At 53.4% G+C, this 273712-nt stretch overlaps 18 protein-coding genes across 29 annotated transcripts in view; 6 read left to right on the top strand and 12 right to left on the bottom strand.

The window, feature by feature from the left end:
* LOC130597713 (S-adenosyl-L-methionine-dependent tRNA 4-demethylwyosine synthase TYW1-like) overlaps positions 1 to 262 on the bottom strand; it is a 5594-nt gene extending 5332 nt beyond the window's left edge. The window contains exon 1 of one of the 2 annotated variants that reach the window (XM_057406476.1): positions 85 to 241. In XM_057406476.1, the coding sequence (XP_057262459.1) occupies positions 85 to 219 (135 nt within the window). In that variant the 5' untranslated portion in view covers positions 220 to 241. Of the gene's footprint in view, positions 1 to 72 lie in introns of both variants that reach the window. The other variant, XM_057406475.1, reaches the window with a different exon arrangement.
* Positions 263 to 9340: 9078 nt separating this feature from the next.
* On the bottom strand, positions 9341 to 11703 carry LOC130597729 (uncharacterized). Its single transcript, XM_057406503.1, has 5 exons — positions 11549 to 11703; positions 11269 to 11391; positions 10951 to 11068; positions 9648 to 9794; positions 9341 to 9477 (listed from the first exon to the last, which is right to left on the bottom strand). The coding sequence occupies exons 1-5, from the start codon at positions 11653 to 11655 to the stop codon at positions 9364 to 9366; spliced, it is 609 nt and encodes a 202-aa protein (XP_057262486.1). The 5' UTR covers positions 11656 to 11703; the 3' UTR covers positions 9341 to 9363.
* Positions 11704 to 12740: 1037 nt separating this feature from the next.
* LOC130597730 (coiled-coil domain-containing protein 81-like) lies at positions 12741 to 18581 on the bottom strand. The gene is made up of 7 exons (XM_057406504.1): positions 18292 to 18581; positions 17608 to 17669; positions 16918 to 17071; positions 15827 to 16083; positions 15329 to 15414; positions 14435 to 14544; positions 12741 to 13696 (listed from the first exon to the last, which is right to left on the bottom strand). The coding sequence occupies exons 1-7, from the start codon at positions 18353 to 18355 to the stop codon at positions 13575 to 13577; spliced, it is 855 nt and encodes a 284-aa protein (XP_057262487.1). The 5' UTR covers positions 18356 to 18581; the 3' UTR covers positions 12741 to 13574.
* Positions 18582 to 21158: 2577 nt separating this feature from the next.
* On the top strand, positions 21159 to 24416 carry LOC130597731 (sperm acrosome membrane-associated protein 6-like). Its single transcript, XM_057406505.1, has 8 exons — positions 21159 to 21433; positions 21937 to 22011; positions 22341 to 22409; positions 22637 to 22660; positions 22747 to 22824; positions 23035 to 23138; positions 23704 to 23857; positions 24150 to 24416. The coding sequence occupies exons 1-8, from the start codon at positions 21160 to 21162 to the stop codon at positions 24320 to 24322; spliced, it is 951 nt and encodes a 316-aa protein (XP_057262488.1). The 5' UTR covers position 21159; the 3' UTR covers positions 24323 to 24416.
* A 9303-nt stretch (positions 24417 to 33719) lies between these two features.
* On the top strand, positions 33720 to 36289 carry LOC130597720 (fibrinogen-like protein 1-like protein). Its single transcript, XM_057406485.1, has 3 exons — positions 33720 to 34016; positions 34516 to 34647; positions 35569 to 36289. The coding sequence occupies exons 1-3, from the start codon at positions 34013 to 34015 to the stop codon at positions 36195 to 36197; spliced, it is 765 nt and encodes a 254-aa protein (XP_057262468.1). The 5' UTR covers positions 33720 to 34012; the 3' UTR covers positions 36198 to 36289.
* A 1687-nt stretch (positions 36290 to 37976) lies between these two features.
* On the bottom strand, positions 37977 to 41250 carry LOC130597721 (fibrinogen-like protein 1-like protein). The gene is made up of 3 exons (XM_057406486.1): positions 41095 to 41250; positions 40066 to 40185; positions 37977 to 39025 (listed from the first exon to the last, which is right to left on the bottom strand). Exons 1-3 carry the CDS (start codon positions 41096 to 41098, stop codon positions 38391 to 38393), a joined length of 759 nt encoding a protein of 252 aa, XP_057262469.1. The 5' UTR covers positions 41099 to 41250; the 3' UTR covers positions 37977 to 38390.
* A 3457-nt stretch (positions 41251 to 44707) lies between these two features.
* LOC130597719 (fibrinogen-like protein 1-like protein) lies at positions 44708 to 49871 on the top strand. Its single transcript, XM_057406484.1, has 4 exons — positions 44708 to 44861; positions 46311 to 46454; positions 47828 to 47890; positions 49006 to 49871. The coding sequence occupies exons 1-4, from the start codon at positions 44858 to 44860 to the stop codon at positions 49632 to 49634; spliced, it is 840 nt and encodes a 279-aa protein (XP_057262467.1). The 5' UTR covers positions 44708 to 44857; the 3' UTR covers positions 49635 to 49871.
* A 1969-nt stretch (positions 49872 to 51840) lies between these two features.
* On the top strand, positions 51841 to 54238 carry VPS37D (VPS37D subunit of ESCRT-I). Its single transcript, XM_057406480.1, has 4 exons — positions 51841 to 51990; positions 52731 to 52902; positions 53187 to 53269; positions 53440 to 54238. The coding sequence occupies exons 1-4, from the start codon at positions 51856 to 51858 to the stop codon at positions 53917 to 53919; spliced, it is 870 nt and encodes a 289-aa protein (XP_057262463.1). The 5' UTR covers positions 51841 to 51855; the 3' UTR covers positions 53920 to 54238.
* A 3420-nt stretch (positions 54239 to 57658) lies between these two features.
* On the bottom strand, positions 57659 to 58868 carry DNAJC30 (DnaJ heat shock protein family (Hsp40) member C30). Its single transcript, XM_057406487.1, has one exon. The coding sequence runs from the start codon at positions 58866 to 58868 to the stop codon at positions 58233 to 58235; it is 636 nt and encodes a 211-aa protein (XP_057262470.1). The 3' UTR covers positions 57659 to 58232.
* Positions 58869 to 58958: 90 nt separating this feature from the next.
* Positions 58959 to 63741, top strand: BUD23 (BUD23 rRNA methyltransferase and ribosome maturation factor). 2 transcript variants are annotated; one of them, XM_057406482.1, is made up of 12 exons: positions 58959 to 59023; positions 59156 to 59193; positions 59375 to 59470; positions 59670 to 59752; positions 59829 to 59925; positions 60179 to 60275; positions 60611 to 60661; positions 61253 to 61338; positions 61661 to 61706; positions 62005 to 62066; positions 63134 to 63223; positions 63360 to 63741. In XM_057406482.1, exons 1-12 carry the CDS (start codon positions 58976 to 58978, stop codon positions 63412 to 63414), a joined length of 849 nt encoding a protein of 282 aa, XP_057262465.1. In that variant the 5' UTR covers positions 58959 to 58975; the 3' UTR covers positions 63415 to 63741. The 2 variants fall into 2 exon arrangements, 1 of the variants encoding a protein (XP_057262465.1); XR_008971855.1 differs by lacking the exon at positions 61661 to 61706 and having other exon boundaries at positions 58960 to 59023.
* A 3236-nt stretch (positions 63742 to 66977) lies between these two features.
* Positions 66978 to 122694, bottom strand: STX1A (syntaxin 1A). Of its 2 annotated transcripts, none has more exons than XR_008971854.1 (10): positions 122587 to 122694; positions 110129 to 110206; positions 108840 to 108939; positions 85328 to 85402; positions 81752 to 81825; positions 75109 to 75217; positions 69874 to 69947; positions 69531 to 69668; positions 67783 to 67996; positions 66978 to 67189 (listed from the first exon to the last, which is right to left on the bottom strand). XR_008971854.1 is itself a non-coding variant. In XM_057406481.1 (10 exons), exons 1-10 carry the CDS (start codon positions 122614 to 122616, stop codon positions 67112 to 67114), a joined length of 867 nt encoding a protein of 288 aa, XP_057262464.1. In that variant the 5' UTR covers positions 122617 to 122694; the 3' UTR covers positions 66978 to 67111. The 2 variants fall into 2 exon arrangements, 1 of the variants encoding a protein (XP_057262464.1); XM_057406481.1 differs by having other exon boundaries at positions 67783 to 67893.
* Positions 122695 to 129457: 6763 nt separating this feature from the next.
* On the bottom strand, positions 129458 to 140798 carry MKS1 (MKS transition zone complex subunit 1). 4 transcript variants are annotated; one of them, XR_008971852.1, is made up of 18 exons: positions 140698 to 140798; positions 140373 to 140622; positions 139722 to 139877; positions 139210 to 139307; positions 138885 to 139013; positions 138463 to 138567; positions 137916 to 138024; positions 136544 to 136600; positions 135634 to 135676; positions 135066 to 135128; positions 134196 to 134266; positions 133261 to 133330; positions 132011 to 132118; positions 131323 to 131456; positions 130527 to 130609; positions 130352 to 130449; positions 129617 to 129894; positions 129458 to 129528 (listed from the first exon to the last, which is right to left on the bottom strand). XR_008971852.1 is itself a non-coding variant. In XM_057406479.1 (18 exons), the coding sequence occupies exons 1-18, from the start codon at positions 140793 to 140795 to the stop codon at positions 129788 to 129790; spliced, it is 1707 nt and encodes a 568-aa protein (XP_057262462.1). In that variant the 5' UTR covers positions 140796 to 140798; the 3' UTR covers positions 129458 to 129787. The 4 variants fall into 4 exon arrangements, 2 of the variants coding, with proteins under 2 accessions (XP_057262462.1, XP_057262461.1); XM_057406479.1 differs by having other exon boundaries at positions 129458 to 129894; positions 140373 to 140446; positions 140519 to 140622; XM_057406478.1 differs by having other exon boundaries at positions 129458 to 129894.
* A 5929-nt stretch (positions 140799 to 146727) lies between these two features.
* BCL7B (BAF chromatin remodeling complex subunit BCL7B) lies at positions 146728 to 149901 on the bottom strand (the record flags this gene model as incomplete). Its single annotated transcript, XM_057406473.1, has 5 exons — positions 146728 to 147520; positions 147964 to 148043; positions 148240 to 148425; positions 149079 to 149175; positions 149803 to 149901. Coding segments are annotated over 5 exons (555 nt in total), but the record flags the coding sequence as incomplete, so codon positions are not given.
* Positions 149902 to 149944: 43 nt separating this feature from the next.
* Positions 149945 to 155411, bottom strand: TBL2 (transducin beta like 2). Its single transcript, XM_057406495.1, has 6 exons — positions 155283 to 155411; positions 155005 to 155151; positions 153858 to 154009; positions 151682 to 151808; positions 150823 to 150975; positions 149945 to 150496 (listed from the first exon to the last, which is right to left on the bottom strand). The coding sequence occupies exons 2-6, from the start codon at positions 155049 to 155051 to the stop codon at positions 150040 to 150042; spliced, it is 936 nt and encodes a 311-aa protein (XP_057262478.1). The 5' UTR covers positions 155052 to 155151; positions 155283 to 155411; the 3' UTR covers positions 149945 to 150039.
* Positions 155412 to 156727: 1316 nt separating this feature from the next.
* On the bottom strand, positions 156728 to 177299 carry MLXIPL (MLX interacting protein like). Of its 6 annotated transcripts, XM_057406494.1 has the most exons (19): positions 177202 to 177299; positions 177049 to 177118; positions 176789 to 176899; positions 169014 to 169120; positions 168818 to 168900; positions 168535 to 168624; positions 167751 to 167795; positions 167261 to 167459; positions 166485 to 166562; positions 162265 to 162437; positions 161604 to 162189; positions 160976 to 161049; positions 160375 to 160549; positions 159626 to 159738; positions 159330 to 159449; positions 158898 to 159025; positions 158420 to 158543; positions 157370 to 157499; positions 156728 to 156970 (listed from the first exon to the last, which is right to left on the bottom strand). In XM_057406494.1, exons 3-19 carry the CDS (start codon positions 176803 to 176805, stop codon positions 156852 to 156854), a joined length of 2361 nt encoding a protein of 786 aa, XP_057262477.1. In that variant the 5' UTR covers positions 176806 to 176899; positions 177049 to 177118; positions 177202 to 177299; the 3' UTR covers positions 156728 to 156851. The 6 variants fall into 6 exon arrangements, with proteins under 6 accessions (XP_057262477.1, XP_057262476.1, XP_057262475.1 ...); XM_057406493.1 differs by lacking the exon at positions 177202 to 177299 and having other exon boundaries at positions 177049 to 177191; XM_057406492.1 differs by lacking the exon at positions 177202 to 177299 and having other exon boundaries at positions 160375 to 160546; positions 176789 to 177191.
* Positions 177300 to 191265: 13966 nt separating this feature from the next.
* On the top strand, positions 191266 to 240293 carry BAZ1B (bromodomain adjacent to zinc finger domain 1B). The gene is made up of 19 exons (XM_057406496.1): positions 191266 to 191435; positions 198245 to 198361; positions 200436 to 200580; positions 201443 to 201641; positions 206182 to 206303; positions 207069 to 207266; positions 208597 to 210292; positions 214574 to 214712; positions 215748 to 215878; positions 217392 to 217503; positions 224575 to 224673; positions 225085 to 225262; positions 226293 to 226478; positions 229955 to 230102; positions 231648 to 231795; positions 233571 to 233692; positions 236010 to 236161; positions 237764 to 237867; positions 238442 to 240293. Exons 1-19 carry the CDS (start codon positions 191323 to 191325, stop codon positions 238806 to 238808), a joined length of 4476 nt encoding a protein of 1491 aa, XP_057262479.1. The 5' UTR covers positions 191266 to 191322; the 3' UTR covers positions 238809 to 240293.
* Positions 240294 to 244383: 4090 nt separating this feature from the next.
* Positions 244384 to 246579, bottom strand: FZD9 (frizzled class receptor 9). The gene has a single exon (XM_057406497.1). It carries the CDS (start codon positions 246508 to 246510, stop codon positions 244759 to 244761), a length of 1752 nt encoding a protein of 583 aa, XP_057262480.1. The 5' UTR covers positions 246511 to 246579; the 3' UTR covers positions 244384 to 244758.
* A 15267-nt stretch (positions 246580 to 261846) lies between these two features.
* FKBP6 (FKBP prolyl isomerase family member 6 (inactive)) overlaps positions 261847 to 273712 on the bottom strand; it is a 16034-nt gene continuing 4168 nt past the window's right edge. The window contains exons 5-8 of the mRNA XM_057406474.1: positions 272944 to 273138; positions 272544 to 272653; positions 271055 to 271142; positions 261847 to 262269 (exon numbers count right to left, since the gene is read on the bottom strand). Coding sequence (XP_057262457.1) covers positions 271067 to 271142; positions 272544 to 272653; positions 272944 to 273138 — 381 coding nt within the window. The 3' untranslated portion in view covers positions 261847 to 262269; positions 271055 to 271066. The remainder of the gene's footprint in view (positions 262270 to 271054; positions 271143 to 272543; positions 272654 to 272943; positions 273139 to 273712) is intronic.

A 273712-nucleotide genomic window follows, 5' to 3' on the forward strand; every position in this document is an offset into this window, starting at 1 on the left:
CCAGGGGCTTCCTTTCCCCAGCAACTGCTTGCTTCCACACACAGATTCTGGGGCTCTTCTCAAAGCACTTACATGCTCTGTTACTTTCTCTTGGGGTTTGGAGGTGGAGAACTGAATGACGATCCAAATGCTGACCCCAAAAGCAACTGCAGAATAGACGTAAAGCCTGTGCAGCCATAAGGACACCAGGCAAGTAGAGAAGAAGCTCCACGTGTCCATTGAGACATCCAAGTCTAAAACAGATCACAGATTTAGCAAGAGCAGATTCCAACAGCACAAACTGAGAATGAACAGGCAAGGGCCAAATCACCTCCAAGGGCTTGCTGCTGAGCACAACCCTTGCTCGTACACATGAGCTGCCACTCTGCTTACGAGAGCTCTGATCCAGTTTCAAGGCCACACCGAAACCTCGATTCAGGTCACAACCTTGACGGGAAGCCCCTCACCAGCAACACTGAACCTCCCAAAGAGCAGAGCTGGGAGCGCTGCGGCTCTGCGGCAGCCCCAGCGAACCCCTCCAGGGGCGCTCCGGGAACCTGCAGCACCCCGGGAACCCCGCTCCGCCCCCCCTCCCCGGGCAACCCCTGCAATTCCCCATGGAACACCCCCACCTCCCCCGGGCCTCACCGCCCATGCAGCCGCCCCCCCGCCCCTCACCCCTGGGCCTGCCCTACCCCTGCCCCTCCGCACGCACCATTGACTCCTGCTCCGAGCTCGCCCGACCCACGGAACCACGGCACATCCTCACACAAACCTCTCGTCCCCTTGCCCCGAAACCACCTCACGCCTCTGACCCCGCACCCGGCCAGCACCCCCCACAACATCCTCCCCGCTGCACTTACCTTCCATACACGCCCGAGCTCCTGCCCGGCCAACCCCGGCTCCGCCGTTCCCGCACGGACACGGCCCCGCTCCCTCGCACACCCGACACCCGACACCCGACACCCGACACCCGACACCCGCCCCCCTCCGCTCCGGCCACAGCGCAACCCCCGCTCCCGCGGCCCGCACCGCCGGAGAGCTCCCGCCTCGCTCGGCCCAGGGGACGCCGGCCCCGGCCGCCGCGCGCTCTTTCCCTCCGGAGGGACTTTGCCAAGCGAACGGGAGGCGGGCAATGCGCAGGGACGGACACGGAGGAGTCAGCCAATGACAGCACAGCGCTCGGCGCTCCGGGCCAATGGACAAACAGCGCGGGGCGGCTCGGAGCGCAGCTGCCCGCCCACCCGCCCACTTGTGTGGCAGCCGCGGCCGCGCATTTTAGCCTGAGTGAGTGAGTGAGTGAGAGTGACTGAGTGACTGAGTGACTGAGTGACTGACTGACTGACTGAGTGACAGCCGGCGCTGTCAGGGCCGGGTGCGGCTCCGGTCTGTGCTGGGAGGCCCGTGGGGGATCCGGTGTGAAGACGTGGCTGTGCCGGGGGCAGCGCCGTGTGGGAGCGGTTGTGGAGCCGAGGCAAGGCCCGAGGTGCGGGGAGACGGTGGGAGGCGGGCCCGGACTGATGGGGGCAAGAAACCGTGCTGGGAGGCAGCGCCCGAGATGGAACGGGGGGAATCCAATTCTTCCTCCTGGAACAGTTGCACAGGCAAGGCTGGATGAATGGTTGTGCATCTCTGCCCTCGGTACGCTCTGGTTTTGGTAGTGTTGTTCTGCTGTTCTCTTCTTGTTAGGCTGTTGTTGCTGTCTTGTCGCTGCTCTCTTCTTCTACTGCAGTTGTCATCTTGGGATTTTACTACCATTTTAGTATCGCTTTGCTGCGAAGGTGCAATCTTCCCTCGCTCACCTTCCCACTTTTTATGTCCCCCACGTCAAATAAACAGTCTGTGTTCACATCTGCCTTCCCCGTGTTTGGTTCCTGGGCCAGAGCGCAGGGTGCAGCCTTGTTCCCCTGCGGTGCTGTGGAACAGCAGGACAGGGTGGGTCCCTGTGAGGAGCAGCGGCTCCCACCCGGGATCCCCGGCTGCTGCCCTGAGCTGCCCGAGCCCGGGCCCTGGGGAGGGGAGGGGAGCAGTGCAGCTCCTCTACCTGGAGCCACGCTCAGGCTGCTGCGGTGACTCAAGGCTGTTGCCCTGAGCTCTGCTGTTTGGCAAAGACGGCAAAGAAACACAGCAGGGATGCTTGTGGGAGTCCTTGGCGTGTTGGGTCTCGTCCTGCTCCCAGGGCAGGGGGCCGACCCTAACTGGCTCTCTCCTGCTTGCACAGGGAACGGGAGGTGCGACGATGGAGCCGTGAGCCAGTGACAGCGACCAGGGCTGTGCAGATGGAGGAAGATGAGTGCAGGTGGGGCCCAGCTCTGTGCCAGGGTTGGGTGGGCCACTGGTGCGGGCCAGCTGTGGGACACGAGGTAGCTCAGGTCTGCAGGTGGGATGAGCTTGAGGTGTCCCTGGAAACTAGGAACGTGCTGGTGCTGAGGCAGTGGCGTTTTCTCCCGTGTGCCCATTGTGGCTAGGGTCCTGTGGCACAGTGCAAGATGTGGCCACGTCTGGCAGTTTGTGTGGTCTGTGGTTCGGGTGGGCAGCGGGCAAGGAGTGTCTGTGGAGGTGGGATGGGGCCGCTGGCCCGTGGAGCCCCAGCAGGCTCTTGTGACAGCTTCCCCGTGGATCTCTGGTGGCCAGCTGCTGCCCCAGGGCATCGCAGCCTTGTCCGCGGCTGAAATCCGTGTCCCTGGTTCTGCCCTCCAAGAAGGGGATCCAGAGAGTAGTGAGAAGGGACAACCCCCTTGGTATAGGCCAAACGCCCCTGCTGGGAGCTGCTCCTGACTTGTCTCCTCCTGTAGCTGTCGAGAGGGCTGAGGAGAAGCGGCACCAGACCCCGAGCCCACCACCATCGCAGGGAAACGGAAGGCCACACAGGAGGAGCATCTGCCTGCTGGTGCCCTGGGGTAATGAACCACTGGTGCTGGTACGTCGCTGTCTCGCAGCCTCTTTTGCCGTCGTCTGGGGACGGAATGTGCCCAGTGCAATTTGTGCAGGGCTGGGGGCAGGCTGACCTGCCTGCCTTGGGGCAGGAGGTCTCATCCTCGGCTGAGTGGGAAGTGATGCTCTCCCCTGCCCCAGTGTGTGGTGGGCTGTGCGTGACTGTGCTGCCCGCTGCCAGAGCAGGTACGGCTTCCCGGCTCTGGCACCAGCCTGCTTCCACACCTCCTTCAGAGTGGCTCTGCCGGCTTCCCTGAGAAGGAACTAAGCTACTGCTCTCTTGGCAGCCTCCTGGGCCTGATTCCGGCTACCCCATCATGGCAGAGATCATAAGAGGCGAGAGGAGGAAGGCAGCGCAGCAGCGGTTGCATAAGGCGGGTAAGGGCAGAGTGGGAATGTGAAGGCACGGCAAGGAGGAGACGGCCATGGCGCGGGCTGGCAGGGCAGTGGGGTGTCCGTGCAGGAGGCTAAGGAACCTCCTGGGCCAGTGCTGCCTGGTCCTCGGGTCTGAAACTCCTAGAGCCTGGTGAAGACTCTGGTGGGAGAGCTCGTGCCCCACAGTCGCCAGGGTGATGGGCAAGGATCCCCAGGGCCAGATCTGTGAGCTGTTCCTGTTGGGAGGCTCTGCTAAGGGGTAGTCCCATACAGCAAGTTGTGGGTCCTGATTTCCTGCTCCCTCCCAGCAGATGAGGTCCCCAGCACCAGTGGGGAAGGTATGTCCCTGGGCACAGCCAACGCCCAGGGCTCCTCGGGCACCAGCCGCACAGGGGCAGCGTCCGCGACCACAACATCGGTGGTTTCTGGGCCTGCCAATTCCAGCACCAGCTGTCTCACTGACACCAGCCAGCCCAGAAGTGGCAGCGCGCCCGTGCTGGGAGGTGAGTCGGGGCGGACGGGGCTTCTGCGGGGGTGAAGGGCAGGGTTAGATTTAGGCAGCTGCTTTCCTGCCAGACCTGGCTGTGCTGCCTGGGCTCGGCAGCCCTGAGGGGCTGGTGCTGGGACTGTGCAGAGCCTTGCCATGCGAAGGCAAGTTGCTTCCCTCACTCGCTGCCCCAGTCCCCAGCCCCTGGGGTTGGAGGGGAATCTGAAATGTTGCTCCTTGCCCCCTCTGGATGCAGTGGATGCATCGGCTCCTGCGAGTGCCTCCAGCTCCCTAAAGCCAGGCTCTTCCTCCTTTGCTGAGCCCGGCTCACAGTGGCGTGTTGCTTTCCAGGAACTCCTGCACCCTTCTTTGGCCAGCGCCCCTCAGGCCTTGGAGAAGGCATTGGTAGTGAGGGAGTTGGTGCTTCAGCCTCGAAGAGCTGTCGTGTTGTCCCCTTGGGCTGGGGGATGGCGGAAGGGCCAGGCTGTGCTGTAGCAGCCGGCTCGGGTGGTGGCTGCCTGGCTCTGGGGATATAAAACCTTCCATTCCCCCTGGGATAGGGATTGTGGTAGCCCCGGTGCCAGCTGAGAGTGCGGCTGCAGAGACCTGAGCAAAACTTTGTGCTTCCAGGTTCATCCACCCCTGCCTCTTCAACGCAGGCAAGATCCAGGACCCAAGGAACGCACAAGCGGCTAAAGGCACGCATCCATCTTTCCCATGATAAGTAACGGCCAGTGCTGCTGGCCCCCCCACCTGCGGGGCTCTGGTCCAGAGCAGGCCCGAGGCAGGACCAGAGTGATGGGGTCAGGCCCCTTCTCTGCTGGCAGCAAGAAACCGTGCTGGGTGGCAGCGCCCAGGGTGGCATGGGGTGAACCAAACTCTTCCTACTGGAAGAGTTCCACCCCCAAGGCTGGATGGACGTCTCTGCATCTCTGCAGCCTCACCTTCCTGGCTTTATTTTGCTGTTTTTCCTAAGGTTCAAACCTTTGTTCCAGCCCTGGCACTCCCTCCGCTCCCTTCTCTTCCCCTCTCTGCTGGTGCCCCTCCCCATGTTTGGGTGCTCTGGAGCCGGCTGGGGAGTCCAGAGAGGATGGGGATCCTCCCCAAATCCAGATTGTTTTCCATCTTTGGTCCATCCCCACCCATTTGGGGTTTACCAACTCCCAGGAGCTGCGCTGCTGTGTCCCCTGGGGCCGTTCAGTGGGAGAGGGGCAGAGGCTGCCAGAGCCATCTTACAGCAGCTCCCTGCTCCTCAATTGTGATGCATGTGGATGTGACTAAACCTGTCCTGTTTGGTTTTTGTTCTTCCCCAAGGACGCCTTCCAGCTCCCTCTGCTTGTGGGTACTTGCTTCCCCTGTTCCAACACAGCTGTGTGGTCCAACAAGAGGTGTTATTATTATTATTATTATTATTGCTCTTTATTATTTTCACTGGTTTTCCTCCACTTTGCTTCCACTTGGAGCAGTGGCAATTTCAGTGCAGGACTGCAAAAACGGGCTGGAAAGGACAGCGGAGAGACAGAAACTCTGCTCTGGGTCATCGCTACAGTAATACTAAAAGCATGGTACCTCCGGGGCTGATCAGATGACAGTGAACAGCCAGGGCCAGGTCGGCTGCCCCATCACCAAGCACCACCATGGGGGTGAAAACCGGGTACAATGGAGCAGCCAAACTTTTAAACCTCACTGCTAAAGCTAACCCAAACCTGTAATCCTAAAACTAACTCTACACCTAACCCTAAAACTCAGCCTAAACGAAAACCTAATCCCGAAGTCTAACCTTAACCCAAAACCCTAAACCTGCCCCTAACTCCTAAACTGTGCATCCTAACCAGAACACTAAACATAACCCTAACCCCTAAGTGTAAACCTAACACTAACCCAATCCCTGCCCTTAACCCGAACACTAAACACTACCCCTAACCCTAACGCTAAAGCTACCCCGAACTGTAGCCCTACCCCCTAACCCAAACCCTAAGCCTAAACCTAACTCTAAACCCCCTAGCCTTAGCAATAACTCTAACACTAACCTTAAACTTATCCCCTACCCCTAATGCTAACCCTAACCCAAAATTGCTCATGTACTGGGACGAGCAGTTTGTAATCCACCTCCATCAGCTGCTGCAGGTGTCTGAGGAGTGGGCACTCAGGCAAGTCCCAGAGAAACTCTTCCTTTATGCACTGGGAGCTGCCTGAAACGTCAGGAGCCGATACACTAGCCCTGGAGAACATCGTGGCCTCACCATCCTTGGTCACCCAGCCTCAGCTTTTCACGGTCCTTTCCCTCACCCACTTTCAACACTCACCTCTTCTGGGAGCAACCCAAGGGGCACAGAGTGTGTGGCTGCAGGTGAGCTCAAGGGGTCCAATAAGATTCCCAAAATAGGTGGCTGACATGACTGCTCCTCAGAGCCCACCAAGCACTGCTCCTCCCTTGCAGGACTCCTGCCGCTGCTCCCAGCCTGCAGCACATTTTGAGGCACAGCTGACATCGGCTGCGAGGGGACACTGAGGAAGAGGCAGCGAGGTGTCTTGGCACTCCCAGAGACCCCTGCACCCCCGTGGGGCACCCATCCCACTGGCTACAGGCCCATAGCATCCCCAGCAGGAGGCTGGGAGTGATAAAAAGGATCTTTGGGAATTGGCACACAAAGTTGCTGCTAGTCCCAAAAGCAAGATCCCAGCAGTGGCCAAGGGCACAGCCCCGCCTCTGTGCCTTGAGCACGCGTTCAGCTGCAACCTAGGGCAAGCTGGGCTCTGCTACAAGGCGCTGCAGTGAGGACAGGGCAAGCACAGTAGCTCAGAGATGGTGCCTGAGAAGTACTCTGGGCTGCTGCCCAGCAGGAGTGAGGGCCCTGCAGGCAGAGCAGAGTGCCATCAGCCTGACTTCCCCCCCTTCACACACACTTCATCCTTCCTGAGGGTGCTTCAACACAGGGCCTTCCCTTGGAAGGTGCCTCTGTTGGTGCCTCAGTTCGAGACATAGCAGCTGGAACAACTTTTGTGTCCTTTAAGAGAGGAAAAAAGAAAATGAAATGAAGCTGCTCCTCTCACAGGGGAGAGGAAGCTGTGTCTTGTGCAGTTGCAGTCCTGCCCCAGGAAGGTTTTTTCTCTCTCTGTGACTTTCCCCACCTGGAGTTGATTTAATCACTTCTGCCTGTCCCAAGGGCTTGTAGCAGTGGTGTGATGCTGTTTGTCTGCAGTTTGCAGAAGGGGAGAGCTCTGTCTGGACACTGTCCTCAAGGAAGCCATGCCAGTAGAGTATCTTCTATGTAGGTCAAGTCAGAGCCCCACAGGATCAGGGCTTTTTGGGAACAAATGGCGCACAGAGGATTAACAAACTGCCCCTATGTCAGGTGGTGCTGTTCAACCTGCCTGGGCTCGGGAAGCATCGCTGCCACCAGCGCACAGAGCCTGGGCAGGGTGTGGGTGCCCAAGAGCCAGCAGTTTCGGGCTTCCTTCCCTCATCCTCCTGCACAGCCCGCTCTCAGGCCCCCAGTGGCAGGCATTGTGTTCCCCCCCCTGCCCCGTGTTTGGAGAGGACTTTCAGACGTGTCCCCATGTCCCCCCAGCTCCCCGCTGCCGTTCTGACCAGCAAGTGTCGAAGCAAAGGCTCAGGAACCTGAGCAGAGCTTTGGCAGAGCCAAGCTACCCAACCGAAAAGCTGCCCCCCATAGCTTCCCTCTGCCCAGGCACGCTTCCTGCCTAGGCTTTCATTGTCCCCGGGGCACTGCTTGGCGCACCTCTGACAGAGCTGGACTCCAAGTCCAGGGCCCTGGCTCTACAGGCCCCCGGGTGCTGCCCTGGCAGCTCTGTTGCCCTGGGCGCCCAGCACTGTGCTTCCTTCTCCTCTTCCCTCCTCTCCTCTCCACCCTCCCCAGCAGAGCTGTGCAGCCATGGCAGGGCACACTGCCAGAGACCAGAGGGTGCAGGGACCACCGAGAGCAGGGCTGCAGCCGAGCTGCCATAGCAAAGCCTTGCGAGAGGGCTGCCCTTCAGTAGGACTGAAACTCCTCTGTCCTGCAGTGGCCTTGCCCTGCCCCACCAAAGCTCACCCCCTGCTGGGTGCGTATTTCACAGCCACCACGGAAAGACCCCCGGTGTCAGACACAGCGCTTTGCATAGAGCTCTTTGCTGATCAGACGGAAGCACGGCCGGTAACAGCCTGGCTGGCCGGCGCTGCTGCTGCTTGTGATCCTGGAGGAGGCTTTTGCTGGACTTCAATGCTGGGAGCCTCTGTGCCTCAGAGGCTTTCCTGGATCCCGCCGTTGTGCACTGGATCTGCTCCCCAGAGCTGAGGAATTGAATACAAAGCTCTGGAGGCCTGCGTGCACAGAGAGGTGCAGAGCAACACGACAGCTCTAGTCAGGACAACATGTGGTGAGATCCGCTTCTGGCTGGAGAGATCAGATCCATGGTGCCTGGGATGCGATCCCAGCCTGCAGCGCTCCACACCATGAGAGCTGTCCGGAGAAGCCCCTCTTGGCCGAGGAGTTGCAGGAAGTCAAAGGAAGAAAGGGCAGTGCTGAGCAAGGGGCATGCTTGGTCATCCTTACATGAGGGATTCCTCCTCACCACTGATACCGGGAAATAAAGGGTTAACATTGTGCCTGCTTGCTTAAACGGTCGCTGTGCTTGGTAAAGCAGAACCATAGAAGTCAAATTTGTTAGAATGATGAAGCAGAATTGTAGAAGTTACAGCTGCTAGGCAGAATTGTAGTAGATAAGATTCATAGCTTAATATTTAAGACATTCTTGTTCAAATAGTATCTTTAGAAAGAAAAGGGACAAAAGATAGCCAGAGTAACAAAATTTACAAACTTGACAAGTTTCTGCTTTAAGATACACAAAACCGGCTTGTACCGAACCTGAGGTTTGGACAGGAGCCGAAACGCTATTGAGTCTGCGCAAAAGCAAGAGGTTACTCGCGGTGATGAGAGGAACTACAGGCCTTCATCCTCACGACCCCCTAACGACCACCACCAGGAGGCACTGCGCAGGCGCACCAATGGGACAAATGCCAGAAAACTGATCATAATACTAGACGGGAATAGGTTTTGCATATGGATTAGGTGTGAAGCAATCTCATGTTTATATGCAATATAAACGAACTGAGTGACAAAGAGGGGCGCGCATGCTTTTGGAGGAGAAACCCCCATGCGCCTCAGCGCTGAATAAAGCATACCTACCTTACAACTCTAACGAGTTGTGGAGTCAATCCGCGTATCACCAGCACAGAAACGCTGTTCCGCTACTTTCCTGAGGAGGCGGGTCACTGCTTTTCGCAAAGCCCACTGGGTCCCTGGGGAAAGTCTCCTACCACAACGAGGAGGAAGTCTCACATCTTGACCGAGACCCTCCTGCCTCTCCCCTCTCCCAGTCATACCCACCCTATGGTCCCACTCAACCCCACACTGCTGACTGTGCTTGGGGCTGCAGAGAGGCACCAGGCATCGGGGATTGAGCCCGTGAGAAAAGAAAGGATCCGATCCTTGTCCAGACCCATCGCTCTGGGGTTTACTTCCCCCCCTCCTGGCTGGGCCATCAGCCCCCAGCTGCCCCAGGTCTGTCCTGAAGCTGGTCCACACTCACCTTTGCACATATGAGTACTGCGAAGGGCAAAGACTCAGACTGTGCTCTGGGCTCTCCTCATCCTCTCCTGGTGTCTTGCCAGCACGTGGGAATGCCACGAATGCAGGACCCTGAACAGAGAGAGGTGAGCAGCGGCGCTGTCGCTGGGCAATGGGAAGGTGCCTCGAGCTGGTGCAGTCCCCAGAGGACAGTCAGCCCCCACGCTCCTATGCCTTAGGGACCTTGGCTCCCTGGAGGACAGGAATGCTCTTTTCCTAATTGTTTTTCCCTGCGGCAGTACCTGGACCTCCCATTGCTCTTGCTTTGCATTCCAAGCCTTCCGGGGTGCCACTTTCGCCCTCGTCTTCTGCTGGTACTTCTTGCGCAACGAGTCCCAGAGCTTGCGTTTTTCCTCCTCCTCCTCCTCCACGCTCCCGGAGACCGGCACCTGCAGGGCCATGGCAATGCAGCAGTGGGCACTGTCAGTCTCCCCTGCAGAGGGCTGGGGGAATTTTAGCTCTCCCCCTTCTTTCCAGCCTCTCCACCAGCCCTGGTTTGCTTGCAGTCACAAAAGCACAGAATCATCAGTGTAGGAAGGGATCTCTGGAGATCATCCGGTCCAACACCCCTGCCAAGGCAGGGCCCCCCAGAGCAGGTCATACAGGAACAGATCCAGGTGGGGTTTGAATGTCTCGAGATAGGGAGACTCCAGCCCCTCCTGGGGAGCCTGTTCCAGGGCTCTGCCACCCTCAAATGAAAGAAGTTCTTCCTCACGTTGAGGTGAAACTTGTTGTGTTTTAGTTTATGGCCATCACTCCTCGTCCCGTTGCTGGGCACCACTGAAAAGAGCCTGGCGCCATCCTCCTGGCACCCACCTTTGAGCCATTGATATGAATTAACGAGGTCCACCCTCAGCCTTCTTTTCCCCAGACTAAACAGGCTCAGCTCCCGCAATCTCTTCCCATAAGAGATGCTCCAGACCTATAGCGATCTCTGGGGCCCTGTGATGGACACTGTCCAGTAGCTCCTTGACTTTCTTGTACTGTGGAGCTCAGAACTGGACACAGCGCTCCCAGTGTGGCCACACCAAGGTCGAGTAAAGGGAGGAGGATCTCCTCCCTCGATCTGCTGGCCACACTGCTCCCAGTACACCCCAGGATGCTATTGGCCCTTCTGGCTGCAAGGGCACACTGTGGCTCACGTCAGCCTGTCATCCACCAATACTCCCAGGTCCTTCTCAGCAGCAGCACTGCTGTCTAATAGGCCTAGTCCACACAGGCCTGAGTGCAGAGTCTTTCTGCAACGATCCCCGAGCCAAGTGACCACGGGGCTGAAAGCAACGTAGCTGCTTCCTATCCTGGCCAAGCCTGGCAGGGCCACCGCCGTTAAGACACCTCCAGATCAAGTCTTTGGGTGTTTCTGGAGGTGGCAAGAGTGAAGGCTGTCTTCTGAATGGACAGAACAACCTGAAAACTTCTGAGGACGAGGGCTTCAGCTTTCAGCTAAGCACAGGGTGAGTGCCCTTGTTAGACACCAGATGCATGGCACGGTGCTCTTGTACAGGTGGATACGCCAGAGACCCTGCACAAGCCCATGGCACGTACCGGTCCTGCCGTCCTCTTCCCTGGCCAAGCAGGGGGTGCAGGTCGGGGTCCATCTTCCCCCAGCTGGCTGCTGCCTACCTCTCTCCCCGAACGCTGCCACTGCAGCACCGCCAGCTCGCTGCGGACGGGAGGGCAGGAGGAGGTGTGAGCACACGGAGCCGCGCTCCAGCCGGGGCTCCCAGGCTGGCGCCTGCCACAGCTGCAGAAGGCGGCTCTGCCAAGAGGCCCAGAGCAGTGCCCCTGTCCCCGGCTGCTGCGGGCACGGGGAGGACGGGCACTGCAGGAGAGGAAGCACTGCCCGTGCCTGGAGAGATTTACCACTTGAGCTTGTCCTGCACATCTGCCTGCTCATCCCTCTGCCTCCTGCGCTTGCGGGCGACATGCCTCAGAATGCACGTCACCACCTCCCGCAGGGCCCGCTCTGTCCGTGGGGAAAGGCTTCTGCAACAGCAAGGACAAAGTCTCTCATTCCCGTGGCTGGAGAAATTCCCAGGCCCTCCATGTGGCCCCACGCCCCAGCGGTTGGCTTCCTTGACCAACCGCCTATGGCATACAACCACCCCACTGCCCCAGGCCTCGGCTGGGCCTGGTACACTACCGCTTAGGGGGAACAGGGTCTTCCTCAGGGACTGTGGGTGGCTCTTCCCCGGCATCTTCCCAATCCTTCGTCATCATGCCCATGAAGGTGGTGCTCAACTCCTCCATCTCCCAGCCAGTCAGAGAGAAGATTGATGATCGCTCAGAGGTGCTGAATTCCTCCACAGGAAAAACTCTCATACAACAGCCCCACACCCCCAGGGTATCACTTCCCAGCATGCAGACCCCCAGATCACTTCAGGTCACTAGTGGGACAGGAAACACCAGGAGAACAACCTCAGCACACCCTTGGGGTGATGCCTGAGGGTCACCAGGGTCTCACTACTACTGTCACCCCTCTGGCTCAAGAAAGGCAGCAGTCACCCGCTCAGCTTCACTGCAGCATCGCTACTGTGCTGGCTTGGGTGCAAGAGGTACAGCGCAATCTCAGTCTTCCTGAAGGGGAACGTGCTCTTTTTCTGCAGGAATTCAAAGTACCTGGCTTTTCAGTGTCTCCTCTTCTCTCCCAGGCTTCGCTTTAGTTGCTGGCACGGTTTGATGTTCTCTTGTTTTCTCTTCCATCTGCTCTTCTTTCTTCTTTTCCTCCTCAGCCAAGTATTTCTGGATGTGTTTTGGAAGCTTCTGACTCCCCTTTAACTGTTTATCCTGGAGGGTGACCAAAATGCAACAGCGGGCAGCATTAGTCTGCCCTCTAGAGAGCTGAGCTGGTTTCATTCCTACCCACTCTGCCCCTTCTCTTCTGCCTTTCTGTCCGCACTGGTGTTCTCCCAGGTTCCTGCAGGCTCCACCTAAGACCCTGTCTGTAATGCCCAAGGCGCTAAGTGGCCACCAGGCTAGAAACCACCTGGCAGCTGGCTATCCCAGCCAAGCCTTGCAACACTGCCAACAGAAACATCCACAAGGAAGGTCTTTGGGATGCTTCGTGAGGCTAATGGAAGTGAAAAAATGAAAAGGATATTCTCAAATGACACGGCAACCCTCCTCTCTTCATGCAAGCCTCAAAGCAACTAGTCGGTTGCTAACACACTGTGAGGCATCTTGTAAGAGTTGATATGCACGGAGCGATGCTTCTCTACAGTCCAGTACGGCACAGCCACTGCAGCAGCCCATGTCACGTACCTTTTCTCTCGTCTCAATCGCTCTGGCAATGAAGTCCACTGTTCTGATTGCGCCCCCAGGAAACACTTTCTCTTTCTCCTCCTCTTCCTTCAAGATGGTTCCCTGGGTGGGCATCAGCTGCCTGCAAAGATACAACAGGGTGTATTGGCAGGAGTGCAGGAGGAGCTGGTTCTGGCATCTTGTGCTTCTGCAGCAGAATGCGCTCTACTTGCCTTCTTGGGATCGAGTCCTCAGGGACAGAGAAGACCCCAAGCTCTCAGGCTCCAATGTGCCCAACAGCCCCACTAAATCTCAGGATGCCCAGGTCTAAGCCTTTTCTTGCCAGAGCAATGAGAGGGACAGGGTCCTATACCCAGAGATACCCCCAGGTCAGTGCGCTGGAGTCTGCTCAGTGCTCTGAACTACAGAGTGCTCACGGGCTGTGGGAGCATGTTGGGCACTGAAGACACAGTCTCAAAAGACAGAGGACAAGACCCCATGAGAAAAGCCATCCTGCCATTGAGCTCTCTTTGGACCTTCTCTTTTGCCAGCCATAAGGCAGGCACTAGCATAGAAGAGGCTTCTGGCTAATCAGAGGAAACCTCTGCAGTAACTCACTGCAGAGCACTGTTGTCAGCAAAAAGAAAAGTCAGGGTCATTCCACTCTGAAGGGAAAGACAGAAAGACCTTCTGCTCCTGGAATGGGCATTTGCAGCCAGGTACTGGGCACATCTGCACATCAGAAGCAAAGAAAGAAATCATGCTGCCAGCAGCGCCCCAAGAAGCTACAAGGCACTTGCCATAGACCAAGCAAACATTAGTTAGTGGGACGTGGCATAAACCCCACTCTGAGTTTCTCTAGCCTCTGTGTCCAGGAGAAGCACCTCACTCCCAGCACAGGGTCCCTCTCAGCCATGGATGCGAGTGTCTCACCTGGCAGGGGGCTCACTCCCCTCAGCTTTCTGAGCCTGCTCTGACTTTGCAGTTATTGCAGACAACCGATTTGGAGCCAGCTTTGCTCGATGAAGGAGGCTCTTCTCGGGAAGATCCTCTAGAAAACAGGAAAGGAGGCAGTTATCTTGGTGCTGTTCTGGGAACAGCGTGCCTGTTTTGTCCCAGTTCCAACGTGGGTGACATGCAGGTTTACCAAGCATCTGCTAACACTGATGAAGGTGGTCCTTTCCATCCCGTTGGATGAAAGTCCTGTTTCCTAGGAGGTCTTAGGCCTCTTCCAACATTGTCTTTCCATCCAGCTCCTCCTGCCTACAGTGCACTAGTATTCCCTGGGGAAACCCTATTTTGATGGCTTTCTCTCATCCATGTGCAGGGGTGGGGGGGTTTCTCTGGGAGATGCTGGTGGTCTCCAAGAGTCATTCTGGAGAGGGGAATCATTTAGCACAAGAGCTGCCAGCTCTTGGATGTCTGGATTGGCCCCATGCACACAGGCTTGCTGCTGGTGCAGGTTCACACAAAAGGCATTACTTCCAAGACATCTGAGAATACGATGGAAAGAAGCAGGATAAGAACTTTACACTGTTTGCAGCACAGGCTGGGGAGCGGAAGCCACTGGGAAGATGTCCCTCAGCAGCCCCAGTGGCTGTGGGGCAGGGCTGTCTTCAGCCCTTGTTCCACAATGGGTCACTGGAGCTTTCCCATAATGGGTGCAGAGAGTCAAAGGCGGTGCCTCTCCCTCTTCCAGGCACCCTGGGGTAACCTCAGCTCTAATCGCCTCCAGAGGCGGACGAAGGAAAACCTACAGCCCCCTGCTAGCAACCCTCTGGTCTCTCACCTTTTTTTCCACTACTAAAACCTTTTCCCCTGCCTTCTGGGGTGGCATTCACATGCCCTCTCAGGTCAGCTTTCACTCCTGGCATTTTAGCCACGCTCCCAAGCTTGTACCTGGACAAAGGAAGAAGGCACCAGGCTGAACAAAAGTCGCTGCATTGTTTCCCCGGGCAGCCCATCCCAGAGGACCACAGTCGGAACTGCAGTGCCTGGAGGGGCAGGCAAGGGCCCGCCTCCCTGGGCCAGTGTTTTTCCATCTTTTCTGTGAGAACAGGCATCCTCCCACATAACCCCCTTGCTGCTTCTGGGGAAACTGATTCCTCTCTTCCTCAGAGTGCAGAGTGCACATAGAGAGCACTCTAATCCCTAGTGCTCTGATTATCCAACACCCTTCTGACTTCTGATCTTGTCCTCCAAAGTTGCTTGTAGAGCCTCGCAGATTAATGCCTTTATAAGCAGTAAGGAGTCACCTCCTTCCCCTCAGCTGTCGATGGCACTGCACAGTAATGGGGGCACAAGACAGAGCTCTGCAGAACTCCACCAGATGCAAGCTCCTCTCTGGACCAGAAATCACCCCTCTATCCCTTGCCCCCAAGCAGAAGGCAGTCTCATGCACAGGAAGGCAAAAGAGCCGGAGAAACCTGATGGAAAATAGTGCCTAAATGCCTCTCTAGGTCCATAGTAGGACAGATGCATAAAGCCTTGTCACTGTCCCCCATTCCTCCAAAGAAAGTCAAACCGAACAAGAGCAAGCAGGGAAGTCCCTGCCAACGCTCTGAAACATTCCGTCCTCAATACCATCACGAGTGCAGTTCTCGGCTCCTGGCAAGGCAGTCCTCCCAGCAGGAGCTGAGAAGCTGCTCACTGCCTCAGCCAAGGGCTGCAGCTGCAAACCTACCCTGGTAGAACAATAACATGTCCCAGAGAGGTCTGGGAGGCGGCAGTGTCACGGGACGAGATGACCGAGTCCCTCATCTCTGGCATCTGCAATGAGGACGGAGACAGACGATGGGACATGGGGACACCGGGAAAGGCTGGCTGCTCAGTCCACCTTATACCAACACAAGCCAAAAGCCAGAGCAGCCAAAGGGCTCTGGCCTCAGCAAGCCTTGCTCTGCCTGTTCCTCTGCTCTCTGGCCTGAGAGTGGCTCAAGCAGTGCTCCCCACCACCAACGCCAGCTTTTTGTCACCACGTGAGGCCCCTCTGGGGGTTACCTCTCGCAGAGCCAGACCAGCGCCGGCAAGGGAAATGCTCTGCAGAGAGCCTGCTGTTCTGTGGGCCATGAGGAGCCCAAGTGGCTGTAGAGGGCACGGCAGGCCAGGAGGAAGCAGCCCGCCAGCCCCAGAACACGTTTCAGAAGAAGCAGGAGTGGGGCTGTGAAAATGACCGTCCTACCTCCAGAAGAGCTTGCAACATCTTGTCAGTCCCGTTCAGCCGCTGCAGAAAGTCCGTGTAAAATTTTGTGCGCACGTCTTTGCCCTGGATGATCACCACGGCCACGGCCCTCCAAACGAGGGCAACGTCCTGCCTGTTCTCCAGGCAGGCTTGGAAAAGACGGATGGTCCTTTCAATGCAAAACCGCACTGCGCTTTCAGAGACAGCGTTGTCTGAGGCTATCCGAGCGCACGGCAGTTGCTGAAAACGTCGATGACCTGAAAAGCAAGAGAAGGGGAACCCACAAACTTGGAGAGCGGCTGAGCAGGTTACAGCCAAAGGTCTGCAGCTTCCAGGCCGTCAGGCAATACATTGCTACTGAGTTGTCCAGCTGGTGCAGCGCCTCTCAGGAGAAGCTTGGGCTGTCCCTCGCTGTTAGAAGTGGGAAGCGAGGTGCGCAGTGGACAGCTATGGCTGTCTGATACCGAAAGGCAAAGAGTCTTTGGTGCTTGGTAGGAAGGAGCACCACGGCTGCAGGACAAGGAGGGGAGAAAGGCCCCAGGTGCTGCAGCAAGCTGAGGCGGCCAGGCCATCAGAGCCCTGCCCAGACTCTGTGCTCTCTTTGTCGTTAGAGAGAAACCCAGCCCAAACACAGATCCAAGCTCTTGGTGCTCCCAGGGTCCTGCTGCAACGGCTGCAGCAACCAGATAGCAACAGGCGTTGTGGTCACTGGGATTTGGAATGAATCATCTTTCCCCCCCGGCTTTAGGGCCGCGAGGAAGAACCCTGGCATTTGCCTGTTTGAGGCCTAGTAAAGCAGAAAGGGGGAGCAAGGGTTGAAACACCGCGTAGGGAGAAGACACGGCACCAACAGAACGGGAAGGAAACCACTGGAGGAAGCAGGCCAAAGAGCACGTGCTGTTATGCTGTACTGTCTTCTGGTGACTATTTAAACCATATCAGTAGGCAGGCTCCTTTCCTTAGCAGGCTGGTTTTGTCGAGCTGGAGCTGTTTTCAGACTGCAGCAGGAGGCTGGCGCTCTGCTCTGGACAGCAGAGCGCACCTCCCCACTCTGCTCAAGGACGAGCACTGCTCACAGCCTGTCTGCTTACCAGGAATGTCGGTGTGACTGTATCGGAGGCCATGGTCCTGCATAATAGTGTTTGCAAGATGAAACACAGGTCTCGCCACTACCACCAGGTCTTTCTTGCTAGCTACTTGCTGACTGACAACCGCAAAAGTCCCAAGTCCAGGAATGTGGACGTCCTGAAACAGAGGAGATGGTGGATCAGAAGAAGACTTCGAGGGACAGGGCGAAGACTCTTCAGGGAATGGTGATGGTACTTAGTGTCCTGCCCAGGCCTGAGGTACAAAGGAGCAAGAGTGGCTCTTTGGAAACCCTGGGAGAAGACAAACAGGGCCTGTGCTTTTCCCTCTCACTCCCCTTCATCCATGAAGAAACTGAGAGGAAGCTTTCAGCTGACAAGCTGAAAACCATCCTTTGGTTGTCCCACACTTGGAATAAAGCCTAACGTGCCTCGGTCCTCCAAGTTTTGTCATGCACCTCTGACTGTGGAGACTCCAGAAGCCCCAGAAAAAGCCCAACCCCTGACACTACTCCTGGACCTTATTGTAGACCCGAATGGACACAGGAGGTAGTCCGTGCACATCTGTGCCTTGCAGCGTCGAGCTGGGGCATTCCTGCTTTCAAAGGAGGGGGAGAACAATCGTCCTCCGTAGCAAAGGACTGCATCAACCTTCATCAGGATGTGAGGGCAGGAGGAGGAGGAGGCCAGTCCCACCTGGTGCAGAGCCAGCTGTTGGCTGAGGTAACACGATGCACTGTCCCAAATCTTAGCGAACTCTGGGAAAACAAGGGGAAGACATGTCATCCTGGGGGGGCAGCGCCGCAGAGCCCTTCAGCCCACCCCTGTCCGAGGACCCACGTGTTTCTAACACACATTTTTCAGGTGGTCTCACTAAAGCCCTTCAGGAGCCAAAGGACACCTCAGCCTGACGCAGTCCCCCAGGAAACCGGCAGTTGATGGCCCCACCAGAGCGGGCACGGTGCTCTGCTCCACGGAAGTCTCGGAGGCTCAGGCTGAGCCCTGGTGTCTCCCCAGCAGGGCCAGATTCCCTGTGTTGCATCTCTGAATGCACACACGCTGCATGGCCCACGAGCACCTTCAGCTCTTCCGCTCAGACATGAACTCAGGGCGGGCAATGACCACCAGCAGGCAAGGAGCAGCCCTTTGGGGCCAGGGGCTTCTGCCTGGGGTGCGCCAGGAGGCAGGTGCTATGTCAGGAAGAGAACCAGGGGCCATGGCCGCCAAATCAGCCCCTCAGCCCTTAGGGATGATCAAGCAGGTCCCTCCTTGCAGTCACCAGTCCTGAGCAGCCACCCCACAGCCCTCAGGGTTGCCATGCCTCTTTTCAGAGATGGCCTTGACCCGACACACTCACGGAATTGGCACTGGAGGCCTTACCAGAACTCCTGAGCTTCTCAGTTGTTAGAGACAAGTGAGGCGGCAAGAGGAGCTCTTTTGCCATGGTAGTTGCACCCTTGTTCCAGGTCAACAGCTGCAGCAATAGGCTGGCCAGCAGCTTGCTTTCTTCCTGCAAAAAGCCTCCTCCTCTCTGTTCTTCTCCTCCTTTTCCTTCTCTTCCTCCTCTTATGCCTTTCACCGATCCCACTGCTGTGCTGCTCCCTCTTTTTGTCTTCTGCTCACTGCAGAGCAGCTCCTCTGGGGCAGAGCGTTGCAAGCGCAGCCCTCAGCAGGAGTCCCGTGGCCTCACCGGGCTTTGTGTGGCAGATGCATGTCACAATGCAGGTAAGGGGCTGGTCAGCTCTGCGGTGTGGGGCAGCCTGTTTCACAGAGGGACGTCACAATGCAGGTAAGGGGCTGGTCACCTCTGCGGTGTGGGGCTGTCCACTGTAACCCCAGCCTGTTTCACAGAGGGGCTGCACGCAGACCCTGCCAGGGGAGGCTCTGCAGTGCGCAGGGTCTGCAGGGAGCTGCCCCCCCTCACTGCCTCCTGACCAGGAGGGCACTTCTCCAGGCTGGGGCTCACCCCTGCCATGTGCCCACATAGGATGCCCCATCCCTGGCAGTGCTCAAGGCCAGGTTGGATGGGGCTTGGAGCAATCTGCTCTAGCGGAAGGTGTGGAACTGTGGCACGGGTGGGAACTGGATGAGCTTTAAGGTTCCTTCCAACCCAAAATGTTCTGTGATTCCATGGAACGCCACTGGAAGTTCTTATGCACTCCCTTCCGCCCTTCCCTGCTTCTTCCTGCCTCTCTTACCTAAGGTGTCTGCAGTGGGAGTGGCGGACTCCTCTTGACTGGCAGACCTTTGGCAGGCCATGGCTGCTCACAGCTGCTTTGGAACTGGCTGGAACTGTCTCCGACTGACTCAAGCCGAGCCTGACCTGCTCTCACGCGGGTCCCAACATACTCCTTTCCAAGTACAGCAAGTGAAGGTCACTCCTTGACCGTCTGGGGATCCCGCCAGCACTGCAGCTCTGCGCCTCCTTAGACACCTATAGGCTCTTTCAATCCCACCAGATCCCAACTCCAAAATTGAAAACGGCCAGCGGCTGCTCCCACACGGATGGTGCCGGGACAGAAATGGGACGCTGGCTCTCTCCTTCCCTTGGAAGTCCTCTCACAGCCCCACTGACACCGGGGCTCTGCGCTTTCTTCCATGCTTTAAGCCCATGACGTTCTAAGGTATGGGATAGCTCTTTGGCTACTTCAGGTCAGCTGTCCTGGCTATATTCCCTGCCATCTTTTTGTGCACCTCATCATTGGAAGAGCTTTGGAAACTGCAACAGCCTTGATTTACAACAAGCGCTCTTTAAAACCATCTGCAACATCAGTGTGTTTATCAACATAATTCTCATCACAAATCCAGAAAACAGAAGTGTACCCTCTACTAAGAAGAAAGTTAACTCTCTTCAGCCAAACCCAGGACAGCCCAGCAACAGCTTTCAGTCCCGGCACCTTCTATGTGGGAGCAGCCACTGGATATTTTGCATGTGGGAGCTGGGCTCTGGGAAGAGTGAACAAGCTCAAAGGACCATAAATTAGCTGAGCAAGCACAGATTCCCAGTGTTGCTGGGGCTGTTCCAGCACTTGCCAAGGGAAGGTGAGGTCCAGCAACAGCTTTGTGTCCTGGCACCTTGTGTGTGGGAGCAGATGGAGCCTGTATTTGGTGCGCTAGCTCCTGCGTACTTGGAGCTAAGCACTGACACTGTGCTCTGAAAGCCCATAAGGACCTCAGTTGACTGCTTTGGCCAACCCACCGGTTTTAGACATGTCAGAGTGTGCATCTGGGAACCAGAGAAACGATGTTTGACATCCTTGAGGGCTACTAAAAGGGCTCAGTGCTTTTTGAGTTAAGCTTTTTGTAAATTCCCCTGACAATGTGGCTTCAAGTGCTGCAGTCTAAACTGAGAAATGCCAATCCAAGCACAGAAAGTCTGTAGTGTGTCATTGCTTGGCAGTGTTCTGGGGACCCAGCTCAATCATTACCAGTCAGAAAAGAACAGTTTAACATGACTAGGTCTGCTTTTCTGCAGCCTCCTCCACTGTAACCACTTTGCCAGTCCTGTTTCGCAGAGGGCATTTTGTCTTTGGCCTTCTTTTCAGGCTGACATTACCTGTAAAAGCCCTTATTATTCTTTCCATCCATTGCCAAGTTCAGCTTCACTGTGCCTTGGCCTTCCTGTCCTCGTTCCTACTCAACCAGAATGCGTTCCTGTACTCCTGTCCCTGCTTCCACTGCCAGTACATTTCCTTCTTGCCCTTTAGTTTGACCACCAGGTCATGACTCCCCTAACAGAGGGACACCAACTAATGAAGATTTGGGGGAACCAAATGAAGGGATTGGAGCTCCTTCTCCAGCCCACACACTCAAGGGTCCCCCTGTATCCCCACTACTCTTAAAAGGTCACCTAGGTGTCTGGGACCTGCCTAGCAACCCTGCTGTTCCGTGGGGACCTAGGCACCCAGGTTCCGCCTAGCACCCCTGCTGTTCTGTGGTGACCTAGGCACCCAGGTTCCGCCTAGCAACCCTGCTGTTCTGTGGTGACCTAGGCACCCAGGTTCCGCCTAGCAACCCTGCTGTTCTGTGGTGACCTAGGCACCCAGGTTCCGCCTAGCAACCCTGCTGTTCTGTGGTGACCTAGGCACCCAGGTTCCGCCTAGCACCCCTGCTGTTCCGTGGGGACCTAGGCACCCAGGTTCCGCCTAGCAACCCTGCTGTTCCGTGGGGACCTAGGCACCCAGGTTCCGCCTAGCAACCCTGCTGTTCCGTGGGGACCCAGGCATCTGGGTGCTGTGCTTTGGGGCCATGGGGTGGTGGTGGGTGCCCCTGATGCTGGTGATGGCCCGCTGGCTCCCTAGAAAGCCAGGCACCCAGCCAAGGGGACCTGGCTTGTGGCAGTGGGTGTCCCTGGTGTTCTGGCTCCCTGGGGTGCACCCCTGTCTGCTCTGCTTCTCGCACCCCATTCAGCTGGCACGCCTCTGCCGTGACATTACTGGGGCCCCTCGGAACGACCCCCGACACCGCCGCTGCCTTGAGGCTCTTGCGCGGGCTGCTGTGCCGCTCGCCTCTGTCTCTGTGGGTGAGTGACAAGACCCCAAGGACACCCCCACCCCCCGACTGCCACCTCCGTCCTGCCAGGGACCCCCAGCCCCGGACAGGAGCCCAGAGCCCTACCTCAACCAAGGCATTCACACTGACACTGGCCAGGACCCAGGGCAGCTGGGGACCTCTTTCCTAAACAGGAACCCTAGGGACCCTCCCCACACGAGCACCCTCGGAACTCCCAGCCATGCCAATGTCTCCCCAGTCCTGACCTGGACCCCAGGGACCTCCGGGAACCCCAACCCTGCCTGAGACCCTGAGAATCAGGAACACAGTGAGGACTCCGGGCCCTACCTGGGACCTCAAGGACCCTGAGGGATATCTGACCCTTTCCACTATCCCGAAACCCTCATCAGGACTCCAGAAGTCCCAGAAACGCCCAGCCCTTACTGGACCCTCCCATCCCTGAACCTGCAACCCCAATCATGTACTGGTGCCAGTGTCCCTGTACTGGTCCCAATACCCCTGTACTGCTCCCAGGGTCGGAGCAGCACGAGGCACTTCAGGAGATCGTATTGGAGGCCCTGAATTTTCTGGAGAGGGAGAAGGACAAGAGTGAGCTTGGGACATGGGACGTGTGAGGGGGTAGGGCTGGGGCATGGGGGATGGAACGTGGAGGCCTTGAATGGGGGGTGTGGTGAAATATGGTCTATATGCAGGTCTGTGGGCTGTAAGGGGATATCTGGGGAATCCTGAGAGTGTATGGGCTTCAAGGTGTACAGCTTCTGTGGGCTTCTGAGGGGAGTACTCCAGGATGGATGTACAGGGTTGAGGTGAGCTGTACAGGAGATCTGCCGACGTCTGGAGAAGGTTTATGGGCATCCAAAGTGGTGGTGGGGAATTGTCTCACCTGGGACAATTATCTGTTATCTGGGACATCCCAGAGTCTTTTGAGGTGTCTCTGCAGGAAGCCGTCAACACAATCTGGGTGAAGCTGAGCCAGCTGGAGGAAGGTATGGGGCCAGTGGGGACACACACCTGGGAATCCCACCCTGGGGAGCCCGGGAAAGGGGCTGTCACAAGGACACCCATCCTGGACATCTACATTCCTGGGTCCCCACACTGGTGGAGAAGCCCGAGGGACCCCATCAGGGCTGGACAACGGCTGAGCCCTGACAGCTCCTCACAGGGATGTGGATCCCCAGTGATCCCCAGTCTAATGCTGCTTCCCCCCCACTAGCTCGAGCCTGCATCCCGCCCTGTGGTGAGTGCGCGTCCCTCTCTCTTGCCACCCCCTGTTCCCAAGTCCATCTCCCATCCCTCTGCGACCACCGAGTGTCTCCATCCCAGGATATCAGCCTGATTCCCGCGTCTTCCAGTGTGCTACCTGCCGCATCATGGACTGCAAGCTCCCCGTGGACTGCCCAGGTATGGGGCAAAGGACCCAGGCACCCAGGCAGAGCCCCCGCACGCATCTGGGTGTGGATGTGCCTGCTTGGGCCCATGAGTGCCCAGGAGCATGCCAAGGTGCTTGCCTGCCTAGCCCTGCTGCGAGCACTCAAGCATGTGCAGTTGCAGACGAGCACATTCTCTATGTGCACGAGCAGATGTGCCTCACATGCCTGTCAATGCTTCCAGTGCAGGACATGCAGGTCCACACAGATGAAGCCGTCACACTGCTCTGCGATGTACCCTTTGCCATCCCCCCCAACCTGCCCGTTACCTGGATGTTTGCCAAGGATGTGAGTTGCCCATGCATGTACACAGACATTCCTGAGGGGACTGGGCATGCACACGGTTGTTCTCTTGGTGTGAGGAGTAGGCTACAGGTATTGCTTAACAGTAGATAGGTGTGCTGCTATAAGTAGCATGTGTGTAAGCATGCACAGGACGCAAGCAAATGCTCACCCACGTGAAGGGTGCATGCAAGCGAGAGGGAGGTCACTCACGTTTGCATATTCACATAAACTCGCGTGCCCACGTATGTGAAGGAAGTGACTTTTTATAGGATCATAAAATCCCAGGTTGGTTTGGGTTGGAAGGGACCTTAAAGCTCCTCCAGTCCCAGCCCCTGCCACTGCCATGGGCACGGACACCTTCCACTGGAGCATCTTGCTCCAAGCCCTCGTGTCCAGCGTGGCCTTGAACACTGCCAGGGATGGGGCAGCCACAGCTTCTCTGGGCACCCTGTGCCAGCGCCTCAGCACCCTCACAGGGAAGAGCTTCTGAGTGCCTTTTCATGCACGTTTATGCCATTTCATGTACCTGGTGGACCAGGCTGTGCTGACATGTTCCCCCATGCCTCAGCTGCACACACAGGATCTGGCACTGTTTGAGGAGCTGGAGGTGGCTGTGGAGGGACTTTACATGCTGACCATCCAGGACCCCGCTCCAGGAACCATCGCCTGTCACCTGGGAGTCCCTTCTGAGCCCTTGGCCCGCAAGTACTTCTACCTCAACGGTGCGCCCAGACACCTGAGTGCCCTGGGGACAGTGAGCGGTGTGGGGTGGAGTGGGGCCCCGGAGAGCCCAATCCCATGGGGGGGGAGTGCGTGGGGAGCATGAGCAGGGTGGATCCATGGTGGAGTGGGTGTTCCCTGATGCCTGGCTCCTCTGGGGGCAGTGGGACACGTGGGGTGGAGCGGACACCCCTGATGCCTGGGTCTGTGGGGGGCAGTGAGGTCTGTGGCTGCGGGGACACGTGGGCCCTGGGGGGTAGTGCCCCATGACCCAAGGTACGTGGGTCCCTGCAGTATCAGGGGGAAGCGTGGAGGCAGAGGAGGGACTCCAGGCTCAGTTCAGAGCTGTGCTGCACTGGCCCCACGGCAGGACCTCTGGGAGCCACATGGCGTTCCTGGGACTGGGGCTAGCACTTGGTTCCACGGTGCTTGTGCTGCTGCTGGTGCGACTCCTCCTGACTCGGTAAACCTTACCCTCCAAATACCCCTGCTTTTGAGGCTGTTCACGGACCACCGTGGGACTCCCAAACCCTGTGGGACCCTCAGTCCCTTGGAATTCCCTACCAATCGGAGGGGACGGACACGACACACAACACCTGGGTGTCCAAGGGGGACCATAGCCTGCCAGGACTCCTGAACTCACAGGTCCCCCTGTTTCCCCCAGGACTCCCATTGTCTTCTGGCCCATGCCAGGACCACTCCTTTGCCCCAGCACCAGGCTGCCTTGCTTCCCCCCGATTTCCTAATTGCCCCTGAGACCTTGCCACTTTCCCCCATTTTCCCTATAACCTCCAATGGTCCTTTGGGAGCCCCAGTTACAGTCAGCTGACCCAGTTGCCTGCCCCCATACCCATACCTTCACCCTTCACTCCCAGGACCCCCCACTTTCCCCTTGCCCCCCCCCCCAGATGCTCCCTGATACTCTCGCCACCCCGGATGGGAATATTCTCCCCCTTCCTTTCTCCATTCCTCCTTCTGCCTTCCAGGGGTGCCCATCGATGCTGGAGCCCCCCCGACGTCAGTGACCACCAAACATCCCACAGACCTGGACAACAGGGTCCCCCAGGGGCTTCTGGATACCTGGATTCACCCTAGGGGAGCTTGACACATGGATCCCCCCCGAGGACCAAACTCTGCTCTTGCTCTTCTTGCACTGGGGCTGGCATGTGCAAATTGGAACAGTCTAAGCCCAGAAACACAGAGTCCTAAAACTCCGGATTATGTTGGAGATAAGAAATGAAGCTGCTCCTCTCACAGGGGAGAGGAAGCTGTGACTTGTGCAGTTGCAGTACTCCCCCAGGAAGGTTTTTCCTTTCTCTGGGACTTTCCCCACCTGGAGTTGATTTAATCACTTCTGCCTGTCCCAAGGACTTGTAGCAGTGGTGTGATGCTGTTTGTCTGCAGGACACTGTCCTCAAGGAAGCCGTGCCGTTTGAGTGTCTTCTATGCAGGCCAAGTCAGAGCCCCACAGGATCAGGGCTTTTCGGGAACAAATGGATTAACAGAGGATTAATAGACTGCCCCTATGTCAGGTGGTGCGGTTCAACCTGCCTGGGCTCGGGAAGCATCGCTGCCATCGGCGCACAGAGCCTGGGCAGGGTGTGGGTGCCCAAGAGCCAGCAGTTTCAGGCTTCCTTCCCTCCCTCCTCCTGCACAGCCCGCTCTCAGGCCCCCAGTGGCAGGCATTTTGTCCCCCCCCGTGTCTGAAGAGGACTTTCACAAGTGTCCCCATGTCCCGTCAGCTCCCCGCTGCCGTTCTGACCAGCAAGGGTCGAAGAAAAGGCTCAGGAACCTGAGCAGAGCTTTGGCAGAGCCAAGCTACCCAACCGAAAAGCTGGCCCCCCATAGCTTCCCTCTGCCCAGGCACGCTTCCTGCCTAGGCTTTCATTGTCCCCGGGGCACTGCTCCATGCACCTCTGACACAGCTGGCCTCCAGGTCCAGGGCCCTGGCTCTACAGGACCCCGGGTGCTGCCCTGGCAGCTCTGTTGCCCTGGGCACCCGGCACTGAGCTTCCTTCTCCTCTTCCCTCCTCTCCTCTCCACCCTCCCCAGCAGAGCTGTGCAGCCATGGCAGGGCACACTGCCAGAGACCAGAGGGTGCAGGGACCACCGAGAGCAGGGCTGCAGCCGAGCTGCCACAGCAAAGCCTTGCGAGAGGGCTGCCCTTCAGCAGGACTGAAACTCCTCTGTCCTGTTGCAGAATGACTCTAAGAGCAGGACCATAGAGTTCTGGAGGACTGTGCAAGCAAGGCAGGGGGTGGCCCCCACAGGTGGGCGGAGACCGGACCTGGGAGGAGAATGTGGAGGAAGCTGTGGGGGCTAACCAATACTGTTATGCCAAGAAGGAGTGGCTGAATACCACTCCTATATATGTGTGAACTGCGTCACAAATAAACTAGAAGTTGCTTATCACCCGTATTGGGTTGGCCTGTCTGCTTCTCCTCGCCGCTTACAAATGGCGCCCGAACAGGGATGCGGACTACAGGGCCCTGTTCGCTGGGGACCCGGATTACAGGGCCCTGACTAGCGGGGACCCGGATTACAGGGCCCCGGTTACCGGGGACCCAGATATAGGGCCCCGGCCGATGGGGACCCAGATACAGGGCCCCGACTAGCGGGGACCCGGGATACAGGGCCCCGACTGCGGGGACCCGGATACCACCCTATATATGGGCCCCGACTAGCAGGGAGCGAACGGGGACCCGGGATACAGGGCCCCGACTGCGGGGACCCGGATACAGGGCCCCGGCCGACGGGGACCCGGATACAGGGCCCCGACTAGCAGGGACCCGGGATACAGGGCCCCGGTTTAACGGGGACCCGGGATACAGGGCCCCGGTTTAACGGGGACCCGGATACATGGCCCCGGTCGACGGGGACCCGGGATACAGGGCCCCGGCTGCGGGGACCCGGGATACAGGGCCCCGACCACCAACGGGGATCCCCAGAATGCTTTTTAGAAAAGCGGGGAATTGAGCCTGAGACTCTAAAGCAGCTAGCAGGTCTAGTGGCTGTAGGGAAGGCTAAGAGATTTTTTTTGCAGATCCTAATACAATATTTGAGGAGAGTGAGTGGCAAAAGTTTGGTGATGAACTATTTGACTCAGTGCTTAATGATTATAAAAAGGCAAAGAAACTCGGTAAACCACGGAGGGAAGTAATGAACTGTATAAAAAGATACAAGGCAGAAAAGAAAACTGCTGCGGTAGCAACGGAGAAACTAGGAACAGACGTCCCCGGTCGGCTGAAACCGGGGGAAGATTACAACTCGTTCCCCCCCACCCCAACTCGCGGGAGCACAGGGTTTCCCCCCCCCCTTTTCTCCCCCTCCATCAGAAGGTGCCGCGGAGGAGGTGTAACCCCCTGCTCCCCCACCACCCCAGTTCCGAAAGCAGGGACTTTGAAAAGGACAGAGAAAGTATATTAGAAGGTACACGCATGATAAAAGTCGAGGAATCCGAAAGAAAGAGGGCGGTGCCTCGGCGCCGGACCGATTGCGGCGCCATTTTGAAGCACGCAGTAGAAAATAGGGATCATGCGCGAGCGGGAGATTTAAAGGAACCGCGAGCCTCTCCAGCCCACTATGCCCCAGAGTGAAAAGATTTTTAACTCAGTCACGGAGGAGCCAGGTCTGCAGATGGCCACATACCGAACGAGAGACATCTGATAAGAAAGACACAGCTGCGAGCAACGGAGACCCCGAGTTCGGCGCAGGATCAGCCCCCGAATCCCCTGAATCCGAGCCAGATTTATATCCTCTGCTTCCAGACCCTGACTCTTCATCTCCCGGGTCGGTCTGCTCAGACTTACTGGCCCTGGAGACGCTCTGTTGTAACAATGGGTAACCAAAGAGGTGAACATTACTGGGGAATTTTCTGCAATGGGCATCTTGGCATATCCTGTGTTTACTACACAGCAGGGGGCTAAAGAGTGGGAAGCTCTTGATCTCAAAATAGTTAAGGAGGCCTGACAAACGGTGACCACGTATGCGTTAAAATCCTCTTATACTCAAGCTGTATATGTTATGATTTTTTCTTGCAATTGACAGGGAGAGCCCATACAGTTTCTCTGTGATACTCATGTACTAGAAGTTGGTAAATATAAGTATGTCCAGGTTTCTATCAACCCTTGGAGACCTCTGTAGATACTGCTAGCCACTTGTTCCAGCACAGGCTGGCCACCTGTGTCGGAACGAGTGTGCATTTTGGTCAGTATAAAAGCCCAAGCCTCATACGATGTGGGGGAGGCGGAGCCTCTGCGGGGACCCCCGCTAAGGTTGAGCCTGCCACCTCTCACTGCAATGATGCTTCTCCTTCTCGGAGCTGGTTTGCTGTTAGTCTCCACAGGGTCCTTGTGCCACGTTCTGTACGTGGGACTGTAGTGGGAGTACTGATGGCTTTTGCAGGGACTAAAAAAAAAAAAAAAAAAAAAAAAAAGAAAAGAAAAGAGGGGGAGAGAGAGAGAGTAATGATGCTGCACTTAACCTGTCTAACCTGTCTACTTCTCAAGAACTGAAGAACTGATAACCTGGGGGAGGGGGTATATTTGTGTCCTCCTGCCTACAGGTCCATGGTGACTGCCTGCAAAGTTTGTCAAGCCTTGCCATGAGCTGGACAGACGAATGGATAAACCTGATGCCTCAGCTACAGGAGCTGACCGTGAATACCCCAAGCAGACTGAGATAGAGGAAGAGAAAAACGAATGACTGCAAAACATCACTTGGGGGCAACTGAAAAGTAACATCCTGAATATGTGTGCTTGTAAAGTAGTTATTATTAGAGGTTGTGATTTTGTGTATAAAACCACCTGTATTTACTAGCTAGTTGCTAATAAGAAACTGCACCTTGTATTGTATAGATTTGTCACTTGTAAAAGAGATGTTAGAGTATGGAAATTTGCAGTAGCTGCTAGAAAATGCTAAGGCAAAAGCTAGAAAAATTTTAATACAATGGTAGTGTTATAAAGGAGGTGATGGAACAAATTAAAGGGGGGGAGAATTCCACTGGTAAGAAATTTCTTTGGCTAGTCCTTCACTGCCATCAGCATCTTCGACATGCTGCTGCACCCTGTAATAGTTACTCTGCTAATGTAAATTTATGTGTGCCTTGCTGTAGTAGCGACTCGTTACTGGAGAAAACAAAAGGGGGAAGATGTGGAGACAGTGTTCTCACAGGAGAATGGGTAATTGGTACATAAACTTTGAATGGTCCTGAAAGATACCGCGGGGCCGTGGGAGGCCCGAGGAAGCTTAAGCAAGCAAGATAAGAGGCTGGAATTCACCAAGCTAATGAGAACTGTGGACTGTTGGCAAGCTTTCAGGGTTGAGTTCTCACACCTGTGTTTAACCAATTATATGTTAGTCACTGAGGGTCTTCAAAACATGGATCCAATCATAATATGCCAAATCACTGTAAGTGCTTCAGCTCAACTAAGCAGACTGGGTTGCTGAGTTGCTAAGCAGACAATTCTACATCGAAGGCAATTCCTGATTTGTTTTAATGTTGACTCTGTAAGACATGCAACACTGCAGAACCTTTTGTTGTTGGAACAGGGACATGGATGTGAAGAGTTTGATGGAATGTGTTGTATGAGTCTCTGATTATGCTAATTCGATGTACGCACAGCTGAGAACCCTGGCTCAGCTTACCCAGCAATAGGAAATGAGCAATATCCTAAGAATAACTAGATGGTTGTCTTCACGGGGCATTACAGGTTGAGTCAAACACTGTTTAAAAGTATTGCACTTATGTATCCTTGTTAGGTTAATCATCGTAGCTATTAGGCTTGTTTATAGTTGTGTGATAAAACAGGTGAACAGAATAACCCATAATGCCTTGCTTGCACAAAGAAAAAGGGGGAATTGTTGCAGAATGACTCTTAAGAGCAGGACCATAGAGTTCTGGAGGACTGTGCAAGCAAGGCAGGGGGTGGCCCCCACAGGTGGCCGGAGACCGGACCTGGGAGGAGAATGTGGAGGAAGCTGTGGGGGCTAACCAATACTGTTATGCCAAGAAGGAGTGGCTGAATACCACTCCTATATATGTGTGAACTGCGTCACAAATAAACTAGAAGTTGCTTATCACCCGTCCTGCAGCGCTCCACACCATGAGAGCTGTCCGGAGAAGCCCCTCTTGGCCGAGGAGTTGCAGGAAGTCAAAGGAAGAAAGGGCAGTGCTGAGCAAGGGGCATGCTTGGTCATCCTTACATGAGGGATTCCTCCTCACCACTGATACCGGGAAATAAAGGGTTAACATTGTGCCTGCTTGCTTAAACGGTCGCTGTGCTTGGTAAAGCAGAACCATAGAAGTCAAATTTGTTAGAATGATGAAGCAGAATTGTAGAAGTTACAGCTGCTAGGCAGAATTGTAGTAGATAAGATTCATAGCTTAATATTTAAGACATTCTTGTTCAAATAGTATCTTTAGAAAGAAAAGGGACAAAAGATAGCCAGAGTAACAAAATTTACAAACTTGACAAGTTTCTGCTTTAAGATACACAAAACCGGCTTGTACCGAACCTGAGGTTTGGACAGGAGCCGAAACGCTATTGAGTCTGCGCAAAAGCAAGAGGTTACTCGCGGTGATGAAGAGGAACTACAGGCCTTCATCCTCACGACCCCCTAACGACCACCACCAGGAGGCACTGCGCAGGCGCACCAATGGGACAAATGCCAGAAAACTGATCATAATACTAGACGGGAATAGGTTTTGCATATGGATTAGGTGTGAAGCAATCTCATGTTTATATGCAATATAAACGAACTGAGTGACAAAGAGGGGCGCGCATGCTTTTGGAGGAGAAACCCCCATGCGCCTCAGCGCTGAATAAAGCATACCTACCTTACAACTCTAACGAGTTGTGGAGTCAATCCGCGTATCACCAGCACAGAAACGCTGTTCCGCTACTTTCCTGAGGAGGCGGGTCACTGCTTTTCGCAAAGCCCACTGGGTCCCTGGGGAAAGTCTCCTACCACAACGAGGAGGAAGTCTCACATCTTGACCGAGACCCTCCTGCCTCTCCCCTCTCCCAGTCATACCCACCCTATGGTCCCACTCAACCCCACACTGCTGACTGTGCTTGGGGCTGCAGAGAGGCACCAGGCATCGGGGATTGAGCCCGTGAGAAAAGAAAGGATCCGATCCTTGTCCAGACCCATCGCTCTGGGGTTTACTTCCCCCCCTCCTGGCTGGGCCATCAGCCCCCAGCTGGCCCAGGTCTGTCCTGAAGCTGGTCCACACTCACCTTTGCACATATGAGTACTGCGAAGGGCAAAGACTCAGACTGTGCTCTGGGCTCTCCTCATCCTCTCCTGGTGTCTTGCCAGCACGTGGGAATGCCACGAATGCAGGACCCTGAACAGAGAGAGGTGAGCAGCGGCGCTGTCGCTGGGCAATGGGAAGGTGCCTCGAGCTGGTGCAGTCCCCAGAGGACAGTCAGCCCCCACGCTCCTATGCCTTAGGGACCTTGGCTCCCTGGAGGACAGGAATGCTCTTTTCCTAATTGTTTTTCCCTGCGGCAGTACCTGGACCTCCCATTGCTCTTGCTTTGCATTCCAAGCCTTCCGGGGTGCCACTTTCGCCCTCGTCTTCTGCTGGTACTTCTTGCGCAACGAGTCCCAGAGCTTGCGTTTTTCCTCCTCCTCCTCCTCCACGCTCCCGGAGACCGGCACCTGCAGGGCCATGGCAATGCAGCAGTGGGCACTGTCAGTCTCCCCTGCAGAGGGCTGGGGGAATTTTAGCTCTCCCCCTTCTTTCCAGCCTCTCCACCAGCCCTGGTTTGCTTGCAGTCACAAAAGCACAGAATCATCAGTGTAGGAAGGGAGCTCTGGAGATCATCTGGTCCTAGAAATCCAGATTATGTTGGAGATAAAGTTCTGGGGTTCTTGGCCTTGCAAAGAGGTGTCTGTGGGTTTGCAGACAGAAAATTGGGTACTAATTATACTAATGCATAACATGTACTAACGTACTAATTATACTAGTGTGTAATATACTTTTATATGTCGTGAGCACTACAAATGTCAAGCTACTTTCTTGTCTGGTTGTTCGCCTAAAAGCATTTTATCATACATTTCTACAGATGTTTTAGCCATTATGTCTGTAACGAAATGGCTGGACAGCAGAGAAAGAATGCTGTACTGCTCCTTGAAGAATAGATTTAAAAGAAACCCTAAACACACAAAAAACATCCTGACTATGACACCACTGTATCATCTCCAGTGCTCTATGTTGCCTTTAAATGTGCCTAGATTAAACTAGAATCCCTCATAGAATAGTTAGGGTTGAAAAAAACCAACTATATGTATGAAAACCCAGGCTGCAAACACACAGGAAACACACATCAGCGCATCCAGTCCCAAGCAATTGGTCCAACGCTTCTCTCCCCGGGGTTGACATTCCAGCTGTGTTTAAATCTGCAGTGCTGCCAGTGCTGGTTACGGCTGAGGAACCTGAGCTGCAGCCTCTGGGCTGAAGCCCCATCCTGTAACCCCTATCCCACAAAGACCAGTCCTGACCGGACCTGCAGTCATCTTAGCACAGTAGAGCCACTGCAGGCTCCCACTGGAGGCTGCAGCTCATGTTTCTGATCCAAGTAATAACAACATTTCCCATTAGGAATATGCTGTGGTTTTGTGATCTCCGCCTATTTCTTCTCCTGCGAACGAGTGGACTTGGCAGGGTGCTTGGGTGGAAATCACAGTCCTAGCAGCAGAGGCTTGGCAGAGGTCTATATGAAACAAAGAGTGCCCAAGAAGGCAATGGAGGGCTTGGGGAGCACCTGAGGGCTTTTGGAGGGCTGTGGCGTGAAAATGAAAGCAAATGTAAGACACTGGGGTATACTGCAAACAAAATGGGGGGCTCTGGTTGGCACAGAGACTGTCCTCTGGCCCTTCCATTCCCCTCCATGTACTCTATTCCCCCACATGCCACTGCAGTCCCTTCCATTCTTCTCTAGGCATTCTCAGGATCCCTCTGTTCCTTTCTGTGGACTCTCAATTACTCTCCGTTCCCTTGTGAGTGCGTGTAGATCCACTCTGCTCCCCTACCTGTGAGTTGGAACCCCACAGTTCCCATGTATGCATGCTCATATCTCCTCCACCCCTCTTTCTGCACCCCCCAGTCCCTGCCATCCTTTCTGAGTGCCTTACATCCAAACTATGTCCCTGCTACATGCTTTCAAATTCCCTTCTGGGTGCTCCTAGATCAACTTGAACTCATTCTGTTCATTTCAAAGCACTCTCAGGTGCTCTCCAGTCCTATCCAGCTGCTTTGATATCCTCTCTGTTCCCCTTGTTGTTCTCTCTTGGAACTCCTCTGTTGTGCTCCCTGCACAAATAGATCCCCTCAGTTCCCTCTTACATGTTCAAGTGTCCTCCATTTCCCTCTGTGTGCGCCCAGATCTCCTCTGTTCCCTCCTCAAATACTCAGATCTCCTCTGTTCCTTTCAGTGTCTGCATAGGGCTGACTTCTCCCCTCTGTGCATACTTAACATCACTCTTTTCCATGACAAGCACCACTCAGATCTCCACCAACACCCAGATCCCACATCCCTTCTGTGGGTGCTCAGTTCCTATGGGTTCCACTGTCGGATCCCTTCCACTCCCTCTGTGCACCCTCAATTCCCCTCCACCAGCTGCTCCAAACACTGCCCCACAACAGTCAATCTCTCTGGGAGCTTTGGGGTTGCTCTGACTTACCCACCAAGAACTAGGCTGAGATTGTCAAAAGCACATTAAACAAGAACCAATTGACGTGGCAGCACCCATTTGTTCTCCACACTGGTTGGTGATTGGCATTCAAGTGTTTATTGACTAAGCTGCGCTCTTCAAAGCTCCCAGATATGCTGTTCCCAGGGGAAATTCCATCCAAGGAGCTAAGCACTCACAGAAGAGACCATTCCAAGGACTCTTGCTGGCAAGGGGCTTATTTTCTTCACAGCTCAGGAAGCCGTGCACCTAGAACCACAGGCACCTTCGACTCTGCTCGTGTTTTATAAGGGCACAAAGGAAACCCAGCCTGATTTCCTCCTTCAGGACAAAGGAAGCCAGGAGTGGGCGTAGGACCCATTCACCCCACCCACCGCAGAGAGCACTACAAATGCCACTGTGAGCCCTGCCATTCCACAGCTTTGTGCTCCAGACGGCATTCCTGCTTGGACACCATGGGTGAGTAGAGGGCTGGGAAGCAGGATGCTCCCTGATAGCAATGGGAGGAGCACAGTTTGGGCAGCTCAGCAAGAGGGACTCACACACAGATGGGGAGCAACGGCACTGGTGCCCTCTGAGGGCATACTGACCTGCCACCCCTTCAAACACTAGCAGCTTGTGCCCTGCCTTCTGGCTCACCCCAGCCAGTCCCCTGCTTTAGGGGCCAGGAATGAAACCTGACTCTGCCAGTTGCTGGGTTCTTTGCTCCACCCCAAACTATCTCACACAGGACCTTCTGAAAGCTGGTCAAGGGTGAGAGGCAAGGTTGTCTACTCCTTGAGCTAAAGAGTAGAGGCTTTTAAGCAAGCTTTCCAGCTTGCACAGACCAGTCTGATGCTGCCCACTGTGCTTGGTACACTTGGTCCTGTTACATGGTGTGGTGCTGAAGCCATGGGATTTCCTGCCTCTCTAGAGGGAGGGTCACATCTCATCTTGTCTCTATCTTTTCACCTTCTAGCAGTCCAGTGCCTTCTACTCCTTGCTGGCGTGTTGGTCTTGGCTGCCCCAGGCCACTCCATGCTTGCACAAACCCTAAACGTCTTCAAGAAATCTCCCTCCAACACTTCGGCCAGTGCTCTGAAGAAAACCAGTATGTAGCATTCTGTAGGCATAGCAGTGCTCTCACCAGCCCCTTTCAGTGCCTTGGTCTGAGTCAGCCCTGGCTGGTGAAAAGCCCCTGCCCATGCTTCGGGCCAGTGGAGGCTTGATAAAGTGGAACTCCCGTCTGGGAAAGGGTGTGCTATGATGCCTCAGATCCTAAAAGCACCTCCATAATGTATACGAGCAGGAAGGCTGGAGAGATGTGGCATCAACCCCAGGCTTTGCTCAGGTGGAAAGAGGAGCTCTGCCTATCTGGCAGGATGATCTTAACTGCAGTGGGAGGTCCTGCAGTCAGCAAGCTGAAGGCATGGGGACACCACACCTGCAAGTACATGGGGGAACCCAGTGTTGTGTGCTCATATACAGCCAGCTCCAGGTGGCGAAGGGGTCTCCCCCATCCCCAGCCCTGGCCCTGCTCCGGGATGGTGGATATGAGGAGGTGTACCCAATGCAGGCTGCAGCGCTGTGTATGTGTGTGTGTGTGCACTTTGCAGACTGGTTAAGGGTGTCTGTGTGCTTGAGGGGTTACTTGTCTCCTGTTCCCTTGGTCACAGGCAGGGGCAAGGTCCTCTTCACCTTCCCCACAACATGACCCTGTTTTAGTGGCACAACCCCATTTTCAGGGGACCCAAAGGAGCCCGCTAGTGTCCTGGACTGACAGCAGCATAGCCATGTGTGTCTGGGGTCTTTCAGTGGGGCTGCCTCCTGTTAGGTGTCCCAGATGGAAGAGGAACAGAGGCTGAGGCTAACGTAGTCTCACCTCCAGTTAAGCACATTGACTTCTCTAGGCTGGGACAGCTGATTATCTGCCAGGTACGCTGGCCAGATGTCCCTATATCCTGCCACAGGGTGAAACATGGTCCTGTTTTGTTGCATACAGTCTTATTAAATCACCCTCTCTCCTGCCCAGGTTGGCCTAAGGACTGCAGTGAGGTCTCTGCTGGCAGCCCCAGTAGTGTCTACATCATCCAGCCCACAGGACTGGACCCCATCGTGGTGTACTGCGAAATGAATGCGACAGAAAGGGGCTGGACGGTCATCCAGAGGAACCGGCAGAGCACGGAGATCACCTGGGCTGAGTCCTGGAGCACCTACAAGTATGGCTTTGGGGATGTGCACACCGAGTACTGGCTGGGCACTGAGTACATCCATCAGATCGCCAAGCAGAAGGTCTACCAGGTCAGATTTGTCATCCAGGACTCCTCAGACAACATCCATTTCGCAGACTACAACCTCTTCAGTGTAGAAGATGAGTCCCACGGCTACCGGCTGAGGCTGGGCTCCTACGCAGGGACAGCAGGGGATGCCATGGACTCAGACAATCCCAGGAAGGTGCACAACAACATGAAGTTCTCCACTAAAGATCGGGATCAGGACACTTACAGAGGGAACTGTGCCTCCCGCTATGGGGGTGGGTGGTGGTATTCAGCCTGTTATTCTGTACGGCTGAACGTCAAGGGGGGCATGACATGGGGCAGCCTGTGCAAAGGGAACTGCAAAGCTTCTGCCATCCTCATCAAACCAGCTCTGTACCATTAGTACCCTTTCCCCCTCCTGACTGCTTTGGGCAGACATGGGGGGCCATTTTGCTGGCTTGGGGTGAAAAGGCTTTTTCCTGTACATAAAAAGCTGTTTTCCTCTTCTCTTGAAAAGTACCAAAGTTCCATGTTTTGTCTCTGGCCTGTGGTGGGTTTGTAGGGATCATTGTTAGGGCAAGTCTTTATAAACGCTGTGGTTTCGAATCATGTTCCTTCTCGGGAGAAAACTGTGTTCTGAAACCTAAAACCCTCCTGATCCAGCCAGATCTTATTCTCTTTTTGCTTTGTGGGTATAGATAACTTCAGCAGAAAACTGTCAGTCATCACTAGCTAACCTGCTGTAGGTTGCTCTGAGCCCAGGCAGGCCATGTACACACCATATCCCTGCCGTAGTCTCTGTTCATCCTGCAGAATAAAACTGCTTTCAGAACCCGTGCAGACGTAAGAAGTGTCCTTCTCTGTTTGGCAGCTTCTCGCAGGTGCTGCCAGTTTCATGCCAGGGGCAGACCTGAGGTTCCTGCTACAATAAGACTTCCAAAGGAAATTTTTTTCATGAGGCTCATGCCGCTCCTCCGTGCCCTTCCCAGCACAGTCCCACCGCAGCAGGCCTGCACTATGGCCACGGGGCAGGCTGTGTGAACATGGGTCTAGCTAACTGGGAAAGAGGGGCCATCCCCAAGCCCGTGTGCTCCCTGGCCTCTGGCCAAAACACAGGCGTGGATCACCCATGGCCAGCCAGGCCTTGGTGGGTCCTGGCCACCCAACATCACTGGCTCCAGGGTGGGAAAGCTCTGGCCATGCAGCAATCAATGTGCTGCTGCCCCCAGGAGCCCCACAGCCCCTTGCCCCCCACTACAGGAAGCCCAGACTGAGCTCCATGGGGCTGCCCTAAGACCCCTCTCCCCACCCTGTGGGGTCTCAAAGCACTACATCCACCCCATGGCAGGAACCCCCCTCCTGGTGACTTGAAACCCCCCAGGGGCATCCCTGACCCCCCCCACCCCCTTGCTCCAGGATGGAGCTGGGACTCCAGCTCCCCCAGCCATGGCACGGAGCAATGCAAGGAGACAGTGAGTCTCAGAGAGGGGATTGTCCTGGGTTCAGCAGTAGCAGTCATGTTTCTCCTTCTTGGTAGCTGGTTCAGTGCAGTGTTTTGACTTTCAGCTGGGGAACAGAGCTGATAGCGATGTTTTGGTTTGGCCAAGGACTTTGTGAGCCTCATGCTCTGCCAGGGAGGAGGGGAAGCCAGGAGGAGGCAGAGACGGGACACCTGACCCAAACTGACCAAAGAGGTATTCCATCCCACAGCACGTCATGCCCAGGATGTAACTGGGAGTTAGCCGGAAGGGCTGGGAGACTGCAGGGTTGGAGGAGGTATCGGTCGGAGCTTGGTCGGGCTTGGGGGGTGAGTTATCGGTCAGCGGGTGGTGAGGAGTTGTATTCTGTTCCCTTGTTATTTCCTTTATCATTATTATCATTGGTGGTAGCAGTAGTGATTTGTGTTATACCTTAGTTACTAAACTGTTCTTATCTCAACCCGTGGGAGTTGCATTCTTTTGATTCTCCTCTCCGTCCCTCCGAGAGCAGGGGGAGGGCAAGAAAGGGGGGGAAGTGAGCGAACGAATTACCTGACTGGGTTTAAACCACGACAGGGATGCAGCAAATAGTGTCCCCCTACAATGAACACGATGCCCCCTCAGCATCCTCCATTTCCCCAGGACCCTGACTGCTCCTGTGTGTGTGCAGTGACACTGTGGCAGGTAGGCACAAGGCAGCCAAGTCTGGCTCCAGGGTTTATTGCAGCTGACGTCTCCCACCACGGGTAGCAGAGCTGTGGGGTGTAGGAGGCCCAGGGAGGGAGCAGGGCCTGAGCAAAGCAGGGATACACCGATTGCACAGGAAGGGAACTTGCACTGTTTCCCTCTGCCCAGGATAGGAGCGGGTGCACCCACCCCAAACCAATGCCTGCACCCCAGCACAGGCCAACACCACGGCACTGAGCGAAGCTGCTCCAGGTAATTGCTCTTGAGCCCCAGAGCCGCTGTGTTTCAGCTGGTGCTGGTGCAGAGGCTATGGGCAGAGCAGGACACACACCGGGACTGGCACAGAGCTGCTGGCAGGACAGGAATGGGGTGCTGAGCTGGGGACGGTGGCACTCTCCCAAACTCCCGGGAGGCTGGGCATGGCGGCAAGGTCAGCACACGTCTGTGGGTTTGACCAGGATGAGGGAGGATGCGCAGTCGCCATTATCGCAGAATCCTGGCCAAAGGATGCGGTTTTTGGCATTGAGCAGGACATTCTGGCATCTGTCGTACCACCAGCCCCCATAGCTGCTGGCGCAGTTCCCACTGTACTGGTCCTGGTCCTTGTCAGTTGTGCTGAACTTCATGTTGTCATGGATGCCCCCCTTCTTGGGGTGATAGAGGGTCAGATAGTCATCCCCTTCACCAGAATGCCGGCCCAGCCTCAGCGGGTACCCACTGGCCTCACTTTCCACCCTGAAGATGTCGTACTCAGCAAAGTGGGTGACGTTGGCTTTATTCCGCACAACGAAGCGGACCTTGTAGGTGCCCTGCTGTGTCAGCAGGTGCAGGTACTCGGTGCCCATCCAGTGATCGCCCTGTACATTCCCGAAGCCATACTTGTAGGTGGTCCAGGATTGCTTCCACGTGAGCTCAGTGTCGTGAGAGTTTCTCTGGACAACAGTCCAGCCCTTGCCTTCGGTGTCCATGTCACACCACACCACACGTGGTGGGGACTGTGCTGGCTGGATGACATACACCCCGCTGGGGCTGTTCTTGCGGAGATGGCTGCAGTCTGCGGGGAACCCTGCAGCGGCAGCAGTAGCAAACACAGGTTGGGGTGGGAGAGAGAAGGGGCATATGAGTCTTTCAGTGTAACAAGAAGCGCCTGCAGTGAATGAGGACTCAGGACAAAAAGGGCTGGTTTATCCGTGGTCTATTCCACAGCATAGATTGGTGTTTCCACGGGCTTATCCATAGGGCAACCAAAGGTCTCTGAGACAACGCCCCTGGTAAGAGACCTAGGATCTATTTATCATGACTTTCTATTTCATTTGGAGCCTTCTGATGCATTTAGCCAAGAAAAGGGGGAAAAAAGTCTTCCTGATGCCAGTGATGTCCTCCAAGTATATCTAGCCCTCACACAAGGCCCTTGATATATTGAGCTGTAGTTCTTGCAAGGACCATAAGTGCCCCAAAATGCTCCACTGGATGAGGGTATGTAATTAAAATTGATGTTTTCTCTAGAATCATGGCATTGCAAAAGAAGGCCAAGTTTCTCCTTCACAGGGACCTCTTCCATCAGCTTGTTGCAGTTTATCTGCTGGCAGGACTGATCTGTCATGACTTACTTGCCAAATTAATTTGCTGTCTAATTTGATTTTCTTTGTTTGTATCTGATGAGGGACAATTTGCTGTGGGCAGCTCCAATTCAGCACAGGAATTTCTGTTTCCCTCGGGCACACAGGTCTTGCAGGGAGTGTACCCCCCCCCTTGCGGGGAGGAAGGGAATACTCCTGATCCGCTAAAATAAATAATTGAAAGAGGATGCTGGGAGGATCTCTCCTAGAACTGAAGTATAAAATGACACAAGCATCACAGAGCAATCCTGCCAAGTTATGGTGTTGGAACAGAAACCCCTTGGTTTCAGCATGAAGCCACCAAGGAGGTGAGGATGGTGTCACACTGCTTACCTTACAAACCATGGCCTAGGTGTGCATCAGCCTGCATGCACAATGGCCTTCCTAGCATTTGACAGACCTGAGAGTCAGCGCTGAGCTGAGGAGACACTGTCCTGCTCCGCACTTTGTGCCCAGCCAGTGTTCCCCACACACGCTCCATACTCACCACTCCGGGAGCTGGCAGTGGGTGCTGCTGGGCCAGCACTTGCACCAAGGAGAAGCATCGCCACCACTGTGGGTAGGAGGAAAAGGCCCCCATGGAGCAAAGTTGTTCTAGCCTGGAGCCCTGGGAAGGGAAGGAAAGGGCCCAGCACCGTTAGGATCCCTGAGCAGTCCCCTTCACCCCTGCCAACAGCCCCCACGGAGCTGGGATGAGGGAAGGCAGAGGCATGGGGCACAGGCAGGAGCAGGGAGCTTCAGTGCAGGCTCTGCCCCTGCAGGGCTGAAGCAAGGTGAGAAATGGCTTTGTCACTTTTCCAGTCAATCCCTTCCCTGCACTATACAGTAACCTGCAGATCTGTTCTTGAAACCTACAGCCCAGGAGTACCTAAGAGGACAGTGACACGGCTAGATCTGGGGAGAGTAGTTTGCTGGGGAGGAAGACTGCAAGAAAAAGTTCTACCTGGAGTAATCATGCTTAAGCCTGTTATACAAACCACTCCAGCCCCATGACAGTTAGTGAGAAACCAGAGCCAACAGATGGGTCCTGTCCTGTTGCACAGATACCGGCTCCCAAGCAGACAGGAGGAAGTCTTGCAGTGACACAAGCCCAAACCCTCTGTGCTGGCCACCAGCACACTGCTACAGCTTGCACTAGCTCAGTTACTGGGGCAGATGCCATCACACCTGGGGAAGGAGCCCTGTGCAACCACATGTGCCACATGCATTGGTCAGAATGGGAAAAGACCATGTGGAAATCTAGGTCTCCACATTAACTTCCCTTGACAGGACATGAGAATACAAGGCATAGGTAGCTTGGGGAAAGCATAGGCTGGCACCAAGCATGTGTGCCATTTGGTGCTTTTGCCTTGTGTCCCTTCTTCTACCATAGTGCCTCACAGCATGCATCACCCAGGCAAGATCACGGCTCCTGTCCTGCTTGCCACCTTGTGCCTCTGTATACTCACCCCAGTCATGCCTTGTTTGAGCCCAGCACCACACATGAATTAAGTGTGCTGCTGAGAAGATAACTCACCCATCACAACAGCACAGCTGAGCGGAGAGCAGGAACCCAGTGGTGCACCCTCCCATGCTGAGCTATCCACAGTGGCTTTATAGGCACTGCACACACCCACTTGTGTTCACACTTGTTATTTGTAAAGGCACAAGGAGGCACTTGCAGACTGTGACTGGACCAGTTTTCAGATCTCATGACAGCAACACAGCTAAACCCCTTGAGGAGAGAGAGGCATGCCCTTCCAGCCAGAGTGCAAAGTAATACCCTCCCTGATGAGGGGTTTCAATTATGGACTGTCCCAGTTACACAAACACTACACGTGAATTGCTCACTTGGAGCAAATTTTGGAGAGCCATGATCAAACTGAAGTGGTGAGACCCAGCTTTTTTAAGGACATACACACAGTAATTAGCAAAGACGGAAAGATTAGGTCTCCTATGTGCCCAGTCCCAAAGGTGACCTTGGAAAGATGAGGACAGGTCCTCAAGAGACATGTCTGCTTGCTAACTGGTGCCAACTAACCACTGGCAGGTTTCAGTATCAATGAGTTAAGTCACTGGGTTGGAACCAGGGTGCAGCAGCCAGAAGTCAGTGTCCCCTGGCACCCCAATCTGCATGCTTTGAGTAGAGGGCAAGGGCTCCAGGTAACAAGCAGGTGACTGTAGGTCCCTTCACCACTCTCCTTTCCAATCTCTGTCTTTGGCCTGGTGAGACCCTGCAGATCCCCAGAAACGTTGACCAGGGGTTGCTCCCTTTGCAGGAACAAAACACTGTCAGGACTGATTGTCTGGGAAGACCGTACAGACAGCTCCAGCACTTTGTCAAACCAATGTCAAGAGGATAAAGATGTTTGGATAAAGATGTTTGTTCAAGAGGACAAAGATGTACTTTCTTCTCCTGTGTTGGTTTCAGTAGCTTGCTGATCAGATGTCTTTATGGCAAGCCAGTCTCCAGATGAGGCTCACACCAAACCTCTGTACTGCATGAGCCCACATCAAGCAATGCAACTTGCAGGTCTGGATGGGCAGCAGCATCCAGACCTCTCCAAGGTACTGGATCCATGGATCAACTTACATCTGAATGCTTACATGACACCCCTGCTTGCTAGGTTAGAGGTTGGAGCCCTTGTCTTCAACTTCATTTATTTCTCATATTCCAGTGGATGGTCTTCAGAATTGACACAGGTTTGCTGATTCAGGCTAACGTTGGACCTCTTTCTAAGAAGACAGCTGCAAAAGGACTTCTGAGAAGATACAGGTTGGAAGCAGAGCTAAGCCCAATTACCAGTGGTTGCACTCCTGAGAGGCAGAGCAAAGGGCACCATGGGCTCAAGGGAGGAGGATGAAGGTACAAGCAAGCTCTCTGGGATCAGCAAAGGCTGGCTGCTCCCAAGAGGCAAGCAAGTCAGAAGCCAAAGATGGACCCCATGGAGGCAATGCCCGCATTGGCAGAGCTCCATCCCTAACGGGTCTGAGAAGAGCAAGCAGAGCTGGGTGTTGGCAACAGCTCCAGGCAAGGCAAGCGGCAAACTGGGTCCGAGATCCTGGACAAAAGGACACAGTGCAAAAGGCAGGGCTGGAGATAAATCTACACCATGAATCTATCCATCCAGGAAATAAACTATCTACAGTGTATGTCTAAGATCCATCCAAAAAACAAGGCCAGAGAGGGAACTGGAGACCAGTACTGATAGCCCAGTGCTGAGCAGGCACTATGGGCTTAGGTGAAGGTCCAATTTGTTCTGGTCACCAGCAATTAAGTCCTGCTGGTGCACACAGGGTGATGACAGTAGCAGTTAATCATGAAAGAGCAAATCCCACCAGCCTGGCTGTCTGACCTCCTGCCCCATGGGCCCTCTGGCTTTTGCTGTAGCTCTCTGGGCTTACCAAGTGGCTTCTCAAAGCACATTCTGGTGCAGGCAGCTCTGCATCTAGCACAAGGCCCGGTGTCATGGCTTTGCTCCTGCAGATATACAGAGGCATAAGGGCTGGGGAGGGAGCTTTTCAAAGAACCAGAGAAGCACAGAGACCAGGAGGACCGCCAAATGCCTCTGAGCTGATCTCAAGACCAAAGCAGTGCTAACTTAGAATGGGTTGCTTAGGGCCATGTCTGCCTCAGGAGTGAAACTGTCAAGGAATGGAGTTCCCACAACTTCTCTCTCTCCCCACATACCCCAGTCTTTGAACACCCTTAGGCTGATTTTTTTCTGTTCTCTGATTTCCCTCTCCCTTTGTGTCCATTGCCTCCCATCCCATCCCTGTGCATCTCCAAGGAGATCCACGGAATTACAGGAATCACAGAGTGAGAGAAGAATTTAGGTTGGGAGAAATCTCTGAGAGTTCAATCCCTGCTCGAAGGAGATCTAAAAAACCAGGTCCTTGTCCAGCCAACTCTTGAATACCTCTAAGCGTAAAACTCCCACAGCCTCTCTCTGGGACCATGTTCCAGTATTTGACCAACTTCGTGTTAAAAAGAAGTCCCTAATTCTAACTGAAATTTCCATGTTCCAGTTTAGACCCATCACTTCTCATCCCATCACCATGCACATCCTTGAACAGTTTGGCTCCATCTTGTCTGCGTGCTCCCGTGAGGGAGAGGCAGTCAGCAATAAGAACCTCCCTGTTGCCTGCTCTTCTTCAGGTGGAGCAAGCCCAGCTCTCCCACATTATTCTGACACATCCTGAGCTCCAAGCCCTTGACCAGTCTGGTGGACTCCCCTGGATGTCCTACAGTATGTCAGTATGTTTCTTGAAATGAGGGGTCTAAAATGAGACACAGTGCTCTGGGAAGCTTCACTCTGCCTGCTCCCAAGGAACAAGGGATGGGACAAGAGGAAACGGCCTCAAGCTGCACCAGGGCAGGTTCAGATGGAGCTAAGGAACAATTCCTTCCCCAAAGGGTGCTCAGGCATTGGAACAGGCTGCCCAGGGCAGGGCTGCAGTCACCGTCCCTGCAAGTGTTCACACACTGTGGAGACGAGGCCTCAGTGCCATGGGATAGTGGTGGCCTTGCCAGGGCTGTGATAAAGGTTGGACTTGATGAGCTGAAAAAGCCTTTTCCAACCAAAGTGGAAAAGTCCTATAGCAGAGAGGGACTTGAAGTGAGACCATTTTACATCACATTGCAATTCCCAAAACTCCCTTGTGATTGCCGCAAGGGCCATGTGCCGGGGCAGACTGCACCGGGCATTGCGCAAGAGGCAGCACGGTGTTGGTCAGCCAGGCACGTCAGCAGTACATGGAGTGGCACTTTCTGAAGGTAGGTGCACGGTTTCCCAGGAACACTAGAGTACCTCTTCTCTGAAGAGTCTAACGGGGTCCCCGGTGGCCCCATGCCTGCTCTGGAGAGTGATCTACGCCTGATGTTTGATTTCCACCCAGGAGGGGGAATGTCATTTGGGTACTTACTTATGTGCAGAGGTGCCCAGAGGATGCCATTCCCTGGGGAAACCCTGCCAGTGGAGGGGGCAGCCGGGCACTGTAAATCCCAGGTTTGGTTTAAGGCATTTGCTTATGGGCACCCAATTATTTGCTTTGCCTCTGAAGAAAGCTCTTCATCTTTGTGAGACACAGCCTCCATTCACTGAGGACATACCACTTCATGATGCAGAGCAAATAAGCCTTTAAACCATTAGTTCTGTTGCCAACCACAGGACAAGTGATTTGCGTCTTGTGCCTCCACCCCCTCACCTGCTGAGCCCTATAACTTTCAGGCTGGACACCCCTCCAGCCAGGCCAAAGCCACGCAGCTTCCCGCTCCGCAGGGTCTGTGCAGTGACGGCATGGGTGAGTGTGGGATGGGATGGGAGGGGCAGCACTGCTGCACGCAGCATCCCTGCACTTTGGCTTCTGCAGGGCTCCCTTCTCTCCACCCCCTGGCCACCCCAGCACTAAATCCATTACATTGTTTGGGCTCACTGTGCCCCAGGCTGGGAACTGGAGCCAGAGTCTGCATGCTCTGATGCTTTCAGGCTGTATCAGTGTATCTAGATTGTCAGCCCATTTGAAAAGCCTCATATTTATCAAACATTCTTCATAACTTTCAGTTCTCCAAGGAAAGTATTGAATACTCTAGAATAGAAAACTAAGATTTTAGATATTCTTGCTTAAGAAGCAATATTGAACAGGTATCAAGATCTGGAGGTTAGATGGTTGAAAGCATACTGTCCCCAGAAGAACAGCCAGGGGAGGCTGATACTCTTCCCTGCATCTTCCTGCTACTCAGACCTTTCATGACCATTCATGAGGGAATGGGCCAGCAGTGGAGTGTCCATTACTTCTCTAGGGCTTAAAGAAGAGATGCCTTTAAACATGCCTCTAAACACAGGTGTATGAAGACACTAAATGTTATGTAGAAATTGAGAAGCAAATCACTGCCAAACCTACTGCACTGCAATAGGTTTGCCTCTGGTGCTTTCTGAGCAGTGGAGGGATTTACACTGATAATCTGCCAGGGTTCTACATCTCTTATACTGTGAACAGATGTTCCTATGGGCAGCTGTCTCCACAATGCCCCTCTCTCTGTGGGTCAGTATGAACTGTCTGTTATCTTGCTTAGACGCAATACTTTAGAAAGTGCGCTCGTATCCCTCTGAACTAGAACAAACCAGAGCATCTGGCTACATGTGGAAATTCTGAAGCAGCCTTATAACCATATAAAAGACATAATTTGCAACAGCCAGGCAGAAATTCATGAAAGTTCATGCTGCTGCTCTCAGTCATGATGCTTTCACACAGAGCAGGGAAACGCACACAGCCGTTCCTGGGGCTTGTTGCCACCCACACATCAGGGCTCTTACTGCCCGCAAACCTGGCCTGGAGGCAGGCATGGTCCCAGCTTACACCATGCGAGTGTGTTATGAGTGCATGATGGGAGCTGGGAGGAAAGGGGATTCCTCACTCCATGCTCACCCTGCTTGTTACCTCCAGCCCCAAGACTTGGGTTTATAGGGATTTCTGATTACAGTCACCTTGAGTGTGGACAAGGTTTTCACCCTTCTTCTGTCTCAAAACCCACCAGTGGCAGATGCCATCGGTGATGACTCCTGTCAATGAGTGTGTGTTAGCTCACCTAAATAGTGAATTGGGGCTTAGAGCTCCAAGAGGGAGCTCTACACATAAAGAAGTTGATTTTCCTATTTTATTCCGCAAGTCAGGGAGTCAAATGGGGTTCATGGCTCTCCAATGGAAAGGTTATGATCACTTTCTGCTTTTTCTAATCTCTTCCCATTTCAGCTTCCCAGCACCTTTGTCCCCTGATTTTCACCTGCCTGCTGGCCCTGGCAGCATGTCTGCCTGCCTTGGACATAAGAAACTTGCATCTCCTCAATGGCACGCTGGATGAAATCATGAATGTTCCCCCAGAGCCCTCCCAGTTCGGTAAGTGTACCACTTAGAAGGGAGGGGCAAAAAAGGTCACATTCAGTCAGATCCTACACAGACCTCCTCACCAGCCTAACCAGACTCCTGTAACATGGAGGAAGGACTAAATACTATGTGTGTGCAACGCCAATGTAATATAGACAGTCTTACTGGAGCAAGAGACAACTCAGAATCCTCCTCTGCTTTCTGCTTGTCTCTTCTCCTGTCTGACATGAAGTTCTTCTGTCCATGAGTCCAACAGCCCAAAGCCCAGAGTTCTCAGGATCCCAGGAGAAGGGACAGGTTTGGTCTCATTGGCAACGATACCAAGCCAAGGGTGTTGTGGGCATGGGCTCTTCCTTGGAGAAGCAATATTGAAGATGATAAGGCAAATAATCACAGTGTGTTTTGAGGACATGAAGAACAGTAGCTGCCTCTGGAAAACACAAGGCCAGTGGAGGACTGAATTCAGGAGACAAAGAGGAACTAAATGAAGTTAATACAAAGAGTCTAAGCAGTGACACCGACACAGAGCAAGCAGCCAGATGATGGCACAAAGTAACCTACAAATACCAGGTCATACGGGAGCAATGAGGAAGCCTCCAAGAAATGGTTATTCAATAAGACTGAGGGCTGTGGGTGGGACATGGCCCAACAGAAATGGCTGGTTCCTTTCCAAGAGACGAGGAAGAATTCTTCCAGAAGAGCTCAAGGTCCACGTGTTTGATGCTGGTTTCACATCAGCCTTCGTTGCAAAGGTCAGCTGTCAGGGGAGCTGCCAATACAGGGAGTAGCCATGGCTGTGACAAGAGCTTGGGCTTCACCAAGAACAGCAAGTCTGAGTAGGGAAAGGGGGTGTGGCCTGGGCTTCACACTCATTTCACACTCAGACCACTCCGAAAATGTGAGCAGCATAAATTCGAGATGGGTAAGGAGGGAGGCATGCCAGAGGAGACAGGCTTGACTTGTGGGGGAGCACTTCCAAATGGATGGGAAGTGAAGGCAGAAAGCAGCAGGGGCAGACTGTCACTTACAAAATGAACAGGAGTGATTACCTTCATATGATTGTGAGTCAAAGTAAATACCACGTTACATGAGTGTTTCTACTGTACTTTAACAACATCTTTCCAGTTTTTTCCAGATCCCTTAAGTCTTTCCCAAACAGAGTGTGTCCAAGTCCTTCTCACCAAGGAAGCATCTGCCCCATTATAACACATAAATCCCACTAACTGCCGACTGGCTGATATCAGAAGTGGTAAAGTCCCTATGGAATTAGGAGGAACAACAGCAAAACAGGAATATCATCTGGAGAATAACATGCTCTCCCAGCAGGCATTTGAGATACATACTCTCAGCACTCACTCCTGTCTCCTCTGTTCTTGTTAACTCAGATAACGATACCCAACATGTTCGACAGGTCAGAGACGTCGCCCCCCGCCCACCAGCAGGTCATGGTAAGTCTCTTCTCAAGGAGCACATCTGCTCAACAGGTTTCACCATTGCTGGGCTCATGACGAGCTCTCAGCCACCTTAGCCCATGTCCTACGTGCACACCGGCTTCTCCCAGGAAAAATGTGGCTTTACTGATAGGCTGCAGAAGCTCCACAGCTCATCACCTTGGGGGGGACTCTAGTACTAACCATGTCCTGGACTCAGTAGCTGTGAGGATCTTTAGCAGGGGGAATTTTCCACCTAAAGATCCAAAATGGAAAGTGATGATTCATTACTGGCCTCTGGGAAGCTGTGATTGGTTATTTTTCTCTTTTCACTAAACAGTCGATAGAAGACTGGATAAGACAGGGACTGACTGTGTTACTGAACTGACTGAGTCAACAGTAGCCCATAGGACCACAAGAAAGGTCCTCTCTGGGTAGGAATAACCAGCATTCTCCCAGTATTTCCCTGGGTACTGGGAGCAGAGCAGGTCTCTTCCCAGAAGTGTGTAGGTGCATTCAGCTGTTTGCTGCATAAGGTACTGACACTCTGGAGCATTGAAAGGCCATAATAAAACCAAAAGTCAGGAAGTCCCTAAAGAGCTGATCAGGTAAGCCCACAGAAATCTGGTGGATTTTCCCTAATGACATCACAAGGGCTGATTGAATCATTAGCAATATGGTTGTCTTGATCACACTCCAGGGGTTCTGAGACTATTATAAAGCTCTAAAGCCTCCATGCTGTAACAGCAAATGGCTTTATAACCCAGGCTTGCACTTGTCTGTGCAGTGATACGTCACCTGCATGCTACAGACAAATCCCCACAGCACTGTAAGACCGAATCCAACCTGGCCTAAGTGCATTGTGTGCTGTGTGAAGGCAACGTCTGCCTTGGTCTCACCAGGCCAAGACATTTTGGCAGTGTGTTCGCATCAGTTTGAATTCTGTCTTGGAGAGATATGAAGCCCAAGCCTTATGTTGATCATTTCAAGATTTCAGTTTACTCCTGCAAGCACATGGCAGGAATATAGCCCAAGAATGTGTGTGCAAAAGGACATAGGAACAAAAGAAATACCAGACACTTTCAGTGTCTCGTTGTGTGGGATTTAATAACCATCTCTGCTTCCTGCCCCAGGCTGGCCCAAAGACTGCAGTGAGATTCCCGCTGGCAGCCGCAGCGGTGTCTACATCGTCCAGCCGAAAGGGCTCCACCACATCGTGGTGTACTGCGAAATGAATGTGACCCATGGGGGCTGGACGGTCATCCAGAGGAACCAGAAAGACACACCAGTCACCTGGGCTGAGTCCTGGAGCACCTACAAGTATGGCTTTGGGAGCGTGCGCACCGAGTACTGGCTGGGCACTGAGTACATCCATCAGATCGCCAAGCAGAAGGTCTACCAGGTCAGATTTGTCATCCAGGACTCCTCAGACAACATCCATTTCGCAGACTACAACCTCTTCAGTGTAGAAGATGAGTCCCACGGCTACCGGCTGAGGCTGGGCTCCTACGCAGGGACAGCAGGGGATGCCATGACCTCAGACAATCCCAAGACCATGCACGACAACATGAAGTTCTCCACAAAGGATCGAGATCAGGACACTTACAGTAAGAACTGTGCCTACAGCTATGAGGGTGGGTGGTGGTTCTCAGCCTGTTATTCTGTACGGCTGAATTTCAAGGGTGGCATGACATGGGGCAGTCTGTGCAAAGGGAACTGCAAATCCTCCCTTATCCTCATCAAACCAGCCTCATACTGTTAGTGCTTCCTCCCCCACCTGTCCGTACTGGACACTCTGCGAAGGCTCCGCATGGCCAAACAGTTCAAGCCTTTCTGGAGTGGAGAGAGGAGCCCAAGGGTAGTGGGGTTGTAGTGAAATGTCACTTTCCAATTGCCCTCTCTGAGTGCAGGCTCCCCCTCTGCTCAGCTATTTTCCCCTACGCTTGTCAATGATTCCTTGTTAGTACGTTCATAATCAAGAATAAACATTTACTTGTGAAATGTGTGGATTCCACACGTACCTTCCCTGCGGGAGGGAGACACTCAGCCCTTGTGTGACTTTTCATCAGAGTTTCTTAGCTGCCTTCATAACTCACAGCAAGCAAAACAATCTACATGCCACAATTTTCCATATGCTCTGTGCCTCTCTGCATTGTCTGGTAAAGCATCCCAATAAATGTGCTTCCTTGAGCTCATTCACCATTAATGAACATCTGTCCTGTATCTCTGATGTGCTCCCACTGAGACCCAAGGGTGCTAGGACCCAAGCCAGGTGCTAGGACTGAAGTCTTGGAGCTTGTGAAGGGGAAAAAAGCCTTGAGTGGTTCTCACAAGAATGGATGTAAGAAAGTTAAATCTAGTTACCCTGATCTAAAACACCTGTGATCTGCACAGCAGGATTATTCAGAATGAACGTGGCATGGCAGAGAACTCTTCCTACATCATTACCACAGTCACAGTCCAGGGGCAAGAGCTGTGCCATTGTCCTGGTACCAAGGTTCCACTCCTGCCATGAGGCTGCATCTGTCAGGATTTGTTCCTTGCTGCCTGTTTGCATAGTCATGCCTTGATGCTGCAGAAACATGACTTCAAAGTCATCAGTAGATCTGTCTGCTGTGACCAAGAAGCAGTGAACTTAAATGAAAGCAAAAGAGAAGTAGGTTGGGTATTAGGAGGCACTACAGAGGGAAGAGATCACTGCAAGAATAGGTTCACCATACCCAAGTTTCCGAGACTGATTTAGATGGGCAAAGATACAAGGTGAGTTTCCAGCAGAGATGTCCTGTAACAGAGCTGAGCCTTCAGGCAAGTTTCTGCTCCTTGAGTGTATCTTTTAAGGTCTCTGAATCCCTACAAACATTTAGGGACCCCAATATTCTGCTGCAAGCAGCTCCCCATCAGGAGTGGGGCAGCATCTCCCCACATTTCCCATCCCCCAGCGGATGAAGGGGACCTGCCCAGAGGTGGCATCTCATGGCTCCTGAGCAGCTGGGCACAACAGTGTCAGGATGCCCACAGGATGCTCAAGTGCAGTGTAAGGGGTGACAGCACTGAAGTGACAAGTGGGATGCACACAGTGTGGTGCAGCACTGGGCACATGCAGTGCAGTGCAGGATGCTGCATTGTGCAGCAGAGGATGCACACAGTGTGGTGCAATGCAGGATGCACACAGCAGTGTGCAGGCAAAGGATGCACAGAGCTGGGTGAAATGCAGGATTCTTCCACTCTACTCCGCTCTGGGGAGACTCCCCTTGCACTTCTGCATCCAGCTCTGGAGGCAACAGCACAAGAGGGACGTGGAGCTGCTGGAGCGAGGCCAGAAGAGGCCACGGAGATGCTGTGAGGGCTGGAGCAACTCTGCTCTGGAGCCAGGCTGAGAGAGCTGGGCTGAGTCAGCCTGGACAAGAGAAGGCTCTTCAAGGGGAGACCTTAGAGCAGCTCCAGTGCCTAAAGGGGCTGCAGGAAACCTGGAGAGAGGCTTGGGACAAGGGCCTGTAGGGACAGGCCAAGGGGAATGGCTTTAAACTGAAAGAGGGGAGACTGAGATGAGCTCTTAGGCAGAAGCTCTTCCCTGGGAGGGTGCTGAGGCGCTGGCGCAGGGTGCCCAGAGAAGCTGTGGCTGCCCCATCCCTGGCAGTGTTCAAGGCCAGGTTGGACACAGGGGCTTGGAGCAAGCTGCTCTAGTGGAAGGTGTCCCTGCCCGTGGCAGGGGTTGGAGCTGGAGGAGCTTTAAGGTCCCTTCCAACCCAAACCTGTCTGGGACTGTAAGTTTCTGTGATGACTCTATGACAACTCTACGCACACACGGGGGTGCGGTGCCAGTTTCCTCCCTCCCCAGCCGGGGGCGGCGTGGTGCAGAACCGCAACACCTTGGTCTCAGCTACGGCTCCTTTAAGACCGGCGGCGCGCGGCAGACTCGGGGCGCGCCTGGCTCACGGTGACGGGGGGGTGGTCCGCTGGCGGGGGGGGGGGGTCCCCGGCCCATGTCCCGGCCCATGTCCCGGCCCCCGGTGCCGCCCGGTTCCCCGCGCCGCCTCGGCGCGCTCAGCACCGCGCAGCTCCGCGCCCTGCTGCAGGACGAGCCCCGGCTGCAGCGCGCCGCCCGCCTCAGCAGGAAGGTAACGGGTGGAGGAGGCCGGGGGAGGCACGGCGGGGTGGGAGGGGGGCAGCACACGGCCCCGGCCGGGGGACCCGTGCCCTGCTGCCGCGGGGGCGCTCCCAGTGCGCGGGGGGAGCCGCCCGCAGCCCGGGCACCGGGCGCTGCGGATCCGGGCAGCACCCGCCGCGCCCTGGGGGTCGCTGATCCTGCTTCGATCGCTGGAATCCGCCCGGGGCTCTGGAGCGGAACCCATCGGCTGCCTTGCGGGAAACCTCCGCTTGGGCGTCCCGGGCGGCGGCTGCCTCGGGGGGTGGCGGCGGCTATCGCCGGGCGGGCAGCCTCGGGCCAGCAGAACCGCTGCCCAGCTGCGGCGGAGGCCCTGGCCCCTCGCTGTGCCCTCCCCGCCCGAGTGCTCCTCGGTGCCCGCAGCCCCCCGCGGGAGCAGGGTCAGGGCTGTCGGGATCCTCCTCAGCCCCCTTCCAGCAGCTTTTCCTGGGCAAAAGCAAAGGGAATAAAACAGAAAATCCTGGCAAAGCGCAGCCCAGCTCCGCTCCTGCCCTTGCCCTGGATGAAGGGGTGTGCACAGCCGGGGCGGTGCACAGCCCTCTCCTAACGTCCTCGGTAGCCAGCCATGTGGTTTGCCCCATTCATGGCAAGCTGCCCGGTGCCGTGCATCCCCCCGGACACAGGCTGCGGCTCTCACTGGTCCTGCCCGTTTCTCCCGATGCTGACACACAACCCCTGCTTCCATGCCCACAGTTCCAGAGCCTGCAGTTGGAGCGGGAGATGTGTTTGGCTTCAAACTGCACCCAGGCCAAAGTGAACCTGTCCCTGCGCCCGCAGCTGGAAGACGGGAAGGCTGCCCTGGCCATCAAATACCAGGAGCTGCAGGAGATACGAGAGGCATGTTGGGACAAGCAGCAGCGCCTGGGTGAGTGGAGCGCAGTTGATGGGACGAGGCAGAGCATCCCGCCCGAGTGGGCTCAGCATCCTCAAACCTGCTCCAGGGAAAGAGCTTACTTGGGAGCAGTGGGGGGTGATGCTGCTTGCAATGGGATGGATGCCATGGTGGGATGCAGGTGGCTCCAGGGATGTGTTTGGGGGTATTTCAGTTTGGGGAGGGAGCTGACGCTTGGGGATGGGAAAGACCTCAGCCCCAGAAATAGGGATGTCCTGGTGAAGGTTTGTTGGCAGCCCCATCTCTTCCTGACACAGAGGAATACCTGGAGAACTGGAGCCCGCAGAGTGCCCTGGGCAAGCTCCAAGCCAAGCTCGATGCCTCCGAGGCAGAGTCAGAGGTGAGTCAGGCAAGACCCCTGTGCTGCTGCCTCTTCCTTGTCTGGGCCCTGGTTACTCTTTGTGCCCTCCCAACATGCCAGGCCCTGAAGAAGAGCCCAGAGTCTGGGGGTGCTCAGTCATCTGGGCTCTTTCTGTGGTCCCACAGCTCTCTTGGCTTGGTGTCCCACAGGCACAGGTAGAGCAGTTCCTGGCCCAGGACCTGCCCCTTGATTCTTTCCTGGAGTCCTTCTGCCAGAGTCGCACACGCTCCCATATCTGCCGGACGCAGCTGGAGAAACTGCAGGAGCTGCTGCAGAAGGACTGGGTGGGCAGGGACCCTGCGGGCCCCACGGGGTGCCGAGGGGCCCCACCTAGCCTAGCGCCAGCCCGCCTAGCCCCATTGCAGAATGGAGTAGTCCCCAAAGCCTTCAACCTCTCCTACGGCTTTGTCCCCACTTTTCTCATCCCCTCGGAGGCCGCTGTACCCTTTGCCATGCCAACTGCACCTCCCAGACACCATCTCCCAGCCCTGGGACACCAGCCAGCATCTCCCTGCTCCAAAAGCCCCAGCCTTGGCTCACCCCTGCACCTCATCGGACACATCCCCCTGCTCAGCCCTCAGCCCTCCTGCAGACAGCAAGAGCAGAAGCAGGAGCTTCCGCACCGGTAGTGGGGCAGGGATGGGAGATGTCCCTGTCAGTTCTGAGGGGCTGCGGAGCCTGTTGGGCAGGCACAGGGTGGGTGCTCACAGAAGGATGGAAGTGCTTGGCTGGGGGTGGGATGGGGTGGGTGCTGTGGCTGAGCAGTGGGTTCTGCACTTGGGAAGCTGCCTGGGGGAGGTCTCGACATCCACAAGAGGAGCAGTGACAGGAGGCGGGGGCTGGTGGCTTGTGGGGATGTCAGTGGCTCAGTCAGGTGGGAGGTAGCAGGGAGGAGGACCCAGGAGCACTGGGCACCATGTGCTTTCTAAATAAAGGCTCTTTTCCATGCTCTGTGTTACTCTGGCTCTGGCTATGAACAGAGGGATGGGACAGGCAGGGGGAAGTGGTTCCAGGGGGACACTTGCCAGGCTTGCAGGGGACTGAAAATCTAGCAGGATCCTCCAGCCTGGGGAGTCCCCAGGTGCTGGACCTGCACTTGGCTCAGCCATCAATGCCCTGCAGTGTCCCTTATGCTGTTTCTAGCTTCTGATTTGGTTTTGTGTCCTTCTCATGCTTTCAGCCCATCTGGTTGTAGCATTTTTTTCCTATTTCCCACATGCCTGCCCACCCTGCAGCTTGGCACTGGTATGTAGATTGCTTAGAAAACAGTTTCTCCAACCCTGGTGTTGGTCCTTACCCAGTTTGGAGCATGTACTGCCCCAGAGCAGTGGTCCTGGCAGTGAGTGTAGGTGCAGCATTAGTGCACCCAGTGCCTCTGGGGAACCTGGCAGCATCGGGCATCTGCCTCTTCATCCCTGGAGTGTGCAGTCAGCACCTTACATATGGCAGCAACAGTCCCTTCATCAGGGCCTGGGCTGTGGACAAAGCTCTGCAAGTCACAGACAGAAGCACTGGATAACAGGCAGGAGCTGGCAGCAGCACAGGATGACCCCTGTGCCCCTCCTTGCTTGTACAGTGGCTCTCCCTGCCTGCACCAAGTGCTGCCTGTCCCGCAGGGCCACCTCAAGAGGAGTCAATGTGCCTCCACTCACATTGGGCGAGGAGGAGGAAGTGTTGCCTTCAAGCGTGTACCTGCATTCATTTCTGCACAGCCCCGGCAGCAGCCTGGGGGCAGCTCAGCCCCAATGCACAGCTGAGGCTGGGCAGGGCAAGCAGGGACCTGGCCTCCCCAGCCCCTCGCTGGGCCTGGCAGCAGCCTCCAGCGCAGGAAGAACAGGCCTCCTGGGGGAGAAGGGGTGTCCCAGCACTGCCAGCCTCAGGAGACCCTTTGAGCCACAGCCCCAGGGCTGTAAACCCCCAGGCTGGGCCCCTGCTGTGGCAGCACCCAGAGTTAACAAACTCTATTAACCATTAACTCCATTAACAGAAGTCCCTGCAGGGGATGCTTTGGAAAGGAGGGGGAACTGTCCCCCCAGTGCTGCTCAGGACCCTGCTCACACAGCCTGCAGCTCGCTGTCCACCTGGCACCCACAGAGACCTGCCAGGAGCCCAGCTTAACCCCTTCCTTTCCAAAGAGCAGCCCAGCTTCTCCAGATGGAGGGGAAAGAATCAAGAGAATCTCAGGTTGGAAGGGACCTCAAGGATCATCTGTCCAACCTTTCTAGGCAACGCATGGCCCGGACTAGATGTCCCAGCACCCTGTCCAGCCCAATCTTAAGTAAGCATCCAACTCTCAGGAGTCATCACTTCCGTGGGGAGATTATGCCAACAGCTGGTTGTTTTTATTGTGAAAAATCATCCTCTTGTGTCCAGTCAGAATATTCCCAGGGGTAACCTGTACCCATTACCTCTCATCTTTTCATTTCTCTTGTAAAAAGGGAGGAGTTTCCACCTTCTTTGTAGCTACCCTTTAAATAATGGAAGATGATGACAAGGTCTCCCCGACCTTCCCTCTTCCAAGGCTGAACAAATCCCATTCTCTCAGGCTTTCCTCACACATGCTCAGCCCTTGAATCATTTTTGTGGCCCTTCTCTGGATCCTCTCCAGAGGGTACATCACACGTACACAACAAGTACTGTGTCAGAGGCAGCACAGAACAGGGCTACAGCAGGCAGGATTGAAGTCCACAGTGGCTTAGGGAGGCCATCCTACCCATTCACTGCTGACTGCAGGCAGCATACCCACCCCTCCCAGCATGACCTCAGGGAAACAGGACCCCCTCTCCCCACCCTCTTCCTCTGCCTGCTGCAGACACCATGTGGAACACCAGCTTGAACAATACCCTCCGATTTTCCAGCAAGTACAAGGAATATTTATTACCCAAGCCCACCAAAAGAAAGATACGTCATTTTGTCACCAGTTTATGGCTAGGTATCTTTAATGTTCAAGAGAACTTATGGAGAAATGAAGAACCAGTAATATGAACTTCCCAAAGTCACGTGGATTAGCATGGTGCCTTGGTACTTCACCTCCCAACTTCAGACCCAAGCATCAGACACAATGCAGCTGGCTTACTGGAGCAGCTCTTCTCTGTCTTGGTGTAATGCGGCAGAACAATTCAGGCAGTACATCACCTAACCTGCTCCTCCTGCTCCACGCTGTACCATACCAGAGCCTCTCTCTGCCAGGAAGCTGGTTCAGACTCTGCCTGTAGGAACAGCCCCAGGCTTCAGCACTACACAGATTCAGGAAAGATCAATCCAGCCTGGAAAAGAACGTTTCCTGCCAAACTCAACCAGAGAAGCTGCCTCTGGTCCTTCAAGTGACTTGGTTTATACCATGAAAATGCACCAGCATGTGACACAGAGCCACAACTCCGGAGACCTTCACTCTGTAACCAATGCTCTGACAACCAGAGAGGATCCTGGGAACCACTCTCTCCCTGGGCTGAATTTGCTCCAAACACACAACAGACTCCACAGTCTGCAGCTGGAAGTGGTACAATGCTTTCCAGAGAAGGCAGAAAGCTCTCCTGTACAGCCCATACCCTGTACCATCAGACATTACAGTCCCTGTCATGCTACTGCCGCAGGCTCAGTTCCGCACCACAGAACTCCGCAACTGGAGAACACAGGGCATTTGCTTTTAACATTTTTGTGTTGGGAGAACACATAACCCAGGAGCACTGTGGTGGCAGGCTAGGGCTTGGCTCCTGCAGACTGCTGCTAGCCAGGCCCAGCAAATCCAGTGCAAAGTAATGCAGATGAAGTCTTTGGACACTTGGAGTTCAATACCATGAAGCTTCACTAACTTCATGTAGTACCAGCATAGCACAGGTGAAGCTTTCACCCGAGGAAAGGCAGCAGCTCCGAGAGACAAAACCTTTAGTTCTTACAACACTCCAGTACTTAAACAGGTAAATACTCTTGTGTGCAAATGATGCTTAGATACATGTAAAACACAAGTAGTGCCACTCAGTGCTCAGAAGTGTACCGCTCCCAACCACAAAGGCCCATGTGGGATGGGTTTGTGCAAAGTTCCTGGCAAGCCCTAGACAAGACAGGTTCTTCTGAACACAGGTGTTTTGAGCGGCACCTCCAGGTGATGTCACACACTGACCACGACACAAGCTGCCACGAGCCCAGCTTTCCTTCTTCCAGGCTGCCAATACCAAGACTTCCTTTCAGGGCAAGCCCTGAAGAGGGACAAACAAGGGCAATGATGCAGTGTGGAAACCAACACTCCTAAAATTCTCCAAAGGTATAGGTGTGACAGCACAGAGAGTTAACTCTCGGATTAACAGAACCACAGCAAGCCATAAATCAGCACCAGTGAGAGCACCCCCATAAACACACACCACAAGCAAACACCACTAACAGCCATTTAATCTCTGCTGTGGTTTAGGAAAGGCATGTGGCTCCCAGCAAGGTCAAACAGCAGTGTCAGTGGAGGGGACACATCACAGTCCACAAAGCGGAGTCCATGAACCGCATTCACTTGTCAGGCACTGTGTGTAGGCCATATCAGCAGAGGGGGCACACTGCAGCCTGCTGGTTCCCTACACCCCATCTGCACGATCATGCTACCAGCAGAGGCACATTGCAGCCTGTGGAGCAGAGCCCCCAGATGGTATCCAGTGGTCACATGCCATTGACAGGTCACTCTTGCAGAGGTCACATCGTGCGTGTACTGTGCCTGCCAGTTGCCTGCTGTGTCTGAAGGTCAGGCTGACAGAGGGGTCTGGTCACAGAGCATGGAGCAGGGCCTGCACATGGAGCCTGCTGGTCATGTACTGGGTCTGAAGGTTGCACCAGCAGAGGGGACGTGTCACAGCCTGGGCAGCAGCCCCTGCACACGATGCCTGCCTATTGTGAGAACGCAGGGGATGCCCCAGCTAATCTGTGTCACCTGGCAGCCATCCAGCCGGGCGTGGCGCCGCTGTCACTTGAGGCCGTAGAGGAGAGCAATACCCAGAAGTAAGAAGAGCCCGACTGAGAGGTCAGAGAGGAGCCGAAAGCGTCCTTGGGCAGCGACCTCCTCCCGGCGGAGGCGCAGCTGCTCCCGCCGCGCCCGCAGCACCCGCTCCCGCTCCAGCTGCTCCCCGTAGTGCGCCCGGTAGAAGGCGTCGAAGTCGAAGGACGTCGGGACGGGCCCGCGGCGGGCGGGGGCGCGGGGCGGCGGCGGGGCTGGGGCTGCCGTCGGGCGGCCCGAGGGTTGCGGGGCGCCGCGCAGGTCCTCGGCGCTGAGAAGGCCGCGGTCGTACTTGCGGCGCAGGGTGGCGCTCCCCAGCACCCGGTAGGCCTCGCTGACGGCGGCAAAGCGAGCGGCGGCGGCGGCGCTACCGGCGTTGCGGTCGGGGTGATAGCGGAACGACTGTTCGTAATAGGCCGTCTTGATCTGAGCCGCCGTCGCTGTGGCCGGGACTCCCAGCACCTCGTACAGGTCGTGGCGCGCCCGCGGAGATCCACCGGCACCCGCCTGCGCCCCGCGGGACGGCGCCAGGCCGCGGCCAAGCCGCGGCACTCCCGGGCCGGCGGGCAGCAGCAGCCGCAGGCGCCCGAGCGCTGCTGGCTCCATCCCGCAGAGCGGCCTCAGCCACCGCCCGCCGCCATCCCGGCCCGAACGGCGCCCTCCGCGCCCGGCGCGGGGCAGTGACGTCAAGGGCAGCGGCGTCACGCGGCAGCATGGCGGGCAGCGGGCGCCGGCCCGAGCACCGGGGGCCCCCAGAGCTGGTGAGCGGAGAGGAGACCCGGCTGCGGGGGGGCGGGCCGGGCCGAACCGAACCGGGCCGAACCGAACCGAGCCGAGCCGAGCCGGGCCGAGCCGAGCCTGCTCTCATCGGCTCCGTCTCTTTCTCCCTGCAGTTCTACGATGAGGCGGAGGCGCGGAAGTACACGCAGAAGTACGGCGGCGTGATGGCTGCGGAGCGTGTGGCGGGGAGCGTGGGGCAGTGTCTTGCTTTGGGGCAGTGGGGGGACCCGCCGGGGTGGGGGGGTCCTGCCGTGAGACCCGGCTGGGGAGCGCAGCCCTGCGGGGAGGCGGCGGCTGCCCCCGGCTGCCCGCGCCTCGGCCGTGCCTTACAGCTCCCGGGTGGTGGAGATCCAGTCGCAGATGTCGGAGCGGGCCGTGGAGCTGCTGGGACTGCCGCAGGACCGGCCGTGCCTCCTCCTGGACGTCGGGTGAGCGCGGCGGCACGTGGGGCGGCTGGGACAGCGCTGGGCCTGGACACGGGGTGGGGGCACCCCGGCCCTAGGGCGCCGGCGTCCGTCGGTTGTGGTTGTGGGATGGAGAGAACCGGGCTGCCGCAGCGGTGTGGCTGCCAGCATCGCCCTCAGAGCAGGCCCGTAACCGCCCCGCTGCCCCTCTTCCTCCCTTCAGCTGCGGCTCTGGGCTGAGCGGGGATTACATCTCTGAGGAGGGCCACTACTGGATTGGCATGGACATCAGTCCTGCCATGCTCGGTGAGCCGGTTCTCCTCCCCTGCCACCTTTGCCTTGCCTCACGGTGGTTGCCTGAGCTGTGCTCTGTCCTGTGCAGATGTGGCCGTGGAGAGGGAGGTGGAAGGAGACCTTCTCCTTGCAGACATGGGTGATGGCATTCCCTTCAGGCCTGGCATGTTTGACGGCTGTATCAGGTCAGTTTGTGTACTTGAGTGAATTATTTGAATACCTGGCCTAAAGAGGATGCTTGGCGATTCTTCTGTGCTTGAATAACTACTGCACCTTGCTGGGTTTTGGCATAGTGAGTCTCCAGAGGGATTTGTGTAACTGCAAAACAGAAGGCAAAGCTACATGGAGAGAATTAGTGCTGGAAGTACTAAGGGAGGTGACAGGCTCTGCAAAAGAATCAGTGGCTGAGTGTCCCAGGAGTCTTGTTTTCTTTCCCAGTATTTCTGCAGTGCAGTGGCTTTGTAATGCTGATAAGAAATCACACAGCCCTCCAAAACGCCTTTATAGATTCTTCTCAACTCTTTATACTGCCTTGGTAAGTGTGCTGCTTTCACAGTCAGGCCTCTGCCTACTTTTACACCCTCACTGGTGCATTTTAGCAAGATATTTAAGTAAATGCTGCTCTGGAGGACTGGCAGGAGTGCCCATTTCCTATCTGCTTGCCTGCCTGTATGGTCTCTCATGCTTCTCTGATCCCTGCTGTTAAGCCTGTGCCTTGTTGTGCTGTGGAGGAGCAGGCTCTGCAGTCTGAACAGCTCTCCTGGGAGACTTCTCCAGGAGGCTTTGGGGAGGAGAGTGCTAATGTCTAGGCTGGGAATTGAGTGACCAGAGGGGTTGCCTGCACTGACTCACTGACACTATTTCCTGTAGGCGCGAGGATCCCGAGCTGTCCTGCAGTTGTACCCTGAGAACTCAGAACAGGTACAGGACATCACTCAGTGGGAAGGAGGCACAAGCAGAGCAAGGCAATGAAGCTGTGTGCTCTTTGGGGCTCTGAATTTCTCCACATGAGATCTGTTTCTCTGTCCTTCCCACCCTCTGTAAAGCTCTTCAAGAGCCCTAAAAAGAAACCTGTATGGAGAATGCCATTTCTGTGGCTTCACGCTTCACAGGTTGTTTTGAGGTGAGCCTTAAAATTAAAGAAATTGGTAGGACAGAATCTGAATCTGCTGTCCTGGATTTTCTGCTCTGTGACTGGAATGGAAGTCTGGCCTGCAGTCATCAGCACTGTCCTATAACTCCCTAGAGCTGGGAAATCCAGCCCAGTATCCCTCTCCTAGTAAGTGTGCTGTGCCAATTAACTCAGGTTAGACTGAGCAGCAGGGAGAACCAAACGAAGGCAGTGGAACTGGTGTCCTGATGGTACTGCAGAGCTGGGAGTGTGGTGCAGAGTTGAACAGGAGCAGGAGCAACCCATCTTCGGCACACACAGCTGTGGCCGAGCCAAGAGGTCTCTTGGGCATTGCTGGTGGATGACTACTAAATAACTCTTGCATGTGCTTCTTTTTCCAGCTGGAGCTCATTACTGCCCAGGCCATGAGAGCTGGCTTTACTGGGGGAATGGTGGTAGATTACCCAAACAGCACCAAAGCTAAGAAGTGAGTCTTATGCATCTGTGTATGTGGGTGTTTGGGGGTGAGGCCTGGGTTTAGCAGTGATTTTCTTTTCCCCAAGCTATTCATAGAATCATAGAACAGTTGGAGTTAGAAGACACCTTAAAGCTCATCCAGTTCCAAGCCTCTGCCACAGCAGGGTTGCTCAAAGTCGTGTCCAGCCTGGCCTTAAACACTTCCAGTCATAGTCCTGGACAGAGGTTACAGATTAGAGCTGACTCTGTTACAAACAAAAATCTGTCTTGCTTGGGGACTGGGAATTGCATGCTGAATCCCAGCTTCATGCTCCTTATTCTTGTTCTTTTAGGTTCTTCCTTTGTCTCTTTGTTGGGGTGTCTGGCACGTTACCAAAGGTGAGCAGCTCCACAGCACAGCAGAGTTGCCTTCCTGGGTGCTGGGTAATGTGGGCAAGAATGGGAGCGAGGCAGCTCTGCACATGCAGTGTGATTTCATTTATACATTTGCTGTCAGTATCACCAACCCCTGCTCTCCCTGAAATACGGTTTCTTTGCCACAGTTTCTGGAAGACCAGTTTGTTGCTCCTCTGGTCCTTTCTCTTAGAGAGCCCTGGGTTCCCCTGAGTTTAGGTGACACGACTGTTAGCTCTGTTTGTTCCGGAGGAGAGCAGAACTTCCCAAATTTGCTTTTCAGGGCCTTGGTACTGAGTGTGCTGATGGAGAAGAGATGCACCAGGCAAAGTTCACCAATGAGAGGTATCGTGTAGGAGGTGAAGTTCTCCCCAAGTAGGGGGGGGGGCTTATAAGGGCTGAGTTTTCTAAGAAGAGGTGGGGTGGCTTATAAGGACTGGGGTTTGCTGACTGAGGGCCACAGTGCTGCCGTGTGAGAAGTGACTGAAGAGAGGAAACTGGGAAGACCCTTGGCAACCCACGTGGGCACTACTTTATCTTTTTGAAGGGGCCCAGACACAAAGAACAGAACAGGTTAGTTTGGAGGGCTTTGCTGTTGTTGATGCTTTCTGTCCAGCTCTTGGCTCTCCAGCTCAGTGCTGTAGTGTAGGCCAGTGGTGATGTGAGGGGGGCTATTTACAGTGCTGCTGATAGCAAGCATAGAGGTTTCTGTTGGGGAGGCAGCCTGCTGTGCCTAAAGCCTGGTGTTGCCTTTCTTTTGATGTCAAATTGTTTGCTTAACTCTGCTTAGCTGTGGCCTGGTGGGTTTCTCCTGCTGTGCAGGTCTCCTCCCATGGTAGTGGTGCAGGGAGAAGCTCCTCCTGCAGCCAGTGGGAGAGACAGAACAGAAAACAGAGGAAAGTCGTCATGGCTGCCAGGAGCTTGTGGCTGGCTTGTTTTCCTGCCTCTTACACTGCACTTCTATGCTCGCTTAGTCCACAGGGTACCTCGTGGTGGAAGGTAATAGCAGAACTGGCAGTTTGCTGGGAAGCCAGAGCTTTGTCTGCTTTCTTTGGAGTAGAGCAGACAAGGGGAAGGTGCTTGTGCTTAAGTCTGTATTCCCTCAAGGTCCCACTGCCCAGCGTATTGCTGATGTGTGAGAAATGGCACAGGGGAGTGCTGGCCTGCTGCAGCCCATGGAGGGTGGGTATCCCTCAGTTCAGAGCCAGGGCTGGAAGCAGCCTCTTCCTCAGTGTGTCTGGAGCTGGACTGTTTGATCACCTACCCCTCTTCACCCCAAGGGTCATAGGAGAGGTACTTGCTGGTTTTATGAAGCAGAGGGCATGCCCAGTTCTGGGTGGCAATCTCCCAGAGCAGAAGACTGTGCCCCTGCACATCAGTTCCTCTCCAGCTGCTGTGTGCCCTCTCTGCAGGACACGGTTCAGAAATGCCAGGGGCAAGTCTGTGAAAAAAAGCCGGGACTGGATCCTTGAGAAGAAGGAACGTAGACGACGACAGGGCAAGTAAGTTCAGCTGCTTCAGCTGAGGCTGACTGTGCTGGTCTGGCCTGCTGTCACCTGGTCAAACTCCTGCCATAAACCTGCTTTCCTTCCCCTCCCAGAACGATTGTGCTCAGCTGCTCTCTGATTTTCTCCCCAGGGAAGTGCGAGCAGACACAAAATACACGGGTCGAAAGCGCCGCCCTCGCTTCTGAATTCCTTTGGACGCTGATGACGTGGATTATAGTGTGTTGATGTCTCCAGCAAGCCTCTCATGGATGGCACAGGCAGACACTTCAGGCCTGGGACTTGCTGGGACAGATCTTTGTGACTCTTGGAAGGTATAAACTGGCTCCAGTGCTGTCCAACAGCCAACTGTGAAACTTCCAGCCCTGTTTTCCTGGTGAAGGCAGGCAGTGCTCAGGCCCCTTGGTGTCTGCAATATCATTGTTTATGTTCTTGAGAGTGCACTGAACCATCTGCAGCTCCAGGTGAGGCAGAACATTATGCTCACCCCCCACTAAACAGTCAATGAGGCAGAACTATCGCTGGTCTCCTGTATCTTGTGCTCATTGCAGGGGAGTCCTGGGGTACGAACATAGCACATAGTTCCTTGCCAGCTTCCCAGGCACCATAAAGGTGTGTCCTACGAGGAGGGCAAGTCTGCCTCCTGGCAGAAGTTTTATTCCTGTGGCAATAAGTCCTGTGAGCACATTGCATCAGGCCCAGCTTGTATGCTTTAGTTCTCCCAGGGCTGTCTGCACTCCAGCCCTTGTTCCCCATCATCTGCTCCCTTCCCCTGAAACAGAGGTGCCAGCCACAGCTTTACAGTTACAAATGTTTATTCTACATAAAAATTCCACAAAATGGGAAGCTGGTTTGCACCCAAAGCTTTGGGAGAAGGGGAGGCTAGCAGGAAGGGAAAGGGTGAAGGAGAAAAGAGGCAACATACAGTGTCATCCAGCCCAGTGAGACAGAGCAAGCCAGGGTCAAGATCCACATAGAAAACAAGGACACTTAGCTCACAGTACAGCAACAGTACAACTCCACGGGGAGAGGGGACTTGGAAAGCTTTCAAGTACATATAATTACTAAAAAAACCCCAATATAATCCCCAGTTCGAGTGCAAGCTGTGCGTGCCCCACACTGTTCGTGGAATACTGCATCGACACGCTCCCGGTGCTGGGAGGGCAGGTGGCACTTGGAACAGAGGTGGGGTAACCCAAAGGACAAGCAGTCTGAGGTCAGGGGCTGGAAAGAAAAAGTGAAATGTCTCCTCAAAGCACAACCACACTGTTGGTGATTTGGTCTGTACATGCAACAACAGGTAGGTAAAAAGGAACTGAGTGGGGCTTCCCATAGTGCAGGGGTAATTATTGCACCAAAACACCCTCCCCTCACAGCGAGGACAGTGTGAACCTGCCTGTGGGGCAGCAGTGGCAGCCTGCTCCTCGGCCTCCCATGTTCTGGAGCTTGGCACCACCACTGCCTGCAGGATCCCAGCAAAGTGCCAGTGGCGGAGCTGCCGACTGTGGCCCCATCCAGCTCCTGCTGCTGGCGGGCTGCTGGTGGTGGTGGTACCAACAAGGAAGGAGCAAGTGCCAGAGCCCCCTCGTGCTGTTCTTAGCCTTGTGCCTTGACGGGGGTGGGCCACAGCCCTGATGTCATGTGAGCTTGTGCCACAAAAGCCGCTGCTTGGAAGATAAAAAGATCACCTTGTGCTAGCAGTGGGCATCGCTGCAGGGCGAGAGCCTGAGAGGAGCTTTTCTGCCTGCCCACCCAGGAGCAGCCCTGCCAGCAGTGTTATTGCTTCCCAGAGGAGGGGGCCCAGCATTCTTGTGGCTCAACTCAGCAGAGTATGGTGACAGGGAACTGTACTGGGACAGGAGCAGCAGGTACTCGTACATGACTTCCAGCTCCCTTCCCTTAGATCAAGCACCCTGACCATGCCTGCCTCCTGCCCTGGAGGGGCTCCAGAGCTGGCCTGCTCCCTCTTGTGGGGCTCCCCGTGCCCCAAGCCCTTTTGTGCACACAGGCTGCAGTGCTGTAGCTCACATCCGTTGTTGTGGGAATGTGAAAGAAGGGGACTCCAGAGTTGGCTGCTCCCATGGTTGCACCCCTGTGCTCGGCAGAGGACTGGGCTGGACACGCTTCCCAAGGGCAGCTGAATGCAACCAGGGGTTGTACAGTGGGACCTCGGGTAACAGTGGCAGGGAAAGAGACACGTCTGGGTTGCTGCTGGGCAGGGCTGTGTCTGAGGAAGGTAGCGTTGTGTCTTGGCTACAGCCCACTTCATTGCCCCCACAGCCATGGGCACCACACAGAGGGCCAGCTCCTGTGCTACAGCACCCAGCCAGGGTGGAGGAGCACAGGGACCCTGGTTGGAGCAGAGAGGTGAAATGCAGCTGCAGCTGGAGTACTCATTGACATCAGCTGCCCTTTTTCTGCTACCAGCATCTGGGCTTACATCCAGACCCTGTCCCAGTGTGTGGCTCCAAGTGCCTGCCCTGCTCTGGATTCCTCAGTGGTGCTTTGGCATGTGCATGGGCCAGCTGCAGCCCTGGAATCTACAGAGGAATGTAAGGGCAGAGCCCTGCTCCCAGCCTGAGGAAAACAGACAGTGGCATCACAGGGTTCTTCGGAGCTGCCGGTAGGCTCAGGCCACCACAGTGGCTGTGTCCACACAGTGGGTGCAGCAGAGGGTACCCAGGTGCCTCCACAGCATCCTTCCATGTGTGGGTCCTCTCTGATGGCCCAGGGGATGAACAGGCACAAGGGCTTTGTGCCAAGACTGGAAGGAGCAGGCGGGTGCCAAGAGTTGGCAGAGATGGAAGGGGGAGTCAGGCACTGCCCTGCTCAGGAACTGGTAGGACCAAGGAGGAGGAAGGCTGCTCCTTAGCTAGCAGGGGTGTGGATGCAACAAGGGGTGCTCCAGGGACCACAACAGGAGAAAGCTTGGCTGCCTCCAGCCCCAGCTATAGGTGCCTATGTGGAGAAGTGAGGCTGGATGCAGCCCTGATCCCAGGCAAGTGCTGCCAGGGACTGTGAGCATCAGAGCCAGCCCCAGAGCCCAGCCCTCGGGCAGAAGGAGCTAGGGCCACTGTGTGCCACGGCTGACAGAGAATAATGAAGCTTTGGTGCAGGCAGAGCAACCAGCAAAATGTGCTGGCCTTCAAGTACCTACCAGGCCAGCACCAGCATGCAGCATGTCCCCATGTGGCCCCAAAGCAGCAGCCGCTTATCCTACACTGCTCCATCAGGCACCCACTGTCAGCAGCGGAACATCCAGCCCCTGGCACCCACACTGGGGTGAGGGCTTGCCTTGGAGGGGCAGGAGCGATAGAGCCCAGCAGCCAGGCACGGCCACAGGACAGGCAGGGACAGGAACAGGCAGGGCCTGTCTGAGCACACCCCTGGGGAAGGGTCCCGTGAGAGAAGCAGCCCAAGGAAAGGTGTTTGTAAGCACAGACACAGCTGACATGAGAGCTCTGGCTGGAGGTAATGGGGAAGCTGGGAGAGGCTGACTGGGCACTGTGCTCCTGAGGAGCCCTGACACCCTGCATCCTTGGTTGTCACTACTGCAGACTGCCCAGCACAGGAGGAGCAGCAGTGCCCAAGGGCACCCCTGTCCCCAGCCAGCCATGCAGGCTGGAGCAGTGATGAGAACTCGGGTTCCCTCCCAGGGTCCCCCTCCTGCCCATCACCATCCCCTGCACCCTGCCTACGCCCCGGGGCTGGCGCTCCCTCCATACAGACGCACCGCACCGCACACACAGCGTCACAAACAACCATGCATTAGAAACTGAAATGCTGCTGGGAGGCTCCGGGGCTGCGTGGTTTGCTCCGGTGCGGCTGCGGCCCCGCGGCACAGCAGCTCCGTCCATCACACACAAACAGTCCCGCGGGGTGAGTCTAGCCGAAAATGCCACCGAAGGTGGAGGCGATGACGATGCCCAGGATCACGCAGCAGATAATGATCATGATCTTCTTCTGCTCAGGTGTCCCGGCACCGGCAGGGAGAGAGGGAGAGTGGACTGTGAGTTTGGGGGTCTGCAAACTGAGAGCTCAGGGCTGCGCTCTGCCCCATTCCTGTTTCCTTGTGGCAGGCTATGAGCAGCACCCTGGAGCCAGAGGGGCAGGGATGGGCACCCCAGCTCTCCCTTCAGCCCTGAGGTGGCAGAGTTGAGCTGCTGGCTCCTAGGCCCCTGAGCTGATACAGGCCCAGGCAGCTGCCTCTGCACTCAGGGTCAGAGCTGGACCATGCCTGTTCACTCTATTTTTTGTCAAGGGATGTGGCTCTCACAGCAGGCCTGGCCCACAGGATCCATCCACCCTGTCCCCCTTCCTCCCCCTCCAAGACAGCACCTCTGCCCATGGCTCATTGGCATTGATCACACAGCTTGTGCCAGGGAGCTCTGCCTCAGTTGGTGACACCCGTGGGACCTGTGCTGCACCCAGTGGTGTTGGGTAAAGCAGAGTCCAGGCACCTGTGCAGCCATACCATGCTGCCCAATCCTCAGGGCAGGCAGTGGGGCAGGCAGGGGCCTGTCCTGGGGCAGGAGCCAGCCAGTGCCGTGACTCACCCGTCTGGCTTTGCTCTGGTACTTCACTGCTTTTTTGGTGTCAGACACAGCTCGCTCCACGTAGTCCACTGAGTGCTCCACGTTGTACTCGATGCGGTCAATCATCTCGCCCTGCAGAACGGGGACAGAGCCCACGTGCCCACACGCACGCAGATGTGAGCTCCTTCCTGCTCTGCTCCCCAGCACCGTGTGCACGTTGCCCTGCCCAGCAGCCCTGTGAGCGAGAGAGGGACCCTCAGTTGAAGCAGGTAGTGGGTGCCCCACGGTGCCCTGGACTGTGGGCTCTGTCCCAGAAGGGCTGGGACCTCTGTGCACATCCTAGCAGGGAGGCAAGAAAGGGTGAGGGTCAAGGGTCTCCAGCCAGGTCTTGGCCTGGTAGCTGCCCTATCCGGTATCTCAGGTGACATCAAAGCCACAACAGGATCTACACTGACACCACACTGCTGAAACCAGAGGCACGGCAGGGGAGCAGGGACCGCATCAGCAGTGCCATGTGGGATGCTCACAAAACCATGCACATGCAGGGACAACCAACTGCTCTCACCTGCACCAGCACCCTGCTGAGAGTGCAGGGCCCCGCAGTGAGGCTGGCAAGGATTGCAGGGCCCTGCCAGAGCTCCTGCCCTGCTCTGCCCCACCGGCTGCAGGGCTGGGCAGGGAATGCGGACTGCTGTGGACATGGGGACACAGGCTGGTGTGAGCTCCCCATCCTGAATACACAGGGAAGCAGCCAGGTCCTGTGGCAGCTGGAGACAGAGCCTGACAGTTCATGTCACTGACAGGGTTGACAGGGGGTGTGTGGCTTGAAGCCCAGTGCCCTCCTGCATGGCACAAAGGGGCTGCAGAGCCGGCAGGTCCTGGCCAGCAGCTCTGCAATGCTCGTTCCTTGGCCTAATGCAGGAGAGCATTGGGTGTTACCCCCAAGGCACTGACCCCCACCAGGCTTCTGCTCCTCCCTGCCTTGCCTAAAGCTGCTCCTTCTCCTTCCCACCTGTGCCATGCCTGAGCAGAGCAGGGAGCTGCCAGCCCCGCTGCCAGCCCAGCACCCTTCTGCTCCTGGTGCCAGCCTCCCTCCCCACAGGGCAGTGCAGGGTGCTGGCACAGTGTAGCCCTTCAAACGGGTCAGGGAACTGCAAACCCCCCATCTGTCCCCCAGGGCAGACAGAACAGGCACCAACGTCGCCTCACCACAACCACCCCTGCCTGCCCACCACAGGCAGTCCCTAGCAAAACACGAGAGCCGCAGGCATGCAGGGCATGGCCATGCACAGCAGAGCATGCAGCACCGGCAGGGGCTCAGCGGGGCTTTACCTGCCACTGATGTCTCCTCAGGCCATGGCAGCGTGGCAGGCAAGAAGTGGGGTGAGCAGAGACACCGAACACGTGCCCAGCTCAGGGGCTGAGCACTGCAGGCCGGCGCCAGGGCAGGGGCAGCCTGGCAGGACCACCACATCTGGCGGCACCCCAAGCTCACCCAGCAGGGCCCAGGGCTCCAGAGGAGATGGAGACTCTCCATCTGCATGGCAGTCACCCGCTACCCTCCTCCTGAGCCCACCACCGAACCTCTCGCCCTGGGCATGCCACAGCCCCCAACTCTGGGTGGCTCAGCCCTGAGGAGCCCAGCTCAGCCCCAGTGGTACCCACACCAGTCCCAGATGCAGTTTTTCCTCTCAGCACCCACCCAGGCAGCCCCATCATCCTTCAACCTCTCCAGGCGAGCCAGCCACAGGGCCGCAGTGTCTCCCTACCTGGCTCTCCACCAGCATGGCCATGTCCATGAACATGTCGTGCAGCTCTCGGATGCTGTTCTCCAGTTTGATGATTTCACTGTGCCGTGTCTCAATCTCATTCAGTGCCTGCTTGGTGATGTTTGAATCCATGATGATCTGCAAGAAGACAGGGCCACTGAGCAGTGTGCTTAGCCCCTCAGATGCTGGGCATCAAGAGAGGGGCACCCCACTCCACCCTCTGGCCCCTCCTCAGACAGCATCCTCAGGCAAGACCCAAGAACCCTGCTGCACAGGGTGTGCTCAACTCTCCACTGTGGCAGCACATCCACCCAGCCCCTCCCCAGGACGAGCCAGTGCTTACCCCAGAGGAGAAGATGGCTGGGTTGCCGCTCTCCAGCATGTCCTCCAGCTCCTCGCTGGTGGTGGTCCTCCCAGCTGCAAGTGACACAACACAGGTCAGCCATGAGCCCTTGATACAGCCACAAGTCCTGCAGCCTTCCTGCAGGGTGCTCCTGTCTCCATGGCATCTCCCATGGCATGGGAGCAGCAAAGCTTCCAGCCTGGAGAGTGCACCAGGTGGTTCAGGGAGCTGCCATCCCACAGCCTGGCTCTGTACCAGCCCTGAGACCCTCTTTTTAGGGGGGCCAAGCAGTCAGCTTGGCCCAGCTCACCCAGAAAGCCCGTCTGCCACTACCTGTTCCTGCAGGGCAGGGAGTGGTGCCAATGGATCAGTAGCCACCAGGACCCAGTTGGGGGGCTGGGAAGAAGGAGGGAGTGAGAGCAGCAAGCCAAGAGCAGGGAAGTTGCAGATCCTGGGCTAGCTGAAGATGAGGAGGACACCGGGCTCAGCAGGGCTTGCTGGGTGGGCGGGTACTGCTGCAATTGCTGGGCTGCCTGAGTTTTAGTGCTGCAGCTGCAGAAACCAGGCTCTGTCCTTCCCCCTGCAACACAGCCCTCCTCCTTTGGGAGCAATTCATCCATTGTGCATTGTTGCCTTCCCTTCCTCATGGACACACTCCACACTCCTACAGGGCACAGGGAGATTACTCGCTCTGTGGGTTACACTGATCCTCCAGCATGAATTTCAACACGTTCTTCAGGCTAACAGCCAGGTAGGACCTGTGAAATCACAGTGCTCTGCAGAGATGCCAGCGCTGGGCAGGCTTCTGCTGGGGCTGCCCAGTGGGGTGGGAAGGGTGAGCAGAGAGGGCAGGAGACATCCCACTGGTGTGAGGAGGAGCAGATGGGGGAAGACAGGCAGGAGCAGGTCCCCTGAAACACACTGCCTGCAGGCTCTGTCAGCGGTGTCATCCTCCAGGATGAGTTCAGGGCACCTCTGAAAGGGAGATGGAGGAGATGTGGCAGAGTGCAGGGACAGCCCACAGGACAGTGCTCCTGCTTCCAGTGCTGCTGCACCAGGGACTCGGGGAGACACCAGAAACCTTGACCCTGGTCCGAACCTTCACCACAAATGTGTCAGTGCCCAGGGAGCACGGTGGAGGGACCTGCCTGCCCTGCTGTGCCTGGCCGCCACCCCACAGGCATGGCACACGCTGCCCCCTTGCATGGGGAGTTCCTTAAACAAGGACACCTTCACACTTCACTACATGTCTCTTTCTATGCAAGGTCCCGCACCTGAGGCAGAGCAATCTCCAGTACCAGCACAGACTGGGGGAGAGAAAGAGGAAGGGAGGGAGGGAGGGAGGGAGGGAGGAAGAGAGAAAGGGATAGATGGATGGATGGATGGATGGATGGATGGATGGATGGATGGATGGATGGATGGATGGATGGATGGATGGAGAGCAGCCCTGTGAAGGATTCAGGGATACTGCTGGGTGACAACCAGGACATGGCCCAGCAGTGTGCGCTTGCAGCCCAGAAAGCCAAGTGTCTCCTGGGCTCATCACCACCAGCGTGACCAGCAGGTCGAGGCAGGGGATGCTCCTCCTCTGCTCTGCTCTCCTGAGACCCCCTGGAGCTCTGCATCCAGCTCAGGGGTCCCTGGCACAAGACAATGGTTTTAAACTGATTAAGGGTAGGGTGAGGTTGGACATAGGGAAGAAATGTGGTACCATGAGGGTGCTGAGGCGCTGGCACAGGGTGCCCAGAGAAGCTGTGGCTGCCCCATCCCTGGCAGTGCTCAAGGCCAGGTTGGACACAGGGGCTTGGAGCAAGCTGCTCTGGTGGAAGGGGTCCCTGCCTGTGGCAGGGGTTGGAGCTGGATGAGTTTTAAGGTCCTTTTCAACCCAAACCACTCTGTGAATCCATGATCCTATGACATGAATACAACAAAGATCCAAAGTCTCAGTAGAAAGGGCTGGAAACAAGTTATCTTGAACGCAGACCTGAGTCTACCTCAGGAACAAGGCAAGAGTCAGGGCTGAAGACATACCTCTGCGGCATGGCTCAGATATGGGATGGGTGGCCCAAGCCTAATCTTATACAGCTCTTGGACCCATGGACAGAGGTGAATGTCCTGTGTGATGCTGGTCTAAACAGTGAAGACCTGCTGTAAGAAGATGCAGCTCTACACGCATGGGTGGCCGGGGCAGTGTTATCCAGTGCAGCTTGGACAGGTTGACACTGCCTGCAGGGGGGTTGGGATGAGCTGACTTCATCTGTACCAGCCCAGCCTGTCACAGACTGCCACTAGCCTCCCTGCCTCTTCGGACCCACCTGCTCAGTTGGCTGCACGGGCCAACTCCAGCGCTGTGCTGGCATTTCCATCCAGTGAGACACTTCCAGCCCAGACAAACACTGGTCATTCCTGAAGGAAAGTGTCACAGGAATCCTAAATCGCCCATCTCGGCACCACGTGAGCTGCCCTGCTGAGCTGCCAGGGCCAGAGCAGCCCCCAGACCATCCTGGCTGAAGGGCAGCCGGGGATACATGCACAGCTTGCCTCTCTGCACATCAGTTAACCTGGTCTTGCAGAGTGAGGCAGAGGCTCATTAATTCTCACAGGGCCTTTGGCGACAGCAGATGCCTTATTTTTGGCTCCTTGGTCTCGCATTTAAGAAAACTGTTCATAAAAACAAGTAGTGTCTGCGCAGCACCTCCATGCCCACCAGAGAAAGCTCCTCTAAGCTTCAAATCCAGTTTCCCCAGAGCAACACCTCATCAGATTTGTCATAATGGACAAAACAGTGAGGGAAAAAGCAAAGCAGCAACACTTCCCACCACAGGCAGCCCAGAGGCTTGTGCTGGCAGAGCACGGCTCCCAGCAGCAGACACCGCAGTGGGGACACCACTGAGAGAGGCAGGGTCCAGGCAAAGGACAGCCAGAGAGCTGTTGTGCTGCCATCACCAACCTGCGACACAGCACAGCCTGGGATCCCCCCATGGCATCTTCAGGGCAGAGCCTGGGAGGGCTGTGGGGTGCCCCAGGGGGTGGCTATGGCGTGGGGCAGTGACTCTGCACCACCCCTTCTTGTGTGACTGTCCTAATTCCAAGCAAGAAGCAGATCCCGGCAGGCTGGAGAAGCTCACCAGGTGTGGGGAAGCCTCCCCTGGGCAGCTGAGAAGTCCCTGCTCTCACACTTTCAAAGCCTGAGTGATTTGCTGGCTTCAATGTCAGAACTCCTGGCTCCTATCTTTGGATTCATCAGCTGAAAAGAGAGCTGAGGATTTCATAGAGCTTCCTGCAGTCATCACTTTCCAGCTGAGCTCCATTCCAAATAACATGTTCAAGAGCCCCCAGAGCAGCAGGGACTGAAGGTCCCCACTGGGACACACCAGGACAAACAGAGCCCTCTGCCCAGGAAGCACTCCTGATAAAACCTCAATAATCTTTGGCTTTTGAGGAGCCTTTTTGTCAGAAGGGATTTCCCAGTGTCCCGACAGAGGAATCCAGCTCTTGCAAAGGACTGTGCACAGGACTGTGTACCTTCACAACATCATCCTGCCTCTGCATCTGCTCCACACCTCCCCGCAAAGGGGAAGCTGGTACCTCATCATCACTAACTAGGACACCTCCTCTGCACCCAGTCACTACACCATAGTGTGTCCTGAACAGCCTTTTCCTTGCACCTCCTCAGACTCTGCCAGGCACTGACAGCCCCACAGGATAAACAGAGCAAAGAAAGGGATCATTTAATATAGCTCCATTATTTAAGCAAAGCATCAGAGTCCTTCCAAAATCCAGAAAAACAAGAGGAAGGCTTTTTGAGGTCTGCAGACAATAAGGACCTCACTAAGCCCTTTCAAACTTTCTCTCTTAGAAGGGAGGTACAGGGATACCTCAATTCCTGTTTCCATCCCAAGCCATCCATCCCTCTCACTGGAGGGGTGACAGCCTGGCATTAGCTGACGAGTGAGCTGATCAGCTGGACCAGTGACACACGCATCATCCTGCTTTACATGAAGGCATTGCTGAGCTTTGTGTCAGCCAAACTTTCCATTCAGCCAGTGTGAATCATTTCTCTTATTATTATAGTTCATAAAGACTAATCTTAACAGGCTTGCACAACCAAACCAAATCTCCTTCAAAGAAACTACTATGAGCACGCAGATTCCTGGGCATCTGCAGCTCCTGACGGACATTCCCACAGGTGACTACCAAGGACACCATTCTGACTCAAAAATCTCCTACCTTATTATTCACTGTGAGCTGTGAAAGGGAAGAAAACCACACATTTGCTTGCGAGAAAAAACCCAACCCTGGACTAGGATTCAGACCCTTTCATTTGAGCCCCCAAAACCATGAACATATCTGAAAATGAGATTATTTGCAAAAATCTCTTTTAATCTCTGCATGCCCTGACTTCTCCCTTGCTTATTCCCCTAATTACAGCGGTGATGTGGTTCTTCTTTGCTGGGAGATAATTAAAACTGAACTCAGTGTTACTGATGGCCACGGAGAACCACCAGGACAGCAGGTTTTGTGGACAGGGAGGACCAGGCTTCTGATCTCAGTGCATGCTGGTGACATCCTTGGAGGTGTCACCTGGCATCCACCTTTGGACACTGGAAGACACCATTACTGCTGCCAGAAGCCACCAGGGTCCTGGGAGATGCCTGGAACAGACGTTGAGGCTTGTGCTCCTTGTCCAGCAAGGGAAAGTGCTGGGAGCACTGAGTGCCCCCTTTTCGAGAGGTCTGTTCTCTAGTTTTCTGTTTAGTTCAGTTCACTGGCAATGACAATCACCCAGAGGAAAGGCAAGGCAAGACATGGGAGTCAGGAATCCCCGCCAGCTTCTCTGAATTCAAAATTAGCTGTAACCAAGGCAGAAATCATCCTCCCTGTGCTCTTTGCGCTCTCTACCCAGCAGTCAGGAAAACCTGAGGGGAGGTTTTTTGTGCTTTGCTGGATGCAGTCTGACATTGAAATGCAAATACCGCCACATGAAGTCCCTGCTCATTGCAGGGGGGCTGAAATAGATGACCTTTTAAGGTCCCTTCCAACCCAAACCATTCTATGATTCTGTGAATATCTTCCAGCAGGAGCTGTGTCCTGGTTGCTCCCATGGGTGAGAACACAGCCCCTGTGCACTGTGGTTTCCAAGGGGGAGCTCTGCACAGTGGCAGGAGCTGCTTGGATATGTGGGAGCGACACGACCCCAGAGCTTGGCTGCGTTCCCCCTCCAGGTTTACTCACTGATCTCCAGCTGCCTCTGGATCCTGCCCTTGCAGCGCTCCCGGTAGTCAGTCTGCGTGGCATTGTACTCGGACATCACCTCCACGAACTTGCGTGACAGCGTTGAGTGCTGCAGAGAGGAGAGGAAGGGAGAGTGGGGTGAGGGTCCTGCAGGAGGAGAGTCCTGCCACCCCCGAGCTGGGGCAGGCTCAGCCCTGAGCACCCCTGCACCTCTAGCAGCCCAAAAAGCATTTGGAGCCCAAAAGCTGGTCCAAGGAGTGTGATGAAGTGCAAGGGGGCAGCAGGTGATGAGGCCCCAGGGGCATGCACCAGATGCACTCCTCACCCAAGCCCAATCCAAGCCCCCAGAAGACAACCTGTGGTGGCGGCAGACCTGAGAGTCATGGCTGGCACCATCCTCCTCACCCATACCACAGCTTGCGGCCAAGCAGCCCGGAGCTGAGGCCACAGCGGTGCCCTGGGTCCAGCCCTGCTGGCCCTGCCACACTGCCAGGATGTGCTGGACCCGGCACAGGCGCAGGACGGGCACGCAGCAGTCACTCTGTGGTGCTGGGGGAACCCAGTGCCCTGAGCATCAAACCCCCGACCTGTCTGCACGCGGCTGGTGGGGGAAGCCCAGGGCTGGGGCTTGGCCAGGGGCAGCTGTCCTCACTCCGGAAGCGTGGTCCCACTTTTCCTCCTCACACTGGAGGGCTCCCCCAGGCACCAGCCCCACAGGGACACAGGAGATGCCTGCCTGCCCCAGGCTGAGTGAGCTGCCAGCCCTGCATGCAGAGCACACTCATCTCGGGAGGCTGCTTTTCCCTCTCCAGGAAATGCACCAGACAACCTTAGAATTACACTTGACCAGGGTGCTGCTGAGCACTGACACCCCCCCGAGCTGGCTGCTGCGCCTGGGGAGCACCCACGCTGGGGCCCACCTTGCTGCCTGACCCAGCTGTCAGGATGAGCTCTACAAACAGCCCTGCGGATGGTCAGGAAGGGCAGGACAGAGCATCACATGCATCCTTCATCCAAACACATCTCTTGAATTAGCCCTTTCCCTGATATGCCAGAAATTGAGTTTCACAGTACCATGGACTCAGAACAGTTGAGGTTGGAAGGGATCTTCAAAGATTCAGTCCAACGTTCCCTCTCCCCCCCAAGTAAGCAGGGGCATCTTCCACTAGATCAGCTTGTGGGAACATTAAAGCCTTTGGACTGCTCCTCAGGGCTGTGGAAGGCTTTGTTTGAAGGTAGTTTTCCTTGCAATCAAAAAAGGGATGCATTTCTTGTTCTTGATAGTGGTTGGGCTGTTTACAAAGATGCAAAAAAACCCATCCCACCACTGGGGGCTGCATTCTGACCAATGACACTTGCACAACACAAAGAACCACCAGCAGTAGGACACGGGGCTCAGCCATGCAGCTCTGCTGGTGCTGGCTGCCCTCACATCATGCCAAGCTCCTTGCTCCCCATGGCTGCTGGTAGCAGCATTCCAAGCACCATGCTCCTGTCCCCTCAGGTGTCCCAGCGGGAAGGGCTGGCAAGGGGGTGTCAAAAGCCACCCTTTGTGACACTGATGTTCTGTCATCCTAAAACATGTAATGGTAGCTGGAAACGGGCTGTGGACCCTTCCCACTGCTGGGGGAGAGTGGAGAGGGTGATGACCCAAGGGGATGCCGGCACTGTGCAGCTCATTAGAGCTGTGAGTGCACAGATGGCAGAGCTCAGCCCTCACCGGCAGCTGTGAGCTCACACAGGGCACAGACAGGGCTCAGGCTGCTCTCCTGCTGCAAAGCAGCAGCTCCTCAGGGCATGAGGGGTGTTCATGACAGGATCATGGACTCACAGAATCATTTGGATTGGAAGGGACCTTCAGAGATGACCGTCCCAACCCCCTGCCACGGGCAGGGACACCTTCCACTAGAGCAGCTTGCTCCAAGCCCCTGTGTCCAAGCTGGCCTTGAACACTGCCAGGGATGGGGCAGCCACAGCTTCTCTGGGCACCCTGTGCCAGCGCCTCAGCACCCTCATGGTACCACGTTTCTCCCCTGTGTCCAACCTCACCCCACCCTCATACAGTTTAAACCCATTGCCCCTTGTCTTGTCCCTGTAGGCCCTGCTCAAAAGTCTCCATCTTTCCTCTAAGCCCCCTTGAAGTCCTGAGCAGCCACAGGAAGGTCTCCTTGGAGCCGTCTCTTCTCTGGGCTGCACAGCCCCAACTCCCTCCCCTTTCTCCACAGCAGAGCTCTGGATCAGGGAGACCAGTGCAGTGCAGCATCTCTGTAGCGCCAGACATGCCCAGGGCACACGAGCATTCCGGTGTCAGTACACCCAGAGCAGCCCCTTCTCCATGAGACAGCACTGGAGACTTCTTGAAGATATCCTTGTGTTTGCTTTGCAGTTACTCTGAGCCAGCAGCAGCTTGGTTTTTACGGCAGAGACTCAAAGTCAGCTCATCGCATTGCTCCCATGCTGGCAAACCTCACACAAAGCCCCCAGCAGCTCCAGCTTCCACAGGCAGCCTCTGCTCAAGAGGTGCCTGGCCCAAAGCAGGGTTAAAACAGCTCCTGTGCATCATGGCTTGAAATCCAGCAAACACGTGAGGTGCCACCCAAGCGACTCTTCTTCTGCCTTCTCCACATCGTCTTCCTAAAATCCAGTTCATTCTTATTAAGCTAAAGAGAATCAACATATTGTTTATCTGCAGCCAAATATAGCCTGGGTGTTACATGACAGCCCTTTCTGCTGATCAGTATACCCCACCGTGCCTCTTTTACTTAAGAAGTTATTTAATTTAGGGTTTCTCTTGTCAGATTGTTATTTGATGCTCCCACAGGCATCCCACATGTCTGAAAAATACATTTGATTTTTGAAGGAACACAGTTTCATGCAAAATGGGCAGGAAAAAGCATTTTAAATGGCTTTCAGTCATTAAATAAAACTACCTGGATAGTCAGGGTAAATAAAAAGCATACCAAAACGTACCTTGCATTTGAAAGAAACTCACTAAACAGAAAATGTTAACTGAAGTTAGGAAATGGGGTTGTTGCACCTGGGTCCAGCAACTCTTCACTTCCCAAGCATGGGAAAAGCAGCCCATTGCTGGATTTCCAGTGAGCTCACACAGCTCTGGATACCCTCACAGGGCTTTGACACCCCCACAAAGCATCCAATGAAACCCGGAACCTTGGCCTTCAAGGTTTCAAATGAAGAGAAAGACATCTCTAAAGTGCTCATCGTGTGGGGGTGCCGGGGGATGCCAGCCTCCCTCCTGAGCCCACTGCGGGTCACAGCAGCAGCAGAGATCCTACCGCTGAGCTCCCACACTTGTGTCTGTTTCAGGGTTGAGCCCCACACCAGTCAGATAAACCAAGCACAACAGCAGCTAGAGCAAAAGCTGTTCTAAGTAACAAGGACCCAACCTCCTGCTATTTGCTCTGTTATGAACTCAAGATTTGAGAATTCTAGAAACATGGTAAATACTGCTGAGACGCCTGGGAACCTGCGTCATTGGCAATGTTTCTGGGCTGGGGATGCCCTTGAGAGCTGTGTCCCCAAAGCCCCTGCCTCCCCCCGCTTTTGCTGCTGGTGAGCTGAACAAGACAGGGTGCTTTATTCAAACTGCTGCTGTGAAATGGGGACAAACAGAGTAGTTTAAATGTAATGAATTAAGAACATAATAACAACCAGCCCTTGCTGTGCCCTGGCAGAAACTGGACAGCAAGTACTATCTACCTGTTTGGGTGTACTTTGGGGAATGATGGACAAGTTCCACGCCTAAAAGTAGATAGGACCTCTGGCAATTCAGTACCATATACTGTTTCTTAATGCAAACTCACTCCACACTGTTTCCCTGTTTCCCTCACTCCACACTGTTTTGCTACAGCCGGTGCATGGGTCCAGGTGACCCACAGAACAGTGCTGTCAGCCCCTCTAACCCACGCTGCGCGGTGACAGGCAAAGCCAGCAACAGAACCCTGAGACAACACGGCTCTTGTGCCCAGCTCAGCATCAGCCTCCATCCCATCCCGCGCACGAGTGTGCAAACCAGGCACACAAACCACTGGTCATGGGGTCCCAGCAAGGGGTCAGCATTCCTGAGAGAACGAGCAGCTGCAGGAGCCCAGAGCCAAACCACCCAGGCTGGAAGCCAAAGCCCCAAAGCGGAGCAGTGTGCTTCATCACTGTCCTGGGTTCAGCAGTAGCAGTCATTTTTCTCAATCACCCACCTCAGCCTCCCAACACAGTGGCTCCCACTGCTGCGCAGAGGAGCTCCTCTCCCTCATTACCTGCAGAGCCTAAAGAAATGCTCAGAAATAGCCAAATTACAAGAAAATCTCCCACTTCCTTGACTGAATAGTGCATGGCTTGGGCTGTTCATCTGTCAGAAGAGACAGCTCTGGGGGACCTCACTGCAGCTGTTCAATATATATACATATATATAGGCAGCTTACAGGAAAGATGAAGAAAGACTTCTGACCAGGGCCTACAGGGACAAGACAAGGGGTGATGGTTTTAAACTGAATGACGGTTGACTGAGGTTGGACAGAGGGAAGAAATGTGGTACCACGAGGGTGCTGAGGCACTGGCAGAGGATGCCCAGAGGAGCTGTGGCTGCCCCATCCCCGGCAGCGTTCAAGGCCAGGCTGGACACAGGAGCTTGGAGCAAGCTGCTCTAGTGGAAGGTGTCCCTGCCTAAAACTATGGCAGGGGGCTGGAACTGGATCATCTCCGAAAGTCCCTTCCAACCCAAACCACTCTGGGACTCTTTGTGGAGCAGAGCCCTGAACCCCACTCTCCTACGTGCCAGGATGATGTCCCAACTGCAGCGTTTCAACATGGAGCAGGTATAAACCCTGCTCAAATACGGCCCTAGGCTACACAGCACCAGTCTGTGACCACCCCTGGTTTCCTCGGACACTGCAGAAGTAACACCTTTCCCTGGGAAACATGGGTACACCATGGGACAGCCGCCGTCCACTGCCACCTCCCTGCTCTCCCCTCCTTGCCACTGCCATTCAACACCTTCATTTGAGATGGCAAACAGCTCCTGAAGGGCACAGTGGAGAACTCGGCAGAGCAGAAAGCCCAGTGGGGGTTTCACAGCACTGCTGTCAGCACACCGCAGCGTCTCCAGAGTGGTAGATGCAGAGATGCTGCTTCGCTGTGTGCTGTTGCACCATCCTTTGGTTTGCTTTTGCTGTGCCCCAGCAATTCTCCTTCCCATTTGTTTTTGGGACAAGCCTTTCTCTCGCCCCACAGGTTGAGGACTGGTTCTCCACAGACTTAGGCTCAGCTGTGACAGCCTCTGGTGCAGGGCCAGGAAGATGCTGGGCTCCAAGCTGGAAGCTGCCTCTGCAGAGGTGAGCATTTACCATCACTGTGGTAATGATCCAGCACCTACTGCAGCCCAGGGCAGGTAACACAAGTGGCTTCCCACACTGAAAAGGAGATAAACGGAAAAAGCCAAAATCCCTCTGACTTCACTGCAGAGAGCCTGAAGAAGATAGGATTGTTACTGAGCTTTATTTGTGCACAAACCCTCTGCGAGAGCGCAGCCCCATGCCCAGATCAGCACCCCTGGGTGCTGAAGAGCTACACTGGCAGCTCCTGTCACCTTTAGCAGTTTAATGGTTTGCTAAAACACTTTGCTGCAGAACAATGCCTTGCTGCTCTGCTCTGAGACACCTTGCTTTCATCCACATCCTCCAGTAGAACCAGCAAGGACAAGACACTGTAGCCTGCCCTGCAGTGATGCAGAGCCAGATTCCACTGATGGAGCAATTCCCAGGTCTCTCTTGTCTTGCTGGGTGCTCTCTCACCAAGGGATCACCCGCAGGTTGGCCAACCCGCAGTAAAAACTACACACATCAACCCTCCATGGTGAGGCACAAGACAAAACTTCAGCCCAGCAGGCCTGCACAGTGCTCTCTGAAAGGCCACCCCTCTTTTAAGGCTAGAGTGAAATTTTTGGTGAGTTACCCAGCTGCACCAGTGAGCCTTGGGCTCACTTAAGAACTGCTCAAGCATCCTTCCAGAAACACAGACACTTCAGGTTTCTGAACACACTGAGGGCAAACATTCTCCCCCCAAAGCTGGAACTTCAGAGGGTGTATGTGCTCCAGTCAAAACCACCTTCAGTGAGATGCTTAATGTGGATGTGAAGAAGTCCACCCGTGTGTTCATCCACGCAGACATCCAGACTTGCACACAAGGACAAAGCACACTGCTCTCCCCTCCGCAGCTGCCTTTCTGCATACTTATGTCACAGGTCCTTCAGGCTGGCTTTTGCACTCACCTGTTTGGCAACATGCTGCATTCCTTTGCCCAGTATTTGCACACCATAACTTGACTGCTCTAAAGCCAAGCCCTCCTCTCCCATCACCTCTGGGATCACAGAATACCAGAACTGTTAGGGTTGGAAGGGACCTCTTGAGATCACCTGGTCCAACCCCCCTGCCACCCAGAGCAGGTCACACAGGAACAGATCCAGGTGGGGTTTGAATGTCTCGAGAGGGAGACTCCAGCCCCTCCTGGGGAGCCTGTTCCAGGGCTCTGCCACCCTCAGTGGAAAGAAGTTTTTTACATTGAAGACCCCTCAACTACCTCCAGCCGCTTCCTGTCCTCCCCATCCCAGTGCCACAGGGCAGAGACTGACCTGAGTTTTCCTTATCCGCAAGTCAGCAGATGACCTGTTCAGTCCTTCCTCTTGTTCAATGCTCTGCTCAATACCTGGTCAGGGTAGAAGAGCATAGGTTATTTCATGCTGTTTGGAGAAGGAAAATGGATTGTTTGGCAAAGGGACTGTACAAGACTGATACCTGTGAACCAAGGAGCACCTGGCACTGAGCAGTCCCCAGCTCCTGACCCTAGCCAGCAATTTAGCCTGGACTGGCAGCAAAGCCCCATTCCATTACTGCAAAGCACTCAGTGCCTGGCCACCAGCTGAGGCTTGGTGCTGTGGAGGGCAGCACCTTCATCCCCCAGGCTGGTAAGCGAGGATTTAAATGCAAAACTGATGGAATGCTTGGGTCTGATCTCCACACTTTACAATATACAAACAACTGGAGGGACCTTATCGGTGCCTACAACTGCCTGACAGGAGGATAAAGCCAGGAGGGGGCTGGGCTCTGCTCCCAGGGAACAAGGGATGGGACAAGAGGAACCGGCCTCAAGCTGCACCAGGGCAGGTTTAGACTGGAGATTGGGACAAATTTCCTCCCCAGAGGGCGCTCAGGCATTGGAACAGGCTGCCCAGGGCAGTGCTGGAGTCACCATCCCTGCAAGCGTTCACACACTGTGGAGACGAGGCACTCAGTGATACAGGTTAGTGGTGGCCTTGGCAGTGCTGGGGTAAAGGTTGGATTGATGATCTTAAAGGTCTTTTCCAAGCTGGCTGATTCCATAGAGTGCTGTTCTCCCCCTGCTAGGCGTGAGGAGGAATCACAGCTAAAATGTCTCTGCAAAATACCAAAGCTCAAGACTTCTCCAAGGACCCTAAAAAGATGTCCCAGCTGCCCATTCCTGCACAGGCAGGACCTAGCAGGATGATGAGAACGTGCTTCACCTTGCTGCGCAGTCCTCTGCAGCAAAGCATAGCTTTGCCCTTTTATGCCCGGTAATGCAACTAAGTGAGATGAATTCTTCTCTTGTCCAAAACCCATAAATGACAGCAGGCAGCAGCAGTGCCCTGCTCTGCATCCCATCATGGTTTGGGCAGGGAGAGGGTGGGGGAGGCAGGGCAGGAGGTCCAGCACAGAGCAAGGCAGTGCCAACCTGCTCCTTGAGGCCAGCTTGGGACACACTCATTCAAAAACTGAAATTCAGGGACTTCAAAAGCCTGTCAGCAAGCTCCCATCAGCAGGCTGGCCCAGCATGCAGAGATGCATGGTGCCATGTAGACCACCAGGTGTGAGCTGGTGGTGTCCCTTGAGTTTGGCTGCTGACACCTTCCCAACACAGGTTCCCACAGCCCTCTGTCCCCAACACCTTCCACCCTGGAGCAGGGTCCCATGAGCCCAGTACGGGGCAGGTTTCACCTGAAGCAGGGACTCCCCATTCCCTGGAACTGCCCAGTATCTCCCCATCACCACCCAGAGTGGCAAGGTAGAGCTTGGGACACCACCACACGGCGGGCATCTGTTTCTGCTGTGTGCCGGTTAGCGTGGGTGGCCCCACAGCAGCACCCTGTGGAGAGCATCAGCACTGTGAGGAGGACTGTGGGCCTGGGGAACCCTTTGTGGTGCTGGAAGAGGGTGTCCAGCAGCACAGCTTGCTCTGGGGAAGGGCTGGAGAACATCAGCACAAATTCTGCACTCCCTCCTAATTCCCTCTTGGAACTAGCATCTGACCTCCAGCTTATGTGAAAGGCCTTGTCTCACACAGCCTGATGGCCACAGAACTTCTCTGTGCACGCTCCTGCCTGTGAGCACACTGCCTGCTGCCTGCCCAACATATTCCGTCAGCAACTGGTCTCCCTCCGCGTTTGTCACAAACTGCTCCCTGTTCCCAAGGAACAGTATTAGCAAACATTGTGCATTTATGATCATTAATAAATTCACATTTTCCCAAGAAGCCGGTAATTAGAATGAGCCACTGCATGAGCAACGTCTGTCCTAAAGAAGTTCATTTGTTGTCAGCAGATGGTGGTTTTGATCAGTTCTGACTGTTTTCTTTCATTGATCATGCTGGCCATGATCTGGGACAAAGCACAAGGACTAATATCTGTCGCTCCAGGTACAAATGGTACCAGTGAATCTTTTCTGGAAGAAGGATAACAGGAATTGGAGCCTGTCCTGCAATCCTTCAGGCTGCCAAAGCACCCTAAAAAACACGGAACAAACACCTATGGGATGACACCTACGGAAAAGGATTTTTGTTTCGCATGGGCTAAACCCTGTCTCTATCTGGACACCAGGGAGAGATCCCAGTATAGGTGGAGCTGCGGGCCATGGGAAGGGGTCCCCTGGTCTATGAAATGGGTAAGCTGACCCTGAGCATTCCTTCCTGAGTCTATGTGAGAGCATGTGTCAGGAGGACAGAGGGTAGCAAGGGGACAATGGAGGTACAAGTCACCTTCTGCCATATATATGGGACATGGCCAAGCCAGTGGTGACAAACGTAGCAAACAGATCTAGCCATATCTAAGTTCTTCATGACGGCAGGGCTCCCATGACACCCTGGGATTAGGGAGAATGTTGCTCCCATGGGGGAAGTACCAACTCCTCTCTGATCCTTCAGACACAGCCAGGTCTCCTACAACAGTCTCAACCAAATCCCATGCTGATGTCCAAGGCAAATCTGAGCTATGCTGGGATGACCTGCCTCCTACATGAAGATGCTACCATTCTCACCGACCACCTGCATTCCCTGGGATCTAATCTTGAGCTTTTGGGCTCGGCCGAGTGCTGCAGCACAGCCCCAGCCGCCAGCAGCCTGACAGTCACGTTGGTCTGGAGGAAGCAGGGTGGGGGCAGTGAGAATCCCAGGCATCAGGACAGCATGCCCCATGCCAGCACACTGGCCAGAGCTGCACCGGGAAGAGGGACCATGGCTCTCTGCGTAGGACCCCTTGGTGCTGCACCTGCCTAGGCTGCCTGTGCCAACATGGCTCACCAGGGAAGGGCCAGCTCTTCTGGGAGGCTTGCACATTCTCCAGCGGCACCTCTTCAACAGTTCAGCCCTGGCAAACCAACCTTTGGCCATGCTGGGGGTTTGCTCACTGCAAGAGCCCAGCGCCTGCCAGTGCTCACAGCCCCACTCCCTCACCTCCATCTTGTGAATGGGGCACAAGGGGGCAAAATCACAAAGGGAAATAAAAGCAGCTGGAGGATGCTAGGGGGACAGAAAGTGACATCCATCCCCAGGAGATCCCGGCAAAGTAATGGCAGATGTCTCTTCCCCACGCTCTGCAACGGCTCCCAGCGCCAACTCAAGCTGACACCAGAGAATACACAGATGGGGCAGGGCTGTGGGTCTGTAACCTGCCCTTTCCCACCCAGAGCAAACCACCACAAAACGGTCTTGACCTGTGTCACACCCCAGGTGCTGCTAGTACAGGGCTGAGATGACAGCCAGGGTCCCGTGGCATTTCTGGTCACGGGGGATGAATGGTGAGTGCTGGGCAGTGGAGGCATGGAGCAGGACACAGGGCAGCAGCGCTCCCTGCCTGCTGCACCCCCTGCCCAGCGGAGGGCAGCGGGCAGAGCTCCACAGCAGCGTCACAAATACTCACTCTTTAGCTTGGAGCGTACTTTGTTTGCCGTCTTCTTTATGTCAGACATCAGCTCTTCCAGCTCCTCCTTCGTTTCTGAAGAGAAAAAAGGAAACACAGATGTTTTGGAGACTGCTAAAATCTGCTGCCTGGCCCCTTAACATCTGGAGACGAGTACTGCAAGCACTCCCAGCTCCAGACTGGGAGCACTTCCACCCCAAGCACGCTTGTTGGGCTCTCCTAATGGTCCTGAGCCTGGAAATAACCAGACTGGTTGGGCAACGAGAGAGGCAGGAAGCCCTCCTGGAGGACCACCTGCCTGCACAGCCCTAACCTGCCCTGTACCCAGTGTGCTGCAGAAAGGGGAAGAGAATGGATACACAACCCACAGTGATGGTTCCTGCAGTGAAATGAAAACCACTGCTAGTGACCAAAAACCTTCTGCTCAGCGAGGCATTCTGCCCTGTGGAGAAGGACTCAGGGATACTGTTGGGTGACAACCAGGACATGGTCCAGCAGTGTGCGCTTGCAGCCCAGAAAGCCAAGTGTCTCCTGGGCTCATCACCACCAGCATGACCAGCAGGTCGAGGCAGGGGATGCTCCTCCTCTGCATCCAGCTCAGGGGCCCCCAGCACAAGACATGCATGGACCTGGTGGGTCCAGAGGAGCCACCAAAACGGCCCGAGGGCTGGGACAGCTCTGCTGTGGAGAAAGGGGAGGGAGTTGGGGTTGTGCAGCCCAGAGAAGAGACGGCTCCAGGGAGACCTTCCTGTGGCTGCTCAGGACTTCAAGGGGGCTTAGAGGAAAGATGGAGACTTTTGAGCAGGGCCTGCAGGGACAGGACAAGGGGCGATGGGCTTAAACTGGACAAGGGTGGTGGGAGGTTGGACATAGGGGAGAAATGTGGTATCATGAGGGTGCTGAGGCACTGGCACAGGGTGCCCAGAGAAGCTGTGGCTGCCCCATCCCTGGCAGTGTTCAAGGCCAGCTTGGACACAGGGGCTTGGAGCAACCTGCTCTACTGGAAGATGGCTCAGCACACTGGTACCAAACTGTGCCCTGCCTGTGCAGCCTGTGATGCTGTGCACTGCAGAAAGCCTGGGTGGTGGCACCAAATGCCCTGCACTCACCCATGGGCTTGTAACTGGCCTGCCAGGGATGTAACTGTGCCCCAACCATGGTACCAGCTAATCCCAAAACTCAACCTTGACACCAGCAGGCTGCAATATCTCAAGATCCATATACAAAAGAACATACAAACCACCTGTCATTCAAATGTGATTTCTAGAGAAGCTGCTACCCCAATGCTCCCTCTTGATTTTGATGAGATCAACACTTACTTAATTAAATAGACTTTGTTTAATAGACTCTAGGCACATTATCTGAGTCATACCAGTGGCTGTGGTAGCTCTGTGCCATACACTCCCACTTGCCAGTCACAGGCATAATGAGAAAATCATGATGATGGGAACCTGCTGGGTGAAGGTCACATCCGATGGATGGCTGCATTCATCTCTGACTCAGAGCTAAGAGCTTCGATGCTATTGTGAAAAGGAAAAAGGGAACACGTCTGCCAATACCTTCACCCCAGGCTCCAGGTATTCTGAGCAAGCCAACACAGCACCTTTCCAGGGAAAGCGGTACAATTACGTATGAGCCAGAGAATAAGCACAAAGGCAGGGAAGGAAGAGCTCATCCCCAGCTGGAGTTCTCATTTGACTAATTATTTATTTTTTCCCCCCATTCCTGGGAAAACTTGTGTTTGATGAAGAAATAAACCAGCCCAGGCTGAGTAACTGCCTGCACCCAGACAGGCTGGGGCCAGCTCACAAGGAAGCAAAGACCCAAGAGTGCTGGGGGACAACAGGCTGCCATGAACACAGGGTCAGGCCAAGAGCCAGGCTTGTTCACCGGCAAAGGGGAAAGCCAGAGGGGCTCCTACTGCAGCCTATGACTACCCAGCAGGAGGATGGAGAGAAGCTGGAGCTTCCTGGAATCCTTGGAGGATTCAGCTCCTTGCCGAAGCCTGGAGGAGCATAGGGACAGGACAACCAGCAAAGGGCCAAGCTGGGATAAGGAAAATTCAAATTAGACGTTAGGAAAAGAAAATGTCATCATGAACGAGGTCAAATACTGGACCCAGGGAGTATGTGAGCTGTCCATCCTTAGGGACATCTTAGCATGTGGCTGGGGTGAAGGCCTGAGTAACCTGACTTGCTGGAGGGTACTGGACCAGGGACCACCAGGGTCCCTTCCCACCCATATCCACCTTTGGTCCTAAGAAACAATTTCACATAATTCACTGCAATGTCATTTCCCTTCTTCCTGTCAATGTGGGCTGAGGGATTTGCTTCAGTGATACCATCACAGAGGATGCACAGGGCAAGCGGTGAGCACAGGTGAGAATCTCCCCAAGCTGGCTGCTCAGGAAGGGGACAGGACCACGTGGACAGATGGAGGGGACACGGGACAGGGAGCTCGGCTGCCTTTCCTCAAAATATTTCCAACTGAGCAGCAAGGAGAAAACACTGCTGGCTGGCTTTGAGTCACGGGATGTGCGAGGATTACTTGGCGACCTGGCAGCACAGATTGCCCAGACAATTATTTTCACTTCCATAGCGTCTGTTTAAGTGACTCATTCAAATCTATTTAACTGTTCATGGCGAGTAACATTCAGCAACAGGAAGCTCAAGTACCACAACATCACCACAGCTACGGTCACCCCGGCGAGCAGAGCAGCGCTGAAGGGCAAGATGTGATGGTCAAGAGGCCAGGCCCCCATATCCCACAGCCCACAAGGGATGTCTGCTCCACTCCTGCTGGCACCGAGCACAGCAGAGGAGCAGGGATGTTCCCATGGTCACCAGAGCCTGTGGCCACATCCCAGGGGTTCCTGGGAGTGGGGAGGAGGTTTTGGTCTGGGACTGAGACCTGGGCTGTGACCTGCCCTGGAGGGGAGCTCAGGAAGCACAGGGGAGGTGGGGTGCACACAGGGGAACAGGCAGCAGTGGAAGCTCTTTCTCCTCCTCCCGCCAACAGCAAATGGGCACCTGCAAACGCCCAGCCCAAGCTTGTAACACCTCTCGGCTCCATCGCAGCCTCAGCTACTTGGGAAGGAGGAAAACCCAACTCCCCTGTGTCACCTTCCCACATCTCTCCAAGTTCCCAAAAGTTTCTCTCAAGCAACAAGAAAAGAGGCAAATACAAGGAACTGGCACCCAGAGCTGCCATGCAGGATGCTCCTCAGGGCAGGGAGGAGAATCCCGCCTGCAGCCCAATGCTCATCACTGATGTTCACCATTATCCATAAAGAAGGAAGGAAAAAGCCTCCAAACTGCCCAGCAGAGAGCAGGAGGGCAGCAGCAGCAGGCATCAGACCTTCACCCTTCACAGTTAATGGGAAGCAACAGATGCACCCCTGCCGCAACATGTCTGAGCATCCCAGTGACAGTGATTCTGCATGCTCAATACAGTTCTCGGCTGTCAAAGCTTCCTCACTCACTTATTGTTCACATTAATGAACTTCCACCCATTCGTGACCTGCAATTCTTTACTGCCAACAACCAACCTACATATTCCAGAGAAGTACTATTTCAACCTCATTCATAACTGAGTTACCTGGCAAAGCTGGAAGAGGGATCTTTTTGGCAAAGTTACCTCGTTGAATTCAAAATGAAAGAAAGTCCTGACCACAGCTCCTCAAAGGAAATGTAACACAAATAAACCTTACAACTTGTCTTCCGTCTCTCGCAGGTTGCCATGGATGGGGCTGTTTACACAATGTAGGCTACCTTCTGAAGGCGAATGCGAAGAGGAAGCACAGACCTGGCAGCCCCACGAGCTATCTGGTCTCTGGGAATAAACCATAAGGAATCCTTCCTAGGAATATACAGTGTGGATTGAGATATCTTCCATGGTGTTCTATGGCCTTAAAGTACTAAAAATCAAACTTCTTCTTAAAATCATCAGGGAAGAGATTGGCTAGAAGGGCTGCTGCATCCCCAAGATGGGAACTACTGATCAGGCAGCCTCACCTCCAAGCCCAGTAAGATAATGGAGCATGATCTCCTCCTGGAAGACATGTTGAAATATATGGATGGCAGGGAGGTGATGGGAGACAGCCAACATAACTTCACCAAGGGCAAGTCATGCCTTAGCTGGTGCTCTTCTATAATGGAGTGACTGCAACAGTGGACAAGGGAAGAGCTACTGATGCCATTTACCTGGACTTCTATAAGGCCCTTCATATGGTCCTCCACAATCCTCTTGCTTTTTATTTGGAGATATACAGATTTCATGGATAATCTATAGATGGATAAGGAATTGGTGGCATGGCCACATCCAAACTGTTGCAGTCAATGGCTCAATATGCAAGTGAAAACCAGTAACAAGTGGTGTCCGTACTCTGACCAATACTATTTTGCATCTTCATCAAAAACACAGACAGCACAACTGAGGGCACCCTCAGCAAATCTGTGGGTGACACTGGAGGGAAGGGTGGCATCAGAGGGACCTGGGCAGGCTGGAGGAGTGGGTCTGTGTGACCCTTGTGAAGTTCAACCAGCCCAAGGGCAAGGTCCTGCGCCTGGATCAGGACAATCCCCCGTATCAGCAGATGGATAGACGGAGGGAGGGACAAAAGGAGAGACGAAGGGAGGGACGGATGGATAGATGGAGAGCAGCCCTGCAGAGGACTTTCCAGCTGAAGTCCCATTTGCCAAAACAGATTTGGGATATCAATGACCTCTGTGCAGTCCTTCAGTTCCCAAAGGCTGATGAACCTTCCTGGAAATGGAGCTCAGAGTCTGACATTGCAACTTATTTATTCAAGCTTGGTAAAATGGGACAGAACAGGGGGGCACACAGAGGGGTGGGCAGGAGAGAGCTGAGCAACCATGAGCAGAGCCAGGATTGTCTCTTCCACACAGAAGCAACACAAGGAGCTGCAGCTGCTTGCTGAGCTGCAGAAATAGGACACACTGATGCTGTCCATCTGCCTTTGCCAGAAGAGAGGGCACAGAGACATCCGATGCCATCATGGAGTGCTAGCAGCCCTGGGATTTGTAACTTCCAGCGTGGCAAGAGGGACAAATCCTGCCGGAGCTGCAGCAAGGAGAGGCACTGCCAGGGATCAATGCCAGCGTAAGACATTACAAGGTTTTTACACAGGTGCAGAACAGAGATGATGCCTGGAAGGGTCTAAGAAGCTCTTACAGACCCTCTGGGACTAAAAGTGCTCACTAAAACACACCATCTGCACCACCCGGCTGCGTTTGGAGGTGACTTGCATCAGACTAAAATTGTACCTCTTGACTTTTCAGGTCCCTAAAGAAGGCAGGTGACACCTTTTTAGGTAATTAAAAGGTGATAACATCAGTGGGACTGCACTTACAAAACACCATTCTGTAGTAGCAGTGACGGATCCTGTTTCACACACCCTGTGAACCCAGTGTGCTCCTCACAGCTGCCAGTTCAGTTGGGCAAAGGTGCTGAGCTGCTGTGGTCACCAAGAAACATGGAGAACAAGTCCAGTGGCTGGACACTGAGAGCTCTGCAGCAATGGAGTAACCCTTTCACAGCCAGTTGCTGAGCTGGGCAGCAGCTGAGCTTCCCCCTCGGGTGTTCTCATCCCACAGCCGTCCTCCTCTGGCTGCTCCTGCTGCTCCAGGCTGGCCCCAGAGCCAGAAACCCTCCTGGGAAACAAACCTCAGGATGAAGGGAGAGCTGTGCTGTGCACTAACGGCTTCTCCTGCAGCCATACTTGTTGGCTGCATATAACCCCATCGGCACAAATGAGGGGATCAAAGTTCACTCGTAACAAAGCATTTTGGTGATGAACCTGTGCAAAAGGCGGAGGAGACAGAGGGTGCAGCACAGTGCCTGCTCCCGGTTCCTCCCTTTCAGAGCAAGTGTTGGTCAGGAAGAGCTAGGGATGAAGGGGAGCCATGTAACCCTGCCTGGACACATTCACGTGAGCTCAAATCCAACTTGTGCAACCACACAGCTCCCAAGATCTGCTGCCCGTCCTGCCTGCAGCAGGCTCCCAGAACCACCTGCCATCACAGCCACAGACGGAACAGTTCGTATGCAGCAGCAAACCTTGTGGGACCTGCAGCTTGCCTCCAGCATCCCCAGCCATGCTGGTGCTCCAGCTTACAGCAGGAGGTTGCTAAGCTGTCAGGAAACAGCAAGCAGTGATAGCTCAAAGCGGGGCGGGGCGGGGGTGGGGGGGGTGGTGAGGATCCCTTTTAATTAATTTCTCAACAATAATGATGTACCCTGACTTACAACGCCAGCTGAAGAGCATAGTTCTCTTTGCACAGCAATAAGGTCCTACTAAAACACAGCTTAAAGCAAACAATAGGCCTGATGAAGGCACATAGCTTCCCACACAACTGACCTGGTAGGTGTGGGGTGGGTGAGGGCAGCGGCTGGGCTGCAGCCAGCAGCCCTGGGAACTCCCCATGGCCCACCAGCGAGCTGCCTCCACGAGGGGCACCCAACTGAGACCTCAAAATGTACGTGAATGAGCAGCTTTGAGTGGCTGTCCCCACCCGCTGCAGATGTGCCCATCTCCATCAGAGACCTCCAGCCCCGGGTCTCTCACAGCATCTTTCACAAGGTTTCGGGGCCCCCACCTCTCCAAGAGCAATACTTACCTGGCTGATGAGCGAACAGCTTGCTTTCCTCCCTGTCCCCCCCATGGCTCTCCTCAAGCCTCTCCACCCACCCCAGTTAGCTCCAGGGTGGCACTCCATGCCCTCAGGACCTTTCCTGCATCAACACCTTGCCCCTTAACTGGCTGCTCCCACCCCACCTGGGGCCACATGCACCTCCCTGGGGAGCTGCAGGAGGGATGCAGGGTGCAGTGGGATGACAGGGCCAGGGCTCACAGGCAGCAAAGCTGACCTGGCTCTCCTGCAGGCACGCAGCAGCCAGAGGTCCCAAGTAAAGATATTTTTACACCACCAGGCTGCATTAATTGTATTACCCTCCTTTCATTCTCTCAATTGAATTCCACTTCAAATACTCCATTATTTTCCCCAGAAGGAACGTTGGGTTAATCAGTAATTACTCAGCTCATTCCCCATCTCCTCCTTTCAAAATCCAACACTGTGCTACCTCCCAAGCTCCTGATGCTCATAAAGTATGTGGAGACTTGCTGGAAATGAACACTGAGGCACCATCTTACTCAGCTCTTGGAAAACTTCCTGATTGATAACTTCAGACTGGACCCAGCAGTGTCTATTTTTGGTACTGACTGTTTAGCAACAACCAGAATTACTGTTGGAATGTAAGAATTTAAACCATCATAAGATACATCATGTGCTTTCCCCTATGTTTCTGTCCTTTCTGCATTATTCTCCCATTCTCCTTCATTTGCAGGCGTTTCACACCAATTCAGCCCATACTTTGGGCTGCTGCTTGCTGGGTTTTCCAGCTGCCTGCCACTTCCATCTCTAGCTTCTGTGCCACTGGGAGAAAGTGGGAAAATATTCTTTTCCTTCCCACTACCTATGGGAAAACGGGAGACGAATGTATACCAATGGCAAGTAAAACTCCAAAAGGAGGAGTTACAGAAAAGTTGTAAGAAATGCATAAGGACGCATTGAGGATATAATGCTTTAAATTTATTGTGTGCACACATGATATAAAGGAGCAAGTCATGGTCATCTCGATCATCATGAACCAAAGGTTCTCACTTTTTGTCTTGTCTTCAGTTCCCCATTATCTGCTGAGACAAAATGGGGATTCTATGGTTCTATGACATGTGCTGCCCACGGCCCATCCCCAGGCTGGCTGCCTGGTTATTCCACTGTTGTGGGTCTCAGTCCCCCTCACCCCTGACTTTCCCCATTCTCCTCACCCTGGACCCCGAGCAGGGCAGTGGCCACCTGATAGCTCCCAACATCAGATGGAGCTTCCACCAGAAGATTTGGCAGGGCAACACCCTGACCAGGTCAAGCAGTTGTTGCAACCTGCAGCTGTCAGGTGTCAGAGCAAATGCCTTTGGGCATAAGGAGACCAGGAAGGTCCCTAAGAGCTACCCACTGCACAGCAGCCCGCTGCATCTCCGTAAACAGCAACTCACAAGCAGTAATCACAATGCATTTCATCAACAAAGGGCTTTGGTCACTGGAAGGCTTTAGCAGCAGCCCAGGTCACAGAGCATCAGGAGGGGCAGCAGGAAAGGTATGGAAAATGTCAAAAAGGGGAAAACAACACCTCACAGCTACGGGCGCTCTCTCAAGCATCCTTTTCATAGAGCCACGGACTCAGCACGGTTTGGGTCGGAAGGGACCAGTCGTCCTGCCACCACCACCCCACTCACTCCAGCACCAACCCATCCACGGCCCCTGTGCCCCTGCAGGCACCGCTGCCTGTGAGCCCCTCCTGCCTCCCACTGCCCGAGCCGTGCTCAGGGCTGGGAGCTGCGTCGTGCCAGGCAGTGCCGACGTGCTCCCCGGCACGCTCACTGCAGCCGCCCGCTCCTCCCCAGCACGGCGTCACCCGCCTGTCACCAGCTGCCTTCTCCATGGCTCTCATTCATTCATTGGAGGGAAACCTCTGATGGAGAAGGAAGAGGGAATCCTAAAAGCAAACCGTGCTTGTTCCCTGCTTCACCACTCTCACCTTCCCTCGTTGTCCTTGCTCCGTGCTCCTCAGATAAGGGCAGGTTACCTCTGACTGCTTGAAATAAAGCCTGAGAAACTAGGAACGGTGGGAGGAAGGGAGGAAAACCAACTTAACAAAAAAGATGAAACGACACGGTTTGAATGAACAAAAAACAACAGAGACCCTACAAAATTACCTCAAAACAGCGCAAGGATGCATTCGGGCTGCTCAGAAAGGAAGGGGGAAATAGAATGGATGCAGGTTTGGGATTGCACGGACCAACTGCCAAGTACCCATTCACCCTCCTCGGGTCTCACACAGGAAATAGGGACAGTTCTGTGCACTGTCTGGCAGTGGTCTGCACATTTCCTCCTTAGCTCACCCGTTCCCTCCCGGCCCCTCATCTCTGCAGCCTCCCCTCACTACCCTGGCCTCGGCTGTCTCACTTAATTACGGATTCCCTTGCACGTTCCCTCCCTCCCCACGCTGGATTCCACCCTCCCCTCCCACTTCACTCTCCAGACTCCTTTCTTTGCCAGGATTTGCCTTCAGCATTCGCAGCACTGCCCTTATTAGCTCTTAGCTAATTGCCCAGCAAGACAGCGGGCTCCGCCCTGCCAGCTCACATGCTTTGCCCCAAGCATCTGCTGTCGGCACCTCCCTGCCCAAGCACTGTTACCTGTCAAACCCTTTGCATACTTAAAACAAAACCTCTTTAAAATTTAACTCCTGTGCAAGTGAAGGCATCCGCAGGCAGTCCCTGCTGCCACACCACTGGCAGGAGCAGGCCCTCATGCCAGAGCATAGCTCAGAACTTATTCTCCCCGGGACCTCAGCAACCCCGATGTGGCCACAGGAGCCCTTCTCCTCCCCAGCTTGCCCAGGAAAAGACATCCCTGTCCCTGCAGGGTGGTATTTCTGCCTTTTAGACAGCATGTTTTATATTCCCAGGGGGAATCCTCAGGGAAATCACAGACTCACAGATTGGTTTGGGCTGGAAGGGACCTTAAAGCTCCTCCAGCCCCAGCCCCTGCCACTGCCACGGGCACGGACACCTTCCACTGGAGCAGCTTGCTCCAAGCCCCTGTGTCCAACCTGGCCTTGAACACTGCCAGGGATGGGGCAGCCACAGCTTCTCTGGGCACCCTGTGCCAGCGCCTCAGCACCCTCACAGGGAAGAGCTTCTGCCTAAGAGCTCATCTCAGTCTCCCCTGTTACAGGGGCACAGACACCTCATACTGGGGTGTCTTCTAAATGTCTGTGGCCATGGCCAGGGTATGCTGGGTCACAAAACACAGCTGTGTCCCCCACCCTGTACACTACAGTCATGGTGCACCCTGCTCCTCCTCACCAAACCCTAATAAACAGAGGCTTTTCCTCATTAACTGCCTTCTTCCTAAGTTATCCTTTCCTACGTTTCTGGCCCATGGCTCTGAACCCAAATTATTCACAGGCAGGGGCTGCTTCACACAAACACATAGACAGGTCCTGCACTTGCATCAAAACATACACTGCAGTTCCACTGCAGCTCTTGCAGGGACAGCAGTGTTTCCCTCCAAGCCCAAACCCTAACTCTAACTCTCAGTGTACACCAGCTTTACCAAATGCAGGGGAGGCTCAGGAAAGACAGCAGAAAACTCCAGCTGTTGCAGATGTGCAAAGGGCACTGCTGCTGAGCATGCTTCAGAGGGGTGGTCCAGCACAGCTCCGACGTAAAGCTGGGGTCAAGAGAGGTGAAGGTCTTAACTAAAGCAAAACGTGCAATAAAGGAAAAGCAGCAAGGAGGGTATCTTGGCATTGCCTGCAGTATGGAGCAGGCAGGGATTAAGCAGGGACGTACAGGTGTATCACACACATGCCATCAAGCTGGACACAGGGACCAGATGATTAAAGAAGCAGAGTCAGACTGGGGGAAAAGGATGAATGAGTCTCATGCAGGGGTCACTCATCAATTCAGTAGTTTCAATAAGAGCTTGCAGGCTGGAGGGAAATCCATTCACCAGCCTGCAGAGGCAGCACAGAGAACTGTGCTTGCTTCACCTCTGATTTAAAGGCACACTTGATTAATGACAAAACCAGCCTAAAAAGCAACTACAGAGATACTGAAAAAGGACAAATCTCAGCTGGTTCCTACGGACAGCAATAAGCCAACAGCCAAATACACCTCCAGGTCCTTGTATCCACTTGCACACTTGGGAGGACAGCTAGCAAGTAAGGCAGCAGTCGACAGCCAGACAGTTCATGCAGGGAACAAAGGCATTTTCTTCTTGGGAAAGGCAAATCTGAGCAAGAATCGGGCAGACAACTGCCTCCCTAAGCTCAACACAGCACCTTGCTGAGTATGGGCAGGGCAGACAAAAGGGGGCTGTGATTCCACCTCCAAACACTGCACTGACTCTGTGTCCCAACAGCACTTCCACATTTCCCAGATGGGGATGTACAAGAGAAAATTAAATGAAGCAGAGGCTCGAAAGCAGTATTTCATCAAAGGGCAGGAGCAGCTCTGCTCTAGAGCCAGGCTGAGAGAGCTGGGCTGGGTCAGCCTGGACAAGAGAAGGCTCCTCAAGGGGAGACCTTAGAGCAGCTCCAGTGCCTGAAGGGGCTGCAGGAAAGCTGGAGAGGGGCTTGGGACAAGGGCCTGTAGGGACAAGGGCCTGTAGGAACAAGCCAAGGGGAATGGCTTTAACCTGCCAGAGGGGAGACTGAGATGAGCTCTTAGGCAGAAGCTCTTCCCTGTGAGGGTGCTGAGGCGCTGGCACAGGGTGCTCAGAGAAGCTGTGGCTGCCCCATCCCTGGCAGTGTTCAAGGGCAGGTTGGACACAGGGGCTTGGAGCAAGCTGCTCCAGTGGAAGGTGTCCCTGGCTGTGGCAGTGGCAGGGGTTGGGGCTGGAGGAGCTTTAAGGTCCCTTCCAACCCAAACCAATCTGGGATCCCATAATTCTATGAATCATTTTATTTGCAATTAAGAGCAAAAATTGGGATGGGAGACCGCCTGGGAATCCCAGGTGCTGTAGGCTTTTTTCCAACAATAATAATGATAAGGGAAATAACAAGGGAAGAGAATACAACTGCTCACCACCTGTCAACCAATACACAGCCTGGCCAAGCAGTGATTTAACCCTTCTGGGTAGCTGCCCCCAGTTTCTATAGTGGGCATGACATGCTGTGGTATGGAATACCTCTTTGCCTAGTTTGGGTCAGGTGTCCTGCCTCTGCTTCCTCCTGGCTTCCGCTCCTCCCTGGCAAAGCAGGAGACTCAGAAAGTCCTTGGTCAGATTAAACATTACTGAGCAGTAACTAAAACCATCGGTGTTATCAGCGCTGCTACCAGGCCGAAAGTCAAAACCACAGCACTGCACCAGCTACCAAGAAGGAGAAAAATGACTGCTACTGCTGAACCCAGGACAAAATTACACATCCTTTCACAGCTAATTCTGGAGAGCTGCTGCATTTGATGTGGCTCCACCACTGCAGAAGTGGAACTGCTAAACAGGATATTCTTAAAACTCAGAGGAAAATAAGGTGGGTGATGTTCTGCTTACATTCTTCAAATCACTTTCCCACCAGGCTGCCTTCCTGTAGCACCATAAGCTATTAAAAGCCCTTGCAGTACTGTCAAGGCACAGAATTATCTTCCAGATTGGGAGCTCCAGATTCCTTTTGGTCATGGTGAGATAGATAATCCACACATTACCCACTCTAAGCACCATCTCTGCAAGAATCCAGATGGATGCCAAGAATAAGGCACTTCTTATAGCTGTAGCATTTGCAACAGAAGTTAACATGCCTTGCATAAAAGTGTCCTGATTTTTGACTTGGATTGAACACATATGAGTCACTCAGCTGCATTCTTCTAAAAGCCTTGACCTGTACAGAAAATTCCCAACTTCTCTGTCACACACCCAACCTGCTTAGCAAAAAGGGCATTACAAAGACATAGACATGACAGGTTTTTCTTCATTATTCAAAACCTTTAAGCTCTCAATGGACAAAACATTACTACACCCATCATTTCCAAACACTTTGCAAAGAGTACCCCTCAGCTTAGGATGCCACACACATAGTGTCATCTCCTACCATCACCACATGCTTTTGCTCAGGAGGGCCTAAGCAAAATTTAGGACTCAGCATGAGGTTTGAATTGTCTTTCCTCAAAAAAAACAGTATATGGGGTGAAAAGAACTGACACAGACACTCCAGAGCTCCCTCCAAGCTGAGGTACAACAGGGAAGATGTTCTCCAGCACACAATGAAAGGGCTTTACTGCCTGCATTCAGAGAGCAGATTCAGGGTTGGGGTCTCTCCACTGTTCCTCCTTTAAAAAAAGGCTGCCTCCAAAGTCTCACCATTGCCACGTCTCCCCAGAACCTTTCTGCTAGAAAAGAACCTTGCTTCTTCAATGGAAAATACTCAAAGAGAATGGCCACCTGGGAAGAGCAGCACCTGCAGCTGGGAAGAGCAAGGCAGCATCAGAGCTCTTCCAACGAGCCAAAGGCAAAGGGAGCACAGAAAAATACTTCCAGCATGTCTGCCCCTGCTCTGCTTTTGACCCAGAAACTTCTTAGGAGAAACTTGTGGTTTCCTATCCCCTGATTAATTGAAGTAACCACAGAAACAAACTGCACTGTCTGCCCAGCTCTGCTGCTTGGCTCTAAACAAGCACTAATGTGCACTGAGCTGCCAGGGGCAGCTCAGGGCTCCAGAGACTCCAGGGGTCGGCTCCTTCTTGCGCCCAGGTGTTTTTTATCCAAGGTAGAGGTCTTTCTGCTGAGTTTTTTCATGATTACACCTGTTCAGGCAGCACTTAGTCTGAGACATTAAAGAGCAGTCATTTTTTGAAGTGGGAAGTAAGACCTGGAGATAAAACCAGTGAACGTGAAACCCCCAACACAACCCATCCAGTGCCGCAGACCAACTGCTCAGTAGCATTCTTAAAAACTAAACCAGCTCTAAACCTTTCAATTCTGCAGGAAAAGCTGAGCAATATTAAAAGCATCAACCACAGGCATGGAATGAGTGATGTCGTGACACATGGGAAAGGCTGGAAATCACACAGGCTCTGCACGTGGGCATGTCAGCGTTTGATAACTTCCCACTAAAACTTTCCTCAGGAGCTGTTCCTGTTCATGGCTCTGCTTCCAGGGACACAGGAAGAAGTTTCAACACTTGTACCCACCACTTCTGAGCAGACCCAAGAGGAAAAGGCTTCCCACAGGCTCAGACTGGGAGCAAGGAGGTGACAGCTATGAGAATGCCAGCAAAGACGCCTTGCTGTAGGAAGTGTTGTGCATGCCCTCAGACTCCCGCTCAACAGCTGCTTTGGAGATAGCTTCCATCAAAACAAGACTAAAACAACATCAAGGGCATTGAAACGAACATCTCTGATCTGACCAGTCTCACACAGGATCAGGAAATGGGTAGGGTATCCACAGGGTGGGTCCCCTATGTGGGGACAGTAGCACATATTGCCAACAACCGCCCAGAACACTGCCATGGGATCCACCATGGGACAACCTTCTAGCTCTCTGACTCACCAGTGCACTTAGTGGCAGAGAGAAGAGACACTACCCACCTGGGTCTGGGTAGCAACTGCTATAGGGGATTATCAGGTCAATGCGTCTCTCCTAACGGCCTCCACCTCTAACTGGGGAGAAAACAGAGGGCTCTATGGAGGGCTCTAAGGACAACTGGGTACATACAAAGCCCTCCAGAAGCAGGCTGTTTGAATTAGGGACCACCATGCTTTACCACAGAGACAGAATACCAGTGCTCTTCTCTAAGGCAGAGAGTGAACCTGGTACAGAGATCCCTCACCACAGAGAAAAAGTGGAATAATGCTAGTTAACAAATGAGCAGAATTCTCACTCATCCCACGCTTCTCCTCGCAGCTTTCACCTTTTCCAGGATATGAGGTTTCACTTTGGCATGGATAAATGGTTTCACCTCATCCTGGGGAAGAGTCTTCTCATCCATATTGTCACAACATGGCTGTACTCAGAACCAAGCAACCCCGTTCAGCCCCACTAACAGGAGCATGAGAGAGCTCAAAAAACAAGAGCAGAGATGCTTACCCCCCTTCCAACACAAGGCGCAACATCTCGGTGCCATTTTGCATCTCCCCTCTGTGCTGTACGACTTCTCTTGCTGATGACCAAGTGTTCAACCATCAGCACCACACACATCTTGCTCCTATTTCCATAGCCTGCCCCTGGGCACTGCCACCAGTACGGGGACACCAGGAAGGTCTTCATCTCCTCTGTTCCTCAGTGCCAAGCTTGTATGTGGCACATGAGCTGTACTTCCCTTCCCATGCAGAGTTACGGTAGATTTCCAGGTCAAAACCACTACTAGCTAAGTGCTATTACCAGCCATGACAACCTCTGGCAGTTATCTGAGCCAGGAATGATGGATTACTCTTCTTATTAGAACTGTAAAAGAAATGGTTTGCAAAGAGCTGGAGGCAAGTAATAAATAGTATCTACACAAGATGGTCTTCAGTTACCCAGACCCACACGCTTCAGCTGTGCAGACATCAGTATTTACAGATCAGAAGCCAAGTTAGATCCTACACCAGTTATTAATTATTTACCTTAAAACTAATTAATCATCCATTAACTGTGAGCTCTTCTACAAGAAGGTACCCTCATGAAGTGACTCAGTGAATGCTTCTAACAGCTACAGCTTCACACGATTAAGAAGAAAAATCATTCACGGGAGAGCCCCAGGCCAGAAATCAGAGGAGGCCACATCCCAGCTGCATTTTATCTTCTTTCCCTGACAATTATTTGGCCTTGCCTGCCCCTTCATTTTCTGCCACAGGGTGCTCACAGCAGAATGCTTCCCATGGTGCTCACAGCAGAATGCTTCCCCAGACACGTTTTCTTACTTGCAATCAAAGCAACTCTTCTATTTGCATTTTTTTGCTAATAATCTGATAACTCAGTTAGGGAAATACAGTTATGCTCCACCTCTGTGGGGCCTGGGAGCTCAGTAACAGTGCTAAGAGACTGCAAGAAGCTTAAACCTATTAAGCAGGCTCTGATGGCATTCAAAGCAAGCTCAAGGTGTACGCTGCCTGTCACCAGATGGCATTTCTCCCCAGTGGACCCACAGGAACTGAAGCAGGACCAGTGGGCAGGTCAGCAAGGCCATGGGTACAGAAATATCACCACAAGGGAAGCACCAGGGCCGTGTACTCTCCTCTGAAAGCCTCCAAACCCAGCGCTGCCCGGCTGGAGCCTCTGCAGCCATCCTGCCTGAAACCACAATAGTTCTCCCCATTCCCACAGCCAAATGCAAACTAAACACCTCTCAAACCCCAAAGGTCTCAGGTTAGGGTGTTTCTGCTGCAACACCGTAGCTCGTCACCACTTTGCTTCCCATCAGCATTCATAAGCAATGTGGAGGTTCTCCACTGCTGTTTAACTCCACTGGTACTTGCAGACACTCTGAAACCCCTCTTTTGTCAGAGAAATTCTCATTTATGCTTAATTCGAGGCTGTGCTGGGAGAACCCATGGTCCGACCTCCTAACACTGGGATTGTAAGAAATAAGAGCCAAAAGAGATGGGGACGTCATCTGGCCATCACCATCTGCCACAGCAGTCCCTTCACATGCTTGCAGGTTCTGCAGTTGCTTGAAGAGAAGCTTCCAGTCAAGCCCCCAGCCAAGCCCTACACAGGGTGAGCCCTGGACACATGACAGCTTTCCTCACACGGTACAGCCACGCTTCCATCCCAAATGCACCTGCCGTCACCCCCTGCTCTCCTGGAGCACTGCCATCCAGCACCCCTCTCCTGGGGACAAAATCATTGGCAAAGAGATCTCACAATGTACCCAAAGTCCTCATTGAATAGCGAGCACCATGAGCCCACTCAGGAAGTGGGGCATGAAGCCAATACTTCCAGCACCCCAACAACAAACTTCCAGCACCCCAACATCAAACTGAAGCCCCTGTTGGTCCCACACATCTGGCTCCCACTCACTGGATCCCCATCACTGGAAGTGTTCAGTGTAATGTTGGACAGGGCTTTGAGTAACCTGCCCCCATGGCAGGGGTCTGGACTGGATGATCTCTGAAGGTCCTTTCCAACCCAAACCACTCTGAGTCCATGATTCTGTGGCAAAAGCCAAGCTGCTACAGGGGGGAGGCAAATCAAACACGTGGAGAGACCATTTGTGTGAAGCTCTACATATATTGAACAACAGACCCACTGGGGAAATGGAAACCCTTGAATGAGGGTCACTACTCCTAATTTACAAATAAAGCCATTAACAGCAGCAGAGACCTTCACATACTGGAAAATAAAGGAGAGAGCTTTGGCACCTTATTAAGCAACTCCAGATGAGATTTGCAAGTTTTACAAATGCATAGACTGAATACCTGAGGCATCTGTGTAATTGATACTAGTATGGGAGTATATATTCCATCAGGTTACTTTGGTTTGATAGCCCCAAAGTCCGCTTTAGCCATCAAAGGTATTCAGATACTTGGGGGCATCACCGATTCAGATTATCAAGGGGAGATCAAAGTGATTTTATTGACTAGTGGAGATCAAGATATCTTCATGCAGCCATGAAACCATGTTGCCCAAATGTCAATTTTGCCTGCGTTGAAAACGCAAGTGAGCAAGGGGGAAGCCCCACAGAAAAGTATGGCTCAAGGGAACTGTGGATTTGGATCCACTGACCAATTGAATAGTGGAGCTAAAGTTTGGGTCCAAACACCCAACAGCCCACCCTAACTGGCTGAAACTGTTGCCACTGGAAAAGACAATGCAGTATCAGTGATTAAATCCAGACAAGAAAAATGGGACTATGTCCCTGCAAATAAATGCTATTTGAGAGAATGCTATTATTATGCTTTAGTTTTGTGTTTTTCAGACACTACAGATCCTAGCCATCCTCATATGTCTTATGGCCACTTTGGGTGATGCCATTACCCCAGGAAGGTATCTGAAAAGGACTGACATCTTGCCTGTGCGCTGCCGGTGGAAAAGCAGCACCAGACCTTGCAGACAAGATAACTACACCTGAGACATGAAGGAACTGAATGAACCTTGCCTTCATAGTTAATTCAACGTTTTCCCCAGGAGTACATCTGTGGACAACCAGTTTGTCAGGAAAAAGCTATAAACGATTGTCTGCGTAACATCAAATGGAATAAGATGTAGTAACTATAGCCAATGCTACTACTGCTATCAAATGTAACCCTTTTAGTGCTTATAATCTGTGCGCTAATTGCACTGAGAATGTATACAACATGAGTAGTAGTAGTGAGAATAAAACTCTAGCATCCCTCAATGTGCATAACAGCTGCTATTTTATTAACAATATGGAACTGCTGTCTATGGTCCAACCATGAGACATCGTGTCTCGCGTGTCTCTGTCACGATCAGGAATCAAAGGACTGAGTGTAACGGATGGGAACCTAGCTGACAGTTGATTCTCTCTCATGACTGAGAGACATAACAAAGTATATGTTTTTGTCAAAGTGTATTTGGTGAAGTATATATGTTTGTGTTCCTCATGACTGCCAATGGAGCTGATCAGCCCTTGCCAGGCAGGCAGCCAGCTCTGGGCAGGCAGCGCGGCTCTGCCTGCACAGGCTGGAGCTGGCAGCTCCCAGGCACTTGCTAGGAGGCAGACCCCGGCCACCCCGCTCTCTGCGGGGCTCCCAGGTAAGGGCAAATGGGCAGCAGCACCCCCTGCGGGGATCCATCATCTCCCTGGCTGCGGAGAAACCGCTACTGGCATCCACCCGCATGCAGCTGGTGCTGCACCCACGCACCGAGCAGGACATGCAGTGCCGAGGGGCAGGCAGGCGGGCAGCAGCCCCTGGGAGCAAACCAGGGGAGCAGTAGGAGTGTGGTGGGCAGGGACCAGGCAGAGGGGGCTGGCACGACGTGTCCTGTCAGGAGAGTAGGCAGGAGCTACATGGTGATGGTGGGCGGTGTTGTGAGGCATAAAACACTGGGATTTTGGGGGGGGAGCTTGCAGGAAAACAGGAGATACTTTCCGTCTGAGTATTTTCTCCTAAAACGAGCGTTGAGAAGTTTTGGAGCAGCATTCTATGATTCAAACACTTGATTATTGCAGCAATCTAAATGTACAGCAGCACGCTGCTAACTGCCTTTTAAAAAAGGAGCAGGATTCTGTTCCAAACCTTCCCCCAAGAATATTTTTTGCCTTACTGCATTGCAATATTAGGCCACGCTCCTGTACACTATTTTTGAGTACAGGGTAAGATATCAGTTTGGGTCTCTAAGCCAAGAGTGGAGATTCTCTCTACTTTCAGCATTCTCCTTGATCTGCCACTCTGAGCGTAGTGGTTTCTGCCCCTCTCGGTGCAAACACACAAGCCCCACAGACCCACTGCTGTGCACTGGGCCAGCACAACTGGCCTGCACTATCCTACAGTCTGATTCTAGGTGTCTTTATTTGGTCATTATGCAGAAGTAAAAAGTTTGTAGGTATCTCACAAACTTCCAGCCACACTGTCATAGAATCACAGAATCAGCCAGGTTGGAAAAGCCCTTTAAGCTCATCCAGTCCAACTGTTCCCCAGCACTGCCAAGTCTACCACTAACCCATGGCACTGAGGGCATCTGCACAGTTTGTGAACACTTCCATGGACGGTGACTCCACTGAAGTTGTCAGGGATGCAACAGGCACCCCATCCCAGCGGCGAGCCACCTACACTAACATCAAACCCACTCTCCTGCTGGGCTTGCCCAGCCTGGTGCTGCTGACACCATCAGGGCTTTGCTCCCTGCACCTGCTCTCCCAGCACTGGGTACCCTGGCCGTCAGCCCTTCAGTCGCTCATCCAGGTTCTCCTCCACGTCTTTATCAGTTGAGGCACATCATTCTCAAACTGTGGACACCCCAACTGACCGCAGCACTAGCATCTGTTCACTCCAGAGGACAACAGAGCAGAACCAGGGACTCTGCGTTTCCGACTATCACAGCCTGGACATGACACAACCCAAGGGGTAAGAGCAGCCACTTCTAACAAACTCCAGCCTGGTCTAGCATAAAGTCTCCTGTGCTGAAGCCACAGCCTCTACTCCTCGGCCCGTGACTGCTTACCAAACAAGCCCTGTCAACAGCACCCATGCCAGGCACCTCTCCTTCCTCCTCCAGCAGACCCAGCTCACCTCACTTCTTGCTGTGCTCCTGTTTCTCCACACTGTAAAACCTCCCAGGGTCCTTCAGCACTTGGATTTCCTGCTGCATCCTCCTGCGTGCTCCCACCACTTGCCTAAAATCTGCACTTTAATCAAATCCTTCTCCTCCCCTTCCTTCCACCTGGAACACAGCTGTGCACACCACCCCTGACATCTTCAACTACCAGTAAGTTATCTATAGATCTGGACACTCCTCCCCCACCACAGCAGGAGCCCCCTGTTATAGCAGTGCCCTCAGAATGATGCTGGGGACCCAGGAAATGACAGGACCCCTGGCCACCCTCCTCTACGTCCTGCCTGCATCCCGGCCCTTCTCTCCTGGCTGTTCCCCTGCTCTTGGCATCCCTAGAAAGCCTTCCCCATGCCACAGCATGCAGCAGTGCCAAAGTAATCCTGCAAAGCACAGTAACAGGATTTATGGCTTGCTCATATCAGCCCTCCTAAACTCATTTCTGCAAATAACAGATTATCCCCCCACATCAACACCGAGACAATGGAGATTTAGCACGAGAAGGCTGAGATCTAGCTGCAAAGCTGGGATTGCATGAGGTCTGCTGGAAAGCATCGTGCTGCACCCCCAGGAGCAGGTCAGAATGGAGAATTCCAGGTTCTGCCATATTGTCCTCTGGAGCGAACAGATTTGAGTGCTGCAGCCAGTCTGGGTGTCCACATTTGAGAACAATGTACCCCAGCTGATAAAGATGTGGAGGAGAAAGTGGAAGAGGGCTGGCAGCCAGCGTATCCAGTGCTGGGAGAGAGGTTTTATGATGACAAGACCAGTTTCAAGATACTCTTCTCCTGCCTGTGCAAGCAGCACCCCCAGTCTCTCATGGTGCACCAGCCCCAAGGTGAGGGCACATCTCTCTGCTAGGAATTACAGAAACCACTCTCTAAATAACTCAAACCTTCTCCAGCAGATGGAGAGCCTGAACAAAGTCACCCAGGACCTGGGCCTAAAGCCACCACCTTCAGTCTGCACAGCTTAAAATACGAAACCGGAGGTCAAGTGTACGTGGAACTGAGCCCCCCATCCATCCTGGTGCAGAGCCATAATGGGACTGCTTCCAGATCTGAAATATTTATTGGGTCTTCTGAAGCCTGTGGAGATGGGCTGAGCTGACAGGCTGAAAGACACGACTTTGATTTGAAGATTTACATTCCCAGGGGCAATTTATTCAGCGAACAGCATCCATCACGTAACACAGCGACGAGGGCACAGGGAGGATGCAACACAGAGAGGAGGCAAATGGCAGAGAAGTCCTTCCCAACCACCCCAGAAAAACACCCCAACAAAACCATTACTTCATTCCTCTCCAGCTGGTGACTTGCCACTCAAAGCCACCTCCCCTGGGAAGTGGCTCAGACGAAGGACTGAGGATGAACAGCCTGCCGCAAGTGCCAGGAGCAACAACAGATGCAGCAGCTCACCAGGAAGGACTTTAGGAACAGGTTTACCAAGAATACAACTCAGAAGTAGCAGCAGCCAAGGAGGAATACAGCCCCTTGGCCACTCTGAGCCCATCCAAGTCCTGACATGATGCTGCCCAACTTGGAGCTGCAAGCACAGGCAGGCAGGCAGGGGCTGTCACCTCACCGGCGTGATGGCAAAGCCAGTCAGCTGCCCACCCACCAGGCACCAAAATAAGCCTAGGCAGCAGTGGCAGCATGGATCCAGGAACAGTCTGTGCAGCCACAACAGGGATCAGCAGGAAGGGAGGGGATGGGAGAGGAGGGATGAGCTCTCTGTGTGACATGGATCCAGCCCAGCACCTTCACCCTGTGTCAGGCAGGTAGGTAGACACAGGGTGGTCTCACACAGACACCTGGACCTCACCTTCTTATGCAAGAACACGTGCAGGAGAGCATCAAGAGCTTACATCTGCCTTAGCATTTAAGAAACAGATTCCAGGAGGATTGTACCTCTGCAGCCTAGCAGTGACCCTGAAAAAGCAGCAATGAATTCAGCCAGCAGACATTGTACATCCTTCTCTCCTCCCCCTTCTCCCTCCCTTCTTCCCTCCCTCCCTCTCTCCACTCAGTGCGCCAAGAGCAACTCCAACCACTGTTTATCTGCTTCTCAAATTACCAGCCCAGCTCTGCCCTGATCTTCTGAAGCCCCACTCCAAGGTCCTCCAGCTGCAGCAGGGACTTGCCAGTGGTGCTTAAGGAGAAGCTACAACCTCACACCAAACTCAGCTGCACCACACAGAGCACATCTGCTTCCAGACAAGAATGAGAAGTCTGTGCCTTTCTTTTGATACCCTGGAGGGTGACTAGCCATCATCTTGTAGTGAAAGTTTCACATGATGCTACAGTGCACAAAGATCACTAATAAGTATCTGAGGTGCTCCAGGGGGGAGAAGCAGCACCCCAAATCCTGCACAAACCTTCCCCCTGCAGAGAGCAATGTCTTGCCTTGACTGTCATCACAGGTATCATCCACTTACGCGCTGGGTTCAGCTCTAACAGTTACTTTTCTCCTTCTTAGTAGCTGGTGCAGTGCTGTGTTTTTGCAGTTCCACAAGCGTACCTACCACTGAGCACCTGATCAGACCCACCTGATACATCAGACCCAGCACTTCCTGGACACACCACAATAGTACAAAACACTCATTTTTAAACAAGGTGTGGGCTCTTATTTCACTGCCCAAACAGGTTTTGGCATTATAAACTTAATTTTCTATGATATCAAGGCAAGGTAACACCATAAAACAAAACCATGAGGACTTCCAACGTCCTGGATGCTTCTGCAAGTCATGCCAATGTCACTGTATCCTGTTCACTGCAGATCTCAGACTTTTAAATAGATTATTATGCTTTTAGGCCACAAATGCCCTTTGCAGCCTGAGCTGGGGCTCAGCCCCGAGCAGTCCCTATGCCAGTGCACGCCGTATGAGCCCAACAGCCAGAGGCAAAGCAGTGACAGCTCTTCTCTGAAAACACCCAAACAGACACTGCAAAACCTTACAGTGCGAGTGCAGTTTAACAGAGCCTGAAGGATCACTGTCAGCAGTCTGAGACACGTGAATTTCCTTGAGAAGATCCCTCATTTCCAGGCTTGGCCAAGTACATTTTAGCTGAGGAGCAGCTGCCAGGAGAGGGGAGGATGAGATAATTTTGCAAGCACCGAGTTCTTCCAAGCAATTTTCAATATCTATTGATTTGTCCCAGGGCTGGACACAAGAAAATGTGTGCACAGCAACCTCCTGGGAGCTTCAGAAACAACTCACAGTTAGAGACAAGTGCCCTGGAAGGGACAGACTCTGGCCAGCCAGTAGCAAAATGTCCTTCAAGACAAGGAAGGTCGGGTCACAAGCGCACACTCAAAGGTGAGCTGCACCATTCCTGGGCCAAGCAGGCAATGCTCAGCCTGTTCCCTAACTGCTGCCTCTTCCCCATCCCCTCCCCAGGCAACCTGGGGCAAGACAATGGCCAACAGCACAAAACCAGCCGTTTGCTCTTTTCATCCTCCACCCTTCAGGAATTCCCTCCAGCAGCCTCTCCGGACCCTCACCACCTCTCAACACCAGAGTCACCAGCCATCCCTCCAACTCCCCACACAGGTCCGAGCCCTTCCCCACCCCGGCCATCAGCCACCTTGGCAGCTGGTGGCTTTCCAGCTATGGCCACTGAAGACGAGGACTTCTGCCTGACTCCATCCACCCCACAAGTGGCCCATCCCCATGCAGCCATGTGCCCACGGGGACACAGAGCTCACAGCTCACTCACTCTCATCGGGGTTAGGCGAGGCAAGGATGGCACTGTGCTTCCTCTTCACTTCCTCCACATTCTCTGAAATCTTATCAATGAACCCTCGAATTTCTTCCACCTGTGGAGATGGGAAAACCAGAGAGGTCTCCTGTGAGATACCAGCGCCTTTGGGAAGGGGAGGGATTATTAACCTCTATCCCAAAGCAACCATGACACATCTGAACCACAGCAAACATCCTCCTGAACAAGTATTTTCCAGTTGGATTCTCAAACTGTAGGACCACTGTGAAAACAGCCCTTCCACATCACAGCAGCAGCTCTGCAGTCACAACAATGTCATACAGGCTGTGTCCTATATTCTTTGTGATGCAGTGAGAAACATTCAGGGTTTGTTTAAATTAGCATCAGAACTACGGATGCCCAGACACTGCACCTCTGCATGGAGAGCACTACTGAGGCTGCACAAGACAGGCTCAGTCCCCCATGGCTCTCTGCTCCAGGGGTTGAGAAGCCCAGTTTGACCCTCATCCCACAGGCCAGGGAGGCCACGACTGCCAGCAAATCCATGCCGGCATCTTCCCTGCACTTCTCAACCAGGAGACATGCCCGTATTGCTGAAAGGGGAACATCTACTTGTGCCCTCTGCCTGCTGGGCTGCCCACCTTCCAGCTCTGTCTTCTCCTTCGACTCACACCACAACTTTGCTCATTTTCCTCCATCTGCATATGAGATTTTTCATTCCCCACTTCATTGCCTGCACAGATACATTTTAACACCCCCTACACACATGCCATGCTAAGGGCGTGCTAAAAATCCGCATGCAGATCTTACAGCCACCCACATGCCAGAAGACAACCTCTTGTTTGGTAACGAGAGTACAAAATTAACCCAATCCCATGCAGACACTGCTACTCTGCAGAGATGCCTCCAGGAGCAGTCTGGGAGCTGGTCAGCTTTAGCAGCAGGCTGGAGGTTGGGCAGCTCAAGGCACCTGGGCTCCACTGCCCCACTGGTGTCTGGTAGAGCACACAGAGCAGCAAAGCATCCATAGGGCCAGGTAAGCCCAAGACAGCCTCAGGTCTGCGCGGAAGCCTGGTTCCTGCTAACTGGCACACTGAGTGCAACCCCCAAGGACCACCAGCATCAGCTGAGCAGCATCAGCCAGGGCAGGGACCCCTCCCCATCTCTACTGCTGCTCCCTGCTGGCAGTGGGAGCCTGGACCACAGCCCCACAGCCTCCTCCAGTGCTAACAGAAAGATCTGAGCTCACTTTAGAGCTACACTGGAGAAAAAATAAACCCTCTCACCTGCTCAAAGAACTCGTCCATGAAGCGGTCCCGGTCCACGCTGACGGTGACTTCATCATCATCATCACTGTCCTTCGCCTGCAACGACACGAAGAGAGGCATCAACAAGTGCTTCCTGCCAAGTTTGCAACTCCACTTCAGGAGCCCCTCAGGGGCACCTTCCCCTTCTCCTCTGCTCCCTTGCTCCCAGGAGCTGGGGCAAATGCCAGCCACGGCATGGGACACCTCAGGCACCAGAGCACTTACAGACACCAAGAGAGCAGCGGACAGCCAGCTCCATCAATAAAGGCACAATGCAAAACACCACTGCTAGTGACACCCATGTGTTTACACAGCTGGGTAACATTATGAGCTATCCTCGGCTGTGCGTGAGCACAAGGCCTCTGCAAACAGCAATGCTGGGAAACACAAGGAACGCTGCAATGGAAGAATGTGAAGGATGCTGCAAGGAGAAAGCACAAGGGATGCTGCAGAGTGCAGAAGAGGTGGGAGAGAACAGAGAACACAACAGAACTAGTAAAGCCACAGCAGGCAAATGAGGGGTTGTCTGCTGAAGCATGTGTGTCATTGTCACCAGAAATGAAAACACCTCCTGTCCCAGCAAGGCAGAGGACACAAGATCACAGGAGAAAGAAAAATTACAGTCCTCTGTATAAGGTGACATTTAAAAGAGTATTATCCAAAACAGATACATAATGGAGAGAAAGGGGAAAATTAATGGGGTGGAAAAGTTTCCCTTTACTCCACCTTCACTGGAGAAGGAACCAGTGGAATGGAGAGGATTTAAGAGAGAACTGTCTCTGCTCATCTCGTAACCGTACCACGTTTTGCAGCTGGTTACACGTCACCCTGTAGCCCCTCCACACTTTGCAGAGAGCTTGTCAGTGTGGTCTCCAGAGAGATGGCGCTCACCTTGAGATAAGTCAGATGAAATATCTATCCTTCCCCCTTAAATTGTCGTTTCAACTTAGGGTGACTGATCTGGGGAGTCACCCAGGGGAGACCTCAGCTTTCGGCCTTACCACTGCTCATGGCACCCTTTGGTAACCACTAAGTGAAATACTTAACCAAAGATACCAAGACTGGAGAGCTACCATGATTCCAGTGAAAACTTCACCCTGACAAGCATTAGCAGGAGCGGTGCTGTCCTCACCCCACCGCTCTGTGAACACAAAGAAACCAGGAGTCCAGAGTTTGTCCATTTTGACCACAACCAGGCCCCCGCACCGGGGTCAGCAGGCAGGAGCTGCCTGCCCAGTACAGCAGGGACACAGCAGAAGCCACCAGCCCAGAAAAGGGTTGGTGCATTTAGATTTTGATGGACCTCAGCAACATTAACCTGAGGTCTTGAGTGAAAGACAATTTCAACTGAGTGAAGGACACCCACAGTGTCTGTCACTGGGGTTGGAGCAGCTGCAGTGTCTTTCACTGTGGTTGGAGTGGCTGCAGTGCCTGTTGTCGGGGTTTGAGTAGCTGTGTTGTCTGTTGCTTTGCCATCAGATCCACAGACATCTTTCTCCTGCTCCTCACAGAGCAGGGCCCTGTAGGCATGGGCCAAACCCCAAGACACGGCAGCGAGTTGTCCATCTCTGGCATTGCCAGGATGACAGCACACCTTGTCTAAGCGCTCTGCTCATGTGAAGGCAGCTGGCCCCTGGGGCACAGCAGCGTGCTGATGCACCGGTGGGGCGACGGCTATGTAGGGCAGGACGTGGCACTGCCCCACAGTGCACAGCACGAGGAGCACAAAAGCCCAGCTGGGAGCCCTGCAAAGAGGAAATGACAGAGATGGAGCCGGCTGCTTTGGAGGGCACGTGTCACTCCGGGCACCATCTGTCCAACCCACCTCACTGGGAACACCCTCCCTGCCACGGCCGCCTCCAACACACAGCGTCAGGCTGGTCGTGGGGCTCCACCACCCCCGACACCATACCCTGCGCAGGAGAGCAGCAGCACTGGCTGAGGGGCTGAGCAGGACTCGAGGGGGAGGAGATGCCACCAGGCTGCAGGCACTGAAGGATGCTCCCAGCATCTCTGTCCATCCCGCAGCTCAGCCCAGGCACACTGCCAGCCCTCACAGGCATTCTCACCCTGGCTTGAAGTGTTTTCACAAACACTGCTGCCAAAGCAGAAACAAAACCAAAATACCCTTCCTAAGGACACCTAAAATGTCCACTCAGCCGACAGCGTTTTGGCTTCCTGCATCCCAGCTGTGAGCATCCCAGGTTTTCAAAGCCACATGGAAAGCTCCGATCTAGGTCAAAGCTACCCTCTGGTGCTGCTTAACACAAACAGCAAATAATTCACAGCCTTCAAAAGCCTGGGCTTGCTTGCCAGTGACAGGCAAGCAGCATGCAGTCCCAATGCCACATAAGCAAACAAAGCGCATCATACTCCCAGTGCTCCCAGCTGCCGAAATGGCCATCCTCCATCTCTGCATACCCCATCTCTGCATCCACCAGGCACACACGCTGCAACCTCAGGCAGCAAAGGCTGCACCAAGACTCCTTAAAGGGAGAGAGGAAACAGCCACAGCAAAAAGCTGCAAGTCTAAGCACCTTTCTAGAGCCTGCCTCTAAAACCAGCTTACAGCAGGTAACAAGCCCTGCAGCTCTGGTGGGTCACTGGTGTTGCCCACTTTGATATAGGTACCGCATGGCAGTGCTGATCACCCCCACTTCACTGGTACTGGGGACGGGTGCTCTGCCACCAGCATGTCCAGTGCAGAAGAGCAAGAGGGGTTTGATCAACAGGGCCCAAAGCAACCCTGCCCTAGTGGAAGGTGTCCCTGCCCGTGGCAGGGGTTTGGAACTGGATGAGCTTTAAGGTGCCTTCCAGCCCAAACTAGGCTGTGATTCTATGACACCCACTCCTGCCTCAGGCACTCTCAGCCAGCACCAGGGACTCAGGGTCTCTGGGCTTTCACCCCCCACACAGCGTAGGTGAGGATAACCCTTCTTTTGCAGGGTTTACTTCTCGAGGCCGCAGGGGCCAGGCAGCAGCAGGCAGCACAGGCAGCACGCCAGGCTCGGGGAGCCACTGCCTCCCTGGTGCCCCCGGTGCTGCAGAGCACAGGGAGCAGGATGGGGAGGGCAGGTCAGCCAGAGCTGCTCCAGCCTCTGCCAGGGCCTCGCGGGGTTAAAGGTGTTCTTCCACAAGGGCTGAAACCCCAAGAGGAGGCTGAGTAGAAGTGCCGTACCCTCCTCTACCCGCCCTGCAGAACAGGCCAGTGAATGGGAAGATGGTGCAGGGGTTTCCTGTGGGTTTTGTAACAAGCACACTGCTAATAAATTACTTATTGAGCAGATTCCATCCCTCTGGTTCAAACAGCCCTGTTCCCTCTGCAGGCGCTTTCAGGAAGACAGCAGAGAACACAAACCAACTGAACAGACTCAGAGCCTGCTCTCTTCCAAAAAGCAGGAGGCGACAGGCAGGGCGAGCTGCAGCAGGGCGCAGTGAGCTCTCTGTTAGCTCAGCAATGGCTGTGCAGGCTTTAGCTCCTGCCCTCTTCTGTCAGCGCTGCAGATGAATGTGACCGTGTCCAGACCCACCTGCAGAGCGGGTGCAGACAGCAGAGCTGCACCAGGGCAGAGGAGCAATGGGCTCAGCCACTGAGCAGCAATTCTGTGGACTTGGCAGTGCTGGGTTAGCAGCTGGACTCTATGATCCTAAAGGTCTTTTCCAAACTGAATAATTCTATGATTCTATGATCCTAATAGTCACCAAAGCAGCCCATACCTCCCACTAACAACTTCCTGATGAATGGAAGTTCAAGGCACAAATGACTTTAGCATTCAGCAACACCTGCATGAGCCAGCAGGCATTTCCAATTCCCAACACCAGCAGTGCAAGGGAGAGCAAGATTTCCAAGAGTTTTGTCCTTAGGTGTTGGCTTTCACTGCTGCAGAATTACGTTCCCGCCCTCTGGCTCGAAGCCCAAGCCTTTTGTCAGAGCCATGGTCAACTCCTAAGCTCAGTTTCAGAAGCAGGCAGGTAAAATTCCACTGAACTATTAAGAACAAATGACAGAGGTGAAAGACGCGCCACCAGCCCTGCAGAGGGCAAGGCTGAGCTCACTGACCTCCTCCCATAGCTCTAGAACACGGACTATCATCTACCAGAAAGACACCATTACTTTACAGCCAACACTTTACAGATTTGCAACCGTGGCTAAAGGACAATCAGGGTGAACACCAGCACACAGGCTTTTAACTCACCTGAAACTCACCCCAACACCCTTCTGACAGTGGCACCATCCCTGTCACGGCTTCTGTGCAGAGCAGAGCTCCACGTGGGCAGCAGGAGCAGTGGCAGCCACAACACTCTCCTCTCCCCTCTGTCACGTATTCACAAGGGTCAGCACTCAAGAGAGGTTTTTGCCACGATCACCACCATGCTTTTGTATCTACCAAGCACGCTATAATTGACTGTCAAGCCCCGATGATGCCCAGCGGTGACCACGATGTCCGTACCATACTTCCCACTAACTGCAAGCTGCTGGCAAAAGGAGAAGGGAAGCCCTGGGCAGAGGAGGCAGCACAGGGGGCACCAGAGATCACACGGCCCTTGTCACCAGGAGAGGATCAACACATGAAAATCATAGTAGTTCACAAAACGGTTCTCCTTCAAACCAGGCTGCACTGCACACAGACACTTACGGGACGTGTTGGCTTTGAAGGGATCTGCAGAGATCCACCATTTCAACCCTCCTGCCATCGGCAGGGACATCTTCCACTAGACCAAGCTGCTCAAATGGCTATGTATGCTTCAGTGGGAATGACATTTCCCTGGTGCTCTTGCCTAGGCCATAGAAAGGAACCTCAGCACCATCAGGTGAGACACCAATCCTCCCAGAAGGCACATCTGCTAGAAAAACGAAATGAACAGTTCACAAACTGAAAGTCTGACGGGACTTGATGGAAAACCTGATAGCAATGGCAGGTAAAAAGGAACACTTAAAACAAGAAAATCCACAGTAAACATCACAGCAGAAGTACTGCATATGGAGACCTTCCTGTGGCCACTCAGGACTTCAAGGGAGCTTAGAGGAAAGACTTTTGAGCAGGGCCTGCAGGGACAGGACAAGGGGCGATGGGTTTAAACTGGACAAGGGTGGGATGAGGTTGGACATAGGGGAGAAACGTGGTACCATGCTGGCACAGGGTGCCCAGAGAAGCTGTGGCTGCCCCATCCCTGGCAGTGCTCAAGGCCAGGCTGGACACAAGGGCTTGGAGCAAGCTGCTCTAGTGGAAGGTGTCCCTGCCCGTGGCAGGAGGTGGAACTGGTCATCTTTGAAGGTTCCTTCCAACACAAACCATCCTTTGAGCCCCTGACACACCACATGCCACAGCCTATCCTCTGTTCACACCCATCATCTGCTCCCCCATTTGGGGGCCAAGGCAGCACCCTTATTTCAGACACCAGCCCTGCCATTAGCCCCCAAAGGCAGAGGCACAGCCCTGTGGCACACCAGGCCTGCCCTCTTCCCCTGCCTTCCAGCTCAGCAAAACTTTCTGCTCCCTGTGCTTCCAAAGTTGCCTCCTTTTAAATTTCGCCCCGACGGTCCCGCTGGCTCTGTGCCTGCTCTGCTCCTGACACAGCACCGGTTTCCCGCAGCGTCCTTTCCTGCCTGCCTCCCCGTCCACGATCTCCTCCAAGGATAACCCCGCAGGTGCTGCGGTCCAAGGACATCCAGCCATCCCCTGCTGCAAGTTTGTTCAGGTCACCCCGCGGCCGCCTGGAGCCAGGACACTGCTGCACACTCCATCCTCCCGGATCTTCCACTCGGGCTCACTCTCCTCCTCTTTGCTAATCCACGTAATTTTCTGGAAGTAGTAATTTATCACAGTACTTAGCCTAATGAGCCTGACTGTACATGTTCTGCCTGTAGTGATCGCTTTGCATATTTCCTGAGAAATCTTGTTAACGGGGAGATAAACAGCAAAACAAACATTTGTACAGCTCCCGAGCAGCCTGCACAAAGACACCTGCAATTAAACCAACGGGCACTGGCCTGAACCCCTTTGGCTCGAGCGCTTTCAGACAGCCAGCGCCCAGCCAACACACATGGCTTGTGAACCCAACCTCTCAATTACTCTCTGGCATCCCCAGCACGGCACCAGGTTTCGGGAGGCAAGGAGTGTTTCTGCAGTCAGGTTGACTTCAGTGTGAGCACCAAGCCCCACCCACACTAGACCTGGAGCTGCTCCCCAGCAGACACCGGGGACCCCACAACTGCTGGGGAGCAGAGAAGCATCTCAGACAAAAAGCATCAAGGCAGCTGTTGCAGACTCACTGCACATCACCTCTGTAACCTCCCACCACAGGATCATGGAATCAGCCAGGCTGGAAAAGACTTTCAAGCTCATCCAGTCCAACCTTTATCACAGCCCTGGCAAGGCCACCACTAACCCATGGCACTGAGGCCTCATCTCCATGGTGTGTGAGCACTTGCAGGGACGGTGACTGCAGCCCTGCCCTGGGCAGCCTGTTCCAATGCCTGAGCACCCTCTGGGGCAGGAATTGTTCCTCAGCTCCATCTAAACCTGCCCTGGGGCAGCCTGAGGCCGTTTCCTCTTGTCCCATCCCTTGTTCCTTGGGAGCAGAGCCCAGCCCCTCCTGGCTCCATCCTCCTGTCAGGCAGTTGTAGGCAGCCATCAGGTCCCCCCTGAGCCTTCTCTTCTCCAGACTGAACCCCCCAGGTCCCTCATCCATGCCCAGCTGACAGGCCCTACAGACCCCAGGAGCAAGGTCTCACTGTACCTCACCCCATCCCGCTATCCATGAGCATATGGGAGCCAGTGAAGCGGCTCCCCTGTCCCAGAGAAGCATGCTCATGGCACAGACACGGTCGGGCCAGGCTCGGTTCAGTGGTCAGAGCCTTCCCCAGCAGCTTTGTTCTTTTCAGCCCCCAGAAAATCAGCTCTTCGGCATCATAGTGATGTCAAGGCAGAGCTGGTCCGGGCGGCTGTGCGGGCTGCAGACACACGACACGGAGCCACCGGCCACCACGCACCAGCTGAACAACTTATGTGACCCTTTTAGTTGAACAGAAGAGCTTGAGAACACACCAGGAAACCAAGAGGGTTAAAAGAGGAAAGAAGACAGCAGCTAAATACGCAAATGTATCTGTCTCTGGAGGTCAGCAGGGACTTGTGCACCGGAGAGTGGCTCTGGCAAAGCCCCACTGCCCAGATGGAGACCAAGGAGACTCGACTCCTGCTGCGAACAGCAACCGTGCTCCACTTCACATCTGTGCCCCCAAGAGAGGCATCATCAGCGAGGATTATTGACAGCAGGGGATGGAGCAAGCTCCGGCTGCAAGTCCTCAATGCCCGCGCTGCAGATCTCAGCTTCTGCAGGAGGGAAGAGCGGGGATCCACAGAACTGGACCCGGAGCCAACCTTGCTTCCTGCACCCTCCTGTTTTTAACACACACCTCCCCACGGCTCCCGTGGGCAGGAGGCAGTGCTTGAATCTGGAACGTGGAGGCAGGAGTGGGGATGGGGTCAGTCACTGGGCAGAACAGCACAGCACACGGACATGGACGCTGCTGGAGAGAGGCCCTTGGAAACGGCCAGCAGAGAGGAGAACGGGCGCAGGAGGAAAGGGGCCCAGGAAATCATTCGGAAGCTGGAGACGTGCAACAGTGGGTCTGGGTTTGTGCTCATGCCTCTCCTGTTGGCGTGGGCAGGGAACCACCTCCCTACTCAAAAGCTAGGTATGATGAGAAACAGAAGGTAGACATGAAATAAAGAGCAACTCTTCAAATCCCAGAGGCATTGTTCTCAGTCAACACTCATTTGAGCAAGGCAAGTCCTCAGACCCAACTGGACGGTGACCAGGAATGTGCCCATCACTTGCTACGCTTGCTTTGTGGCAAGCAACTGCTAAGGCTTCAGTCCTACAAATACTTCTGCAGCCATCCAGTCTTAGGCAGACGACTGGTCCCATCACACAAGGTCTGTGCTGGGGACCCAAGGGGGGCCTCCAGGCCAAACTGTCCTTGTTCTCCTGTCACCTCTGTGGGGAAGGTCATTCTCACGCTGGGGGAGCTTCCACCACCACTGAAACCCACCAGGCCTGGACACTGGCCTTGCCAAACCTCTCCCTGCAGCACCCAAACCCATGATGTGGGCAGTGTCCATCTCCAGGAACACTTCCACCATGCAATTGCAAGATAAAACATCAGGTGAGCACTGTCTGGTAGAGAATGGGGAGAGGATTTGCCAGCTGATAAATGGTCTTTCCCCACCCAAGTAGAGCCCAGTGACTGCTGCAGTCAGCAGAACTGGAGAACTATTGGTAATTCTGCTCACTGGCTGTGTGAACTGCTGATAGCAGAGTCCATTCTCCCGAAATCACCAGCCACGTGTTTCTAACAACCAGCAACACCAAGTGTGTGGAGCTCCCCGAGCGACAGCAACCCTGACCCAAACCATCCAGGTCCACCCAGCCACCGAGCCCCATAACCCTGCAGCTCCTGTGTCCCCTCGAAACCCCCGGTCCTGGCCCAAGCAGGCATCTCGCAGCAGCCTGCAACACTTTGGCATCCTCTCCCTTCAGCACTGCGGAGCAAGCACAAGGAGTTGAGTGTTGCTGGAAACAGGGCACTCTGGAACCAACAACTGCCAAATGCCACTTCCACAGCCGGCCTGACACCTTCAGCACTGACAGAGCAAGATAAGGAGCACCCTCAGCACCTTTGCAGCCGGCCCTTGCGCAGTGGTGCAGTCGATGGGCTGGAGGGAAGCGTGGCATGAGAGGGACCTGGGCAGGCTGGTGGAGGAGTGGGTCTGTGTGACCCTCATGAAGTTCAACCAGGCCAAGGGCAAGGTCCAGTGCCTGGGTCAGGGCAATCCCCAGTACCAGCACAGACTGCAGGGAAGGATGGATGGATGGATGGATGGATGGATGGATGGATGGATGGATGGATGGATGGATGGATGGATGGATGGATGGATGGATGGATGGATGGATGGATGGATGGGTGGATGGGTGGATGGATGGATGGATGGATGGATGGATGGATGGGTGGATGGATGGATGGATGGATGGATGGATGGATGGATGGATGGATGGATGGATGGATGGATGGATGGATGGATGGATGGATGGGTGGGTGGATGGGTGGGTGGATGGGTGGATGGGTGGATGGGTGGATGGGTGGGTGGGTGGGTGGGTGGGTGGATGGGTGGGTGGGTGGGTGGGTGGATGGATGGATGGATGGATGGATGCATGGATGCATGGATGCATGGATGGATGCATGGATGGTTGGTTGGATGGAGAGAAGCCCTGTGAAGGACTCAGGGATACTGTTGGGTGACAACCAGGACATGACCCAGCAGTGTGCGCTTGCAGCCCAGAAAGCCAAGTGTCTCCTGGGCTCATCACCACAAGCGTGACCAGCAGGTCGAGGCAGAGGATGCTCCTCCTCTGCTCTGCTCTCCTGAGACCCCCTGGAGCTCTGCGTCCAGCTCAAGACATGCATGGACCTGGTGGGTCCAGAGGAGCGTCCAAAACGGCCCGAGGGCTGGGACAGCTCTGCTGTGGAGAAAGGGGAGGGAGTTGGGGCTGTGCAGCCCAGGGAAGAGACGGCTCCAGGGAGACCTTCCTGTGGCTGCTCAGGACTTCAAGGGGGCTTAGAGGAAAGATGGAGACTTTTGAGCAGGGCCTGCAGGGACAGGACAAGGGGCGATGGGCTTAAACTGGACAAGGGTGGCGGGAGGTTGGACATAGGGGAGAAATGTGGTACCATGAGGGTGCTGAGGCACTGGCACAGGGTGCCCAGAGAAGCTGTGGCTGCCCCATCCCTGGCAGTGTTCAAGGCCAGCTTGGACACAGGGGCTTGGAGCAACCTTCTCCAGTGTAAGGTGTCCCTGCCTGTGGCAGGAGGTTGGAGCTGGGTGAGCTTTTAGGTCCCTTCCAACACAAACCACTCTGTGATCCTATGACACTCGCACACGTCACCTCCTCCCACTCTCTCTCAAAACATAATTCATCGTTATTTCACCAGTTGGACCCGTCTCACACCCTGAAATCCTGACATCTCACCCAGACTGTTCTGACACTGCCCAGGCAGGATGGAGCTGCACAGGCCACTCACAGCCCTGAAGCACCCAGCTGGGATGCCCGTCTGAGCCCAGGCAGCAGAGCTCTGGATCTTCCCCCATCTGCAGCTGCTGACAGCTTTTTACATGCAGCAGCCTCAGCACCACCCTCCTCAAGCTTCCAAGCACATAACACAAGCAGAGCCTAAATAAAGACATTTCAGGTGACCAGAGCACAGGGACAAGCAGCTTAGAGACTGTCCCAAAAGTAAAATGAACTCTTTTACGGGTAATTTTTGTCCCATCCCTGCTCTGTCACCAACACCTGCAGCAGCAGGGCTGCTTTTGCGGGTTCCAGGGAAGGGGACCAGCTCCAGCCCCACTCCAGATGGGCAGAAACCACCACCCATGGCCAAAGCTGTGGCACCTACCCACATGCAGCTGACATCGAAGCTCTGCTGCTCTCCTTCCAGGCACCCTCCCCAGCCAGGCATTGCTGTGCTGCCTCCACATGAGGAGCACGGTTTTCAGCCATAAGCTGAATTTCCTGTCCCCAGCTTGGTGCAGGGCTGGGGGCACTACCACAACCCTCATCCCCACAGGGCACGAGATAAGCTTAAGCGAGTTTGAACACAACCAGAGCCCCAAGGTTCAGAAAAGACACAGGATGAGAGCTTTGAATTTCAAGTACCATTTTAAACATCCCATTAGCTCTTGCTCTGCACATCAGTGAGACCCTGCGCCCCCTCCTCAGCTCCAGCAATGGCTTTAATCTGCTTTTGATCATTCCTGCCATATTTTAGAAGCTGTATTAAAACAGGAAGAAACTGGCCCAGCCTGTGGGTGAGGCTGGCTGCTGGCAGCATGAACCAAACCTGCCCCAATATGCCCCATACTCTGTCCACTGCAGCATCCGGCTCTTCTCAGCTGACTGCCACCACCAAGGCTGGAAACCCACGTTTCCCACAGGCTTTGCCCCAGCATGGGCACCCGCTCAGCTCTGGGGCATCCGGATGCTCCAAACTGGACTCCACCCATTCATCCCCAGGAGCCCCCGGATGCAGCAGGGAGCCCTCAGGAGGATGCTGCACCCTCCAGCATTAGGCTGACGAATACGGATCAGCAGCAGGAGTGAGGCAAGAACGTGTCTTATTTTTCTCAAGATGTATTTAAAGGAATGAAGAGATTTTAGAATACCCCACAGCATCACTTCCCAGCCAGCGCTGGCTGCCAAGAGGACATTCGTGGGGCTCATCTTTACTATTATTATTATTAAAAAGCCTATTTTCCAATCCTATTACACAGCCTGTGCTGTTGGTGGAGAAAGAGCCCCCTGTCTGGATGCTTTCCAGGCTGAGCGGGGGGGGGGGGTTGCAGTTCTTTATATAGCCCCTTCCTTCCCCAGCCCCGACAGCCATCCCTCAGCACCAACAACCACCCCTCACCCCAACAGCCACCGCTGAGCCCTGTGCTGGCATCATCCCAGCTCCATCCTCCTGGGGTTTTCCAGATGGAGCCAAATTCCCGGCTGAAGCAACTCCCTGATGAGGGTCTCTGTGGGGACCGACCCGGGCATCCATCGATATCTCCCCACCCGTGGCTCGACACGGACACCCCCCCGGCGATGGCAGACCCTGCTTCCTCCCCGGGCAGACCGTGAAGTCATCCAAACCAACCACGGAAAGCAGCAGAGTGAGCGCGGGGCGATGGCACCGGGCGGGGGGATGCTGGAGCAGCGCCCTGGCCCTCCGAGCTCTGCCACCCCCCCCCCGCGCATCCCCGCTGCCCGCACACGCTGCAGCGCTCGGCCCCGCGCCCCCGGGACACTGCGCGGTTACACCGGGACCCGGCGCTCCCCCGGGACGCGCGGCAGCCTCCCAGCGCACCCCGCGGGCACCGCACCGGGAGCCGAGCGGACGCCGGTAGCGGGGGGCTGCGGAGGGCGATCCGAGCGAGGCGGGTGCCCCCCCGGGGGCGCCGCGGCCCCGGCTCTGCCCAGCCCGGATGACATCAGCGGAGCCCGGAGAATGAAAAAGCAAACGGAGACGGCCGGGGCGTGAAGCGGCCCCGGGGGGTAACGGGGGCTAAAGGGGGGTATCGGGGGCCTCCGGCACTGCTCGGCCCCGCTGCCCGCGGGAGCTCCCGCCGCAGCCCCGCACCCCCCCGCCGGGCGCCGCCCTCCCGCCGCCTGCAATCATAAACATCCCGGGTATGGCCCTCAGCCCCCCGGTGCCCCCGGGCCAGCGCCCGCCGCCCGAGCCGCCCGGCCCCGGGGGAGAACCGGAGCGGGAGGAGCCCGGGGGATGCCCGGGGAAACCCCGCTCTGGCCCCGACGTCGCCGCGAGGCTCAGGGGTGCCAGCCCCAGCCCCGGCCCCGGTCCCCCCCGCGGCCCGCGCCCCCCCACTCACGGCGCGCAGCTCCCCGGTCCGGTCCTTCATGCTGCCGCTGCGCCCGGCCGTGCGCGAGGGAGGGGCGGGAGCCGCGCGTGCGCGGAGCCGGGGCCGCCACCGGGACCGGGGCGGGGGAGGAGAATCCACCCGGGCCTCCCCTGGGCCGCCGCTGAGAGCGAGCCCTGGATGGGCCCAGCATCAACGGGGTGGCCGCTGCTGGGGTGCTCCCGGTGCGGGAGTCGGGCCTCGTCCTCCTCCCAACGCTCCTGGCACAGGCTCCGCAGCCAGCAGTTGAGGGGGTGGATTTGCACAGGAGCAGCCCTTGTGTCCTAAACCAGGTGAGAATCAAGCAGAAATGGCAGCGTAGGATCAGACTGGGTTGGGTTGGAAGGGACCTCAAAGCTCATCCAGCCCCAACCCCTGCCACGAGCAGGGACACCTTCCACTAGAGCAGCTTGCTCCAAGTCCCTGTGTCCAACCTGGCCTTGAACACTGCCAGGGATGTCCCAGGAAAACCTTACTCATGCTCTCTGCAAAACATCCAGCCATCCAAACACAAGTGCCTTCAGAAAGACCTCTTCCCATGGTCCTCTGTGAACACAATCCCTGGAACCAGAAGCCTGTATCTCAATGAGAAACGGCCTCAGCAAACCCTAAGCGGGTTTAAATGTCTCTGTGGGAAAGCCAGGATGCCTGGGGCCCTGACATCTTAGAGAATGAAAACGGCAAGAGACTGCAAGTATGGCAAGAGCTGACACAATGGGCAGAGCCGCCTCTGATCCTAAGAACTGAGACATGGGCATCTCCGGGGCTCTTGGGAGAACAGCCCCGGACAAGCCCTGGAGATGGAGGGACCAAGCGGAGGAGGCTCAGGCTGCTCTTCCTTCTTGCTGTAAGCCGCAGGGACTGCAAAGAAACAAAACTCAGAGGCATACCTGGTTTGAGCAGCGCCTGTGCCTGCAGCACCTGATGTTCTGCCGAGCTTTCAGGTGAGTGAAGAGCTGACAGCAACCACAAATGCAGCAGAGCAGCCGGAGGAGTCACACGTGCTCCACTTACACAGGAAAGATTACCACGGGATTTTGAGCAGAGGTTGCAGGATGCTGGTGGGTGCTGCGGCTGGTCTAAGATCAGCCCTGCTGTTCCTGAGGGCTTGCCTCCATCAGGAGAGACTGGACAGCAACTGCTGCTGGGAGAGCTCAAGCAATGCACAGTGAGGAGATCCAGCATTAATCCTCACCAGCAATGCAGAGAAAAGCAAGCCCTTGGCCCTGAGCAAGGCTGACAGCATGGACACAACTGAAACCCAGAGCTTGGCCAGGCTCCCCATGACATGGGAGTGGAGCAGCAAGACCTGCAGCTTAGCTGCAGCTCAGAAACCACCTGGAGTTGTTAATTCATTCTGCATCCACTGCTGCCACTTCAGGGATACTGTTCCCTTTGGAAGCATAGGACAGAGATCCTGAAGCAGCTGTCAGAAGTAGTATGTCAAGGAATAGACTGGAAAGCCAAGACTGGAGGCAATGAGTGCAGCAGTGCTGAGGGAGCCTTCCTCAGTGCCAAGAACACAGGCTAAGTCCTGTGCCATGAGAGAGGCAGGATCTTGGAGGCAAGGCAGGGATGAGCTGGTTAAGATGGGCTCCTCTGCCCCAGCTCCCTGTGCGGGAGCCTCAGCGCAGCACTCATGGCCCATGCTGCCCATGCCCATCAGGAGACGCTGGCAAGGAGAGGACTGTGGCATGTCTGACAGTCACAAGCCGCATGTTCCTCCTCCCCATGCTCAGGGAGCAGAGATGATGCCAACAGACATAAATTCAAATGCTTCTCTCCCTGTCAGCAGTCATTAAAAAGTTGCCTTGAAAAGCCAGTATTATCTACAATCTCACCTGCCCAAACAACAAGAGGATGCTTCACCATTGCTTTTCCAAGGACAGGACTCCTGTCTCCACACTGCCCATGTCCAGGGGTCCAGCCAAGCTCCAGTGAAGCAGGAACACCAGTGAGCAAGACCATGATGTTAGCAGGGAAGGGAAACTGCACTGCTAGTGCTTGAGGCAATGCAACCAGAAAGGCACCTGACTGCTGTGGGAAAAGGGAAGCACTGTGCCCTGTGCACGGGGGGCCTCTCCGCTGGCTGCAGTTTTGGATGGCCCACATTGGTGTGTCCTATCACTTCCAGCCCATCCTGTCCTGCACACCTTGTACCATTCTCAAAGTGGTTTTGCTCAGCCCTGGGTTCCGGGAACCCTGGGAAGGTGGTGATGGCACAGGCGGGTGCCACAGTATCACAGCTCAGCTCTGCTGCCATGGGGTGAAGAGCTGCAGAGGCACACCGGGGCTTTGGGTGCTAAGAGAGGAGTGAGTAGCATAGCAAAAGCAGGGCCAAAACTGCATCCAGGATCAAACTACAGAAAGGAACAGATAGATCTATACATATACAGAGGTCTGTGTGTGAAAGGACAGGACAAGGGGAATGGCTTTAAACTGACAGAGACTGTTATATGAGCTTTTAGGCAGAAGCTCTTCCCTGTGAGGGTGCTGAGGCGCTGGCACAGGGTGCCCAGAGAAGCTGTGGCTGCCCCATCCCTGGCAGTGTTCAAGGCCAGGTTGGACACAGGGGCTTGGAGCAAGCTGCTCTAGTGGAAGGTGTCCCTACCTGTGGCAGGGGTTGGGGCTGGATGAGCTTTAAGGTCCCTTCCAACCCAAACCAGGCTGGGATTCTATGATTCCATGACATGCACAAAAAGAATCAAAAATCAAAATGGGACAGGAGAGGGGAAAGGCTGGAGAAGGAGAGGTGACCAAGGGGAAGAAGGAGGGAATCCAGGCCTTGCACGCACAACTGCAGTGGAAACACTGGGCATTGCAGGTGAAGTGTTGAAGAGCAAGCTGGGCTCCGTGTTCCCAGCAGCAAGAGAAGTGGCCGCTCATTTGGGTTACAGTTTGTCTCATCTCTCAGACTCCCGCTACCACCTCCAGAGCCGTAAGAGCACCACAGTGCTCACAAAGATACCGGCAGCAGAAAACAAGATATCACAGGCACTGGCAGCGTGGGATGGGAAACCCCCAGAGGAACAATAACCACCTGGCAGGAATCACACACTCCCTCCTCTTCACGCCTCCAGCAGCAGCCCAAGCACAGGCTTTGCTCAGCTCAGGCACAAGCTGCCACTGTCAATTGCTCCGTACAAGAAAATTTGCTATATAAAAAACAAACCAAACCCCATCTGGAAGGGGTGATCTGTAGTCTCCATCTTCATGTAAAGAACAGGTTGAACAAACATCTCTTGGGCTTTAAATCAAGCTTATGTTGCCTGAAGGAAAGCAGTGGACTAGATCTTGGTATCGAGCTTGGCTTTTGAGGTTTTCCAAGGGCAAGTGAAGTCGCAGGAAGGCCACCGTTCACACCTGCCCAAAGGACCAGTCCTCTCCTTCTCAGATCTGGAAAGCTTGAAACAACCTGGAATCACATCTCCAAGACAAGTTTTTCTCTCACACATTCCAGCAACTGTTTTGAAAGTCAGATTTTTTTTAAGAACTTGTGAATAAATTACAGAGAAGCCGGGTTCCATCAGTTCTTTCTGATTTTGCATTACTCTAGAACTGATGAGAAAGGGAATCACCTCCAGTCTACACAGCACTAGGGTTCACTTTCAAAACCTGCGCAAACCAAAGCAGTGAGGAAAATTCAATCAAACTAAAGCAATCATTCTGGTGCAGGAAAAAGGCCCCACAGACACTTTATTCTTTGACTGATTCAATGGAGTGTGATTTTGCTCGGGTCAGTTGTACTCTGCCTTGCACTGAAATACTGACATCAGCTTCAGGAACACAGGCTGCACCCTGAGAAGACAGTAAGCGTAATAAAAAGGCAGCTGGGGGTGAAAGGCAAAGCAATCCAGTCCTTCACTGCCAGGAGAGCGCCTGCAGGGAGCTCTCCTCTGACACTCCAACCCAGGGGCTAAGGTTAAAACACACTGAGACAACAAGCAGGCACCAGTAATTGTTTAATAACAAGCACTGAAAGCCCACAGTGCAGATGAAGCACTCCTCTCCCTCCCCATATGCTACACAGCAATGAATCTCTGCAGGACACATGCCTGCTGCAGCTCCTTCTGCCCCAGGGCAGTCCCATAAGGGGAGGAGTACTGTGGCCGGGGCCCTCACAAGCCCTGGGATGGGACCAAGCCAAAGGAGTGGCTGAGGTTTGCTGGCAAGGCTGTAGTCTGAAGTTATCATAGCCCAATTCTTCCTTAGCTGAGAGCAAACACCATTCCTTTGGTCTGCCTTCATCAGTGGAAAGCGACTCCTCCGTCACCTCAACGACTCATTTCTCCATTTCCTACTTGTTACATTTACACTGGAACTTCTAATAGCTGCTGATCTACATGGCACAAGCCCTGCCAACTGCCCACAGCCTTTTCGTCCACCAAGCCACCATTTCTGCCAACATTACCCTTTGTTTCCTCAGTTTATTTAATGAGATGCCCAGAAGGTCCCTAGGGACTGAGCTGGTTCCTGCCCCCATGCAGACCACACCAGGGGTTAAGGCTGCAGGATCCAGCCTCAGTTCACGGCATCCCCCAGCCTGCCAGGCTCCCATCCTATCAACTAGTGCTCTCCTGTCCCAAGGTCTGGTGCACCCAAAACTGTCTCTTCCTCTCCCTTCTCCCATTGAGTTTCACTGCAAAGGCTCTGTACAGGGAAAATTGTCAGGGCTGTAAGGGAGGTCACAGGCCTCTGCTGCCCCCATGGGCCATCTCTTACTTCACCTGTGCATTACCTGGTGGATGCACAGCCCGTTCCAGTTGGCTGGGCTCTTTGGCAAGCTCAAAGCACAAGCCCTGCACCAAAAACCAGCTTTGACTTAAAGATCAGTGACATTTCCACACATGTATATGTACCTGCTGTTTATATTTATGAAAAAGCATATTCAAACAATATTTGCTGGAGGATTTCTCCAAAACATCATTTATGAGCACCCTTTTGTTCTGTCAGGTCAAGGAGGCTGCAAGTATGAAGGTGAAAATCTGCTAACAATGCTTTACTTTGGAAGAATTGCCTGTTTGGTTAAATTTTGCTCTCCTGAGTTCCTGTAAGATTTCACACTCTTAAGTGTAAAATTAACTATTTAACTGGCAAAAGTCCTACCATGATGTAAACCTTACTGCATCTCTGTGTGACCTTAACAGCTAATACACTCAATACACCAAATCCTGCCTCATAAAAGCACTGAGCAACAAGCATGTGTCAGGAACATGACCTTCTAACAGTACAGTCCACTCTGTGAGAGGCTATGCCGTTGGCATGATCTCCGTCAGAAAGGTGTTCTGTTACATTATTGATAAAAAGAATATTCTCTTAACCTTGTAACTCAGTCCTGAAAAGGGTCTCTGAGATGTGCAATTCAGCTATTATAAGCTGAATTATTTTTATAAGCTATATAAGCACAACAGAAACAACCAGAGGGAAATCAAGTATTGCTTAGATAGCCTGCAATAAACACACAGGGCCATGACATGAATGAGGATCAAAAAACAAGAGACAGCAAGTGCTGCATTCTCCCTGAGTGCTTCACCCCTGGGCACTGAGTGGGTCAAGCTCTGCAAAATGTGACTGTTCAAGACCATCATGAGCACACACCTCAATTCTGCTCCTCCAAACTGGGCATGTGCCTTCACAACCACCACATCAAAAGTGGAGGCCTGACTCATGCGCAAGACACATCATCCAGCTCGAGGCCAAGGAGACTGTGCTCTCCTTAACAGGCCATGCTATCTAATACATGCTGGCAGCCTCTGCCATCAAAACGGAGGGGCAGCAGGCGAGCAGGGAGTGCAAAAACCCTGTTGTAATTGAAATTGCCAGACCTCCAAGCTGACAGATGTGGAACTTACAACAAAGGTCAAGGAGGAACAAACCCAGGAGTCTGGTTTTCCCAGTGAAGGCTAGGACAAGATCAAAACAGCAAGAAGGGAGCAAGGAAGACAGAAGACAACAGGGTACCAGGGAACAGAATGCTTTAACAGTCGCACACAGCTGCAACCATGACCTTCATGTTCCCTGCAAAGGAAGAACATGCAGAGCACAAGGAGGAAGGCCAATTCCTATTCTATATTCTGCCTGTGAATTCTAACTTAACAGAAACATTCAGACCTGCATAGTCTCAGCCTGAGGTTTTTCTTCCTATCCTTTGTGTTGGGAGCAGAGAACACATGGAATTGTGACTTGTGCACAGATCAACACAGCACTGTCAGTCTGCAGGTAGCCTTGAGACAGGAACAAAAATGGCAGCAGTCTGAGAAAAGAAGAAAGTGGGTAGAGACTGGGTACACACATGCTTCCCAGGAAGCAATGCAGCATCCTGCAACCAGAGATGGAACAATGAACCACAACTCAAATGAACAGCGCCAACAGTTCAAAGTTCAGCTGCTGTGCAAATGTTCGAATCTGCTCTTATCTGCAACCCGTCCAACCCAGCCAGAGTTCTACTGGGAACTAATGGGAATGCATGTTTTCAGCTGGATTTTTGAACAGAAAGAATCCTCCTGATCATCACTGCAGAGTCAGAAACGTGCACATACAAGGAACCACTGAATGTAAGCCTCTGTGGCAGTTCTCCATCTGCCAAACATAATTCCTTTAGTTTGATTTCATATATTACATGTATCAGAAAGCTCTCTAGAGGAATGAATCAATCTTAAGGCACAAGTGGACATACTCATTTTACTATTGACTGACTTATAGCTACAAATACTGACAACAATTATCAGAACTTCTGAAGTTCTCTCCTCATTTCAATAACTCTCAAGCAGCATTTACACCCTGACCTTCAACACTTTCTCTTCTTGAAGAAGAAAAATAAATATACCACATCATGCAGACTTGATTCTTATCATTTACTACTTAATTCCTGAAAAGGCATTCAAGGCTTCACAGGTCCCATGTCATTATTTTAGCCTGCTCAGCAGAAAAGTGAACAATTGGCTGTATTGTTAGGGCCTGAGAACAAAATGCCTTGAGAAAATGGAGCTCATTCCATAGCTACCTGTGGAAGTGCAGCTATTCAGGATCTGCTACAGACTCCTACCCTCGCCCAGGGAAAATGACAAAGGAAGGGCTTCAGAAGCTTCCCAGCACCAGCACTGTGACTCCTGCTGAACAAAGGGAGCTTGTGTTGGAGCGATGTTAAACACCCCCCTGCAGCAGAGGTGGTCGATCAAGGTTCCTGCGACTGGTGCACAGTGGAGGCAGAGGTGCTGATGAGGTCCTGAGGAAGGCTCTCACGTGCTTCCTGCATCCGGCGTCGTGCTCTCTGGAAAGCCTCTATAACACAGCAGGTAACAGCAAGCCAGAATGCATCAGACAGTCCCAGGGTGAAGGGTGACTCTCTCTAGTGAACATCATCTCTCCTGTCCCTGGAGCCTCACTTCCTATTTCTAGGTGCTACCAAAAAGCACCTGGCCCTGGCAGCCCTCTTCACTTATTTCTAGCACTGTCTTTGCTCCATGCATAATGGAATCGGAGGCAGAGCCTTTGCATCTGTGCTACAAGCTATGCTCAGTGCCCAGCCTAGGCTCTGTCCTCACAGAGTGGTTATCCCTCATGCCTCCTGCAGTTTCCAGCTCAGATTTAATTTCTGCTATGGAGTCAGAGAGCTCACGATGCAGGGACCAATTATCCTCACAGTAACAGAGTCTCCTAAAACATCCTACCCTCTCTGTAAAAAAGGGGCAAATGTGAACCAAAGGCTCACCAGGGAGAATGACACTGAAAGCCCTACCCAAAACACTGTAGACAGAGCTCTGCTGGCTGAAGCCTCCAAGTTGGTCCAGAACACTCTGCATGCGCTGCCTCTTGGCACTGGTTTCCAGAAAGGCCCTGCACAGAGGTACAGGTTAGGTCAGGGCTTCCAAAATACAGCACACAAGATGGAGCTGGTACCCTGCTGCACTTACTTAGACTGCTGCAGGCAGTAAAGCCGGAATGTGACGCTCCCGGTTGTCTCTGTGCGAAAACCAAAGCGGCTCAGACGCTCTCCCTGCAAAGGCAGCACAAGTTAAGAGAAACTGCAGCCTGCAGCAGCAGGCTGAGCCCAGGAGCACTGCCCACCAGCAGCATGCACTCCTGTGGGGACAGTCTCCCCTTTCCCTGCTGCACATGGAGAGAGAGGCTAGAAAGAAGGGCTGTGCTGGGGCAGGTCCTAAACACAAGTGTAGTGGAGGAAGGTTTCAACAACTGCACCAGGGTTTGTTCCATACAAAGCTGCCAAGGCCAACTTGCTCATTACACCAGCAAGCACTTCTGCAGCTTTCTTAAGAACATGAGATCTCTGCCTGCTGTACACCCATCAGTGGCTTGCTTCAGGAAACTCTTCCAGGCACAATACAGCTCAGATTCCTTACCAAAACACAGGAAGAAGTCTATAGCTGGTAACAAATGCTGACCTGACAAGACACTTTTCAGACAGGGCCAGCACAGGCAGGGTAAGTCAAGGCTTTGGTCCATGTTCACCCACTTCTCTAAGCTGTACACACCTGAGAAGGCAGAAGGCTCTGCCTCAGCATTTGCCCAATCCTCTGTTCATGGCCACAAGTCCCACAGAGGAGACATTTCTTTACTCAGAAGGACTGGGCCACCACCTCATCCTTGTTTAAACCCAATCTAGGCTGTCTGGACAGCCACAGACACTTGAAGCCGAGAGCATAAACTATCATCTCCAAGACAGAGCAATGCCCTGGCAACTGAGCCCACCTTGAAGGTTGACGGTGTCCTGACGTAGGTTATATCCTCCAGCTCAGGAGATCCTCCAATGAAAAATCTCCTCAGCTCAGCAACTGTTCCCAGCTCCACAGGGCGCCAGGTAGGGATGGTGAAGTTATGGACACCTAACCCAGGACAACAGGACAGCCTTAGCAGCTATGACCAGCAGCCTACACAGAGTCACTAAGGGCACCATGGTAGATGGATACCTGCTGACTCAAACCACAGGAGGCTGAAAATAGAAACACCACTGTATCTCTAGAACATTTTCCCAATGAGTCAGCCCCATCAGTCACACAGTAGCGTGGAAAGAACCGCCTGCCCATGAAGAGCATCTCCGTACTACACATGGGTGTCAAACCAGTTGCAACCTTCAGACTCCATATGGGACAGAGAGTTCTACTGCTGTGGTAAATATGGATATGCAGCACCACCCAGGAGCTTTATCACAAAAGGTTTGGTGACAGAACCACCAAAGTAGCAAGAACATCAACACCTGATGTGTCTCCACGAGGCAGAATGGTGCAGGATGCAACAAATCCTTCTTTGCTGCCCCACAGACAGCTAACTATACCCTGCAAAGCCTCCCCAGGACCAGCTGAATCCATCCCCAAGAGAGCCACTCTTCTGCCCTCATTCTGCCCCTCTTCTAGATTCATTCTGCCCAAGTATGTTTTACCTGGAAATGCTGGCAGCACCAAAGAACCATACCCTTCCACACGGTATCTCTGCCAGAAATCCAGGGACAGGACCTCAAAGTAGAGAACAGGCCACTGAGGGAGACTCTCTGCAAGGAAGGGAAGCAGATCACAGCTTTGTGAGGGAAAACTATCATAGAGAAAAAAAGACAAAAGACTAAATGCCAAACTCCACCACCAGGACATCCTTATTTCTTCTACAACCACTAGCTGAGACATGTTGGTCATTATTTTCCCCCAGAAAAGTTGAACCCTCAGGCTTGAGGATGTCCTGCTTTTGGCATTTAAACTACAACAGCAGATGAAAACAGATTTACTGATGTTCCAAATTTGGGAACATCCTTTGCTCTGACAGCAAGTCCAAGCTGGTTCCTCGGTTATCTTTGAGCAGACAAGACAAAATTTGTAACTGATCTGATGCCAAACAGAGAAAACTTTATCTCTGACCCTTCCCACCATTATCAGGGGATTAGTATGTTGGATTCTCCTATGGGTCTCCAAGCATTTGTTTTTTTCCACAGTGAAACAACTCATACAATAACTAGGCTGAAAATTCATTAGTGCTGCTTGAAGACACAAATCCAACATGTGCGCTGGATTCAAGTGGCAAGGCATGCCATACAGCTGCCCCTAGCAATTGCAATCCAAAGAGCAACTGGGGTTGGTGAGGAAGCAGCAGCTGCGCAGTGAAGCAGCAGGAACAGGCAGCAAAGCCCAGCTTAACAGAGCTGGAAGTTTCAGAGTGACATAAACTACACAAAGATTACACAGGTCACTGAGTGTGTCTACAAATGTAAGGCTTAGCACAGAGCTTCAGTCGTGCACAAAAAATCTGCCTGTTTTTTCTGCCAGGGCTCTGTGCAGTATGTGGGGCATGGCAATACTGCCCAGCATGCCAGGTATCCCGAAACAGAAAAGGGATCCAAGATGTTTTTCAACTGGACATAGCTGACTACAGCCTGGAAGCAGAGTAACATCAATGCATACATACAAATGCTAATGCACTGCTGGGCAGGGCAAATACAGTATGTGTCCAGAGGCTGTGTGGTGACAGGGTAAACAATTGCTGAAAATCAACAACTCCCTCTATTTAAATCTGTCCTTTCATCTTGGTGAGGGGCCAGCAAAGTGCCAGACAGCACCAGGTCTACACTGCATCCAAAGATTTCAGTTTTACATGTCAGAGCAATGAGGAAATTCATGTGGAAATGAGCAAAACCGAAAAACCCACCTTCTGATTCAGCTCCTTGGGTGAAAAACATCTCCAAAGTGAAGGGGTAGCTGAAGTATGCCACATTCTCCTAGAGAGGGAATAAAACAGATCAAGTGCCTGGACAAGAGAATACACCACCAGCACTGCAGGGCGCACAGAGAGAAGAGAGAAAAAAACTACTGGTATAAAACAGGTAATGATGTCCAAACAGTATCAGTTACATCACACTAACAAACACCAGATTGCACAGTGCACCTACTGAGTACACTCCTGAGTGCCACGAGGATGGAATGGGCTGTTAAAAAAAATGAAAAAGAGGAAAGAGTAGCACCCACAAATGACAATTCAGCCAACTGTGGAAGTACTACAGTGCCACAATCTTTCCATGAGCCAAGCAAAATACTTCAAACAATGTACGATAGAAATGTGGTAATTATTTTTTGTAATATGCAAACTAGCTCACATAAAAGCAGTTTAGAAGTTGATAAAATTCAAATATTCTAAGAGAAGAGCTGGAGACAGCAATGGAAGTAACTTCCCACACAGAAGGAGGGGTTCATTTTGAGAAATCAGTTTTGACTTTGTGCATTCCTGCCCCAGGCCAGCCAAAACAATGCTTTGTTAACTGAACATTTGAGACACAAAATCAAAACTCCAAATCTGAAGCACAAAAATCAAAGCTCCAAAGGCAATCGATCAGCTAGAAGGAAGAAAAAAGTGAGGTTCCAGAAACTGCTCTGAAGCAGTTTCATTTGATCTAGTTTTATTTGGAACCAGTGGCACTATAAAAAATGGCAAATAGAACTAGAATGAGGAGAATCCCAAACATGCTTGGCCCTTGAAAGGAGTTCTCAAGTCAAGACCTTTGCTAAATATATTTGTAACTTGTTACACCTGTTCCACTTCAAAGACTGCCTGTTCAAACTGCTCTGCACGTCTGAAAGTGTCCTTACCCAGCCCAATGCCTTGGTGGCACAGGTCTGCGTCACTCCCGATAGCTGCTGGGACGCTGGGCTCGACCACTCTGGGAGGAGAACATGAGCACAGCAGTGAACACTTTGGGTGACAGGGAGGACTCACAAACCAGAGCAGCTCAAAGGAGAATGTCAGCCCCAGATGACTGGGCTAACAGATAACATCGCCCACACTGAACATCCCCTTGCTGTGTCCTGCCCTGTCCTGTTCCAGGCAACGGCTGCTCCCCACAGCCTCCTGGAACAGTTGATGAAAAGCACCAACCCTTTCTTAAGAAAAAAGTACAACCTTCTCTAAATGCACTGAGTAGCAAAAGTAGTACCTCTCTGGACAAATGACAGGGTATAAACAGAGAGGGAAGCCAGAGCCAGGGAAATTAAACATGCAGCAGGATGTGCCTGTTAGTGCTGAAGCTTTATTTGTAAGCCAAAATTCTTATTTATCAGTCAATTTTGTGCGTCAGCACAAAACATGGAACATGACAGCAAGCACTGAAATCAGGCGAGGTCACTGCTGAGATGGAGAAGATAGTAAGACTATTCTCTGCAGGATAAGGAATGAACTTTGGGCAGGCTGCTGGACACCATCACCACTGGTTGAGAAGCCAATGGACCTCTATGTCCCAGCCTAATTTGGAAGAGATGAGAGAGGAAGATGCTACTTTCTCCCAAACATGAATTTAGTCCAAAGTTTTTAAGTTATGCAATTTTAGCTCTGAAGACCTCTGACTAGATCCCAGCACAAACATTAACTTTTACTAACTTTTAGCAGAGCTGATCGGAGGGACCAGCGGAAGCACATTTCATTCCTTAAACTGCTGTGATATGGCTGGAAATGCAAACACTTACGATTTGGCAGCTCCACGAAGAAATGAACATAGAGGTTGTCATACTCATAGCCTTGAGCTGAAACTAAGAGAGAACGAATGTCAGCTGCTCACTTGCACACAAACTCCTCCAGAACTCACAGCAGACTTTTGGGAGAGCCAGCACCAATAACCTCAGGTTTCCTTAGTTACTGCTGGAAGCTGGGCAAAGCCAGGGCCTTCAAAGTAACAAAATATGACCCTCAGAGAAGACTTCTCTACACTAGTCCTGTCCTCATATCACTAATCAGATTAGGGACGTCACACACTTAATTGCTTTCTTTGCTATGATCTCTATTAACGTCCCAATTTGCTTTTTTCAGATCTGTCTTCCTAGAACAGCTGCAGTATTTGTAACCTCCAGTCTGGAAATGCCACTCACGGCCTTAGTCTGCAAAAACAGGAGAGAAGGAGAAGTAAAGGATTCTAGGGCTAGAATCACCTTCTCTGGACCAGCCTGTGATCCAAGAATCCTTGGACCCTTCAAAGCCTCAGCCATCCCAGCAGATCCACATCTGGCCCTGTAGTTACAGTTTAGAATAAAGACTCACCTATTTCTCCATTCACAAACAGCCGCAGTGTACCAGGAAGGGTCTGTAAGAATGAGCAGACAAACAAGATAAAATGCTCAGTGACCACTGGTGGAACCTCAAACAATCCCCTCCCAGCAGGTCCTCATACAGGTATGTCACAGATGTTTGTACATGAATGATCCAGACTGCTGGCCAGGCAGGAGTCATGGCTTCTTATATCACTTTCCGGAAGTGAACAGTACCTCTGGAGAGAGGCTCTTTAGAGAGACCAAATTCCTTGGCTGCAGGAGTTTACTGTTCTGTAAATCAGTCTCTTACAGACTTCAAAACGGATATAAAATGTACTGAGAAGCCACCTGCAGAAATCATAGTCCTGTTTCTCCTGAGGTGTTCCTGCACTTGCCCAAAGTGGGGGAAGCAGGAGAAGGCACAGGACAAGCTGAGACACTCTACTGAAGTACAAGAAAGTAGAACTTTCACATTTTGACAAACAAGATTTGAGGGGAAAAAAAAAAAAGACTGTAGTCTGGGTAATTCAGTGAGAAGGGAAACTAAAAGAGTTTGGGGGTGGGAAGGGCTGTTCACTTAACAAAGTGGCACAAGGACATGTTTGACATTCAAGAAGTTAATCACTACCCCAAGAGATATACATCTTTTCCTCTTGAAGTGTTACAGTCAAAGGCCTTCACACAAGCATGTGGTCTCACAAAGACTGCAGTGCTCAGCACGTGCTGCTGCTGGCCTGACACACACAGGCTGGATCTCTGCAGGGCTCATATCCATTGTAACCCATCCCTTTTGACCTTTACTGCAAGGTAAAGGCTGCCAACACCCTAGAATGAAACAGTCTTTGGAGACTGTGGTACAAACAGCAGCCATGCTAACCAGGTCAAGAGTCTGCAAAGGCATGAGGGCTTCAGGTACTCACCATTTCAAACTCTGAACCTACAAGACCACTGAGGTATTCCTTGTACCGCCTGTACAGCTGCAACCACAGAACAAACGCATCAGAAAAGTGTCTGATTACATTTTTACCTATTGCAAGGTTTGTAATGGATGTAACTTAACCCCAATCTAAGTTGTCAACAGGCTTAGAATACAGGGGGTTTAACTGTTATAGCAGAAGTAGGGAAATAGGAATCTACAAGAATAGACAGGTAACTGCTAACACTGCTGGGAACTTCAGCTTCAGAGAACACTTCACCAAAGCTCACTCTAAGGGAAAAAGAAGCCATCCATGTGCTGAGCTGCAACAAAAGCAGCGTGACCAGCAGTCAAAGGTGATCCTGCCCCTCTACTCTGCTCTCATGAGAGCCCACTTGCAGCACTGTGTGCAGTTCTGGTGTCCTCAACTTAAGAAGGACACGGAGCTGTTGGAGCACGTCCAGAGGAGGTCACAAGGAGGATCAGGGGCTGGAGCACCTCCCGTATGAAGACAGGCTGAGAAAGTTGGGGCTGTTCAGCCTGGAGAAGAGAAGGCTGTGTGGAGACATCAGAGCAGCTTCTAGTGTCTGAAGGGGGCTACAAGGATGGTGGGGAGGGACTCTTCACTGGGGACTACAGGGATGGGACAAGGGGTGATGGGTTCAAACTGAAACAGGGGAAGTTCAGGCTGGATATAAGGAGGAAGTTCTTTACTGCGAGGGTGGTGAGGCACTGGAATGGGTTGCCCATGGAAGCTGTGAATGCTCCATCCCTGGCAGTGTTCAAGGCCAGGGTGGACAGAGCCTTGCGTGACAATGGTCTAATGTGTGGTGTCCCTGCCCATGGCAGGGGGCTTGAAGCAAAAGTTAGGTCTTTTCCAAACCTAACCATTCGATGATTCTAAGTACCCTTATGAACTGCCACAGCCAAAAAGGCAATTCAGAAAGATCAGTACATGAGATCCAAATATCCGGGGACATTCCGGATAACAAGAAATCATTCAATGAGTATATAGGAAGAAAGAAGGAGACTGAGGAAAGTGTCTGCCAGCTGCTCAAAAGCAAAGGAAAACCACTGGCAGCTGACAGGAGAAAGGCACGAATTCAGGTGGTTTTCTGCATCACTTCTCACTGCATCACTGCAGAGGCCAACACAACTAATATCAGGCAAGGCCTCTACGTACAGTAAGGAATGAAGCAGTTGGAATATTTGCTGGAGTTTTCAAGTTGCTGGGGCTGTCTGTGGGTGATACTCGTTTTGTCACCTTTAGGTGTCTACAGCACAACTACATCTCTATAAGGGTCACAGCACAATTACATCTCCCGTTGTCAAATCAGGAGGACTAGTCAGTACGATCAGTGGAGGCTGGTCCTTACGTCTCTGAACACACGCTGCTCACGTTCCTCCTCCTCTGGCTGCATTTGGACAGATGCATTCTCAATGGTGTATTTCCACACCTCCCGCTTCTCTCCATCCACCTCAATCCTGCAGAGCCCCAAAACACATGGGCAAAATTCCCCCATTAAGCAGAGAATAGGCAGCAACAGCATCAACTGTGCCAGCAGACCTCCCTCCACCAGGCCCGTGTAGCAACCAAGGGCACTAATGGCCCTCTCCTCATTCCCAAGTGCCTGCTAGCATCAATGACTCAAAAAGGGAGACTTGCCTGTGTCCAGCATATGCATAAACTCCATCCCTAGGGACTGGCACCAAAGACCCACACATCCCACATGCAGTGACGCCAAGCACTAGTACAGAATAATCTTGTCTTAGAATAAGTTAATAATAAAGTTAAATAACACAGAATAAAGTTTAAAAACATCCCTCAATTTAAGTGTGATCTATTGCCTGAAGCAGGACCAGGAAACAGCCATTTCAGCCCTCTCTATCAGCCCATGGAGGTACCAGCCCTGCCCCACTCACTGGTAGGCTCCTTTGGTGCCAGTAAAGTCCGGCTTCACTGTGATCACTCCATTGTCGTCCACCTTGATTGCGCAAAGAACATGTTCATACTCCCTGCGACCAAGCCTAATGGAAGACATCAGGAAACACAGTCTAAAGAGAGTCTACTCTCTTGCTCTGGAACAGCAAGCTGGTAAAGGCCCATGGGGGTACAGAAAAAAACAAACACACCCATACTTTCCTATATTAGCTTAAAAAGCCTTTTGGAGGGATACACTCAGTTACCTCCCAAATGAGGGAAGAGGCAGAAAGACATAGCAGTCAGAGTTACCGAACTCTTCGAATTCTCTCCCCTTAACTAATGAAAGAAACAAGGATTTGAGTAAGGAGGGAAGACAAGTTTTTCTTCTGGGGAATTAAGGTCACTTCAGGATTTTACTTACTTCCCATAAGGTCCCAAGTCCCCCATGATGTACATGGTCTGGACAGGAGTGTTAATCACATGATTGTTCCTTATAAATTCATCTGAGGGTTCCCAGGTGATGATTTTCGACTTCAGAGAACTTGCTTCTCTGTCAACAACAGAACAGCACCAGTCACAGCTCACTTCAGCAACCTGGCACAAGCAGCACCACTCCCCCATAACAAGGAACTGCTGGATTCCAAGTTGGACACAGCTCAACTTTCAAAGACCAGGCTGCTCTGTAGATGGGGCACCAGCTCCAGGAAACCTGCATTAGCAAGCTCCAAGCCCCTGTCTGGACTCACACTGGCCTGCAGTCTTGTCTTCTCCTCCTCACATTGGCCATCCTCTCTGCCAGATAGGATGGCACCTCATGTTCTGAGTCGGTTACCTTCTGGCAGTGCTGGAGGAGAGAAACAGATGGGCAGTAGCTTCATTGTAACAGGCCATCCTTCCCACAGCTTCGCTTCTGGAGGAGAGAACAGCACACCCACATGCCAAGACAAACTGCTAGAAGATTTTATTTGCTGTTTTTATAGTAAACTACAGCTTAACTCCACCCAGCAAGTTACCTACAAAGCAATGTTACGAAGCCAAGTCCCTCCAAGCTGAGGGACTATCATTCTGAAATAGGAAGATCTCATCCCAGGTTTGAGGCACTATGTGAAGCTGCTCTGCAGAAGCAGTATGCTCTCCTGCATACAGGAAATCTGGCTTGCTGCTGCATGGCCAGGACCTGACAAATGTTCCCTCTGTGGCAGGTCCAGTGATTCTGACAGACCCTGCTGTATAAATTATGTGTAACTCAGACCGGTACCTCCTCCAGGTTGGTGAACCGGTCATGATCCGTGTAGGTGAAGATGCGACAGTTTTTCCGGCCTCCGGCCCTCTCCAGTTTGAGGATCTCCTCCCAGTACTGCCGGTCCAGGGGTGTCTGGCAGGCAGACTCATCCTGGTACAGATCCACCTCAAACTGAGAGCACAGCGGGTTGAGCACCAACGCTGCCCTTCAGCAGCACAGCACAGCACAGCCACACTTTCCAGCCGAGATTCCCAAACCCACTGCACAAGATCCTTTGGGAATACCGGCAGGCAGCCCGAGGACCAGCTCCGGCATTGTCCGGATGCCCACCTGGAGCGCTTGGGCATCGCGGGTCACCCCGCAGCAGGAGCCCCCCGCAGCACAGGACTCCCCGGCAGCACAGGACCCCCCCGCAGCAGGACCCCCCCGCAGCAGGACCCCCCCGCAGCAGGACCCCCCCGCAGCAGGACTCCTCGCAGCAGGACCCCCCGCAGCAGGACCCCCCCGCAGCACAGGACCCCCCCGCAGCACAGGACCCCCCCGCAGCAGGACCCCCCGCAGCACAGGACTCCCCCGCAGCACAGGACCCCCCGCAGCAGGAGCCCCCCGCAGCAGGACCCCGGGGGGCCATCACAGGAGCACCGCCCGCGTCAGCCGCAGGCCCACCTTGCTGAAGAGTTTCTCCTGCCACCGCACCTCGGCCTCCTCCTCCTCCTCCTCCTGCGGGGGCCGCCGGGCACCTGCGGAACACGGCTCGGTTACCGCCCGCCCGCTCCCCCTTCCTCCCCGTCCCCTGTTCGGGCCCCACGTACCGGTCGCGGCGCGGTCGGCCAGGCCCGGGAGCGCGGGGCCGGCGAGCGGCGGCGGGGCCTGCGGCAGGAAGGGCCCGGACGCGGTGCCCCGCCAGAGGCGGACCCTGCGGGGAAGGAGGGAGGGTGGCGGAGACCGATGCGGGCCCGGGGCCGGCGTGGGGCCGGGAACGGCCGCTCACCGGAGGCGCAGGTTGCGCACGGGGTCGCGGGACCGATACACGGCCCCGCCCGCGCCGCTCGACACCGCCGCCATGGCCCGGAGCCGCCGCCTCGCCATGGAAACGGCGCCCCCCTGCGGTCCGGAGGAACGGCCTCCCCGCCGCTCCCCCGGGGGCGTTACGGTCCGTTCCGGTTGGAACGCTGCGGGAGGCAAGCTGACGGTGGGTGCTGGGGCAGCCTTAACCCGGCACGCGAGAGCCGCGGTACAAACCCTGCGGGTCAGATCTCAGTCGGTACGGTGGGCATTCCCCGGGCGGTATCGCGAGGCATGCCCAGGTCCGAGCATCAGCTGCCACCACTGGAGATCCCAAAGACGGGAAAAGCCGTTTCTGACAGAAAGGCAGGGAGCTGACACAGCTGTACAACAGTCACACAGAAACATCTGCATCTGTATCTCCTGGGCAAGTACAACAGCATAACAGCACTGTTCAGTTCTAAACTGTAGTATCAGTAAGTGGTAATGGGACCTATGTTATTAGACAAATGTGGCACACCTCTGGCATCTGAGACAGAAAGAAAAGGTGTAATTATGCGGTACGTTCTCATCAGGGTTTTTGCACAATCAGAGCTTGAACAGCCCATACTGCTTATGTCAAATTTGACACGACAGTAAGGATCGGGCTGTCGCACACACACTCTATTGCAGCAGTTTGTTGACTTCAATAGTCCCAGTTAGAGTGAGAAAATGTCACTGACCCACAGCTTGAGTGGATACAAATGGAAGCAGCTACCAAAAAAGAGGAGCACAGGTGAGAGGCATCAATAAGGGACCTGGACAGGATGGAGAAATGGGTTGCCAGGCACATCAGGAAGTTCCAAAAGGAAAACTGCAAAGTCCTGCCCCTGGGGAGGAACAGCCCCAGGCACCAGTATCTGCTATGCAGCAACCGAGTGGACACCAAGGTGAACTTGAACCAACCATGTGCCCTTGCAGCAAAGAAGACTACCGACATCATGGGCTGCATTAAGAGGAGCATTGCCAGCAGGTGAAGGGAGGTGCTCATTCCTCTGCACTCAGCACTGGTGACCACCAACCAGTTCTGGGCTCCACAGTACAAGACAGACAAGACGTACTAGAGAGTCCATCAAAGGGCTATGAAGATGAAGGGACTGGAGCATCTGTCCTATAAGGAAAGGCTGAGAACACTGGGACTGCTCAGCATGGAGAAGGCACAGGGGGGCCTGACTGGTGTGTATCAATACCCAAAAGAGGCATGCGAAGAGAATGGAGACAGGCTCTTTCCAGTGGTCCCCAGTGCAGGACCAGAGGCAATGGGCACAACTGAAACACAGGAGGTTCCCTCAGCACGTGGAAGCAGATTTTCCTGTGAGGGTGACCGAGCACTGGCATGGATTGCCCAGGGAGGTTGTAGGGTCTCCACCCATGGAGATATTCCAAAGCCAACTGGACATGGTCCTGGACAGCCTGGGCAGGGGTTGGATGAGATGACCTCCAGCCACTCTGAAATCCCACACTGTCTCTGTGTGGGAAGCACATTCCTGCCAGCCCTCATGCCAGCACTAGCACTTGTGCATCGGATGCTGTCAAGAGCAATGATGTTTTCTCCATTACACTATAACCAACCTCTCCTTGCTTGTCTCTTTAGCCCCAGTTCCAACACCCGGGATGCCTGCTTTGTGCTGCGCAGACATCAGTGCTTTGCTCGATGTAGCTGTTGTACTGCCTGGTCAGGTACTCTGCCATTGCAAGTGTTCCTGTAGCTTCTTTTATCATGCAGTTATCTGACACGGAATGGGCACACTCAGCCTGTTCAAACTCTTCCAGCACCTCACAGGTGACCTGTGCGATGCTCTCTGAGGATTTTCTCCATTAGATAGAATATGACATCCTCTATTTGCTCGGCATCACAGACCATGCTGGTCAACACTTCCTGAGGGTTTGGTTCTGAAAACTTGAGACTACAATCCTTCGGGTGAGTGGACTGGAGGAAACGCAGGAAGACCCAGGACATGCTCCAGTTCTCCTGACTCGCTCCAGGCACAACAGGGCCAGTTTTGTTCAGGGTGAAAATTCTGAGTTTCCTCAACCCCAGTGTTTCACTTCTGGGAAGCTCCCACTTTAGAAGCAGCACGTGTCACAGACCGGCAGCTCCCATGTCTGAACCAAACCACCAACCCAAAGCAGCCCCCCCGAAAGCACATGGGAAATAAAAAGAAGATGTGAGCAGACAGATCTGTTTGGCTGCCTTCTGTTTCTCTGTTTCTTGCTTGGAGGCCGTTGCTGCCTATTGGCTAAACCTGCAAGCCCCCCTATCTCAGTGCAGCTGTAGGATTTCCTGGCGGAACCATCAATTCCGATGACTGGCTGGGCACAGGCATTGCTGCGCAGCCCCCGCCACCCTTTGGAGGAGGCTCTAGCCTAAGAGGAGACTCAGACCCACCCTTCTTATGCAGGGGACACCCTCACAAGGTTCCCAGGGGTGTCCTGCCACCAGGGAAGGGGCTGATCTCCCATGGGAAGGACAGGTTCCCTTTTCTCCCCAGTGAGCAGCACTTCTGCCAGTCCATCTGCCTGCCACAGCCAGGACCTGCTCCGTGGGTGCTGTGCCGGGCTGTGATTCCCCCATGCAAGGTGCCCTGTCCCTGTGGTGGCTGGCTGACTCCTGCATGCTGACACAAGCGGGAATATGGCAGGAGCAGGGCTGGAGATCTGCTCTGCCTGAAATCCTCTACCCCAAAAATGTTAGCTTCTGTTCTCCTCGTCTCGATGGCCCCAGTCCAAGGTCTGGTTCCCAGCACAGATTGCATCAGGCTCAGTGCACGCAATACTGAGGCAGCAACAGAGAAAGGCTGGTGGGTAGTTTTGGCGTCAGCACCAGCCCTAATAGACTGATAAACTAAGGCCATTGTCTCTTGAAGGTCTAACACAATCCAGCAGTCACTGACCGTGGGAGTCTCACTGCAGACAGTGAATGCTGGATCTGGTCCTGAGCTCAGCTCAGTGGTACCTTCAATATTAACAACTTTCATGAGATGATTATTGTGCATTTGTTATATACTTTGCAAACATGCAAAATGGGCAGGGCTTGTGCTGTATGTAAAGAGGATGGAATTCTCTGGGAACTGGGTACAAGCTCATTATTTATGTGTTCCTATGACAGGTATGTTGCTGCCGCAATGGGAGACCAGTGGTTGGACCAGATGGAGAAGCCCACTTGCAGCATCTCCTACACCCCTGACTGGTAAAGCACAGTGTATATAGCAAGGGAAAAGGCACCTAGGAGCATCATCAGTCTTGTGATGTATAGATGCCTATGTGTGGGATAACACCTCATCCCAAAGCTAAACCTGGTGCTGCTCCAAAATAACAAATAACAGCAATTAAAAAAATTAACACAAATCATCTCTCAAATGTGCAGTTTCAGATGACAGCTCTGCCCATGCCCAACACACACACAAACCCTAGTGCATCTCTTACAGTGACTGTGCCACAGCCTTCCTTTTGAAAACCACATTCTCATCAAGCAGTCAGATATCCTGCACCAAACACGATCAGGAAATCCATCATCTCGGGGTGACCCTGAAAACACATGTGAAAAGAGAGCAAAATTATAAAAATAAACAGAAAAATCAGCAATTCCCACAGACACCCATAAGACAGAACTTGGAAACAAATAATCCATGGGCTGTGTTTAATAAGAAACCATCTGTTTGCTACAGATGGGAGTGGTCCTGGTACTGTACAGGGACCTGGAATTCCATGTCTCTCCCATGTGTGCCAGAGCTTGACCTACAGCCACAGCCCAGCTCCACAGGAACACTGTAGGATTCCCACTGCCCTTGGCTGCTGCTGTTCCCTGGTCTCGCAGGTGGGAGTATCTGTTGTTCAGCAACCATTGTGGCTTTCACAGCTCAAGAGGTTCTGAAAGGACCGAAGTCTTCCACCTAACCATAACCTCCAGGCCAGGCTCTCCCCTCCTGCACAGCCAGGGCTGAACTTCCCTTTGTCCCATGTCCCAGCCTGAAGCTCCCATCATCCTGAGCAGGGTGCAAGCATTAACTTCCTGGGGGAGATCAATGCGCCGGTCAGACTCTGACACACGCATCCTCAGTGTGTAGCCCTGCAGGGGCCAGCTACGTACTGCCAAGAAAAGAGCCAGGGAGGCTGATGACTCGCCCTAACAACCCCCAGCAGACTGGAGCGTCCTGGGTTCAGTGCTTAACCGTGATGTGGAGCCACCAAACAGCAGGACCCTGACTGGTGGGGATACAAGGAATGTGCAAGTAACTGGTATGATGCTCATCAATTTTTCACAGTGGTGTTCATTCTGTGTCTTGTTCTTTACTTGTACTAACTAGATCTTGACTAATAATAACTCTTTGGTTAGACTACTTAGACTTATTTCAAGGCCAGGTTGGACGGGACTTGGAGCAACCTGCTCTAGTGGAAGGTGTCCCTGCCCATTGCAGGGAAGTGGACCTAGATGAAATTTAAGGTCCCTTTCATCTCAAACCAGTCTTTGATTCTATGATGACTGATATTCCTTGCAGAGTTCTTAACTTCAATATGTATTGTCTCTTTGAAATCCAGGACCTTCCCACCCATCAGTTTGTCCCTCTTGAAAAAACACAAAAGTAGCATCTTTTGTTATCTTTTCTGGATCACAAGAGATCTTTTTTCCAGATCTCTCTCCTAAAACTATTTTCCCACTATCTACCACCACCTCAGACCAGTTTGTGTTCAGATTAACTCTCACCTGCCCTTCTCACCTGTGCATCATGATCCTGAAGCAATCAATACATGATTAGAAACACTTTACCATTACACATGGCAGTGTGAGAAAGAAAACCAAAACACCTCGTGCTGAGGCTTCCATGCTCAATTTAACCAACCAGAACATAAAAATCATCTACAACACACAAGCAATTGGGACTGCTGCAGACACCCACAAAAGTCATCTTAATTCAGCTGATTTATTTGGCTTTTTTGCATGTTGTTTTCATTTAATAGTTATCATTAGATAACTATTGAAGCCCATCATGCAAAATGCTGGAGCAGCTCTGCTCTGGAGCCAGGCTGAGAGAGCTGGGCTGGGTCAGCGTGGACAGGAGAAGGCTCCTCAAGGGGAGACCTGAGAGCAGCTCCAGTGCCTAAAGGGGCTGCAGGAAAGCTGGAGAGGGGCTTGGACAAGGGCCTGTAGGGACAGGCCAAGGGGAATGGCTTTAACCTGCCAGAGGGGAGACTGAGATGAGCTCTTAGGCAGAAGCTCTTCCCTGTGAGGGTGCTGAGGCGCTGGCACAGGGTGCCCAGAGAAGCTGTGGCTGCCCCATCCCTGGCAGTGTTCAAGGCCAGGCTGGACACAGGGGCTTGGAGCAAGCTGCTCCAGTGGAAGGTGTCCCTGCCCGTGGCAGGGGTTGGGGCTGGATGAGCTTTAAGGTCCCTTCCAACCCAAACCAGGCTGGGATTCTGTGATTCCATGACATGCACAAAAAGAATCAAAAATCAAAATGGGACAGGAGAAGGGAAAGGCTGGAGAAGGAGAGGTGACCAAGGGGAAGAAGGAGGGAATCCAGGCCTTGCACGCACAACTGCAGTGGAAACACTGGGCATTGCAGGTGAAGTGTTGAAGAGCAAGCTGGGCTCCGTGTTCCCAGCAGCAAGAGAAGTGGCCGCTCATTTGGGTTACAGTTTGTCTCATCTCTCAGACTCCCGCTACCACCTCCAGAGCCGTAAGAGCACCACAGTGCTCACAAAGATACCGGCAGCAGAAAACAAGATATCACAGGCACTGGCAGCGTGGGATGGGAACCCACTTCCCTCCCTGGTTCTGTGATGTGATCCTGCCTTCGTGCCTGCTGCTGATTTAACAATGGGCGCCTGCTGAGACCTGCAGAACCACCTCTGCCCTGTGCAGGGCTCTCGGCCGTGCCCAGTGGGACAACAGCACCGTGCTCAGCGCTGCCCTCCTGGAGGGAACACATCAGCTCAGCACGGCCCCCCAGGCCCTGCCCCCCCCGACACCGGGCACTGTTATTTCAAATAGTTTAATTTTAAAAATATTCTATTCAGTGCTAAAATAAGTTTCACTCCGCGCGCAGCCGCGCTTCGGCTTCGCCAGGCTCGATCACAGACTCGGCGGGACATGCAGTGGCGGCAGGAGGGGGGGACGGACAGGAGGTGGCGGGGGCACGGGGCACCTTGGGCATCCTTCGTCGCCCGGGGCGTGAATACCGGGACCGGGGTCCCCTGGGCACCAGAGAGCGGCTGGAGGCCCCACTGGGGAGAGGTGGTCCCACGGGGGCAGGGCAGAGTGGCAACATCCCTGTCCCTACCCCATGGGGGGGAGCGCCCCCGCCTCCCCTGACACCAATGGCTTAAACGAGCGGGTTATTGCACAGCGTCCCAGCGGGGCCGGCCCCCCAGATCGCTCCGGGTGGGTGGGAGGTGGCTCCCCCGTCCCCGGGGAGGGCGGGCAGGGGGGAGGCACAAGCAGGTAAAGAGCACCCACCGGTGCGGCAGGGCTGCGGGGAGCCCCAGGACAGCCCTGCATGCAGCCACCCGCCGAGGCCCCCCGGCTCCGGGGCAGCTCGGTGCAGGGAGAGGGAGCCAATAAATAGAGGCAAATCTGCGGGTGCTGGCAGGGCCCCGGGAGCGCAGGCGAGGGCAGGGCAGGCGGGGCCGGGCGGCTCTGCGAGGGGCTGGCGAAGGCGCTCTCCCGGCCAGGCAGGCTAGCTCTCCGAGGCCGTGTGGCACACAGAGTTCTGATCAGCACAAAATCTCTTCAAGGGCGGCGCACCGGAATCCTCCTCCTCTTCAGTTACCTGCAAGAGACAGAGGTCACAGGGGCTCGGCTGCCCATCGTGCTGCATCATGCGGCGGGGACACCCCAGACTCATCCATCAGGAAGCTTTTGGACACCAGGAGTGTGAACCCACTTCAGCCCTGGAGCCAGTGTTTTACCATCCCCACTGCATCCTTTCTTCATGCTTTATCACCTGACCCAACCTGCTCTAGTGGAAGGTGCTGCTGCCCATGGCAGGGGGTTGAAACTGGGTGAGCTTTAAGTTCCTTTCCAAACCAAACCATTCTAGGATTCTATGACCCAAGCCAGGAGATGGCTCAGAACACCACGAGATTTGGGGAGCTCCCATAGGACACTGGACACTGCAGAGCAAATCCATCGAGATGTTTCTGCTCATGACAGTGAAAGGGCAAAACCAGGTCTGTGTGTATTCAGACATGGCTACAATGCCCCTTTCCTTACCTGAGTCTCAAGAGGGACCGGCTCTTCCTTTGTGAGAGTGGGGGGCTCATCTGCAACTTCCGAGGAAGGCAGGGAGGGCTCTGGAGAAAACAGGGGGTTAATGCCATTGCCCAGGAGCACAGCAGATCCAGCTATGTAATAAGCCAGGAGAGGAGACCTCCGTCCCCATTTTCCTGCCCACATCCAGCCACGTCTCAGCTGCCCACTGGACAAGCAATGGCTCCTGCAGGATAGGGCCCAGCTGCCTTTCTTCCCCTTTCCCAGGCCAGCACCCACCTTCCAGCGTCTCCTGCCCCAGTGTAGGTGGCTGTGAGTCATCCGTGCGGAAGTCGGACGTGTGGGCAGGACTCATGGACTCGCTCTGCTGGGGGCTGGGGCTGGAGTTGGGGCTGCTATCCACCTTGAGCTGGTAGACATCTGACAGCGAGCTCTGGTTGCTGTTCTCATCTGCAGAAACAGCACCTAGTGAAGAAGAGCACCTTGACCCAGGGACACAGGCAGCTGAGGATGGCACCGAGAGCCGGGTCTTGGGGAGAAGGAAGGGCACGGTCAGAGGCAGTTTGAACACAGAGGATTCGCTGCAACCCAGCACTGAAGAACTGCCTAGCATAGGACTCTCACCAGGACACAGCCGGCACCAGATACACAACAAACCAATGGCACAGGGATTGCCTCTGCCAGGGGCACTGCCCAATCTCACACCTGCAGCTTGCGAGGGCCTCAGGCAGTTGATGGCAGGAAACCCTTGCCTACCCACCAGGGCTTTGTACCACTTCTGTCTGCAAGGTGCAAACTAAGGCCAGGAGCAATGTGCAGCGCCCACCTCCCAGCAGGCAGGCAGGCAGTCCTGGCACACACCTTTGCCAGGCCAAGTGTTCTCAAACTGCAGACCTCCAGCACCAACCCCCTCAGCCCATGTAATGGAAGTGCCAACACACTCTGCAGTTCTCCTTGGTCACATGAGCTGCTGAGGGCAAGGCTAGGCTGGTTAAAGTTTCCTCTTACAACAAAAATTAACAGTTTCTCAGCAGGGACAGAAGGGGATCAGCACAACCTCAGCTTCTCCAAGGCCTTAAACTCTGTCCCCAGCTGCAGTGGGGCACTGCCACACTCACCTTGGAACTCCAGGAGAAGAGAGGAGTTGGCAGAGGTGTCAGCTGGGAAGCCATTGGGTTCTCGGGCATTGCTGCTACTTGACTTGGATTTCTCTTTCTTGAGAAGAAAGAAGAAAAGCAGAAACACAAAGTTAGAGGAGCCCATTGCTGGCAGGAGGATGCAGAGGTGCATAAACTGCTCCGAAGAGGCTGCTTCCCCATCTCTCTCCCAGCAACCTGCAGGGATGTGCCTGTGCAAGCTATTCCGTTTTACACACTTTCGTAACTGAGCAGCAAAACTGCAGCTATGAAGGTTCACAGTCAGTAACGAAAGAAGAAGCTAACACAAGAGTACTGCTGAATGAAAATAAGTCATAGAACCGTGGAATGGTTTAGGTTGGAAGGGACCTTAAAGCTCATTCACCTCCAACCCCTGCCACAGGCAGGGACACCTTCCACTGGAGCAGCTTGCTCCAAGCCCCTGTGTCCAACCTGGCCTTGAACACTGCCAGGGATGGGGCAGCCACAGCTTCTCTGGGCACCCTGTGCCAGCGCCTCAGCACCCTCCCAGGTAAGAGCTTCTGCCTAAGAGCTCGTCTCAGTCTCCCCTCTGGCAGGTTAAAGCCATTCCCCTTGGCCTGTCCCTACAGGCCCTTGCCCCAAGCCTCTCTCCAGGTTTCCTGCAGCCCCTTCAGGCACCGGGGCTGCTCTGAGGTCTCCCCAGAGGAGGTCCCGCGGTACCCACCTCCTTGCTGTCCGCCACCGGCACCCACTTGAATATCCGCAGCGAGGTATCTCCCACCGTCACCCACTTCTTCTCCCTGCGGGACAACCCTCGCTCCCCATCCCGTCAGTACAGCAAGGAAGCAGGCGAGGGGCAAACCGGCTCTGACCAAACTCCTTTATTACAGCCTGTTCAGCGTTATCAAAAACCCCAGTCCCCGCAGGCAGCACGCAGTGCCAGATGCCCATGGGCACGCTTTCAGTGCTTCCTGCCATAGATGGCAGCCAGGGCCTGTCGGGCACTGGAGATCTGCTGCTCCAGGCGCTCCCGCGTGGCTTTGTTCCCAGTTTTTTTCAGGATTGCCTCCATCTCTTCCACCACTGCTCTGTGCCCAGCTGTGTTGTGGAAGACACGGATGGCCCGGTCCCCGCACGACACCAGGTAGCGGCTGCTGGTGTCAAAAGCCAAGTCTGTGATGCACTGCCCGTGCACACCGGTGAAGCGCTCCTCCTCCTCACCTCTCCGTGTGTTATACACCACGATGTCTGCGCCACTGGAGATGGCGACAACATGAGCATTGGGGGACAGGGCAATGCGGCAGGGCTCTGCCACTTCACACTTCCCTGTCAGCAGCAGGTAGGGATCCTGTTGCTTCTTATATTCCACATCTGTGTCCCAGAACTTCCACGTCCCATCCTTGGAAAGAGTTGCCATCCTGCAGCCAGGAGAGGAATGCAGTGAGCACCAGGAAGTCTGGCAGCATCCCTGCACCAGCCATGCCTGCCCAGCAGGAATCCTCGGTGGAGAGAGGGCTCTTTTGGGAAGTGTGAGTCTGTGCAGACACACAGCTCTCGCCCTCTGTCCAGAGCAGAGAGAGCAGACATGTCCAGGAGAAAATCCATGGGGAAGAGGCAGACAGCACAAGCCCTATGGGGCTCTGTGCCCAGGGCCTTGCTCCCCCTTAACAGGTTGTGGAAGCAGCGAGCTCATGTGTCCCAAGGGCAGAGCGTGCTGCTTCAGGCAGCAGTGACAGGCCCTTACCTCCTTGAGTCATTGGAGAAGGAGAAGGAATGTATGCCAGCAGCATGGCCTTTGAGCTCAAAAGCCCTGGCAACCTCCCGGAAGTCTCCGTTCTTACTAAAACACACCTCCCACACCTTCACGTCAGGGGTAAAGCCGCAGGAGGCCACAAACCTGCATGAACAAACAAGTGGAGACACAGAGGATCCATTACCAGGCAACGCAGGCTTGAGGGGTAGGCCCTGCATCAAGGTGAGCAGTCGAGGCTCCATGGAGGCAAAACCATCAAGAGCCCACAGTCAAAACATGGCTTGAATCAGCTAAAAACGCTTACGCTTCCCAGTGACAGCAGGCTGGGAAAGGGAATGCCCCCAGGAACCAGAGCAACTTCAGAATTAGGCCAAATTAAAAAACCTAAATGGTTCTGATCTCCAAATGCACTGAGCTCAGAACACAAGTCCTCCTGCAGCACCAAGTTAGAGGCAGAGTGAAGAACAAGATCTTCCCAGTAAACACATCTCCCAGTAATAAAAATCTTAATTTTATAATTAACCTTTAAAAGGTTACAAACACAAGTTGGAAATGCTGTTTGCTTTGTGCATGCCATTTGCGTTGTCCCACCTCCACTCTCTGAGGAGAGTGCTGCTCTCCTGGCTCCCCAGGAGATCGTCAGCAGGACAGCAGTACCAAAGCACAATGGCAACTGAGCATCTGAGCTAGGCAGGTGAGAGGCAGCGCTCCGGCAGGGCTGCTACCAGGGGCTGGAATCCCTTTGAAAAATATGGAGCCCTCAGAAAATCACACTAAAATAGCAGCCAAGTGCCAATGAGCTGAACATGCATCCTCCTGTTCCCACCCTGGAACACCTCCTGCCCCTCACCTCCCACAGGGTGACACTGCAGCGTAAGCATTGCTCATCTGGTTAGTGTTAATGCTGGCCAGGACTTCACCCTTTGGGCTCCAGATCATGATGGTAGTGTCATTGGAAGCTGTCATGATGAACTTTCCTGGGGGAAGAAAAGGCAAACATCAGGAGAGCTCCCAGCTGTGATGCTACCACAGACTCACCAAAGGCTCAGGACAGTCCCCAAGCAGGGCGACCCCTCCCTGCACCCAGTCAAGAAAACCAAAATCAGCACCAAAAGTCAAGGAGTGGCAATCCCCTAGGCCAAGGCAAAGAGCCTTGGCTCCCAGTCATGCCTTGGAGCACCTTGAGCATGCAGAGACCCTGCATGCTCCTCACCCTGCACCCACAGGGCTTGGCACTTCACTGGTTCCGCAGCAGGAACGTGCTGCTTGGTCTTCCCCAGGTGGCTAAAATGCAACTTTCAAGTTGTGGGTTGCAGCAGGTAGGTGACTACAACCACACTGCTTTGTCCAAATTTACTGGCCAGGTCAGCAGTTAGACCTCTGTTTGCCTCCACTTTTCCCTCTCCCGGATGGGGAGCTGCCGATTCACCTTTCAGCTATTTTTGCAGATGCAGTTTTCACTGTCACAGCTGAACAAAGGTCTCAGTTAACCTGTTCTCTGCTCTGCTATTACAGAGGTGAACTCACATCCATCCACTTCCAACTGTCCACTGTCTCATCAAGCCCTCACCATTAACACATACTCCCTCCCACCCCATTCTAGAAGATCCCAAAAGTTTCACATAGACCATACGAACTCACTAGAGAGCTTTTTGACTGGTTAAAGACAGACTGGTGGGCCAGAGAACAGTGAGCCTCTCAATAGTGAGACCAGACCTCTCTGCAACAGCGTGCCTGAAAATGCAAATGAGGAGACTGGGCAAACTGGAGTAGTTTTGTGCTTCCAGGAATACAATTTGTCCAAGAAGGACATCTTTCAGGTCAACTGGTAGTAAATAAAGGCTAAAAAGTGACACCTAAGAGACTGCAGAGAATGAAGTACTGGTGAAGAAATGAGCCTTGAGAATGCCAAAAACTCCAACACTTCCAACCCAACACCTCTTGCTGTACATGAGACATAAAAGCTGAGTTATGGTCAATGGCTCAATGTCCAGCTGGAGACCAGTAACAAGTGGTGTTGCTCAGGGATCGGTATTGGGACTGGTCTTGTTCAACATCCTTGTCGCTGACGTGGACAGTGGGATTGAGTGCACCCTCACCAAGTTTGACAATGACACTGAGCTGTGTGGTTCGGTTGATACGCTGGAGGGAAGGAATGCCATCCAGAGGGACCTTGACACGCCTCTGAAGTGGGCTGATGCCAGCCTCATGAAGATTAACCATGACAAGTGCAAGGTCCTACACCTGGGTCAGAGCAATCCCAGGCACAGCTACAGGTTGGGCAGAGAAGAGATTCAGAGCAGCCCTGTGGAGAAGGACTTGGGGGTGTTGGCTGATGAGAAAATGAACATGAGCCAGCTTCAGTGTGCGCTTGCAGCCCAGAAAGCAACCGTATCCTGGGCTGCATCAAAAGGAGCGTGACCCGCAGGTCGAAGGAGGTGATCCTGCCCCTCTGCTCTGCTCTTGTGGACCTGGAGCATTGTGTGCAGTTCTGGTGTCCTCAACATAAAAAGGACATGGAACTGTTGGAACAAGTCCAGAGGAGGACCACAAGGATGATCAGGGGACTGGAGCACCTCCCGTATGAAGACAGGCTGAGGAAGTTGGGGCTGCTCAGCCTGCAGAAGGCTGCATGGAGACCTCATAGCAGCCTTCCAGTCTCTGAAGGGGGCCTATAAGGATGCTGGGGAGGAACTCTTCATTAGGGACTGCAGTGATAGGACAAGGGGTAATGGGTTCAAACTTAAACAGGGGAAGTTTAGACTGCATATAAGGAGGAAATTCTTTCCTGTTAGGGTGGTGAGGCACTGGAATGGGTTGCCCAGGGAGGTTGTGAATGCTCCATCCCTGTCAGTGTTCAAGGCCAGGTTGGACAGAGCCTTGGGTGCCCTGGTTTAGTGTGAGGTGTCCCTGCCCATGGCAGGGGGTGTGGAACTAGATGGTCTTAAGGTCCTTTCCAACCCTAACTATTCTATGGTTTTATGATACTACCTCAAGCCCCAAAAGTGAGCAGATCATTCCTGTACCTGTCTCTGCAACTCCTATGTTGATGATGGGAGCTTTGTGCTTCTTTGGGAAGTCCCCAGCAGCTGCAGTGAAGGTGAAGTTGCCGTCATCCTTCTTGGTCATTTTATAGACACGAATTGTCTCGTTGCTCGCCAGCCAGACGACAAATGCCCTGTGGAAGGACAGACACTCTGAACCATTTAGAGATGCCTCAGTTCACCTTGGCTACAGCAGGGAAGCTACCAGATCACTCACTGGCACCTGAGGAAAAGGATGCACTGGCAGATAAAAGGCTGTGTGCTTCACAAGGGCACCAAGTTCTCTCTCTGTGTGAGCAAAACTACAACACTAAATGGAAAATAGGACTTGTTACTCCACATCTGGAAATGAGATCTCTTCCTCTAAGAAATGCCACTTGCAAAATGCCAAGGTATGCTTTTCCACTGGTGATCCCAGTCAGCTCTCTCCTGAGCCCAAGCGAGGCTCAGCAGCCTAGCCCAGCTGGATAGACTTTGACAAGCCCCTTCCATGGGTGCAGCAAGCTGGGCACTAGGATATTTGCCTGGAGAACAACATTAAAGTGATAGCTGCTTTCATGAGAGGGCCACGAATCAGCAGTACCACTGAGTCCTTGTGAGGGAGGTCACTTCCATGCAGCCCAGAGGACACATCACTGATGGTAAGCAAGGTTTGTGCTGTCTGACTGGCACCTCTGTCCACAGGACATGGAGACACAGGATATGGCCATAGCTCCAGGGAGACCTTAAGAGCGTCTTACCATTACCAAAAGAGACCAACAAGAAAGCAGGAGAGGACCTTTTGACATGCCAAGGGGAATGGCTTTAAGCTGCCAGAGGGGAGACTGAGATGAGCTCTTAGGCAGAAGCTCTTCCCTGTGAGGGTGCTGAGGCGCTGGCACAGGGTGCCCAGAGAAGCTGTGGCTGCCCCATCCCTGGCAGTGTTCAAGGCCAGGTTGGACACAGGGGCTTGGAGCAAGCTGCTCTAGTGGAAGGTGTCCCTGCCTGTGGCAGGGGGTTGGGACTGGATGAGCTTTAAGGTCCCTTCCAACCCAAACCAGTCTGTGCCTATGCTACGATTCCATAACGTCCCGGTGCCGCTGTGCCCCAGGAGGTTGCTGTGCCAGGGCTGGATGAGGTGTGGCCATACCGTGAGTCGGGGCTGAAGCGGACGAGCTCGGCGTGGTCCAGCCCCATGTTGGCACGCAGGCAGTGGTGCTCACGCGCCGCAAAGTCGCGGGTGCTCCACAGCCGGACCGTGCGGTCATCGGCGCACGACGCCAGGTACTTCCCGTTGCTGCTGAAGTCCAGGCAGGAAACATTGCCACTGTGGCCCTACAGAGAAGGCTCAGTGACCGCAGGGCAGAGGCCCTGCGGGGCAGGAGGCGCCGGGCCCGGCGGGGCACCGGCACCGGGCATACACGGTACCTTGAGGGCGGCGACCAGCAGCCGGTGGGTGAAACTGTGCTGCTGTGCTTTGTCCCGCCGGGCCCGCGCCGCCGGCTTCGCCTTCCGGTGCTCCCCAGCCCGGGCGGCGGCCGCGCCGTTCGCTTTGGAATCTGTGGGGCGCAGAGGGTCCGGCGGGGCCCGGGTCAGCGCCGCCCGGCCCGGCCAGCCCAGCCCCGCTTCCCCCGCCGTCCCTGCGGTACTCACCGAGGGGGGACGCGGCGGGCAGCCCCCGCGGGCCGGCGCGGCGCAGCACGGCCGCGAGCGGGATGAGGATGAGGATGAGGATGAGGAGCAGAGCGAGAGCACCGGGCAGCCCCAACACACCCCCAGCCACCGCCTCCATCTTCCCGCCACCGCCACCTCAGCGGGGTGGGACACTGCGCGCATGCGCACAGCGCCACGCCCTCCCTGCGAGCGACCCCTGGCGGTGGCTGCGTGGGACCGTCCCGCTCCGGACCAGCCCCCGCCCCTGCCCGTGCTCAGCCCCTGCCCGTGCTCAGCCCCTGCCCCTGCCCCTGCCCCTGCCCGTGCCTCTGCCCGTGCTCAGCCCCTGCCCGTGCTCAGCCCCTGCCCCTGCCCCTGCCCGTGCCTCTGCCCGTGCCCCTGCCCCTGCCCGTGCCCCTGCCCCTGCCCGTGCCTCTGCCCGTGCCCCTGCCCGTGCTCAGCCCCTGCCCCTGCCCCTGCCCGTGCCCCTGCCCCTGCCCGTGCCTCTGCCCGTGCCCCTGGCCCTGCCCGTGCCCCTGCCCCTGCCCCTGCCCGTGCCCGTGCCTCTGCCCGTGCTCAGCCCCTGCCCCTGCCCCTGCCCGTGCCCCTGCCCCTGCCCGTGCCCCTGCCCGTGCCCCTGCCCCTGCCCGTGCCCCTGCCCCTGCCCCTGCCCCTGCCCGTGCCTCTGCCCGTGCTCAGCCCCTGCCCCTGCCCCTGCCCGTGCCTCTGCCCGTGCTCAGCCCCTGCCCCTGCCCCTGTCCGTGCCTCTGCCCGTGCCCCTGCCCCTGCCCCTGCCCCTGCCCGTGCTCAGCCCCTGCCCGTGCCCCTGCCCCTGCCCGTGCTCAGCCCCTGCCCGTGCCCCTGCCCCTGCCCGTGCTCAGCCCCTGCCCGTGCCCCTGCCCGTGCCCTGCCCGTGCTCTGCCCGTGCCCCTGCCCCTGCCCGTGCCTCTGCCCGTGTTCAGCCGCTGCCCTCACCCTGCCCAGCCCCTGCCCCGCGGCAGATCAGACCCGACTCAGGAAGAACCACGCTTGTGGGCTTGTGGGCAGAGCGAGCTCTTTATCAGTCAGAGCAGCCGGGCACCGCCGCCCCGCAGCTCCCACTGCCCCGGGCTCCCGGCCCCGGGCACGCAGGACCCCGATGCGCCGCTCTGGCGTCTGGCCGGCCCCGGGTGCAGCCTCTGCCCCGCGCAGGCAGGGACTCCCACGGGAGGGGACCCGGCTGTTGCCAGGCGTGCCCCTTCCCGAGCGGCCCGGCCGTGGTGGCGCTGCCGGCGGCTCCTTGCAGGCGTTGCTGGGTGCTCGTCCTTCAGCACCGAAGGTCTGGGAAAGCCGGGCCGGGAGCAGCTACGAGGAGCCACCACGGCCCATCCCCGCCACTGCCCGCGTCGCCTGCTCGGGGATGCAGGCTGGGTCACTCAGGATGGAGGTGGAAACGCTCAGCTGCCGGAGGGAGCTCAGGACGGCTGCGGGGAGACGTGGGACATGAGAACTGCCCCCATGCCCTGAGGGCTGAAAGGGTGAACCCATCCTGGGGGAGATGGCTCTTCCTGACACGTCCCTGACACAGCCCACAGCAGGAAAGTTGAAGGGAAACCCCTGTTCCGAGCCCTGCCCAGCCGGGACACAGGCTCTCCGCAGGCTGGAGCACGGGTGTGAAAGGAACATGGAAAAGCACCGAGCACACAGCCCCGGAGCATCCAGCGGGTGCTTCCCTCCCGTGCAGCATCAGCATGGTGCAGCGCCAGCCCCGCTCCCCCCCGGGACACCCCTGTCCTTTTCCCCCTCTCTGCTTTCTCATCAGTCCATGCCGTGGGCCAGCCCCGCTCCTTCAGGGTGCTGCAGACAGGCACAGGGACACCTACTTGGCCGAAGCGCTGGGAGGGAGCAGTGCTGATCCAGCCAGGCCAGAGACGTCTGCGTGAGGCTCTCCATGCTGGCCGTGGAGACCATGCCATTGAAAGACTCAAAGAGGGGCCGGATGATGATACTGAACTGATGGGAGCAGAGGAGTTAAGGGCCAGCCTTGCCAAGAGCATGGATTCCACCTGTAAGGTTCAGGCAGCACTCTCCTACAGGCAGCAGGACAAACCTCCCTGCCCAGACCTGGGCAGACCTGCTGTGTCCCTTTCTCAGCACAGCACCATGCTGGGCACCAGCCCATACTGCTGGGGCGATGGGGATCTGAGTGTCACCCAGGAGGCAGTGGGAGAGCTGTGTCACCCCCATCACAGCTGAAGCTGCCAGAAATGGTTGATTAGACACAAGACAACTCTTCAAGGAGACTACTAGTGCAGTGTCCTCTGGAGTGACCAGGAGCAGGGCATGACACCAGTGTGTTCGGTGTGCTCCTCTGCTGGGACCACCACTGGAGGCTGGTGATTTTGTGCACTGCTTTGACCTCCCATTCCCTGGCCCTTGGTCTCCTCCATTCTTCCCTGGCCCTTCGTCTCCTCCATTCTTCCAACCACATGGAGCCCAGACTTGTGTCCCAGGCATGGACACACCTGTGTCTCCAATGTGTGCCACGTGGCCACCAAGACCAAGCCATCATGTCACCAACTTTGTGTCTGGACCTTTCCTAATCTCTAGTTGATGGCTGCTGTGTCCCAGAGCCAGTTCCCACATTGCCAGGAGCTCTTACCTGCACGAGCTCAGCTCTGCCAGTGACTCCTCCCCAAGGACTGACCATTTACACCTACAGGGTTTGCTCCCTTGTAACAGAAGCTGCCTCCTCATCTCAGCATCTCAGCATGTCCCACCATGTGCCCTTGGCTGGGAAACATCTCCCCATGGCCTCCAGAGCCTCTTGAGCTGGAGAGATCCCACAGACCCAGGAGAAGCGGGTGGAGCTGAGGACCTGGTGTCTGGTGGAGGGTTCTGAGCAAGCTGCAGGCACTGGCCCCAAAGGATACGATCCAGAACTTCCAGTTCTGCAGCGTGGAGGAGCGGACGTACTCGTCAAACATGCTGCGCATCTGGTCGAAGCGCTGGCGTGTGATGGGCACCCCTGTGGCTGGCAGCTGCTCCTGGCAGAGGCTGTGGGGCACCAGCACTGCTGTGGGTCCATGTTTAGGAGACTGGGAGCCACAGGGCTGCCCCGTGGGGAGAGGCTCCGGCAGGACCTGAGCTCTCAGCAGGGGTGAGCAGGCAGTGTCCCCCTCCCAGGGCAGCTGTGGGGCACTGCCTCATGTGCTGGTCCCACGTGGCACTGCCTCTTGAGCATCATCCCTCCTCCAAACAGGGTTTGAGGTGGGGCAGAGTCAAGTACAGGTGCTGGGAGGTGCTCGGGAGACCTGCTGTGTCCTGCTGCCTCCCCAGCGCTTGCCCTGCCTGGGTACCCCGATGCAGGCAGTGGCTCCCTCCTGCCTGCCCCAGCCATGCCCCACTTACTTGATGGAGCCATTGAGCTCCTCGATCTGCTCCCGCAGCCGCTGTGCCTCGTCCTGCAGGGCTGCCCGCTCCTGCTGCAGCTTGCAGATGTACTCGGCTGTCTTCTGCAAGGTGGTGGCCTTGCTGACCTGAGGGGCCACAGCGTGAGACAACGCAGGCAGCTGCTGGGACTGGCGGGCTGTGGGGCACCCGGTGCAGCAGGGCTGGCAGCGCAAGAGGTGCCCTGCTCCAGTGCCCAGACCACCCTGGCATAGCTGCACCATATGGGTCTCCATGTGCCTGCTGGGGGCTTGCACCCTCCTGCCCCAAGGGCTGGGGCACAGGACAGGAGCTCCCTGCACTGGGGCAGGCTGGAGATGCAGCATCTCCAGGGGACACACCTTGTCCCTCCATGCTCAGGGCTGGCCGGTCCATGCAGCCCTGGGCACTCACCTTGATGCTGGGCTGGGCGTTCAGCGTGCTCACCAGGCTGTGCAGGGTGTTGAAGCCCAGCTTGATGTTGAAGCGCCTCTTCTGCTCAGCGGAGATGTGTGTGATGCGGCGGCTCTCCACCTGCCAGTGGAGAAGTGCCATCAGGCACCTCCTGGCAGCAGGGGCAGCCCCGAGCCACCGGCCCCAGTGGGGCTGGGCTTGCCCAAAGTTTGTAGTGAGGGTATGGGGGAAGCTTGGAAGGCAGCAGGGAAGGGGGGTGCATATGGAGTTGGTTCCTCCCATAGCTCCTGGTGTACCTTGCTGGGCTCAGGCCTGCCCCGACATGACACGGGATGGTGCAGGGGGATGCCAGTGCCCAGCCCTGCAGTGGGTCTCGGGGAAGCCTGGCCAGGCTTGGGCCAGTCAATGCCTGGAAAAGGGAAAGTGATGCTCTGGGGAGAGAGGCAGCAGCAGCCCCTCATGATGGGCTGACATCAGGGTCCCACACTGGGATGGGCAGAGAAGAGCAGCCTGCAGCACTACCCCAACCCCAGGGCATCTGCCCCAGCATCCAACCAAATCTTATCAGTTTCTCTTATCCCAAATCCCACTCATTTTTCACAACGGCTCAGAAATGGGAACATCTGGAATGTGACATTTGAAGTTCCCAGTGTTTCTTGTGGTGGAATTTGCCGGGAGAGCGGACTGAAGGCAGCAACGCTGTGATCTGGTGAGACCAGAGCCTGGTTTCCAGACACCGCTCTGGTTTCTGTGGGTGAAAGCAGGGCACTTCCTGCTCAAAACCCAAGCTCCGGGTTTTCAAAACCACAGCCCGACATTTTGGTCCTTTCTGTCTTTTCCTGTTTCTGCTTTTGTCCCTGTAGAAGAAGGCAGGTGAAGGGACTATGCCCTCCCTCCCACACACAAAGATCTGCTCCATGCTCAGCCGGCTCAATGTAAATATCTGGGATTGAAGTAAATCTGAAACATCCCCATGAGGTTTGGTGCAGGCTCCCTGCAGGGGATGCAGTGTCCTGGGGAGCTCCCTCGCGCGTCCCAGACTCACCGCAAGCCGACGTGGGGGACAGCCGCTCTGCCTTGGGCACCAGCAGCGGGCCCGGCTGGGTGCCTGCCAGCGGCACCGACACCACCTGGGAAGGGCTGGAGCCAGGAGCCAGCCCTGGGCTCAGCTGGGCCATTCTGGAGAGGAAGGTGGCAGGGACGTCGGGGACAGTGCTCTGCTGGAGGGAGAAGGCAGAGGGAAGGAGGAGGTTGGGGGCCCAGCACCCCACGTGCGCCGGGGACCAGACCTTCCCTTTGGGTTGGTGGGTGCCCAGGCACTGACATCAGAACATCTGCGGGGGGACAGGGAAAGGGGACATGCAACTCCTTCCAACCATCTGCAGGGCAGCCCCAGCCCCATCGCCCCAGGAGAGGGGCCCTGCAAAGGGATGCTTCCCACCTCCACCCTGTTTCTTTACAGGTGATTCCTGCCCCACATGCCACCTCCTTCTCCCTGTGCCTGTCCAGCTCCATATTGCAAAGGGTGACCCCACAGAGCCCCATCTACCCCCTTGCCCTAGCTCAACCCCTGCCCAGCAACCAGGAGAAGGCAGTGTCTGATCTGGGGAGGCACTTCCCAACCCGGGGGCTAGGCAGGTGCTTACCAGGGAAACAGGGGATGTGGGCACGAGTCCTTCACCTATCGGGCTTGGGGCATCCAGGACTGGCTCCTGCTTGGCTGCAGAGGGCAGGGAGCAGAAGGGAACTGCTGTGTGAGGGTGCTGGAGCCCTGGGGACCTATTCTGCCCCCCAGGACAACCAGCTCACAGCACAGGCATTGCTGCAGCCCTTCCCTGCCTGTCTGCATCAGAGAAGGGTAAAGCAGCCCCTAGAGAGAGAGCTGCCTTTGCTCCCTACAGCAGGGATATCTTCAGGAGCCTTGGTGCAGGCAGGGACCCGCAGCCCACCCCAGACATTCATGACAGCCTCCGTGGGACCTGTCCCATCTCATGTATGGGCAGCAGGTCGGGCAGGACCCCTCAGCCCCTCTGTGCCAACAGGAGAGCAGGCTGGGGACACAGGGACTTGGCAGTGGTGCCCGTGGCTGAGCCCTGCGGGGAGACCTCCCTGGGCATGGCTTCCCCCCGGCTTTGGGGCTGCCTCACTGTGGGGAGAGCCACACGCCCTGCCCAGCATCCCCAGCACCCAACCCCAGGGAGGCAGCAGGGTCCCACCTCCGATCCCCCATCCCAGCATCTCCCCCCACCAGTGGCTGGCCCCGGGCCCCCTTACCTGCAGTCAGGAGCTGGCTCAGGCGGGGGTTGGGCATGGCCAGGGGTGTCGGTGGGGGGGGTCCCGGCAGCCTCTTCCCCTTGGTGCCATTGGGCTTTGCCTTCAGCCGCGCGCTCCTGCCCTGGGGCAGCCCCTTGGGGGGGGCAAACCTGGGGTCGCCCAGCAGGGGGGGAGGCAGGAGCTCGGGGGCAGCCGGGCCGGGGTACCCCGGGGGCACCATGCCTACAGCATAGCCCAGCTCCGGGGAATGGGGGGCGAAGCAGGGTGCTGGGAGGGGGGATGTGGGATGGACGAGGAGCGAGGGGCTGGGGGAGCTGGGGTAGGGGAACTTGCAGCGAGGTGCTGAGATGGGGGAGCACAGGGGGTCCGGGCTCAGCACTGATGCCCCGGGGGACAGGCTGGGAGGGGGGTAGTGGGGTCCTGGTGGCTCCAGGCTGGGGGGCCCGTACTGCAGCAGGGGCTTGTGTCGGAGCTGGGGGCTGAGGTCGCTGGGCACTGTGGTGGGGGTGTTGGGGGGCAGCAGGGCTGGGGGGAGCTCGGGGCCCAGGAAGGCGCCGTGGAGGCCAAGCTGGGAGGCACCGCCGGGCTGCAGGAGACACAAGATGGTCAGAGGGGTGCCGGGGCACTGTGGCCGCGGGCCGTGGGCTGTGGTCCTGCTCACCTGGAGGAGGGCGGCGGGTGAGAGCGGGGCCTCGGGACTTGCGGGCAGCCCCCGAGCACCCATCAGGCACCCCCCGTCACTGAACAAGGGCTCAGCCATGGGCATGAAGCAGGGTGGCTCCTGATAGCCTGGTTGCATCTGTGGTGGCAGTGGCCGGTGGCTGGTGAAGATATCTGTGGAGACAGAGTGAGGGGCATCAGCAAACCATCCCAGAGAGGGGATGTCAAGCCCCAGGGCACACTGGGTAAAGTTGTACCCCATTACCAGCACTGCCAGAGGTTTGCACCCGTGGCCAGCCTTGCCACATCAAGGGGATAGGAACACCCGCCCAAGGGTGCCACCCAAGGGAGGGGACCCCATCCTGACACCCCGCCAGGCACCTCATGCTGCAGGGCTGCTCCCAGGGCTAGGTGGCTGTACATCCCCTTCTGAACCAGCTCCAGCGTGGGGCAGGCCCGGTGACCCCCAGGCTGTGGGGCAGCCACAGCTGGCAGGCTCAGAGGCACAGCTCACAGCATCCCCCAGCCATGGGGGACGCTCCCCTGGAGTCACGGCGAGCGCTTACCCCCCCCCCCCAGCAGTGCCGTGCGTGCAGCCTGCGGCTAACCACATCCCATGGCCTTCCCGAAGCTGAGCCCCGTGACCCTGCCGCGACTCCCTCTCCCTTCCTCTCCCCTTCCCACAACCCTGCTCCTTCCGCAGGCCCAGACGCTGTGGTGCAAAGGGCTGGCCTGAGCTTTGAGCCACCTCCTTGGGGAAACGAGCTTCGGCTCTGCTTGGTGCTGGCGCTGTGGCTGTCTGTGCCGGTGCTGGCTCGGGCAGTGCCACCAGGATGGTGTTCCCTGGAGAGGATGACTCTGAGCTGGGGCTGGGGCTGCTGGATGCTTCCCGGTAGGATGCAGCAGGAGTGCTGGCTGCGTTTGCAGACTGGCACTGACTCTGTGCCTGAGCAGCAACCCTGGCATCCCCGCTGGGGAGCACCCAGCCATGCTCCCAACCCCTTGGCTGGCATGACCATCACTGCCCCAGGCTCCATCTCACTTCCTGCAGAGCCCGGCTCAGTCCACATGCTGTCTCTGGTGCCCTCAGGCATAGCCATGCCGCAGGACTCTGCTCTGCCTCCAGTGTGGCGCAGCCTCCGGCACCCAGGGTGCCCTGGCTGGGACCTGCAAAGGTCTGAGACCCTTCTGAATCTCCATCAGAGAAGCAAACATGGCAGCAGAGTGCGATGCCACGGAGCTGAGCACGGTGATGACTCCAGCGATGCCATGTGCTGGCAGCCAAGGGTAACCCCAGTGCGAGACAGTGCAGTGCCATCCCTGAGCTGCCCCACTCAGCCCTCAGCCTGCCCCTTCCCCCTACCAAGGACACGGTGAATGCCAGGGAGCCTGGCAGAGCCATCCCTGCCGTTCCACTCATTGTGGGCTATGGTGCTGCCAGGCAGGGTCTCAATCTCCCGAGGGTGCAGCACCCAACTCCACGCTGCCCCCAGCTCTTCGTCATGCCCACACGGCACACTGAAGCTCTGCGGGTATTTATAGGCATTTCTGCTGCCCAGCTCTGTAGATTCAATTCCTCTTGTGCCTCTTGCTCTGCTGCAGGGATGGAAGGTGGCTGGCAGCCCCCAGGAGCCCTGTCCCCCCTTCTTCTTACCTCTTCCCCACCCCACAGCTCTTGCCCACACTCCTCTCCATCATTGCATCACCCTGACTTCTCCCCAGCAGTACGGTGTGGCCAGGGCACATCACTGCTCACAGGAGAAGAGCCCATGCGGATGGCACACCACACCTTTGGCATCCCGTTCAAACCCAGGGCTGGCACTGGGGCTACAGAACCCATTCCTAAACCAAGCACACTCCAGCATTGGCCTCAGGCCCCGAGTGAGCCCTGCAGCATGGTGGGGTGATGCCACCCCATGGGATGCCAGCGCTGCCCCCTGCACCCCAGTGCCCTGTATGGGTCCTACCTGGAGCGCAGTGCCAGCAGGGCCCGGGGCCCGGCTGCTCCCTTGCATCTGCCATCAGGACTTCTCCATCCGCCCCACACCGTGCTCCGGCGCCCACTGCGAACATGAGGAGCTTCCTCCTTTGGGGATTGGTTTGCCTGTGCTGACTGACAGGCGCTGAGCTCTGCCACCACCACCAGGCACAGTGGCAGCCCTGTGACCCTGTGAGCCCTGTGCTGACCCAGTGCCCACCCTGCACGTGGGCGCCATGGTGCTCTGTGCAAGGCTTCCTGCTCCACACCCTGCTGGAAAAGTGGCCTTAGGGACACGATTAGGTTGGCTCTGGCAGCCTGCTCCCAGCATTCAGCCCCCATCTGCTCTCCCCAGTCATCCCACAGCCCTGTGCATTCATGACCTGGCACTGCCCATCACATGGACTGCGAACACCTCTGCTCCTACATCCCTGCCCCACACACGCCCTCTGCCCAGCGTACACCCACCTCCCTCATCGCTGTCACAGGCCTGTCAGCAGGGCTGCTCTGCACAGCATCCCAGGAAACGCCATGTCTGGGACAGGACTCCCACTCACGGGAGCACAAAAGCCCTGGGGCACACAGGCCATACCTGGGATGCTGTCTCTGACCCCAGCTGGACGTGAGTCCCTCCCCAGCCCCAGCAGTCCCTCCATGTGGATCTCCAGGGTTTGGGCAAAACATGAATTACATTGTCCTGTAATGGTTTGGGTTACAGGGACCTTAAAGCTCCTCCAGTTCCAACCCTTGCCATGGGCAGGAACATCTTCCAATAGAGCAGATTGCTCCCAGCCCCGTCCAACCTGGCCTTAAACATTCCTTGGAAAAGATTCTCTCCTGCAATGAAGTGGCTTGCAGTGAGACCTGTTCCATTCGCATGGAACACCCTGGAGCAAAATGCTGGCCTTTTACCCAGGAAACAAAAGACAACTTGGCTGCTAATAGAAATGTATTGGTTCAGATGGGTACCCCTGTGCCCCTTGCCATCTCCTGCTGAGCATGAGGCTGTGCCATGTGGTGGCACAAATGGCACAAACGGCAAGTTCTGGGCCTGCTCCTGTGACACTTGTGGTGAGGTGCTGCTTGAGAGGGGTTAGTGCAGACTGCCAGCACTGTGCAGGGTCTCTCAGGGCAAGGGACACTCGTCATGTGTCACTGTGACCCATTTGGAGCTGTTCCACCTACCAGTGACTGGCACCTACTTGGGGCACCTGGGGACAGGAGGCAAAGGGCCAGCAGTGGGAACAGACCCTCTTCCCAGAAAGGGTCTCACCCTGATGAGACCTCTGGAAGGAAGGAGCCAAAGGATGCTCCAAGAGCCTTCCCGTCACATCCCTCCCTGGGGCATCCCCCCGCCTGTCCCAGCACATCAGAGTGTCCCAGCCTAGTCCCTGGCAGCATCTTATCTTGCATCACGCTATGGCCGTGTGGTGCAAGCACCCCTGTTTCCTCCTGCCAAAGGAAGTGGAGATGGCTGTGGAGCTCACAGGGTGCCGATGGATGCACAGAGGGGTCCAGAGATGCTGGTGCTGCCCAAGGCCACCAGCTACCGGGAAGGCTGCAATAACCAACACACGCTGGCTCTGGCATGTTTGAGGGCAGAGCTGGTCCCCAGTGCAACGTGTACCGGCAGTGCCTTGCCCTGGCATATGAGGACACTGGGGACCAGGACGTGTCCCAGCTGATCTCACGGCACAGCTCAGAGCCTGCATGGCTCCATGGGAGGAGGCTGCCATTGCCCACTTCCTGGTGTCCCCTCAGCAGCCCCCTTGCCCCAGGTGGCCATCAGTGCTAGGTTTGCCACCGTCCCTGGCAGGGGCAGAGCACCGCCCAGCACGGGGACCCACTTCTAAGGCAGCCCCCGTGGCTGCTCAGCCTGGCGATGGCTGGGCAGGGGGACACAGCAGCACAGAACCTGCTCTCCAGAGGTTTCCCCTCTCCTGCGGAGGACACTTGTCCTTTGGCTGCCGCCGAGGGGAGGTGGTTCAGCACCCTGGGAACCGCCAGATTTCTCTTTGTAGAAATCCGGAGCCGCTGAGGTTCTGCCCCGGGTGCAGGCAGGCAGCGGAGCCCCTGCCCCACAGCCTGCCGCAACACCCTGCCCGTGCACGCTGCCTTTTCCATGCCAGGGCATGTCTGGTGCTTTCAGGCCACCCCTGCAGCTCCTGCTGCTGCCTGGCCAGTTTTGGGCTGCAGTGGGGCGCAGACCGTGCTGGGTTGTGTGGGATGCGGCTGGCTCTTACCTGAGATCTCCATATCATCCAGGCTGGGCTGCAGGGGCGCCAAGTCCGGCTGTATCATGTCAGCATTCCCAACATAGGCTGGAAGAGGGCAGAGCTGCAACGCTGGGGCCCAGGCACACAGCACCCTCAATACCCCCTTCAGGGTTCCTCCCACCCCTGCCCTCATACCTGCCTGGCTGCAACCCTTTCTGGCACCCCAGAGTCACCCTGTGTCGCTGCTCCTTGTGCTGGCAGGGAGGTGGTGCCCCCTCTGTGGAGACCCAGGACCATCCCATCCCCACCATCCTGCCCACCAGTGCCCCTGGGACCTCATCCAGTGCTCAAGAACTCCAGGGAAAAGTTGATCCTTGGCACAGGACCCACCTGGTGCTGCAGGAGCACGAGGGACCTGGCCAGGCAGGGTCAGCAGAGGGTGGCCATGGAAGGCAGGCCCTGTCTGCTCCTCACCCAGGGCTGGCAGCACTGCCCTGGAGTCTGGTGCAAGGTCCCTCATGGGTCTAGTGCTGCCTGGGCAGCTCAGCACACCCCACCTGAGGCAGTTTGTAGGGAGCCACCCAAGGAGGGGGTGCTCCCACTCTTCCCAAATAGAGCTCTCACTCTGTAGCATCCCCCCCTCCTGCCCCAGCAGGAAGGATGCCAGGGGATCCTCTCTGCTCAAAAGACACAGGCAGCAGCTCCCAGGGTCAAGGCCAAGAAGCAGCAAGGGGCTACTGCGTGTGCTGCCCACCTGGACCTCCTCCTCTGGATCCTGCTAGAGCATGGTCTGGAACACCTACCATCCTCGGGGAGTGCCTCATGGGCACTGGGCGTCTGTGTCATGGTGAAGAGGGTGTCAGAGATGTCCGAGAGGAAGGTGTCCAAGTCAAAGTGCTGCCTACCCCCTGGCTCCTCTTCCTCATCCCCAAGCAGCATGGGCACCACGTTGCAGAAGAGCTGGTTGCACCATTTCTCCATTGGCCTCCAGAGATCTTCATCCTGCATGAGATGAGCAAAGGAGCCGAGTGGGAAGGGCCCATGCCTGGCTCCCCACCTGCGCTCCCTGCCAGCTCCCATGCTCCCTACAGCATTTATCACTCCAAAGCTTCACACCTGGCACATTGGTACTTCCACAAGTGTGAGTGCGGCATCCTAAGGACTTGGCATCCCATCCCATAAGGCTTGGAATGCCCTGGTGCTTTTGCCTGCCCTCCTCCCAAGCTGCCCAGTGCAGGGGTTTGCGTTGTGCCCCCCTAATGCCCCCTCCCCACCCTTCCCCAGCCGACTCACCTGCTTTGGGCTGGAGACCTCCTCCTCCCTGGTGGTCTTTCGGAGCTGGAAGGCGAAGATAGCCCATGTCACCCCCCAGCTGAGGCAGGCACAGTGTGGGGCAGGGCAGAAGGGAGCAGTACTTAGGATGGAGGTCCCTGGAGGGCTCAGGGTGGCTGCCATGAGCTCACATCTGCCTTTACCCCACAGGGTTTGGGCTGAGCAGCTGTGGCAGTGGTGGGACCGGTGCTGTGTGTGACTGCCAGCACCCTGCCTGCCTGTGTCACCCCGGCCTTTATGGGTCCCGAGCAAGTAGCTGGGGGTGAGGCTGGACCACGCTCCACCCCGCGTGGCAGGAGGCCAAGGTTGTGATGCGAGCCTGAGCAGAGCAGGCAACCAGAGCAGCACGGAGCCACTCAGCCTGCCTGGCAGCACGTGCTGGCAGGGTGAGATGTGGCTGCCAGCAGCATGCCTGTGAATCCCAGCCCAGCCCCAGTGCTGGCTCTGCTCGACCCACCCCAATATGTGTGCTGTGGGTGCGCTGCCAAACCCAGCCCCAGAGGGTGCAAAAGGCAGGGGACAGTCAGGCAGAGCACACCCAGCACCGAAGACAGCATGGGATGGCGTTCCCATTGAACTCCACCCCATCAGCACCATGTGAGCAGCCAGCATCCCCTCCCATACTGGCAAGAGCCATCCACATCCTGCTCCCGGTCAGCCATGGGTCCATGCTGGGTACGCTGATGTCCTGCCCCACCACTGGCACCACCACAGGACAGGCAGCATCGTGGGCAGAGCCACTCACCCGCTTCTTGTAGTAGATCCTCCACTTGTGGTACTCCCTCATCACCACCTCGATGCGGCGTTTCCAGTAGTTGCCCTCCAGCACAACAGCCTGGTGGGGCAGGACAGGGGAGTGAGGGCTGATCCCCACAGCCCCCAGACCCCCACAGCCAGGGCTGGTTTCCTTGTGCCACATCAGAAACACCTTCCCAGCAGCTCTGTGACACACAGCGAGCTCTGCCCCTGTGCGTCCCCAGCTCCCCCTGTGCTGCGCAGACCTGCTCCTGCAAGGGTCCGTGCCCTACCTCTGGTTTTCGGTGCTCATCAGCTTCCGAGCCCTCAAGCGGGGTGATGAAGCCACACACAGGATTCTTCCTCCGCTCCACATCTGCACAGCGGAGCACACAGCTGGCTTTACCTGTGGGTCCATCCCTGGGCAGCCCCATCCCGCCTGGCATTGCCTGCACTCAGCAGGCACAGGGGATCTGGCTCTGTACTCACACTGGATGTACCATGCTCTCCAGATAGCATTGTTGAGACGGATTTTGTCCCGGCAAAGCAGCCGCAGCCCCTTGAAATTCTTCCACTTTGGAGACACCAGCTTCCCACTAAAACACCAAGCGAAGGAGAGGCTGAGGGGCACCATCCCCGAGCCTGCCCAGTTCAGGGTCTCACAAGAGGGAGGTGTTTCGAGAGGGGACCTGGTGGCACATCTGGGGCAGGAGCTGCCATGTGGCCGTGCTGCAGGCTGTTAGCCAGGCACCTATGGGAACTCCCATCAGAGCACCCTGAGGTCATGTTCACCTTGGGAGCAGCACAGACCTAAACCATGGGCTTCACAGACCCACATGAGGCTTCTCGAGCCCCTAGGACTAAAGCAGATTGAGGCTCAAACCCGGCACCAGGGAGGGACCCCGCTGCCTCCCACCAGCACGTCTCCATCCTGGCCCCAGGGGATGCAAAGAAAGTTTCCTGCCCAGGAAAGACGCCTGGGGAGATGTGGTACTGGGGCTCTTGCCTCACTGCAGCATCTCCCCCTCTGCTTGGGGAGAACCCTCTGCAGCCCTGATCCAGCTCTGGGGCAGCAGCACAAGAGGGGCGTGGAGCTGTTGGAGCGGGGCCAGAGGAGGCCACGGAGATGCTGCGAGGGCTGGAGCAGCTCTGCTCTGGAGCCAGGCTGAGAGAGCTGGGCTGGATCAGCCTGGAGAAGAGAAGGCTCCTCAAGGGGAGACCTGAGAGCAGCTCCAGTGCCTGAAGGGGCTACAGGAAACCTGGAGAGGGGCTTGGGACAAGGGATGGAGGGACAGGCCAAGGGGAATGGCTTTAACCTGCCAGAGGGGAGACTGAGCTGAGCTCTTAGGCAGAAGCTCTTCCCTGGGAGGGTGCTGAGGCGCTGGCACAGGGTGCCCAGAGAAGCTGTGGCTGCCCCATCCCTGGCAGTGTTCAAGGCCAGGTTGGACACAGGGGCTTGGAGCAAGCTGCTCCAGTGGAAGGTGTCCCTGCCCGTGGCAGGGGGTTGGGACTGGATGAGCCTTAAGGTCCCTTCCAACCCAAACCAGGCTGGGATTCTGTGGTTCTATTTCTGACACTCCTTTTAATGCCAGGCAAGGCTTGGAAAATCTCCCTTCAGCTGGGGCAGGGGCAGGTAGAAGGGCAGGCATCTGCATGGGTCTGGGAAGGCAAGAGAGCAAACTGGAGTACGTTATAGACATTAAGGGACACTCACTTGTGCCCCAAGGCGGGCACAGAGCGGGACCAGCCCTGCCCTCAGCCCAGCACTGCCCTGAGCTCTTCTCCACACCCATGCCCTACAAACCTGTGCCCCCATCGCAGCCCCCAGCCCTCCCTCCTTCCCGTTTCCCAGCTCCCAGCAGCAGCTGTGTTTGTTCTGTAGCTCTCTGTGGTGCAGTGATGTCCCTAATGGGGCCCGCCGTGCAGGCAGCCTCATTTCACTGATTGTCTTGTTTCCTTCCAGCTGAGGGGAGATGACCTGCTGTGCTCTGACCAGGGAGGTCCTCGGGGTCCTGCTGCCCCAGCAGCTCCATGGGGATGCTGGGGTCACTCTGCCTTACTCTGGGGTCCTTTTCCCCTCTGCCTGCGAGTTCAGCAGCTGCCCTAGCTCTCCCACCCATGAGGGCATGGCCTCGGGGCAATGTTGGCTGCACGGAGGGGCCCTTTCGGGCAGGCTGGAGGCTGCACAGCATCCCTCCCCAGGAAGTCCATGCTGAGAGTTTGTCCCTTAAAGAGCTCAGTGCTATTTTGGGTCCCACTTATGTGGGGCACATGCATGGAGGAGGAGTAGGGCCTGGGCTGGGTTTAGGGATACTGTATTCCCTCGTTGCCAGCATCTCTTAGGTCCCTCAAGATGCTGTCAGTCCATGTTCCCAGGGAGGTGCTAGGGATGAAAGCAGTGGCTGGGTAATGCTTTAAGCAGCAGCACACTTGTTCACTCAAGCTTGTGAAACCTCAGAGCATCCTTGAACAAAGGCTGGCCCATTCTGCATTAACCTGCCCTTTTGAAATCTGGCACGGCCCAGCAAGTGGGGCTCCCTCCCTCCCCAGCAAGGAGCTGGATTGCAAACAGGCTGCTGCCCCCGAGGTTAGAGCCTGAACAGGCAGCAGTGCAGGCAGAAAGAGCCCTGTCCTGGTCCAGCTGGAGGAAGCGTGCCAGAGTAGAGGGGAGAGGAGAGCGATGCTGTCCCATCTCACTGCAGGGAACAAGGATGGGGACCTCTTCGGCTCCAGAGCCTGATGCAGGGATGTGGCTGCGAGCGGGTGCTCCCACCCATGGGGTGGATGGGGATGGTGTCCCCACAGGGACCCAGCCCACCCTGCGGCCCCAGGGGCTGGGGAAGGACCGGTGTCCCTGAGGCTCCAGCCTGCAGAGAGTTAAGGACGTGGCTGTGCTCTGGCCACTCTGCTATCACCAGGAGTTTGAACTTTCCCCCTTGGCACAAGGCAAACGGCGCAGTGGTGCCAAGCAGAGGAGCCAATGGAAGGGACGGGTTTCCCGGGCACGTGGCCATATCGTGCCGGTCAAGGCTACCTGGCCACCCTCACCGGTGCCGCCCACCAACAGCCAGGGCAAGGGAGGCAGCATGAGGGCAGGACCACAGCCCATGGATGTGCACTTCGGCCATGCTTGGGGCTGGTGGGGTTGTGGCCACGGAGCTGCTGCGGGTCCTGGGAGCTGCCTTTGGGCTTTGCCATAACAGCCTTTTTTGCCCATTAAGAATCCTTTCAGGTTTGGGGCTTATCAGGCTGATCTTTGCTCCCTGGTTTGCCTTGGAAATGGCCCCACCCTTCCCAGGAAGGTGAATGCAAACCCCAGGCTGAGACAGGAGAAAGGTTTGGGATGTCCCAGGATGCCCCATGCTGCAGAGGAATGGGGACGCAGGTGCCACCATCGTCTAAGGGGGCATGGGCTGAGGTGGGAACAGGGTTCAGCCTGAGACCAAACCTGGTGTGGGTCAGCACTGACCCTGTTTTGTCCAGTAGGTCCTGGGTTTGCTCCATGATTCATTCAGCCTGTCCAAAAGTTTAAGGTGTTGCAGCCCCTGCCTTCATGGCAAAGTGAGTAATCTGCTCTGCATCAACAGCAAGAGGAGAGGGGAGGAACGATCTGGTGTAGATGCAGGGCTGTTGGGATGCGGCATGCCCCAGGGTGGCTGAAAGAGGACAGCATTCCCTGCAAGTCCTGACTGCTCATGTTCCATTTCTCACAGCTTTTGCTCCTAAAATAATGTTTTTTCCTTGATTTTTTATGCTTTAAGATGCAGAGTCTGACAAAGGAAAGTTAAAAATCTAACCACAATTTTCCTGAAAAGTGCCTCCAAGTAAAAAACCGACTGTGTTCAAATCCACCTTCAAATCTCTACTGTCTAAACGAGCTTTTCTAATTCACCGCATTCTGCTGATGGAGAGGCTGCTGCTCCAGCTTGGTCACTCATCACACTGCCTGAGCTAACTCGAGGGCAGTGCTGCAACAAAGGTGTTAATAGGGTGTACTGCGGATTAGATAGGGACCCGCTCTGTGTATTTACTCCCAGACTGAAGTGCTACTACACTCACAGCTCTGCCTCTTGAGCAGCCACCATCCTTCCTGCAGAGCAAGCATGGAGTGCCCCAGATGAGAAGTCCTTTCAGTTGAACCTGCTTAAGTGAGTCCAGAGGAAGCCACGGAGCTGCTGTGAGGGCTGGAGCAGCTCTGCTCTGTAGCCAGGCTGAGAGAGCTGGGCTGGGTCAGCCTGGAGAAGAGAAGGCTCCTCAAGGGGAGACCTTAGAGCAGCTCCAGTGCCTGAAGGGGCTGCAGGAAAGCTGGAGAGGGGCGTGGGACAAGGGCCTGTAGGGACAGGCCAAGGGGAATGGCTTTAACCTGCCAGAGGGGAGACTGAGATGAGCTCTTAGGCAGAAGCTCTTCCCTGGGAGGGTGCTGAGGCGCTGGCACAGGGTGCCCAGAGAAGCTGTGGCTGCCCCATCCCTGGCAGTGTTCAAGGCCAGGTTGGACACAGGGGCTTGGAGCAAGCTGCTCCAGTGGAAGGTGTCCCTGCCTGTGACAGGGGGGTGGAACTGGATGAGCTTTAAGGTCCCTTCAACCTAAACCAGGCTGGGATTCTGTGATCTAAGTCCTCTTGCAAATAGTTGTCCAGGAAGCTGGATAGCTGCAAACCAAGGTGGGTATCTTGGCGATCCCTGGAGATATGACCCCCGTGTGCATTAGAGTGGGAACAGACTTGAGTACCAGCCAGCTCCTCTGCCCACTGCTTGGACAGGATCAGCCCCAAATCCTTGGAAAATGACAGAGAAAAGGCACAGAGCTCCCTGCCACTAGCGACAGCACAGCATGCTCAGCATGGACGGGTTCACCCAAACCTTTCCTTTCCCCTGACCCACTATTGCCCTTCATGTGGATAATCCACAGCAGAAACTGCCTGACCCACCGCAGAGCCCCAAAGGGTCCCGCTCCATCGGCAGCGAGCTCCGCCTCCCCCTCAGCTCCTGCCGCCGTCCAGCCAGGGCACAGGCAGCACCCAGGTACTCTGAGGTCCGGGTGAGTCCAAAGCCCCCTCAGATGGTGGGGATGGACCCAGCAATTCCAGGATGTGGCCCCGTCAGTGCAAGGCGCTTCCAGCCGGTCTGAGCTAATGCACAGGGCTGCGGGCAAGCGCTGGTGAGCTGTGGGAGACTGAGGTGAGTGATTTGCTGGGAGGGCAAAGGGAAATTCAGGATAATCCAGAGAGAAGGAAACGGGAGAGGGCAGCTCAGTGTGTGTATCACTGTGATCTCTGCCTGGGTGCTTTCTGCCCTGGTGCATGAGTGTTCAAGGCGCTGTGAATTAGAGAATCAATGAGAGAGTATGGCAAAGCTATATGAAGCATCCCACTGCTAGGAAAGCCTCAGAGCCTGCTATCAGCTTGCCAGGAGGATGGATTCGTCGGGAGTGTAAGAGTGTAACTGAAGCCTGCCTCGTTTTAAACCACAAAAGGAGCAGGGTTGATACTCCAGGTGGCTTAACAGCCTGGTGCCCCTGCCTCCTAAATCTCTCCTCTCAGTATCTGCAGGGGAGCAGGGGAGGTTAAATCTGCATCCCACCCTAAGAGCAGCTACAGAAGGTTTCTGAAGCACAGGACAGGCACGTGCAAGATATAACACCACGAGTGGCTGCAGTTTGCAGCTCCCATTTGCAGCCAGTTTTTGCACCCAGTTTTTCTCCCTTCAGGAGGACAGTTCCCCAGGCCAGGCATCCAGTGACTCCCTGCAGTGGGTCACAAGAAGGTGTGTGAACTCTGCCAGGCGGGACACTGGGAGTCCCACTGCAGTCACGGGGAGAAAGAGCTTGCTTGGGTGGGGAGGCCATGCTAAGGCCAAAGTGTGAAGAGATCCTGAAGGAGCTCAGCTTCACATGCTCCGCTTTTTGGGGGAATGAAGGCAAGGGGGCTGCAGGGAGGTGAACCCATGGAGAAACAACAGCCTAAGGAAGGGATTCAGAAGGGATTCAGAAATGCAGCACGTTGCAGGAGAAGGAGCGGAAGACATTCATGAAGTCTTTGGCAGGCGAGCTGCTGGAAGTGTCCTGGAAAATGGGTACTGGGAAAAAGGGCCTGGGAACTGCTTCATCCCAGCACCAGGAGGAAGACCTGGAGGAGGAGGAGGTGGTTTGCTTCTCTTTGAGAGATCTGAAGAAGCAAGTTACTGCCAGAAGCCAGCCATGATGTGGAGAGAGGGCTCCTTTCCCAGCAAGGGGATGATGCTCAATCCTGCCCCTGAAGGGATAATACATCAGATCCTCAGGGTGATTGCTCAAGCTGAGACACGACTGCCAAAAACATCTGTGAAGTGCCATGGAGGAGACTTAGAGAGGGGAGGAATTACAACTGCCCCCATGAATCTGGAGAGTTGGAACTAGATGACCCTAAGGTCCTTTCCAACCGAAACCATTCTGTGATTCTATGATTCTATGAAAGTTGAGCTACAGCCATGGAAAATGATACTGTTTAGAGAGAGTTCAGTGAATTGCCTTTGAAACTGTGTGTGCCTGGGCAGCAAGGGATGGGCGGCTGCGGCAGTCACAGCTCAGCCAGCAGCTCAGGAGAAGCGATAGTTCTCTGCGTGCAGCGCTGCGAAGGACAAGTGTGGGTACTGTGTCCAGACTGGTGCCCCTGACAAAAGAGGGACGCTCACAAACTGGGGTGATCCTGCAGCAGGGTGCTAAGGTGGTTGGTGACTAATGTACATTACAGAAGAGGAGGGTGACTGACGTGTGTGTTCAGCCTGGAGAGGCTGAAGAGAGCTGGAGGGATGGAGCCTTGCCTGCAACATCATGGCCAACCAAGGGTGGTGTCCAGCTGCTGTGGTCTGCTCCACTGCCAAGGCAGCTACACCCTGCTCCTTTCCCCTCTGCCCAGGGAGCACCAGAGCTCGGGGGCATCCAGAGGCTGTGATGCATCTCAGGAGTCAAGAGCTTGAGCACTTGGGATGGAGCAGGGTCTGCTCCTCCAGCCCCAAGCTGCAAGGGTAAGAACACAGCAAGTGTGGGGCTGGGAGAGGGAAGGAGTGTGGCCAACAGTGCCTGAATGTCCTCTGTGTGTGGCACTCAGGGGTGACTTGCCCCTGTCTTGTCCCCCCATGCTGAGGCTCACCATGGTCCCACAGAGTGCCAGCGTCACCAGCACCTTGGAGGAGGCTGCTCCATGCTGGCCATGAGCAAACCCTGCAATCTGTGATGTGGCCATGGGCCAGGTGTACACAGCTATGTGGCAGCGAGTACCCTTGGAACGCTGTCCCAGTGCCCCATGTCACCAGGCCTGCTCTGGAACATGACAACATATTCCATCATGTTCAGCACTCAAGGTCTTCAAGGCATAGCTAAAAGGTCAGCAATGGAATGAGACCCTGTGTGAAACAAGGCGATAGACAACTCCTGAAGCCTGTTTTGCTGAGGTTTTGGTTTTGCATGGGCATTGTCATTCCAGGTTTTCACCTGGACATTTTGGGAAAGTTATGTAAGCAGTTTTGTGCTGACACCAGTAGAGCAAGTGACTCTGATGCTATGCTTGAGAGAACTCAAAACCCTGGGGCCTTGGCAAAAGAGGGGAGGGTCCAAGAGTGTGAACCAAGGCACTAAGAGACATGACGCAGGCTCTGCTGCTGTCACTGAGAGGCTGTGGGATGAGCAGGTCCCTACCATCCTGAGTTTGGCTGATGTGTGTGGTTGGGGGAATGATGCAGTCACCCATCCCATTTTGCAGGAGTAAAGGAGGGATGCTTTCAAAGGCCCTGGACAAAGCCTTGTGCAGCCATCCAGCCCCAAGTGCTGCTGCATGCCCTAGAATAACCTCGGGACACGTGGGCAGACTCAAGGACGGGAAGGCAGGACTCCTGCTCTGGGCTGGATTGCCAAAGACTGAGTGTTGGCTGCCCACAGGATTATTGCTGCTCTACAGAGAGTGCAGGATCTGTCCATGAGGGTGCCCCAGCTGGGTGCGGTGACTCCAGATCTCATGGGAAGTTGCAGAAGGGTTAAGCTACATGTGAAGAGAGAAAGAACTTCTCATCTGGCTCCACAGCCAAGAACCCACCCCAGCTCTTTGTCCCCCAGCCCCCCCAGGATGGTGGGTTTGGAGCACATTGCACATCGCAGTCCAATGGAGAAGGAGAGGAAGATGCCAGGCTGCAATCAATTTCTGGATGGGCAGTAGGGCTCAGCCAGCCTCACGCCTTCAAAGAGCGAGGGGGGCCTGTGAGACACATGCCAGCGAAGGATCCCTGGGACTCACCTGTACTCCAGGCTCATGCACTCGAAGAGCCGGGTGAGGGTCGGGTCGATGCTCCGGGGATCAGCCGCTTCGGGCTCGGTGTGGTGATGGCGCCGCCGGGGCAGCGAGTCGCTGTGCGGGGACGACACCATGAAGTGACCACTGTGGATGACCTGAGAGGGGTTCTGCGCCCTGGCACCAGCTCCTGTGCCACCCACAGCCGTGTCCTCGGAGTCTGAGTCAGAGTCAGACATGGGGCATGGCCCAACGGGGAGCCCCACCTGAGCTCCTGCCATCACCTTCACCGGCCTGCCCCAGTACTGAGGTCCATGTCCTGGAAGTGCCAAAGCCCTGTGGATGCTGTGTTGGCACTGAGCACGTGCCGCTGGGCTCCCCAGCTCAGGACAGCCACACCACACCACACCACACCACACCTCCTCCTCGGCTCCGCTCTCCCTTCCCCGGACCACGCTGCCTCCTCCACACTCCAAGGGTCAGCTTTCGTTTTGCCGAGCGGCGTCACCAGCCCTATTTATAGTGGTGGCAGCTGATCCCGCCCATGGCACACTGTGGCCAGGACCCAGCGCCCGGGCACCAGCCACTGCCCCCCTGCCACGCGAGCTTCAGCCCCACTCCTGCTCCTGCCGATGTGCCCGATGGCCCCGGCTTTTATTTGCCCTGCAAAGCCGGGGCGGGCGGCCGCGGGTGCCTGTCCCCTCCTCTCCAGCGGCCGCGGGTGCGCTGCAGCCAGCTCTGTTTACCTGCGTTAATCACTGCTCCCGGCGCGCTGGCTCTATTTACCCAGTGCCTCTGCCCTAATGTATCTCCCTGCACTTCCAAGGGAACAAATACAGATTAAGGGACACAAACAGGTGAAATTATAGCAACGGGCACCCAGCTCAGCACAAGGAATGTGGAGTTACTGAGCCATGTGCTGAGAAACAGCCCGGCCAAAAGTCTGCTTCAAGGGCTGACATGGCAAGAAAGGGGATGCAAAAGCTGAATGCAAGAGATGACAACAGTGAGCTCAGGTGTGGTGAGATTTACACACCTTGTAGTCATGCAGCCCTTCAAATGGGTTGTCTTCACCTCTGAGGTGTCCTGAGAGATGCTGACAGAGGCAGGGCTGGATGCACCAGCCCCCTCCAGTGCTCTTCTTTGATAAATACTGAGACCTGTTGCCATAGCATGTGCCATGCCAGTCAGACCTATGTCACAAGCATCTCCTCACTGACCAGAGCCACAGAGAGACACAGTGGATGTAATTTCAGGCTTAAATCACTTCTTTTTCTTTCTAGTTTCTGGCTACTTCTTCCCTAGCTCCAAAACCTGGCACAAGCACACACGTCTGGAGAGCACCCAGGACAGCTTTTAGGTACCTCTGATGAAAACACGGCATAAACAGTGGCATAAAAATAACATAGCATCTGAGCTTTAATCCAGCCTGCAGGTGTAGCAGAGCACCTCCGTAGCACACTGGTGGGGCCTTTTGCTGCTCCAGAGGAGTGAGCTCCTATCCGGGGTCTTTTTCAGAGCTGCCAGAAGCACATGTACAAAGAGCTGGTCTGGGTATTTTCACACTGATGGGTGTAAACCCCACTTAGAAACTGATTCTTTGCTTTTCAGGCAGATCTGTGCTGCTCTTTCCCTGCTCTGTGATTCAGCGCCACCATGTCAGCCCATCCTGAGCTGCCTGTCAAGGTAATGAAGAGAGAAGTCATTTTAAGACTACTGTGTGCAGACATTGTAAAGTGATGATCGGCAGGTGGGCGTCCTGGGAAACTAAGAACTAGACAAGCCAGAAGAGAAACAAAGATACCGGGGATGCGCCGGGTTTCTGGGGGCGCTCCATGCAGAGCCATGCTGCGCAAAAGGGATTTTCCAGGTTTTGTCCCAGAATCATTTACCATCTGTTTACCACTGAAGGCAGACTTTGGTCCTCTGGGACAGCATATGTCTAAGGGAAGCAGAGAAATACATCAGTGAGGCTTTTAGGGACACCATAACTCCCTCGTCCCTGGTCCAGCAGCCCTTGTGCTGCAGAGGAGGGAAATCTCTTGAGTGAAAGGCACTCATCCTGGGGAAGGGGGTGATGGTTCCTCAGAAGGACATTCCCCATCAAACAATGGACCAGAGCAGGGATCCCACAGAGGAATGGGCAGGCTGCAGTGCTCAGGGCTTTTGTAACTGGCTGTTTGGATCCTAACGCATGCAATGCCTGGTACAGCTATATGGATGCAACACAGTGAGAGCACATCAAGGGAGTTGTAGACCTGAGTGCAACACAAGGTGGATGTCCCAGAAGTGTCCCAAAATGTGCACTGCCACACGGGAGGTTGGAGGTCAGAGCCCCCACAGCAACACTCCAAAATGACCCCAACACCATCAGCAGGGAGAAACCGCCTCTGTGTCTGGGGGGAGAACAGTGTTGGGACAGAGAGGTCCCAGGAGCCCTCACCAAGCTCCACCAGAACATTTCAGATCTGCTGACGGTTGCTGTGACCTGTTACTTGCCTACCAAGGGAATGGAGGTGGCACAAACAGAGAGTGTCCACTTTCAGAAGGCTTGGCCACCCATCTAGGGATCTTCGGTGTTAGAGATCATTACTGTACCAAGTGGTGGGAACTGTAATAAACATGGGATTTGTGGGACCTTGTGCATAAACACAATAACCTGAGGAAGAGTCCGTATAGGTTTTTAGAGGAAAGTTGTGGCTCAGGAACCTGTTACGGTTGTTGGAAGGAGAGGCACTGTAGGTGGACAACAGTGATCTGGTCAACATCCTGTAATCCCAAAAGCTTCGAAGAATATCCATCACAGAGTCTCAAAGAGACTAAGTAGTAACAGATCAATAGCTTACAAAGCAACAATAAGAGTAACTGGTTAACGTTCACAATGTGGCCTATCGGATGCTACAAGTATCTCTGCTGGGGCTGGGTTTTTCAGAAGGGGCAGTGAATAGCACAGCGACAGCAGCTTCTGGTGAGGAAAATAATTCAGGACAGTCGTGCACAAAAGTGTCTGTAGGAAGCTTCAGAAGGCTTCAGGCTGCAGGGGGAGCGGGTGATAAAGTGGCAAAAGAAATTCAATGTTGATAAAGGAAGTGCACCCCTAACTATACTGTACACAGTGGGGGGCTCGAAACTAGTGATTACTCCTCAAGAGGCAGATCTGAGGGCAATTGCAGGCAATTCTCTGAAAACATCAGGTGGAGGCTCAGGAACAATTCAAATGTAAAAAGGCTTCAGAAATTGCAAGGGAAGGATCGGACTTTGAGCACAAAGCATCGCTTGCCCCTGTATAAACTGGAGGGTGCTCGCAGCTGTGTGTAGTTGTGGTGCTCAGCCCAGAACAGAAACAGAAAAGGCCACTGAGATGAGGAAGCTGAATGATCAGAGGTGGGAATGGCATCCCTGAAAGAAAAGGCTGAGCAGATCAGGGCTGCCTGTGTTAGAAGAGAAATGAATGAGGTGGAACACACTAGGGGTGTAGGTACTGATGCAGCAGGAATGTGGTTAGAGAATGGTTATTCAGCACTTTTCACAGCACAAGAACTAGGGGCACCAGGCAAAGCAATGTCTGGCAAGTTCATCTCAAGATGTATTCCTGAACCTCATAATCCCTGCTTGTGCAAGCTCACCACATTTCCTTGAAGACAGCTCTGAGGACCACATTTTCTATGAGGAAGTGGATGAAATTCCTGTAGGTAGGCTCCATCCCAGACACCAAATGGTGACCAACAGAGAGGACTGGATTAAAGCTCAAGAACTGGACTGCAGGATGCTCGCAAGTGCATGCTGTCTCACTAGCAGTGCCTGCAACGGTTCCTGCTTTGCAGGGGTGGGTGAAGGAGATGGCGCCATGCTCCTGGTCTTGCCAGGTTTCCCATGGGGCACTGGTCTTCAACAAGGCAGTAGAAGAATGGAGGAAGAGACGGAAAACTCTTGCCATAGGCTCACTGTAGCCACTTCCCTCTGGAGCTGAGGTCCTTCACAAGGAACACCCAAGCTCTCCCCAGTGCTGCTGCGTGAGGCCACAGTGGTGGCAGGAAAGAAATCCTGAAAAAGATGCAGCCTCATCTTGGAGGCTGAGGACCCCTGAGCGACGGCAAGTTCCAGTGTCATGCTAGTCAGCATGTCAGTCATCTGCAATCTTGCAGCAAAACTGCTCATTTGGGAGGGCTGGATCTCCAGATTGCCGCAGCAGAAACCATTGCACCCCAAATGGCCCAGAACCAGATACAATGTGCCTGTTGTTGCCTGTCAGGATTTTTTCAAGGCCAAGTGGGACACAGGGGCTTGGAGCAAGCTGCTCTAGTGGAAGGTGTCCCTGCCCGTGGCAGGGGTTGGAGCTGGAGGAGCTTTAAGGCCCCTTCTAACCCAAACCAGTCTGGGGTTCTGTGATTCTATGGTTTTCTGCAATAAAATGTCTACAACTATCCCAGAAGCCATTATCATCCCAGAGCTCATTTAGCAGAGATTGGAGGAGGTGGAAGCACTAGGTACTGGTGCAGTTTTGCCACCTACGACTGCAGCCTGTTGGCTCGGAGCTGTGTTACAGGGATCAGATTTAAGGCTTTAATCTCATGACGCTTTCCAAAGTAACTGAAAGGTGCAGGTGCCAAGGCAATCTCTCCTTTGGTGTGTACAAGTACCACATATATGAGAAGGTCACCTCACATGATCTTTGCACATCATCAGAAAGGACCCTGCGGACTGCCTGGGACCCGCATGGTTGTAGGGTCCAGATGAAGCACAGCATTGTTGCTAGAAGCAAAGAGCTCATAATTATGAGCAGTGAAAGTGAAATATAGTCTTAATGAGAGCTAGCAGGCAGCCAGTACTAGCAGCTTTCTCAGCACCACTGGTGGCTTTTGCTCTTGAAATGTGATGATATGTGACTCACCATGGGGACATGGCCCTTCTTCCACCTCTATCTGCTGCCGGAAGTGCTCTTTCCTCTGGGAGGGCTGCCACATGTCACAGCTGCGGCAGCCCCAACGGCAGCAGTGCTGCCATATCTGCCTACAGCACATCACTTCCCTGCTTCCTCTGCCTGGTAATGGGGCTGGCCTCTGCTTGCCCTGTGTGGGTGCCCATGGGGCAGGATTTCATAGAATCATCATAGAATGGTTTGTGTTGGAAGGGACCTTAAAGCTCACCCAGCTCCCACCCCTGCCACAGGCAGGGACACCTTCCATAGAGCAGCTTGCTCCAAGCCCCTGTGTCCAACCTGGCCTTGAACACTGCCAGGGATGGGGCAGCCACAGCTTCTCTGGGCACCCTGTGCCAGTGTTCATTGATGTATTGATCTGGGCAGGATTTGAGCAGGTTGCTGTGAAATGAAGGAGAGAAACAACCCACAAGAGGCAAATTGAGGAACTGAAAACACAGCTCAACGGAGCAGGCACTTCCCAGGAGACAGAGAGGCACAGAGCAAAGGGAGCAGCTGAGGAACCTGGGTCCTCCTGCAAGCCTACAGGAGGAGACCCTAGGGATGGAGCCCCTCTGTGCCAGAGCAGTATGGCAGACACAGGTGGGCACATAGCACAGAGCATCTGCATCACACCATGCTGTGCCTCACTCTGCTCAAACGGGTGCCAAGAGCCCAACTTCACACAGACATCCCTTGACGTGGCCTTGGGAGGAACCAGGGCAAGGGTGTGCTGGCAGGGATGGGAAGTGCCAAGTGCAGGGTGGAAGTGGGTCACATCACAAGTAACAGCTAAGGGAAAGCAGCAAAAGCTTCTTGGGGAAGGTAGAATATCAGTTTCTTCTCCAAACAATATGGTGACATCCCAAATAATTAAATCCTTTGGAAAAGGATGGGAAACCCTAGTTCAGAGAAAACTGATTCCCTCTTCCTGGAAGGAAATTTTCTGCTCTATATCCATGCAATGAGATTCTTGGTGCTTCCTTCCTCAGATGGCCTTGCTCACAATCTCCATGTGTACAGCCCGTGCTGATGGGCTCTTAGCTCTCCTTGAAGCACTAGGATAGAGCAACAAACGTGGAAGAGAAAATTGCAGCCTGCAGTTGGGCTCCTTAGGCAATATTTCTGGGCTCTTCTTGCCTGTAAAAGACCTGCTTCACACTGGGAGCTGCCTGGGGTGAGAGCACCCTCTGGGGACCAAGAGAAAGGTAAGCAATGAAACTTTACATTTCTCAAACCACTCCTTTTCACACTGAATTTGCTTTTAAGTGTGTTTCATGACGGCAGTGGGTGCGAGCTTGCGCAGAGGAGGACCCTGCTGGAGAGGGCGAGCTTGCCACACCGGTTCTGGTGCTACCAGCCAAGGTGTCTGAGCCTCCCTGGAGAAAGCACAAGAGACCTCGGGATGCACAGATTGAGTTTGCCCTGGGTTCCCACAGCAGGGCCACAGACATAGAATAGTCAGGGTTGGAAAGGACCTTAAGATCATACAGTTCCAACCCCCTGCCATGGGCAGGGACACCTCACACTAAACCAGGGCACCCAAGGCTCTGTCCAACCCGGCCATGAACACCCCCAGGGATGGAGCATTCACAACCTCCCTGGGCAACCCATTCCAGTGCCTCACCACCCTAACAGGAAAGAATTTCCTCCTTATATCCAATCTAAACTTCCCCTGTTTAAGTTTTAACCCGTTACCCCTTGTCCTGTCACTGCAGTCCCTAACGAAGAGTCCCTCCCCAGCATCCCTATAGGCCCCCTTCAGATACTGGAAGGCTGCTATGAGGTCTCCACGCAGCCTTCTCTTCTCCAGGCTGAACAGCCCCAACTTCCTCAGCCTGTCTTCATACGGGAGGTGCTCCAGTCCCTGATCATCCATCTAAGACTCTGACATCAGAGTCTTAGAAAAATCATTTCAGAACAGAGTGGTAGAGGAATAGGAGCAACTGGAGCTGGTGCCTCCAAGGACGGACCCAGAACAAAGAAATGGCGAATGGTCCAATAGTGAAGTTTGGTCTAGGGTCTCCTGCTCTGTCACTGGGTTCTTTCATGGTCTGGAGGTGGACTGGAAATTCCTTTTTCTTTCTCCAGTAGTTGCTCCTTGCTAAGGACACATCTCCTTTATTTTCCAATTTGCATTGGCCTTTCATTTGCAAAACAGCACAGGCTGTTGTGGCCTGAGGCTCCAGCAGCTTCAGGTACCCATGCTAACCGACTACTCATGCTAAGCAAGACCACTCAGTTAAAAGAACTCAGTTAAAGGAATTCGGCTAACAGAACTTCATTCACAACAATAGAAAAAAGCAAGTTATCACTCGATGAAAGTCACACTCTTCAGGGATAACAAGGGAAGGAACTTGCCTCCGGGAAGCTGTGAATGCCCCATCCCTGGCGGTGCTCAAGGCCAGGTTGGGCAGAGCCTTGGCTGCCCTGGTTTAGTGTGATGTGTCCCTGCCCATGGCAGGGGGGTTGGAACTGGATGATCTTAAGGTTCTTTCCAACCCAAACTATCCTATGATTCTATGGTTCTAATAAGAGTACTAGGTATGAGAGAGATTTTTCAGCATCTAGCTAAGGAGACTTCCTCAAGGATGGGATACCTGGCAGTACCAAGGAGGACAGTACCTGACAGTATTGTCCTTCCAGTTGTGGAAGGGGAAGGTGCTGATGGGAGCACAGTGGTGTCACAACCATGGGGTCCTGGAGGGGAGGGCAGTAGCGGAGACACCCATCTCAAGGCCAGAGGAAAAAAACATCTAAATGCAACAAGGAATTCTGCAGTTTGACAGCCGAGAAGATTTTATTTAGGTTATTATCTCCTACACTGAGCACAGGCTTCGTTCCGAGCTGGCAGCTGCCTCCTCTTGCCTGTCATGTACCTCATGACTCACAGCAAAGGGAGCCTGAACAGGAGGTGCTAGGAGCTGGGGAGAGAAATACCACTTGGAAAGGCAGCCACGCAGACCCAGGAAAACCAGAGTGTAAAAAAATCCCCCACGAACATAATGAGATAATAAAAGATCTGTTTTCACCAGTTTTTATTTGCTAGCCCATGTTTATTTATGAGGAAGGCAGCTCTCATGGCACTGAGCCAAAGACACTCTGGAATTCACATGCCATTGTAGGCACTCTTAGCACATTAATACCACAGCAGCTGGAAGCTGAAATGGACGACACCTGCTGAGGTGCTTCCTCCCTCAAAGAAGAGAGCGTCTTGATCCTTTCAGATCATGAAAACCATTATTTTTGTGGGAAATGATGCTTTGCCTTGGTGGCTTGATGGTCTAAATGATGGATTTGTAGTGTCCATAGGCTTGACCCTGGCAGAAGTCATCATGGCCTTGGCTCAGGAGACTCCACACTGTGCTTAGGGACGTGAGTTGCACAGACTACAAAACCTAAACCTCACTCACTGCTGCTGAGAGAAGTGAAAAGGCTTTGACATTTCCTGTGCTTAGACTGAACTGCAAATGGGAGCTTTTCAAGTTTCCTTTTCAAGCTGCTTTTGCCCTGCAATCCCAAGGCCTGTCCTACAGGAAAGCTGAGCTTCAGTGGTGGAAATCTTCTACCACATGAACCCCTGTGAGCACTTCAAAGGTTTGAAATAGACTTTTACACCTCAGGCAGGTTTTGGATACAGATGTATTTGAATATTTAACAACTATTAAGCCTGAAATGTAGACGGTGGGAATTTGAGTGTGCACCTGAATATATTGAGCAAGTGAAAATGACGTAGTTTGCCTGAAGTTAATAATGTAAATTAACTTACAAAGCTATAAAGGTCCACCGGTTTGGTCATTTCACATCTCATATGAAGCACACTACAGATTTGGAAACTCCTGATTTTGCAAGAGACTGTAGTGATTATTAATATAACTAAAATGATCAGACTCTGAACAAAAGGATAAAGGTATGCCTGAGGAGTAGAGGGAATCTATAGGAGGAAGAGGAAGGGGAAAATGCCTTATTTACTTCAGTAGCTAGCATATGACCCACCTCAGCAAAGACCCCCTAGGACACTAGGCTTGGCTGTGACATGTTTTTGCCTTTTGCCATCTCTTTGCAGAGCCAGAATTAGCCTAAGGTTGGATAGAAAGGAAATTAAAATGCGATCAGCAGCAGGAAGCCAGTTTGGGGAGGGTGGCAGAAGCTTTGCAGTTCCCATGGCACAGGCTGTTAAGCCCCCTTGATGTTCAGCCATACTGGGCACCCTGCGCCAGCGCCTCACCACCCTCACAGGGAAGAGCTTCTGCCTATGAGCTCATCTCAGTCTTCAGTAGTGCAGCTGGATTAACTCCAGGCTGATCCAGAAAAGCAGGGGTGGCACGGGCACATCTGAGGAGTGCCTTGCCACCAGCAGCAGAGAGAAAAAGCATCTGTGGGATCTGCACCTACCCCATGTGCTAGGGGCTGGGCAGTACTCACTGCCATGCGGGTAGAGGGTTGGTGACACTGGTGTAGTGTGGGGACACCCCCAGCAGCACTCTGTGCTCCTTGGCATGTGATGGGGCCGGGGTTTTCCCACAGGAACTGTGGGAATACTCAGTGGTGTTCTCTTTGCAGGTGCTCTTGCAGCACCATATCACTAACACCAACACGGTGACTGTCTTTCCAGGAGAACAATAACGGGTGGAAGAATAGTGAAGATGCAGCCCAGGAAAGGCACCTGGGAGGTGAGGCACAGCAGCCTAAGGAGGTGGCATTGACTGCTGGGCAGGACAAGGGTGACCTGGGGATGCTGGTGAAGGCAGGGGAGGATGGGAACAGAGGGGAAGGATGGCAGCAGCTGAGGGATGTAAGTGAGGAGCAGGAGGACAGATGGGGGTCCTGCTGGGGTCAGGCAGTGGCAATGATGATGGTTCCCATCACACACTCCCTGCGTGAATGCTTAAGGCACCAGCCATGGCTCCACTTTGGAAGAGGCAGATGATGGTCAGGCATCATTATAGTGGGCTCGATCCTTTCATCTGGTTGTAACGAAAGCCTTCAAACCTGGAGGAGCTGAAGCTGCATGGACCTTGCATCCCCAGATCATCTATGAGTGACACTGTGCCATTGCTGAGGGTGCACCACTAATAGGTGCCTGGGGACACCTGCCTGCCGAGCACAGACTGTCCTCACTGCTGATGGCTCAGCACCCCTGTTTCGGTACGTCACGGAACAGGACAGGCCCTGCAGACGTACCCTTCTTCCCCACAGAACCGAACACAGCCTCTGCTTGGGTTTTCCTGCAAGCACGACCCGCTCTTCAGGAAACCCCTCTGGCGCTGTGCGGGGACCGGTTGCACGCACTGGCAACAGGCTGGACTGCCCCCTCCTGGGCAGCGGGAAGCCTGGTGTGAACAGCCCCAGAACACCGCCCTCGAACAGCTCAGGCCGCGTGCCCTCTGCCACTGCGACGGCGGGTGCTGGCCATGGAGAGAAACCCAACCGCTGGGTACTTCACAAGCCGGAGCTCCAGGGCTGGCCGGCTCCATGACCGGAGTGTTTAACCCTTGTTTAATAAAGTCTAACTAACCTAGTGTCTAACTCAGCAGAGCACGACTCTCACCACTGAGCACACACACCCTTCCCCAACTTGAAAACCACATAGGTGAAACCAGACCTTCACCAGATGCTCCTGAATCAATGCCAGAGCCTTGGAGCCCAACAGTTTGCTATGGAGGAACATGCACATGGCACCGTGCTGGGCGCGGGGGGAACAGGCAGCTCACCCTCCTGTCCCTGGGCCACTCCTAGCCCCCTGCCCTGCCCTTGGGGCTATTCCCTGCCCAAGCACCCCCTAAGGCTGAGCCTCCCATGTAGCCGCAGTGCCTGAGCCTGTGCTCACCCACCCCTGCCTTTCAGCAAAGCACCTCCTCCTCAAGTCTGTACCTACCCCCAAACCCCAAATCCTTCCTCTTTTCATTACTCCAGCTCTCCCTCTCCTCCCCACCTTCCCCAGCAGCCCAGACAGGCAGCCACAAGCCATTGGGAATTTCAGCCTAGGCAGTTTAAGGTCTGACAAAATGAGGCTTAATGAAGCCAAGCTTTTTGGGAAGCATCACGCAACCCTTCTTTGCTGACTGTGAGCTGCTGTGCTTTTCATGTAACTCCTACAGCTCCTTAAAGAGGCAATAGGAATCTTCCACAGCTGTTCTTAAACTCACCACTCAACTTATGCCATTAAATCTCCATCCTGTCAGCAGCAGTTAGCAATAACAAATGAGCCCATAATAAAGCTTTAGATACCTCAGCATTAATTTTATGGTCTATGTATGTGTGTAGAAATTAGTGGAATAGAAACACTTGGAATAGAAAAACTGTGCAGGTGTTAGCAGCGCTCCCAGGGGATCATTTCAGACACCCAGGTTCTCTCCATATCCCTGTTTACTTGGTGTAGTAGGATGGCAGCAGGGAGCTGGGTCACCAGTGGGTCCTGCCCCTGCCCATGTTCCAGGCAGGATGGGCATGGGTGGCTTTGGCAGCACCATGGCAGGACACAGGAGCTGCTTGAGAAGTAAGAGTCAAAGAAAGGCATTGCTGGGATAAAGCCAAGCAGGGGATGCACACGGGAGCAGACAAGGAGGCTTGCATTGTGTGGATGAACTTGGAGGTGACTGAGCTCAGACTGAGCCAAGCACAGCAGGACATCAATGTGCCTTTTCATGTAAGAAGGACAAGCCCGCCTTTAGTTCATCCAGCATGCAGTTAATTTCTGTTGTCTTCTCTCTCCAAGCATACTGCTGGATCCACACACTGCACCCTGTAGACAGAGGGATGCATTTGTAGCTGCATCCATCGGTAGGCACTTTTCTGTCAATTAACTTTCTTCCTATGTTACAGTATTTACCACTATCTCTTGCCTGTTAAACAATCATTTAAAATGCTGTGGAAAACACCATGTTCTGCGCCTTAACTGGCATCTTACAGGGATGCTCGAAGCACAAACCTCTCTGTTCCAAGATTACAAACATCTCAAACAAATAAATGCCCTAAGAAATGCAATGGTTTTATTGCTCCACCAGCAGAATTGATGTGATCCTTCCTCTAATAAAGTAACCCCGTAAATACACAATAATAATCTGGTAAATTCTCAGTGTGAAATGCAGATACCCCGCTCATACCAACCCCTCTGGGGCAAACAGCCCTCAGTGTGAGTGACGATCATGAATGCATGTGGACTTCGCAGACAGCAAGGAGCAGGAGGAGCAGGGGAACAGGGGCTGGAGGTGTGACATGGACAAGAAGTGGGCTTCAGGGTGGACCACAGCTCCCAGGGCTAGAGATGGGACAGACACCTATGCTGTGCCTTGGCATGGCTCCTGTGAGATATTCTAACTCATACTGCAGTAAATGATAGCTCTTAATAAGCTTCTACCCCATTTTGGGACAGCTTTAGGATTTAAACAGTACATAATTTATACATAAAAGGGTTCACTGAGGACCAAAAGTGGGAAAGGCAGGAAAATACCAAAGTCAGACAAGCGCTGCTCCTGTTGCCCAGCAGAGATATTTTCCAGAGTCACATGAAGACTTGTTAAACACAAAAGCTGCGTATTTATACTTAAGAAGTGACAAAGTTTTATGTATTATACGTCCTTCTAGGAACATAAAATTGACATCTGGTATCTTGTGTGACAGCTGAGGCTAGGGGACACAGCATGAGAAGAGATGGGAAAACTCAATGAGTGAGTACCTGCAGCAGGTGAAAACAGTAATATATCTGATCAATCATCTTCTGCATTACCCCAGGGATGTTAGTGGTTAGCTACATGGACTCTAGGGTCCTTTCATACCATTAAAGTGATGGGAAAAGACCCCCGTGTTCCCGAGAACCAGGCTGTAAGTGAGCACCACTGAGCAGAGCAGAACTCCATCAAACCAAAATGGGGTTTAGTTCCTTCAGCCCAAAGGGAGAGTGCAAACTTTCACTAACTCAATAGCTGTCAAGAGCTTGGAGACCTGCACATTAATGGCACTGGCTGCAAGACTGCAGAGCATCAGCAGCACAGGCCAGCCCTGGCACACTGGAGACTGGGCAGGAGCAGGAACTGCACTCCTGGGGATGGGAGCTCCTCACTGTGTCAACACAAAAATGCCAGAGCTCAGAAAAGCAGAAGCCCAAGTGCCATTGTGATGGGTGCTGAGCACTTCCAACCAGCATGGAGCTGCACCACGGAGTGTAGGAATAGGAAGGGAAATGCAGTGAGCTTGGCAGGGCTGTAGGACACCTCTCCTGGGACACAATAGTACAGACAGCACAAACCCTGCCCTCGCCCACATGGCAGGGCTGTAGCAAAGTGCAATTCCTGCCCTGCCACAGCAGGTACCTCCCAAAGCTGCTCTGGCAGCAGAAACCCAGCAACACAGGGATGCCACTCAGGAGGACACCAGGAACGGAGAACCAGAACACAAGTCACTGACAACCCTGAATATGCTTCTGCGTGTCAAACTCTGCCCCTTTCCTGGCTAGTTTGTGGCTGACACTGCTGAGCTGGCATAAAGTTACCTCTGAGCAGGGGAGCAGAGCCCACCTCCCCCAGTGGGTGCCACTAGCTCCAACAAGGCACATGGACTCTTAGTCCACCAAAGTGTGGGCCTTTTCAGGATACACGTTCGCTATGGGCTCTGTGACCCTCAGGTGACAGCGCTCATGGCACTCCTGTGCGGAACAAAAAGCAAAACCTTTTGGCTTTTGTCAGGCCAAGAATGGCAACTTGGTGCCAGTTCTGCACCTCAGGTCCTGGTGGAGCTCCAGCGGGGAGCAGGTTCATCTCTGTGCGCTCACACCGAAGGCTGGCAGCGTAGCGTGAGACATTTGCTGTTATTCCCACTGTCTTCAGTCCTAGAAGAAGCCTTTGGGCTCAGTCAGGAAACACCTATGTTGGCACTGACTTTGCAACATTTACGCAGAAGTTATGCTTTTCCAGTGTAGATTCATCATGGGAGTATCTAACACCTCCACTCCAGATCGTACCCCGGCTGTGTCTAACTTCACAGGTCCTTTGCGGAGCTACATTCACTCCGCACAGTTCTAACCAGCTAACCTAACAGCTTGCCAGCTCTAACCAGCCTGCCACGGCTGCTGCTGCTGCTCATCCCAGCTGCTCTCCGGTACCACAGAGCAGCAGCAGCCATCCAGCACCGCTACAATTCACTTGGACAGACAGAGCTGCCCTCCTGTCTCCGAGAAGGGGACAGACGGAGCCGCACCAGGCTTGTGCGGCTGCGAGGGCCCGAGCTGCTGCCTGCGACCCACAACCAACACTGGTGGGACACAGCCTCTGTACACTGGTCAACCCTCTGCATCACCTCCACGCGCGCCGCTACCAAAGGGGCTCCCCCGCACACGACTCGCAGCTGTCTGTCCTCCTTCCGCAGGAGCAGCGCGGGCCTCCGACTCCTGCGCCCGCCCCGCGACGGGCACGGAGCGACGGAGCCAGCGCCGGCCCGGCACCGAGACAGCCAGCAGCGCTCCGAGGAGCCGCGGCCCCCGCTGCCCGCACACGGGACGGCCCCCGCTGCCCGCACCGCCGGACCGCAGCCACTACCCCGCGGGTGGCGGCTCCAATCCTCCCGCCCGGGCTCCGCCGCCGCCGGGGTCGTCGTGCGAATTCGGCGGCTGCGGCCGGGCCCCGCCATGGCGCCGCTGCTGGGCCGCAAACCCTTCCCGCTGGCCAGGCCGCTGCCGCCGGGGGAGCCCGGGGAGCGGTTCGTCATCCCCCACACGCAGGAGGCCTTCCGCACCCGCGAGTATCCGCCCGGCGCGGGGAACGGGGACGGGGCGGCCGGCGCGGGGGGGGAGGTTGCAGGGCTCCGGCCGCGCCGCTGTCATCGGCCGCGGCGGCAGCCCCCGGGGCCGAGGGGACCCGCCGGTGCCGGGTGCGGAGCCGGGCTCTGCAGCGCACCCGGTCCTCCAGGGGCCGGGGGGCGCTGAGCGCAGGGGGATGGCAGCGGGCGGGAGCCTGAGCGGCGGCGGGGCGATTGTGCCGTGGCAAGTTTCTGCCCCGGCTCGGGACGAGGCTCCAGGCGGGGACAGCGGGGCCGGAGGGGTCTGGGGCGGCCGTGGAGAGCGGCGAAGGGGTGACGGCTGCCGGGAAGCGGAGGCTCCGGCGTGTGCAGCGGGCACCAGTTGGAAGGGGCTCCTTAACGCGGTTAATGCCGGAACCGGTCCCGGGGGTTGCAGCCGGGTGGTGGGGGTCGGCACCGTACCCCCCTGAGGAACAGAGGGGGCGCAGCAAAGGGGCAGCTCGTCTGTGGAGAGCCCTGGGTTTCGCTCCGGACGGAGCCTCTCCCTCTTGGCCGCTTTTGCATGAAAGCCATCTTTACTTACTACCTTTCTTGGCCGTTCGGCGCGGGTTGGCGTGTGACAGCGGCAGGAAGCAGCCTTGGGCCTGGCCGGTAGCGGTGCAGGCGCTGAACACCTGCGGAGGCAGAGTCACAGTCCAGGTCGCTGCAGACCACTGTGTGAGCAGCCTGGTCAGGGGTTGTGTTGGGACCTAAATCTGAAGGACTGGGAGCGGGAGAAATGCATGAACCTAGATAGGGACGTACCTCGGAGGTCTTGGCGGTGCAGAAGACAAAGGGGCTCCAGAACTTGCACGGGGCCTTGCGCTGGATAGTGTCTTGTTCCTTCAGATGAACGACAGCTGGTGGAAGCCCCTAAGAAGGTTTAAGGAGCTTTGGAAGAAGAAATGCACCTCTTAATGCAGATAAGCATCGCTAGTGCATTCAGCCCAATAAAATGCTCTTGGTTACAGGGTTGGATACTTGCTTTTCAGCAGTATTTGAAATTAAAGCATTCTGTCTGTAACTCCAAAGCCTGCTATCGTGGTGTGTGCAAACCCTAAGCATCCGTGTGACCTGGAGGAAGCCTGTGCTCTGCCTTTCCCCCTGAAGAGTGATCACTGATCAAAGAGATGCAGATTAAACCCGATTACTACTTTTGTGAAGGAAAATGTGGCTTTGAGGTTTGTCTGCCTGGTAGGGACAGCACAGAGCAGTTGTAGGGCACTTCCCGAGAGCGCTGGCCCGGTGGTATGGCTCTTGTGGATCCATGAGTAGGTGGAGGAGGACATATTTCTGCAGACACTTGCATGGTATTAATATTAAGGGAAGAAAGGGGTGGTTTCTCATCTCGCAGGGGCTGTATTAGCTGCAGGGTCAGAAGGAAAGAGGGAACCAGTGCAAGCACTGCTGTTTTAGAGAGATGCTCTTTGCTTGGAGAGAGTACTTCATAGGGCGCTGTAGGAGGTGGGCAGCCTAGCACGTTCTAGAAAGTTCATTGTGGTAGGTAGACGTGAAGCTAAAAAGAGAAACTAAATAATGCTGGGTTTCTGTCTTGCTTTGGTGGCTGTATATAATGTATGCCAGGCAAAAGGTTTAACAGAAAATTACAAGTGAGTCAGTTGAAGGGAAATGTTACCTGAAGAAGACTTGAAGGGGTTTTTGGTCACTTCTGTCTGTCCTTGATAGCGCAGAGGAAGGAATGTTGGTGATGGGAACAGCCTGCAGAGAGGTACACGAGTCCTCACCGTGCTTGTGCCAATTGTGCAGAGGCCTTGAAAAACAGTCTCCTGAACATTTGATTTTCCACCTTGAAAAGTGGTTGATCAGCTCTTCCCCCAAAAGATGCGCCCATCCTTACCCTGCAGCTACAAATGAGGGATTTGGAAGACATTAAAAGTTTTGAAGACTTTTTTTTTTTTTTTTTGTTAGGATTTGCAGCTGTAGTTTAGGTTGAACCAAAAATTAAGATTGGGGTATTGCATATACATCCCCGTGAGCATGTACCAGGAGCATGTGCAGCAGCAGTGAACCGATGGATAATTCTTCCCTGTGAGGGTGCTGAGGCGCTGGTACAGGGAGCCCAGAGAAGCTGTGGCTGCCCCGTCCCTGGCAGTGTTCAAGGCCAGGTTGGACCCAGGGGCTTGGAGCAAGGTGCTCTAGTGGAAGGTGTCCCTGCCCGTGGCAGGGGTTGGAACTGGGTGAGTTTTAAGCCCTTCCAACCCAAACCAGTCTGGGATTCTGTGATAACATGGTCATGAGAGCTCAGGTGTTTATTTCAGTTTCGTATTTCTTTGTAGCTTCCTGTGGCTTCCTTTGCCAGATCCCCCCCAAAATCTGAACCCATTTTGTATAGAGCCCACTGTGTCCTGGTGGAGCCTTTGCCCTATCAGGTCAGACTCGGTGCAAGCCTTGTTGGTTATGTGGCTGTGGACGAGTGGGTCACTGGGAGGCTGGAGGTGGACTCATTCTTGTAGGAGCTCTGTAGGCCTGCTCTGCAGTAGGTGACGTGTCAGGCAAATGCTTCATGCAGGGTATGGCCTTGTCAGGTTCATGTCACCTGTGCAGCCTGTCTGTGGCACGTGTACTGAGCATCTGATGCCTGCCAGACACCACATTTGTTCCGTGTGGAACAGTGTGGGGCTGCTGCAGTGTGTGTGTTCTGTACTGGATGTGATTTGGAAGACAGTCCTGCCAGCTCAAGGGAGACGCTTGGTTCTGAGAGCAAACCAGCCTGGAGCAGCAAGAAGGGGCTGTTCAGGCAAAGCTTTCCTTCAGCCGTCGGCGTTGTGTGGGGAAGCTGTCGTGCTTTCCTCCTCAGATGAAAGCTTGCCTTCTGCCTTTAGTGTTCTGTGTGATAAGCAGCACAGAGAACATAAGGAATTTGGCTGCATGTAGCCTATAGGTTCAAGGCTGTTGTGGTACCAGCCAGTTAAACTCTGGCTGAAAGATGACAGCACCAAAGCTCTGCGCTTCTAGAAGAGCTTTGTCACCCCCCCCGGAGTGGTGTCTTAGAGCAGTGCTGGCCTTCTGGGTAGGTTTGCTGCCTTAGGTGAGGTGGAAACAATTGAGATGCTCTAAAGCTGTTTTGGAGTTGGCAGTCATTTCTGGGAGACGATTAGTTACCCAGGAAGACGTACAGTTCAAATCTGCTTCATAGCTGCCTGTGTGTGGTTGGCTTGTTTACTTTGAAACATGACATTTTTTCCCTAAAAGGGTCCCTTGTTTTTATTCTTTGTTTTCTGCCTTTCAGCATTAAGTGATCTTCAGTGTGATGCAAACAGATGTGATGTGTTAACTGTTATGCAGTGGGTAATCAGCTATTTAATTTAACACGTGTGTTACTGATGGCTCTTGGGGGAGCATTCACAAGCTGGTGTCCAGGGTTTGTTATTTATTACTGTGTTGGGACTCTGTGGCAATGGCAGCTCCAAATGTGTGTGGAGATGGGTTGGTTGTGGCACACCAGCCGTAGTACTGAGTCAGACCTGCTGAGCAGTCTGAACATTCTGGGGTTTGTTTTCAGTCCAAGTGGAAAGGACAAACAGCACATGTGGAGTGGAAAGTTTGAGCGAGAATAAACTTTGCAAAAGCATCATCCTGCCTCTTGCTTTGTGCTTCCCCAAGGTTTCGGAGCAGAACCCGGTGTAGGGAGCTTATGGCAGAGCCCAGAGCAGGGTGGGCACGGTAGGCATGACTCTGGAGCTTGGGCAAGGAATGTGTCCAGGGTCAGTGCCGGACCAGCTGACCAGCTGTAGGTGGAATTGAATTGCATGTGAGAAGGAGAGCTGAGCTGGCAAGGGAAGTTGCTGTATCTGAGGCTTTTGAGTTTGGTGTTGATCTGAAAACTATGAGCCCTGGTATAGTGTGGTTAAGCCTGTTCTCAGAGGTGTGCGCAAGGAGGGGAAACGTCTGGCAGTTTGGGAAGTGATGTTAGGAAGAAGTGTATCTTTCAGTTCCTTTCCAGCTGGAGATCAGCATTTATTAGCTCTCCTTGTTGGAAGGAAAGGGATTTCCTCACAGGTCTAGAGAGAAGAAAGTTGATAAACTGGTAAAAGAGAAGTAGACCATAATTTTATTTCCCAGCCGTAGCTCAAATATTTGTTTGTAGTTAAGACTACTGCAAGTCTGTGAAGGCAGCAGCATCCCAAGCCCTGAGGAAGTGTCTTTCCCCCAGCACTCGTGTTGCAGCAGCTGTGAGCCCTCCGGATTGGTGGTGTCCTCAGACATGCAGAAGGGAAGCCTGGGGGTGAGGTGGGGCTAAAGGCTGAAGACCACCGTTTCTGTGTGTTTAGGCTCCTGTTTGCTGTGAGGATTGAATTTGCTTTTAACTCTTCTTTTTGTGGGCAAGTCATAGGAAGGAGCAGCATTGTGGCTGCAGTTTAGTCCTTATGAAAGTGGTTAATTGCTGTAATTACAGGGGGATACTCCTGTTTTGTTGGTGTTTTCTTTGTTGGATTTTTATTTATTTATTTTGCCTCCTCGTTCAGTCTTGCTACAGAGACTGGTTAAAAACACACCTCTGGTCTGGTCAGTGGCACTGTGCAGATGGGTTCCTCTCTGAGCTGTGGTTACTCCTTGCCATCACTCCACCACCATGATGTGCTTCCTGCCCTGCAGCACCTCTAGGGTGTTTCTAGGGAGACTTTAAGCATCTTTGAAAGCTCTGGGAGGGGTGAGGATTGGCCTGAGAGCTCAAGGCTTTGTGACAGATGATTTGTCAGGTTGCTGATGGGCAGGACACTCCACAAGCAGAGTAAGCTGGGGAACTGTGGGGTTTCTCCTTGGTTTTAAGACCTGTTCCAGGTGAGGGAATGCTCCATCAGTACAGCCTCCTCTGGAGGTGGGTCTGCTCCTGGCTCATGGTCTTGTGTAGCATCAGTTGCTGTGAAGATACCTGTATATCAAGGTCCACAGTATAGCTTCTGCACCTTACTGTGCTTTCCTGTGGGGCTGTGAAGAAATATCAAGGAAAATTGGCTTTGTTGGAGTTGTAATTTCCAAATAGGAATCTTAGTGCAACTAATTTTGGTGGGATTTTTTAATGTCTTGAAAGACATAGGTGATCCTGGCCCTCTACTCTGCAGTCCTGCGACCCCACTTGCAGCACTATGTGCAGTTCTGGTGTCCTCAACATAAAAAGGACATGGAGCTGTTGGAACAAGTCCAGAGGAGGCCACGAGGATGATCAGGGGGCTGGAGCACCTCCCGTATGAAGACAGGCTGAGGAAGTTGGGGCTGTTCAGCCTGGAGAAGAGAAGCTGCGTGGAGACCTCAGAGCAGCTTTCAGTATCTGAAGAGGGCCTATAGGGATGCTGGGGAGGGACTCTTCATTAGGGACTGTAGTGGTAGGACAAGGAGTGATGGGTTCAAACTGAAACGGGGGAAGTTCAGGTTGGATATAAGGAAGAAGTCCTTTACTGTGAGGGTGGTGAGGCACTGGCACAGATTGCCCAGATAAGTGGTAAATGCTCCATCCCTGGCAGTGTTCAAGGCCAGGTTGAACAGAGCCTTGGGTGAGATGGTTTAGTGTGAGGTGTCCCTGCCCATGGCAGGGGGGGTGGAACTAGATGATCCTAAGGTCCTTTCCAACCCAAACCATTCTATGGTTCTAGATGTGAGACACAGTGAGCAGTTTGCTGTGGCTCTGCCTTCACAGGAGCATGGAGCAATCTGCTCATTTATGCAAAGACTCCTAATTAGCACTAGTGCTGTGCTGGGCTGAGCTGCTGCTCTGTTACAAGCATGCTTTGTGCACCGTGCCTGCTTCTCTGCTGGTGAGTGCACTGCAGGAGAGGGGAAGGATGCTGCTCTTACTTCTCCCATGATTTCTCCACTTAAATTACTCTTGGTAAGCTATGGTGACTTGAATAGGCTGCTGCTGGGTAAATTGGTGTGGATTTATACAGTGCTGTTTTTTTTCTGGTAACTGTGCCTGTACATGTGCTGTCCATAGAAAGTATGAAGTAGCTTGTGTCTGTTTACACTCCCAGTTAATTACTGCTTTGGTGAAATGGGCAGAGCATAGCTCCAGACACTTACAGCACAGTAGCTGCTGCTTTCATTCACAGTGCTGTCTGCATTAATTGGGTATTAATCTGAATAGCCAGAGTAACTCAACCTTGAGGCTGCTATGGTATGGGCAGCAGGTCATGTAGCTGGTGGGAAAGGTCCTCATGTTGTGCTGGTGCAGGAGGCTGCTCTTGTTGGAAGTCAAAGGAAAGGTGAATTTCCATGTGATTTCAGTTACAAAGCCCTTGGGTTTCTTCCTCAAAGGATTTCGTGTGCTGGGTGGAATGGTAGCTTGCATCTAGTGTTTGTAACACTGCCCTCAGGCATTAGTAGTAGTAGTTTCCTGTTATTGTGAGGTATTTAGCAGCAGTCGGTGCCATGACTCCTGCACTGCCTCTGATACTGTTTGTGCTTTTTCTGATCAATCAGCCTGGAAAACTGAGAAGTAACTTAGTGCCACAGGACATTCAGCCATGTGTATTCCTCTTGTGCAGTTAGGCTGAACTGACGACAGTGTGTTACCTTCTGTATGCTTGATGAACAGGATGAGCATTTCAGTGCTGAGAGCTTTAGGGCATCCTGGTCTGAAAACCTGTCTGATGTGAGCAGCTTCTCCGTGGTAGACACAGGGTCAAACTGTATGATAGCAGTCCTCAGCCTTGGTGTAGTCCAGTATTAAGGGTTTAATGGAGTTTGGTTTCCCTGTGTTGTGATCGTGCTCTCCACTGCATAAGTCCTGTTTTCCTGAGCTGCCACTTCTACAGAGAGTATGAAGCACGTTTGGAGAGGTACAGTGAACGCATATGGACGTGCAAGAGCACAGGAAGCAGCCAGCTGACACACAAAGAGGCTTGGGAGGAGGAGCAGGAAGTTGCTGAGCTGTAAGTACCAAAGAATAAATTGGTATGTGTCTATCTTCGGGCACTGGGGCAGAATCGTGGGCTTGGGAATGATATGTGGTTGCTGGCTTAGGGGGTGAGGTAAGTAGCTTTTTACTGGCAGTAACTAGATTCTGGAGGTGAAAGCAAGTTAAGTCCAAATTTGATGCCATTGCTAATGCAGTTGAGTAATGTACTTATTTAGTGCTGTATTGTGGTATTGCTAAACCAAAATAGTTCAGCATGTGGTGCTTGGCATATTTTAAAGTTCCTCGAGTAATGGGAATTTTTTTTGGGGGGGGGGGGTAAATTTTGAAGGAGCTAAAGTAAAAATGCAGTAGAAAGAGGCTGTTAAAGTATTCCATTAGTCAGGGCCACAGCTATAATTGGGGTTTCCAGATCTGCGTTGGAATCAAATAAAAAAAATATTTTGGAGTGCTCTTTTGGGGATCTGCTCTACTTGAAACCATAAAGAACAAAGGCAAACCAGTGGAAATCATTGCTCTGTTCAGCCCCCCAGTATTCCAGTGGCTACCATGGCCCTGACCTTACCTTCTAGCACACAGCACCGGCCCTGAAGCCCTGGTTGAGATCCAGTGTCACTCATGCCATAGAAGTGAATTTTCTATAAAGGTGCAAGGCCTTGGCTCAAACAAGGTCTGTAACTTGCTGTGTGATCACCAAGTTGTAGGAGTGATGCCAAACAAATGGTGAACTGGTGGCTTGGACTTCTGTGACTGCCTTTCCCTGGATTTAAACTGGGGAGATGGTCAGTGGTACTGCCTAAGGATGAAATGTTCTACTGCCTCTTTGAAGAGTCTACTCATTAGCCTTAGCCTAAGGAGAAATTTCCCATCATTCGAGGTTAATTGCATCCTTAAAGGCAATAAATAAGAAACCTGCTTGCTGGTAGTCCTAATTCCCATGAGGGTTGAAGTACTACTGTAATCAGTCTTTCCTCTGGAACGTGTTTCTTTAAGAGGAGGGTGCAGAGCTAGCTCCATTAGTTTAAAATCCTGAGACCAAGCCTACTGGTCTGGTGTCACTTAGTTTTGGTTAACAGTGGTGGGTTGGTTGGCTACTTCTGAAAGCACAGAGAAATGTAAATGAAGGATAAATGGCAGATTCTCAATAGCAAATTTAGCTATAGTCTCTCTAAATATGGAGGGCAAAAAAAGGCTGTGGAATGAGATTTTTAGCTTTGTCCGCTTGAAATGGGATGAAAAGCTTCCCAGGCAGTTTGCTGGCTGCTGAATACCTGGTACTAGTCTGAATAAAAAAAGTTCGTTTAGCAGTTTGCTAAAGGGATAAATTTGCTAGTGGCAGCTGTGGAACAGCAGAGAGAGCTGAGGATTGTCAGCCCTGCATCCCGGAGCCTGGAAAGCTAAAAGGGCTGTGGAAAAATAGGGTATTTTGTTCCTCCTTAAAGTAACTTGAAATGGACTTTTTAGCCAGAAAGCTTTATGCAATGGATTTCATAGTCTTCTGTCAGCAGAGACCTGATCTTCTAGAAAGAAAATCAGTCAGGTCAATTTGTAACAGTCATTTCTTTTCTCTATGTGAAAACATTTGAAGATGATGTGGTGAAACACACAAAATATCCTTCTGTGGAAGGATAATTGGATTGTGTTAACCTGCCTCTATCTTGTTCCCTGAGTTAGCAGTCTGTTTGGAAAGAAAGAAATGCCGGATCTTCATCAGCATCATGGTGGTGTTGGTTGGAAGCAGAAATCTTAAACAAGCCCCAGAAACACTACGTGATCTTGGTGTATATTTAACACGTGGTAGAGAGGCAGTTAGTGACCAGCAGGAAGGAATTCACCATCAGCGCTGCTCTTCCAGAACACTTTCTGGTGTTTCTTCTGGGAGGAAGAGTGCAATTTGTATTGTTATGCCAGTTAACACTGTGGGGAGGTGCTGGGGAAGGGCAGCAAAAGCCCAAGGATGTTTGCATGCTAATGCAGTATCTGCCTCCAACATTGTCCTGGCTGTTAATGTTCCCGGACTGCAAAATGGGAGGTGGCTCTGCAGTTTGGCTTTTACTGCTGGAATAACAAAAACTTCTGTGCTTGCTCAGCTTGAAGGAGGAGTTCCCCATCTGGTATGAGAAACTGGTACTGGAAATAGTCCACCACAACACTGTATCTTTGGAGAAGTTGGTGGATGCTGCTTGGCTGGAGATCATGACCAAATTTGCAGTGGGAGAAGAGTGTGACTTTGAGGTAAGGATCCGTTTTCTGTTTTATCCCATGCTTTTCGCACTGAGCTCGTTTTGGATGTCTAAAGGCAGGAGATGGGAAGGATGTGTTAGTCACATCGTCAGAAAGATGGTGAGTTTCTTTTCTGTAGAATCCCCGTGACAGCACCTGCTTTTGAATGCAGAATGGTTCTATAAGCAGAAGCAAGTGGATGACCTATATTGATGGCAAGAAGAAAATGACTGATCCGTGTGTGTGTAGTGAAATAGAGATATGTTTATTATACTGTTTAAATGTGTGATGGTCTTTGTACATATTTAAATACATATAAATACATAATTAGAAGAAGTTAAAAATTATCACCTGCCATAATCCGCTCTAATGTGCTCCCAGGAGGAGTAATAGTAATGTAGCTTGAAGTCAACTGCTTGCAAGTCTCTATGCCCTAACAGTTGGAAAATTCCCTCTGGAACTGGGAATGGTGGAGAAAACTCAAACCTGTTAAAAATAAGGGAAAGGTGTAAAGTGCTGGCAATCTGTCTGGGACATACTCTCAACTGGGGCTGTTGAGAGAGCAAGCTTGCACCATGGGCATACTCCTTCCTCAGGCTGAGAAAGTAGCGTCATTAAACACTGGAAGAACTTGAGGGTTGGCAGTTCTCTCTTTCTTAACAATTTGTACAGAACTTCCAGGTAGGAGTAGTAGAAAGAAACCCTGTAATTGCTTCAAGAGAGGGATCATCCTTCCTCAGGAAGGATGGCAGTTGTTTTGCCAGATTACAGCTTGTAGGTAGTCCTGGCTGCATGTTTCCTTCCTTGGAGTGTTTAAAGCTCATTAGTTAATGTGTTTTGCTCGGGTTCAGTTTTCATCACTATTGCCTTGCAGGTTGGTAAGGAGAAAATGTTGCCTGTGAAAGTTGTGAAAATACATCCCCTGGAGAAGGTTGATGAAGAGGTCTCGGAAAAGAAATCTGATGGAGCCTGTGATTCCCCATCCAGTGACAAGGAGAATTCCAGCCAGGCAGCACAGGACAACCAGAAGGAAGCTATCTTGAAGGAGGATGACAACAGGAGGGAAAGTATGAGTAAGTAGTAAGATAGCATGCTAGTAGATAGCACCTGGAAGTGAGTATTTGAACTTATGTATGTCCTGGGTCTGGGCTGTCAACATTGTCTGGGATGTTTAAGCAGTGTTATGTGTTGAAAAGTTCTGTGGTTGTCGCTAATGATGGTGCAGCTTTGGTGGCATCAGTGCTGTTGGCTCTCAGCTGTTCTTGCCTGGTTTAAAGCAGAAAATGTTCTGTCCTTCTAGGGTATAATACTGAAATCTATGTGAGGGTGGTGATCTAGGTCGTCTTTAGAATCATAGAATAGTTAGGGTTGGAAAGGACCTTAAGACCATCTAGTTCCAACCCCCCTGCCATGGTCAGGGACACCTCGCACTAAACCAGGACACCGAAGGTTCTGTCCAACCTGGCCTTGAACACCGCCAGGGATGGAGCATTCACAACTTCCCTGGGCAGCCCATTCCAGTGCCTCACCACCCTAACAGTAAAGATCTTCTTCCTTATATCCCATCTAAACTTTAACTGTTTAAGTTTGAACCCATTAGCTCTTGTCCTGTCACTACAGTCCCTAATGAAGAGTCCCTCCCCAGCATCCCTATAGGCCCCCTTCAGATACTGGAAGGCTGCTATGAGGTCTCCACGCAGCCTTCTCTTCTCCAGGCTGAACAGCCCCAACTTCCTCAGCCTGTCTTCATACAGGAGGTGCTCCAGTCCCCTGATCATCCTCGTGGCCTCCTCTGGACTTGTTCCAACAGCTCCATGTCCTTTTTATGTTGAGGACACCAGAACTGCACATAGTGCTGCAAGTGGGGTCGCAGGACTGCAGAGTAGAGGGCCAGGATCACCTCCTTCGACCTGCGGGTCACACTCCTTTTGATGCAGCCCAGCATACGGTTGGCTTTCTGGGCTGCGAGCGCACACTGAAGCTGGCTCATGTTCATTTTCTCATCGACCAACACCCCCAAGTCCTTCTCTGCAGAGCTGCTCTGAATCTCTTCTCTGCCCAACCTGTAGCTGTGCCTGAGATTTGGTCTGACCCAGGTGTAGGACCTTGCACTTGACTTTAAGGTGCCTTCCAACTCAAACCAGTCTGTGATTCTATGATGATCATTCTCAGAACAAACACCCTCCAGTTTGGAAGCCTGTTGCTGTGCGGAGAAAAGCTCTAATTCCATTTCATGTCCCCAGCTGACCAAAAAAAGCTTTTTCTTTCAGTTTATCCCCCTTTCCAATTTTCAGCTACTGAGACAAAAAAAATTTGCATTTTTCTACATGAATTTTTTTCTGAGGGGTCAGAATAAAGCATGTTTTGAAACATTATCCCCCGCTTTCGTATCTGTTCCTCCTTGCAGCAGAAGCACTTGGTGTCCAAGCACAGGATATCCAGGGCTTTTCATAACTCTGAGAAGGAACTGTTGAGAGAGGAGAGGAAAAAAGCTTCATGTCCTGTGCAACTTTTCAAAGATGGAATAATAAGATTCTGTAGAAGACATTTCAAAAACTGCTTTCAAACAGGTTGCAGTCCTTTTAATGAATTTATTACTTGTGTAATAAACCATTTACATTTGTCAGTGGCCACTTCTGCATCTGGGGAAGGTGCACATAAGCTTCTCTGATATGCAGAAGAGGAAACTCAGAAATAGCCCAGCAAGCTCATAGCAAAGTCAGGAGTGGAAGACAAGTTCTGCCAAGCTTAATAATTGTCAGCTGTTGCTGATGGGTGCTGGAAGAAGTTCTGAGCTGCTCTGATTTCACTGCAGTCCTCTGTATAACCAGGAAGGGGAAAAACAGATGTTGCAGAAGCAATCTGGTTTTATCCTTTGAAATAGCAGTAGGGCTTGGGGGGGGACTAATCTGAGTTGTTCTCTTGTACTACCTGCTCATTAAAGGCCTGGGAAGTACCTTTTACTTTAAAAACAATTGTTGACCAAATTTACAACAGCATTTGGGGGCTTGGGAGTTAACTCTACCATAGTATTTTGTCCGTTGGTGTGCCTGTTGTGAGGAGCTGTGTTCAGCTGGGTTCTTGCTGGCAGTGCCATTAGAGTGATTGGAGATGGAAAGAATCCCACAGGACTGGGGATTCCTGTGGTGTTTGCAGTTTCTGGCTCAGCTGATGATCTGACCTGTGTGTTTAGTCACGTCTCTAAACTCGGACTGTCCTGCCCTTGCCATAAAAGATGAACCTCAGTGTTTTCAGATCAGGGGTGCCAGAAAGGTCATAACATGGTCAGTAAAAGCAGTGACCGCCGGTCATAGGGGTTGAGGTCACCACACACGAGTTTGCTGCACAGGCTGGGTGTAGGAGCTGTGTTCCCCTGTGCACACACAAGGGGGCAGGGCTGCCCTGAGCATTTCTGCTCCTCTGGTGTCAGATTGGCTGGTTTTGTGGGAGGAGAAAAAAGGAGGAGAGCGAGCTTCAGCTCTTCATTCTGGTTAGAAGTCTGCTGTGCTTCAGAAGCCCAAAATAAGGCTTTATACCAGCTTCGTTGCATCATATGTGCAGTCTGAAGTGGCTTTGTATTTTCAGCTGCTTAGGGAGTGAACTCCAGGAAATGGGCAGAAATGAACTACTGAAGGCAGGTTCTGCAGCTTGAGCTGTAGTTGGAGTTAATACTGCCTTGAAAAAATCCTGAATAAGTGGCAAATAGGAGACTCCAGCACATGGGTGCTCTCTGAGGTTCCCATAGTGTAATGACTGTAAGTTTTATTGCAGTGGAATTCAACAGCAAATAAAGTACAGTACATTTTTTGTGAGATAACTGCAGAAGAAGCATGCAGTGGTTTCTTCTTCCCCACCTCTGAGTGTCCAGGTGCTGTTTGATGGGACTTGATGTCACCCCTATTTCTAGAATCTGGAAAGTAAACTGCAGGAGAGGTCATGCACAGGCTTGTGACAGGAACTTGCTTATGCGTGGCATGTGCATCCAGTGAAGATCAGGTTCAGCCATGGAGGCAGATCTCTGAAAGCAGGACTTTGACAGAGCTTCAGGTATCCTTTATGCAACTTCTGTTGTGCCGTTGAGCAGAGAAATACAGTTCAGTGATTGTGAATTTACCAGGATTTTTTAATACAAATGGGGAACCAAAGCAGGTAAAAGTTACTCGTCAGCCTGACTTGTGATGAGAAAATTCATCTCCTTTCATGTGTACTATCACTGTTAGAAAATCTAGAGGGGTATCTTAAAGAAAAACTGCTATAATGAGTGGGAAGACTTCCAAAATGAGTGATGCTTGTAGCAGAGAGTTCCACTTTGCATTATCTGAAATGCAACACTAATGGGGAAAGTACCTGCACATTTATGTAACATCTGTCATCTGCTTCTTAACTGAGGTGACTGATTCTGGAAGGCAGGGGGCAGAACTTGCTTTTATACTATGAAAGCTATAATGCTGCTGAAGCTCAAGTGCTGTCAGGCCTAGAATGTGACAATTTTTTATTTATTTATTTTAAAGCCTGACTTTGGTCTACCATCTACTTATATTCTGCATGTACTTAGTAGATAATTGTTCTCATCTCTCATGCTTGCTTTAGTGTTCTCTTTGTGTCATAGCCACAAACAGAGAAACGTTTGGGGATTGTTTCCTTCAGTAAGCTTGGATTTTTCTCTGAAATGATTAATGTTTGCAACCTGAATATAGAAATAATAGACTGAACACCAGCTGGTGAGGTGATGTCCTTCAGTTACATCTCTCTTGACAAGAAGGAGACTGGTTGTATGAGTATGCTTAAAATTTCAAGCTAAATGAGCCTGTACACATGGGGCTCAGAACTGGAAAACTTTTCATGGCCACCGAAGTTAAATGTTTTTAAAAGTTACTTTAATTTAGAGCCAGTAATTCCTGCAGTAGGGTTATTTCCAGTATGGCATGGCAGAGGCTGGTAGGACTCAGCAGCAGCTCCCTGGACAGGTTTGTGGTTAGGTTAGGTTATGAAACCTCTCTCCCCTTAATGAGTTTTATAGACATTTTCTCCCTTTCTGCCATTTTCTCCCTAGGTACTTGCAGCTTACCAGCTGTAGAGAGATGGGTTTAAATACTCCAAGTGGTCCTTCGTACTCCTTAAAGATAGGTTTTACCTCTTCCTTTGGAGCTGTGCAGGGACTCTGCAGTCTGCATCTTTAGGATACTTTTAAAACCTCAAATTTACAAAATCTGAGGGGAGCCCGAGATGAGCTCTTAGGCACAAGTTCTTCCTGTGAGGGTGCTGAGGTGCTGGCACAGGGTGCCCAGAGAAGCTGTGGCTGCCCCATGCCTGGCAGTGTTCAAGGGCAGGCTGGACACAGGGGCTTGGAGCAAGCTGCTCTAGTGGAAGGTGTCCCTGCCCATGGCAGGGGACTGGAACTGGATGAGCTTTAAGGTCCCTGCCAACCCAAACCAGGCTGGAATTCTAAAACCTGATTTGAGACTTTTTCATGACATTCTAGTTTAACCAAACACTGGGTGTGCAGGGGGGTGAGGTTGCCCCCCGGTGATGCTCTGGATTCTTTGATTTTGATTGTTTTTTTATTTTTTCCTCCAATACTAAGGCACTGAATCTCTTCCCTTGCTTTACCAGATGACCGAGCGCGTAGGTCTCCTCGGAAGCTTCCCACTTCTTTGAAGAAGGAAGAGCGGAAGTGGGTTCCACCTAAATTCCTTCCACACAAATACGATGTCAAACTGAAAAATGAAGATAAGGTGAGTTCTCTGTTTGTATTGTTTCTAATTATGAGTATGCAGGTTTGATTAATCACTGTCATTGTGTCTGTACAGTAACAGGCTGTCGACTATTTCTACATGTAATTGAGTTTTGTGGATGGTAACACCTGACAATTCCCTAGTAGCACACACTGAGTCGTGGTGCTGCCAATAGCCTTAGAGGGCTTGCTGTGAACTGGTGAGGCAGTTAATGGAATTTGGTCAGTTAGACCAGCAGAGGCTGCTCTTGTTCTAACTGAGCACCTCTGAGAGTTGTAGGTAGCTGTGCTTTGGGAAGCTCCATGTAGCTGCAGCAGTGCTGGGTGCTTTCTGTCATCTGCTTGCTAATTTAACATGGAAGGCAGAGCTGACCTCAATTTAGTGAGCATCCCTCACAGAGTACAGCACCACTCACACCTCTGGTCTCAGGAAAAAAAAAGTCAAAACAAAATGAATGTTAACATGTAAAATCTTTTAAGTTAGAAGCAAGCACAGCCAGAGGAAGGTCAGAGGTGAAGCTTTGGCAAGAAATTTGCAACATAAACTAATATATTTTACTCTTTTGGCTAACAGTCTCCTGCCAGTCTCTGTTGTGCATGTCAGTTCTGAAATTTCTCTTTGGTTTGAGCCTTCACAAGAGCTTTAAGGAGTGAGAAGTGTGTGGGCATGAAGCACTGCAATAGTCCTGCCTCCTTTCAGCCACGTGATACGTATTTATAATGTGGTTAGAAGTTAAGTGTTAACAGTCTGTTTGTTATCTCCAAGATCATCAGCAACGTACCAGCAGATAGTTTAGTCCGCACGGAGCGTCCTCCCAACAAGGAGATCCTAAGATACTTCATCAGACATAACGCCCTCCGGGCTGGCACGTGTGAGAACGCTCCGTGGGTCGTGGAGGATGAGTTAGTGAAGAAATACGCTCTCCCCAGTAAATTTAGTGACTTCTTGCTTGACCCACATAAGGTAAGAGCTCTTAAAAGTACCTCCTTTGCTTTCTCACCCTTTCCCCACTGTTAGACAGTCTTGGCGGAGACTTCATGTGGCAGTTGGGTAAGCTCCAAAGCTTACATCAGCTTAGTGAGCTGCAGAGCAGGAAGGTCCACTCTTGCAGGCTGACCCTTTGAGAGGTGACACAGCTGAAGGTGGAACTTTCTTTTCTTGGCTCCCCTCCAGTATAAGTTTTAGGTCTAATATTTGTAAATTTGTCATTATGATTCATATTGATGCTGGATGCTTTTGGCTGAGGTAATTGTCTTTAGCAAAGAATTCAAAACAATTTTTGTGGAATGAAGTTAATGCAGACACCGGATTTAGTGATTGTGCGGTCTTCAGTAAAAACTCCTCTGGTAGCTAATGAGGGCTCTTAAACAAAGCCTTCAAGAGTGACCATCCCTGAGTAAGAAAATCTGAGTGTTCCTATGGCAGTCCTAACTTGATCGCGTTTCTGTATGTCTGTTCTGAAACAGCCTTTTGCTGTGCTTATTACAGTGGGGGTGTTTTACTGCTAAGGAATCTCAGATTTTTAGCCTGTAAAGGTTATATCCGTGTGTTTTATTTTTTGCCTCTTGAAATATGTTAGTATTCTGGGTGCATTCTGAAACTGAAATTGAGATGCTGAGGGAGTTCTGAAATCGGTCTCTTTGGCTCTGGGTTAAACTGCTCTGTGCTAAAAGTGCCCTGTCAGGTAGGTGATCTCAGCAGCTTAAAACCAGTCACTGTTCAGTTGCATTGCTTCAGAACAGAATCCTTCCCCAGAACCAAATCCTGCACCCCACCCCACCCCCCCCCACCCCCCCCCTTCATTCTGGGTGCTTTCAGGCAGTTCAGAAACCAGCCTCTGAACCCCTGGCTCCCATAGATGCTCCTTTGGTTTTCCTCTGGGCAGTGAGCAGGGTGGGATCCGGGGCTGAACCCCCCTGTGGTTCATGATGAGGTCTCTCATCAGAGGATTTGTTTCTGCAATGAATGGCAGCATTTTCCAGGCAAACCCCTCCCCACAACTTGTTCAGGTTTTCGGTAATGTAGTTGGGAATGTTTAAAAACTCTTCGTAGTGTTTCAGTTTCTAAAGTTAAATGTGAGCTTTCCAGAGTGAGCTGATGACTCCCAAACCAACATAGTGACTGCAGTGCAGAATGTTGAAAGCTATTGCAGAAGCCTGTTACCCTTCATGTGCTGTGTACCCCCTGTTCATTGGAAAAGTACATGAAAAGTGAAAATAGGCAAAAGTAGTTGACAGGAAAGGATACTTTTAGTTACCTTTAAATGTTAATATAAATGAATTCTTTCTTTTAGTATATGACTCTCAACCCCTCAACCAAGAGGAAGAGCTCTCGATCACCTGACAGAAAGCCTTCTAAGAAGTCCAAAGCTGATGGATCATCCCTGAGCCAGCCACTGAGTCCTACTCTGTGGTGCCATGTGCATTTGGAGAAATCTATTATTGGCTCTCCACTGAAGGTGAAAAACTCTAAGAATTCAAAATCTCCTAAAGAGGAGCTGGAAGAAGTGATGAAAATTGTGTCACCGGCTAAACTTGGTTCTAACTTTCACATTCCAAAGAGGAGCCGACTGGGAAAGGGCAGCAACAAATCCTTGGACAAAAAGCAAAGAGGCAAAAGGGTTCTGAATGGGCAGAAGTCATCAGGGAAATCAAAGTCTCCAAGGAAAGGCTTGAAGACCCCTAAGATGAAAATGAAACAAATGACACTACTGGACATGGCTAAAGGTACCACTAAGGTGTCCAGGGCTCCCAGGAATTCAGGAGGCACCCCTAGATCTTCCAGCAAACCGCAGAAACATCTGCCTCCTGCAGCACTCCATCTTATTGCCTATTACAAAGAAAACAAAGACCGGGAAGACAAAAAAAGTGCTCTTTCTTGCATCATCTCCAAAACAGCTCGGTTACTCTCCAATGAGGATCGTGCCCGTCTCCCGGAGGACTTGCGAGGCTTAGTACAGAAACGCTATGAGCTTCTAGAGCACAGGAAGAAATGGGCCACCATGACCGAAGAGCAGCGAAAGGAGTACATGAAGAAGAAAAGGGAAAAGCTGAAAGAGAAACTGAAGGAGAGAGCAAAGGAGAGAAAGGAGAAGGAGATGAAGGAAAAACTGGAAAAACAGAAAAGATACGAGGACCAAGATCTGAAAGGGAAGAGCTTGCCTACTTTTAAACTGGTTGATACTCCAGAAGGACTTCCTAATACGCTCTTTGGGGATGTTGCCATGGTAGTGGAGTTCCTGAGCTGTTACTCAGGGTTATTGATGCCGGATGCTCAATATCCCATCACAGCGGTTTCCCTGATGGAAGCGCTTTGTGCAGAAAAGGGAGGCTTCCTGTATTTGAACCGAGTACTGGTCATTCTCTTGCAGACCCTGCTGCAGGATGAAATTGCTGAAGATTATGCTGAGCTGGGAATGAAGCTTTCTGAAATACCACTGACTTTGCACTCTGCTTCGGAGTTGGTTCGCTTATGCCTGCGCAAGTCAGATGTGCAAGAGGAAAGTGAGGTCTCGGATAACATAGATGAAAGCAAGGATTCAGCAGCTTTTGAAGATAATGAAGTACAGGATGAGTTTCTGGAGAAACTGGAGACATCTGAGTTCTTTGAGCTGACTCCTGAAGAGAAATTACAGATACTTGGAGCCCTGTGCCACCGGATTCTAATGACATACTCGGTGCAGGACCACGTGGAGGCCAAGCAGCAGACATCGGCTGAGCTGTGGAAGGAGCGCCTTGCTATCCTGAAGGAGGAAAATGACAAGAAGAGAGCAGAAAAACAGAAGCGAAAAGAAATGGTGGCCAAGAACAAGGAGAATGGGAAAGATGAGAACATGATGGGAAGAAATGAAAAGAAAAAAAATGAGATGATGAAAATAGAGCACAGGGTTGAAATAGAAGCTGATGATATGATCAGTGCTGTGAAGAGCAGGCGCCTTCTTGCCATCCAAGCCAAGAAAGAGAGGGAGCAACAAGAAATACAAATGAGAGGTAAGAAAAATACCAGGAGATTAGAGCACTTGTGTGTTGTGGAGTAGAGGTGAATAAGTTAATGGCAAAATCGATAGCCTGTTCTCAAAAGTATTACCTGCTTTTAAGGGATTTCCTCATTGGAGAATTGTGATTCAGCTGCTGTGGTTCCTATTGCAGTTCAAAATTTGGAGTGTTCACAAAAAGCAGTAACTGCTTCTAGAGCAGTGTTTAGTCTCTTTCTAGTTCTGTCAGGCCCAGGAGGATTGAAGAACAGAAACCAACAATAAGTATTGGTCTACATCCAGATATCTTCTGACTTTTATGTACATAGGGGATACTTCCTGTCTAAAACCTATTTCCTGCAGCTGCTGCTGGTCATGCTGCCATGCATTGTCAAGCTGGTGCTAGCAGCCCACCTCCCAGATAAGGACTTAGGCAACACATTTCAGTTTACAGTTTCTCATTTTAAGTAGTTATGGAGTTGTACAAGCTGCCTGCTCGACCTCTAAAACACAAGCTTCAGTGCCAGACTCCATATGCCTCTGGGGAAGTAGTGCCTTTTGCTACAGTGGAGTAAGAAGAGCGGAATACTCTGGAATTACACGTCAGGGATCTTTTTGGTTGCAGACATGGGTACTGGACAGCCTAGCTCATCTGGGTTGTTAGTTCCCTTCTGAAACAGTCCCACATGGAGCATGATTTCTGTGCCTTGGCTGGGATCTGGGAGTGTGTTCTAGAGACCAGGAATAGGTGAATAGCATGTAATACCCTGAGGCTTCTCAGGAAGGGCACTGGCCTCACTCTATTTACTGGCAGTAAATAGATTTTTCAGACCTTCTTTTAAGAACTGTGAGTCTCAGAAGTGCCAATAAACCGCTGAAGATCTGGGGTGCTGTCCTGCTTCTCCAGAAAAACAAAATGCCAACGAGCTACAGCCTGTAGCTGAAGGGCCGCAGCCCCAGGTTTTGTAGGGTTCCACTTGCTTGACCACAAGTTCAAATTCATGATAAGATTTTACTGCAAAACTTGATACATTTTGGACATTGCTCCTTTGGATATTTCTTGTAGCTCTCACTTGATGCTTTGTGCTAGTTATATGTGAGGAAAAGCAAGATTACATTGATGGAGATAAGGATAATTTGACTTGTGGCTGAGGAAGTTTAATGCATTCTTCATTCATTTAATTCATTCATTCACTCCACAAGGAAAACTCTGTCCCTCTGGCAGGGAAGGAAGGATTAAGCCTTTCGTTATGGTTTGAATTCATCTTGCTTCCTTTCCACAAAGCAAACCCCAACATTTCAGGTATCCAGTGCTGCTTTTACCCAATAAGTAGTTGCTTCAGGCCCAGAGGTAGCCTTTTGGAGTAATGATTGTGGTTAGTGTTGGTAGGCACCAGTTAGGGCTGCAGGGTTAGCAGCTCACGGGTAGCCTGCTCAGCACTTCAGGCCCGGGGGCTGGTGTGGCTTCAGGATGTGAAAAGTACTTGTAACCACAGTGAGAGCTGCATCAGGGTGCTCCTGCTGCTGCCCAGGCTCTCTGCAGGCTCTTTCAGTGTACTGGCTTTCACAGCACTTCAGTTACATTTGGTTTTATTAATGTTAGTGTCTCTGGGGGAAGTAGAAGGAGTTGCTGAGAAAACACCTATTGTGCAGTGGTTCTATATTCATATACATATATATGGACCAATGCACAATAGGTGTTTTGTCATCAGCTGCTCTTCACATATCTAGAGATATGTATCTCACAGTCAGAGGTTTCTTTTCCACTGCTCTGGTAGCATCTGTAACACAGGGAGCACCAACCTCTTTCTAGTTAAAACCTATCACGATTGAGGCCAGTGCTGCCTCTCTAGTCTCAGCTCAAAAAAGAGCCCAGTGTAAGAAAGCATAAGTGGGCCTTTTTTGTTCTTTCTTGACTTCAAAAGAAATCACTATAGAACTTCCTGTTGAAATAACATCATTAATATCTGTATTTTCTTGATAGTGAAAAGTTGCTTTCATTTCTTTGTTACTGCAGCACTAATTGTTCTTTGCCTTATCACCCCATGAAGCAACAGCTCCTGTACAGTCAGTTGGAGGTGAGCAAAGCTGGAAGCTTATGCAGCTAATGAAGCCTGCTAGACCAAAGTACCAACTGAGAGTAGCTTGCCATCTCAACTGAAAGTGAGGTGCAGGGAGGAAACCACTAGTTTGATGTCTAACGTGGTGTTTGGTGTCTAGTTGGTGTCATTTTGATTGAATAGTTTTGGCATATAAATAAATACGTGTTTCTGTTCTTTCCTTGTCTCTTCTTTATTCTGGCACTTGATGATGCATGTTGCTGGGTTAGATAGAAAAAAATACCTGTCTCATAGTGCCCAGGGTATCCCAGGTTGTAAGCATAGAGGAGTTTGCTGGCAGCATGGCTGGTTTTGGTTATAGTCTTGGCTCTTGAGGGGAAGGTTCTGCGGAGGAGGGAGGTGTCCCTTGTGCTAGCATCAGGCACAGCAGCAAGTCTTGAGAAGGTGTCCAGGGGTTCTTGGAGAAATCCTATTGCTTCCATCTCCTTCTAGTGGAAGGTGAGAATGGTACTTCCTGTAGTCTGGGTCTCGTGAGGTTTGTGAGACTCAGATTTAGCTGACACAAAACATTTGGTACCGTGAGAGTGACTGTTGTGCCTTATTCTGATTTCAGGACTTCAAGATAGGGAAGCAGTCATAAGGTTTAGGGAGGAGTTGATGTTTACAGACATACTATGAGGGTGGTGAGGCACTGGCTCAGGTTGGATGGGGCTTGGAGCAACCTGCACCAGTGAAGTTGTCCCTGCCCATGGCAGGGTTTGGAACTGAATGAGCTTTAAGGTCCCTTCCAACCCAAACCATTCTAGGATTCTGTGATGTGTGTTGTGCAGCTGCTTGTGTCTGGCAGGCGTAGATTCACAGGATGGTTTTGCCATGCTGCAGTTAGAGTAAGTTGGTATATTGTTGGTGTGTTGTTATATAAAAGCTGATAGAGCGAGTTGGTGTAACAAATGCATGGGTATGTTTCTCAGCATGTCTCCTCTTATCCGTCAGGCTTGATGACAGTGGCAGGACTTCAGAGACTTACCGGGTGTTTGTTGGTCAACTGTTACCAAACCTGCCTGGATACAGAAAATGGCTGTGAGAGAGTAGGTAGTAGCCCTGGAGAAGTCCTAGCAAGAAGCTGGCTTTCTCCCTTGGCCAGCAGCCAGTGTACAACCTCCATACACTTGCTTTGACCTCTGAAGTCTTCATTTCTTCATTCCTTTTGGGTTTTTTAATCTGCATTTTCTCAGGACACAGGAATGTTGCCCACAGCCTTTTGCACAAGTTATGGAGGGGTGATGTCTTTGTCAGGCTGAAATCAGGCTCTGGAGAACCAATGTGACTCAGTGGGATGTTTTGTTCCTTTTTGTCCTGGTGAAAGTACATCTATTCTTCAGGCAGGCAGAAGTGGAGAGAGACTCTTGAACCATCATGAGAACTGTAAATCCTGCTGACCTTAGAGTTCCTTCTCTTGGCAGAAGCTTGCTCCTTACCTAAAGATGTGAAAGGACGTGTTTTGTTCTGTAAGACCCTGTGACCAGGCTCAGGACCCTGTGATGCCAGAATTTAGGCCACTTCATGTTTTTCTTTCCGTTCTTTTTTGTCAGCAGGTGTGGATATTGACAGCTACTGAAATCCCAATACTGTCATGAGTTGGAAACCTAAGGTTTCTATTTTCATGTTCTTCGAATTATAGACTGAGGGAAAGCATAAGGTGTGAGGAGCTGTAATATGGTTGCTATTGCGAGACAGCCAGGTCTGGTGCTCCAGTAGGTGAGGTTGTGGGGGCAGCGGTCCCTGTAGCTGTGGCTGTAGAAGTCTGGACATCAAGAGCCAAGCTGGCCTCCGATGTGACAGCTGCACCACTGCCAACCCTTGGACTCCTTGGGCAGCCCTTGTTGTATTTTGTGCTGAAGGTAAAGATCATTGGCCCAGTTGTTACATGGGATTGTGCAGCAGTGGATGCCACTGTTGATATAGAATGAGGAATGATAATGAGCATGTTTTATCCAGACTTTCCACTTTTCTCAGCCCAGTTAATCCTTATAGCTTGACTTTAAGTCTTGATTTCTTTTTCTAGAATGGTGGGTGGAAAGCAAGATTGATGGGTGAGTGCCTATGCTGAAAGAATATTAACCAAAGTCACCAATAATTTATTGGGTTTACCCCCATTGTGTGGTCAAATAAAAGAGAGTATTGATGTCTGGATACAGTAGAAGAAAGTTACTACTTCTCTGTACTAATTCCAACAGTGAGGATGGAGAGAGAAGCAGAGGAAGAAAGAATCCGGAAGCATAAAGCTGCAGCTGAGAAAACGTTCCAGGATGGGATTGCCAAAGCGAAGCTGGTAATGCGCAGGACCCCGGTGGGCACTGATCGCAATCATAACAGGTGGGAAAGGAGAAGATCCCCAGCTGCCAGGTCTGCCCTCTGTGACAGGAGCCCCCGTGGTTGATAAGGGTGTTGAGAGCTCCCTGTGTATAGAACCATGCAGGAGAGCAGAAGGGACAACTTTGTGTATATGGGGTGTAACAGCCTTCACTGGATTGCACTGGCAGCTTGTTGAGGGCTTCCTGTGGGGGTCAGGGTCCACCTAGTGGAGCTCTGGCTTGCTTGCACTAAAAGGGGTGTGACAGGCAGGATTCTGCCCCTCTGGTGAGACCCCCGTGCAGTCCTGATAGAGCTCAAGAGAGCATGTGTGGGACAACAGCACAAGAGGGACGTGGAGCTGTTGGAGTGAGTCCAGAGGAGGCCATGGAGATGCTGCGCGGGCTGGAGCAGCTCTGCTCTGGAGCCAGGCTGAGAGAGCTGTCCTGGATCAGCCTGGAGAAGAGAAGGTACCTTAAGAGGAGACCTTAGAGCAGCTCCAGTGCCTAAAGGGGCTCCAGGAAACCTGGAGAGGGGCTTTGGACAAGGGCCTGTAGGGACAGGCAAGGGGAATGGCTTTAACCTACCCGAGGGGAGACTGAGATGAGCTCTTAGGCAGAAGCTCTTCCCTGTGAGGGTGCTGAGGCGCTGGCACAGGGTGCCCAGAGAAGCTGTGGCTGCCCCATCCCTGGCAGTGCTCAAGGCCAGGTTGGACACAGGGGCTTGGAGCAAGCTGCTCCAGTGGAAGGTGTCCCTGGCCATGGCAGGGGTTGGAACTGGATGAGCCTTAAGGTCCTTTCCAACCTGAACTATCCTATGATTCTGTGATTGTTCAATAACCAAATTACTATCTTGTTTTTCATGTTTGTTGTGCAAGAATGCTCTTAGAATGGATTCTAATGAAAGTGTTCCATGCTTCTCAGCTGCGCTAATATAAAGATATACATGCATCCAGTCTTTGACTCAAGTACATAGATGCTTTTCTATGCCAATAAAAGCAGATGTATGTACCTAGCCAGGAGAGGAGACAGGACATGTTAACATGTGTGTTTCCTACAGGTACTGGCTGTTTTCGGATGAGGTTCCTGGCTTGTTCATTGAGAAGGGCTGGGTACATGACAGTATAGACTACAGATTCATCCTTCCCCATCAGAAAAAAGAAGATTTTAAAAAGGACTACAGCCCAGGAGGTAAGATCAGCTTGCCTCTCTGTAGGTGCTTCCTTTGTTGCTGTCAGACTGTCTGAATGGATTTGTGGATGTGAAAAAACTGTCTAGTCTGAGTGTTTTCATGGGGATGCTCTGATTTAAGCCTTCTTTAAACCCTAGAAGCCTATACACAAGAGTCTGCTCATGATGCTCTGTCCTGCTGCTGCAGGTCTTGGGACTGCCCACAGTGTACCACATAAGGGCCACGGGATACAACCACCTCTCTTAAAAGCAGTGAGGTTGATGTCAGTTGTGGACTAATCCCTCTCATTTACTCTGAACCTGCTGAGTTGCAGTGTGCCAAACTTCTTTTGCAGGTGATCACTCTTGTGTTGCAGGGTGTGAGGGCATCCATCATTGTGCTAATGTCCCACCAGTGCGAAGAGCCCCAGATTAACCTGTGAAATAGTGTCGAGCTGTAGGTATCTCCTACAAAGCGATAGCTTTGCTGATGGAGACCATTTGGGCAAACAGTCCTCTTGCACATGTCCTCTCAGCCTGCTGTTCCCCTTGTACTGAATGTGCAGGTGAGATGCAGCAGGTGGCTGAAGTTCTGGTGCTCCTTCTGTAGTTGTGCTTGGAGCCTCTGAGGTGGAGCCTTGCAGGCAGAGCTTGGGCATGCACAAAAATCGACCTGGGGGGGGGGAACAACACTTTCCTGTGGAAATAGTTCTTGGTACGGAAGAGCATGCTGTAATCTGACTCCAGTGTAGTTTCAGTCCTGCTCGCTTCTTGCTTTTGAAGCATCATAAGCTGGCACTGAGTCCACCTGCAGTGACACTGCATGTGATGGGTGCATTGGGTTATATCAGAGCTCCAGCAGTAGTGCTTTGGACATTGGCAGAGTAGGTATCTACAGAAGAATGGGTCAGGACAAACCTACAGTGACAAACCTAGCTGTCTGTGGGTTGTCAAGTTGGAGGTGGTACCACTCAGTGGTCCCAGATGGGTGGAATTTCTTATGTGAACTCTTTCAGCTATAGACCAACACTGCCCCCATACACCAGCCTGCTTCCATTTCTTACCTGCTGCCTGAGTATTTACCCAGCTACTGTGCAGGATTTCAGCATGTTCCTTTTAAAGCTTAACAAGCAAAGGCTTAACTAAGCAAAGGATAATATTCGTGTCAGGTTGTTACCTAAGATGCTCTGAAACACAAATACATGTTGTTTATAACTCAGTTCTAAATGTATTTTGTCAGTGTATAGCTAAAAAGCAAAACCAGTTTTATGTGTCTAAAATAGCAGGAACGCTTTTCTGAATTTCATGTGTGTGCTTTTAGATGCAGTATTTTCTTTGAGATTCTGTTACAATTTTCTGTTAATGTCTGTAAATGCATATACCGTGAGGTAATACTGGATTAGTTTTCCCTCCCAGACACGTAGATGCTGTGTGAAAACCCTGCCGTGGAGGTAGGTTAGTTTGTGCAGAACGCACATGGTTGCTGGGGGGGAAGGAGAAGAAGCCACTCAAGTTTGTGTTTTTTCTCTTGCAGACAAGCGGAAGAGCACAGCTGCGGATGGCAGAGTGAGCAAAGTGCACAGGCCCTTGCACGCTACAGACCTGCCCGCGGAGACCACTGTGCCCAAGCAGGGACAGAACTTATGGTAACACAGCTTTGGTAGCTGCCAGGGACTCACAGGGCAGAGACAAGGAAACAAGACCCATTTCTTTTGATAGACCCCACTCTATACCGCCACTCTTCCAATACTCAACAGCTGGGTCACTTCAGCAGCTCCCCAGGCTGTTACTGGTATTACCACTAGTCGAGAGTGGTTAATAGGGCAGCCAGTCCCAAGAGCCAGTGGAACTGTTATAATCAATCTCATCAGTCGGAGCCAGTATGAATTAAGCTGGTAAAAGGCTATTTAGATATATTGCTTTTAAAATAGTTTCTATTCAGGAGAAGTATTAATTTAAAGAATTGTTGTGTGCTTCTTTCAGTATTGGGAAGTGAACAAAACCAAAACACCCAGGACAGAGGAGGGAAGCAGTGGCCTAGCAAAGTGTATCTGGGTTTTCTTTCATGGTTCATCTCAGCAGACCTGAATTGTGGCACATGGGGTCTTTAAGCACATGAAATTAAAGTCTTCATTGAGATCTTTGGAGACAGGCCTGTATCCTGCATGTTCTTGTACAATGTGAGACATGCAAAGCCATCCCCCAGCTCCTTGTCAGTGTCTTCACAACAGACTAGTGGTGTCCGTTTGTTCTCCTGTAGCACCTTATCAACTTGATTTTTGTTGTTAGTGGTAATTATAGCTTGGCAAAATCATTCTGCCATGTTGATAGCCTGTTACCCTTCAGTGCTTCCCAGAGCCAAGCAATAGCCACCTGTGTCTTCTAAGTGAGTCAGATCTAAACCTCTAACTTTGAGCATGGGTGATTGTGATTTGTTCCAGTAATTTGCCCTACCAGTGTCTTGTATCTTTAAAGAAAATCTCCAGTGTTAACTGTTGCTCTGTGTGCGAAGGACTGATAAGTGATGTCTCCAGGCCAGGAAATAATGACTACACCTTCATCTGCTAAACTGCTTGTGAAGGACTCTGCATTTTTCTAGATAACAGTGGCTTTTCCCCAGTTTTCTACCTTTGACCCACAAAGTGGAGTTACTTGATCTTTGATAAGTACCATCAGCTCCAAAGCATAGTTTCAGTGCTGTGAGTCAGAACTACTTTACTATCGATATTCCAGTGTGTCCCCTTCCCCCCCCCCCCCCCCAAAACTGAGATGGGTAGATGCTTTCATTCATCTAAACCATCAGTACTGAGTACTCGCTCTCTGTAGTTCTCTGCCCCTTCTCTTTCACGGCTGGCAGGCTGTAGGAGAGAGTGGTGTTTCCTGTGCACACTTTCACTCTGTCAGTATTGCCATGACAAATCTCTCCTTCCTTTCTCAGTCTAGTCATCATAGAATCACAGAATAGTTCAGGTTGGAAGGGACCTTAGGGCTCATCCAGTCCCAACCCCTGCCACGGGCAGGGACACGTTCCACTAGAGCACCTTGCTCCAAGCCCCTGTGTCCAACCTGGCCTTGAACACTGCCAGGGATGGGGCAGCCACAGCTTCTCTGGGCACCCTGTGCCAGTGCCTCAGCACCTTCACAGGGAAGAGCTTCTGCTTAGGAGTTCATCTCAGTTTCCCCTCTGGCAGATTAAAGCCATTCCCCTGTGTCCTGTTCTTACAGGCCCTTGTCAGAAGTCCCTCTCCAGATTTCTTGTAGGCCCCCTTAAGATACTGAAAGGCCACAGTAAGGTCTCCTGGGAGCTTTGCATTCTCCATGCTGAACAACCCTGTGTACATCTTGTCACAACAGCATATATCAAGCAGTTGGGCTTTCCTAGGGTGCTAAATGGGAAGTCATAGAGAACTGTATGGACCACAGGGAAGTCCTCTCTTCTCTGCGAACTGCCTCTTGTAATACTTGATCTTCATTTAGCAGATGTGTTCCAGTAGGATGAAATATAAGGAAAACAGTAGCTTAAATTAATAGTGCATGTTGCTATGAACTGAAGTCAAGATACAGCTAAATTGGATAAGTGACACAGAATCCCTGTAACTTGTAATTCCAGGCTGAACTTGAGAAAACATAGTGTTTTACGTGACAGGGCTGACTCGCTCAGTTGGGTTGGCTACTGTCAGCAACATGCTGGGGGAGATAGGAGTGGTTACAGAGGTTGGGAGTGCTTTACAGAGCAACCAGGCATCCATCCCAGGAGCAGGAGCTCCTGGAACCAGGTCCTGTGTGCTCTCAGGACGGAGTTACATTCTGTTACAAAAAGCTGCTTTCCTTTCCTTGGGGAACAGTCTTGCTTCCCAGTATCTGTTGTTCCTGGGCCTGCTTTAGGATAAGAGGGAAACTCTTCTCATGTGTCAATAATTGCCTAAGTACTATGAAACAAATTACAGAAATACTCTAATTACAAACAAATTACAGAAATACTCAGCAGAGAGGTGGGAGTGCTGCTGGAGGAGAACAGGGAAGTCTCCTAAAGAAAGAGGATTTCCTTTTGATACAGAACAAAGGGGTCAGGAAATTAAACTAGCAAATGGCAGGTTTGAAATAGAGAAGGAAGTGTCACTTCAGATCTTGCAGCTGCTACCAGGTGCTGGGGATCTCCAAGTCAGTCCCTGTTCAAAGCATCTGTTGGACAAATTGCTGCAAGAGGAGCTTATTGGGGAGTGTTAAGCACAAAGGTTCTTGTCTTGGCACCCAAGGAGGTCCTCAAACCTACAGATGCTGAAATCTGTGGGGGCAGATCAAAGAAATGTCACTGCATCCCTGCTCTGCCCTTTCTTCCCTCAGAAATAAGATGCTGAGCTGGGTGGATTTTATCTTTTTTTTTGTCCCAGTGTCTTTGATTTCTGTCCTTTTTGGTACCTGCTGGGAAGACCTTTTAACAGTCCCAGTGTGTGCTGGCTCTTCACTGAGAGGATCATGCCTGTGTGTGGTGTTCTGCCAGGCAGGCTGGCAGTGTCAGGATGTCCATGGCTAGAGCAGTGCAGTTGGAAGATCTGTGCCAGATGCAGGCCTTCACGCCTTCAGGTGAGCGGGGGGCACAGTGGCAGCTTTTCAAAGGAAACATAACCAGTTCTGGCTACACATTCTTCTGTGCTGTCTGCATGGCTTTCTCCTAAGCGACAGGGCAACCTAAAGCCATTTCCACAGACAAGCAGGAAGCTTCCTCAGCTGAAAGACTTATTTAAAGCTCTGGAACTGCAAAGAGCTGTTAGCTAGGTTTGCTAAGTGCCTGTCTGACAGCTGTCACCAATTACAGGTCAGCTTTTACAAAAATGCAAGTGCCAACCTAAGAGCTGTTATTTCAGGGATAGACAGTAACTACAACTCCCCTCTGAGGAAATCCAGATTCCATTTACTTCATTTTTGCCTTGGCCATTGATCCCTCCAATCTCAAGGACTCCCATGAGCACGGATGGATATGGAAGAGTCTCCTCCTTGGCTGCTCTTTGCACATTGTCCTTGTGCACCCTGAGAATCCTTGAGTCCACTAAGGTCCTTGGATACCTCCATTCCCTATGGTTTAGGTACAAGGACTTGCTGAGCTGTAACTCATGATGTTAGCATGTGCTGCATAAGTCTCATTTCTTGCGTCCTGCTTTACCTCCTGCCATGTGTCTCTTTCCTAGTCATACATCTAACATGGGATTGGGAGTAGCCTTACAGTGCACATAGAGTATCTTTAGCTTTACCCTTTTAATCTCTAGAGTGATGAGACTTAAAAGTTAACATCAAATTAACACTGTGAATGGTTGGATTTCACAGAAACTGCTCCTTTGCTTCTTGAGAATGGGAGCTGGCAGGTTATTGATCAAGGGAGAAATAAATTCCATACTTCTGCCAAGAGTTACAGAAACAGTATCTCATGCAAGTCGTTTCTGCTTTCAGTAATTTGTCCCCCAAAAGAAGAGGGCCCAGTGTTCTGTCCTAGAAGTGCAGAGGCTGAATCATTGCTCTCATTCAGAATCATAAAAGCTTGGTTACTTCTGCCCTCTCCAGACAGATGCACCAGTCCCATTTCTAACAATGTTTGCCACTTCCACTGATGTTGTTGCTTATTAAAAATATCTCCCCATTTGAAACTTCTGGGCATATGGTCCCTGGAAATGTCTCTTTCTGTCCTGTGGCACTTGGGGAGCTCTGTACATACTGGACTTCCCTGCAAAAGCCACAGATTGATCGCAGTATATCAGTGTGCAGGAGACTTCTTGCTCATCCTGATCAGAATGCAGTTGAATTTTGGCAACAGTGGCATCTCTGCAGAGTAACTCCCGTTGTTCTTCATCTATCAGGAATACACCATGATATGGCGGGTCCCCTCCGCAGACAGTGTGAGTTAACCATGAGTGAGTGCTGACAGACTCCATTCTCACGCCTATATTCTACAGATGGAGTTTCCCTGTTTCTGCCAACCCTCCAGAGCAGGTACTGATTCTGGGCTCCTCTAGGTGTTGTCCTCTTGATTTCTTCATTCCCTAGTCTTCAGTCTGGGTTTTAGACCTCTCTCTGTCCCTTGTAGCCTGAGAACAGATAGGACTGTTCAATCTAACGTGCATACTGATCAGTCTGAAGACCTCTATGTGGTCTTGACTCTCCCAAAGGCATCCTTCCCATCACTCTAGGTTGTATTAGTAAATTCTGTGTCAGACCACATGAAGGGCACCAGTTGGCTTCCCCTCCTTCTTATCAAGAGCCACAAGTTCATAGCCCTGTTGCCTCCCATGTTTAAAATGCAAGCCCTGCCCTACTGTATCCATGCTCCTGGCCTTCTGCTGGCTGAGCCCCAGCTGGGGGTGCAGATGGTTCCTTTAGGTAGGATGGAGAGCATGGAGCTGAGTAGGATGGAGAGCCAGGAGCTGTGGCTGCACAGAGCAGCAAGGTGTCACCTCTCAAACCAACGCAGGTGCCTCTTTGATACGTTTGTATTTTGCACATTGGAGTTGAAGCTGCTATAGAACAGGTCTGTCTTCCAGAAGTTCCAGCTCTCAGGGCAAATTGGGAAGACTCAAGTACCTGTTACAGATGTTCTACTCCCTGCCCTGTTTTCTTTTCAGCAGGAGCAAAGTTGTGCTAGGTCTTAGCTCCTCATGAGAGGATGATAGTTGTTTTTTCACACTGGTGGCAGCCTGTGCTGTCTTTCCCCAAGCCACGTAACCCTGGAGAATCCAAGTGCCATGTGCTGACTGCTTCCAGGGTCCTTTCATTTTTACAGTAAGACAGAACAGTGCAGGGGATTCCCCCCTTAGAGTTGCAGCTGTGGGAGGAAGCTGAGAAAACTCAGGCATGGTCATTTTGTATATTTTTCCAGCTGGATCCAGTGGTATATTGCCAGCAGCGACTCGTGTTGTTTCATCATGACCTAGGCAACCTTCTCGGCATGCCCAAGGAATAGTCCTTTGCTGGGTATCTGCAGGGCAACTCTTTTGAAGCTTGGTTCATGCTATTCCCATATCATGACTTCATACTGAAATATGGCTTAGGCCCAATCCCAAGGTCTGCCTCAAGTGAATGGAAGCAATTTCATAGAATGGTTTGGGTTGGTTTGGTTTGATAGCAGATATTCTAGGAAATTTCTCATTTCTTTAGCAGAAGTCCAATAGACTTAGAAACACAAGTCATTGCAGTGGTCTGTCAGAAGACCTTCCAGTGAATCTGGGAATTGCCTGTCAGATCCCATGGCTGCAACATTTGAAGTGCCTGTGGTAGGCTCTAGTAGGTGAAAGGTCTAGAGCCGTTCTGTCCTGTTTCTCACAGGGGAGGGTAGTGGTGGCCAGCAGATTTGATCCCAGTGTGCAAAGTGAGGACGGAGTGTACTGAAGCAGGTGACTGGCAAGAAACTATTTTTCCTCCATTTTTAAACAATGAATCCTATGTTTTATTACAGTAATCAGTTTTCTGAGTGCAGATTGTGAAGCCATTCCCCTAGTAGGAGTCTATGAAAACTCTGAAATATTTTCTTTTCAGGTATGATATTTAGTAAGTATTTCTGCCAGAAAAATAAGCATTGTGAACACTGTTATTCCAGGAGGAGCCAGAACAACTTTCTCTAGTTGTTGCTTGGCTAATCTGAGTTTGTGCCCAAGAAGAAAATTTAGATCTGGAGTCCTCTTTGCGTCTGGTGAGGATCGCATAGTGGTCCATTGCAGTTGTTTCCATAAAAGGTTGATGCTGCTCCCTCACTTCCCTCTTCTAAGGAGCAATTCTCTTTTGGGAGATGTGGTCAGTCTCATTTGCTGTAAATGAGCTCTACAGCTCAGATAGGCTTTGTCCTCCACCAGGTGAGGAGGCTCTATGGCATCCTAGGGTGGAGTTGGGGGGGGGGGGGGGGGGAAGAGGAAAAGAGCAGAAGTTCAGGCTGTCTGAAAGTTAGCTTAAACCTACAGCCCAGCATTAAGAACTGATTGTGCTCTGGAATTGCAGAGGATGCCTCATGTCGATAGCTGCAAAAGCTTTCCTTTCTGAGATCCAGCTAACTGCTGGATTACTGCTGCTGGCCTCAAGGACCTCCTTAGCAGGGAGGTCTAAAGCTAATGAGTGTGGGTTTCATTTACTGCATTTGAGGTTTCAAGTTAAGACAAACTTCTTAGCAACAAGGACTTCTGTACTTGTAGAGAGCATGGCCTTCACAGTCACAGATCCTCATCATGTGCCGGCATGGTATGAGTCAGGACATACCCTGTGGTAATATAGGAACTTCTTGTGTGAGCAGAAGTTAAAGGGTCTGCATAAAGAGCAATTGAATTGCTGTGCTGTGCAGTGTATGGCATGTTCATCTTCCCTGGTACTTCTGAAATGATGTTTCAGATTACTTAAACAGACTGCAACTTAGTGAATCTAACCCCTGGGGTAGATGACTGAATTCAAGTGCCAGTGTTTCAATAAATTTTACAGGGAAAAATCTAGAAAATCAGTTCTGTGTTTATTTTGATTTTATTTTTCTTACCCTGAATTTCACTACATCTGGGGACCTGGAAATGAGGCCTGTCTGAGTCAGGAAGCTTTTATGCCAGCACTACTGGAAGCATTTCACCTTGCTCCATGGGGTTGGGATATAGGTTACTTGTCATCCCTGCCTCTAATACTTGTGCACCATTTGGAAGGAGGAGTTGTCTTGCCACAGAGACACACTGGCTGATGCTGGTACATGTTCTGTCTTTCAGGTTTCTCTGTGACAATCAGAAGGATTTGGATGAGCTGCTGGATTGCCTGCACCCACAAGGAGTAAGAGAGAGCCAGCTCAAGGAGCGTTTGGAGAAAAGGTGAGCCTGCTCCTTTTTTTATTTTCTGTGTGCTTCCTCCAAGTCAAAGCATGTCCTTCTCATAGCAAGCATTTCCATTCCTGCAGCAGCATTCTGCACTTTGTCTTGATTGTGCCTGTGCTGAAGAGGGGAGGATACGGAGGATGAGAAATTGCTGGTTTTCTTGGGCAGTAACTGCAGGTTGTTGATAACCAAGGGTCTGTCAGTCTTGAAACTCCTCCTTGGAGCTGGAAACAAAGGCACAGCTTTTTCATGCAGAGCCAGAACCGCCACGTGCTTTCCACTGTCTTTCAAAGAATGTTATGCACTGGTGGAGCCTGGAGATTACAGGGGATACCATTCTTGCTCCAGTACCCCCATAGCTCATGGGGCAGGAGCCTGTGTATTCAAAGGTTGGTTTTGATTTTCCAGGTACCAGGACATCACACATTCTATCCATTTGGCTCGGAAACAGAACTTGGGCCTCAAATCCTGCGATGGCAACCAGGAACTGCTGAACTACCTCCGAAGTGATCTAATTGAGGTTGCGACTCGGCTGCAGAAAGGAGGCCTGGGATATGTTGACGTGACACCAGAATATGAAGCAAAAGTGAGTGAACAGGCAAAAGTAGTACTGAGCAAGACAAGCCTGAGCACTTTGTGTAGAAGGTCTTGACTCTTCTCCTCAGATAAGAAGATGAGGGCAGTTTTCTCGTGCCCTTTCTTTTTAAACACTTTATTTCAAGATTACGCAGCTGCTGGCTTGAGGCCTGTCTGGTGTAGGTGGGAGCTAGGTGTCCTGTTAACTTGTCCTGTCTCCTTCCTCTAGCAGTGAACTTCTTTATGGAGCATTAGCAGACCTCTTTGTATTTGATTTTTTTTAGCTTCTGCATCAAAGCCAGCATATCTTGGTGAGAGCAGTTTTCCAGTTTGGAGGGTTTGGGGTTTTTTTTTGTAAATTCAGACCACTTTAGCCTTGGGGTGATGATTATGTCCCAGTTCCAGGGCCTAAAGGATGTTCTTTCCATAGGTATATCAGCATGAGAAAGTTAATTGTGCAGTGAACTGAAGTATGACATCTTGGTGGGCTGGCTAGTTCAGCTGAACTCATGTGAGAATTACTGGTGCACTGAGTGTCTGTAGGAGGGGGGAGATCTGCCTGGTGTGGGTAGAGTACACACTCCTATGATTAGTGTGTGCTCCTCCTGCCAAATGATGCTGGCTTGAAATAGTGAAAGCTGTGGTGAGGCTACCTCCTGAGTCACTGTAGAGACTTCCACTTGCAGATGAGACCATAAGTGTTAAAAGGAGGGGAAGAGTTAAGTCACTAAAGGAGTGGAAGAATGGCTTAGTGCTTGGTCATCGTGGATTTGAGTTTTTGGGAAATTCTCATGTGTTTGGTGGTTTGTTTGTTTGTTTGTTTTTTCAAGGCATGTTGCTTTTTTCTGACCAGTATTATGCACGATCAGCTGTATCTGAACTCTAGCAGAAGCAGCAGCAATACACTGATTCCACAACCAAGTATGGTAGATAATGACATTGCATTAAGAATCCCATGTATCCATTTGCAGGACAGACCTACCTAAAACAAAAGGGAGAGTAACATTAGCTGTTACATGACCATATCCTCTTCCTAACAGGTATACTCACTAGAGAGCCTGAAGGATTTTGGAGAGTGTGTGATTGCACTCCAAGCTGGTGTTGTTAAGAAGTTTCTGCAAGGTTTCATGGCCCCCAAGCAGAAGAGAAGGAAGCATCAAGGAGAGGACTATGTTGCCAAGGCTGAGGAGATTGATGAAGACAAGAAAATGGCAGAAGAAGCAAAGGTATTTTTCACTTCAGGGCTTTGTTTTTGTCTTGTGATGTGCCTCTTTGAGCAGGGACAGTACATCTTATCGGATACTAAATCCGGAGTGGCTTTTCCCCGCTCCAAGTTTGGAATGTAGGTGATGGGGCCAGGTGTTCCCCGTTTATTTTGAAGAGTAAAGGCATTGGCAAAATTAATATCGTACTGAGGAATTATAGTTAATTTTCTCTCTGTGAGCAGGAATTTTGTGAAGTCATATCTGAGTTCCTTTGTGAAGTTTCTCACACAAGTTGGGTACTTTAATAAAAGCATATTATGAAGCATTTATAGAGAAAGTAACAGGAGTTGTATCCATCAGGGAGGACTCATGGTCCATAAAGAGAAGTAGAGACATGTTGATGTTTTGGGGACTGCAAGGGCGTTGGGTTAGAGTAAATCTCAGCATTATGCAGGAAGCAACGCAAGTCATCATGTGCCTGGAGACACCCACACAAGATGCCAAACTGAGGGTTGCACACAGCGTGTCTGCACACCTGGGCACACAAGCTGTATGTGGCTGCAGTAGAGAAGAGGTATTGTGGGGGTAAATATCCAGCCTTCCAAACTGAAGCTTGGATGGGGTGGAAGATTGCTGTGGAGGGTTTGGTTGGTTCCCCAGGCAGTCGAGCTGTACTAGTGTTTCATTTGAAGAGGGATGGATGCTAGTACTTGGGAGTAGCTGCTATGAACTAAGGTGAATAGGATGTTAGTGCCCTGTAGCAAGACTTTACCCACTGCCCCCTTCAATGTGCTTTGCCCCAGTTGATCACTGACTTCAGCAGAAGTAGCAAGATCAGAATTGGATCAACAGAAGCATTTAAAAGACCCAGCTTACAATACTGTTTGTCTATTGGGGTGTGGGGGTTTTGGTTTGGGTATTTTGGTTGGTTGGGTTTTTAAAGCTTCTGTCAGTGTATGCTGGACACTTGCTGGAACATCAAGTCTTTGCTATGCTGTGGCATTAATGTGTTAGCAGGGTATTCAGATAGGCACTAGAAATTTTCACACTACTCAGTTGTCCTGAAATATTTAAACTTTGCTAACTTTGCATCCTTCAGTCCTTAGTGCATGAGGAATAAAAGCCAGTGGTGCTGGAGCAGTTATTTAGGCAATGCTCTCTTTGTCAAGCTCAGAATTTTCTAGACACTTGTGATGGTACAAGCAATATTTGTCTTACTTTGTTGAGTTTTGGGGCTGGTTTGTTGGTTTGCTTGGTTTATATTTGGGATTTTTTTTTGTTTGTTTTGTTTTCCTTCCATTTATCTGGATTGAGCTTTTTTTTTTTTGCCAAAGCAGAAAAGCTTTATAGATGACTTGAAAGAGAAGCCTAGATCTTGGATACAGTTTTCCAATGAGAAAACCGGACTGTTAGGCTTTTAAAGACAAGCCTCCTGCATAGGTCAGGAATTGCAAAGTCTTCTAGAACCAGACCTGAGCCGCGAGTCCGTAGCAGGTAAAATAAAGCATAGCTGTACTGGAGAAACACACTTAATAGACACAGACCATAGGAGTGAAATTGCAGCCCTGTGGTGTGGTTATTTTCTCATTTTCCATGTGAGAAACAAGTCATGGCTCAACAGGCCCCTGTTTGCTGACATGTCTGTACCAAGGGTTCCTGCTGGCTGAGCTCGAGGTCGCAGCGCAGCCTGGGCTTGTGGCTGTTCCTGGTGCCACTGTGCCTGTGAAAACATTCCTGCTTTAGTGGCAGCAGCACCCTGGGCTGTCCCAGAGCAGGACAGATGTGACCTCTTTGAAGCGTGACATTGCAGCACAACTGCATGGGCATGGGCAGCTGCTCCTGGTTTTCAATGGCCTTTTCGATGGTGAAGGGAAAGCCTAGAGGGGGGTCAGTCCTCAGCTGCAGACCTCAAAGAGCAGCTCCACATTTGCCTAGGATACTGGGGGAGAACCTTTCTAGCTGGAGGTTTGTCTGCCTTTACCCAAGGTGGTTTCTGTCACTGAAGTTGAAATGTGACTGAGGACTTCTCCTTTGGGATTTCTGTGGGGTATTTTTTATTTTCCCTGCTGGATTACCCCTCTCCAGACAGGAGGGTATTTAAGTAACTCAGTCTCCTGTTTGCCTAGTTGGCAGTCTGAACTCCCTTGATAATGGTACTGCTAAAATGCCACAGTCTCATGATGCTTGGGAAGCAAGACTAAAAATCTGCTAAATTCCACAGGCTTGGGGAGAAAAATCTAAGCAAAACTTGCCAACAGCTTGTGCAGATTTATCTTGGCCCAGCAGTTACCCAGTATATTAACAGCAAAACCCAGGAACAGTTACTTGGAAAATCAATTGCACAGTATGTGAAGCACCTCAACAATGTTCTGCAAATAGCTCAGGGCTGTGTGATCTGCCGCAGGAGGCTGCGCAGGTTTCCGTTTGTCTTGAATGTCTCGGGCTCCAGGTTCCACACTAGCAATGGCAGCAAGGATGTTGGCATTTTATAACAGTTTGTGTGTTTTTCCAAGCATCTAATATATGCTGTGCTTCCTCAAATTCAGTCAGAGGAGAATGTGCAACTCTGCAAAAACCCTGGGTTTTGTTTGGCTCCCAAACTGCTGTCAGCTGCAGAGTTTAGATTTTCCCATCTGACACTTCGCTGTTTGTTTTTTTCACTCTCATGGGGTAGAAGAACATTAACTTGGGTCCTATTATGTCCCTGTCATGTCTAGGCCATCACGTCATTGTTGTAAAGCAAAGGATTAACGTTGGAGTGAAACATGCGGTGGCCCTTGATCTCTGTTCCGGTGCATTTCTGATTTACTACAGTGTTGTTTCTAAACTTCAGAGTTGAGTGTGAGATGCCACAAGTGACTTGAGATATGCAGGCTCCAACAGTTGCCTTGGTACCAACCTCAGGTTTAATGCTTTCATCCCATCTTGCAGCTAATTCTGGAGTTTCACATGCTCCAAACTCGTCTCAGGACAGTGGCTGATTTCCTGTCTTGAGCTCCACGTGCTCTGCTTGACAAACCTGATGCCCAGCGTGCAGGACCAGGCCTGTGGTGGGTCTTGCTGCTGTTCTGGATTACCTCTGCAGTACCCACAGGAGGGCAGCACAGGCTGCTCCACTCCACCATGCTGAGCTGTGCTGCCAGCTGTCTCCTAACTTCCATCCAGCATTTTACAGTGCTAGATTTCTGCCTTTTATTTTCTTAGCCTAATGATTATTTGGGTTAGACTTTCAAAGCAAGAATTCACTGGAGTTCACATAGGTTGTTTCAGCCTGGCCGTGAAATGCGAAAGGGCTCTACTGTTATGAACAAGCTGTCCCATCCAGTGAGGCTGGTTATGAATAAACCACAAATAGGACTGCTGAGGCTGTATAGAAGGAAAGAAACAGAGTTGTGCTTTGGTTATTAAGGGCCCCAGCTAAAGGATATAAAAATATCTTCAGACTGTAGCGAGTTATGTCTGTGTGCTTCATTGTAAGTTGTTAGGTCTGTCTGCAGGTTGCTTCAGCCATGGAGAAGTGGAAGACAGCAATCCGTGAGGCCCAGACCTTCTCCCGTATGCACGTGCTGCTCGGGATGCTGGATGCCTGTATCAAGTGGGATATGTCAGCAGAGAATGCCAGATGCAAAGTGTGTCGCAAGAAAGGTAATGCATTCCTGCCCCACGCCTGTGTAACAGTTGGACGCTGTCACCTCTCCATGCCCTGCTTAGGCAACATGCCCTTGTAGTTTGTCAGTGTCTTTGGCAGTATTTTGAGTTTTGAACATCAGGATTTACTGTCAGAAGCATTGATCTTACAGAATTATTTGACCCTGACTCCAATAAACTGTTCTTACGAAACCAGTACACAGTCTTGCAGAACATTGCAGAGCTCTGCTGTCTCATGGGTACTTGGGGTACTTGGGCACAAGTCATCAATAATCCTCCTGGAAGCACTTGTGCCACTGTCCATTTCCTGGTTTTGTTTTTGAGTTGGAATGGTCTTTGGGTCTCTGAGACTTTTCAGTTAATCCCATCTCTTACAGAAGGAATGAACAAGGAGAGGCTGGGAAGGATGTTATCCTTTGGGAGAGAGTGAGGTGGGATGATGCTACTTTGAGGCCAGGGTGGGAGCAGAATTGCTGATGGGCTGGAAGCCTTATCACCTGGGGAAGTAACCAAGTAAGTGACAAGGGTCTGCCTTCTCTGTACACACTATAGTGTGGAGGGCTTCAGAGTCTTGCAGGTGGAGGGGAGAGTCGAAGGGGTGTCACCAGCAAGAGTGCTAGTATTTGTTCTGCCATAACCTCTCCTTTTGGATGGAAGCCTGGAGAAGAGAACTTGGTAGTACATTCTGCCTCATCATGTGCTTTTTGTCTCACTTTCTATTTGCTGAAACACTAGTGGGAAATGAGGGCAGGCAGGAATGCTGGACCACTTGTGCTTACCAAAAGGCTGTGCCATCCACCTCCTCAAAGAAATAATGGCTGTATTGGTGCAACGTCCTTCATCGTGGAGCCTCAGGGATATTCCAAACCAATGCAAAAACTGCCCAATCTGCTGTTGAGAGGGGATTCTGGGCAGATGTAAGGAGGGGGCTTACCTGAGTCTAACAGATCATAGTTTCACAGAACTTAAGAGCTGGGATGTTAGACAAAAGAGAAGTTCTGGCATGTTCTCTGTACTTTCTTTTTTTTTCTTCTTCAGTAAATGAAATAGCTGGCTTAGGACTGTCTCCCTGTTTTCATGCATTAGTGAGAAGCACAGAGAGGCTAGTTCTGCTGCATACTGATTTTCTTTGTGGGCTTGCTGCCTTAATTTGAAAGAAGATGCTGTGCAGGTTAACCAGATTGAGGGTACAATAAGAATACCTGCAATTATAACTTTCTGCTGGGCTCTTGGGCACGTCAGCAGCAAATTTCTCTTTCCCTGTGTTTGGCTTGAGATCTAGCCTGAGTGGAACCTATTTGGCAGGTTTCTACCTCTGCCTCAGCTGAAAGCTTTGCAGGGCAAGGGACTCTGCATTGTTTTGTTTTTCAGTGCTGCTGGTTTCCACTGCAGTGGTGGAACCAAGAAGGAAGGGGCCCTGCCATCAATGGGTACTCTGCATCTTTATCCTGCTTTGTCCTAACCTCCAGCATTGTGGCAGCTTCTGTTCTTCAGGCTGAGGAAGGCTGCCATACTAGTTACAAGTGTGTTGCACTCTCCTAGGTGAGGATGACAAGCTGATCCTTTGTGACGAGTGTAACAAAGCCTTCCACCTGTTCTGCCTGAGACCAGCACTCTATGAGATCCCAGATGGCGAGTGGCAGTGCCCAGCATGCCAGCCTTCCACTGCCCGGCGCAGCTTGCGGGGCCGGTGAGTACCTCCCTCTTCACTTTGCCTTCTCACCCATGCTCAGTTCTAGCCGTGCTTCCACAGCAAGACCAAACCAGTGTGAAGCAGAGCCCCTTTAACAGGTTCTTGGTAGCCTGGTTAACTCCCTGGCACTGGAACAATAGGAAAGCCATTTTTCCAGGCTGTAAGTTCAGCACACCTGTGTTGTACTGACCCATGACAACTCAGGAGTTTTAATAAATAACTTGCATTTGGCAGGGCCTTGCACTAATCATCGACTGAGATCAGGTGTGCTGAGGGCTGTTGTTTCTTCAACTGAACAACTAGCTGGGTGGCTTTTTCATGGAGGGCAGTTGGTAGTGCTGCAGCAGTGTGGTCCAGTGGGCTGAGTTCTATTGTGTTCTTGTCAAGTTAGAGCACACATTACTCCAGGCTACAGCTCAGCCCCTACTGTGCTGCTGAAAATCGGTCTACATGGTTTTCTGGACCTGGTAAAGCTTAACGAGGCAGGAACTTTGTAGGGCTACAGAGAGAACATGATTTGAGGAGGAATCAAAGTTCTATGCAGCAGAAATTAGTAGTTTCTTCTTGAGAGCAAGGTGGTAAATTAGTTTTTGAATTGCACGCTGGAAATTCAATGTATGCAAGATGTATTTTTCTGTTCACAATATATGTCCTCTGCTGACTGTGACTGTGCTGCACCTACCTGCTTGTCAGGCTATTGAATGGCACCTGAAACAGAAGCAGCCAACAGATCTCCCTTCCAGAGTGGCAGCACAATAAGAGGTTTACTGCCTTGGAGCATGCAGGTGGTGTATGACAAGTATTACTTACTCCCTGGGCACAATTTAAGGGTTCATCAGGCTTGTACAAAAATGACACGGCTGCAATGCAGCTGTTCTAGCCTGAGATCATCATCACTTTGATGTGGCAGTCATCTGCAAGCTGCCTCCTGGACAAGAGCCATCAGGAGGGGTATCACCTGCCTGGTTACCTGCTTGCTGCTATTGTCTTCCTACCTGAGGCAGGAAAACAATGTAGCCCTGGGAGTGCTTTTGCCCCCCTGTACTGTGGGAGCGTATTCTTACTCCTTTTACTGCTCAAGATCCTCTTTCTCCAGAGGATTGAGACTCCCACAACAGCTTTGCCTTTGTCCCCTTTTGCCTAAGCGTGCTGGTTTGTTTGTTTTCCTGTTTTTGTAATGGCTTGACTGCTTTAACAGACATCTGTGAGAACTCAGACCTGTCTTGGGCAGGGAGACTCTGTGGTTTCTGAAACCAGCACACAAGAAGCCTGACACTCTGCTCACTGATAAATACAAGCTTGGCTGTGAATATTACTGAACAAGGGCTGTTTCCTGTAGTGCACATGCAAGTGGCATGACAGGGGAAGGAATAAAATGGAAAATATTGCAGCAGAAACCAAAAAGCCCTGCTCTTGAAACTCCTTGGGCCTGACCTGCAGACCTGGGCAGGACATCCTCTCAGGGAGGAGTAATTGCACAGGAATTGCAATCTTAAAATCCATTATTAAGGTGCCTAAACCAGCAAAAAATATTTAGCTTCAGCTGTTGGGGATTTTCAGCCCAGATGTTCAGACAACAGTGTGGGAAGTGTCCTTTCAGCTGTAGCTGCAACTTGCTACTTTCTGAAACAGCTGCTTCAGTGTCGGGCTGGTGGTTATTTGCTGTCAGGGTGGACAGCAAGTCTCTGCCTGTGAGCACACAGTAGAGAGGGCCCAAAGCCTCTGGTGCCCACACTGTGGTACAACAAATATGTTTATGTGCCTTACTGTAGGAGCTATGCAGAGGATTCTGCTGAAGATGAAGGTGAGGATGGTGAGGACGTATCAGAGGAAGCTGAGGATGCTGAGGAGGAAGAGGAGGAGGAAGAAGATTATGAAGTTGCTGGCCTGAAATGTAAGGCTTTGACTGTGCAGGAAAGAAACAGAAAATATTAAGACTCTGCCTTCAGTATCAGAAGTATTAATCCTATTTGGAACTTGTGCTTTTCCTCACACTGAATAGGGTCTTGCTTGTAAGTGGTGGGAGATGTCACGGGGGGAGGCTGTGGTGGTGCTGTGCATTACCTGAGGAGCTGGAGGGAACCCTTGTCCCTTATGATAAGGGTCAGTGTTAGCAGAAATGGAAGCTGTGTTGAGCTCTCACTCGCCACCCTGGGGACGCTGCCCAGACCATGAAGAGTGCTGCAAGGGCAGTGGAGGCTGCAGCATCATCAGTAACTGGCGTTGGCAGTCTCTGCTCCTACAGAGTTGGCTGGTAAACTGGATGTTGTCAGTAGGTGCTTATGGAGCTTTAATCACAACCCTTCCTCCTTGCTTTTTCCCCTCTCACCAGCTCATAACCTCTTAAGTGTGGGATTCCTAATGATTTGGCAAGGAGGCATTTTCAAATAGCAAGACTAGCGCTTCCTCTGCCTGTTCCTGTGGGAAGGCACAGTACTTGAGGTGTGGTGTGGCCTGAAGCACCAGCACCCTTTGATTGCACACAGACAGCAGTCAGGGTGCACAACTAGCACATTCCTGGGCAGCTGAGTAGAATAAAAGATGATTTTTCTAGACTCCTCACTGACTGCTTCTCTAGTTCACCACTTTTTAGTAAGTGGTGAAATAAGACCACTTTGACTTGGTCTTATTTGGGCAACGTGATGCGGTGAAAAGATCAATCTTGGAGTGGCACAGTGCCAGCCTGTGCTTTGTCAAAACGCCCTTGACTGACGTAAAATTAACTTCAGATTGATTTAACCAGGGCAGATGGTGTAACCTGCAGACTGGGACCCAAAAGATTATCCCCATGTTCTTCTGAGGGTTTTCCATTCAGGTCTATCTGTCTTGATTCATTTGCTTTATTCTGGTTTCAGGGATTTTTCACTGATTCCCTGGCTACATTCACTGCTTGTTGTTCTGTGGTGTATCCATGTCCACACTTGGAGCGTATTCAGCCTGTGTTGCAAGGCCAAGTCAGGAGCTGAGCCAAGGTTTCCAAACAATAGCAAAGAGGGTTACAGTCACTAAAAATAAAGTGCTAAATGCAAAGTTTTAAAGAGCATTAACATGGAAAGGTCACGGTGGAAAACTTTTGTTTTAATAGAGAAGTCCCATTAATCCCCGTGGCGTTTATCCTGAGCGATAGAACCTAGAATGCTGGATTGCCAGACATTTAACACGTGCTGCACGCTTGACACACAAGCAGAGTGACAACAGGCAGACGTCCCACAGCTCTGACACGCTGCTCGTGCAGGGGGCCTGGCAAGATGATTTATGGGTCAGGGCTGGATTAGGGGCTGCACATCAAGTGCTGCAGCATGCTGGATACAGCTTGCTTAGGCCATAGGGACCAGGTGGAAGGAGCTTAGCTGGGGAAGCTGACCAACACATTCCCCTGCTACAAAGGGGTCATGGGGGAAACTTAAGACAAGGGAGTGCACCAGCACGCTTGCATTTCCATCATTGTGAAGCTCTGACAGGCCAACTAACAAACGGGCAAGTGCTCTTCTGTGGGATATAATGCAGCAGTTTTGGGGTATAAAATCCCATTGTGGCCCACTTGCAGTGTGGAGCAGCTCCCTGCTGCAGTGACTCAACAGTCCTCCTGTGTGCAGTTCAGTTTTCACGGGAGCTCAGCAACTGGCTTGTCCCACTGTGTGGGCCACTTGTAAATGCTTGGAAAAGCACCCAGCCCTGAAACAGCAAGGAGCAGGGGCACAGCAGGAAACCAGAGAAACCCCAAGTTTCTGCTCCCAGTGCTTTCAGAAGGGATGTTGCAGTTTTATGCGGGACTACTGCCTCTCCTCCATACCCTGCTTTGTCTCACTCAGCACTTGTTCCATGGACAGAGGGGCTGTTGCAGCCCAGGGCTTTGCCTCTGGCAGAGATGGTGGAAGCTCCCTGGTCTCGCCTGGGGCTGGAGGATCTGGCCAGTCGGCTGGTGTGCGTGACCACCCTTGAGCAGGATGCTGATGCCAGATAACAGTGGCCTCTTTTTGGACTGGAGGTGATTACCCATACATCTCATCTGGAGAGGGTATCAAGAGCACAGCTGACAGCAGCATGTGCCACGTGAGGACTGGAGCTGAGTCCAGTGCAGCCATCCAAGGGTTCACCAGCTTCCCTGCCCTGGGAGCAGGGCTCTGCCTGGCATGTAGCTGGGCAAAGGGCTTGTGGTCTCTGCTTCCAGGTTAACCTGTTCCTCTAAGGCCATGGTTTGTATGTTTCAGTGAGACCCAGAAGGGCAGCCCGGGGCAAACAGAGCGCAGCCATGTACTCCTCGAGGCAGGGAAGGCACCAAAGGAAGAAGCAGTCTCTGCACCCTGCCAGGGGACCGCGGCAGCGGGCGGCACCTGTCAACGGCGCAGACATTGATGAGCTGGTAAGAGCCAGGCTGCTCCCATCACAAGTTATAAACAAAGCAGGTGTCATGCTTCCTCCCCTTCCCAAAGAAATGCCCTGAATCCTACCGTGACAGGGAGGGCTGACAAGGGATGCACATCCCTAAGGGCCCGGTGCAAACAGAGCGCAGCTATGCCAGGCATCCTTCCCCAGCCGTTTTCATACATTGTCCCCTTGAGTAGCAGGCAGCCTGCAGCTTGTTAAAGGGTTTTAAATAGTATCCAAATGTCTCTGCAGAGACGTGGGGGTCCTGGCTAGGCAGAGAATGCCAGCAATGCTGGACCCTTGCTCCCCAGCCTTGGCCATTTTCTTACAGTTGTTGTCTGTATGGTCACTCCCTGACCTCCAGGACATAATTTGGCTGGTTTAGGTTTCACTTGACATTTAAAGAATAAAACTGTCTGCTCCTGAACAGAGCAATGCTCTGTGTGTGTGCTGGGTGGGGTGGAGCTGCAGTGTGCTGTGCTGGTTGTCCTGGGGAGGGACTCTGCAGGGGATACGTGAGGATATGCAAGCCCCACAGGCCATGTTGTGAGCCTCTGTTAGATCTGCCATCTGTTCACTAACCAGAACTAGTAGTGCTGGTGTGTCCTGACACTCTTCTGGAGTGGTTTTGATGGTCTTTGGTCTCACTGCTTCACGCTGTGTGTGGGTGGCCTCGCTGCTGGATCTGCAGTGTCATTTTTAGCTGCTCTGTGCTACAGATTTGAGGGCAACCAAATGGGCAAGCCCAGCATGGGCTGCCACAGCCAGCTTAGAGGGATGTTCAAGTGGGGAAAATCTTACTTGTTCAGCTGACAGAACACTTAACTTGGGGAAGAGGACTCTGTTGGGGCTCTAGCACTTAACCGTTTGTCCTGGGAAGAGACTGAAGCTGGGTCAGGAATAGTGCCCTGTGTGTGGAGCCTTCCCATCATCTGACGTGCCCTAAGCAGCAGTGCCTGGCAAGCTGTGTGCCTGAAGCCAAGGGGGGATGTCCCTGTGCTGGTGGCTGACTCAGGCAAATGACCTTGTGTTCAGGCTGTGCCAGTGTTGGAGGCATCAGCTGCTCTTTGGTATTTAAAGCGCATGGTTGGGTCTGCAGTGTCACTACAGCAGCACAAGTGCTTTTCTTCTGCATCTCGCGCTGTCCCCAAGGGGCTTGGAGGAGGCAGGGGGGGAATTCATGCTCTCCATTTGCTGTCATTTATTCTTTGGCTGGTTGTTTTGACCATGTTGTCTTTGAACCTGTCTTGAAAACGCTTTGCTGCCCCTGGAGAAAGACAGGCTGCTGGTGAGTTATTCCCACCAGAATTTCTGCATGGGGCTCCCGTTCTGTACCTCAAGTTGCCACTGCATGTCTTGGCTGTTGCCATCAAAGGTCCTGCAGCAGAGCTTTTTGCCTCTTGATTACTGTGGAAGATGGTTGTGTTTTAAAGACTTGAACTCTGCCTCTGCAGCAGTACTACTGTCCCCAGCCCTTGAGACACTAGCTCGTAAGTGAGGGGATTGAAAAGAAAACTGCTAAAAAACAGCGCAAAACCGCTGAACGCTAAAGCCTGCAGCGGTTCCCTTCTTTTAACAGCATCCTTTGTGTGGGCAGGTCCTTCAAACAAGGAAGACAGCACGTCGCCAGAGCCTCGAGTTGCAGAAGTGTGAGGAAATACTCAGCAAGCTGATCAAGTACCGCTTTAGCTGGCCCTTCAGGTGAGGGCGGGTGGCCCCCTGCATAGGCACAGGGCTGCTGCAGGCAGGGGAGGTTTCTGGCAGAGCCTGACAGGTCCTGACAGATCCTCTTGTGGGCTATGAGACTGGGGATTCAAAAACAAGTTATGGGTGGGGAAAAAGGGAGTGAAGCTGCTGCGGAAGAAACCCCTTTGCTCTCTCAGCCCTGTGCTGGACTGAAGAAGGGAAGAGCTTCTGAGGTGGTGTAGCAGAGGGTGGTTCACTGTGGGCCAAAGAGGGGAGGCTGTCTGCAGCCCCTGGGGTGTGCAGGGCAGACAGAGAAGGTGGCCGTACCTGCCATGTGCCCATCCCTGTGCCCAGACCAGCTGCCGGGGCAGCAGGACATGCTGCTGTCCTTCCTATCATCACACCGTATGACTGATATGTCGAGCACTGTCAAGGTGCTGCCTGGGCTTGTTAGGGCATAGCAAGTTGTGGGTCAGGGCTGCTGCCCAAATGAAGGGGATGGGGTGGTTGTGGTTCTCCTCAACAGCCTGCACTGCTTGTGGCCGGGGCCGTCATTGTCCTCCTATCGTTGTGGCTCTTCATTCGGCAGGGAGCCAGTGACCACAGAGGAAGCTGAAGATTACTTTGAGGTCATCAGCAACCCTATGGACTTCCAAACTATACAGAGCAAGTGCTCTTGTGGCAATTACCGCTCGGTGCAGGAGTTTCTCTCTGACATCAAGCAGGTGTTCTCCAATGCCGAGTGCTACAACCAGAACGGGAGTCACGTACTGTCCTGCCTGGAGAAGACGGAACAGTGTTTGATTGACATGGTGCACAAGCACTTGCCTGGCCACACGTATGCACGCAGGAAACGCAGGAAGCTCTCTGCCAGGTGCCAGGGACTGGAGGAGCAGGAAGGGGACAGTGAGTCAGAGCCCCTTGAACATTCCCGGGGGCGGAAAAGGAAGAAATGAGGGATGGGGAGACATGGGGGAGAGCTGGAGCAGGCCTCCTGGTGCTGCCGGGCAGCAGGATGGGTTGTCTGGAGGGAGCTGGGAAGCAGCAGGCACTTCTCTATGAATCCAGCCTTTCCTTTGGCCTGTCCTAGTTTTAATTTTTCTGCAATTTCCTCACGTATTCAGTCATCTGTTGAGTGAGCAGAGGTGACCGTCCTGCATCCTGCAAAATCCACAACGCTCTTGGCAAGCCTGTCCTGCGAGGAGGGGAAGGTGGGAGAGCACAGGATGGGTCTGGCCAAAGCCTGGCTGGGCGGAGGAGCATGAAGCCTTCTCCAGCTCAGGTGCTGCTAGCTTCCCTGGGATGAGCTGCTTCCTCCCCTCCATGAGCAGCTGGTGCTGGAGCGCAGTGGGACCTTCTGCCTCTGCTGCCTGTGATGTGAAACCAGCCTGGGGCTGGTGCAGGGAGGGATCATGTTGCTTCATGGAAGGACTGGGTGCCATCAGGCCAATGGGCTGCTAGTTCTTGTATGTATATATTTATATGGTGTTAATTCTGAGCCCCTAGCGAAGGGCTACATAGGGCAAGCAAGCACTTACATATATGGAGATCCGGCTTTCACCAGCATCCTAACACCACTGGCTTTGAGGTGCTCCTGCTTCTCCCCTCTCTCTTCCCGGGGAGTAATCTCTGGAGGTTGAGCGCCGTGGAGGGCGGTTCTGAGCTCAGCTCGCACACATGAAGAGGAGGCAGCTGGCTCCCCCTGAGCAGCACGCAGCCCCTGGGACGCATGAGTGCCAGAGGCATACCCAAGAGCGTGGTTTTCTGCCCCCCCCCCGCAGGGAGCTCCAGGGCAAGGGGGCAGCGGAAACATGTTCTGTGTAACTTTTAAAATCAATTTTCTAATTAAAAGGGGCTTGTTTCTAGCTGTGATCTTGTACAAAGAACACCTGTAAGATACTGTTGTCTTGCTTTGGCACATGTACAGTTTCTATTAAATCGTGTTTGCTTTATATTTGCCCCCCACTCTTTAAAACTCATTTTCCTACCAGTAGCTGGAGTTACATCAGGGGACTTGTTGGGGGGGGTCTCCCAGTCCCTCCGTAGCCACACTCTCACCATGTTTTATAGTGCCACCTTCCCTCACTCGCCTTCCTCACCCTGCGCAGCGGGACCAGCCCAGTGCTGCCGGAGGCTGCTCCGTCGTGGCCTGTCCTGTGCCCAGCACTGCCTTTCTCTAAGGAAAGGATGTGTTTGTTCCTCACCTCTCCCTCTCCATCATGACAGGTTTTGATCATACAATCGGAGCTCGACCTTTTTGTTACGGAACTCTGATTTGGCCCAAACCAGACCCAGGGCTGCTCTAGACTGCTTTTGTAACAAAAGCAGAAGCAGCTGCTGCAGCTCCTGTGATTTGAGACGAAAAGAATCATCAATTAAAAAAAGCAGACTGGTTTTATGAACGTTTTACCTTTGTTTGTTGGGGTTTTGTTAACAGGCATTTGTTTATTTGTTTCAGTTCTGGGCTGTCCCCGGCTGTGGAGATCAGGCAGGTTTCCAGCCTCTTCCCTCTCAGCCTCAGCTCCCTGCCCCTCAGGCTAGCACTGACATTTGTATCTCGCACATCTCCTCCAGAGGCTTGGTTTTGTCCTGGTCATAGAGATCATTTTCTGCAGGTCCTACATGGTGAAACCTTTGGAACTGTACGTTTTTTTAAACATAAATGTTGGGGGGGAGGGGGTTTCTGCCAAGGGCTGTACTTGTAATAAATTGGGAACTTAAAAATAAACATTATGTACTTGTGTTTGTAAAGACAGTGTGCAGTGAGTCCTTTGTGGGTGCCCTGTGTTTGTGTGGGAGCATCACGGATGTCTCCCCTCTGCCTTCCCCAGAGCCCCCACCACAGGTGATGGCTCTTGCCTTCCAGAGGGAAAATGGATCCACAGAGCAAGGAGTGGAGGGCCCAGCAAGGCTGGGCCAGGTCAGCTCAGAGCTCTGAAGCACCATCTGCCAGTGCCCTGCTCCGCTTTGGTTATTGCAGCCAGGTTGGGTCTTGTCCCCTGTGCAGGGCTGTGACACTGAGCTGTGCCAGGCAGAGCTGCTGTGCTGTGTGCTCCGAGCTGACCCCCTTTGTCCTCCTCAGAGGAGAGGGATGGGGCTGTGCCCTTCCTGCCACTGCACCAGGATGTGGGAGCTGGACCCCCCCTTTGGTCCCTTGTCTCCTGCAGGCTGCCAGTGACACTCGTCCTGCCACAGCGCACAGGGTGGCACCGGCTTGCTGTTCTGAAGGGAGTACACGCAAGTGATGGGGCAGTTGAAGAGTCTGGCACTGCCGGAGAGATGTGGTGGGGATGCTTCCCCTCTTCTGTTCACACGTTCTGCAACCGCAGCTCTGGGGGCTGTGGCTCAGCTGGGCTGTGTCCAAAGGGATGGCTCCAGCTGCTCTCCAGTCTCCTGGAGTGAGCTTCTGAGGCAGCATGGCCCAGGGAGGCAGCAAACCCAAGCTGCTGTAGCCCCGTCAGCTGTGACACCAGTGCTCTGCCTGCTTTTGTGCCAGTGCTCTACCTGAAGGGAGTGATGGGTTCCTGGGTGTCTTCAGGGAGCACTGCAGCCAGGACAGAGGAAATCCCCGCCCTGGGGGTGGGTTGGAGCACGGAAGGCTCTCAGTGATGGATGGGCTTGAGAAGCCTCATCCACCCTGCACAAGAGGTTTTGCTTTGCTGGGCATGCAACAAGACAGGGGCGAACCAGTGTGACTCCAGCTGGGATGTTTCCAGGCCTTGGCATGGAGACCTCTCAGCAGCATCTGCTCTGAGACCTTTTCAGACACTTGCTTTTTATAGCAGCCCCTGTATGGCACGAGTGTCCTGTGCGTGGGCCATAAATAGCTGTGCCCATCCCAGCAGCCGTGGCCCTGCGGCCAGGGGGACACTTGCCAGCCCTGTTCCCCACCGTGCCAGACCCTGGGGTCACTGTGTTTGCAGGGAGGAGGCCATGGGGTGCAGTGGGTGAGGAGCCTGGAACCTGGCTTCCTCGTGGCTTCCTCAGGAACGTCAACCAGTTGAGACTGCGTAACTCGGGGTTTTTAGCGTGTTCCCAGAGCACAGTGACATCCCTTCTGATACTCCAAACCCCAAGGGAACATCCTGCCTTGCTTAGGGATAATGGCCACAGCTCAGCAAGTGCTGTGGGGGCACCCAGTGACTGTTCCATGCTTCTTTTCCCTGTGAGGGTGCTGAGGCACTGGCACAGGGTGCCCAGAGAAGCTGTGGCTGCCCCATCCCTGGCAGTGTTCAAGGCCAGGTTGGACACAGGGGCTTGGAGCAAGCTGCTCTAGTGGAAGGGGTCCCTGCCCGTGGCAGGGGTTGGAGCTGGAGGAGATTTAAGGTCCCTTCAACCCAAACCACTCTGCAAGTCCATGATCCTATGCTCGGCTGCACCAGGCCCCTGGAGTGTCCTGTGCCCGCTCTCACCCAGCGGCAGCCCCAGCTCAGCCCCTCCTGCCTGCACTGGGGCTGGCAGCCATGGCAGCAGTGCCTGCTCCAGGGGTGCTGAGCCCTGCTGCAGCAGCCCCCATCCTGCCAGCACTGGCTTTTTGGCTGCCTTTGGGTCTTCTCCAGGTAGGATAAAGAGGGGATGCAGGGGTGATGGTGGGGACTATGGAGGAAGGCTGAGCCTCCCCAGGACAGGGCTGAAAGTGGCTGTGACAAGGGGGCAGCTGCTGTTCTAACACTGAGCCCTTCCAGGGGGCAGCCCTGCTTTGGGGCAGCCCTGTGGGACAGCTCTGTCTCCCCAGTGGGGCTGGCCATGCCCAGCACCTTGTTGGCTGCATCCAGAGCTGGCTGGGCTGCGGGGCTGATAGCGGGTTTTGACTGGGCACCAGCAGCCCCCACTGCTGCTGATAACGGGGGCCTGTTACTGGGGTGGGCGCTCGGGAGGCAGCCAGTTACTTGGCAAGTGCCAGGGCAAGAGCAGGCTGTCCCTGCCAGGACACCCGCACACCCCGGGGCCATCGCCGAGCCAAAGGTGCCATGAGCTGGCTCAGAGCTCAGCGCCATGGGGCTCCCTGCACACAGCCTGGGGCAGGGGGGCAGCACATAGGATGTGCCCCACACAGGGACAAGGCCCTGCAAGCCCTCCCCAGGCTCCCCCCACCCTGCACCGTGCCTGGCTGCCCGCGCTGGACTTTGGAGCCTGTCCTGCAGCCAGTATTGACTCTCCTGCCCCAGGTCATGGCCCTTGTCACTGCCCAAACAACCCCCCCTGCGCGCAGCCAGGCCAGCCCGTGAGGCTGCAGCCCCCCGCAGCACGGGTCCCTGCCCTACCTGAAGGAGGGTGGGTGCCCCCAGCCCACCCAAGGGCACGTCTGCCCCCCAGCACCCCAAACTGGGTGTGAATCCCTTGGTGTGTCCTCAGCACCACACAGGCAGCAGGGGCTCCCAGGGGAGGCGAGGGCTTTTCTCACGTCAGTTGCTCAACTTCTCCCACTGTCCCGGCACCCCGGGTGGGGGGGGCAGATGAAAGGCGCTTCACTGCATCAGTCACGGCAGAGCAAAGCCCTGGTGCAGCACAGCAGCAGGAGAGGGGCCGCCAAACCCAACCTCTGCTCAGGGCTGGGGGGTCTCTTGCACATCTCCCTTGGCTGCAGCCCTCACATGGGGCTCTGAGCTACAAGGGCTCTGTCTGGGGCAAGCACCAGGGGCTGTTGGTGCTAAGCTGGGTGCTGGACAGGGGCTCCCTTCCTGGCTTGTTGCACCCTGGGCAGGATCCAGGGGCCCCATAGACCCTTCTTAGGGCGCAGCGCTGCTGCCGCCTGCACACCGGCTAATTAACAGGCAATTTGATGATGGCCAAGTCTGAGCATCCCCAGGGCTGCCTGTGTCCCTGCTACAGCTCCCTGCCTGCCACAGGTCCCACGCTGCCCATGTTCCTTCCCACAGCGCCTTACTTGCCATGGGGCCAGAGCAGAGCCCATCTCTACCCCTTGGCACCGGGGCAAACCAGCAGCCGAGCCCACCTCTCAGCCCGGCTGGCCCGGCAACACCAGCTGAGGCTTGAATTTCCCTCTGGACAATGGGGAAGGCAAGCGGGGATTGTAACCAGAGCAGGGGATAAATAAAGCTGCCCGTAAGTTTCCATTACCCGCACCTCCGGCTTCTGCGTGGGACATCAAAGCTGGGCCCTCTCCACACCAAAGTCCTGTGCCCCCAGCCCATCAGCCAGCTCCTGGCCTGCCATGCCCGGCATGCTGAGCCCCCCTTGCCTGGCACCAAGGGCCCGGCAGCCAATGGCACTGACACAAATCACCTACAGAGTGCAGTGTGGAAAAGATGATTCATGAGCGTGACAGCACAGGAAACCCTCCTCCTCCTCGCTGGGAGGCAGGCAGCGGGCGCCACAACTGCCACGCCACGGGGGGATGGAGGCAGGTTGCCTCCAGCACCACGTTCCTGATGGCACAGCACACACCTCCTGCTGCTGGCACGACAGCTCCCTGCCCCGCATGCACCCACACGGGGACCCGCTGGGCCGGGGCATCCCATGGGGCTGCTCCGGGCCCCCTTGAATTCTTGCAGACAGCACCAGGCTCAGTTGAAATAACACATCCAGGGTTTATTGTTTTTTCCATTCCTCGCAGCTAATGATTAAAAAAAAAAAAAAATCTAAAATAAATTACAGAATTAAATAAACACAGGCCGGATTATTCCCCTCCCTGCCCCATCCCCGCTGCCCCCCCAAAGAAAGCGTTAGAAGAGTCACTGGATTTGGCAACAGCAACAACAACAAAACAATCTCTAGGAAAAAGCAGCTCCTTGTCAGGTCAAGGGGTGCCGGGGGTCCCGTGGGCCTTGCCACCCCAAACCAGTGTGTCCCACGTGCCACCAGCCCGCGTCGGCATCCCCTCGCCCCTTACCCGCGAGGCCACTTTCCGCGGCGCGCCGTCCCGGGGCGGGAGCAGTCCCTGCTCTAGACATGCGTCGGGTTGTCCAGGTACGGGTCCGTCTTGGTCATGTGCAGCATGACCGTGGGGGCTTTGTAGTGGCAGTGCCCCCCACCGCAGCTCACCCCGCTGCAGGGCTTGCCCCGCGTCCTCACACCCAGCTTCCTGTTGCACAGGCTCTGCCAGGTCTGCAGCGTCTTGGAGCTCCACACCCACCCCCCGCTGGTGATGCCCACCACCAGCGACATGAAAATCTTTAGCATAAAGACCGCCACGGTGGGCACTGAGGCCTCCAAGGAGCAGTTGGCGGCACGGCGGCCAGGGAGGTGCAGGCAGCCGCGCTCCAGGGCCCTGAGGTTCCAGTAATCCATGTTCAGCCGTTCATAGAAGTAGCAGACGATGACGCAGGTGGCTGGGACGGTGTAGAGAATGGAGAAGACCCCGATCTTCACCATCAGCTTCTCCAGCTTCTCCGTGTTGGTGCCGCCCGTCTTCATGATCTTCCTGATGTGGAAGAGGGCGACGAAGCCTGTGAGGATGAAGGAGGTGCCGATGACCAGGTAGCAGGAAAGGGGGATGAGGACAAAGCCGGTCAGGGCGCTGACGTCCATGCTCCCCACATAGCACAGCCCCGTGAGCTCGTCCCCTGCCACCTTCCGCATGGTGAGGATGATGATGGTCTTCATGGCTGGGATGCCCCAGGCAGCCATGTGGAAGTAGCTGCTGTGGGCCTCTATGGCCTCATGTCCCCACTTCTTCCCAGCAGCCAGGAACCAGGTGAGGGTGAGGATGACCCACCAGAGCGAGCTGGCCATACCAAAGTAGTAGAGGATGAGGAAGACGATGGTGCAGCCCGTGCTCTCCAGCCCCTCCTGGATGATATAGAGCTCACCGTTCTCCCGGTCACAGGCGATGTTCTCGGCCCCTGCCACTGAGCGGATGATGAAGGCCACGGAGTAGACATTGTAGCACATGGAGAGGAAGATGATGGGCCTCTCGGGGTACTGGAAACGGTGGGGGTCGAGCAGGAAGGTGAGGACGGTAAAGGCGGTGGAGACGAAGCAGAGTGTGGACCAGATGGCCATCCAGATGAAGGCGAAGTCCTTGTCCTCCCGAGACCAGTATACGTCCACCCCAGGGGTGCACCGGGGCGCGCAGGAGAGGCTCTTCTCCACATACTGGAACTTCTCGGGGTTGTCACAGGCCACCAGACCGTTGGGGCCCCGTCCCTCGGCAGTGCCTGGCGGCCATGGCCGGGGTGCCACGGGCAGCATGCCCTGGCCCTTGTGGGGCTCGGTGGCCGAGGCATTCTCGGGGGCCTCCATGCAGAGGGCATTGGGGTCGTTCTTGGTAGGCAGCTTCCCACAGTCAAGTGACTCGGGCCAGCCGAAGTTGAACTGCTCCATGATGGGGACGCACTTGTGCCGGGCCTGCTCGCACATGGGGCGGCAGGCGGGGATGCTGGCGCTCACCTGGTCGGTGCACATGGGTGCGTAGAGCGAGCAGAGGAAGAAGCGCAGATGGACGTGGCAGCCGTACTCCACCAGCGGCGCGAACTCGTGCAGCTTCAGGGCGGCCTCGCGCTGGCTGTCGTGGCCCAGCAGGTTGGGCATGCGGGTCAGGTTGTACCCGATGCCGCGGCACATGGGGATGTCCACGGGCTGGCACCGCGCCGCCCGGCCCCGCGGCCCCTCCAGCCCCGGCAGCTCCAGCCCGCGCCCGGCCGCCGCCAGCTGCCACAGCACGGACAGGGCCAGCCGCAGCCGCAGAGCCGCCATCGCCCGGCCCCGGCCCCGGCTACAGCACCTCCATCGCCCGGCCCCACCGGCCCCGCCGCCCCGGGACGGCCGCTCGCTGCTGCCGCTGCTCCGGCTCCTGCTGCTGCGGCGGCGGCGCCGCGCCGGGGCGGCCCCCCCCGACCGCGGCCCCGGCCCCGGCCCCGCGCGCCATGCGGCGGCCCCGCCGAGCGCCCCGCGAGCCCCGGCAGCGCCCGCGGGCAGGGACCGGCCCCCCCCGCCCCGCCCCTCCGCGGGGACGCGCCCCCGGGGCGGGGACAGGGGTGGACGCGCCTCGACGGGGACGGACGGGGCGGGGTCCGCGCGCGGAGCCGGGACCCCCGTAAGAGCCCGCCCCGGCACCGGGACCGGCAGCGGGGCCTGCCCGGCAGCGCGCTCCGGGACCCGCATCCGTACCGGGACCCACACCCCTTGCAGGGGCTGTATCCACCCCTCCGCGGGGCACCCGCGGGTGAGCACCCCAGCACGGTCCTCTCGGGGTCGCCTCTCCCCTACCTGCATCTTCTCCACCTTCCCCGCTGCTGGCACGAGCACAGCCGCTCCAGCCCACATCACACGCACGCATGGGTGCCCCGTGCCCATGGGGCTGGGGACAGCAATGCCACCGGCGCTGGTGTGGGCCAGACTGGGGACACAAGTCAGCATGGCTCAGCTGGGGCTGCCGGCCCCCAGAATCCGGTGTCCCACCCGGTCTCTCCGGGAGCAAGGGGAGGCTGGCAGGAGCCATGGGCGCTTGGGCGAGCGCTAAAGCCATGGATGTGACACCACCAGAGGATGCCACCAGCTGCTTCCCGTGTCCAGAAGCTGACGACCACCCATTTGGCGTTTGTGTACCAGTGCAGGTTGCTCCGTGCCGGCCCAGCACCCACTGGTGAGGACGGGCAGCTGAGCCGCGCCGGGGCAGCTCGGGTGCCGTGCCGGGCGCTGGCTGGGCTGGCGGTGGTGTGGGCACAGGCTGGCGCCTGGGGGTCCGGGTGCCGCGCCGTTCCCAGGCATTCCCCGCAGCCCTGCAATGCCTTTAGTAACAGCATAACAACCTGTCAACGCGGCTCCTAATCGCCAGCCACACGCTGACACCCGGCCATGCGTTACTCAAACATCCCTGATCCAGCGCTATAAGGAAATTCCATGGGAGCCGCTTATCGGTTATTCTAACGGTATGGGAGATAAGCTGTCGCCACAGAATTTCCCTCTCGCACGGGGCGACTGCTGACCCCGGCTCTGGGGCCCTGGGAAAAGGGTTATTTGGGGGCATTTAGGATGCTGGATGGGGCTTTGTCCCCTTGGCCACCAGCTCCGGGGAGGCTCCCGGGAAGCACCATCCCACGTGCCCAGGTGATGAAGCAGCAGCCGGCATCAAGGGACTTCACGCCACAGCTGAGGCCATGCTCCTCCTCTCATGCTCTCGGAAATGGGGGGGGGTGGGGTACTTTGTGCTGCAGTCCATCTTTGGGGGGCAAATTGTCAACCACAGAGGAGCTGGCAGCACCCCTGCAGGATCCCTCATCCCACCCGCCCTCCAGCCGCAGGATTCACATCCTGTGTGGGGTAAGGGACCCAACAGTGTCACTTCCACTGCTCCAGGGCACCCTAGAGCCCAGCTCCTGCCACCGAGGGCTCCCTTTAGGAAGCCATTTGTTAGGGAAACTTGGACTCATCACCTGGAGACACCCAAAGGTCTCAGGACCCAGCTTGGGCAGCAGCCAGATGGTGCCAGTCCCACCATCCCCACTCACCCCCAAGGGTGCCCTTGTACCTCCTGGCCCTGCTGCCAGGGTGGCAAAGGGTTAATGGGGGAAGGGGGGCCAAAGGCACAAACAAATGTCTTTTAATTGAATTTTGCTTTAATATGTAAAACTGTTGCTCTTGGCAGGAGGTGCCGCAGCCTAGCCAAGAGCAATACGTGGGGGTTTAGAGTCAAGGGGCTCTTTTCACACAGAAGAGTGGATGCCCCTCACCCCAGGGGAGCTCCTCCCTCTCCCCAACACCCTCCTTGGGCGCTCCATGGAATGCCCAAGCCTCAGGGACCGGCATGGGGACAGCAAAGGACCCTTCCTGGAGCTTCACCCCACACGGGGTGGTGCACAGGGGTTGTCACCAGCGTTGGCTGAATTCCTCCTTTCCTTGCACAGGGATATTTGCCTGCCCACCCGTGCCCACACACCAGGGGTGCAGCAGCCGGGGAGGGCACAGCACCACAGTGCCGGGCTGGGAGGGACACAGCCATGCACAGAAGCCGAGATCTCCAGCAGGTCTGGAAGCCTCGCAGTGAAAACAAGAACACCAGGTAGAGCAACACAGCAGATTTACGGCCTTGGAAGTGGCCCTGGGCTGGGAATCCAATATCAATAGCTGGAAGAAAGGGCTCACAGAGTCTGCACAGAAATCCTGCCCGGGAAGCAGCCAGGCCGGCGGAGCGGGGCCGTATCGCAGGAGCCCGGGAGCCTGTGGTTCCTGGCAGCAGCTTTGCCCCATTTCCTTTCTTCCCATCAACAGCCCTTGCAAACCTCAGCAAGAGCCTCAGTGAGGGGAGCAGGAAAGAGAGCAGGAAGGGACGGCAGGGGTGGAGAAAGATCCCCCACTGCCACCCCAGGGTCCAAAGAGTCTGCAGCAGTACCTGTCCTGCCCAGCCATGAAGGGGTGTTCCTAGGGTTTGGGAGATCCCCCTCAGGCCAGGGGGGAGCTGGGCAGGGGTGATGGAGGTGGGGAGAGGGTGGTGGAGGCAGGGAGGGATCAGTGAGTTAGAGGAGGAGGTGACAGAGCTGTGGAGGAGGTGATGGAGCCAGGGGTTGGGAAGCGGAGCTGGGGAGGAGGTGCTGGAGGTGGGGAGAGATCGCTAGAGGTGGAGAGAGGGCAATAGGGAAGGGGATAGGGTGATGGATTCGGGGAGGGGGTGATGGAGCTGTGGAGTGGATGATGGAGCTATGGAGGGAGCCTGGGGTGCTGTCCTGCTGCACCTTGTCTGGGGCGGGCAGGACCTGCTGTGGGGTGCTGAGGGCCCCACTGTCCTACCCTTGCCCCATCCCCTTGGTGGTCCCAGACTGCCCCTGAGCAGGTCTGCGGGCAGGGGCTGAGGCAGGGAGGGAAAACCCAAAGAGCGAAGGCAGGCCACGGGCCACGCGCAGGGACCAGCTTGGGCTGCAGTGCAGCCCGCGCTCTCCCTGCCAGCCCACAAGGAGCCACGCAGTGATCCAGGGGATGGTTTTCCCTTCCTGAAGAATTTCACAGGAATAGCTGGTGCGAAAGGCCAGTGGCTTCCATTTCAAAGGGATGCCACTGCTGGGGCCGGATGGGCTGGGGAGCAGGTGGAGGGCTCTGTCCTGGGACCACCCCATGCCAGGCACCCGGAGGGCTGCAGGCTGGCACTGCCCTGCCTGCGGGGGCAGCTGCCCTGGGGACACCCCCCTGTGTCACTGCAGGAGCCATCCTCCAGCCTGAACCCTTCCTACCCCCAGGCACAGTCCTATGTGATGCAGATGCACATGCGTGTGCCAGCCCCATGAACAGCATGGGGCAAGGGGTGATTTGTGCCCCACAGCCTCTGTGAGTGACCTGCCAGAGTCCCCGCCATGGGCAGGAGGCAGCGGGTGGGAAGATAAGGATTCTGGGGGGCAGACCCTAAACAAACGGGTGGGAGGAGATGGGTGAACATGGGGCACGAACCCTGCCCAACCCCAGCCAGTACCAACAGAAGGGAAAAACCTCATCCCTTCCCTAATGCTGGCATTAATTACATCAGTGAGACCCCCAGTGCGGGGAAATTACCAACCAGCCCCATTCACTACACATCCAACTACAGCGGCTGTGGTGGCTTCTCAGAACCCCACAGCTTGTGCCACCAGAGGCAACCCACTCCTGGAAGGGCACCGTGGGCACGGGCAGTGGTAGTACAAAGCCTGGAGCACCCAGCACCCCAGCCCCATGTCCTGGGAGGCTGCACTGGCTCCCAGCTGGGTGCTGTTACCCTGGCACTTGCTGCTGAGGCACTCGGACACTGGCACGCACCTCCTGCAGGACAGGACCGTCCTCTCCTTTTCTCACACCACTGCTCCTGGTGTCCCGGTTGGAACACTCCCAAGCCATGCCAAAGGCTCTGCAGGGCTCCTCCTATCCAGGCTAGGGCCCGATCCAATCCACCCATCCTGGGGAAGGAAAGCTCTTCCTGAAGCCCCCGGTGCCCCTCGCTGGCAATGCTGCTGACCTGGCTGTCCTGGCACAGCCTGCCCTGGCTGCAGCGCCTGGCTCTGCCCCACACCAAGGGGCCTGCAGAGACATTCCCACGGGAGCAGGGAGGTTTTCACCCCTTTCCCCTGTGCGTGCTGCCTTGGTACCTGCAGGAGCCATGGGAGCCATGGCTGCTCCCAGCCTTCCCTGCCTGAACGGCCGGCTGAGCCGTTGCAGGTAGTGGGAGCCCCTGGAGCCACAGGGGGGATTTGCTGCGCTCAACACCCACCCCCTCCACCTCCCCATTGTCACCCAGCCACCCCAGAGCAGGGGCAGGCAGCTGCAGGCAGCAGGCGGGGTCCCCAGGCCCCTGGTCACCTCTTAGCTTCGAGTCCCCTGCGTGTGTGTGTGATGACAGCCCCAGCCCATGGTGCAGGGAGACTGCGGCCCGGGCTCAGGGACGTGGGTATCAAAAGCTCCTCAGGGATGCTTGCTGCAGCCTGGTCACCCCATCACCTGGGAAGCCGTGGGCGCTCTGTGTCTGGCACAGGTGGGGTTGGCACGGAGGGACAGTCCTGGGGCCAGCCCCAGGGGCAATGGCCACAGGGTCCCTGGACCACAACACCCCCCTCAACGCAGTGTTGGCACGAAGCAGGCAATAAAGCCACAGCACAGGGCATGTCGCAGCCCCGGGAGCCCTGAGAGACCAGCACAGGGGTGGGGACCACAAGCAGCCATGGGCCTTGAGCGATGGGCAGGAGGGCAGTGGGGTGCCTGAGGTACGTGCCACTCGGAGCGCAGTGGGAAGCTGGCTAGCAAGGGGCGGGAGGGGAATTCGGGCAGTCCCCCACCACGTCCTGTCCAGTGTTTGAGCTGTCAGTGAGGCTGGCGGTGCAGCTGACAGCACAACAGGAAGCTTACAGCCTTCCTCGGGGCTGGGATGCATAGTCCTGGCCATGGAGAACCCCCTCCCATTAAAGGAGAAACTGAACTGAACCATGTCCTGCTCCCAGCCACATCACTCACCCATACAGGCCCCCTGGGGAAGTTCAGGACCCACGCAAGCTGTGGCAGCAGGCATTCACTCTGAACCCTACCGACGGCAGCATCTGCAGTTTGCAGCAGCTTCCTGAAGGAGGTAGGTGAAGGGCTGGAGCTGCCTCCCAGCTGGCTCAGCCCTGGGAAGAGCAGATCACAGAGATGCCAGACCGGGCCATGGGGTGACCATCTGCCCCCCAGCTGACCTGCAGTGCCCAGCCCTGTTTCCTGGCAGACAAGGATGGGCAGAGGAGGCACCCTGTGCTGGGGGAAGCCATGTGGGGCTCCCTGCTGACGTCCCAAGCCAGCACAGGAGCCCTTTTATCCCTGGCCCTGCTTGCCCCTGAAGTGAAGCTTCCTCCCCAGGACGCCCCATCCTGCCGAGCCGCCCCTGCCAGCCCCAAGCCCTGGTGCAGGCACAGACACACACAGCCCTTTCTTCGCCCCTCGGCCCCGCGTGTGGCTCGGTGCTGGCAGGCAGGGCTGTGCCGCACAATGAGCCTCCTTGTTCGCCCCAGCCCAGGGCTGGCTTGCATGGAATGGCAGGGAATCGCCTCCGTTTCCTGGTGGAGTTTTATTACATTCACCGTATAAATAAATAAATATGATCCAGAGGAGGAGGAGAACGATGGGGCAGCCTGAAGCCAGGCAGGACACGGGCTGGGGCTGAGCCCCATAGCACCAGGGGATGGGGCCCCATGGCAGCTGAGCCCCACGGGATGTCCATGCTCCCCAGGTCTGTGCCAATTCCTTGTGTCTCTCCAAGGAGCAGCTGAAATCCCAGCAAATGCAATCCAGGAGGCAGCTTTGCAAACCTGGGGTGCTGCAAGTGCTCAGCAAGGGGCTTGACGTGCAGGCAGGGATCCTGGCCACTTCCACTGCTACTGGGCTGAAAGAGAATCGTATCATAGAAACACAGAATCATGGAACCCCAGCCTGGCTTGTGTTAGGAGGGACCTTAAAACTCATTCAGTCCCAACCCCCGCCACGGGCAGGGACACCTTCCACTGGAGCACCTTGCTCCAAGCCCCTGTGTCCAACCTGGCCTTGAACACTGCCAGGGATGGGGCAGCCACAGCTTCTCTGGGCACCCTGTGCCAGCGCCTCAGCACCCTCACAGGGAAGAGCTTCTGCCTAAGAGCTCAGCTCAGCCTCCCCAGAGCACAGCAGAGGGGCAGGATCCCCTCCCTGAGCTGCTGCTCATGCTCTGGGGGTGCAGCCCAGCACACTGGGGGGTTCTGGGCTGCAAGTGCACACTGACGGGTCATGTAATTTGGGAAGCACTGGAGAATCCCCAAGCCCTGCCCCTCCAAAGCCAGAGCTGCACATGTCCATGGCCCAGCAGAAAGCTCCAGAAAGCTCCTGCATCCCCATCTTGCTCCTGTGCACTGCTCACACGTTGCTCTGACAGCGCTGAATGTGCCATGGGCCAAGCACATCTGCAACAGTTCAACCTGGGTCAAACCAGATCTCCAGTGCAACCCCAATGGATGTCACCTGGCAACCTCCCTTGGGTGCCCCACAGCATGGGTGGCCTTTTGCTAGCCCCCACTTGCTGGCAACGGCATCAGTGCTGTGGTTGAAGCCTGCCTCGTGCTTGCTGCGAGCTGCAGCACTGCTGTGGTAGCTGGATACAGACGCACCCTCCAAGCCCCACGGACTCATCAGGGTGGTCTGGGAGGCAGTTTGGCACTTGCAGTGCTTTTGGGTTGTGTTGGTTTCAGCTCCTCCAGCAAAGCTCAGTAGTGAGCAGGCTGGAGCAGCCCAGACCTGGCTTCAGTGTTTGCAGCCCCTGGCACACACCTGCGACCTCACTGTCTTAGTCCCTGCTACCGGACAGAATTCATCAGTGCTGGGAAACACCGTGTTGAATCTCTTCTCTTTCCAGCCCCAACTCAGTCCATGTTCAGGTCACTGCCCTCTTTCTGATGGTTCTTACCCAAGGCTGGGTCACTTCTTCCTCTTGACAAACCACCTGGTACCAGCATCCTTCTTCCTGAACTGAATCGTCCTTGAGTACCTCTCTCACCACCTCTTCTCCGTGTGGAGCATGCTAGGACACCATCATCTCTAACCTGGTCAGAGGAGCAGTTCCAGACAGTTCTTCAGCTGCGTCTCTTATCTGCTTAGCAGGGTGCTGCTGTTGTGCAATGATTTCCATCAAAGCCTCCACTTGGGCCTCTCTGGAGAAGAGCTACAGTGGATGAGCTGCTGTAATAAGGACTTGAATTACTCCAGTGCCTCATTTCCACAACAGACAGATGCTGAAATCCCAGTGGAGCCAGCCTGAGGCACATGAGATTTTGATGACTTTGGGAGAACAGGGAGCCTGGGGCTCTGCATCCCACTAGGGAAGGACTTTGCTACGGGAGTGGCATCAGCTTCACGCTACTTCTAGCTTAAAAACATGCTAATATGCAAACATTGATGAAATACTCCAGAACGCAAAGTTGAACCCAAACCCTAAACCAGTGCCATGGCGGGTGGTATCACAAGATGGGGCAGTGCTGCCTTAGGTCCATCATCGTCATCATGGCATCAAGAGCTCAACTTGGACTGGAAACCCTCAGGTATGTCAAACCAAAATACAATTTGCCATTAACTTACTAATCCTGTTCTCCTCAGGGGGAAAGAACCACAAAGCTCCTATATTTATTCAGCAGAACTCAGCACTTGTGGGTTTTGCCAGTGGTGCCTAAATATAGTTTGTGAGAAACAAATAATCATTCAGGATTTCTGCTCCCTCCACCTCTCCTGCCACCTTTCCTTAAAGGTCAGGCTGCTGTGGCAAACACTCTCCCCCCACTGGCAGCCCCTGACATGTGGGCATCAGTCCTGAGCTAAGGAAAGGTGCTTTCTTGGGGTGCCACCACGCCTGTGAGGGGGTCAGCCATGCCCTGGTGTCCCCGAGCAGTGCCAGGGGTGGGCTGTGGGACTCTGCTCCATCCCTGTCCCCGGCCCCAGCCCCTCTCCTGCCCCAGCAAATGGCACAAACCCTCAGGGCATGTGCAAGATCACTGGAGATGGGGAAGGGTGGAGGCTCGATGGCTGTTATCAGGAAGGTCACTATCTGGAGATAACATCTCCTCCCAGAGCAGTGCCAGACCATGGGTCCCAGCTCCCTGGGTGCTGGTGGATCTCCTCAAGACATCATGAAATGCTTCTGCTGGATGAAGGGAAGGCAGGATAGCTGATACCCAGATGGGACTCCAGCACTGTGGGAGGGAAGAGATGGAGATGGCTGTGAGGATGGGACATAAGAGAAGAGGAAAGAATGAAAGGGTTCAAGAGAAAGCGATCCCTCAAGTTGCTGAAAGAGGAAAGACTCCTCTTGGCAAGAGGAGTCCATCTAAGTATCTGCAGAGGATGAAGTCTTCCTTTGATGTTTTACCTGCCTGTTCTTGCCCTCTGCCTTGCCCTGGGGTACCCCTGAGTTATCTTTTCCCCCTCCATCCCTCATCATTTTGCCCTGCTCAGTGGGCAGGCGGAGCCCGCAGGCACTGTCAGCTCTCCAAGCTTCCAAACACCAGCGCTGCAAACCAAACATCCCTCCAGCAGAGATGGGCCCGAGGAAATGCCCCATCCCACCGCGCCGCCGGGTCTGCCTGCAAGTCAGGCAGCAGCACTGAGGGCAGAGCCCGGCTGCCCTCTCAGGTGCATTCAAGCCACTCCGCACCCAGCTCATGGCTCCTCTTGGAGTCGGTTTGCTGCAACCCCCTCAGAAGCAGCAATGAGCGGACCAAGCAGCAGTCCTGGATGTCTGCAGGCCAAGAGGGACGCATCAGGTGGCCACGGGTGCTGCCTCAGCTGGTCCCTGCTGAGATCCACGGCAGGGAGCTGCAGCACGGCAGCAGACTGGAGCCCATCCCCGCGCTCTCTGGCCTGGCAAGTCCCCGGCACCCTCTGAGCATCCCCAGCCTGCATGAGCACCGCAGGGTTGCTGGCCCATCCTGTGGGAGCCAGGAAGACAAGGCAGCACTCTGCCTTCCACCAACCCACCTCGGGAGGGGACACTGCCCACAGCCACAGGGTTTGGTGGGACCATGTCCACGTCCCCTGACACTGTCTGGCAGTGCAGTCTGCCTTGGCAGGTGTGTAAGGTCCAAACACCCTGGCAAAGCAAACCCTTCCCCACCAGGCCACTCACCTTCCCTCTGCCCTCTTTCCCCTCCCGGCTGCTGCATTTTCCACCTTCTCTGCAAACTCTCCAGCACAGGAAAATGTGAGGCCATGGAAAACCAAGCCAGTCCCCGGCAGCTGAGCCACTGCTCAGCCCCTGTCTGCAAACCCCAGCTCCTGGCATCTCCAGTGTCCCACCCCAGCAGGCTGCTTTCTCCCCCTGGCAGGACCCCGAGTGCCCTGAGCTGCAGAGAGCCAGTTCTGGGGCTCGCTGTGGGTTTCATGGAGCAATCAGAGCTCCAAGAGTGAGAACACTCAGGACAAAGGCTCGGTGCTGCTGAGGAAGCCCCGGTGGTTTCCTCACCCACCCTTCCCTGGGCTGCTCCAAGCCTAGGTCTTACAGGCGTGCATTGGCTCCAGCCTTCCTCACTTTCAGGACCAGCTTCACCAGCATGCAGCATCTCTGCTGCTTACAAAGCCAGGGAAGTACCAGCATCTGTGGGAGCAGAGCTGGGAATTGCCTTTCCCCCACTGTGCTGGGCAGCACACCTCTCACTTCCTATTCCTCAGAAGGGTCAAGAATCAAGCCACAGCTTTCAGTCTTATTTTAAAGCAGATTTGGAGTCTCTTTTTGCCCACATCACTTCACAACCTTCTTTATTACCTTCTCTGGACCCCCCAGTCTTTCAGGCATGGTCCCTGTCTGGCTTTATGCAAGAGGATGCTCCTTACTGGGGCAGAGGCAGGGGAGACACTGAGGTACACCTGACACGAGGTGTGCATGGGGAGCAGGGCACAGACAGCAAGACCCCAGAAAAACAGCTCAAGTCTGATTTACCTTTTCCCAAAAGCTGAAAATAAAAGAAGCCCAGGAACATCAGAGAGCTCCCACTTCCCTGCCAGTGCCCAGAGAGCAAGGGAAGCCCCTCTCTGTGGTAGGGAGCAGACCCCCAGGCACTTGGGGGGCCAGGCTGGGGGCTGCCACACAGTCAATGGCCAAGGTGTGAGCTCCCCACTGCCCAAAGCAGTCTCCCCTACTGCCGTCGCCTTCCTTCCCAGGTAAGGACAAGTTAACAAGGTCCCTGTTGATTTGGAGCAGCATCTCCTGTGGCTCCAACTCCCACAGAGAGCAGATGTAACAGGAGCTTGGGGGGGGGAGCCGAGGGCCGAGCTTCCGGCTCCACCAGCATTTCTGTAGCTTCTCTCTGACCTGGGCAAGCCATAGAGCAGGGACCTGCTTGCATCTGCACTGGGGACAGCCACCACCCTGGAGGGAGACCAGCAGGCATGTTGAGGGGCTGGGGATGCTCAGCCTTGAACAAGCTGGACTTCTCCCAAGAGCACCTTCAACCACAGGGAGCTCCTTTGGCCATGGCCCTGCTCCAGACGGGGAAGGGGATGCTTGTGTCTGCACTCAGAGCTGGGAACCCTGACAAACAGACATGCGTTTGCTAAAACAACTGCTAATTGTTCCCAGTTAGGGTCAGCATGGAATACTCATCAGTGAATGGCACCAGCCCTAATGTCTTTCACAGGCTGGTGAGGAATGGTGGCAACGGAACAGGGGGAAGACATACTGCTGCCGGCGCCTGCCCTGCCGGCTCGCTGCTGCCTCACAGCCCTGCACAGCTGCAGCCACACTAAACAGCCTGAGGGAGACTGGATGGAGCAGCCCTGAGGAGAAGCACTTGGGGCTGTTGGTCCATGGGAAGCTCCCCATGACCTGGCTTCAGTGTGCGCTTGAGCCCAGAACCCCCCCGTGTGCTGGGCTGCACCCCCAGAGTGTGAGCAGCAGCTCAGGAAGGGGATCCTGCCCCTCTGCTGTGCTCTGGGGAGCCCCCCTGCAGCCCTGATCCAGCTCTGGGGCAACAGCACAGGATGGATGTGGAGCTGTTGAAATGAGACCAGAGGAGGCCACGGAGATGCTGTAAGGGCTGGAGCAGCTCTGCTCTGGAGCCAGGCTGAGAGAGCTGGGCTGGGTCAGCCTGGACAAGAGAAGGCTCCTGAAGGGGAGACCTGAGAGCAGCTCCAGTGCCTGAAGGGGCTGCAGGAAACCTGGAGAGGGGCTTGGGACAAGGGCCTGTAGGGACAGGCCAAGGGGAATGGCTTGAACCTACCAGAGGGGAGACTGAGATGAGCTCTTAGGCAGAAGCTCTTCCCTGTGAGGGTGCTGAGGCGCTGGCACAGGGTGCCCAGAGAAGCTGTGGCTGCCCCATCCCTGGCAGTGTTCAAGGCCAGGTTGGACACAGGGGCTTGGAGCAAGCTGCTCCAGTGGAAGGTGTCCGTGCCCGTGGCAGGGGTTGGAGCTGGATGAGCTTTAAGGTCCCTCCTAACGCAAACCAGTCTGGGATTCCATGATTCTGTGACTCTCACCTTTTCATTTCCACAGCTGCCTCTGAATGTCAGTGGAGCGGAAACCCCTCGGTGCTGCCAGCCAGGCCAAACCCAACTGGGCACCGAATGCACTGGCTCCATCGTGCTCTGCTCCCCTGCCCCTCGTTTGTCTTGGCACAGGCCAGCGAATGAAGTCGGTTTAATAGGCAGTTGTGTTTGTGGCCAGGGTGTTATGAAAAGGTTTTCTGTCTTGCTCTGTAAGTTACCCTGAATATGTTTTCACTCTTAATATAATATTCTCTTCATTATTAGCTGAAAGAGGCTCTTTTCAGAGGTTTTTTTTTTTCCCCTTCTCCCAAAAATACATTGAACAGCCCGTTCATGCAGCGCCGTGCTGAGGGCCAGGATTGTCTGCCCGAGGGGAAGTGAGAAACCCAAAGGTAAATAGCATTTACACAGAAATTCCTTTCTTCCCCAGCGTGCCGGCAGCACGAGCTGTGCCCTCCTGTGCTTGGGGCAATACTTGACCCCCCTGTAGTTGGGTCACTAAGGGGGTTTCCACTCCCTTGGCAGGGGAAAGACCCCCCCAGGGGCCATTAGCACCCAGGGCTGCTGTTCCCAGACACAAACCCATCCAGTGTGCAGTGGCAAAGGTGTTTCCAGCATCTGCAGGGTTTGGAAAGCTTTTTCTCTGTTGGGTGGGTTTTGGGTCATGGGGTGCAGCCAAACCCCCATGTCATCATCTCACTGTGCTACTGCTGCTCTGGGCTTTGCAAAATCCATCAGGTTTTGTCTCCAGCTTTGGGAAGAACCCTGCAAGCTACCAGAGCAGGAGCAGAAAGCTGTTCGTGGGGCTGGTACCATAGGCAGGACACCCAGGCTGGCTCTGCTTCCCTCTTGCCTAAGCTCCTCAAAGGATATCTGCAGCCCAGGCAAGCTCTTTTTGGGTTGTTTGACACACGTGGCTGGTTTTCATAGAACCCCAGACTGGTTTCGGTTGGCAGGGACCTTAAAGCTCATCCAGTTCCAACCCCCTGTCACAGGCACCTTCCACTGGAGCAGCTTGCTCCAAGCCCCTGTGTCCAACCTGGCCTTGAGCACTGCCAGGGATGGGGCAGCCACAGCTTCTCTGGGCACCCTGTGCCAGCGCCTCAGCACCCTCATAGGGAAGAGCTTCTGCCTAAGAGCTCATCTTAGGTGAGGCACTGGGAAAGCATCCTGTGAGATCAGATGATATTTTGATTGAGCAAACACTGGGCTCAGCACAGGAGCTACAAGCTAAGAGTCGATAAACCCAGACTGGAAATATAAGACCACTTCTGAGCTGTAACCAACCTTTGGAACAGTTTCTCCAAGGAACGTGATGAAGATATTTGTCAAGCCTTTTAATGGGGGGGGGGGGAAGAGGCATTTTAGGCAAAAATAAAATTCCAGTAGCAAACTTCTCAAAGGCCAGTGCTTTTTGATAAACCAATCAGCAAACAGGGCTCTCCATACAGATGTTTGGCTGTTTTGCTCAAGGACTCGCATTTCTGGTTTAATGTCAAGATCCAAACTCATCTTTGATTTCGCCCAGAGCCTGGAAGTTTGTGTTTCTTCCTTTAGCAAAACAAACAAAACCATTACAGAAGTCATTTTTTAGCCATTATTGGGTAAAAAGAGATGGAAAGAAGTGCTCCAGCACTGTCTAGTTAACCAAGCCTCTCACACTACACTAAACTGGCCATCTACCTGGAGCCAGACTCCAGGTCAAACACAATTTACCGGCCCAGGCTGGGTGGCAGCTCGGGAAGGGGAGTCGCTGTTCCTGCCGTGTGCAGCGCCGGCAGCAGGAGCAGACTTCCAGAGGCTTCCCAAGCTCCTCACTGTGCCCCCACGATCCCCCCCCCCCGACATGGGTGTCTACATTTCAGTTAGCAGGTGCGACTCCTTCCACGCAGTTTTGTCCCTGCAGGGTGGGAGCAGAAGGTTCTGCCTTCACAAGGTCATCGATGGCCATGGATGTGCCAAGTTTCCATGTGCAGGTCCAGCTGCCCATGCTCGCTCAACCCAAGCACCCGACGGCTGTCAGAGGAATGCCAGCACGGCCCACGTCAGAACAGAGAAAGCTGCATGAAAGGCTCAGCTGTCTCCTGCTGGAAAACTCAGCCATTCCCATGTCTTCAGACCCATCTTATCCCAACAGTTGGGAAGCACAATGTTCTCTGCTGCTTGCAGGGAAGAGGCATCAGCTTCCGGTCAAAGGAAGTTAGTTATCAGAACAACTTGTACAGAAAAAGATCAATACCCAGCTATAAAGCCCATCAGAATCCCCGCACCACTCGCCTTCGGCAGTGCATTACGAGGGAGGCATTGCCACCTAGTGTCCACCCAGGAAAAAGGACTCGGCCACACATCCACCTTCCCGTGCCTCCGGCCCAACGGGACTCATGTGGGACAGCACGAACCTCCTTCTGAAAAGAGCAAGGCTGAGTAGACGGGACAAGGCTGCCTGTGACAGGAGCACAGCTGGGAAGCCCTGGAGCTACGGCTGTGGAAGCCCAAGCCCCAGAAGGCAGTCATCACACAAGCAGGAGCCCAGGCTTCTGCTCTTCCTGTCTTGCTGACAACCTTCCACGCAGCACACGCTTCTCAGGTGCACATTATTGCTCCAGGCCATTCACCAGACAAAGCATCTCAGTGTGTGGTTAAGAGAAGTGGTATCATGTAACTTCTTTTGTTCCTTCCTGAGCATGGGAAGGCTGTTGGAGCCTCGGGGGGGGGGGGTTGCATCAGATCTGGGAAATCCCAATCCCTGGATTGTTCTTAGGGGATAGTTGAGAAAACCCAAACCCTGCACTCCCTTTAGAGCTTTCTTTAGACCAGCAGCACAGCAGGATTTTACCTCCTCTCCAAGACCAAGCCATCCTTTCTCCAAAAGCACAGAGTACCAGAACAAGCCAGACAAGCAGCAAGGCTCAGAAGCGTGCCTGCAAGGTGCTACAGCCCAACGCTCTCCTCACTTCCCCTTCTCACTTCAAACATCCTACTGAGAGGGCATTTTTTATTAAGACACCATCAATGGGGTGGTAAGGAAGCCAAAAGCCATAAAGGCATCAGCAGAACAAGGACACTTCAGACATTTCTCTCCTGGCAAAGGGCTGCCTCAGATCATACTGTGATAGCAGGCCACTCCCTGCCCAGCAAGTCAACAAGGCAGTCAATGATATTTAGAAGACATGCTCCATCCTAGATGAACACAGCAGGATAGACACCATGAAAACATCGTTTCAGATTTCTAGGTTCCTCCTCCATGGCTTCTTGCTGGCTTCGTGGCTACCTGCCACTGTCTCAGAAGCATCCGATTTTGATTTATTTAATCTCAGCCTCACCATGAAGGTGTATGTTCACAGAGACACAGGGGAGCACACAGCAGATTTTGCTCCACAAGGAAACAGACATGAAGTTAGAGGAGTTAGCAATATTTGTAGGGGATAAAGCTGGTATTCTTAGGCAAGGTGAAATTTAGTATCAACATTCACAGAACATTCAGCCAAAACAAAGAGCATAACATGTTGTTGCTCAAGAAGAGCAACAAATCAGATGCTATTCCGAATTCCAACTCGTTACACTTAGAGACAGACATTAATCATTCTTGTACAATGAACTGGCACAAATCCTATGTTAGCTCTCAGGTTGGTTTATTTTCTCAGAACAATAATAAAGTTTTTAAAGAACAACCTGTACAAACAATGCAAAACTTCATGGCACCATACCCCATTTACAGATTCCCGAAAAGCAGCCCAGAATCTGTAAGAGGCAGGATGTCAGAGAGGAGTTTTCTTCCAAGAGCATGGAGGGGAGAAGCAAGGGAATGCCTTCCCCCTCTGACAGCAGGACTTATTTCTTCTGGAAAGAGCCTCAGAACGTGGCAAACAACATCAATTTCAGGAAAATCAGGTTGTGTACAAACATGGAACCTCCCCTCCACACTCCCAAAACAAGACAGTGCTCTCGCCCAAATTCCAAAACACAGATGAGATGCCAAGATGCCTGTGTGCCCAGAGGTGGGTCTCCCTCCAGTCCAAGAGGCAAGCTGGCATAGTCCTAGGAAAACGAACATCACAGTGTCCCTCAGGCATCACCTATACATTTTCCACTTTAAATGGTCAGTTGGTTGTTACTAGCACATGTCCACAGCAGCCCTGAAAGAAACACCCAGATTTCTGTGGATTAGCATAAGTGGAACAGGCACAGTGAAATCCCCATGCAATTCATACAACTTCTTCACATCGGACTTGGAGGAAATGGAGTCTTCAGTGACAAGAACTCAAAACTCAGAGAAACCCTGAGGACATGCATCAGACCACCTTCCTTCCTGTCCAGGGTTATCTATACTGCCCAGCACTTGTACTTTTCTGACCCTGTTCTGGGAAACCCAGTGGCTGGATACTTACACTTTGCTGTTGGGAGATTGATGAATCTCCAAGGAGACACAGGCTTTCTCCTCATCTGAGATTCCTACTGCTTCTCACCATATTTACTTGCTCCCCTCTTCCCTCCTTCCTGTTTGTAAGACAGGACCAGCAGGAGGCCTGGTCACACCACTGTGACACTGGCAATGGATCACAAAGCACTTGCAGCACTTTGTTCTTCATTAGCTCCCCCTGCCCCATCACTATCACTCGAGGTTGGGTCCATACCAGACTTGGAGCCCTGGCACACACTGAGAAGGTGACAGATTCTGCACCCAGAGAAGCCTCTTTACCTCTCTAGAGTCGTAAGAGCTTCAGTAGAAGAAAACCAGTGTCCAGGCACAGAGTATAAGCCAAAGCTGTTTCTAAGCTGTGATTTCCTCTCCACACTCTTAATTTCAAAGGGGAAATCTTCTTGGGTCACTGATCAGGACTTCGATCACCTGCCTCACCTTCTACATGGTTACATGGACCTTGCTGCCAAAAGCTCACTGGCTCCTGCAGTGCCTCTCCCAGCCATGCTCTGCTCTGTCCCTCTGCTGCAGACAGACCAGCACCTCCCTCAAAACCTGCTGGAGTTTGTTTGTTTTCAAGTGCTGGTCCAACACTGCAAGATCTGCAGTGGAGCTGTGGTGCTGGCACGCACAATGTGGAGTTCTCTCTTGTTCGCAGAGCCATTAAGCACCTGGGATAAAACACACTAGCACACGTTTTCAGGCTGCTTTTTGATGGGGCTGTTAACAAAGTTCACGTTGCTGCTGCAGCTGGCACCTCTGAGATCCTCCCAGAGGAGTGCTGACACAGAGGGCATTTTCCTGATGTGTCAGAGTGCAGACAGGACTGAGGCACTGCAGAACAGTCAGCCCCATCACCCACAAATGCAGATGGAGAAAAAAAGAGAAATTAGAAAAATCCTGGGAAGCCTTTCCACAAAACAACCCCTCATCTGTCTCCTACAGAAGTTCTGAGGATCAAAGAAGGTGTGTTTAAAAGGTGCTCTATCTTCTCTCAAGAATACCAGGTTCCAAAGCAATCCTGGATACCCTTTCAGCAGCCACAGCCACTGCAGCTTGCTCAGCTGGTTCAGCTGCAGTGAGCTCTGCAAATCCAAGTTAAATTACTAGTAGCAAAATGGGGAGGCTTGCTCCTTGGAGCATATTGGTTTACAGACTGCTAATCAGAGGGCAAGAAAAGCAGTAACTGTGAAGAAAAATGATACTTTGCAGAGTAAAGAATGAAAAGATGAAGCATCACATGATGCTCAAAATCCACACCTCATTCATTATATATCCTTGAAAGGCACCACAGGATCACAGGATAATTAGGGCTGCAAAGAACATCAGTTGCTCCCTAGTTCAACCTCCTGCTCAGAGCAGGACTAGCTATAAAGTGAACCAGATTACTCATCTTCCTCTGCTGACCCTGAAGCAGCCAGGTTTTGGCTGGTCGGTATGCTCAGAGCCACCAAAAACCCGTGACTCAAATGCCACCAAGCCAGAAAACTCTGAGTCAGGACAATGGGCCTCTCTCAAGGGCTGCCCCCCATTTAAAGTTTGGGATAATAAAAGTACAAAGCAGTCAAGCACCTTTCAGGATTGCCAGAAACACATGAGTAAAGACTTCTAGCCAAGCACAAAGTGGGATTCATGGTGACAAGTCAGTGCAGTGGCTGGCCAGGTTCCCCTGGACTCAGGAAATCCCATGTCACAGCCTCATTTCACAGGCTGCCCTGTATAGCTAAACCTGCCGCTTAACAAAGGTCACTGTAACACCAGATACTTGTAGTCAGCTTCAGGCTGGTAGTGCCATCTATTATCTCCTTCGACCCAGAGAAGGAGGGAAGGAAGTTCCTAAAGAAGGAAAACTACTGAGGACACTTCAACTGATTTCTTCTCTTTGAAACTGCAAGTGATTTACCCTCTGCTATTTGTTAGTCTGATATTATCCCCACACAGCGTTTCCTTTCATGTATCCCTGACAGGCATACTGAAAAAATCATCACTTGATTTCACCAGCTGTTCATTGTGGTTTGGGGTGTCTAGCTGGGCATAAAACCTACAGCTACTGAGGCTTCTTGTGCACCATAAAAACAAAGGATCAAACTGTGAGTCTTCTGGTTCCATGGCTGCTATTTGAAGTAATAGTCTTCACATCGAGCTAATTAAAAATATTCAAACTGAAACCCTAAAGCCATTTCAAGGACTGTTTGATCAGCTCATCTTTTTCATTTCCACCTAATGGCTACACAATCAAAAGAGAAGTGGAGGGGAAACACATGGCTCTGAAGATGCAGAGCGCTGGATCACATTCAAAGTGATTGCTGCTCCTGCACGTAGAACAGCATGCTCCAACCAGGACTCTGCTCCAGGATTTGTTTCCTTCGCCTAACAGCAGGTTGGCAGCAACTCAGCCACGAAAACCAGCGAGACACATGCTTGCTTTGAAGTTCAGACAGAAGTCTGTTGGTACCAGTTATTTTAATTCATCCTTCACAAAGACAAGGCAGCAGATCATCAATTTACAGTAAGCAACATGCCAGGTCACAGGTCACCTATAATCACAGTCACCTTTACTCTGCATTAAAGCCATAATTAACAGTTTAATTAAGGCTTTAAGATTTGTTTAAGCTGCTTTCTTGCATAAAGAACTGTTGGTGCCTCTTCCCCAGCTCCCCCTCTCCTGCCTCCATCTCCAGCAGGGCTGTGGAGAAGTGTCACATAGGCACCAAACTAACACAGCAGATACAATTCTTGTCAAAGCACAATGAAACTGGAAAGTACAAAGTGTGCACCTGAAGCTCAGCTCCTGCCAGTTCAGTCCTCGCTACACCCAGGCTTTGAAGCAGCAGCTTCCAACAGCACTGCACTGAGATAACCCTCAGTGAGAAGAGCTTCTCCTTGAGAGAAGCAATCAGGTTACCAGCTTCAGGAGGGCAGCCTGGAAGGCTGGTCCAGCTTTTACACCTCAGAGAAGGGCCTTTAAAGGACATTCAGAGAAATGCAGCCTCCATCTGTCTGCAGTGGAAGACAGAATGCCTTTTTTCAACCCTTCTGTCCCAATCTAAACAGGATTCTCACTGACCATGGAGTAAAAAAGGAAGGGAAGTTTTGACATGGCAGTCAGAAGGACATAGTACATCTTCCACCACAGCTCCACATGAAGCACTGGGAAAACAGATGTTACATGTATGCATTTGGAGTGTGGATCAGCAGAGGAGCTAAAACCTTCTTGAATGGCAATTGCCAGAGAAGTGCTCTTCACTCAAACCTTGACAAGTCCAAAAGGATCTGCCACTCTGGAATGACAGCCTGGAGAAAAGCCACTGCTACTGGGGGGAACAACCTCCTTCTGAAACACACCACGTAGACCCCACGAGCAGTAATTGACAGGCTGCAGCTCTTGGGGATGGCAAGAAGAAAGCCTAGCTACAGCAAGGGTACTATCAGCTAACTGATAAGATGTGCTGGGCAATCCAAGTGGGCATGAGGAGAAGAAACAGCTATTTACAACACCAAGCTATCATGGCTTTATCTGGACAATTCCTAGAGGGAACATGCTGCACTGCCATCCCAAGGAGCCTTTCTCTGAGCACACGTCTTCAGAAAGTTTCCTAATTAGGGTGCCACTTATCTGCTGTCCTCAGAAACAACTCTGCAGTCAGCTCTACCCTCTCTAATGTGTTGCCTGGGAATGTCCAGCTGTTACTGCTTCAAGTGGGCTCGCTTTTATGGCCAAGATGGCTGTGAAGCTTGTTTGCATGGCACAGCAGCACAAGCAGACACTCGGAGACTCCCCATGTCTGAAGGCATAAGCAGACTCCAACTACCCCATCACAGGCATCCGCAACGTCCAGACTCACAGAGGAAGGTGCAAGGAACAGATGTGCTCCTCCTCTTTTATCACCAAGCCATATGAACCTCCATGGCCATCTGAAGAGCTGCAATCACATGCTTTTTTCCTCAGGAATTTTTTTATTTGCCTATTAATTTGTCATGATCCTCAGCTCTGCAAAGGTTCCGCAGTGAGGTTCAAGCACTGCTGTAAGCTGGATAGACAGCTCTGTGGCAGGATAAATTCTCCAGAGATCTTTAATAATTCTTGACTCCAAAAGATCCTGAATGCTGATGACATGTGCTACCATCCTGAACCTGAGGTGACGGAAGGGCCTGTCAAGCTTGCTCAGACCTGTGATAGGCCAATGATACCTCAAGCAAAAAGGAAAACCAGAAAGCAGAGCTCTTTCTCAAGCATGTCTAAAAAGAAGCCCCTTAAAACAGCACCCAGACAAAGCAACACAAAAACTTGCCCAGAGAGCAAGAGGTCTCACAAGAGGGATAATTATGGGATGGTGAAAGAAGGGATGAACTCTTCAACACACTTCTGACTCACAAAGGACTTCATCCAGCAAGTCTGGGCTCAAACTTATCCTTACAGCAGCCCCCAGTTCTTCAAGAACTCAGATAACTTTCATGTCAATAACGCTCAGCATTCTGCCAAATCAACAGGTCCCCACTAAAGTAGGGTGGGTAGTGGGAGAGGCACATGATGGTCACCTCTACCCTTACTGGAAATAACTTCAGTTCTGCAAACCAGCTCACAGCAGTGCCAAGACATTCCCTGCATCTTCAGCAAAAAGCCTTTCTGAAAGCAATGCTCCCAAGATCTGAAGCCCTCAGCAGTGCCTCCTGATGCTAGCAGCCACACTGTCTGTTTGCAGTCACTGGTGCCACTGTGTCAGACACAGCCATCAATGCCCTGGTGCTGTTCAAGTGATGTGGCCCCCGGTCCCTTCAGCTGCTCTGGGTCACTGCTGATGGAAAGAACACCCCATTACAGGGCTGCACAGGATGGACAGTGTTTGGCAGCCCACAGGCAGAGGATTATTCTCCAAAACCACCACTTCACTGATGCCCTGGAGGACAGCCACAGTAGGGCATCAAGGTATCACACGGGTCTCCCTCCTTTCTGTTTCATATTATCTTTTCACTTCAAAGCCCAGTCTGGGCCTCCCAGCCTGGACATGGCCACCACTAGTGCATTCAAACCAGGGGACATGGCCAGTATACCTGCCCAGGAAGCAGCCAGGGCACAGTATCCCTAAGAGAGGAGGTGCAGCCTTTTCTCCACTGACAGTTTCTAGAAGAGACCAGAGCCCACCAATCCTCCAGGGAGGCATTACAAGTACTACTGCAGAACAACTCTGAAAAAAAGAAAGATGCTAGGAGAGGAGAGAGCTGGAGGGAAAGCAGAAAACCCAACAAGCTAATTAAAGCTTTTCTCCTTCCTCTGCTTAGCAAGGAGAATGTTTAATTAAGTCATCCTTCAAGCCGCCCTGCTTTCTCCAGCAATTCTCAGCATAAAGCAGGTATTTAATAGTTTCCTGTGCAGCACAGGACATCTCAGGGGTACAATAATCTACATATTCTAAAGGAGAAGTCAAATTGCTGGATCTCTGTTGTTCAGCTTCAGGCAGTGGGTAGGGACAGTGTCAGCAGGAGGCAAATTTGAGATCTGCTCAGTAATAAGAGCAGGAGGGGAAGAAGCAAGCTGCTGTGTACCCAGTCTGGAGCCTTCCCAAGGCAGGAGGTTTGTATGTGCTATACACATACTCCTCATTTTATTTGCAACTCTTTCAGCTTATTAGGTCAGTTTAACTGGCAATTGCTGCTGATTTTAAGCCCAATTACAGTCACTTTTATCTGGTGACACAGCCCCAGTACTGCAGCCAATTCTCACCAGTGAATGGCTTCAGAACTGCTAGACCCTGCTATTCGTAGCAATCTCAGGTTTGACCTCAGAATCATAGTTTCCTGCCATAATTTCAGAAATTTGTTTTCATTGGAAAACTTCCCTGCGTGCTCTCAGCTACTGAGACCACTTCTCCTGTGGAGACACGTTAGAGGCAAGCTGGCAACTTCAGCCCACCTATAATAAAAAAAAGCTCAGATACTCATCTTTCTGGGATGAAACCATCACCAAGGACCCTCTCCTAGAATCCAGACATTTCTAGGGAACTTGACCCCACTCCTCACAATTAATATCTCTTATCATGAAGGACTGCAGCAATACAATAAGAAATTCATGGGTTTTGATGCTGGGTCTTTCAAACAAGAAAGAAAAAGCTCCAATAAGCCAGCAGTTCTCAGCCTATCCATCCTGCAATTCAGGGGATGCTGAGGAAGACTTACAGCTATGGACATCCCAGGCAACCTGGCTTAACACTTCTGCACCACACAAAGCATGCAGAGGCAGGCAAACAACCCAAACCCAGAGGGGCAAGCATGAGAGCCAGGCCACTGTGTTTGCTAGGAACTGCAGCAGGATGGCTTTAAGGAAGTGTTCATGCTTCTATTTCTCCCTATGAGGATTTCCAAATTCTTCAAGGAAGCATCACAAGCGGCCTTGAATTTCACCACAGAAAAGGTTGATTCTGATCTGAAACTCCATTTAAAAAGGAAAAAAGTGTGTTCTGAGCAAGATACTTTGAGAGCAGCCTGGAGGAAAAGGACTGTGGATGCTGGTTGATGAGAAGCTCCCCATGACTTGCCAGCATGTGCTTGCAAGAGGGCTGGTGCAGCTCTGCCTTGGAGCCAGGCTGAGAGAGCTGGGCTGGGTCAGCCTGGACAAGAGAAGGCTCCTTAAGGGGAGACCTTAGAGCAGCTCCAGTGCCTGAAGGGGCTCCAGGAAACCTGGAGAGGGGCTTTGGACAAGGACAGGCCAAGGGGAATGGCTTTAACCTGCCAGAGGGGAGACTGAGATGAGCTCTTATGCACAAGTTCTTCCCTGTGAGGGTGCTGAGGCGCTGGCACAGGATGTCCAGAGAAGCTGTGGCTGCCCCATCCCTGTTCAAGGCCATGTTGGAAACTGGCTGATGAGCAGTTCAGCCCACTCCTTGGAACCTCCAGCAGAGGTTTCTCTTTTTCCCTTCCCCGTTGCACTTTTTGGGCTCCACTAACTGAAGATGTCAGTTTATTTAGAACAGCAGTTCTGTGCCATTACACCACTGTGTGTAAACCAGCACCTCTTGTGAGCTGCTTTTTGGGAAACAAGAGGCCACACAACCTTTCCAGTGGAGGACCTGTCTGGTGACTCAGCATATCACCGCATTCATTTGGAGTTCCCACCACAAGGCAAGGCACAGATGGACACAAGAAGCTTCCCAGGCCAGGCACCGCTATGTGGTTCCATCAGCCATGAGCCCCAAGTCCTGCAGGTTCCAAACTACAAGTCTCTGAAATTCAGCATGTGCAGAATCTGAACCAGCTTCTCAAGCCCAAAGCCACAACCTTTCTGCACATACCTGCAAGTCCGCTTCTTAGCCTTAAATCTCCTTTCACAGCTAGTTGTCTAGGATAGATAGCTGCTAAAAGATGCAGCCTGTCTCATCCTGAACCCAGGGCAGAAACATCTGTGCTCTGAGGCACCTCAGCAACATGCCCAGCTCAGATTCAGGCACAGGGGCTGCAAGAGGTGAAGACTAGAGCAGGGAGGTGCATCCAGCCAAAAGAGAGTTATGTCACTTTAGAAAGCAACTGCTCAAGCAAAGCTTTTCTCACATACTACCTTAGCTTCCTCACAGCACAGACAAAAGAGGCAACCTTAAAATACCAGACCTGCACCCTGCACTCTCACTGCTACTCCTAGAAAAGCTGCCAATACCCATGTTCTATGCACAGAAGTACTGTCTGTTCTGCATGAGACAGGAGCCGCGAACTCCAATGGCCCCAAGCTGCTGATGCTTTCTGACAGAAGGCTGCTGTCATTTTGCACAACAGTTTCCCTAGGGTTTACCCGGAGGCAAGAGACCAGTGAAGATTTCCACTCCCCCTTACATCCCCCCGAAGGTTTTGACAAAAAAAGAACGATCAAAGAGCCTTTGTGCATTTATAAACCCATCAATATTGCTCAAAGATATAAGGCTCTAAAGAGTCCAAAACAACTATTTGAAATTTTGTACTAACAGGTTTTTTGATATTAGAAAATAAAAAAATATTTAGATTTTTGTGAACAGAGACATTCCAGCAGCTCCAGCCAGGAGTGCTGGAGGGGAGGAGGAAATCCAGTTCTTACATGTGACAGGAACAATCTTTTCTGTTCCTTTTAATTAGCATAGAAACAAGACTAAACAGCTATTTCTCCCCTTGGCTCTGACAAGGCATAGCTGCGATGAGCAGCACAGGAAACAACAAAATCAAACTTATTCAAGTATTGCCAGTCTCAAGTTCCTGTCCCACACACATGAGCTTGTCTGTCAGGAAAGTTTCCCCAAGCTAACAATACAGCAGCAGTTCACTCCACCATCCTGCACCTTTCCCTCCACACACCCCCACTGCCTTCGCTCCAAAGATTTCCCCACCTGACAACAGTTCAGAGACAGAGGTTTTGCGGGACCTCAGCCTTTTTTACAACTTGATTACCTTTATTCCTGCTCAGGCAGAACTGTTGAAAGAAGCAAACATTCGGCAGCACATTTCTTTCTCCTTGTTCATGTAGTCCCTGTAGCAGCTGCAAAGCAGAGCACAGCATGACAGCACGGGCTAGGGACCACCTGCCCACCCACCAGTGCCACAACCAGAAAACATCTTAGTGTTTCTATATAAATAAATTAGCCTAATGCAGGAGAGTGCTGGTAGCAAAGTCACAGATCCTTCAAGCCCCTTCTTTCTGCCGTGTCAGGGAAGGACAGCAGGAAACATTGTGCCTCATTCCCAGACCTTGGGTCTTTGCTTCACTGGTGACTATGCTTTCTATACCATTTCTGCAAGCATGTGATGCTGCAGAGGAACTCCCACCCACGTCCTGTGGTCTAGTTTCCTGTCTCCTCATTTGTGCCACTCCTTATGCAAGCACATATCGGGAGACATAGCCCAAGTGCCCTACTTGAGAGTATCCACCATTGACACTGAATCTGGGCAGAGGATGGGTAGGAGACAGCAGGGATTTGCATCTGGCCTAAGTGGAAATAGCAGGGATTTGCTTCCTCCTCCACTCTCACTTCCCTGACAGTGTCACATTAGCATGGCAAAAGCTTCCCAGACAGCTCCATTTTAACTGCTGCTTCTCCAAGCACAGCATCCTCTGCACCCTGTGCTCTCACCTTACTAGCAACAAGGTCTCACTGGTGAGGAATCCCTGAGCTAGACGGCGACTCAGTTTGGGCACCGTCCCAGGGATTGATGGCTGCCCACATGGCCAGCTTTCCAGCATCTGCTCCAGTCAAAAGCAAAGGGGTTTTTGCAACACACCAGAAACAGCACAAGTGTGACATTGGCTAATCCTCTCTCTACCCTCACCATCAGCACCTCACTGTCTAGAACCTCAAAAGAGCTTCACTCAGTGAAATTCCAGCACAGCAGGTCTCTTCAGTTAAGTCTCAGACAGATGTTTCCACATCTGTCCACACAGAGTAGGTCAGGGATGCCCACCTGGACTGTGGATGGCCTGCTCACATACTTACCACTGCAGGAAATCCAAAATCCCTTTATTTGGAGGCACAGATTGATGCCAGAGATCAGAACAACACAATTTCGTTCTGGATTTGATGCAATGCAAGCCTTCCAACAGAACTACAAATCCATCTCCCTAGTTTTAACAGAGCTGCAAATCCATCCAAATCCCTGGCCTCTCTACTCCCTAGGAGCATAACACATACCCTGCAGAGACACTGTACAGGATGAGGGAGTGCTCTCAGCTTCTCACTTATCACCTGCAACCACTTTGTGTCCACATGTTTGAATCAGCTGTCTCCACACTGAGAGGAGCCTTCTGTACTTCCCCAGGTCACTTACTGACCAATAGTTTTGTGTTTTGTTTGTTTTTTTTTTCAACATATTGAATATTTTTGAGCAGGTGTTCCAGCCTATCTAAGCACTCTCCCTTCTACAGCAACGACAGGAGCTCTCTCACCTTGCCAGCTTCTTCAGCTCCTTGTTAATATCATGGTTGAAAGGCTGTATGCGCTGAGCTCTGGCCAGGAAGTCTCGGGCTTTTTCGTATTCTGTCATACAGAGACAAGCCTGTCATTGAAAGAAGACAGATGTGCCACACCATAAATAGAGACTCACCACTATTCCTCAGGACTCAACACATGTGCAAACATTTCTGAGCCAGCTCCAGGTAGTTCAGGAACTACTCCCTGAAAGAGATCTGTGTGACAGATGTGCAAACCTCCCCTGCTGCTGTGGCAGCTTAGAAAGCCTGGCCCAGAATGTAGTGGCTCTCCTCAGTCCATTCAAGGTTCTCTCCACACTCAGTCAGGCCAGGATATTCCTTGATGTGGCTACCAAAGGAATTTATTTTTGCTCACCTGGCCACACCTGAACAACGCTTTGACATTTCTTTGGTCGATTTCCAAGGCCTTTTCCCCATACACCAAAGCCTGGGTAGGACGCTCCAGTTTCAGGTAAGTGAGTGAGAGATTCAGGAGCAGCAGCAGCTTGGAAGCATTGATCTGACGCTGCTCTGCCTCACTGGAAGGGCTGAGACCAAGGATGGATAATGCCTGAGCAGACAAGGAAAAAGAACTAGTGCACAACAAATCTGCTATTGGAAATGAGAAGCCCACCTCATCAGACAGGTGCACCCATGTTTCTGTTCACCTGGATCACTTAAAAAATAGTAAGAACCAAATCTCTGAATTCACATGGCATTATTAGCATGACTAAGCTCAGCTACAGCACTACAGGGTTAGTAACCTCTCAGGGGACCTGAAAGCAACAGAATAAAAAAATGACACCCACAGCTCAAACATTAAGGACAAAGATGGCAGAGATATCCTACAAGGAGAAAGACAATTGAAATTAGTTTTGTTACTAAAACAGCAAGAAAAATTCTGAATGGAGGGAAGAAAAACCTCACAAAACCTCACTACCTCCAAAACAAAGGCAGATGCATTCCAGTTTGGGAACAACTGACTGTTTCCCTGCCTGGAGAGGTTGGGGGGTCTCCATCCTTGAAGATGTTCAAAACCTGAATGGACACAGTTCTGGGCACCATCCAGCTGTGGCTGCCCTTACTTCAGCAGAGTGCTGGACTAGGCAGCACCTAGAGGCCCCCACCAGCCTCAACTGTGCTGC

The sequence above is a fragment of the Pezoporus wallicus genome, unplaced genomic scaffold, assembly GCF_028554395.1.
Source record: "Pezoporus wallicus isolate ANWC-B61680 ecotype Strahan unplaced genomic scaffold, APGP_CSIRO_Pwel_v1 contig_7963, whole genome shotgun sequence".
Classification (NCBI taxonomy): Eukaryota; Metazoa; Chordata; class Aves; order Psittaciformes; family Psittacidae; genus Pezoporus; species Pezoporus wallicus.

What these genes read in the sequence shown, in the direction of transcription:
- LOC130597729 (XM_057406503.1), bottom strand. Translation starts at nt 11,655, where the DNA reads ATGGAGGAGTTGAGCACCACCTTCATGGGCATGATGACGAAGGATTGG. An exon ending in GACCCTGTTCCCCCTAAGCG is followed by an intron (nt 11,392 to 11,548) that starts GTAGTGTACCAG and finishes TTGCTGTTGCAG; the next exon opens with AAGCCTTTCCCCACGGACAG. An exon ending in AAGAGCAATGGGAGGTCCAG is followed by an intron (nt 9,478 to 9,647) that starts GTACTGCCGCAG and finishes CTCTCTGTTCAG; the next exon opens with GGTCCTGCATTCGTGGCATT.
- LOC130597730 (XM_057406504.1), bottom strand. Translation starts at nt 18,355, where the DNA reads ATGGCAAAAGAGCTCCTCTTGCCGCCTCACTTGTCTCTAACAACTGAG. An exon ending in AACAGCTGGCTCTGCACCAG is followed by an intron (nt 17,072 to 17,607) that starts GTGGGACTGGCC and finishes CCTCTGTTTCAG; the next exon opens with GACGTCCACATTCCTGGACT. An exon ending in TGTTGCAAGCTCTTCTGGAG is followed by an intron (nt 15,415 to 15,826) that starts GTAGGACGGTCA and finishes TCCTCATTGCAG; the next exon opens with ATGCCAGAGATGAGGGACTC.
- LOC130597731 (XM_057406505.1), top strand. Translation starts at nt 21,160, where the DNA reads ATGGGGTGGTGGTGGGTGCCCCTGATGCTGGTGATGGCCCGCTGGCTC. An exon ending in GCTCCCCGTGGACTGCCCAG is followed by an intron (nt 22,825 to 23,034) that starts GTATGGGGCAAA and finishes CAATGCTTCCAG; the next exon opens with TGCAGGACATGCAGGTCCAC. An exon ending in CAAGTACTTCTACCTCAACG is followed by an intron (nt 23,858 to 24,149) that starts GTGCGCCCAGAC and finishes GGGTCCCTGCAG; the next exon opens with TATCAGGGGGAAGCGTGGAG.
- LOC130597720 (XM_057406485.1), top strand. An exon ending in CAGTGCTCTGAAGAAAACCA is followed by an intron (nt 34,648 to 35,568) that starts GTATGTAGCATT and finishes TCTCCTGCCCAG; the next exon opens with GTTGGCCTAAGGACTGCAGT.
- LOC130597721 (XM_057406486.1), bottom strand. An exon ending in CACTGCCAGCTCCCGGAGTG is followed by an intron (nt 39,026 to 40,065) that starts GTGAGTATGGAG and finishes CTGCCGCTGCAG; the next exon opens with GGTTCCCCGCAGACTGCAGC.
- LOC130597719 (XM_057406484.1), top strand. An exon ending in CCCAGAGCCCTCCCAGTTCG is followed by an intron (nt 46,455 to 47,827) that starts GTAAGTGTACCA and finishes TTGTTAACTCAG; the next exon opens with ATAACGATACCCAACATGTT. An exon ending in CCGCCCACCAGCAGGTCATG is followed by an intron (nt 47,891 to 49,005) that starts GTAAGTCTCTTC and finishes TTCCTGCCCCAG; the next exon opens with GCTGGCCCAAAGACTGCAGT.
- VPS37D (XM_057406480.1), top strand. Translation starts at nt 51,856, where the DNA reads ATGTCCCGGCCCATGTCCCGGCCCCCGGTGCCGCCCGGTTCCCCGCGC. An exon ending in CCGCCCGCCTCAGCAGGAAG is followed by an intron (nt 51,991 to 52,730) that starts GTAACGGGTGGA and finishes CCATGCCCACAG; the next exon opens with TTCCAGAGCCTGCAGTTGGA. An exon ending in CCTCCGAGGCAGAGTCAGAG is followed by an intron (nt 53,270 to 53,439) that starts GTGAGTCAGGCA and finishes GGTGTCCCACAG; the next exon opens with GCACAGGTAGAGCAGTTCCT.
- DNAJC30 (XM_057406487.1), bottom strand. Translation starts at nt 58,868, where the DNA reads ATGGAGCCAGCAGCGCTCGGGCGCCTGCGGCTGCTGCTGCCCGCCGGC.
- BUD23 (XM_057406482.1), top strand. Translation starts at nt 58,976, where the DNA reads ATGGCGGGCAGCGGGCGCCGGCCCGAGCACCGGGGGCCCCCAGAGCTG. An exon ending in ACCCTGAGAACTCAGAACAG is followed by an intron (nt 60,662 to 61,252) that starts GTACAGGACATC and finishes TTCTTTTTCCAG; the next exon opens with CTGGAGCTCATTACTGCCCA. An exon ending in CGTAGACGACGACAGGGCAA is followed by an intron (nt 63,224 to 63,359) that starts GTAAGTTCAGCT and finishes TTTTCTCCCCAG; the next exon opens with GGAAGTGCGAGCAGACACAA.
- STX1A (XM_057406481.1), bottom strand. Translation starts at nt 122,616, where the DNA reads ATGAAGGACCGGACCGGGGAGCTGCGCGCC. An exon ending in CAGCCATCTTCTCCTCTGGG is followed by an intron (nt 69,669 to 69,873) that starts GTAAGCACTGGC and finishes GTCTTCTTGCAG; the next exon opens with ATCATCATGGATTCAAACAT. An exon ending in CCATGCTGGTGGAGAGCCAG is followed by an intron (nt 67,894 to 69,530) that starts GTAGGGAGACAC and finishes CCCGTTCTGCAG; the next exon opens with GGCGAGATGATTGACCGCAT.
- MKS1 (XM_057406478.1), bottom strand. Translation starts at nt 140,795, where the DNA reads ATGGCGAGGCGGCGGCTCCGGGCCATGGCGGCGGTGTCGAGCGGCGCG. An exon ending in GTTTGTGAATGGAGAAATAG is followed by an intron (nt 135,129 to 135,633) that starts GTGAGTCTTTAT and finishes GTTCTCTCTTAG; the next exon opens with TTTCAGCTCAAGGCTATGAG. An exon ending in CTTCGTGGAGCTGCCAAATC is followed by an intron (nt 134,267 to 135,065) that starts GTAAGTGTTTGC and finishes TTCTCCTCCCAG; the next exon opens with AGTGGTCGAGCCCAGCGTCC.
- TBL2 (XM_057406495.1), bottom strand. Translation starts at nt 155,051, where the DNA reads ATGGGGCTGGACCACGCCGAGCTCGTCCGCTTCAGCCCCGACTCACG. An exon ending in CATAGGAGTTGCAGAGACAG is followed by an intron (nt 151,809 to 153,857) that starts GTACAGGAATGA and finishes TTCTTCCCCCAG; the next exon opens with GAAAGTTCATCATGACAGCT. An exon ending in GCAGTGTCACCCTGTGGGAG is followed by an intron (nt 150,976 to 151,681) that starts GTGAGGGGCAGG and finishes TTGTTCATGCAG; the next exon opens with GTTTGTGGCCTCCTGCGGCT.
- MLXIPL (XM_057406488.1), bottom strand. Translation starts at nt 177,063, where the DNA reads ATGGCAGGAGCTCAGGTGGGGCTCCCCGTTGGGCCATGCCCCATGTCT. An exon ending in GGATCTACTACAAGAAGCGG is followed by an intron (nt 167,796 to 168,534) that starts GTGAGTGGCTCT and finishes TTCGCCTTCCAG; the next exon opens with CTCCGAAAGACCACCAGGGA. An exon ending in CCACATCCCCTGTTTCCCTG is followed by an intron (nt 160,550 to 160,975) that starts GTAAGCACCTGC and finishes TTCTCCCTCCAG; the next exon opens with CAGAGCACTGTCCCCGACGT.
- BAZ1B (XM_057406496.1), top strand. Translation starts at nt 191,323, where the DNA reads ATGGCGCCGCTGCTGGGCCGCAAACCCTTCCCGCTGGCCAGGCCGCTG. An exon ending in ACAAGAAATACAAATGAGAG is followed by an intron (nt 210,293 to 214,573) that starts GTAAGAAAAATA and finishes TAATTCCAACAG; the next exon opens with TGAGGATGGAGAGAGAAGCA. An exon ending in AAATGGCAGAAGAAGCAAAG is followed by an intron (nt 226,479 to 229,954) that starts GTATTTTTCACT and finishes GTCTGTCTGCAG; the next exon opens with GTTGCTTCAGCCATGGAGAA.
- FZD9 (XM_057406497.1), bottom strand. Translation starts at nt 246,510, where the DNA reads ATGGCGGCTCTGCGGCTGCGGCTGGCCCTGTCCGTGCTGTGGCAGCTG.